The sequence below is a fragment of the Astyanax mexicanus genome, chromosome 25 (genome assembly GCF_023375975.1).
Source record: "Astyanax mexicanus isolate ESR-SI-001 chromosome 25, AstMex3_surface, whole genome shotgun sequence".
NCBI lineage: Eukaryota > Metazoa > Chordata > Actinopteri > Characiformes > Acestrorhamphidae > Astyanax > Astyanax mexicanus.
This window is the reverse complement of record NC_064432.1, coordinates 17,215,865-17,459,657: the sequence shown is the minus strand read 5'-3', so window position 1 is coordinate 17,459,657 and position 243,793 is coordinate 17,215,865. Positions and strand designations below refer to the sequence as shown.

At 37.8% G+C, this 243,793-nt stretch overlaps 3 protein-coding genes and 3 long non-coding RNA genes across 18 annotated transcripts; 3 read left to right on the top strand and 3 right to left on the bottom strand.

Annotated features, from left to right (window-relative positions):
* Positions 1 to 1,937: 1,937 nt before the first annotated feature.
* Positions 1,938 to 65,464, top strand: LOC103041669 (multiple PDZ domain protein). 11 transcript variants are annotated; one of them, XM_049472177.1, is made up of 50 exons: positions 1,938 to 2,048; positions 5,884 to 5,946; positions 10,322 to 10,491; positions 15,527 to 15,634; positions 16,082 to 16,221; positions 17,556 to 17,769; positions 18,481 to 18,609; positions 23,228 to 23,416; positions 23,561 to 23,669; positions 24,424 to 24,512; positions 25,684 to 25,894; positions 27,917 to 28,000; positions 28,188 to 28,267; positions 29,303 to 29,449; positions 29,942 to 30,112; positions 31,320 to 31,493; positions 32,316 to 32,525; positions 34,210 to 34,269; positions 35,894 to 36,055; positions 37,167 to 37,517; positions 39,890 to 40,001; positions 40,418 to 40,616; positions 41,883 to 41,924; positions 43,854 to 43,949; positions 44,119 to 44,211; positions 44,873 to 45,050; positions 45,174 to 45,284; positions 46,350 to 46,439; positions 48,441 to 48,503; positions 50,123 to 50,194; positions 53,011 to 53,179; positions 53,950 to 54,146; positions 54,519 to 54,610; positions 54,788 to 54,863; positions 55,100 to 55,180; positions 55,483 to 55,572; positions 55,765 to 55,839; positions 57,570 to 57,747; positions 57,869 to 58,014; positions 58,120 to 58,203; positions 59,031 to 59,224; positions 60,371 to 60,518; positions 60,651 to 60,737; positions 61,217 to 61,310; positions 61,415 to 61,452; positions 62,000 to 62,122; positions 62,195 to 62,299; positions 62,406 to 62,494; positions 63,064 to 63,187; positions 63,550 to 65,464. In XM_049472177.1, exons 2-50 carry the CDS (start codon positions 5,931 to 5,933, stop codon positions 63,694 to 63,696), a joined length of 6,207 nt encoding a protein of 2,068 aa, XP_049328134.1. In that variant the 5' UTR covers positions 1,938 to 2,048; positions 5,884 to 5,930; the 3' UTR covers positions 63,697 to 65,464. The 11 variants fall into 11 exon arrangements, with proteins under 11 accessions (XP_049328134.1, XP_022537647.2, XP_049328132.1 ...); XM_022681926.2 differs by having other exon boundaries at positions 34,156 to 34,269; XM_049472175.1 differs by lacking the exon at positions 46,350 to 46,439 and adding an exon at positions 45,499 to 45,585 and having other exon boundaries at positions 34,156 to 34,269.
* Positions 65,465 to 69,542: 4,078 nt separating this feature from the next.
* Positions 69,543 to 75,934, top strand: LOC111195223 (uncharacterized). The gene is made up of 5 exons (XR_002651535.2): positions 69,543 to 69,756; positions 73,652 to 73,871; positions 74,913 to 74,995; positions 75,608 to 75,697; positions 75,800 to 75,934. It is a non-coding gene; the product is annotated as an uncharacterized LOC111195223 (long non-coding RNA).
* A 2,658-nt stretch (positions 75,935 to 78,592) lies between these two features.
* LOC111195222 (uncharacterized) lies at positions 78,593 to 83,550 on the bottom strand. Its single transcript, XR_002651534.2, has 5 exons — positions 83,424 to 83,550; positions 80,944 to 81,047; positions 79,532 to 79,614; positions 78,830 to 78,919; positions 78,593 to 78,727 (listed from the first exon to the last, which is right to left on the bottom strand). It is a non-coding gene; the product is annotated as an uncharacterized LOC111195222 (long non-coding RNA).
* Positions 83,551 to 86,105: 2,555 nt separating this feature from the next.
* Positions 86,106 to 114,605, bottom strand: LOC103041365 (equilibrative nucleoside transporter 2). Of its 2 annotated transcripts, none has more exons than XM_022681914.2 (13): positions 114,473 to 114,605; positions 104,536 to 104,591; positions 103,176 to 103,257; positions 101,137 to 101,291; positions 99,477 to 99,616; positions 98,916 to 99,050; positions 98,195 to 98,292; positions 97,584 to 97,662; positions 96,633 to 96,805; positions 92,938 to 93,040; positions 91,553 to 91,638; positions 90,485 to 90,684; positions 86,106 to 90,036 (listed from the first exon to the last, which is right to left on the bottom strand). In XM_022681914.2, the coding sequence occupies exons 2-13, from the start codon at positions 104,565 to 104,567 to the stop codon at positions 89,925 to 89,927; spliced, it is 1,395 nt and encodes a 464-aa protein (XP_022537635.2). In that variant the 5' UTR covers positions 104,568 to 104,591; positions 114,473 to 114,605; the 3' UTR covers positions 86,106 to 89,924. The 2 variants fall into 2 exon arrangements, with proteins under 2 accessions (XP_022537635.2, XP_022537637.2); XM_022681916.2 differs by lacking the exon at positions 114,473 to 114,605 and adding an exon at positions 111,220 to 111,305.
* A 4,201-nt stretch (positions 114,606 to 118,806) lies between these two features.
* Positions 118,807 to 173,727, top strand: LOC103046990 (RAS guanyl-releasing protein 2). 2 transcript variants are annotated; one of them, XM_022681912.2, is made up of 17 exons: positions 118,810 to 118,992; positions 145,936 to 146,077; positions 146,261 to 146,363; positions 146,863 to 146,919; positions 147,866 to 147,997; positions 149,098 to 149,248; positions 149,656 to 149,829; positions 155,498 to 155,614; positions 156,507 to 156,788; positions 160,361 to 160,441; positions 160,552 to 160,680; positions 161,046 to 161,161; positions 162,553 to 162,694; positions 165,375 to 165,411; positions 167,888 to 168,046; positions 171,554 to 171,617; positions 171,763 to 173,727. In XM_022681912.2, exons 2-16 carry the CDS (start codon positions 146,011 to 146,013, stop codon positions 171,610 to 171,612), a joined length of 1,806 nt encoding a protein of 601 aa, XP_022537633.1. In that variant the 5' UTR covers positions 118,810 to 118,992; positions 145,936 to 146,010; the 3' UTR covers positions 171,613 to 171,617; positions 171,763 to 173,727. The 2 variants fall into 2 exon arrangements, with proteins under 2 accessions (XP_022537632.1, XP_022537633.1); XM_022681911.2 differs by lacking the exons at positions 171,554 to 171,617; positions 171,763 to 173,727 and having other exon boundaries at positions 118,807 to 118,992; positions 167,455 to 167,980.
* Positions 173,728 to 199,702: 25,975 nt separating this feature from the next.
* Positions 199,703 to 212,199, bottom strand: LOC111195162 (uncharacterized). Its single transcript, XR_002651499.2, has 3 exons — positions 211,930 to 212,199; positions 200,360 to 200,440; positions 199,703 to 199,782 (listed from the first exon to the last, which is right to left on the bottom strand). It is a non-coding gene; the product is annotated as an uncharacterized LOC111195162 (long non-coding RNA).
* Positions 212,200 to 243,793: the final 31,594 nt, after the last annotated feature.

Genomic DNA, 243,793 nt, shown 5'->3' with positions numbered 1-243,793 from the left:
TTCCTGTCAACCTTGGAAGGTCCAGATGTGCCTGGATCCAGGAAAAATCCTTGTAAATAATGGTTGAACTTGTAAAAGTTTGTTGTATAGATCAATTTAAAAAAAGCTTTAAAAAATCTTTATGCATCATTTGGATAAAATATTGTGGCGGCTCTGGGTTGTGTGTGTGGCTGCCTGCAGGCATGTTTCTGTTCTCCTGTGTGCGAGGATGACAGGGGTGGGGCATCTCCCTTGGGAGGGGTTTTGCAGAGAGGGTGGGCACCACTCTGGATCTGCCATCTGGGAGACACACAGCTGGGTTGGTGGCCTTTGGGCTATTTGAGCTCTGTGGGGATGGATTTTAGCTCTCTTAGTCTTGTTAAAGACTGTAAGTGAGTGTCAAGCTGGTTCAATAAAGGAACTGTTGAGCATTCAGCATGAGTCTCACGGGTCTTCCTTCCTCTTCCACGCCACAATATTAACAATTAAATATACAGGTAAATTGTAAATCCATATTGTACTTACATGTGGATTTCCCTTCTATCCTTCAATTATTTTATCATAATTATTTTGTTACTATAATGAAATCACATTAATATTCATTAGGAGGCCCCACACACATATCTCACAGATCAGTGTAGCATTCTTTAGCTTCCATGAGGCATGGCAAAAGTCATTGGACACAATACTAGTTTCTGTCCAATGACCTTTGGAATGTCAGTATAAATATATCTATATCTTTGTTCTTAAAATTCTGTTTAATGAGTATCTGTTGTTTGCTTATCAGAGATAAATTTATTTTTTAAAAACAACAAAAACACAACTTTTTGCTTTTATTTTTTGGGTGCTGGGACAGGTTGTAGGTGCACCCCAAAGGAGGGCTGGCTATGATCTACTATTGTTCAGCTGGTCATGATGATGTTCTAAAAAAGCAACAGGCAGTGAATTTATAAAATTAGCTTTAATTATGCGAGTCTGTTACTGGCAGCACATGTGGGGGACCCACCCGACCCCCTAAATATCATCTGCTCCATGTTCACTGACCTGCTGTACCCCCTCCCCCCCTTCTCCTCCTCCAGTCCTCTTCACATGGCTGAGGAGCCTCGAGGGTCAGTTGTCATGGCAGCCAGCAAGCGGCGCGTGAGGGTTCACTGGAGCTCGAGTTCCAGGCCCGCTGATGGATGGGCATCGCGACTCACTTCACTGAGTCGATTCGTTCTATTCCCTCTTTTAAACTACCTGTTGCTAGCGCTGATTCAAAAAGATTAAAAAAACTTCAGAAGAGCCGAATCGAATCATCCGCTTAAGCAAATCACATCTGACATTCATATAGAAATATAACCAAATAAACACATTGGAATAATGAGCATTACTGAGGACAGCAAAAATTGATTTATGCCCATGTTCACATACATAACAGTTAACAATACTTTAGTGGTATATCCTCCACAACAATTTTTTTTTTTGGCAGGCCAAATAAAACCTACATTTATTGTGACATGCCTAGTTATATGTAATAAATAAATGATTTTAAGTTAATACTAAATAGTTTAAGTCTAAGGTAATAAATACTAAATAGAACTTTTTTAAAGAAACATTTCAATATTTAAAACATTCATTTAATTATAATGGTTCCAAAATTAAGCCAAATGAAGAAATGCCCTATTTTTATTTTGACACAATTCTGGATTCTGATTCCGTTTGTAACATTACATATTTTTATACACACACACACATATATATATATATATATATATATATATATATATATATATATATATATATATATATATATATATATATTAATACATTAATGATAAAAATAAATATATGCACGCTCACAGACAACCAAAACAGAAGCTCTTTGTTATTATATATTTCAAATATATATATTCTCGTGTTTCCTCTGTAGAAAATCCTATGATTCGTTCAATCCCGCGAGTCGACTCACTTGAATCGTCTGAACGACTCGTTGGTAAATTCCCGTCACTAACGCTAGGTATTCCGTTAAACGGGAGAAAGAGGGACGGTCCCGTAACGAGATTACACACGGGACCTAAACTGGATGAGTAAGTTCTTATTTAAGCAGTTTTATGAGTCTGGGCGATCTGAAACGGGTTTAATTGTAGTTTTTAAACGCTAGAAAGGCTGAGTTTGTTTGGGTACTTTGTTGTAAATCCCGGTTTGGTGTAGCTAAGCTAACGTTACAGCTAGCACTGAGAGCTACTGAGGAAGATTTTCAGAGTTTTATCAAAAAAACTGTCGTTCATGTTGTTTTACATGATTTTAGTCGCTGTTGGCGGCGTTCCTGGTTTGTTTTGGTTTCTTCGGGGGCGTTTTTTCGGTTTTCCGCCGGTAAAAGTCTCTGGTTTATCGCCTGTTGCTTCCCCGGGAGGAGAGCTGCGGGAAGCGGATTGGCTGCAGCCCCGCCGCCCGGAGACTGCGCGGATAAACCGGACTTACACATTTAAACCCTTTATTTAACCTCAAAATTTACCAGACTGCGTTTCTGAACCATACCAGAACCGTTTAGGGCTTTTATAATTAAATATTAAATTATTCTATAAAAACGGGTTTGCCCACAGCTAGGCTGCAGGTCCTTTATGCTGTTGATAACGTTACACACATATCATAATCGATTATTAGTCGGGGAAAAGGTGGTGAATGTATTTGATATAACTTATATTTGATTTACAGAATATTGTTATTTGTAAGTAACAGCCGATCTAAAACTGGTATAAATATAATGTTTTCACGAAGAATTAAGCCATTAGTTACATTAAATACATGAATTGTTATAATTTAAACATAAATCAACTATTTATTATTTAATTATTTAATTATTTAAAATGATTTAATTTTATATCAATTATTATACATGAGTCAATTATTTATCCATAATGTCCCAAAATACATCGCTCTGTCCAATAAGATTAGGGATAGATGTGTGTTGTTATTTTAGCTATGGATGTAACCTTAGCCATCCTCCAAAGCCACATCAAGTGGAATGCAAGCAACTGGTAACATATAATTTTTTTAAAATATTTGTTTAAACTTAAAATATTTCACAAATACAAATATGTATATGTGCATACATATAAAAAATATTTGTTTATTCTCATTTTTTTTTTACTAAAGAAGTGTTTTTTTTTGGCTAACTGCTGCTGCATTTTAGGTGGAAGGGAAAAACTTGGTAAATGTTAGTGATGTAAATTTACTAAAAATGAGACACATCTTGTTTAACTACTCTAGTAACAGTGAGAAAATAACTAGAACTTGCCTCTAACAGTTATTTTATTATATATTATTATTTATCATATATTATCTGATGTCTAGGCCTGCAACGATTAGTCAATATAATCAATGTTGATTCTAAAAAGGTATCCAAATTTCAGTGCAGACTAAACAGTAATTTGTAACAGCACTGCACTACACAAAGTTCTGGTGAAAAGCATGATGTGAGAGGGGTAATGGACTCACGCAGTTTATACTCAACTTGGTCTGTGTCTCCAAAAGTGCCCACTTAATATCAGAATTTACATATCCTTGGCATTTAAACCTTATGTTCAGCTGTTTTTTGTTTTCTATTTAGTTTTTTTGTAGTTCCTATTTAGTGCTTGCTTTTATTCTTGGGTTTTACTGTTACTGACTCTACTTCTTTTACTTGGAACTTTAGTGTTTTATTTTGGACCACAAAGGTCTTAAAAGAAAGAAACAGGCTGCAACAAACTTCAATTCCCATGCTGATATATACTAGATATAATAAGATCACTCAGTATAAGGATACTATTTTTTGGGTAATGTAGGACTACTGGGTTTTAGGACTTTTTTTTACTGGAGATTGTGCTGTTTTTATTCTTTTCAAATCATTGTCTTTTCTTCTGCTTGTGTGTGGCTGTAGAATAGTCTACCAAACTTCCTGGAAATTTGACCATGTTTTTTTTTATTAACACTCTAGTTAACATCACTGTTGATTACTAGTTAACTACTACATACTTCTACTGTTACAGATGATTTTGGCACATCATTAAAAAAACTGAAAGTGGCAGGCAAAAGTTTGGACATCCTGAGTAAAAGATAAACTGACTTCCACACTTTTAAGATTAAGCTTTGTAAGATTTTAACCTAATAAGTCAATAACATATGTTGGGTAGACATTTAGAGTAAGTAGAAGTTTAGAATAAAAAAGGGAAGCATTAAAAAAAGAATTGGGCACCATATAGGGCTTTTTTTTTCTCAAAGTTTTTGCCTGTGATCCCAGATTGAAAATCACTAGACTATTATTAAACATGACCAGTAAGTTGATTGGTGTTGAAAAAATAGATGTCATGTTGAGCATTACAAAAATTAGTATTCACATTTCGACCGTTAATCACAGTCTCCTCATTTATAACCATTTATAACAAGCTGTTGTACCTAAAACGTCCCAATAAAGCTTTTATCTTATCCTGCGTGATGAACGATGAAGGTTGACTTTTTGTCATTTGGTTAAGCTAATACTTAGCTCTTCACTGTAACACATAATTTGCCTCAGGGTCCTCAAAACACTTATGTAAAGACTGCAGTTGAGAATCACAGTTCCATTATGATTTTGTATATATTGTTTTTTACTTTTTGCAGTCTAGATAATCAGTAAAGAGCTGAAAACATACGCAGCCTTCGTTCTGCTTTGCCGGTTTATGATTGAATTGTTAAAAATCAATATTACCTTAAAATATACCAAATCATTTGCATTCAGTTATTGTTTGGGACTGTATAATTTGTGTTTCAGGAACTTTGCTTCACTATGTTTTTTAATTGCTGTTCCCAGCCACGAGGTACAAGGTTTACAAGGAAATCCACACTGTCACAGTGCCAGGTGGCAAAGTCAATTATTGCAGGCTGAGACTGGCCATAGGCAAATGACAATCCTTCAATAAGAGCATTAGTCCAATACAAAGAACGACAACAGCTCTGCATTAACCTTTGGATGTCAAAAGTTTCAACTTTCTTTTTTTTCTATTTATTTTGGTGCATTTATATTATTGCGTAATTAATTACCTATTATTTTCTTGTGATTAAAATTGAAATCTTCAAAGTTAAATGTTTTTAGTGTAATAATGGTTGTGTTTTATACAGCACACTGTATACTAGATTCTCCATACTGTACAGTATTTTTTGGACTCCCCAAGACTTATGATGGAACTTCCCAAAAACATACAGCAAGCAACACTCAAGCATCCTATAGATCGCTGAAAAACACAAAATAACTCTTTACAAAATTACTACTAAACATATTTTTTCTAATTAACATTTAAATCCTTTATAACCCCCCAATCATGGGAGCACTCATTTTTTTACAATACTGCTATATTGATAAACTGCTATATAGTCAGTATAGCAGGACTTACCTTTTTGTCTGTAATTTTCTGGCAGCAGGGGTGACATTTTTTTACTGTGTACTAAAATAAAAATGTAACCCCTTAGGGTCCCTGACTTTATCCTAATGATCACTAATTGGGAAGTACATGAAAAGGAAGGAAACTGGCAATGGTATTTCTTTGTTGTAACAGTTAGGAAAAGTAGCCAAAAACCACCACTGGTTTCAAGAAGGTTCATTCTTTCTGAAATGTAGAGTGTATGTGAATTTCTGGTAAAGGAAATGGAATAGCCATGTGTTATCACACTTCTGCAACATTTGGTTAATTTAGGTCTTTTAACAGAATTTGGTTTGTTTGACAAAAGCATCAATAAAGTGATAAAAGTTAAGGTCATGAGTAACTTAAAAGGTGTACAAATGACACTGAGTTAGGTTTAAACAAACATCTGAAATGGGAAGAAGGTTGCATGACTTAATTTGTGAATGGTAATCTAATGGGGCATCTAAAAGTGAAATCATGTCATGTATTTTTTTATTTATTACAGGTATATTCTGTCTAATAATCAGTGCAAACTGAAGACTGGAAAAAAAGATGATTGAAACGATGGGTGAGTCTTTTATTTTATTATAAACTGACTGTTAATTGCTCTGCTTTAATTAGTACATTTTATTTTGGTAACTAATAACATAATAACATATACCTATACAGTATACACACATATGTAAATACTTACTACTTTTTGTTTTACAAACATTTGAGCAAACTGCATCGAGCAATGTGATTAAAACTGTCCCAGCGTAAAGTTGTAGTAGGAGCTTAAATTATTTGTAAGCTACATTAGCCTTATATACTAGTACTAGACATTTCTCAGCTGACATTTGGAGTAGGGAAACCTACAGAAACCAAGGAAAACTAAACTATATTAAGTTTTAAAGACTGAGACATGTTGTTTTAGCTTTAGGAGTTTTATTTAACAGTCAGGAAAGATAAGCTCTGACGCTTTCCAAATTTCCAAGGTTTGGCAGTGCCTGGTGGGTTGGTATCATGCAGAGTCGAAGCAAATCCTTTGATCAGAGATAATAACACAGACACAGGCCATCAAACGTGTAATGTATTTCATTCTAAAATTGCTGTTCAGCAATTGTGTACCATTGTTTTAGAAAAATGCAGTGTTCACAAAGTGTGTTCTTAAGAAGTAAAGGATTATAAATAGTTTTTGGCTTAGATAGACAGATCCACACAAGGGAAAATCTTTAAATAGTTGGAACATTCTGTTTTGTTGTAACCTTTCAAATCTTCTTTCCACTCACATCTCAGGAAGATTTTTTTTTAACTACCCAATGAAAGACTCTCTTCAAAGGAATTTTACTATCAGACTGCTCCAAAGAAACTTGTAGCCTAAGCCTATATATATATATATATATATATATATATATATATATATATATATATATATGTACTTGGGGTGTAGCCATAGCTTACAATGCTACTGCACACAATGCTACAATACAATGTTTTACTTTTAAATGTCCTTCTCATTTAGGGGATCCAGTAATGTCCATATTTATGATAAAAATATTTATTTAACACAGAACGAGATAGAGGCGTTTTTTTTAAAAAGCCCATTCATTCCTGCCATTGGAAGTCGAAGTTAGACCAGAATTGGCAGACATGGACATGATAATGAAGACTACAGAATTGTGAGCTTTTTTAGTGACTTGTATTTGATCATTTATGTTTTTGATTATGACATATTGTAATACAATAACAGTGTACGACCATGCACAAAGTTTGTGTTAGTATCCAGCAAGACCACAGCACAAAATCTAAGATGAATGTTTGGGAGGTATTTCTGTCAAATAGTATTATACTAGAATTGTTACAAGAAACAGTTTGAGCTGACAAAAGCCGAGATCACAGAGAATTCCAAGTTTGTTCGGACTCTACCAGCATCCTTGGAGATTACAGAGAGAGCTGTTGTTTGTTATTGAATTTCCTGTCAGTGCTTTCTGAGGAGGCTCTGTTTGAGACTAGTGTTAAAGAGGTGCACACACACACACACACAAACACACACATACGGCTTGGGTTTAGTCACGGTCCATGAGCACAGAAATGACCTCCACTGTTCCAAACTCTCCTGCAGAGCTGCACTCACTGCACCTGGACATCAGAGTCAACATTCAGGACTTAACCCCCTGCAGGTCTCTTATCATAACTTGTCAAGATGTGGGGTCTAGTTTGTGCATTATAAGAATCTAGTGTGATTTTCACATTAATTATTAGGGATTTGCGAAGAATGTAGCAATTTATGAAACAATGTGTCCATCAATGTCACCAAAGGTTAATTTTTAGTAGACCTAAAGAAATGCACAGTTTAAAAATGCTGGACTGCAATGCTGCATACATTTTCAAAACAGGAGCCTGCTCTATTGTATTTGTTGTACAAATGCATTAAAATTAGGCAGACCAAAAAAAATTGTAGTTCATTTTGTTCAAACAATACAATAATGTGGAGGATAAAGAAAATATAATATGACTTTTTAAAAGTTTACTTAGGTGCATTCAAGTCTGATTATGTTCACAATTGTGAACTATAGCTTCAATCACCAATGCACATTTGGTGTAGTCAGGAGGAACTTGATCACACAGCAAAACATTGACCCAAAACAAGTTTTTGTGGAGGTTTAAGGCAGATTCAACTGCGCATACATTTCACCTTCTAGAGAGGAGACTAAAAGGAAGAAACCACTAATCCCCTAAAACAAACAAACTCAAATCTGAATGTCTTTCATCTCCTGGAGATAAGGTTAAAGGGAGAAGTCCTCCAAAACAAACAACAACTAAAAAAAAGCTGCTGTTAAGGCCTAGAAAAGCTGTTATTGTAAGTAGCAGCCAGAGCACATTTTCTGCATCTCTGATCACCATTGTTTGTGGTTCTCACCAGCACTGAACTCTGTAATGTGGGTTCATCTTTGCAATTAATTCTTTTCTGCAATAAAGCTCTCTCTGTGTACTACTGAAAGGACTGATCTTGCTAAAACAGTGTATGAGGCCTGTTTTAATGAGTCAGATCAGTTGACTCAGCTGGCCCATCTGGTCTGATACCACAGAAAAGCTACAGCAGCACAAATTGCTGGAAAAGTTAAAGCTGGCTAAGATAGAAAGATGTCAGAACACACTGTGAATCATAGCTTGTTGTGTTTGAGGCTGCACAGCCACAAACTGATCAAAGTGGCCATGCTGAGCAAAGTCCACTAAAATAAAACAACTACAATGAGCATGTGGGCATCAAAATGCAATGAGGTGCAATGTTTTGTGTAAATTGCTCACATGTGAACTGGTGCATGGGATAAAAAAGGTAAGACACAGGTAAGTCTTGGAACTGTCCTGAAAGAGGCAGTGTGATTCTTTGGATCCTGGTATTTATATGGATATTACTTTGACACAAGTTCAAGGTGTTGTCAAGGCTTGGCCTGCCAATTCTGCAGATCTCAGTCCAATCAGGAATCTGTGAAATGTACTGGACAAACAAGTCAGATGGAGTCCAACCTTGCAACATAGTATGTTTTCACACTAGAGCTTGTTTCCAGACCCAGGTCTCCTTGCTTGATGTTTTTTTTATCAAGTGTGAAATCTGTTTTGAGCCCATAGATATCTGCTTCTTCTAAGATCAGTTTTCTATGTTCCAGATGCCACAGAACACCTTTAGAGGTCTCAATATTCGGCACTTTTTCATAAACGTATGTGGCTGAGCAGTGTATATTTACAGTATACAAACAAGCACACTGCCTGGCCTAAAAAAAGCCTAAACTAAGCCTAAACTTAGGCTCTAATAAGCAAAAAAGAAATGGTTGTGCCCTCAATTTTGACGAAAAATAAAAGCCATGAGCAATTTGCTGATTCTGTGGGTCACTGTTAAGACCCAGCTCGTTCCAGGATTGCAACATAAAGGGAGGACAACAAACTAGTAGTGATCATAAAACACTTTATTATTTATTATCAAAAATAGAAAAGGTCAAAAATGTCTAGGGAATTAAATATTAAAAAGAAGAACTGGTCAGCTGTTTAAAATGTAAGCTGTTTAGAATCCAGGACTCCTAAAAAAGAGACAAGAACAAACAAATGTGAGGCATGGTGGTGAAGGGGAAAACAAAAGAGAGTGAGAGCTCAACTCCAGAGAGCTTAAGTACTCTTGCTAATTGCTTTCAAGTGCCAACAATTAAGACCCACACCACGCTAACCTCCCTTGTTTTTTTCTTCTTTTTACAGCCTTAAGAGATATAAAGCATGTAAGCGTGTGCTTTAAGCTGAACTCTGTAGGGCAGTGGTTGTGAGAGCTAAAACCTGTGTTCTCTCTCTCTCTCTTTCTCCATATCCCCATCAATCATTCACTCCATTCTCAGCAGAAACGGGGTGGGTAGTGTTACCCAGGAGGCATCTCAGATTCTATTACCCAGCTCAGAACAGAGCGTCCAGCAGCTACTAGACGAAGAAAGCAAAACAATGACTGGACACTGTTTTATTATGGACTTTTTAAAAGTGTTACTACTGCTGTTGGTGTGGGTAATCTGAATATTGTCAAACTAGGCATATTGCAGTTTCAATATATGTATAAATAATTCATCCTGTTTTTGTTGCAGTATATGTCTCTAGTGCCCACAAAAGATTTTCTGCTAGATTCGGGCTTAAGCATTACTGTGAGAATTCGATTGCCTGGCATTTGCCATGGTGGAAAAAGATTCATATGTGTTTGCTCTGTGGAGTCTTTTTCTATTGGCAGTGCTGATATAAGCTGTGTATGTGTGTGCATTTGCACATCTGTCAGTAATGGATGCAGCTTAAAGTGTCTAAATCCTGCATTCATTGTAATGGGTGTCCGCAAATATTTTAATGTATAGTATGTAATTTACTGTGTAACACTAACACGTACTTGTCATGAAGATACTGTATCTCTGATATATGCATTTTGTGATTCTCCATAGATACCCAGCGCTGTCTGCAGGCAGTGGAGCGACTGCAGGCTCGCCTGAAGGAGAGGGGGGGTGACGTGCCCTCTGATGAGAAACTAAGCCTGCTCAAATCTGTCCTGCAGAGTCCTCTGTTCCACCAGATCCTCACACTGCAGAAATCCGTTCAGCACCTGAAGGAACAGGTAATGAAACTGCATTACCCGTGGTTCACCTCAACAAGTGTTTAGCACTGTGTTCAATAGAAATATCCCTTAGTGCTCTTTTATTGGACAGGCTTGACTCTGGGCTAAAATTATCTGGTTAAAATAACACAGAAAAATCTGTGTTATTTTAACTAAGAAGGAACTGGACCTTGTGTTTATTCTCTAGATCATTTTGATTCATGATCAAGGTATCTTACACATTCTGATTTGTATGGTAAATAGAAAAATGTCCATCACACACTAAATGACTAGGTATCATACACTACATTACTACAGGACAACTAAACCAAACATGCCCCCAAAACTCGCACACATAATTCCACACATTACCTTTGAGAAGCAGATTAGTGCTACCATTTGTACTGACAGGAAAAACACACTTATTTTTCAATTCACTAACTGTATGCAAAACTGTGCAAACAGGCCAAGTTGTTGCTAAGTTATACCAGTGAAAAAAAACAGGACCTACCAGTGGTTCTGCACAGTTGAAGAACTTAAATTTCTTCAAAATACTTTTTGTGAGCGATTGTGATCCTGCTGCTGGGCAGTATGAAAAAAAAAATCCTTGAAACAGTTCAAAGAGCCAAACCCAGAATAAATGGATCAGTATTTTTACTAAACGCTGTGGAAAAGAGGATGAAACTGGTGGCTTGCTTTTCGTCAGCTTGTTAATAATCAATTTACATAGCAGTCTAGTCTCATTTAGATAATTGAGTCATTACTTGTTCATGAAAGGCAGCAATTAGTATGTTACATAATATGCTGAAAGAATCTGTTTTCTGCAGCTCCGGCTGCGGAAATCCGTACTGTACCATAAACATGCTCACTAAATCTGACAATGAATCCAGTACCCATAATGCAAATAGTGCAAAAACAGCTCCTTATATGTATTCAATGTGACCTGCACTTTTTTAAAGTTCACATACTTTAGCATTTAGCTGGACAGAGGCATGCAGTGTCACTCATTTGCTCAATATAGAGTGTTTCAGCCTTGTAGTATTTTTAGAAGTAACTTATGACTAATCTGACTTTGTGAAACTTTAATCATCCACTAAAACCACGGTATGCAAGTCAGAGGTTACTCCTGTCAACATTTCTAAGGCAAGTGTGCAGATTTAGGGCAAGTATTTTCATCTTGCTAAATGAATAGTGCAGTTCATCATTAAATAAGCAGATTTAGTTTTTTTCATTATTAGTTAGTGAAATGCTGCTTGGCAGAGTTGTTCATATTTTCAGTATATGTCAATATTATTGTACATTTTGGCCATGATGAGAAGGTCCACCACTTCTGGAGTAACATGATCATTTGAAAAGTAAAATTTTGTAATTTAGTAAAAGTTAAAAGTAAATTTAGAAAATGTGTGTAGCAGATCTTAATTTTTAACCCTGGATGAATGATTGATTGATTGATTGATTGATTTAGTTATTAATAATAAAGCAAAACTTTGTTAACTAAAGGAAAACTTTGTTAGTGTACCATTTTAATTAAAATCTCACATGAGTATGCTATGATTTTAGTGTTTTTCAGAGTTCAGTAGAACAGCGTTTTGATAAGAGATTGAGAGATTCAAAGCATAAATGTATATTTACTTATATACATATACATATATACATATACATATTATATATATATATATATATATATATATATATATATATATATATATATATATATAATATGAAATGTTGCCATGTCCCATTCAAGCTGAAGAACACAACACTGACCTGTGGGATATGTGTGTGGGGTCTCCTGCATTGGATATGGATTTAAGTTTTGGTGGAGTAGCTTGTCTGTTGTCAGGGACAGTTTTTGCTATTAATACTGCTCTTTGTAAGTGTAGTATGATGTTTGGTGAGTTTTTGGTGGGTGATGGTTGATTATACTGCACTGTGTGTGACTCTTACATTGAGTCGAGCATCTGGGTTGAACCTGACTGAGAGCAAGTGCTGAAACTATGTGAGGTATGTCGGGGGAGGCTGGGATTGTGGAGGAATGGAGATTATCAAACGCCAGAAGTCTCTCTCTTTCTCTCTCTCTCTCTCTCTATCACTTATTTCTTCCATCTCTCTCTTTTTCACCTTTGACATATTTATCTGTCTCCACCCATTCATTTACTCTCTTTCATTTTCTCACTCCCTTTCTCCCTTATTTCTGTTTTTTTTTGTGTCAGACATTGTTTCACCTCTTATTCAACCCTAGTTTCTTTCTCATTTTCTTTATTTATTCTCCCTCCCGTTTTAAGTTGTTTCTTTCCCATCTCTCTTTTTGTTTAGCTTACTTTTTTCTTCTCCCCTCTCTCCATTTCCACATGTCTTTTTTTCTGTCCTTTTTCCTGTCTTTTTCTCAGTTTGTCCTTATTCTCTCACCATCTCCTCTTTTTCTCTCTTCTTTCTTTCATTTTTAACCCCTCTCGTTCTCTCACATTTCTTCTTAATATAATTCTCTTTTTTCATACTTTCTCCACATCTTTTACTTTATTAAATTTTTCGTTCCTTAACTCTAATGCTTTTTTTGTCTCTACCCATTTCCTTATTTGTTCTTTTTATGTTTTTCTCTCTCCCTCCCTTGTTTATATTCTGCTCTGTCCTTTTCACTTGTCTTTCATGTTCAATTTTTGTCTATTTCTGTCCTTCTTTGTTCTCTCTCTTGTATTGCTGTGCGCCACTGTCTGTAATGTTACTAATGACTCATATGGAAGCATAAAGACAGCTTAGTCAGCCCTGATTGGCCAGTCAGTCACTGTAATAAATGTTATATAGCAAAGTCTTGCCAGCTTACATTCATAAAAGCTACAATTCCAGTGTATGGCTGTGATGGCTAAATGGAGACGTATGAACTTTTGAGGGCTTTATCAGCAGGAAGGAAGTGCAGAGGCAGAGAGAGGCTGGCAAACACAGAGGCAGTGGTTCTGTCCGGAGGCGTTTGGCACTCACAATACACCTGAACAAAAACCTCATCAAGGCCTTTATTTGTTTGCCCCGCAGTCTCTGCTGGACGCTGTTTGTTTACAGCAACCGGTGGACCAGGCTTTGTCTTTGTCCCCCTGGCAACCAGACTGGAGGGGAAGGGGTGGGGAGTGGTGAAGTGGGGCAGAAGCAATTTCTTAAATGTGCAAGAACCAAACTGGAACGCTAATCCTCTTAGCAGCACAGGCTAACAAACAACACACACACACTTGGTGCTAACGTAGTTTAGCGCCTTCAGAAAGCTGCTCGCACACAAGCCAAACACACACGGCTGCTCTTCTCCTGAATGGGCTAAGCTTGAGCTAAGCTACATTTACACTGGAGAGCACTTCACAGGGATTTACAGTGCATTAAACCAAACAAATGACACTGGAGTACATAATCATTTAATATCAATCAACCCTCATTGTAGCCAACATATGGGTGAAGTGAACTTTATGTAACAATACATGGGCTTATATAACCTATTTTATATGTAAACTAATTAGGAATTTCATGATAAAAAAAAAAAAAACTTAACCTAACTTTACAGTTATGTATAAAACTAGTTTTACTTTAATTTCTCCTTAAACAACACTCGTTCCTATCCTTAAGCCTTAACTTCAAGCTCAAACCAAATCTAAACATTACCCTACACCAGGTCTTAACCCTAACTTTAGCCTTAACCTAAAACATAATCCTATATCTGGTCCTATTTCTGACCTCAGGTTTATCCTCAACACAAAACCTTAATCTAAACTACACCTGGTCCTATTCCTTACTTTAGCCTAAACTTTGAACCTAAACCCATTACCTGGACCTGTTCCTAAACCTTAACTTTACTCATTTTACTTCTAGTCCTACTCCCTACCCTAACTTTAACCTCAACCCAAAACCTAAACTTAAACTACAATGTACTTATTTCTGAACCTAGCTTCAATCTTGACCCAAAACAGGAACCTAACTTTAGTTCTAATCCTACTCCTGACCCTAAATTTCACCTCAACCCAAAAACTAAACTTAATCACACATGTTCCTATTTTTAAACCTAGCTTTAATCTCGACCCAAAACACAAACCTAACTCCTTTTAGTCCTACTCTCAACACAACCTTTAATATGAACTTAAACCTAATACTCAACTTAGAATCTGAACCTTAACCCAGAAACTAAAGGTAACTCTGCACCTGGTAGTAACTCACTATCCACTGAAACCTACCGGTACACTTGACTTTCTGGTTAGTCCTATCCCTTACCCTTTATTCTCAATCCAAAAACCAAACCTGATTTTAGATCTGGTCATATCCCTTACCATTACTTTAACCTTAAACCAACACCTAAAACTAACCTTATTTTTAGATTGTGCTTGTTCACCTTCCACAGAATCTTCCAGATTATTTTGGTGAGTTAAAGGTAAAACATAATCCATATAAAGTTACTGCATGCTTTTATTACTGCTACCTGCTATTATTTACTCTTATCTCTCAGATTGTTTCCTTCAGGCATTCATTTTTTTCATCATTTTTTCGAGAGATAATTATTTGCTGTAAATTTTGCTTTTCTGCAGGTGGTCTTATAAAACAGACAGTACATCAGGTACAGAGGTCAAAACACTTCCACAGAACATCCTGCACAGGCAGCTAATTTGTGGATGAGGTGATATGTTTTACCAGAGGCAGTATAGAGTGGGACACAGATGTTTTCTGAGTCATATTCTGTCTTGATAATTGATGCAAAACGCTTTGTACTTTATCAAGATCAAGGCAGGCGGGTAAATATGGAAGTTAATTAGGCAGTTGTGAGGTTTAATGAAGAACACGTGTGGCCATATGGCCCAGAGAGGAGAAATGATCCTGAAATGATCCAAACTAATGTGTTTTTCTCAGCTTCAGACCAACTATTTATATTCTCAGATGATGAATAAATAAAAAGACAATTAAAGGATCAGAGTTGGATCTGCTTCCCATTTTATCTAAACATATTCCGCCCAACTCTCTCTCTTTCTCTCTCTTTCTCTCTCTCTCTCTCTCTCTCTCTCTCTCTCTCTCTCTCTCTCTCTCTCTCGCTCAGGCTCCATGTGGAAACTCAGATTTTAATGGAGGATATGTTGACTCGTCTCAGATTAACGGACAGGTCTCACCGGAGGAGCATGAGCGCATCATTCGGGCCATGGCTCAGGTGACACACATGCTTGTTGTTCTGCAAAGTCAGGATGTGAGGTCATACATATACCCCATATTGTATTGCATTATATACATTGTGTAATGTAATACAATATTATATACATCATATACTTATTTATAACATGTTTATTTATAATGCATTATACTGTGTATTAGACAGTGTATGTCCAAACAGCTATAGATGCTATTTAAGTCCTTGAAGAATCAATGAATAAACATGTACCTTAATACTTTTGTCCATAAAGTTTATGTATTATGCATATTTATAATGCATGCCATACGGTGCTTAGCATGTTATAGTAGATATACATATGTCTAATTAATGCGTATATTAAATGTGCACTGTAGTTGTTTTCTAAAGTGATTTAGCAATGATAATATGATTATATGTAATTACATAATTAAACGTGTGTGTGTGTGTTTGCATGTATCTTTTGCACAGGGTCGGTACGTAACTCATATTGAGCTGGTGAAGCCGGTGTCAGGTGGCTTGGGTTTCAGCGTGGTGGGGCTGCGTAATGAGAACCAAGGAGAACTGGGTATTTTCGTGCAGGAAATACAGACTGGAAGTGTTGCACACTGGTAATGGAGCACAACACACACTTACACTGTATTAATTACTAACACCACTTAGTAAAAACTATAAAGTTTAGTGTTCTTAAATACTCACAAATCTGATCTATTTTTTGAGTGTGGTTATGATAAACACTATTATCCCACAATGTATAATCTGATAAAGTGTTAATAAACAGTCTCATTGGTTTGTCGGGGGGGGGTGTTACAATACAAAGTTTTTTAATCACAAATATTAACAGATTTTTTGTTAACTAGTTTTTCAGATTTTACAGACATGCAGAGAACAAACTAATGTATAGAAACAAATAAGATTAATTTGCACACATACACCAATCAGCCATAACATTTAACACCACGGACAGGAAAAGTGAAAGTATATCAGACATGTTAGAGAGCAACATATTAGAGAGCAAGTCTGTTTTTGAATGGGAGGGCTTTAGTCTAACAATGTCCCACCGTCCTGGGGACAATAATATTTATTATTACTTGCTTTGTACACAGTCTGTTCAGGGATAAGTGCAACAGTAATAAGTAAAGTTGGGGACAAAGGTTTTTAGTTTGGGACAGCTGACTGAAAGTTTTGGGACGGTTCTGTAACGGTTGTGAAAAAAAGAGTTAGTGAAGGTTACAAGTAGGAAAAATGGGCAGACGTAAGGATGTGATTTACTTCAGCCAAAACAAGTGCATGAATACACACACAACAATTACTGTGTGTATTTATTGCATGTCTTTTTCTGTGAATTGCTGAACTATGCACTCTTAATTTCATAAGATTTGCCTTTATTCTGTAAAGTTCTGACTTTGCGGCATTCTGAGTTCATTTTTATCTTGTAATGTTTTTCCTTCTGGTGTTCAAGTGGCAGGCTGAAGGATCTTCAGCATAAGTAGGCTCACGATGTCTAGACTGTGTCATGCAGGGCTTTCTGTCTCTGCTGTTGTAGTTCAGTTCTACACTCTCCAGTCCGTCTGTTGTATAACATTGAACAGAATGGAGGAGATTAAACCTTGCTGGTGCATTACTGAGGTCTTGTCTTGGTTTATACCCTAAACTCCTAATGTTCAGTTGAGTGTTGCAGTGAGTGAACAGTTAATATTGTCTATATATTTCAGAAAAATGGTTGTTCAGTAATTCTTAATTAAGATATTAAAAGATCTCTATAGAACCACGAGAAGCCCATTTTAGTCCTATATAGATCCTTTTTCCTGGAGTTATGTACCCATTTCTATGTGAATGTGCTATGTGATTAATGTAATTTACCTGTGATGTCACATGCTGGACAGTGCCCTCTCTCTTTCCTGTCTGAGTGTGGCTTTATTGAATTGCCTGTCCTGGGTGTTAGTGATGGTAAGCTGAAGGAAGGAGATCAGATCCTGGTGATAAACGGACAACCTCTGGACCAGAACATCACCCACCAGCAGGCAGTGACTCTGCTACAGAGGGCTTCTGAGCACGTGCAGATCATAGTGGCCAGAGGACCTGTTCCTCAGCTGTCCAGTCCCGTGGTATCCAGAACACCCAGTGCCGCCAGCACATTGTCGGCACATTCTAGTGCGGTGAGATAATACGCATTGTTCATACTGTATCTGCATAAATACAAACTCACAGTGTTCAAAAATGTGAAATCACTGGTGTCATTGATATACAACAATTTTTTAAAAGACAGGTTGGGTCTGAGTTAAGCTGATCCGATAAATTGAAAACAAGTAAAATAGCTTTAAAACCGTAAGAATAGAATTGTACTTTCCATATTATAAGAGTAATGAGCAAATCTTGTTGCAGGTAAGTGGTCAAAAAAAGTTGGTAATTGCTGTATATTTATACACACATAATTCATAATTAGACACATGCTTAATGCTTAAAAAAAAATTAGTTGCTTATTACGCTGATATAACACAAGTCATGCCATAGTACCAGCTGATATTTGTTTCTGTTAAATGACGTCCCCCTCGGGTCGATTCAAGATTCAAGATTTTTATTGGGTGCAGGCTTCCACCAATGTGCAGAGAACAATATTTACAAGAAGAATAATAAAATATAATATAAAATAAGACATACGGATACCTTTACGATTCGCTCAGTACAAACAGATAGCATAAAAAAAACAACAGTTTATATTTTAGTTACCCTTTCTCATCTAATTTCTTTAACTATTTTATTTATCCATTGAATGATCCTTATTTTCTGGTTCTTTCATTTGCACAACCTCCATCTGTCCACTCAAATGTTTTCTCTTATCCTTATTTCTTATCCTTTGTCCCGTACAGACACACTGTACCCAGGTGGAGACTATAGAGCTGGTGAACGATGGCAGTGGACTGGGTTTCGGCATTGTTGGGGGTAAAACCACTGGAGTCATTGTAAAAACCATCCTACCTGGAGGTATCGCAGACCAGGTGAGCTGTCTGAGTTTGCAACTTTTTCTGTAGTTTCAGAATTTTTGACGTTATTAGTGCATACAATATGATATTGCACAGCCAAAACACCTTTGGTATCCGGTTCACAATGAAGCCATGTGGCTAATGCAGCTAACATGCACCATTTGACTACACTACACTAATTTGAGCTCATTCAAAAATGGTATGTGATCAGTTACTTAATCATTTTAAATGGGTCTGACTTTACTAGTGATTTTACTAGTGTTAGTCCTGGCTGGTTGACCATATTGTGAGCAGCATGAAAACTGTGTAAATTTCACTTCACTTTAACTTGAATGAACTGGTCAGGTGTACATATGTCGAATGACTTTAGAACTGACCCCCTTCTGTGGGGGTCTGTTAGTTAGTGTTGAGAAAATTAGCTTTTAAAGAATTTACCCTGAGAAGCTGTATGTGTGTGCTCTAGCATCCTTCTGAGTGTGTGTGTGTGTGTGTGTGTGTGTGTGTGTGGCTTTAAAGAGGAAGTGGGAGCTAATCCTTTAGCTTACTGAGCCATGTAGGATAAAACTTTAATAAAGATATCAAGCATGACCTACTCACACTATTCTCTGTTACGTGGGAGACGGATGGACAAAAGTGCAGAATAATACTTTATTTATTAAACAAACTAAAACAAACTGACAAACAAACAAAATAAACCAAAGTTTCACTGAATATAAACAGAAAATAAACACGGGTAAACGCAAGACAAAAATACAAGACTGAAATAACTAAAATAACAAAGATGAGAATAAAGTATAAATCAAGACTAAGAAACCAGTAACTCTAGAAACAAAAACCAACCTGACAGACACACAGCAAGGAATCACACAAACCTGATCACAGACAGCAAACAAACTAACAAAAGACTAGACAAAGAAGGCTTGAAACAAAGGGGCTTATATACACATGGAGGGAACAGGAAACTGGAAACACCTGAGGATCAATCAAGAGGGGGCGGGGTTACAAATCACTAATGACAGGGTGGGGCTAGGGCGGAGACAGGACCAAAACACAACAGTAGCACATGGCTGGGAAACATGACAGGAAAACAGAGGGGCAGGAGCACAATAGACCAGGAGAGGGAGACACAACGAGACAGACACGGGCTAAACTGTGACATTACCCCCCCTCAACGGCGCCACTACCAGAGGCGCCGAGAGAGAGGGAACAGAAAAACAAGACAAGGCTAGACAAGACCAGAGAAAGAACACAGGGGCAGGAACTGAGACAGGAGACTAGACAGGAGAAACATACTGGGACTGGAATGGAGACTGGGGAGGCGGAAAAAACAGAGACTGGACAGGGGACGAGAACTGAGACTGGACAGAGGGCTGTACATTGGGCAGGGATGCAGAAAGGGCAGGGGACATGAACAAAGACTGGACAGGGGACGGAGACTGGACGAAAGACTGGACAGGGGACGGAGACTGGACGAAAGACTGGACAGGGGACGGAGACTGGACGAAAGACTGGACAGGGGACGGAGACTGGACGAAAGACTGGACAGGGGACGGAGACTGGACAGGGGGCTGGACGTTAGACTGGGACAGAGACTGGACTGTGGAGAAGAACATAGACTGGGCTAGGGGCTTAGACTGGACAGAGGACTTGGGCTGGACAAACTGGGTCTGGACAAGACAGGGCGATGGAACCGGGACAAATACACTTACTGGGACTGACACAAATACGGTGACAGGGATGGGAACAGAAAAACCACCGGGGACAGGAATGGGAACAAACACAGACACTGGGACCAGGACAGGGAGAGACATGGGAACAAACAAAACTTGGGGATGCCCAGGACTGGCTAAAGTCTGTGGGGTAGTTAGAGGGGCCAGCCTGGGCACAGTTCTTGGGCAGAGGTCCGGGGGCCTTGGGGCGGGCCTAGGAGCCCGTGACCTGGGAGCAGGCCTGGGGATAGGCCGGGGGGCATACAAAGTTCTGGGAGTGGGCACAGGGTCAGAGGCGGCCGGAGCTGCGGGCACAGGGTCAGAGGCGGCCGGAGCCGCGGGCACAGGGTCAGAGGCGGCCGGAGCCGCGGGCACAGGGTCAGAGGCGGCCGGAGCCGCGGGCACAGGGTCAGAGGCGGCCGGAGCCGCGGGCACAGGGTCAGAGGCGGCCGGAGCCGCGGGCACAGGGTCAGAGGCGGCCGGAGCCGCGGGCACAGGGTCAGAGGCGGCCGGAGCCGCGGGCACAGGGTCAGAGGCGGCCGGAGCCGCGGGCACAGGGTCAGAGGCGGCCGGAGCCGCGGGCACAGGGTCAGAGGCGGCCGGAGCCGCGGGCACAGAGTCAGTGGGTACCACAAGAGTGGCAGGCACTGCTTGCACTGGAGCAAGTTCTGTAGCAGAGGCAGCAGGTGCTGGAGCTGAGGCAGCAGGTGCTGGAGCTGAGGCAGCAGGTGCTGGAGCTGAGGCTGAGGCAGCAGGTGCTGGAGCTGAGGCTGAGGCAGCAGGTGCTGGAGCTGAGGCTGAGGCAGCAGGTGCTGGAGCTGAGGCTGAGGCAGCAGGTGCTGGAGCTGAGGCTGAGGCAGCAGGTGCTGGAGCTGAGGCTGAGGCAGCAGGTGCTGGAGCTGAGGCTGAGGCAGCAGGTGCTGGAGCTGAGGCTGGAGCAGCGGAAGCTGCTGGAGCTTGAGCTGGAGCTGAGGCTGGAGCAGCGGGTGCTGCTGGTGCTTGAGCTGGAGCTGAGGCTGGAGCGGCGGGTGCAGCTTGAGCAGGCGCGGCGGGTGCAGCTTGAGCAGGCGCGGCGGGTGCAGCTTGAGCAGGCGCGGCGGGTGCAGCTTGAGCAGGCGCGGCGGGTGCAGCTTGAGCAGGCGCGGCGGGTGCAGCTTGAGCAGGCGCGGCGGGTGCAGCTTGAGCAGGCGCGGCGGGTGCAGCTTGAGCAGGCGCGGCGGGTGCAGCTTGAGCAGGCGCGGCGGGTGCAGCTTGAGCAGGCGCGGCGGGTGCAGCTTGAGCAGGCGCGGCGATCCTAGGAGCTCGTGATCTGGGAGCAGGCACAGGAGCAGAGGCGGGTAGCCCAGGCACACGAACTGGGGTGGCAGTGGTCAGCGCAGAATCAGAGGCGGCGGAAGCCGCGGGTAGTGCTGGATCAGGGGAGGATGGATCACCTACAAGGGAGGTACTGTGCAGGTACTCTTCAAGTACTTTGAGTGCCACAAAAGTCCAGCAATCCTCTCCCAAATCCTCCCTACCTCTGCATATATATTCTGCTATGTCCATATTTAGGTCTAGTCTTATGTTACGTGGGAGACGGATGGACAAAAGTGCAGAATAATACTTTATTTATTAAACAAACTAAAACAAACTGACAAACAAACAAAATAAACCAAAGTTTCACTGAATATAAACAGAAAATAAACACGGGTAAACGCAAGACAAAAATACAAGACTGAAATAACTAAAATAACAAAGATGAGAATAAAGTATAAATCAAGACTAAGAAACCAGTAACTCTAGAAACAAAAACCAACCTGACAGACACACAGCAAGGAATCACACAAACCTGATCACAGACAGCAAACAAACTAACAAAAGACTAGACAAAGAAGGCTTGAAACAAAGGGGCTTATATACACATGGAGGGAACAGGAAACTGGAAACACCTGAGGATCAATCAAGAGGGGGCGGGGTTACAAATCACTAATGACAGGGTGGGGCTAGGGCGGAGACAGGACCAAAACACAACAGTAGCACATGGCTGGGAAACATGACAGGAAAACAGAGGGGCAGGAGCACAATAGACCAGGAGAGGGAGACACAACGAGACAGACACGGGCTAAACTGTGACAATTCTCTCTCTCTTTTTCTCTCTCCCTCTCTTTCTCTCTCTCTCTCACACACACTCTCCACAGACACACACACACACACACACACCCTCTAGCTGTAGTTAAGCCCTTGTTGATATCCGCAGGAGGTATGCAGTGTTCAGAATTCTGTATGTTCTAAATTGTGCTGCATTGTTCAGTGTATTTTATTTATTATAACATATGATTAGTTTTATTGTATTTTGCTAAATACTGAAAATATGTTCATGACATAGTTGGGTAATGTCTTTGCACACCAAGAAAATACATGAACATAATCGCTAACATTAAGTTTGTCTCATTTGACAAGAATTGTGTGAAAAGCTTGAGAAGCACTGTAGCACTGTGTTACTCATATGGCACCACTTTTATTCACATAATTCAAAGCACTAATTTTATTTTCTGTTACATTGCATTTGTATGATTCTAGAAAAAAGTTTGCCTCAGATTATATTTATGGCCACTTTAGGCAAGAATGCACTGTAGATCCTTGTAGATCAAGTTATATTTGCTTAAAATATACATAATATTGCTTTAATGCATCCAACATCATTCTTCTCACACTTGCACTTACACTGTAAGATGTATTTTTTTATTTTTTTATCTGTCTCTCAAAAAATATACACAAAAGTTATTGACGCTGTCCTGCAAAAACGTATTTTCTCAATTTTTGACATGTATTATATTTTGACATAATACGAATTTGGCAGTTTTTTTTATCATTATTTGTTTTAATATAAGCACATTTATAAAGTTAATATACCAGGCTTTGTTCTCTTTCTCTCTCTCTCGTAGGATGGTCGCTTAAAGAGTGGTGATCATATCTTGCGTATTGGTGAGACTGATCTGTACGGTTTGGGCAGTGACCAGGTCGCTCAGGTGCTGCGACAGTGTGGCAACAGAGTTAAACTGGTCATCAGCCGAGCAACTGTGGATGATACCTCCACTCTCCCTTCAACCTTACCAACAGTTACCGAGCAACAGGTGATCAGATTGAGGATAATTTAATCTACAGATAAAAGTGGCACATACTGATTTTCAGTTTTGTATCTGAATCAGCCTGAATTTAAACAGTTCTCTGTTTAATTGTTTTTTTCCCCCATCTGTTATGCTGTTCTCTGATGGCAGGGTCATGAAGAAGAAGAAGAAGAGCATGGTGCGTTTGATGTCAGCTTGACGAAGAACGCTCAGGGTCTCGGCATTACCATCGCAGGATACATAGGAGACAAAAATTCTGGTGAGCTGTAGATTTGGTTATTTCTATGATTTTAGTAGAATTCAAATAATAAAGGTAATCTTATAACATTTATCATAGCATTTTGTACAGTTTTAAATATTAAAGCACAGTGTAGAAAAGTTTAGGATTAGTTAGGTTTGAATTGAATATTACTTGCGTAATTATTTAATAATGCAGCACAAATGTGTATGTGTAAATGTTTATTTCTGTCATTTACTGTAATAAAGGCAATGTATCAATACACTAAAAGTAATTAAAACTCAAAATGAAATCAAATTGAACTGAATTGGTTACATACACTGCAAACTGTAAAAAGCTGCAGAAGTCACATCTACTTTCTGGGTACTATTATTATTCTGTATCTGCGATGAAATTAATATGCATAAAGTACAGTTAATCGAGTGAAGGACAGAAGTGTAGCCTACATACAGGCCCTTATAATGGAAGTCTAATGTGCATGTTTATGTAAACAGACATTCCATTCTGCATTCTCCCTTCTGTTGGTCCATTCATCATTAAATATGCACACATTCTAAAGAGCGACTGGCATTTTCACACATTGTAAGAAATGGAGTTATTACAGTGGCAGTGTGCTAATGTGTGCTACGCAATTAACTTGAATTGTTCTCAGCTCGCTACAGTTGATTCATTTACAGCTCACTCTCTGGAGTCTCTCTCATTAGTAATATCTCACTTCAGTCTTTCCTGTGATGCTGTTTGATTAACCTGTGCTGTACGTTGTTGTGTTTTGTAGAACCCTCTGGGATATTCGTGAAGAGCATTACCACTGGAAGTGCTGTGGAGCAAGATGGCCGCATTCATGTGGGAGACCAGATCATAGCTGTAAGTTCATTAAAAGATTTATTAAGTACAAAATACTGTACTTAAAGGGGCCTTGGTCAAGAAACACAACTTCTCCAAAGAATTTTCATCTGATCATGCTACAAATGACTCCACAAACTTTATTCAGTATAGCTGTGATGTGTGTCCATCAAAGTGAACATCAAACTGCTGTGTCTGGGGGGCAAGATGAATATTAATATTGTATCTGATATATGGGGTCGCCCATTACGGCGTTTTGCTTCTTGAAAGTGAAAATGTAAACCTGTAACACTGTCATGTTTTTTTTGGTTGTAAGTTCTGGCTGCTGTGAGAAAAGTCGAATGTATTCTCTGTCAGATAGTTATTTGTAATGTTTCTTCAGTTTCTGAATCAGTTTCTCTGATTTTGTTATTTAATGGTATATGTTTTAGTAAAATGAACATTGTTGTTCTATTCTATAAACTACGGACAAGATTTCTTCCAAATTCCAAATAAAAGTATTGTCATTTAAAGCATTTATTTGCAGAAAATGAGAAATGGTTAAAAAAAAAAAAACATTGCAAATAATGCAAAGACAAGTTTATATTCATAAATTTTTAAGGGTTCCAAAAAAAAATCAATATTTGTTGGATTAACCCTGCTTTTTATTCACAGTTTTAATGCATCTTGTCATGTTCTTCTCCACACACTGCTTTTGGATAACTTTGTCACTCCTGGTGCAAAAAATCAAGCAGTTCAGCTTGGTTCGATGGCTTGTGATCATCCATCTTCCTCTTAAATATATTCCAGGTTTTTATTTTATTTGGTTAAATAAAAAACTCATCATTTTTAAGTGGTCTCTGATTTTTTTCCACAGCTGTAATACAGGTTTGCATAGTTTACAGACCTGTAACATCAATAATTACCAGCTTCACCCCCTTTGCGTATTATTATAATGTGTAAGTAGTTGCTTGTATTTTAAGGTTGCAGGGCATGTTGTTTTGCTCAGGTTCAGGGCACTGGCCATGTAGTTTATTTAGCAGTTTTGTGTTACTGTTAAAGGGAAGGAAAAAAATACTAATAGACTTTCATATAAGTATAAGAACTGAATTCCCATTGGTCTCGATTATATGTGGATTATATCTGTAGTAACAAAATATATGTAAAAATATATTTTATGTAATTAATTATTGCTCTTTTATGCCCCCTGTAGGTTGATGGTTTGGACATACAGGGCTTCACTAATCAGCAGGCAGTCGAGGTGCTACGACACACCGGCCAAACGGTCCACCTCAAACTTGTCCGTCGTGGGTTCATGCCAGAAGAAACTCCCCCGCCAGTCGTGTGTGTCGTCACAGAAACTAAACCCCCAATCTTATCTCTGGATTCAACATTGGAGCGTGTTGCCATGGACACTTCACACGGTAAACAATGTTAAATAATATCTGGGAGAAACAGAACCAGTTAATTGTTGGTCAGTAATAATCCCTGTTATCAAGACGCAGTGAAGGGTCTGGGTCTTGGTAGAATTATAGGTATAGATTTTAGACACTCCTTATTGTTGGTTAATGAAAAGTAATGGGGGAGTTTTCAGTGTGTGTGTGTTTGTGATATTTTAAGGTAACAAAAGCTAAAACTTGCTCTTAACAAAGTGGATCAGCATTATTCATGTGTTCATGTATTTATGTAGTACATTGCTGCATTTACATTGTATATACATACAGTACTAGTCAAAAGTTTAGACACATCTTCTCATTTAATATTTCTCTTCATTTACTTTATTTCTATGTTGTAAGTTAATATTCATCAAACCTATTAAGGAACATATATGGAATTGCATAGTAAACAAAAAAGTGTTTGTCCTCCACAATCCCCTGACCTAAACCCAACTGAGATGGTGACTTGGTATGATGTGGAGGAAAAAGCAGCAACAAGCAGGAACTCCTTCAAGACACTGAGAAAACTATTCCAGGTGGCTCTACCTCATGAAGACACTGAGATTAAAATACCAAGGGTGTGCAGATCTGTCCTCAAAGCTAAACGTGGCTACTTAGAACAATTCAAAGAATAAAACATATTCTGGTTTGTTTAACACTTTTTCTTTACAAAATAATTCTGCATGTGTTCTTATTTAGCTTTAATGTCTTCAGTATTAAATTAACAATGTAAAAATCATAAAAAACAAAATAGATGAGAAGAGATATGTCCAACCTTTTGACTAGTATATGTGTAATATACAGTAAATGTGTAATGTATGTAATTATTACTTTTAGTGACACAATTTCTGGTAATTTTTCCCTTGCACAAGAGTGGCTTTAGATTGGAGCAATGACGTATGATTGATGGGTAGACTTTCAGCTTTAAATTAATGCAAAATATTGCATGATTCATTTCAACCCTTCACAAACCTTATTAATATAGTGGTTCTGATTTCATAGTATCAAAAGTAATTTGACAATCCACTGATAAGCAGTTTAATGGTCAATTGTGTCCTGTTCCTTCATTACTTAATGGTAAACTGAGGTCTGGAATCAAAACCTAGACATGAAACAATATTAATGATCTAAAGCCTAATCTGTCAAACATGACAGCGGCACTGTTATGGTATAGGCATGTGTGCCTGGCAGTGGAGCCTATTCATTAGCTTAGATTCAGTCATATGCTGCAAAATTGATAGGATGGCACTTTACTGTACAGTTGGATGGTGTAGGCCCAAGAGCTTTTTAATAAAGGGGATACTCTTAAATGCCCGAGTCAGTCAAATTACATCATCCCTGCTGAGCAGCTTTTCACTAACTAAAGACAAAACTGAGACAGAAAGACCCACAAACAAGCAGAAACTCAAGGCAGCGGCTGCAAAGTCCTGACAAAGCGTCTCAGCAGAGGAAACACAGCATTTAGTGAAGACCAGATTTCAGTTCTAAGAACAATGCTTACATTTGTATTTCTGAGATTGTACTTTTGCTAGTTTAATTACTTTTGAGCCAGTTTAGGTTGTCTAAATACATTTGCATATATTTTATATACATATATATCTATATACCATCATACCATCATCATCCATAGGATATATATATGCCTATGTATGTCCTGACACTGTTTAAACACAAGCATGTGTGTCTTTCCATAATTACAGCACTAAATTTAGACTCCCAGCCAAACCTCTCCGCCCAGCCCTGAGAGCACTCGTTCACTCATCCCTTCATCTTCACCTCTCCCTCTCGCCCATCATTTTAACCAGCCTGTGATTACTGACTGACAGGAGGACAAAAACCCAGCCCAATCACTTCAGATGAGGAAAAGTGCAGGGTGTATTCTTCAGAGACGAAGGAGAAATAAGACAGAGTGAAGGAAGAGAGATAGAGACTCTTGTGTGACATGTTTGCTCATTAAAATCTAATGGATGTGTATTGTTTGTGTATTTCCATACATACATGCGTGTTCAGAAGAGAAGCTTAATGTGGATACATCAGAAACTTCCAGAAACACAGCTACTGCTGCCCCTCCGTGCACTCCTGAGCGGAAGAATGGTAAGAATAAAAGTCTATTATGTTGTCCTTGATATTTATTTTAGCATATTGATGTGTATTAGTGCTAAATGGCAACCCAGTGTGTTCTATGTGTCCTTTTAGTGAATTATTGTAATTTGAAAGACGTTAAGGTTTCTTATTGTATGTATTGCCTTTTTGTGCTAATTAGTTGTCTACTGACTTGCAGGCATCAAACTAAGCATAGAAGAGGAAGAGGAGCTGACGGAGAAATGGCAGAATACTCTCGGCCCCAGTAACGAAGTCATCGTGAGTTATTCATATTATATAAAGAAATATGTTTTGACACACACAAGGGGCACTATTGGCTGTTTGTACTGTACCATTAATTTATAAACAATACACAATATCCAATATACACTGACATGCCACATGTCATGGAACACAAAATAGTAACATGTCCCATTCCTTTTGCCATATCCCACAGACATGGTTTTAGTTAACTGAACTAAATTAGGGAGAATATTGAGTCCTTTGTTTTTTTAATCTCTTCCCATGGGACACTTAGTGAAATTGCATACCACATAAGTGTGTTTGTAAGTGTGTACAGTGTCATATTGCTGGCAGTGAATTACCATATGTTTAAAACTCTGCAAAAGATGCAATTTTATACTTTAAGGCTTTTTTTTCTTATAGGATGCACTGTTATTTTTCTTCACCTGAGGGTGTAGGTTCATGTGGAGAGCAGTTTAACACTTTAAATATTTATTGAAACTTTAGATGTGTATGTAATATGTGACCTCCATTCCTGTTCATTGTATGTAACAAATGTAACAAAATTAATTATGGGGTTAGTTTGATCACATTCATTACATATAAAGTAAATGCAGCAACTGCATCAGTGAGCTGCCATGTTGTCATTTGATCACAATCAGATTAAACAGCAGAGAGAGCAGCCAGTCGTTGATCCTGTAGAAGGAGGTTCACTTTGTAATTGTTTATTAAAGCTGGGGACACTGCTGTAGAAAAGGCAATACAGCCGATGATAGCATTGAGTTTTGTTTATGAATGACAAACATGTTCATTAAGTGAAATGATGGATTTGTTGAGTTGCACAGTGTGGGCGTGTGAGCCTGAGCTGCTGTGATTGATATGCTTGTGCAGATAGTAATTTTCTGCAGTAATTATACACGGTGCACTGGCAGGGCCAGACTGAGCAGATGTGCTGTGAAAGACAAGACAGACGCAACAGACATGATACTGTATGATGAATCTCAATATTTTTGCATTTGTTTGTTGTAAATTGTTCTGGCCTGTTGGTGTGTGTGTATGTGTGTGTGTTAGGTTGTACAGGTAGAGAAATTTAGTGAGAGCAGTGGTTTGGGAATCAGTCTGGAAGCAAGTGGTGGTCACCACTACATACGATCAGTATTACCCGAGGGACCAGTTGGACGCTCTGGAAAACTCTACAGTGGAGATGAATTGCTGGAGGTATGGTACACACAAAAGTATTCAAAGTAAAGCATTCAAATATTAAACATCTTTGGGAACATCTGCTTTGTCATTGTTCCTTCCAAAATCAATAGTATTAAAAATTGTTCTCTTGCTTTTGCTGAGTAGGCTAAAAAAAAGACTTTCTACTTGATTTTAAAGTATTTCTGTAAGAATATGATTGCGTCCAAGAACAAGAGCAAAATAATTCCAGAAATCACATTTCCACTGCTTTTAGTGCAAAGCTGTGGGCTTCATACTCCTCTAGTCCTGATGCTAATAGGTAATGAGTTTGTGTACATGTCTACAGTGACTAGACAAGCTATTTATGTGTGCACTTGCACATCTGAGTCAGTGATTGTAGCTTAGTGCATCCATTTGAAGTGATGTCCACAAACATGTGGACATGAAGTGTGTATATATTATTGAAAGCCATTTGTTTCATCATATTCATAGCCATTGTTGTCATTTTGTGTTTGTATGTGTGTGTAGGTGAATGGCATATCTCTAAGAGGTGAGACCCATAAGGAGGTTGTGAGCATTCTAAAGGAGCTTCCAGTTTGTGTGTGCATGACCTGCTGTAGGCCCGCCCCCTTGCCTCCAACTGACAGCCAAGCTGGCCAATCAGGACTAGAAGATGTGGCTATAGAAACCACAGAAAATGTAAGTAATATAAGTAATAACTGATCATATACAAAGTGACATTTTCCAAAGAAAAACATGTATCAGTTGTCCTTCACACTGTGTTTATGTTTAATGATCAATGGTCCAATAGAATAGCTCCAAAAATACTCTTTTTTTTTACATTGACTTCCATTGACTGGTAAGAAGCTTTTTCCTTTTTCTTGTACTACTATAAAATTACTATTTTGGAGATGCACATTTTTTTGTAAACAGTGACAATATAGACCTCAGACTATGCCCCCATTAGTAAAATGACTAGATGACAGACTACATGTATAGTAGTCTAGATATACACTCATCCTCCAAAAAAATACTTGAACCCACAGAGATTCAACTGACAGGAATGAATAGTCATGCCAGACTGTCAAGGAGTGACTCAGAATGGCAGCAGATGATCTTCATTGACGAGTTCTGCTGATGTCTTGGAGACAACCAACAAATCTCTATGTAGACACTGTGGTCAGGTGGCAAGATCAACTGTTGGCTGTTACAACAATTTTGTGTGTGGAAAATATCTGTGTGAGCATATTGGTGCTGCATGGGATGAATTATCGTGGGACACCATTAAGAACCACCACAACTCCATGCCGAGACATTTGACATGTTGCATTACACATGCATTACACACTACTTCTGTATGTGTATCTTAATAAATATTACCAAGAGTTGCCCACATCAGTTCTATACCAATTTTAAATAATTTATTGTCCCTGGTAACTTTTTTCCTCTTTCTTCATGGCACTGCAATCCGACACTTCCTTCTAGGTGTAACCCTTTTTGCAACTATTCTGTTGACGTTGAGTGTATAAAAGATATGGAACCACTAACCCAGAATTGTAATATGTTTTTTCTTATATTTCTTACTTGTTTATTCATATATGAAAGCACGTTGATGTGAGAGCTGTCAGATTTGCCCTGGTCTGGATTATGTCAGATTATGTTATGCAGGTGGAGAGATTTAATCCTAAACCCCCCTGCAGAGGCATTCAGACTGACAAAAGCTAGGCGAGACAATCGACAAACAACAGCACTCAGATTGTGTCATTTAGAGTCACAGGCATTTAAAGCTCTAAAATCTGACTTGCATGTTTTAGACTTTAAGACAAACTCATGAATTAGCTTGGCTTTCTCCAGCAGTGAATATATTTCTTCAGGTTCCCAAACATTTTCGGTTCTTTCTCTGAAGGTTCTGGGAGAGGTTGAGGACTTCCTTGTATCTGGCGAATCGGAGAAGAGAGTGAGAGATCATGTGACGAAGGAGACGGCCGGAGCTCCGTTGGCGATGTGGGAGTCAGAGATTCAGAACATTGAGCTGGAGAAAGGAGAGCGGGGGCTGGGCTTCAGTATCCTGGACTATCAGGTATGAGAGTCCAAGTAGTCTCAGGAGCAGATTCACTTTGCTCTTATAACTGGTTTCACACACCAATATGGGGATAGCTTTATTATGATATTTGCTTTGCATTTATTTTGTTGTGCCTACATTTAACCAGGGTAGTCAAATTGGGATCATAAATATATTTGATAGTGACCAGTGAAAAATGGTACAGAATTCTAAGCTTTATGTTAGATTAAAATAAAAATATCAGTGTTTTAATGAGATTCTAAGATCAGTAATATGTTGCCTTCTCATTTTCAGCTTTGTTGATGTTCATATTTGTAACATGTAATGAGTTTTTATACGTTAAAACAAGGCTTAAAATGAGTAACGTCCATGAGATCCCAATGATTTTTTGTAGCAAGTAATGGATACAAGATGACTGAAAGATGGATTCAGGATGACTGAAAGATGGATACAAGATGATTTAAAGATGAATTCAGGATGACTGAAATATGGATACAAAATGACTGAAAGATGATATAAAATCACTGAAGGTTGATTCAAGATGACTGAAAGATGGATATAAAATCACTAAAGGTTAATTCAAGATGACTGATAGATGAAAATAAGATAAATGAAAGGTGGATTCTAGATGACTGAAAGATGAATGAAAGGTGGATAAAAGATTACTAAAGATGCATACAATAATTTGAAATGTTACTAAAAGATGGACAGAAAGATGGATAACAGATAAAGAAATGGATTAGAGATGGATAACTGTTTATTTTTATTTAATTTTAGAAGTCATTTTGAATTATGTCTAACTTTAGGTGTGTGTGTGTGTGTGTGTGTGTGTCTGTGTAGGACCCTGTAGACCCAGCCAAGACAGTAATTGTGATCCGGTCATTGGTGCCTGAGGGTGTGGCTGAGATGGATGGACGTTTGTTGCCGGGAGACCGCTTGATGTACGTAAACAACACCAACCTGGAGAGCGCCAGTCTGGAGGAGGCTGTGCAGGCACTGAAGGGGGCCAACCTGGGCACAGTCAGCATCGGGGTGGCCAAGCCTCTTCCTGTAAGAAAACTGCTACTAATTACAGTGAGAGCTATAGGTGATAATGGGTGTGTTTTAGTGTCTGTTTGTGTTGGTGTATGAGTGTGTTTCTCTTTGTGTGTCTGTGGCTGCTGTTGGGGCCTGTGTTTGCGTAACCTGATTCCACTACAGGTAGTTTAAATATTTAATGTTGTAGGCAGAGTGTCGTGTCTAAAAAAGTTTTCAGAGCTGATAGTTGTATTTTTTGTGTGTTTTTACTCTCTGAGAAAGCTGTAAATCTGTTAGATCCACACAATCTGCTTTATCTGACACTTCTCATCGCTTCAAGGCTTCGTTTACATGCAGACTGTAGCATTTTTACATTTGCATTTTATTCCTCTGTCCTTGTTTGCCTTCTTGTCTTTATTTTACAAGTTTAATTTATTCTCTTGCTCTCTATCACTCTGTCTTCATCTTTATCTCGTTTTCTTTTTTAAAATCTCATACCCTTACCTTCTACCTTTGTTCCCTATTCCATTGTTTTTTTTTCCAATCTTAAGGCTCTATGTTACACCCTGTGCAAGTCGCATCACAATGCTTATTGCTATCTTACACCCTGCCAACAGTCTATTTTTACACCTTCCACCTGCGTCACTGAAATATCTAAGGTGATGATGGGTGTGGTGTTTTTGAAATGAAGTGTGTTCAGGTACATTTCTGTTCAGTTGTTATTTTGGCAAAAGAAAACACAGGTGCACCACTGATTGAAATGAACCTAGAACGACCTCAGCTGTCAGACATTCATTGCTATCTTGGCAGTATACAGGCACATCCCAAATGCGTGCACACCCCACTAGTGGTCAAACAGCAGCGCACAAACCCATAGCGTGTGCCTGTTGACAGCTATGCAAACTTTAACATTCAAAATAAACAGAATGAAAACACATGAAAATTAGTACATGTCTTTTGCGCATTTTGAGCTGCATATTTTTTTCATCGTTATGATAGCAAACAATGGGATCTGTAGGTAATGACTCACTTATAGATATCTAAAATACTGTCTTTCTTTCATCTCCCTCTCTAACCCTCTTTCTCTTTGTCTTTTTTTGGCCATTTTCCATCTGTCTTCGTCTCTCTTTATTACTCTCTCCCAATTTGCCCTTCTTTTCCTTCTTCTTTATCTCTTCTATATCTTGTTTTTCCTTATACTTTGCTTTCTTTCCTATTTGCTTTCTTTCTCTTCTTCCCCTTTCTCACAACTCACCCTATGTTTCTTTTTTTATATTTTTTATATTATACTAATTTATTCATATCATATTAATCAATATGTTTTTTCCTCTCTTTATTTTTTGTCTTGTCTCTTTTTCCTCTAGCAGTTTGGTATTTGAAGTTATTTTAACTTCATGCAGCATATGTGTAGGATTTAGGAATTATGAAGAGTTAATTTAAATTTCTTCTCAGTACTCTCAGTTTAAATTAAATTAGCATCCTGCTAGCTGGCTAACACACCTTGCACTACTAACTTACCCCAATCAAATTGTGACTATTAATAAAATCAATCACGTCAAACCCAATCAAATAAAAAGCTCTCAAATTCGATTAATCTCCGCTGGTTTTGTTGTAATTTAACATCCTGGACATTCAGAAGAGCTTCACTACGCTGTCTTTGCAGAGCGAGGATGATGTTGCCTCTTCCTCATCTATCTTCTTGGCTTTGGTTCAAAAGGAGAGAGATGAGCATGAGGATGAGGAAGAAGAAGTGATGTTCCGTGCTGAACCAGCGCTGGTTAGTTCATAATGAGACATGTTGCCCATGTAATGCTGAAAAAAACTTTCAAATTATGGTCAGTTAGCAAGTTACTAGTGCAAGGAACCAACTATCAGGAAATAGCAGGAGAAACATTCAGCCTAACTAACTTTAATGTGAATCTGCGGACAAGTTCACTATTTAGACAAAAGAATAGATAGTCCTGTTCTATTGGCAGTCGTTTTTTATTCATATTAGACAGGCTGAGAATTCGTATCATGTCATTAATTGTCTTCAAGCAATTAAGAAAAGCTGTAATTACAATAATAGTTATATAATGTACATGACGCACAGAGTTACATTATATAATATTTACATTTTATCTTGACAGGATCAACCTTTCCTTATATTTAAATGATAAAATCTAAATATCTTCTTTCCTGCCTATTTGTAAAAGCATGCAGTGTAAGTTAACAGTCCAGAATCTGCAGCTCCTACACTATTTTTATGCTTGTTTTAGAGAGTCAGGAAAGAAAATCACAAAGTACAACCCCACCTCAATTAATAAATGAATTAATGTAAGTGTTCCTTACATTTACTTTCACTTTCATATTATTGCAGACAGTATGAAACCAAAATAGTTAATGTTTTGTCTAAACATGAACTGATAAATATTAAATGTTTAAAAACATGTTTCCCAAAGAAAGATTGGAAGGTATCTGCATATTCCTCTCTCTACAGTACGTTAAACTATTCAAGGAATTGAGCAGAATTTTAATGCGTAAAGGGCAAGGTCAGATGTATCAGTATTTAGGATGTTTTTTGGAATAAATAGATGCTAAGTGCTCTGAACCAAAGATAAAACAAAAACACCTAAGTTGTTATCAGCAACAAGTCCACTGAGATCGTAGAGGGACATTCTCAGCCTTCAAGATGACATGTATGTCAATGTCAATTTTCCATAATTTTTAATGCAAAATCACATCCTGCACTACAAAGACATGGCTGTGGAAGAAGAGGGTACGGGTACTGGACCGGCCTGTCTGCAGTCCTGTCTTGTCACAAATAGAAAATGTGTGGGAAATGTTTGGAACAAATAAATGTGACAATGATGTCCCTGTACTGTTGCACTTTTTGCAGAAAGAATAGGATAAAATAACAAATTAAACCACTTAAACACTTTTACAACTTGTTTTCCTGGATGCCAAATGTGTTTAAGTTTTGTATGGTAAGAAATAAATTAATTAAATAGTTTAACATAAATAACATTAAATATCTTGAGTTTATATAATCTGTAACAGAACAAATGTTAAAGTAAATGTAATAAATACTCCATTATTTGGCATTTTTCACTCTGTCCCATCCTTATCTGAGTTATGGTTGTAAAAAACTACAGAAAAGAAGAGAAATGATGGACAAGAGATTATGACTCGATAGAGCCCCTTGGTGTGAAGTAATAAAAGCACACCACCAAACTGTGCTAAACATCAACCCCCAGGACTGGAACTACAGAACCCTGCACTACATTTTATTGACTGCAACTTTTAAAATAGAACTGCTTTGCTTCCAGACCTTTCAGTCCTCAGTGTGTGTATGGACGTTTTAAACCTTGGAGAAAATCTCACAATATTAAATTTAAGTTGGATTGACTCCCTGATTCCAGATCGACTCTAGTGATGTGGACTTGTCAGACGAGAAGGCATTTGATCGTCACTTTAACAATGAAGAAGATGACACATTCCAGTCGTCCATGATTGCCCTCCACGGAAGCACCTGCAGCGCTGATCTTACCTACCAGATGAACATGCAGGCCTCAACACCTCAGGTATTTACAGCCAACGACACTTAAGATACAGTATATAATAATATAATAAATAAAAAAATATAATATATATATAGAGCATAATTTTGGATTTTTTGTCCTAAGCTTCCAAGTTGTGTGAAAAGCATATAATGTTTCTAAAGTTTTTCTAACATTTGTAACAAAAAATAATACAAACTGCTGATTTGTTTGGACAGTTTTCAGTTGATTGTTGCTTTTATGCACTAGTAGGCCACCCGTCCCTACATAGACACATGACCCAGGAATACTGTGCCACCCACTTTGTCACTGGTAGTGCAATTCAGTCTATACATCAGTGAACCACCGTCCCCACCCCTGGTCTTCTGTATAAATTAGCCTTCTCCCACCCAAACAGCCCTCAAGCTCTACTGTGTATCATTAGCTAAAGTAGCCAAATTCCTCCACCAATTCAGAGGAAACACTTCAGCCTGCTGTTTTGTCTCCTGTATAATGACTCTCCACGCCGCCATTTAAAGCTGTTTTGCAGCAAGGCCCATCATCTCTGATTTTATTTGAATTTTTATTCGTCCTTGTGGGTCAGAATGCAGTTCAGATTCAGCCACGAGCCTCCACTGAATCATTTAGAAAGATGGAGCTGTGTTGTAGCCCATCTATGTAACTATAAGAAACTACCAGTTACTGTAGCTAATTGGATTACAAGGCACTAATAGCCTTTTATTAATGTTTTTTTTTAGTAAGTACTAATTTGCAAAATCAAAAAAACAATCCTGATTCATACAGTTGCAGCTAGCATACATGGACAAGCATTGCCCTGTTGAAATAGTGCACCAGAGTGTGTGTTCAAAAAAGGCAGGGCCACTGGTTGCACTAACATATAAAGGTAACTTAAGGCTGTCGGAGTGTCTGTAATGAAGACCAAAGGTTGATCTGGCATCGTATGAAATTCAGGCCTTCTGGATCTTGCTGCTGACCACAGTGCCTCCACTCAATGATTTGTTGGTCATCTAACCCCAAAATTGATTAAAAATCCCAAAATTTGAAAACAATTTTGAATTATGCCTGTATACTGTCTCATATTGCCTACTTTAATAATTTAATAAGAAGCAAATTTGCTCATCTTTGTCTTATGTAGAGGAACACGTGCCTGGACTCGTTCATGGACTATCCCTTCATGTCGCCTCCTGGAATTGCAGATGAAACTGAACCGTTTTCTCCTGAGGAAAACGCAGCCTCTCTAAGATGTGAGGGAGGGGCTTTACGGCTTGGCTCCACCCGCTCAGATCTCACAGTGGACCTCAGCTTAGATGAAATGGAGCCCGTGGATCTGCTGTTATCCACAACTGGAGTATCGTCTAGGGTTAGCCCCACCTCTGCTTCTTGTAAAGAGGAGGAGCTTGTTAAGTCATTATATACGGAGGTGGTGCCAGTCATGCCTGAGCTCCGAGTTCCTAAAAGCATTTACGTTGGGGATTCTCAAGTGGAGGTAAAGAAGGATAAATTTAACATACAGTATTTTCACAGTGTCATCTGGGCATGTGTCATCAGTCAGTTGTTTTTAGGAGAGAGGAGAAATCGTACTTGTAAGTTACAGCTGGTGGGTACGAATTAAAAAGAAATCCTGACACAATTAAAATTGTTTAACTTAATCTTAAAATAAAATACAGACTCAGTAGAACTCGCAGACCCATATTGTTTCGGTCACATTATGTCAAAGTCAAACATGGAGAGAAGCAGATCATTCTCTTTTGTTACCTTGCAAAAGTATTCAAAAATAAACGGAAATAAAACATTGATGGTCTTGAAGTACATTCAAAGTTACAAATAATTACGACATTAAAAAGTTTAACTGACATATGCGTCTTCGCACAGTTACTTTGGAAGAATCACTTTTTTACAGTAGAACGCTTCTGTTTTCTGGTAGATTTGTTGACCAGGTTGGTTGGTTTGGTTGTTTGGTTGGTTGATGCTTGTGGATCACAAATTTCAAATATTGCCTCAGATTTCCAGTGGGATTCAGGTCTGGACATTGACTTTCTTTCTAGAACATTGACCTTTTTGTTTTTTTATTCACTTTTGTGTTGCTTTGCCCATGTGCTTGAAGATCATTGACTTTTCTCGCAAGCTTCAGTCTTTTATCAGATTGCAACAGGTCGTCTTGCAGTATTTTGCACCATCCATCCGTCCTTCAATTTTAACAAGATGCCCAACCACACAAAGCTGCACTGCTGTTTCATATGACCACAAAACCTTCTCCCTTTTTAGCTGGATCACTCTGATGCTGTCTAGCAAACATCGCGTGTGCTTTGATGTTAATGTTTGAAGATGCAACTGAACTTTACCTGTCTTGTTCGTGTCTACAACTTTACCCCAGTTTGCTTATAATGCTCTTTTGTCTTTATTTTCACAACTTTGCCTTAGAGTCATAGTTGGAACAATAATTATTAATAGTTAATAATACTTGAAATAAGGGGATTTTTTTTATTCTACTCCAAATCAGACTCTTGTATCATATATTCTTTGATTTTTATTTTACTAAAGACAGAATGAATGAAGATATTTCATGTTTTGTCTGCTCAACTTCCATTTTATTTCCTAATATACATCCAAAAAGTTGGGATAGAGCCAATTTAGGGATAGTGATAAAGTAAAAAAACAATAATGTGATCTCAAATGGGTCAACAGGTGATTGTAGTCTTTGGAAGTCTTTGAGGGGCAAAGATGGACAGTCTGCCAAAAAATTTGTTGAAAATTTTAAAAGACACTGTTCCTCAATGAAAGACTGGAAGTAATGTCTCTCAAAATCGTTTAATATTAATAGTAAGTCTGAAGAATTTTAGTGCGTAAAGGGTAGGGGCACAAGCCTAAGCTAAACACCCGTGATCTCCAATCTCTCAGACTGCACTGCCTCAGAAATCAGCATTTAGCAATAGTTAATGAAGAAAATGACCACCCATACTGTTATTAACAACAAGTTCAAAAGCCAGGCTGTGTTATGGTATAGGGTTTAGGCAGGGCGTGTCTGTGATACAGCATTAATGCAGTAAAGTATATGGAGATCTTAGAGCTACATATGCTTCGTAAAAAGAAGGTAATTTCCAGGGTCATTCATGCATTTTCACCAAGACAATGCAAACCAAATGCTGCATACATTACAAAGTCCTGACCTGTCCTTAATAGAGAATGCGTGGAGAATTGTGAAACAAAATATGCAACAACTATGACTACATACTGCTACACACCTTAAGATGTGTTTTCAGGAAAAATTGAACAAATAACACTTGAAACACTTAATTGCTTGCTATTCTTGGTTCCAAAACTCTTTAAGTATTGTGAGAGGGAAGTAGTAAATTCATTAAATATCTTGGGTTTATTCTGCATGCCGATCCAAAAAACTAGTACTGTCCCAACTTTTTCTGATTTTTTGGGTTATGTTCTTTTAGGACTTTTATTTGTTGAGCATCCACTATATAAGAGTTGAATACTTTTGCAAGGGACTGTACATGCTAACCCCCATCAAAGTGGTTCCTCAGTAAATTACTTTGGCTGTGACTTTTTGACTTTTGACCTGACAGTGTTTAATAAAAATGCAAGCGTTGCATCTTGGGACACAACAGCAAACTCAATCTTCACACAGTCCTCCCGGCATCCCAGTCAGCCTCTATTTATTCCGAAGCTCCCATCCGCCTCTATCCCTGCTCATCCCATTAGAAGCTGTGTATAGATACCAGTACTCTAGAGTCTCGCAGGCAGTTTTCACCTCTCTCCAGACTGTCTGTCCTTGCCCTGAGTGATAACGCTTGTGTGTTTCTGCTGGGGTGATGCTGCGTTTCCGTGCAAAACTGTTTATCCTTGCAGGAGGAGGATTTCCCCATGGTCAAACCAGTGGAGGAACCTGATCAACCAGACATGACTCCTGGGAGCAATTTTGAGAGGACCATCACTGTCGTCAAGGGCAACTCCAGTTTAGGTTTGTCATTTATCTGACAATATATCAGATGTTGAGTGACACCATGTGCACGTTTACATAATTTGCACTAGTGTTCTTCATATTTGCTAGTCTGTACATGTGGTACAGACCAATCTGGACACCAGCATCGACATTAAATTCATTGTTAAGACAATGTATAATCCCAACGTCAAATTGATGTGGAATATTGTTGACATTAATATTTAGTTGGTTTTAAGTTGTAATGTATCAAAATCCCAAAATCTTGCTTAGTTCATAGTGTTAATATCTGCATAATGTGAAATAACATTGTTAGACGTGGACTTGTAACAATATTTCAGAGATTGATGTCAACCCAGTGTGATGCCCAGTGTGATGATTTTTTCTTTTCTTTTACTTGTGATGTTACATGCAAGTGATGCATTCCTCTGTTACAGGTATGACAGTTAGCGCAGTGAAGGATGGTGTCGGAATGCTGATCCGCAGTATCATTCACGGAGGGTCCATAAGCAGAGACGGACGCTTAGGAGTTGGAGATCTCATACTGGCCATCAACGGAGAACCAGCTGGAAATCTGACCAATGCACAGGCCCGAGCCATGCTGCGCAGACACTCACTGATTGGACCTGACATGGGGTAAGGAGAGTGCATATACAGTACACACACTATGTATTTTAGAATATACAGTATTATCCTGTAATTACACTGTGATATAACTTTTTATCCTTCAAGATTTTGTGTCATATTTTGGATAAGGAAACTCGATACAGTACAAACATTATTCAGTATATACACCAAGGGACCAAACATGTTAATATGTTATGTTCTGACACTGCTGCCATGTTCACATGCCAACATGACTGCTCACTCTACAAGACTGATTTCCTGTACTGATATTCCAGCATAACCCACAGATAAACAGCACGCTAACACACATAAAAGACTGTCCTTTTACATGATCTAAAACAAAACAGGATTGATTGGAGCCTTGCAATTGGAGCCAAACACCCTCATGATTTGGGCTTTGGACCACTCACGTTTCATACCTGACTATTTCTTTACAGTGATGCTAAGAAATGTTCAGTTACTGTCTAACATACAGGACATTGACACACAATGTTTTTACCGTATAATCAGTGTTGTTCACCTTAGTAGTTTTAATGTTTTGGCACATTTAAACTTTAGAATAGAAAAACACACTGAAACAAATACATCCCCATGACATTTCACTCTGTATATATAGAGCAGATTACATTTAAGTTTAAATAATAAAAAAACTATATATTTTTTTTCTATACACTTACATCCATTCAAACAGTGCAGTCAACACACAGTTGTTACCTCAACATACAGTTAATGTGAAACAACTGTGCATATTATTACACCCAATGAAACATATTTAAACATGATGTACTTTTGATGTTCATTTTACAGATACTGATAGAAGCATTTTTATAAATTATTTAAAAAAGATATTTCTCCAGTTCTATTTGTTTACATATTTTAGTCATCTTATATAGCTTAGCGATATTCAAATGAAGATAACGTATTCAAGTGTTTAAATATGTAAAAAAAAAAAAAAGACAAATTATTACATTGGGTCACCTAATGTTTTTATACTGCTGTATTTGCTGTTAATGCAAGGCAAATATATAAAGAATATTAGTCTCTTATTTAAATTTGTTTGACTTCATACAATATCACACCCTTTAAGCTTATCCAAGCCCAACGGTGATAAGATTAGATCTTACAAACAGAAACGTATTTTTTTTCTCGTGCCATTGTGTGACTTTGCGAGAGGATTGGTTGAACTGGGGGTTCAGAGTTTAGCTGCTTGAGTTTAGCTGCTGACTGAAACGCCTGTATCAGTAGCAGCGCGTAAACAAATCTCAACATTTCTAGATCTTCAGTTGCTCCAGAAGAGGAGCTCTGCCCCTTTTATATGTGAGTATCTCCTACTGAATGCATCATTGTGAATCGTCTGGGTTTGGCTCACACTCTCTGTCTCACTTATTTCTTTCTGTGTATTTAATTCATTTATATTAGGATTCATCCAGACAGGCAAATCAGGGTCTTTAGTATGGAACACCTTTGAACTTTATGGGTCGGGTTCTCGTACAGGAATTAAACCCAGTCATCGATTATTTTTTCTTTTCAATGGAAAATCTTTTTTTTAAAGTGCTGTGCGGTCCAAGACTAAGATTAAACCCAGTCTTGAGTAACTGGCTATATAAAATGAGTTCAGGTTTTTAGTTCAGGTGTGTTCAATAATTAATTTTTATAACATTTAATTTTTTGTCTGGTTGAGTTTCATTGTGTTTTTTAATGTGTATTTCTGCATTTTAAGCCCGCAACACCTTTCAAATACATTTGGACAATTTACGACTAGAAATTAGTAAACAAATAATAATAATAATAATAATAATAATAAGAATAAAAATAACTAAATAAATAATGATGTTATTTCAAACAAGTGTTTTTTAAATTATTTAAAGCAGCAGTTCTTGCTTTAAATAACAACAAAACAATGTTAAATTAAATGCTGCACACAAAGGCATGGTGGCTGTGAAAAAAGAGGGTATGGGTACTGGACATCTCTGACCTCTAATTGACAATTGACAATGTGGAAATCTTGAAAAATGAGACTTTGACTACCCCATAGTGTTACCCCCATAAAAGACCGGAAACACTTTTATCTTTTGGTAAATATTGTTCCAAAATGATTTTTAAGTGTTGTGAAAAAGAATGGCTACATTACAAATTGGTGTATGGCAATTTCTGTCTTTTGAAATGTGTTGCAGCCTAAAATGCCGAAATGGATGTAAAATTAACTATTAAATGAAATTACCCAGACATCAGAGTTTCAGATTTTTAAAATTTTTTCTGATTTAAAAATTTTTTTTTAGTTATGATGTTCGTGTTAGCTCCTGTCTGGATAATTCTTCCATTGCTTCCCATCTAACCAAAATCTAACCATCGAACTAACTTTGTTCCATCACTTGCATCAACATGCCATGCTGACATCCTTTGTTTCTGCCGTAATACTGCCATAATGTTGGGCTTGTCTCTCAGTAACATGCTTGCTCGCTCTCCTAATCAGTGAATTGTCTTGGGCAAGGCACAAGGATCCGAATCATTTCTGTTTGACTCAAACAGATTCAGTCCGCCTGCCTTGGCCACTGTGTTTTGCATGCTGTGCTGATCCGTTTGAATGAGATTTGATTCACTTTCATTAGATCTGTCATCTTCACTTACTATGGAAAGATTCTGAAACAGGTGATTGCTTTGTTTAGATTTGATTCCTGAACCAAGTCCTCTTATCAAAGTGGCTCTCTCCACCAACAAAATTTGCAATTACACTGTCAGATTTGTCAGTGTTTGCTCCAATTTGTTGTGACATCAGATTGCGAGTGAGAAAAGGCATGTTGAGTTGTTTGGAACAGGCCGTTTGTTGAGGAGGAGAAAACTCCTCAACAGGGGTGTTGCAAGGTATTGCAAGACTTTATTAGCAATTTCACCTTGGGCTGTGATAGGCAGAAAACATTATACTGGAACTCATTAAATCTAAGCCTGCTCTCCAGAAAAACAACCAGGTCCCTGAATACTAATTAGTTTACAAGCTTAGAATTTCATCTCCAAATACATTGTCTGCTCTAATACACCCTGTGTCAGGGAAAAGGAATAAAATGCTGTAATAAGCTGTTCATTTTGTCCCTTAAATAATGGTAATGCCATTTCCAGGGGTAGTTGGAACTATTTGGAGTGTATTTAAAGCTCATGATGATGACACATCTAATGGGTAGAACAAAATGAAAAATGAAGTAGCTTGAGCTCATTAGAGATGTGTGTGTATGTGTGTTTTGTATTATACAGTATCACCTATGTACCAGCAGAGTATTTAGAGGAATACAGAGCTAGTAAACAAGCCAAGGATGAACTCTTTGCCGTGGATGCGTCTGCTACCCCGAGGTAAAGGAATACACACACAAACACATTAAAACTTTGCCCCATACTAAAGCACTGTGAGGAAATTATATATAAATCATAGGAATATATTCTGCTAGAAAAGCGATTTTAGCAACATTTTTAGAATAAGACATGATTGACATGAATGTGTTTGTATGATTATGTGGAACAGATGTGTTGCAGAGCTTCCTGAAAGGGAAGATGGAGAGGGGGAGGAGAGTGAACTGCAGACTGCAACATTTAGCAACTGGAATCAACCAAGAAAGTGAGTACACACAAACGTTTAAGCTAGAATAGTGCTGTTTTTTTTATCTGAGAGTTTTAATAAGAAAATTAAATGCTGGTATAGCTTCATATTCCACACTCAACAGCTTGACAAAACGAGAAAAAAAGAAAACGTGCCATCAGCTGTGTGTGTGTTTGTGTTTGCCTGACCACACAAGTGTGTCTAAGAGAGAGTGAGAGAGAGAGAGAAAGAGAAAGAGAAAGAGCATAAACTTTACTATAAATAAAAGGTAGTCTACCTTCTGAACTCAACAGTAAGCACCACTTATATCATTAAATAAAACTGCTAGTGCGTCACCAGGTTCTGTCAGTTAAAAAAATTAACACGTTAAAGTTTCCAGATCAATTGCAGATTAAAGTGTTAATGTTGATAGCCCTAATCTATCCACTTAAGTACTCTATGCATTCACTCTCTAGCCATTTTATTAGAAAGCACTACCTTGTACTTTAAATTACTGACCACATTATTGGAAGCTCCTGCTTAATACATGCTGGCCTCTTTATTTTCGACCTCAGTCTTGTACTTCCACTCACTGGCCATTTTATTAGAAATTGACAACTTGTGCATCCTTTTCTGGCTAATTCATATTTAAAGTGTATGAAGCATATGAAATGTGTGTGTGTATTCTGCATGTTCACAGGGTGGAGCTGTACAGAGAAGCTGGAAAATCATTGGGCATTAGCATTGTGGGTGGGCGAGGCATGGGCAGCCGCCTCAGCAATGGGGAGGTGATGCGGGGCATTTTTATTAAACACATCCTAGAGGACAGTCCAGCAGGACGCAATGGAACTCTGAAGACTGGAGACAGAATTGTAGAGGTACACCCCCCCCCAACACACACACACACACACACACACACACTTTTACCAGACTAACCCACTATTTTCCAATTTTTACAAATGAGAGACCTTTTAAGAACTGTGTGTGTATGTGTGTTTTAGGTGGATGGTGTAGATCTGAGAGATGCCAGTCATGAGGAAGCGGTTGAGGCCATCCGTAAAGCTGGGAATCCTGTAGAGTTCCTGGTGCAAAGCATCATTAACAGACCCAGGGTCAGTAAACACTGCTCAGTAGAAGAAGTAGCAGATTCACACAATGTCAAAAAGTGAAATATACCAATAACACTTACTATAAGCTAATATATCATAAAATTATAACATATCGTCAAATCACTCACCTACTCCGACACTGTCATCACTCTGTCCTCCATGCACGTCCTTTCTTTTCCTGTTTCTCGCTCGCCGCGTTCTTTCCGTCTCCTCTCAGCCTTACTCTGTGCGAAGCCCTTCTTCATCCCCATGCATAGAGAAATGTGATGCCTCTCTAAAACGCCTCTCTCCGCTGCCGTGCCAGGTAATTTCAGTTCCGCTCTCACAGCTCTCGTCGCTTATCTCACCTCCCAGACCCCTCCACCTCTCCACTCGTTCATCTGCATCTCTCATTCATCTCCACTCCACTAAAGTGCTCTAAAAATGTGCCAACAAATTACTCCAGAGTGACTCCAGCAGGGAGAGAAGTCAGGCTCTGGATTTAAACTAGTAAAACCCATTTAAGAAGAGTATTGCTGAACCATCTGGTCCCTTAATGTGTCCTTTTTAAAAGCTTTACTTATACTACCTAATTTATTACTTGTCAGATCAGTTATTGCTGTTATTATGTCTGCTGTTAATAATGTATAGAAAAATATAATACATTCAAATCTTGTACCAAATTATTTTAGAGTCTTCATTTCTTCATATTGTTATAAATAATATAATTACTGATTGCTGTAAATGATGCTGTATATGCTATTTATGATCCAATAACTGATAAAAGTTTCAGTAGTTAATATAAATGATTCAGAAACTACTGATTCAGAAAGTAATATAATTTGGTCAGTCTGCATCTGTAACGGACTAAATTACCAGTATTAACATTGTTCAGACACTTAATAGCTTGAGGGCAAAACTCCGTTTAGAATAATGATAATTCTTCTTGTCAGATTCATTTAATACTTTATTGAGGTGCTTTATTCCCTGACTTTCTCCTCGTATGTTGGCTTTGAGCACTCAAGCTGTAATTTGGAGGTGTGTAGTTGTGTTTGGAGAGGTGTGTAACTTCTTGTGTTGTGCTTGTAGAAGCCTCCTATTCCCTTTCTGCAGCTAAACAGGAGAGAGCTGCTGCTTTGCTCTAACGTACCAGCCCGCTTTACACTCACCCCTCTGCAGGTTAGAGACACCCTTAGTGCTTTTGTATGTTTCCTTGTTTCTAAATCTGTCCTAATCTTATGCACAGTTGTGTAATTTCTAACATGTCTGTGTAAATTGTTGTTTCTTTGTTAAAGGTGTGGTAAAAGTACTATACATTTCTAGGTATCGTTCTAGGTGGTTTGATGCCAATATGGTAACAAAGTCAGCAGTCTTAAATAACAATTTTAATTGTGTTTTTTCCTCTTTCTTCTCACTTTAATCACTGTCAGTTCCAGACGGATTAGGTTTTGGCCTGTCACGCACAATGCTACAAAAGCTGGAAGGGTGATATATAGCTTGTTCTGAATACTGTTAGTGGAGAACTCTTTTTGCCAATTCTGTTACTCTGTAAAATTGTCAGCAGTCCTGAATAGAACTACACACTATATTGTAGATTGTTTTCTTTAAAGAACCATGACTTCTTCCAACACCAAAAGGGGTTCAACTGTTGCTACATGTCAAACAACCCTCTTTTTGTACCATATTGCTATGAATGTAGCTAACATCATGCTGTTTAAAGGAGTGCACACTGAGTGAGCTGTAATTACTGATGGCTGTGGAATCAGCAGAGAGTCTTATTAATTTATGTAGTATTTAAATTTATACATACAAATTAAACACATAATCTAAACACATTCTCAAGTGGTACACCTGTCTATAGTTTTGGCCCTGTTAAACACATGTGATCCAAGGGCGCCAAAGTGGCGCAATTGTATAGGTGTTGGCTCCATCAAACAAATGTAACCTGATGGATCTCAGGTGGTGCAACTGTCTAAATGTTGGCCCTGTTAAACACATGTAATCCCAGGGTGTGCATGTGTGTAAGTTTTGGCACTATTAAACATGTTCTAAGTGGTGCAACTGTCTAAGCATTGGCATTAATCGAACAAATGTACTCTGAGGACCCTTAAGTGGCGCAACTGTCTAAGGGTTGCCTCATTATTGGGTCAGTCAGGTTGGATGCTTGGTGATGCCCTATGGCTTGGAGTCCCAGACAGCTTAATTGGCCTATTTATCTCTGAATGGGTAGAACCCCTTACTTCCCCTTTCTCACTCAGCATAATGCCAGTATAGATGTATTATTAGCTGATATAACAGATCTGGTCCTTCTCCAATAAGGTTAGCTTCCTATTTTACCCCTTAGCAATTGTTTGATGCCCAAATCCAATTCACCATAGACCTGCAGCTCCTTTAAATTAAGTTATACAGGTAGGAGAATGTGGACTTAGAAGAGTACCACACTACAGTATCCCAACCACAGGCTGGATGACTTCATGTAAAATAGAGGAATGTGCTAACATACTAACCTTCACTCTTATAAGCATTATGTGATAGATTGAGTCTTAACTAGTGGACAGAAATTGAAAATAACTGGAAATGAATTGTGGATAACATTTTGAACCCCCATCCCCCACATAATTGATTCAGATGTTTCAACCACCACTAAGAATATTAGCGTAAGTGATGCTGCTAATCTTCTGAATCCAATAGAGAGAGCCTGACATCTGCACACCCTATACTACAGATTTCCACAGGAAATATAAGATCATGGTAGCCCGGCTTTTATTTACACAAATGTCGTGCAGCTTAATGCCTTGCGTAAGTCTTCCCCGTCAGCTGCTTGTGAACTCTCAGGCCAGATGTGCAGGCGGCGAGTCTTTCTTCATCAAGGCACCCGCAGCTGTCTCAGTGCAGATGGCCACTAAAACTCTCTTTATTTGAAAGCCTCTGAACAACAAGCATAAACCACTGGAGCCACTCAGTGCCAGCAGTCTGCCATTAAAGAACGCCTTAATTATGCTGGATGGCCTCATTCGGAGTGTTATATACAGCTAGAGAGCTGCAGACGTGGTGTTATTGCAGCAGTTATGAGTGAAGAATCTGTGTCTGTAGGTGCGCTTCACCTCAAGTGTGTTTAATAAGTAATCTTTGAGCACTTTCAAAGACTTTTTTTTTCTATCATTTATGCTCAAATGACAGACCTCGGCAACTGATTCTGTGGAGGACAGGACTGCATCTGACTCAAAGCCCAACAGTAACAAGGTCAGTACTTTAAAAACTTTAAGTCAACACGGTGGATTTGAGCTTTTAAATTGTCTGACATTCTTTAAATGCTTAAGATGCCACTGTTTTTTTTATGGTTAACAGTGAAGGGTATTAATGGCTTGTAAAGATTGTATCGGTTAACTGAGGCCCTGACATTATCACCTAGCATTAACATGCATCCGGGTGATCTGATCACAGATGATTGCCGAAATGCGTAGCCGTTCACATCTGGCATTTTAAATCCGTCTCCTGTGAGCACTTGTGCTCAAATATTTAATTGATTCTGCTGGAGGAGGAACCGGTTACGATAAAAGTCTTCCAGTTTACTTTGTAAATCATGATGACTCTTGTAGTTTCTCTTGTACACCAGCTATGAGTATTACCATCATCCATTACTTGTTATTGTAGCCTGCTCAGCTAACCTGTGTGGACGGTAGACATTTTAGTCTCCAAGTTGCAGTTATTACTGGCAGGGGCAGTGATACGCTTAATGCGGGTGGTGTTTTGTTGCCTGTGATGCATTGAGATTATTTGACAATCACACAACAGTAATAATGTGGTCATATGCATCTCTGACTCCTTCCAAATGTGGTATAAGTGATCGGATTACAACGTGTCATCGAGAACTTTATGTACTATATTCTAGCCACACGCAATAATTATGATCACACAGAATGCATGTTAATGCAAGGTGTAAACAGGGCCAGAGATCTAAAATCTGGATCTAAAATTGAATCTGGTTTGTTTCAAGGGGCCAAATCATTAGAATCAATGTTCTTAATTTTTTTTTTACATAGATTCTTTTTTTTTAAAACAGGAAACAGTACAACAAAGCAGCCAGTTAGAGCAGAGGACTTTTACATAATCAGTCTAATAACTGGTGACATTTTCTTGATTTGCTTTATTGACGTGGGGAGCTGTATGTAATGTAGGGTGTGGCCCTTTAAAAATGTATGTGTATATCAGTATTATGATACAGTATATTGATTTGGCCTTGGGTCTGTGTGAGTTCAGTTCAGGGTTGGGCAGTATGACAAAAATAGTACGGTGCTTGACAATATATTTTCACTGTACATATTGTGGTTTTATTTTTAAATCCACAAACTGACATCAACAACACTAGGTACAATACATTATATTTAAATTGCTGCAGAATATTTCTCTTTTAATGAATGCATTTAGCGACTTGTTGCACCCATTGCTGACACAGATGTGCAAATGCACACACACAGCTTAGTCTAGTGCCTGTAGAGAAGTATAGTCAATAGAATAGGACTCTTTGGAGGAGATACACATGAACCTGCTGGCACAGTTGAAATGATGCTGCCCCAAATAGTGCTTTTGGGATGATTTGGAGAGTTGGAGAAGAGTGGAGGGTGGTGATCATCCAACATTCTGCCCTTACTAAAGTTATTATATTAAAATATTGTGTAGTACAAAGAAAATAAAATATATTGTCATATTGACCACCACCTCCAAGTACAGTATATCCTCTGTCTGTGGCTTTTTTCTCTCTTTTGCCCGATTCTTTTTCTTCTTTTGCTCTCTCTCTCTCTCTTTTCTCTCTCTCTCTCCCTCACTGGTGCTGGTTGCTCTTTCTCTTTTTTTCTTTGTAGGGTGTTGAGAGTCACAGTAGACTTTTCCTCCGTCTCTCCCCAACTAACCCTTTCACCCCTACTCCGTTTAAGGTTTGTTCCTGACAGTGTGAGTGTGAGTTCAGGTGTGTGTGTCTCTGAATTCTCACTCTTTCTAACATGTATGTGCAGTAATTTAAACAGTTAATACACTGTTTCATATGGGCTCTGCATACATGTTTCCCTAACAGCCCCTTTCTTTACTAAGTGTGTGTATGTTTGTTTGTTGGTTTGGTGACTGCGAGATTATTTCTGTATTGACTTGTTGCTTCTGTCACATGCCAGATTGGGGCAATTTCAGTCTTTTCAAATACACTTACTAAGAAATTACTTCTATTAGACTACATACGCCTTTCATGACACCAGACATAAACTTATAGCAGCTTGCAGAAGTTTGGGCACCCTTTCAACAAAGAAAAAGAACACCGCAGGCTGCAAAACAATCTCCCTTGTATCCTAAATTTATTTGGTCAGTCGATTAAAAAATATCTTATTAATCACAATAGAATTCGGTGATTAATCATAATTTAATATCCGTTTTCTTCTATAACACTAAGCTTTTTACAATGGGTTTTTAAAGGTGAATGAAAGAATCAGTGATGGACACATTTAGATGTGTATTATTGTTGGCAATAATACAAAAAAATGGTATTAATCACAAAAATAAGCTGTCAACAAATCATGGATAAAATCACGATTACATTTTTTAAATGCTGGTACCTAACTGTATTTTGGGAAGGGGACAACAATAATGGTGTAGTGTGATATATAACTGCTAGACTAGATCCTTTTTACTGTATTGTAATGTATGTATGTAATTAGAATCTCAGGATAGTTTGGTGCTTTTTAAACTAGATTATTGTAATGTGCTGAATTACAGAGTTTAACTAAGAGTTTTAATGGAGAAAATAAATATAAATGTAGCTCCATACAGTGTAAGAGAGAGAGAGAGAGAGAGAGAGAGAGAGAGAGAAAGAGAGAGCATAAACTTAGAAATAAAAGGTACCGGGAATCTACCTTCTGAACTCAACAGTAAAGTCGCTGTGTGAAACTTTTAATGCATTATACAGATTTTGAATAGTTCAAAATAATACCTTATATGTCTTTATATGTATATATTTCAGAGCAGTTCACCAAATGTTTTGAGTTAATCTAAAAAAGCGAACTGAGCATTTTTAAAACAAATGGTGATGTATGTATTTGGATTGCAAGTTTTAGTTCATTTGATTAATGGCTGTTCATGTTTTAAAAAAAAAGGGGAATCAATAATCATTAAGGTAAATGTATAAGGTTAGCCCTCAAATTAAACTCTGTTAGAGATGCAGGAGACTGCTTTTCTTGATCAGAGGCTTCATGAACAGAATTTTACTTATATGCAAAACGCATCAGACTCAAACTTTTTACTACAGTGTAAAAAGCCTTTGTTTCTACTACAGCTGAAGCTGAATGAATTTGTCTTCCTGTGTGTAGTAAGGAATAAAACCGGTGTGTCTGTTAAAAATAGAAAACAATAGAAAATTTTAATACAAATACTAATAGGTAAGCAAAAATAAGAAACTAATAATAAAAACCAATGGGAAATATTAAAAGTAAAACTAATATAAAATAACACTTTACTGTCATTAATAACAGTATTTACATGTTAAATGGTAAGTACTGATTAATAAATGACAGTAGTTAAGACATCATTAAATATTACTACATTTTAATGCTTAAGAATGTTGTAAATAATAATAATTAAGTCTTCCCGCCTGAACATAAATCCAAAATGTACTGTTCAGTTATATTTTATGTAAATAAAAATAAAAAATAGTTGATATTTGTGTTTCATAGTTTTGTATTTGTTTCATACAGTTATGTATGAAACTTACTTACCAGGTACTTATTTGGAAGCACCAATCTAAGATTTCTAGTGTTGTATTTGAGTTCAGTTACTGTTGAATTGCCCTTACCAGGCATGTCATAAAGCTAAATCTAGCTTTTGCTTCAGATAAAAAAAGGCTGGCATGATTTCTGGCTTTGATTAGCGAGTCTTTCTAAGCTTTTTAAATCAGCATTAATGATGATAACAGTGCCTGCTTGATCTCTAGTTCTTAATTGTAGCACATATCAAAGGTAAGTTGCGCTTCTCTCTGCTGGCTTTAAGCTTCTGTGAATAATGTGGAGTTTTGCATCAAAAGCTAAATCAGTGCAGTTCGGCATATAATAAATAAAGGGGAAATAATCTGATATTAATCACAATACAGAAACTACTGTGTACTGTGTGGTAAGAAATAGGGTACAATTTAGGGGTCAATGATACTGCTAATCATGAATATCACAGTTATGAGGTATGATGGATGGGCTTCTATTAAATATGTCGTTATCAGAAAACTATGTCTTTTGGGGCCTCATAAGTTTAAAAGAACTATTAATCATATTTATAAGACACTTTAGACTACAAATAAATTACATTTTCCAATTGTAGGCAATTTGGCATTTGATTCATGGTGAAGAAATACTTTGATTTTCCAAAATTATTTAAATTACTATAATATTTTACCTGTGACACACGTTAAGAAGTTTGGATTTAAACAACTATGCTGCAGACAAAAAAAGGCACAGTATATTGATATTGACCCATTTGTGTGGTAAACTCCAAACCAGGTGATTTTTGTACACTAATAATAAAAGTTTATAAAAGGCACACAAGTAGACATGAGCTGTAGGCTACAAATGCGAAAAATCTATATTTTTAGCGTTTTACATTGCTTGGAATTTCACTGTTATTTAAACTAACTCTACCATTGAACAGGATGTGTACAGCATTCTTTTGGGATGTTTATCTCAGGTTTCCTCTCTCTAAATATATCCTCTGGTTACCATGGCAGCTAAATCGGGAGCCAGAAAAGGTTTCCCCCACAACATCCTTCCTTTCGTTGCCCGTGGTCCCGCATGTGGGCGAGACGGACACGGACACGCTGACAGAAATACCTGACCGGATTACTCTTCCTCACGACTCCACTGAAGAAGAGGAGGATGAGTTTGGCTACACTTGGAGTAAGTGACATCAACTGAACAGCTCACAAAAATTAAGACAGAGAAGACAGTGGTCTTGTAGAGAGAGCAGTTTGAAACAATTGAGGAGCAACTTAAAGTGCTTTAAAGTGTCTTCTAGAAACAGTTTACTTTTTTTTTTTAAGTACATCCAGAGACTTTTAACATTCAGCCGACTGACTGTTTTTTTTTTTTTGCATTTATCTGGCCATTTTAACAAAATATTTTCTTTGTTGAAAAATGTCTGATTCTTTGCATAACTTTCTTTAATTCTAAATTTTCTAAATTGTTTTAGTTATGTGGATACAGTGTATCACTGATCACCATATGTGCTGGTGATGGAATTGAACACATTAAATATTCATTGTAATTCTACTGTACAGATCATCTGGATATTGATTCAGCACAAATGAAGCACTGTATTAGTGAAAACTGGGCTTCGTACTGCAACAATATATTTTACCACAAGATGGCAATGTTCTCACACTAGTTCCTCCCAAACACGTCAAATAAGGACAGCCTAAAGCATGCAGGGTTTGGAAAGACTGCTAGAAGAAGCTTAAAGACAAGTCAGGTACTGAACTATGATATATCTGTCCTGAACTGGGATTTAGAAGCAATAGGTTATAATAATCATACAACACATTTTGCTGCAGGAAAAGCATAAGACTGAGGTTATTAACAGCACTAAACAGCACATTGTTAAATCTAGATTGTCTAATCTATCCCTGCCTGTGTATTCTATATTTGTTTGTGTCCGTGTGTGTGAGTAGAGAAGGTTGTGGAGCGTTATGGAAGTCTGCCAGGTGTGCTGCACATGATCGAGTTGGAGAAAGGAAGAAGTGGTCTGGGCCTTAGTCTGGCGGGAAATCGGGACCGCTCACGCATGAGTGTCTTCGTGGTGGGCATTGACCCCAGTGGTGCAGCAGGGAGGGACGGACGCATCGTTGTGGGAGACGAGCTGCTGGAGGTGAGCGATGAACACACTTCATTGTGAGAATTACAGGCTATTAATCAGTCACTGATATTAGTATGTGTTGTTCAGTTATTGAGCATAACATCCCCAAATATGGACTAAAGGTACTGTACATCCTGGATGCAGTCATAGGACAGTTGAATTCAGGTTTTTTCAACATAAATCATGGAATTGTTGTTGTGCCATGTATTTTTTATCAGGGAAAGACATTAATGAGCAATCTAGTTAATTTAACTGATTTGGTTATTTTAAATCAGTATTCAATATTGAATCTGGCCTCTTCTGTGTAATATAGCATAGCAGCTACATAAATTGATTTAACTGCTTAGGTAGTGTTTTGTAGCCTAAACCTCATCCTCTTTGCAGATTAATGGTCAGATCCTGTACGGTCGCTCCCATCAGAACGCCTCGTCCATTATCAAGAGCGCCCCATCCAAAGTCAAGATCATTTTCATCAGGTGAGTGTAACATGATCTACCATAGAGTATTGGTATTTTAAACTTTTAAACTCACTACTGAATCGGGGCACCAGATGGCGCCTGTACACCACAAATGCAGAGTTTATATGAGAGCTCAGCAAAACATAGTGTTTGTGGAAAGTTTTTATTATATGGAATTGTGTGTTTGTGTGTCAGGAACACAGATGCTCTGAGTCAGATGGCTGTTGGCCCAATGAAGGAGTTTGGAGACACCATTGATACACAGACAGAGGTAATCACACACACACACACACACATTCACGTCTATTAATATAAAGTAAACAGTTACTTCAAGGGTTATCAAAATATTGTGGAAAATGTGATAAGGTACACAAGATATTATGTTACTCTCTCAGCAAGACTGTAAATGTCAGTAACCATTAAAGTATGCTAAGATGGTTGTGTGCTGATGTATATTGTACCAATTGTATACATATCTGATTTTGGTTTCGTATTATTTGTTTTTAGCCTGAAACATGCTCATCTCTCAACCTGCCATTGCCTGATTTGGACATGTCTAAATGTGTTCAGCACATAATTCTACCAGTAGTAAGATACTCTCACTCTCATTCGTTGTACTGGTGTTTTTCATTCACATGAATGCATCCCACACTCATGTATTCACAGATATGCATGCATACTATCATCCTTTTACACATTACATGTAGCCTAGCATTGACATGGACTATAATGTAACCAGAATCTGCATACTCCTCCTGTTTTTATGTTTTTGTGTTTTTTGTCATCGATATGGTGTCCTTACAAGTATACCAAATATACCAGCAGTATAATATTTATAAATTTTATCATTATAAATTATACATATACATATTTTTTTTATAACTTAATAGGAGGAGAGTGGTGTAGGACTGCATTTGGCTGAAGACAACAACGGGAACGGTGTCATTGTGCAGAGCATTAAAGAAGGACCAGCCTTAAAGGTACAAACACACGTCAGATCTGTTTAATACAGTGTTTTATTGCCATTATACTGTTTAAATATATAAGTTTAAATAAACGTTCAACCTGGTGTGTAGTGAGTGAAGATAATAGTAACAAAACAGAAATAAACCAAGTAGCTATGGGACTTTCACTGAAATATGAGTAGAAGGTAACAATTGCCGTGTGTGTAGGAGGGGAGCATACAGCCTGGCGACAGACTGATGGCAGTGGATGATGAAATGCTGCTGGGTCTCTCTGCAGAAAAGGTAACACAAATGGAACAACTGATATTTAAGTTAAGTCAATCCATATATTGCTAGTTTTTCATATTTTTGGGCACATGTAACATTTTCCCAGATTATGTTTCATAAAATATGAATATTATAGACACATGTAACCAGCACAACGCCATTCATCTGTTACCAAACATCAGCCATTAATTCAGCTCAGAAAACGGTTAATGTACAAGGCAAATTTCTGGAGTTCGGAAACCTGGAGTGAAAGTGTTAAATTGTGTGAGTTTATTCTCCAACTTAGACTACAAGTTGAGTTGAGGGGAACTCTTTGGCAGTGTAGTATTACAGAGTTTATTTTAAGGTGTTGAGGAGCGTGACTGAACTCTCTAATGGGCGTGTCCCTCAGTCCTAGTCTACTATAGGTGTGTAGTCTTGCCCACCAGGGCTACCTTCCATGGGGTATACTGTTATATTTCATATAATGTTTGTTTGCCAAGCCAACATGTAAGCTATAAGAGCAAGCCACCATCTTCTGCACTGTGAAGTGTGACAATTCAATGCAGGATTAAAGTTGCCATGCAATGAAAAAAATACTGGCATACACTTGTTGATTATGAAATTGTTATTGTAATCAGTAATGATGCTTTTTGTTGTCATTTTTACTCCTAAATGTTCCAAGGTTTTAAAATATTCGTTTTAATAACACACGTTTTTGCATTAATTGTTAACAGTATGAAGGAGTTTATGTTAAAATTCACTCCAGCTGAGAGCTGTATTTAACTCTAGATGGAATAAGTATTTTAACTCCCACAACAGTTCAGATTTAACTCCTGAACAGAGTTAAAAGTCCATCTCCCAGAAAAGAGTTACTTTAACTCTTTTATAGTGTGTACTCAATGGTCACACATTAACACTTAAAATTAGTTGATATTAACTCTCAGGGATTTTATTTTTAAAACAGAATTTGCTGTGTAGGACGGCAGGGGTCTCACAGTACACTAGAACCAGTAAAAGAAGAAAAAAAATAAAAAGCTAGCTAAAACATACTTACCAGTGAAACAGTGTCATATGGCCATGTATATCTTAGAGCATTGTGCATATAATTATTGTTTGTTGTTTTGTTAAGTCTAATGAAGGGTTGAAGGAACCCTTGTTGTGCATACCTTAACAATGGTATGGCCCAGGTTAAATAGGGCCTGGAATTTAAAAGAATTGTGTTGACAGGTGAGAGGTGCTTTTGAAACAGCTGCCAGAGGTTGAGTGTGAGAAGTCAATAGGTGACACAATTTAAAATAAAAAAAAAGAATGGAATTCACCTGGAAGTGTCCATGCAGTATCCTTGTGGTGAACCTTTTTTTCTATGTCTGATAAAGTGTGCACGACCTTACCACACAGGTATGTTTTATTAATATAGTGCAACATATTTTGCTGTTAATATAAAAAATATCTTTAAAGTAGTAGTTACTCTGTAAGGCATATTTGAGTAGCCTAGAATCTCCTGAAAATAACCTGGCATGTATGACTGCATTCTATATTTTGCAAATAAAGGTTAATCTAGAAAAATATTGGCTTATGTTTTACAGTATTTACAGCATCTGTCATTGATTATCTGTTTATAGAGAAAGTACATGCAAATCAACTCAAAAATCAAATAGGACTGGAAGCCATTTGCAAGGAAGAATTTGTGGAAATCCCCAAACAAGAATATAAATAAATAAATGAAAAAGGTTGACTCATATTGTTACATTGCTTTCTTGCAGGTGATGTCCTTGCTGAACAGTGGGAAGAGCTCTGTGAAGCTCACCATTTGTAGAGCCGACTCCACACCAGTCTTGAATGCATCCAATCAAACATGCAGAGACCTAGAGCCAGAAACCACATCTTTATCCAACATGCTTCTGTTCTCTGTGACACCTCCCGAAACAGAGACAATTAGAAGTGAGTGCAAAATAAATGGTCAATCGTCAAGAATCCAACAACAGTCTTTTTTTGTTGGTAAAAAATAAAATCTTCTTAATTATCACTTATTAATTATTTTATTGTTTATCTGATCTATCAGGCTCGAGCAGATCTTCAACTCCTGCAACCTTGGTGTCTGACCCTGTTACATGCCCTATAATCCCTGGCTGTGAGACCACCATAGATATCTCTAAAGGAAGAACAGGACTTGGCCTTAGCATTGTTGGTGGCTGTGACACATTGCTGGTAAATTGCCTCCACATTTGTAGTTTGTTGTTTTACATAAACTTAAGCCTTTTCTTACTATTTCTTACATAATCTCTCACACACTAACACCAGTATATTTCACAGGGTGCTATAATAATTCATGAGGTGTATGAAGAAGGTGCTGCTGCTAAAGATGGCAGGCTGTGGGCTGGTGACCAGATTCTGGAGGTAATTTACAGCTAAATCATTTACATGGTGTCTGTGGATATAGACATATATTTGCAAAAATGCACACACACATATGGTATAGCTTGCCTAGTCCTAGTAGAGGGAGAAGAGTATTGTCAAAAGTACAGACTCTCGGGAGAACACTAGGGGCCCTATCTTAGACCCTGCACAAGGCATTCCATGATGCTCATTGCTCATTTAAAAGTAAGGTGAATATATGCTGAATCAGTACTTTAGGTGTAAAATTCAACTGTATACAATGACAGCAATGTTCCAGCAGCTTCCAGGTCATTGCAGGGCTAGAGTACTATAGGAACAGTTACTCAAACAAATGCAGTATATGCATTTTAGTACAGATGTGCAGATGTAATGTGCAGATGTAAAAATACTTTGTCTATACAATATGTTGTAACTCAACCAAGTACTTTAGGATGAATTGGAGAGTTGGAGCTGTGGAGGGGTGTTGATCATCCAGCGTCCTGACCTTACCAGTGCCTTTGCCATTGAATGCAATCACAGCAATGCTTTAATTAACAGCAAAACCTAATAGAACATTTTCCTAAATCGAAGACAGTTGCCTGATTAGTTTCCTTTGTTTTGAAAGAAACGGTGCATAATAGTAGATGTGCCTAAACTTTTTTTCTGTGTTTTCATACTTACGTTTCTGCCTGCATTAAATAATGAGGGAACTGACTAGCATGTGGACGGCACATCAGTTTAGGCAAAATCAAGAAAAAGCAGACATAAAATGATGATACACTTAAATAATTTATCACAAAATTAATTATGCAGTAAATTTACTCAATTATAACTTTTGTTTTCTCCAGGTAAATGGTATAGACCTGCGTATGGCCACCCATGATGAGGCCATAAATGTGCTGAGGCAGACTCCTCAGCGAGTGCGCCTGACTGTGTTCCGTGACGAAGGTCAGTATAAGGAGGAGGAGCTGTGGGATATTTTCAACGTGGAACTACAGAAGAAACCTGGCCAGAGCCTTGGACTCAGTATCGTCGGGAGAAGGTACACATAGGGAGAAGGAACCACTTAGCGTTCTACATACAGGGTCAAATGTATGTGTTGGCTAAATGCTCCTAATCAAACAACATCTTGCCCAGACACTTCGGTTGCCATCTGCTAGGTTGTAGCAAAATTCTGGTTGGATGTTTGAACATTATTCTCAGTGGAATTAATTGAGTTCCAATATTTTTGTTTGTTTGCTGGCACAGACCTCATATTATTTTAAAGATTAGGGTCAGGACAAGCCATTCCAGCTTAATGTTGGCCTGCTTTATGCATTCAACAACCACCTACAACTGACAAATTCATGAATATTCATCTCTCTTGATGCACAGGTGGAATGTGGCATTTGTCTTTAACCCGTCTTTAACCCATGTTTTGTGTTACAAAGACATACACTCACATACACATACACAAGGCCCAACAATGGCAGTTGCCAAGCCTGAGTATTAAACCCTCAACAACTATGCCACTTCTGCACATGTTATTCAACAGCAAAACAGCCGCATGATGCTACCTGTGCTAAACAGCTGATACAGTGTTCTTGAGTTTAAAAACCCCAGTGCCCCAATGTTCATTTCTTCTGACCATAAGAAAATCCTGTAAAAGCCATTTACAGGCCTGACCTTCTTTTTGGTTAGTAGCCTTTAGTTTCTGGCAGTGTAAAACTCAACTGTATACAATGACAGTAATATTCCAGCAGGTTCCAGGTCATTACAGGGCTAGAGGACTGTAGGAACAGTTACTCAAACAAATGCAGGATATGCATTTTAGTACCCATAATTTTTAAAAGAAACAATGAATGTGCAGATGTTACAATACTTTGTCTATACAATAAGTTGTAACTCAACCTTTCCCAGAAAAGGAACAAGAGAAAAAAAAATCACATAAAGCCTACAAATGCCATAACATTAATGTCCATGTTTCAGTTTCCACAGTGCTGTTCTAGTGGATATAAACATCCCTTATTTATTAGCTACATTAGTTGTGTGAATTAGATGTTCGGCCACACAGCTACTTTAAACAAAGCCATTAACCCTTGGTTGTTTGACAGTAGAATCCCTTTTCACATTCAGCTTCTGTGATCCACTTTGAACAAGCTATTAGTAATTAGTGATTTGATGAATTGTGTTCCCCTTTTGCCCTCAGGAATGACACAGGCGTGTTTGTGTCAGACATTGTGAAAGGCGGAGTTGTGGAGAGTGATGGACGCCTCATGCAAGGAGATCAGATTCTGTCTGTTAATGGAGAAGATGTCCGATCAGCAACACAGGAATCTGTCGCAGCACTGCTGAAGGTATTTGTGTAAAAATTGGATAAAAATCTACACACCGTCAAATGGATATAGCATATTTAATGTTGTTGTGTAAATCAAATAATCAATTTATTGATAACGTTGAGATTTTGTCTGCATTTTATGTCTCATTAGTGTTGTGTTGGTCCAATCAAAATGGAGTTGGGGCGTTTTAAGGCGGGGCCATTCCACTCAGAAAGACGCATGTCTCAGGCCAGTCAGGTGAGCGACTGCTTTTGGACTGCTTTATTACACTTTAAAGGTACTGTGTACAATTTAAAACAAATACATTTTTGGTAAAACGTTTGCTAATGGTCTGCTATTTTTCTGGAATGTTTGCACACTGATGAAGAAGTTTGGTGTTCATACTCAGCCCTCAGAGTCACCACATACTCAGAGTCACAGCACTGTGTTTAAGACAGAGGAAGGGGAGGGGCAAGGGCAAAAAAAACGTGTAAACATTGAATTCTAAATGTTGAAATGAGAGTATTTTTTTACTGTTTATAAATGTTTGTGATAGATATTCAGCAGAAATTTTGGGGTGGAGCTTCTGAAGGAGTGAGCTTATGATGTTTCAAATGTCAGCAGTCATTCTCCAGAATCGTATACAGTGACTTGAATTTACTCTAGTAGATTTATAATCGTTTGAATCTTGTAAACATGATGGTGTGTTTTTATGTATGTGTGGTTGTTTTGGGCAGTTAAGTGAAAGTGGGAATTGTAAAATCACCCAGCAGTCTTTCAGCGGCTCCGGCAGCCTACAAGGAGACTTTGAGATCCGCAGAAGTCATGAATGTAAGCAGAATACTAAATCGGAATCACTTTTTCCTGTTGTGTTTTTTTTTTTTATTTTATTTATTTTGTTCAAAATATTCAAAATGTTCTTTCTTCTCTTTCAGCACTGGAACAAGATATTAGAACTGTTGAGCTGTGCAAGGTAAGCAATTCTGAAGGCTCTGTCTTTAGACAAAAGGTTACTTTTATTGTTACTGTTTTTTGTGGGGAAACTATTGAGGTGGTGTGAGTATGTATGGTGTGATATGTGTGCCACTAGATAAAACATGGCACACTCTAGTGGCACTGAATATTAAATACATATCAAGTTACTTTTAAGTTCACAGACATGCCTATAATCATAAGATATTAGGATGTAAATTGATATTAAGTGTTACCTCAAAGGATGGCTTGAAATCACCCACACATGCATAAGTTGTGAAGTGTCATCTTGCGAGTGAGCACTCTTCAATGTGCTAATGGTAAAATGGCCTGATGGTGGGTGGCAGATGAATGGGACCCTGCCTTCCGCCCGATGCCTTTTTCTTAAGTAAGGTATTTGTACTTTGTTATTTGACACCTCTGTCCAGGACTAGGCTGAATCCCCATCTGGGAAACATATGTGTATGTGGTAGGTGTTGCTGATTTTCTGCAAGGTCAAACTGGTCCGTCAGTCTATACAATGCTGTTTATGATTGTGTGTGTTTCAGGGGCCATCCGACTCCCTAGGCATCAGTATAGCAGGTGGTGTGGGAAGCCCTCTAGGAGATGTGCCCATTTTCATTGCAATGATGAACCCTGCTGGATTAGCTGCACAGACACAGAAACTCAGGGTGAGTGTGTGCTTGTGTGCTTGTGACCAATTTATGCCAGTAGTGTGATCTCACTGTTCTGCACTCTCTCAGGTTGGGGATAGGATTATATCTATCTGTGGCACATCTACAGAAGGCATGGCTCATAGCCAAGCAGTATCACTACTGAAAAACACCACAGGAACCGTACAACTGCAGGTACACATTAACACACTCAAAGACAGATGACACCTGGTCAATTTCATGCTAAGGGGTATCAGTCACTCAGTGTTTGGTTTTTTTTTGTGTGTGTGTGTGTGTGTAGGTTGTGGCTGGTGATACGACAGTGACTGGTCCTCCTCCGGATCAAACCCCTGGACTCACCACAAGCAGTATCTTCCATGATGACCTGGGGTCTGTGTATAAATACAAATTAAGGGCTTTTTGTTTCTTTAATGTCTACTATTATGCTTCCTCTTTGAGGCACACAGTATGAACCCAACATAGTTCTTGTTTTGTCTGCTCAACCTTAGTCCAGTATCCATACCATCATTGGTAATGTGTGCAGTACGTGGTTTAGCATTGTCTTCTTAAAAAATGCATGGACATCCCTGCATTGTCCTATCTAATCTTCAAAGACTGAGGCTTATCTGGATACTGCTTTCATACCGAATCATGATTACAAATGATTACAACATCTGTTGATACCCCATGTTTGAACTCAAATCATTATTTAGGTTGTGATATTTTTTTATTTTTTTTTACCTCATTACTAGCTTTAAATCACCCCTTCCCAATTATTTTTGGAATGTGATATAGGCCTGTAATGCATGAATGGATGTGCAATTCAGAGTAACAGTGAGAAACACTACATTGTTTTACATTTTTTATAAGCTAGTAACTTTGTCTGCTTTTGGGGTTGCAAGTAACAGTGCGATCACACTGATATATTCATCTGAGTTTGTTTACTTTTGTTTCACTAGTCCTCCACAGTGTAAGACGATAAGCTTGGAAAGAGGGCTAGACGGTTTGGGCTTCAGTATAGTAGGAGGCTTCGGGAGCCCCCATGGTGACCTTCCCATCTACGTCAAAACTGTGTTTGGAAAGGTACAACATTTTGTCCTAAATTTACACTTTAAAGTCTGGAAATTTTCGCTTCTGTGTGTAAGAAAAACTAATCTGGCATAGGACTAAATAATATAAAGCAAAGTATTATATATTTTGAATATAATTGAATATCCAGAATGCCTTGTGATCAAATAATAAAAAATGGCAGTATATTATATATTTAAATTATAATTTAACTATAATATTAGTTAATATTAGTTCAAATCTTTGCAGTTTCTAATTTATAATATTTAAATGTACAGTATTTCATTTATTTTGGAACAGAACAATTATGGATGTTACAAGTTATTCCAAATTCAATTTTTGCATGCTAACACAAAAACACGTGTGTGTTTTTACAGGGGGCAGCAGCAGAGGATGGACGCCTAAAACGGGGTGATCAGATTGTTGCTGTTAACGGTCAGAGTTTAGAGGGGGTTACACACGAGGAAGCTGTTGGCATTCTGAAAAAAACCAAAGGCACCATCACACTTACTGTACTTTCATAGGAAGCGACACATACACTAAACAATACAATTATACAGCTTCATATACACTTCAAAACACACACACTTAATTACATGTAGTATTTTTAAACTTTTTAAACACATTTATGCTTACTTTAAATTCATACATACACATTCACACCATCACGAACACTCACACTGTATGAAATGGCCTATGTTCTATTACCTAGACTAGTATTAGGTATTGTTATTTAGAAGAGATCAAGCAAAGTCATTGGTGAAACTGCCTCAGGCTGCCTACACACTGTGATCTTTACCCATTACATTATGGAAATGTTCATAACTCCATGTGTTACTTTTAATATTACCGTTACACTGCTCAAATGTAGCCCTTTGAAGTCATGTAATGTCAGGTATAAGAGTTATGGAAGATTTCCTAACATTTTGTTTCAATACTACGAATCTTTTATTTCATTACAACATATTTTCCTAAACCTGTGTGAAAAATAACAGTATACCTAGATTTAGGTAGACTTCTCCCTATCTTTTACTCATGGCTCAGTAACATCAGAAAATTATGACCACCTACTTGTTTTTCACTGTTGTCCATTTTATAAGTTCTACTCATTATATAGAGCGCTTTGTATTTCTTTACTCTAATTGCAGACAGTGCATACTTTATCTCACCCTGTTATTTAGTATGGGCTAGTTAAAGGGCCCATATAAAAGCTTACTTTCCCATATCAACCTATTCTGCTAAAAGGAGCTTAGTCACACCTCACTTACCATTAGTTATAAGGGGTGTTTCAAGTCATACATAATATAATGTGTAATATCTCCATTGTTAATAAGAAACAAAACACAAAACCTCGTAGCCAATCAGAACTTAAATATATTAAATAACAATATATACTACAAATTTTAATGCATTTAGATGTATAAAACGACACAATTGTCATAAGCTGACCTCAGGGACAAAATTCTATTAAAAGGTAAATAGGAACTATGGTCCTTAAAGTTATTGTAGTTTGGTTAAGACTAGATTAAATTAGTTCTGCATCATTTCATCACCATTCAGTGAAATATCAGGTGAAGGTTATGTGTTTTATTTCTTATTAACAACAGAGATATTACCCATTATATTATGTATTTATTAATTTCATAAAATTGTTTTAGTGTATTTTACTACTTTTAAACGTAGTTTAATAATAAACCTTTTTATTTTTATAGTAACTTTTTAACGAATAGTTTCTATTTTCTAGATTTAAAATACCTTACCTAACATTGGTTACCTTTGTTTTTATTATTCTTTAAAGTCCATGAGTAATAAAACACAGTAAATACTCCAGACAGTAATTCAGTTTTAGTCCCAGAATGCAATAAATGACTGTCTGTCACTTGATTGGTGATTGGATAACTTTCCCATTGAAAGACAGACAACCTTACCACTGGTTTTAGTAATTGTGTTAATGTGTTAATGCTTTGAAAAGATATTATATATATATATGAACATATAAAGTGTGAAGTGAGTGACGAGTTATTTAGCCATCTGAACTGTGTTATTTATAAAAAAAATGTTAATGTTATCTCTCTGTTGTTTTCTGTTTATAAGTAGCCTGTTGTAGATGCTACGTCACGCCATGTCTTTGTGCAATGCTATTTAAAGTATTCTTGCTAATGTTCATGATTTGTGCATCTGCAGAATTGTACTCAGTGTGGGATGTAACAGATATAAGAAGTATGGTCTTCTGAAATCCAGTGTTTTTTTCTGCAGCTAAATGAATAAAAGTGACCTTCAGCTTCCTTTTAACTTTCTGTTTACTGTTAACTTACTGTACACAACACAACTTACTTACTATACACGACACAAAAAGCATGCTCGCATTCAGACTTTATCATTATTTTTTTTTCGCTAGAACATCTGTGTCTATGCAATATTATTTAGGGTGTCAGCTGATTTTCCATGGTGTAGTATTTTTTATAATGCAGTTAAACTCATTCAGTTCCATTGCAAATGTTTTGCATTCCCTCACAAAGATTATGGACATTTAAAAACAAGACAGCAGAATGAAGAGTAAATTTAAATACATGCTGAAGAACCTGTTCCACCCTATGCACCACTCTTTGACAGCACTGAGCAGCTTCTTCAGTGCCAAGCTGCTGCTCCTGCGGTGTGTGAAGGAGTAGATACTGCAGGTTCTTGCTTCCACATGGCATCAGACTTTACAACAAATCATGCTCTCAGTAGACACTATTTTTAATACTACATGCAAAACGACTTACTCATTATAGCTGTAATGCTTTTATTGTGTGCAATATTCTCACCTTTTCATTTAATAGGCATTTGCTGTTTATTCACTGTTAGCAACAAAGCTTACACGTACGCCTCTTATGTGCTGCCTCTCTAGCTTTGTCTGCTACTATATGCCCACATGTTTGTCGACACCCCTTCTAATGCATGGAGCGTTTTCACTACTGTAAGTTGCAAAGATGTGCAAAGGCACCCACACTCATATATTACACACTGTGTTACATTACCATAAACACTTGCTGTGTTTAGTGCCTGAGATAGTGTGTGTATGTGTTATCACATTTACCAGTCAGTTGTCTTATAATAATAATAATAATAATAATAATAAGTATTATTTCTAAAAATACTATTTTTTATTTTTATTATTATTAGGGGTGTGCCTTATTATATTGTGTACAATAATAACACCTACTTTTATTTATTGACTTTTCGTGATGTACAATATACAATGAACAAACATCCCCCCACCCTGCCATATCACCCACCCCTAATTATCACATCAGGGTACTTTTTGTTTATACATACATATACATACATATACATATATATATGTATATGTATGTATATGTATGTATATCAAGGGTGATCCTCCAGACTCTGGTTGTGTATGCTCTGGTTGTGTACCACCCCCACCCCCCATTTGTTTTGAAATGTATCCGATTATAGTACTGGAGCTCAGAGGCCTAAGCTTCAACATTAAAAGTGTTTTTAGAAACTTTTTTTCTACCTTGATAGCTACTTCCATTAAATGTGAGAAGGTTTTATCTCTATCCTGTAATGTTGCAGGTTTTGGAGATACATGTTTTTCATTGGCCAGCAACAATATGTTGGGGCTGGTGGTGCTTGTCACTGAGGACAAGCATTATATCACACCTGCCAACAGAGCCGCAGCAGCAACGGTAGCAGCACTAAGCAGAACCCCACCCACTTTTAATAAACTAAGTCGCCTATCCTTCTCCTTTTCCAGCCTCTTGACCTTAATCTTCTCCTCGTCCAGCTTGTCCCCTATTCTCACTATTGTCTCCCTAAATTGCCTCTTATTCTCCACAAGTTGCCTATCCCTTTCCTCAAGTTGCCCATCCTTTTCCTCAAGTTGTCTATCCTTTTCCTCAAGTTGCCTATCCTTTTCCTCAAGTTGCCTATCGTTTTCCTCAAGTTGTCTATCCTTTTCCTCAAGTTGCCTATCCTTTTCCTTAAGTTGCCAAGTCTTCTTCACAAGTTGCCGTTTCACCTCGTCATTCTCTTCTTCCAACATTTTGCTCTTACTCCTCTCCTCCTCTAGCTCATTCTCTATTCTCATCGCCTTCTCCACAAGTTGCCTATACTCCCTCTCCATAACACAACGTTGTTTAGACAGACGCTGCAGCCTCATCTCGCCCATCAGGATGCTCTGGAGGCACTGCGTGTGCTTCATCTCGAGCTGTCTGATGATCACCATGTCCGTCGCGAGATTTTCCTCAAATTTCCTGAGCAGTTGTCGCTTCTCCTGTATCTTGCACATGAGCATGTTTATCCAGCTCTGCGGTTGCTGCTTGCCCTGAGAATCCTTGAGACTCTGATCGTGACTCGCGACCACTTCCCTAAGCTCGTGCTCTTTCGCAAGTATCTCCATGGACACCATGTGCACGAATTCGCGCGTCTTGTCTGCAGCTTCGCGCGTTTCCCGCAAACTCTTCACCAGCCTCATCTGCTCCCAGTGCAGACTCTTGAGGTGAGCGACCAAAGGCTCCATCGCCTGCGCCTGGGACTCAAAATCTATTATGAGCGTGTCCTCCATCGAGCGTGTTTACGCGAACGAGTCTGTAGAGCGTGTAACGTATGGAACGCTCCGTGCTGCGTGATGCCTTTTATAGAGGCTGCGCTCTGTGACGTCATAAGAACACTCAGGGCAAAATACAGTGTAAAAACTGCAAGGGCCATTAAGGGAAACCATTTTACTATTTGTAAAGAAAAAGTATGTTGTAAAAGTACCAGTGCATCCAAAATAATAGAATATCATTAAACAAAACCTTATTTTAATTAAAAATGTGTATATAGATTTATTACACAGAGAGTGATCTATTTTAATACCAATTGCTCTTATATAATTTTCTAATTTACTGAGTCACTGATCGGCTGTAAGCCATAATCATCAACAAAAGAAATAAACAATTTTAAATATATCACTGTTTTTGTAATAAATCTATATAAAATATGAATTTCACCTTTTGAAATGAATTACTAAAATAAAGTAATTTTCAATTATATTTTTTGGAGATGCACTAGTATATTGTAAAAAGAAATAGGGGTAATTTTTTAACAATTTTTCAACAATTAATTTGTTAACAACTTACGGCAGGTAAGGAGCAATGGAAATAAATTGAGCTGATGCAAAAAAATACAAAAACCTGTAGAAAAAGCAGTGCTGAAACAGATTGTGTAGTAAATAGAAAATATACAGAAACACAGACTCTGTAACTTTTAAAAGTACAAAAGATTTGAAAAATCAAGCCCAGTACACAATTTATAAAGCCAACTGAAGACATATTACACACTCTATTTTTTATGATTTGTTATTTTATTTGATTTAAAAACACTTGCATTTTACTATTTTACCTTATTTTATTTTTATTTTCCCTTATATTACAGTTCAATGTATATTCTTATTTGAATCATTTTAATTAATTTCACCCTACTTGTTGTAATGGTAAGCAGTGTTTATGTATAAAATATGGTATACAAATTATTATTATTATTATTATTATTATTATTATTATTATTATTGTTATTATTATTATTATTATTATTATTATTATTATTATTGTTATATGAGCTGTGTGTATTATTAGTGGATCCTCTGTAGTGCAGTTTATGTGAAAGCAATGTCCGTACTCACTTTACATGCTGTAAAAATACAGTAAAACAGCAGAAAGTTGTTATTGTTAAATATGAAAACACTTTGAATAATCATCACATTATTCGCAGTATTACTGCGAATAACGGCTGTAAAACAAGGGCATATGAGCGGGTTTGACATTGGGGAGCACAACCGACTTGTAATTTATGTGCGTAGGGTAACAGAGACGCATAATGTATCATCAGCATATTAAATAAAATAAGTTTAGTGTCTTTTGTTAACTCCACCATTTTTGTCTGCTCTGTGTAGTTCAATTGATTTTTATCCTTTTTATTGAAATCATCTCTAATATGTATTTTTTTCTCTGATACAACAGTTCAATTCTAATTTTTCCTCCTTTAAACAGCTATAACATGTATTTGTATCAGGCTACAAACAGGACATTCTGTATTAGCCTTACCATTATCAACTTCATTATAAACATTGAACTTTAGTATAATCATGCTTTTTTTGGGATGTAATGTTTAATGGGGCTCTTTTATTAAATGCTTGAAAACAGGTTTCTCTCCTACTCTCATCATGAGAGGATATTTCGATCTAGGCGCTTTATTAAAAACAAAAACAACAGCATTACTTTCACTACAAATATTTTTTTTCTAATTACTGGATGCATTTTAGTGTTTGAGTTCTTTTTAAGAAATATCAGCTTTAGATCTTTAGATTTATCCAGCTGATATTTTTGAGTTTAATCAGTTGAATTTCCTGTGACGTGTGAAGCTGTGATCTGTATGTGCGGAAGGGAATTGTATTTCTGATGGTCCTGTATAGTAAATGTAGGAGGTGGACAGTGTGCAGTCTGTAGCTTTAAGCAGTGTGGAGAGAAGAGCACAGGTGAAGCTCGTTAGTGAGAGAAAGAGAACAACATTAGCAGTAGCGCCGCGGGACGAAGCAGCAGGTAATATTTAAAAAGTTTAATATGTAAGTTTTACACACTGTTTGAGCTCTGTTAGCTGCTGCAGAGCTGGAGTGGGTGTGTTGTGGAGCTGCAGCTGCTGCTGGTGGTGCAGTTTTATGGACTGAGCCGCTGTTGGTGTTTGTATGTGTTTGTATGGTGTATTGTATTGTATTTTAAAACCGTAAACATTTACAGCGCTGTTGTTAGTTATAAAGACCCAGTTACTGATCCCCTAAAGAGTCATGGCTTAAAAAAAGGAAAATGACAAATAAAAATTGCTTTCCCTCGCCAAAGTTTTGCGTTCCCTGGAGCAAAATACATTTCACAGAGCGCAAGCATGTAGGACCAGAGGTGCCCAATGACATTGCCTACGTTAGGGCTTTTAGCATTTTTAGCGTAGCAAACGGAAACTGTTATCTGTCAATGCGAAAAGTTTATTCAGCAGTTGATTGAAAATCAACAAACAGAACTCATACTGAGATTTAACACGCACGCCATTTATTTCAGGTGTAATATGTATAATATAATATGGTCAAGAGGCAAACACACAATATCAAACTATCTAGTGCTTATAGACAAAATAGAGCACTGTTAAGGTATATCAATGTTTAGAGGCTCTGTAATACGTAATACTTCCTAAAATGTAATGTTTGGGCATTTTTTTTTTACCCTTTAGACATTTTAAACATGCATATAGTTAATATCTGTTCCCAATAATTTGCTCCTGTAATTTATAGAAACACAGCTAATAATCATAGTTTGGTAAAATATGCCTCTGCTATGCTTTCATTAATTTTAATGCAATAAATTGCTACTGTGACACACCCATTAGACATACAGACATAACATTACTCGAATGTTAGTCTACAGAGGCACAGCTGATAACCATGTTACAATTTTTCTGTCACAATACTTATATTGTTGACTACAATAAAAAAAATGACCTGGACACGGTCTCATTAATATAAGATATATGATCTATTGTGTTTTTGTCTGTTTGTTCACATAAATAACCCTGAACAGTGTTTTAGCCAGTAATCCTTCAATGATAAATACTTCAACAATACCTGACTCCATACACACAGTGTGGACTGCAGCAGGTAAATAAAAATAAATTAAAAAAATGTCTTTTAAAAGAGTAAAACTGCTTAAAATGTAACCTACATTTAGCCTTAAAACGATAACAATATAGTTTTTAGCAATAATTTCTGGTACTTTATAAAAATATATTCCAAACACAAAAATATACTGTGATTGGTCTAATACTCTGTGTGTGTGTGTGTGTGTGTGTGTGTGTGTGTGTGTGTGTGCGTGTCTGTGTGTGTGTGCGTGTCTGTGTGTGTGTGTGTGTGTGTGTGTGTGTGTGTGTGTGTGTGTGTGTGTGTGTGTGTGTGGTTACGGTACTGGTGAGGGTGTGTGGTTACGGTACTGGTGAGGGTGAGTGGTATCTACAGGAGCCACAGACAAATGTAACTTTAAAGTCTGTAAGTGAGAACTTTTCCACAAGGAATTTCCTGCACTCCTTATTACACAGCCCTTTCTTCTAGCTATTTATTATGCGTCTAGATAAAGCCATGTAGGTACTGGTTATCGTTATTTGATTACCCTTTTTATTACTATAGCTGACAGTTCATAAACTAAAACCTTTAACATTTATATTTAAGATGGTGTGATTTTGGCTCCCAAGAGAGAAAGTGCAAATAACGTCATTACAGACGGGATTACACAGATCCTACAGGTGCATGAGCACAGCGCCTATATATATATATATATATATATATATATATATATATATATATATACACCACACACACACACACACACACACACAACCGGTCAAAAGTTTTAGAAAGTCTATTTTCTCTATTTTCCCTTCATTTTTGTTATTTAAGCCCTTCAGGTCCACTCAATGGCCAGTAATGGTACAAAATACAGTGTAAAAACTGCAAGGGAAACCATTTTACTATTTGTATAGAAAAGTTATGTTCTAAACGTACCACTTGGTACTCTGCCCACACTGCCAAAAGTATTTTGCCACTTGGTCTTATATAATTTTGTGCTTTTCTGAGACATTGATCTTTAGGTTTTCATTGGCTCTAAGACATAATCATCAACAAACGATTTCAAAAGAAATAAACAATTTTAAATATATCACCCTGTGTGTGATGAATCTATATAATATATGACATTCACCTTTTGAACTGAATTACTAAAATAAAGTAACTTTTTTCAACAATTAATTTGTTAATTAATTTGTTAATTGTTGTGCTGATGCAAAAAACAAAACAAAAAACAAAACAAAACAAAATACAAAGCCTGAGATAAAGCAGGGCTGGAACAGATTAGTTCACACTTTCATCATAGTAACTAGAAAAAGACACAGCAACACAGACTCTGTAACTACTTAAAAAACAAAAAAGATTTAAAAAATCCATCCAAAAAGTACACAATTTATAAAGTCAACTGAAGACAAATTACAAATTAAAATTTTTTTTACAGGTTTTTACAGTTTTTGTATGGTGTATTTTATTAAAAACAAAAAAAAGGTTTCTTTTTCACTTGCATTTTAGTATTTTACATTGTTTATTTTATTTCCCCCCTTTGAAGTTTTAAATTGCAGTTTAATATATGTTTTTATTTTAATAATTAAAATTTAATTAGCCTTGCTTGTTTGTGATTACATGGTTTACCATCTTTCTAATCACTCTGTGAAGCAGTGTTTATGTATACAATATATTATACAAATTATTATGATTATTATTATTATTATTATTATTATTATTATTATTATTATTATTATTATTATTATTATTATTATTATTATTATATGAGCTGTGTGTATTATTAGTGGAGCCTCTGTAGTGCAGTTAATGTAAAAAAGAGCAATGTCCGTACAGTAAGTTGTTGTTAAACATAAAAACACTGTGAATAATCATCACATTATTGGCAGTATTACTGAGAATAACAGCTGTGAATTATTGTTGTGGAGAGTATGCAGCACAGCTGTAAAGCTTGATACGGTCTCTGGTAATTTCTCTCAGTAAAATAAAGTGTGGATTTAAAATGTGGGATTGATGAACAGATTCGAGGTGTAGCTCAGAGGACCGGCACTGCAGCAATATAATCACAAATGCTTAGACTGGGAATTCATTAATTTACTGTAACAGTAGATTAACGCTAATTTATAAACAGAAATGAAAGGAATATGAGGAGAAACTTTACCCTCTATCAGGTAGCAAGCCTTTCACTACTATACAATTTTTAAAACATCTCAAAGAGAGCAGTAAAATTAGTGGAATTACATACACAGGTAGGTGTGCTATATATAAATATAGTAAATTAAAATACACATTTCAACAAGAAAATACATACAAAAATGGCATTCTTTTAATATAATGACCAAAAAATGCAGCTCTGTCAGTTAAATTACCCACTAAAAAACTTCCAATTGGACAATTGGAGCTCCCCATGGATCATGTGACCACCAAGAATTTAGGACTTCCCTATTCTCTATAAGGCTGTTTTACATTCTGTCATCAAATGAGCAAAGTTCTTTATATAAACTGCAGTGTGAAACCAAAACTACTGTACACAAATAGATCCAACAGATACAGTGTATCTATTTCAGGTGTAAAACAACCTAAGGTGGTTCGGACTTTCAGACTAGTTACAGGACGTTGAGGCAGGCTGTTGTCAACCATTAAACAATAGAAGAAGAAAAAGAAGCAGTGTTGTTCCTGACTTGTGTGTCACGCAGCAGCATGGGAACAACAGATTATGCTGGAGATTCCTGTAGCTACTGTAACTGTAGATTAACTTGGCACCTAGAAAGTCTGTGATCTACGAGACTGGAGTTTCTCATCATTGGCACTGCGTGTCCTTGTCTCTTCCACAGGTGCTGGTAACGAGGGAGATGAGGGACTGGAGGATGAAGAGGAGACAAGAAATTGAGGATGAATGCAGTGAGGAAGATGGGCAGGATGTAGAAGAGATGTGAAGTGAAGAGGAGGAAGAGCAAGACAACAGCGAGTCCATGGATGAAGGAGGAGGATGAGGAAGAGGAGAAAGCTGAATAACATGTCATTCCCTGTCATAGCTAAGCCTGCACGGTGCTTGTAAGCACTTTTCAGCACTTCTCTGCTTTAGAACGGAATGTTACGATATTATTACTATTATTAACAGTAGAATTTTTATTATTTCCTCTGGAATGTGTTTGTTTACCAAAATACACTGTGTCACGACTGAGGATCGTGGACTAGGCATGGACTTCCCAGTCTGGCCAATAGGGAAGCCTGCTGTGTTCACCTGAAGTGCTTGAATCTGCTGTGTGTCAGGGTTGCTCTTTAAAGGAGCACTCCAGTGTGAACTTGGGTTGTAGTGAAACATTGTCTAATAGCCCACCTCTATTCACCCTTAGCATTCTCAAAAACTGCGCTTTTAGCTGATGCTCCCAACAGGCTGTTTTTACACCATTAACAAACTCAGTATAGCTTCACACTTCATTGGTAGAATTCTGAGGATTCTGACATTTAAAATAAGGCTCATTTGATCTTGTTAAGAGTGTAAAAATAGCCATGAAAAAAATAGCGTGAGCGGCACTGTATCTCTATCATTGTAAGCCTGTTGGGAGCATCAGCTAAAGGTCTGTATTCGGGGAAGCAGAGGTGGGCTGTTCAACTAAAGTTCTTACTTATCTTGTTTCACTACACTCCAAGTCCATGTGGTATCACATCTTTATTTTTAGTATTATTGACAGTATTATTAAAGTTTGAGAAATTGTCAATCCAGGCTTGTATACCGCGTTTTGACCAGACATCCAACACCTTAGAAAGCTCCCAGTAACACCAAAGAAACCAACTTGCAACACCATAGCAACCTTCCTAAAATCTTAGCATCCAGCTAGCAACCAGTCAGCTATACCATAGAAAGCATTTTAAACACCATATCAGCACCATAGCATCAGCTGGCAACAACCTAGCAGCACCATATCAACCAGAGGGAACTGCTTTAGCTGAACAGCTGTTCATTTCCTTTGGAAAATTCTAGTTTTATATGATACATATTTGGTGGTTGATTTCCCTGACACTTTCCAGTAATGTATGTTGCACCCACCAACTAGTGCTCTTCAGGAAGTGTCCTCTGCTGTGTTTCTACAGGATTTCTGATAAAAAAGAACAGCAGACACAAGATGCCAACAGAGCAATTCCGGGCAAAGAGAAGAGAAGAGCAGTGAATTCAGGTACTTATTTTAATTATTTTAATTATTATATTTTATTATTAGATTACAAAACCTATAAGCTAAATCAACGTAGAAGCTATTATACCCAAAGTCTTAACATGCTGACTTGTGATTTATTGTGATATCGATATATTAACTCATCCCATCATTTCAGTTATATTGTAACATATTGACCTGTGCCGTCAAATATGGTTATTTTTATTGAATTATAGAAGCTCTAAACTCCCTGAAAATCTCCCCCTAATCTGTCTGACTAAAGTTATTCCTTTATTCCTCCACACGGTGGAGCCAAAGTTATTGCTTCATTCCTCCACATGGTGGAGCTATAGTTATTGCTTCATTCCTCCACATGGTGGAGTTTTGAAGTTAATGTATAACAGAGGTGCTTGAGTATAATACTCGGAATCTGTCAGTTTTTACTAAATTTATACAGTGTAACAAAAACACAAACCTTGCTGCAAATTCTGGCTCGAACCACTCTTAGACATTTCACAGTACAATGAAATAAAATAATCTTCTATTTGAGTTTTGTTTGGGTTGTCATGTATTCGGTTCGGTGAGACTTTGCTTGGTGAGTCTAATATCTATTTTTTGTCTTTCACACTTTTTCAGGTCCTGAAACACCAGCCAGCGTTCTCAAAAACTAAGGTTCTACAAAGGGATTTTTAAATGGGATGTGGGTGTGAAGAACTTTTTACCCTGGTAAAGAACCTTTATTTCAAGTCAAGAGAAAATTAAAGAATGTGACTTACAGTGTTCTTAAAGTTACTGTGTAGCTTATCTTTATTGTTTCTTATCTTCAAGTGCCTAACAACTTTCAGGACCTGATGGAGCAAATCAAGATCTAATCATATGGAACATCATGCTTATGCACTTTCTGAAACCCTGCTGATTAAGTGTCCTAAAAGAAACAAAGTAAAGAAAAACGTTTTTGCAAAACTGTCTCTGTCTCTCTATCTTTACACTACTAGTTGGAAGTCCCTGCACTTCCTGCTTGTTCGGTCCCTCGGCCAAGTTGGCGGCCGGCCGGCCGAAGTGCCGATTTTTGAGTCTTTCACTCAGAAACCTCTCCAATTCATTTTCTATGGGGAGCTCCTGAATTTCGGTTCGACTCCGCCCCCTCCTATACAAAACCGAGAGAGAGAGGGCGAGAGACTATTCCTTTGTATTGAGGGGGCGATTTCATTAAAATGGAGGTCTATGGCGAAATTCGTAAAACAAATTTTTTGTCTGCTCATCTGCATATCAATTGAACCGGTCGACCAATCAGACGCTGCCAAAGCCACGGAGGCTATAAAAGACGCTCGATATCAATAGCATTATCCATCATGGTGAATTGACGAAAAAACTTATTATATAAGTTTTGAACCTGCCACGGAGTAGAATCCTATCGCTTCCGTATAAGTACTGAAGAAAATTGTGCAAAAAAAAGAAATAATAATTTAAAAAAAAAGAAAAAACAAACATTAAAAAAAAAAAACATTTACGTACTTTTTATGTTCATACATAAGAATTTTTTTTATCACTTGTTTTGTGTGAGAAGAGAAAGAAAGTGCCCACACTCTGAGACTGGACCAAAAACACCGAGCCCTTCCAGAGCGCAATGTCTTTGTGGCCGTGCTGAGGCCGTGCCACTCTGAGTGCTCTCTGTCCCAGAGACCGGCGTAGGACAGAGCGCTCAGAGAGCGACAAGTCGGGGACCAGCGCAAGCTTATCTGCATAGAACAAAACACTCACAGCAGTCAGCACCCGCTCAGAGTGTTCCCTGCGGGAAACCGAGTACTTTCTGCTGGTGTTCTTTGCAGGCCAGGCTTGGTCCAAAGACTAAGCAGGGGTAAAGTTTGGTATTCCGTGTGGAATAATGCAATCCAAACACATACCCAGACCCTCGTTATTCTCCATTATACATAAACACGCTAGTTTTCTTGATAATGGTGGAATATTTCCCCTCCACACACCTGGAGCTCCACCTACAACTCAATGACTGACTCCACCTACTCTGCTATGACTGAGAAATCTAGGGCATGATCAGGGTCAATCAATTCTAATCCACACTTACATACAATGTGTCGTAATTGTTTAACATTTAATACATTGGGTGTTTAAAATCCCATTCCTACACTATAAGCATTTATAAACAACAGTACTAAATAAACAAATAATATAATCTGACATATTTAAATTTCAGGGTATTTAAACTGGAAGACAGTTAAACATGATAAAACAAAAGTGAATTAATTTGTTAATAGAGAAAGCCTTCTTTCCGCCGGAATCTACACACACAGATCATAAAATCTACATGTGAAGAATTTAAGCAAACTCTGCTTTAGAAAATGAGCTGATTTAAAATAATGCATTTTTTGTTTCACAAACATACTTCGGTAAAACATTAAAGCCAAAAGGATGATTTTCATCCATGGGTCCTGAAGGATGGGATTTTCATCAATGGGATTTTAAATACCCAATGTATGAAATGTTAAACAATTATGACACATTGCATGTAAGTGTGGATTAGAATTGATTGACCCTGATCATGCCCTAGATTTCTCAGTCATAGCAGAGTAGGTGGAGCTCAAGGTGTGTGGAGGGGAAATAGTCCACCATTATCAAGAAAACTAGCGTGTTTATGTATAATGGAGAATAACGAGGGTCTGGGTATGTGTTTGGATTGCATTATTCCACACGGAATACCAAACTTTACCCCTGCTTAGTCTTTGGACCAAGCCTGGCCTGCAAAGAACACCAGCAGAAAGTACTCGGTTTCCCGCAGGGAACACTCTGAGCGGGTGCTGACTGCTGTGAGTGTTTTGTTCTATGCAGATAAGCTTGCGCTGGTCCCCGACTTGTCGCTCTCTGAGCGCTCTGTCCTACGCCGGTCTCTGGGACAGAGAGCACTCAGAGTGGCACGGCCTCAGCACGGCCACAAAGACATTGCGCTCTGGAAGGGCTCTGTGTTTTTGGTCCAGTCTCAGAGTGTGGGCACTTTCTTTCTCTTCTCACACAAAACAAGTGATAAAAAAAATTCTTATGTATGAACATAAAAAGTACGTAATTGTTTTTTTTTTTTAATGTTTGTTTTTTCTTTTTTTTTTAATTATTATTTCTTTTTTTTTGCACAATTTTCTTCAGTACTTATACGGAAGCGATAGGATTCTACTCCGTGGCAGGTTCAAAACTTATATAATAAGTTTTTTCGTCAATTCACCATGATGGATAATGCTATTGATATCGAGCGTCTTTTATAGCCTCCGTGGCTTTGGCAGCGTCTGATTGGTCGACCGGTTCAATTGATATGCAGATGAGCAGACAAAAAATTTGTTTTACGAATTTCGCCATAGACCTCCATTTTAATGAAATCGCCCCCTCAATACAAAGGAATAGTCTCTCGCCCTCTCTCTCTCGGTTTTGTATAGGAGGGGGCGGAGTCGAACCGAAATTCAGGAGCTCCCCATAGAAAATGAATTGGAGAGGTTTCTGAGTGAAAGACTCAAAAATCGGCACTTCGGCCGGCCGGCCGCCAACTTGGCCGAGGGACCGAACAAGCAGGAAGTGCAGGGACTTCCAACTAGTAGTGTAAAGATAGAGAGACAGAGACAGTTTTGCAAAAACGTTTTTCTTTACTTTGTTTCTTTTAGGACACTTAATCAGCAGGGTTTCAGAAAGTGCATAAGCATGATGTTCCATATGATTAGATCTTGATTTGCTCCATCAGGTCCTGAAAGTTGTTAGGCACTTGAAGATAAGAAACAATAAAGATAAGCTACACAGTAACTTTAAGAACACTGTAAGTCACATTCTTTAATTTTCTCTTGACTTGAAATAAAGGTTCTTTACCAGGGTAAAAAGTTCTTCACACCCACATCCCATTTAAAAATCCCTTTGTAGAACCTTAGTTTTTGAGAACGCTGGCTGGTGTTTCAGGACCTGAAAAAGTGTGAAAGACAAAAAATAGATATTAGACTCACCAAGCAAAGTCTCACCGAACCGAATACATGACAACCCAAACAAAACTCAAATAGAAGATTATTTTATTTCATTGTACTGTGAAATGTCTAAGAGTGGTTCGAGCCAGAATTTGCAGCAAGGTTTGTGTTTTTGTTACACTGTATAAATTTAGTAAAAACTGACAGATTCCGAGTATTATACTCAAGCACCTCTGTTATACATTAACTTCAAAACTCCACCATGTGGAGGAATGAAGCAATAACTATAGCTCCACCATGTGGAGGAATGAAGCAATAACTTTGGCTCCACCGTGTGGAGGAATAAAGGAATAACTTTAGTCAGACAGATTAGGGGGAGATTTTCAGGGAGTTTAGAGCTTCTATAATTCAATAAAAATAACCATATTTGACGGCACAGGTCAATATGTTACAATATAACTGAAATGATGGGATGAGTTAATATATCGATATCACAATAAATCACAAGTCAGCATGTTAAGACTTTGGGTATAATAGCTTCTACGTTGATTTAGCTTATAGGTTTTGTAATCTAATAATAAAATATAATAATTAAAATAATTAAAATAAGTACCTGAATTCACTGCTCTTCTCTTCTCTTTGCCCGGAATTGCTCTGTTGGCATCTTGTGTCTGCTGTTCTTTTTTATCAGAAATCCTGTAGAAACACAGCAGAGGACACTTCCTGAAGAGCACTAGTTGGTGGGTGCAACATACATTACTGGAAAGTGTCAGGGAAATCAACCACCAAATATGTATCATATAAAACTAGAATTTTCCAAAGGAAATGAACAGCTGTTCAGCTAAAGCAGTTCCCTCTGGTTATGAGGTAAATTTGTGAGAATAATGTCAATCAATGTGGCCTTTTCGATACCTTTTCTTAAATAATCACATCACCATCACATACAGGTTTTCTCAGTATCAGCTAATGTTTTTTTATTTTGTCCTGGACTGATAAAAATTGTTTGAAATGTGTTAAAACATCAACGTTTTAATAAACGTAAACTTTTAAATTATATATTATAAATTATAAAATTATATTTTATATGGTAATATAAAAGCTCCCTGTTTTGAGTGTGCCCCTGAAAAATCTTGGTTTGGTACACTAGGTACATTTCCCCTACCTACCCCTCCAGCCTAACAAGAATCAGGACACTCTAACAGGTCCAAAAGGTGAAATGGGATTGTGTCTTACACTGTACATTAGGGGTGCATGATTTATCATTTAAACATAGTCATTGTGATGTGCACATGCGCAGTAGTCACATCACAGGACGTCTGATGTCACTTAAGGCAATGAAATCAAACACGTCATGTTGCAATGTTTTGATTCTTGACACAAGAAGTAGATACACAGCGTTATCTCTGTGTCTGTCCAGTTATAAGGTCTAAAATACACACTGACACAGTATCTAAATCAGTGACTCAATTGCTTGTGAAGTATTCTCTCAGGTGATAAGTTGTGAGGTGTTATCATGTGAGTGAGCCTGATTAAACATTGGCCAGCTTGCTTACGGCAAGACCACTTCAATTTATGGGAGTCGAAGTGAGGTCTGATAGTTGGGGTAGATGGATGGTACGTTCCATTTCGGAAGTCTTTTCACAAACCCTCACCATTTCTGGCATAAAGCCCTAAAGAAAACATTCTCCCATTTAGCTGTTAATATAGCAATTGCTTGGGTTTTAAAGATTGTAAAAGCTGTGTAAGTACATGAACAGAGATAGCAGGTATTTGCAAAAAATAACAATTAAAAAGTTAAACCATAAAAATACACATTATAGATTAAACAATTTTGTTTTAGAAATGTAATTGGTTTAGACTATAACTTTTTTTGGTCAATTAAAACTAGACTACAATAAATTAACAATAATTAAATTAAAAATAAAATAAAATAAAAGTGTGTGTGTGTGTGTGTGTGAGGGGGAGATAGAGGGAGACAGAGAGAGAGAGAGAGAGAGACACATTGGTATAGGCATTGTTTGTAACCTGCTTTGGAATTGCATTTTTATCCTGGTCCTGCATGCTCCTCCCGACTCGTTGGATCTTCCGGTCTTCCTGTCTGCTTTCTGGAGCTTCTTCTCCAGATGATCCTGCAGAGAAACAGGACATGAATAAAGCTGAGACAGGGTCACTCAGGCTGTGAAGCATAAAGACTTAGCAGCAGTGGTTCTAGGGATGTGTGATAACAAAAAATAATTTGTTCCAGTTTTCCTCAGAAGGCAATAATTCAACATCATGATATAAATATTGCACTCTGTGTTCTGAGGGCTGTATGCAGTGAAATAAATTAAATTGGAATTACACCTCTTGGAGATGTTAAAAGGAAAAAAAGGACAGTGTTCATTTTTCTTTTGTGTCAAACAGGCCTCCCACAATAATTATCGTACAATATGTGAACATAACCTATAAGCAATCATTTTTGCTAAGCTCAAACTTGCATATTATGTTTTCCTAGTGAGAAGAGCCTATTGTAATGAAAATGAGGATGTATGTTGACACTGTTTAAAAACAGTGGGTTTAATGTTTTATGTTTAATTTAAACATTTTTATATTTTTTTAATTCCAGTATCTGAAAATGCCTAATAATTAATAAGATTAGGACTCGCACTGCAGGGAATTTATGTAAAAATGTAAGTCATTTTCTTCTGTATTTCCACTCAACCAGACAGATTTTCTTAATATTGAAACAAAATGTCACAATGAGCAGACATAAAATACATCCATCCCAAAATGACTTGGTATAAAATCTTTATACATTGCCTTCCATTCTTACAGTAAATTTAAATATATTATATGTTTAACCATTGGTTTCACTCTCTCTTATAATGAATGAGACATTAACCTGTAAAACCTCCCTTAACAAAAATCTATAATTACTGTATTACAAATAGAAATTAGAACTAATTACTAATAAGAATTCATGATATCATTTTTAGGGCTGTCGATCAATAAAACATTTTCAATTAAAATTTTTACTACTGAAAATGTAATAATAGATATCTGCAACAATCTTAAAATTTCACTGCTCAGAAGTAAAGCTAATTATTTGGAATTATAAGTTCTGCTTGTAATTAGGTAATAATATATATATATTTTTAAATCAAGATAGATGTTGGTAACAGGAGTTTTTACTAAAAAAAAAAGATTTATCCCATAAGAGCCCAGATCTATTTCTGAATAATGATACCAAATTCAAAATTAAATCTAGATAAATTCAGTGAGCAGCTCATTCATGTTTGTTTCTTACTGTGGGCAGATATTTATTGTAATATTTTATGGTTAAAATACTGATGTAACATAAATGACAACAATTTCATAACTTATATTTTAAGATTTTGTTCTACAAATCATATCCAAATTATCTCCAGCACTAACCCTCAAGAACTCCTACATTCTGTAAGGTTTAAATGAACACAGATTCACACACACTGTTCTGTAGAGATGCTCTCAGGATGTTCAGTGTGTGTCACTATAGGACGTTCATGAGTTAAAGTGATGGACAGGGTTCTGTAAGGAACTTTACACAGCTGTTAGAAAAAAGACCTGGGAATCATTGCATTCCTTTTTACATAAATTATAATGTTTAGTTTTTCTAATATTTGTACTAAAAAAACAACTATTTTGCTTATAAATTAGTGGTGTCAATGGATTAAAATATTTAATCAGATTAATCACAAAATAATTTGGTGATTAATCATGATTAATCATAAATCATGACACTGGTGTAGCTCCATATTCCACATTTAACAACTTGGAAGGGAAGTGCACCAGCAGCCTTGTGAGTTTGGGTATGATGTGTTTACGTACCTACACACTGATAAAAAACGCAAATATGTCACAGGCTCTGAGTGAATGACAATGTGAATTAATGAATTACGGGAGAAGGTTGTGGCCAAACTGTGATGTAATTAATCTACATAAAAAAACATTAATATTAAATTTTCAGATTAATCGCACTGATGTAAATACACTGATATTGACACCACAATGTAAATATAAAGGTTGGGTAACGTTACTATTACTAATACTATTAACTCTTTATTTACTGTAAACTTATTGTAAAGAGCCTGTCCTGGTCAGCAGCAAATTGGTTTAGTGTTAACAGGGTTAACACATTACTGAGAAATCCTATAAACTGACAACTCATTTATTATTTAATATTTTTATTATTTATATTTCTAATAGTAAATAAAGTGACACACTGATATTATTTACTTCTTAGTAACTAAAAAGCAATACCGGCCTGTTTGACACCAAACATTTTCCAAAATATCCAATAATTAAAGAGTTAAAGCCCACAGTTGGTTAATGAGTTAGTTAGGGTAGTTAACAGAGTGTCAGCAGTACAGGTGATCAGTTAATAACAGCCCTGCTCCCAGGCTGCTGGTTAATCTAGCTTTATTGTTTCTCTGAACATGAATGGGTCTAATTCTGTGTATATTCCTCTCTCAGGCGGCCGCTCTCACCTCAGGGCCGCTCTGAAGCTCCTCTCAGGTGGGCTGCTGTCCTCCAGCTCCGCCGCAGTTTCTCTCCTGCACATAAATAAATCATTATTTATATTAGCCTGCTGCAGCTGGAGGCGAGGGCTGCGTGCTTACGTAACGTCGGTGACGCAGCCGTAACGCTTTTAGCTCCACCCGTATTCAGACAGAGGCCACGCCCTGCTGCGCGCTGATTAGCTGGTGACTGTCCACAACCCTCACTATGATTGGTGGGTTCTTTTAGAGTGTGCGCTAGCAGCCAATCCCAGAGCGGGAGGGCGGGGTTCATCGATATGCGGGTGAGAAAGATATTATTATTATTATTATTATTATAAAACATAGGATTATCACAATATTGGGTAATAACCTTTTATTTTGATAGTAAATATTTATATAACCTTATTTCTAATCTTTCCCACTGTCTCCCCATTTTCCTCAGAGCGCAGGCAGCTTGATGGCAAACCTGCATGCGCTCATAGTGGCTTGATAGTAAATATTTGTTTTTTTTGCTTAGGATTTTCTTTTACTTCGTAAATATATATGTGTGAGAGTGTGTGTGTATGTGTGTGTATATATATACATATATACGTATATATATATATATATATATGCTTATTGACAGAATCTCTCAACAAGTAAGATTCTCTATTTCCTGCACTCCTAAATACACAGCCTTTTCTGTCTTTGACAAATTACTTTAATAATACAGTTTTAGTCATCACATTTACCATGGATTTGCATTTAGTTATTATTATACAATAACGCCCATGGTAAGTTTATTAACAAATCAGTTTACCGTTTATTTGTTTTTAAATGTACGGCTGCTGGATCCCCTACCCCTCTTATCCCACACTGGTGATCTCAACCCAGCTGGATAAGAAGACTTACCTGCCCCATCTCTGCATTGAGTTTAGTTATGCAGTGCAAACACCCCGCTTAAACAAACACACACACACAGACAAACACAGACAAAAACACACACACACACACACTAAAAGAGTCCCTCTAGCGATGAGGCACAGTCTGACTTACATGTATTGGAGGAGGAAGGAGGGTAGTCTTACTAGTGATAGGGGGAGGCATATTAAGTGGGATGGGTAATTGGCCTTCCAAATTAGGGTTAAAAAAAAAAATCAGTGGAGTTGGGAATTTATAGGAAGTATAATTGGAAAAGAATGGCCTTCAGACTTTAACATGTTTTAAAGTTGGACACTTATTATTTTATGTTTATTAAAAAAAAGTTTTTTATGGACACACAAAAAAAAAAGAGTTTATTCCAACACTGCAAATGCAAATGACATTGTGATTTACAACTGCGCAAAACAGTGTTCCAAACAAAGCACATGTACAAAGCCATAATATGCTCCTATTGTAACAGTACAGTACAAGTAAAAAATAAAAAAGGACTAAATGGCACTCATGGACATTCTTTACTGTTGTAGAAACTACGGCACTTCTTTTAAAGTCTGTGCGTGTCATTGCTTACTGTTTCCACCAGAGGGGGAAACTAAACTATAGAATTGTATAAAATCCCATTCTCACCACCCACACTATCTGGTTATTTATAGATTTTATTTGCTGACTTGGCATCTCAAAATAATTAAGCATCTTAAAAAGATAGAGTATATCAAAATAATGACAGCAAATGTACTGGAACGGGCTTCCATAGATTTCAGAACTACATTTAACACATTTCATGATTTACAAAAATACATAATTTGCATATTATGTTAACTAGACTTCCACTGCTACCAATTATTGGATTGACTTACAGGAGTTGGACAATGAAACTAAAACACTGGTCATTTTAGTGTGGGAGGATTCATGGCTAAATTGGACCAGCCCGGTGGCCAATCTTCATTAACTGCACCAGTTAGAGCAGAGTGTGAAGATTTCAATTAGCAGGGTAAGAGCACAGTTTTGCTCGAAATACCAGAGGACAAATTGTTGGTGCACGTCTTGCAGGCGCATCTGTGATCAAGACAGCAAGTCTTTGTGATGCATCAAGAGCCACGGTATCCAGAGTAATGTCAGCATACCACCAAGAAGGACCAACCACATCTAACAAGATTACCTGTCTGAAAGGGATGTTTGGGTGCTAACCTGGATTGTATCCGAAAAACTGCCCAAGTCACGGCAGAATTCAATGCGCACCTTAACTTTCCTGTTTCCACCAGAACTATCAATCGGGACAATAAATTATTGTGGTCTAAAACCAGGTGTTTCAGTTTCATTGTACATGTGTGTTTTGAGTAAATATACCGTAAAAGTACAGTAGTCCACTTTTTGTACAACTTGTCTTAAAATTATGCTTAAATACAAATCAATTTAACCCTACAGACCCATTAAAAATATAACCATACATATTAATAGATTTACTAGAGTACTAGCATAGTCACATCGCAGGACGTGCAGTGGCACATAAGCCAAATTAATCCATATGTCATGCTACAACTTCAAACTTTCAAACAAAAATGAAAATTTGCATGTTTCATTTACCATAACTAATCTACCTGAGACAGAATAGATCTGCCTAGTATAATTCACTCATTTAATCTTTAATCCAGAGAGGGCAATATTAATATCTGGACATGCTAAATTATCGAAAATACATTCAGCGAAATTGTACTTTAACCATTATTAATGAATTATTATTTTTTTAATTTTTTAAAGAGATTAGATGCTGCACAAATACTTTATTTGAAATAAACCAAAAACAATCCCATGACAATTCACTACTTGGAAATTACACATTTCCTGGCCAAAAGGGGTTTTAGAATATACATGTATTTTTGTCTAATATACTCTGATGTACATGTTTTACCTCGTTTAAAGTCAACAGTCCTGTTCAATCATTCAAACATAACTCCTTATTAATATTAACAAAAACTAAAGTTCACAAACGCAAATCTGAAACTAAAGTCTACATTTAAATCAATGCAAAACTTAAAATGTTAACTACTGTACTGTAAATAAAGTTAAGACAGAAAAAGGAAATTTGAAAAACAAATTTTGATTACTGTCAGAACAGACATATATATATATATATATATAAAAACAACAACAACAACAACAAAAAAAAAAACGCAAATATTAAGAATCTCCCAAAAATAGGTAACATGGTAAGCTATTATTATTATTAATAATAAATAATAATAAATACTAATAATAATACAAAAACAGAACCCAGTGCAAAATGTAAAACTGGAGCTCAGCTAGTTAAGTGAATTCCTGACGTTTAAATCACGTTTTTTTTTTCCATATAAATGCGTTGAGCAGTTTGAAAATCTCTCCCTTTCTCTGTCTCTACACACCACACACAAACACACACACACAAACACACACACACACAAACACACACACACGCCTTAGTAGAGTTTAGCTATGAAATTTAGAGCTGCACAATAAATAACTTTTTAAATTCTCAATTTAATAATAATGTATTTCTTTGGACTGGCATTTATTTAACATTTTAAATGCTGGTCAAAGTGTTGAATAAACATCGCAAATCAAATGTGAGTATGGGTTCGGTTTCAGTCAAAATTGTTTATTTTGGTACATAACTGCTACAACTACTATAACTACTACTTATTATTAGCATGATTTTGCATATTAGCCAGATTACTTATAATTCATTTAATCAGTAACTCAGTATAACAGAGTGAAAGCACTCTGCAGTTCCAAACAGCAAAACCGAACCAGAACACAAACATGTAAGAAAAGTGCTATTTTTTTTTATCTGCCGTCCTCCCTTTAAATCCACTCCAGCTGCCTTATCTTACAAAATACAGAGTGGGCCAAAGGGCAGGCCTGTTGTCTTCCTCAGTGCCGACCTTGCAGGTTGTCTGTGAGGTCAGCACTGAGCCAATTTATGATTCAATAAATTACAGTGTACAAGCAAAACAAACTAGATCTAGTTTTATCAAAAGAAATATAGATTTTTATTCCATTCTGATACACCTTACTATACACTGCTAAATATTCTTAAAATAATTCAATTTAACAGATGAATTTACACATTTTATTTTGTGCATAACCATATGTACCATTTTGTTTAAACTTGCTTATGTTAGCAGGTAAAAAAAAAACGTAAGATTTAACTCCAATTCCTTGTTTATGTGCACTCTATAGTTTTTCAACTTTTCTTACCACTTTGTAGTTATATAATTACAGACTAAGTGTCTAATAGAGTGGAGGACAGTGAGTGAATACAGTGTTTAAAAACTCTAGCAGCACTGCTGTGTCTGTGTGTTGTCTGTGATGGTCCTGTGGGCCTAACTATTGAAAAACAGGGTGAAAGGAGGACAATTAATTATGCAGAGAAGCACAAACACAACTACAGTCTGTAATTATAGAACTACATATTTGGTTATTGAGTGTGTGTGTGTGTGTCCTTATTGACCTGATTGTATGTGTGTCTAATGTTGCTCCCTTTTAATATGAGAGCTCAAACCAGTTTTTCACCCTGGTTGGAGCAATCAGTGTGTCGTTCAGACACGGCCCTGACATTCAGACAGTTACTTCTTTTATTCAAATATAGTTTGAAAATGTTCCTGAGAAGTTGGTCTGGTTTTTAAAAGGGAAGCTCCAAATGAGCTATTTGAAAACGCTCATCCCTTTCTTTATTTCCTCTTACCAGGTACAGCTGTGGTAGTCGTTTGCATACACTTTATTTACATGAAATTTAATGATCTTTTGGAACTGAGTGCACAAGGTAAGCAATCTTCACACATTTACTTAAATATTTCCTCCAGAAGACTTGTCCTTTTATGTACATCAGAACACCACCTGTACCAACTGTTAAAGCAGAAATCCAGTGTGAAATGAACTCGGGGAGTAGTGGAATGTGATAAATGAGCACAAACTTTTGTTGCATGTAGAGGTGGATAACCCAGGTCCAAAAAGTAAAAATCTGACCAAGGGTTATGTACCAACTGCCTGGGTGGATCTGCTGGAGCTGAGGCCCAGGCAGTTGGTACAAAACCCTGGGTTGGATTTTTACTTTCTGGACCAACCTTTAGTTGAACGTTCCCAACAGGCTTACACTGCTAGCAATGCGTGGCATAGTGTCGCCCATGCAGAGAAATGGCTATTTTTACACCATTAACAAGCTTAAAGTAGCTTCACACTTCGCTGGTTGAATTCCGAGGTCCCTGACTTTTAAAACAAGGCACTGAGAACTTTAAGGTAGCTCTCCAGGCACCACCATCTTGAAATTAAGTCACGTTAAGTGTGCTGACCAAAACGATCGTCAGTATTCTTGTGACTTGTCAACTTACTGTGACTTAATTTCAAGATGGCCCAAGGTACTGCGTATATAAACAGTTTTCTTTTTTTTAGCAAACTACCTGTGCTCTTTCAAAGTGCCTTGTTTTTAAGGTCAGGGCCCTTTGAATTCTTTAATTCAGCTTGTTAATGGTGTTAAAAAAAAAAAAAAAAAAAAAAAGCCATTTTCACCAAAACCCTATGTTCACCATCAGATTGTTAGCCTTTTGGGGGCATCGGCTAAAAGCACTGTATTTGGGAAGGCTGGGGGTGAATGGAGTTGGGCTATTTAACAAAAGTACTTACTTGTTATGTTTCACTACACCCCAGGTTTATTTCACACAGCATTTCTCCTTTAAAAATGGTGATGTGAGCAACATGCCCTAGGTCTGTTACACAGCACAGAACAAGGTCTACCTCATGTCTTCCTTCTGTTTTCTGCAAAATAACAGTTCGAAGAAAAAATTGGAAACTCAATATTGTAATAACTTTCATGTTAATGAAGAGCTTATGGAAACCTCTGTCCACAACTGTACCATCTCTTTTGACATAATCATGGTCACTGTGTCTATCCCTTTAAAGACAATAGTACTGGTTTGTCTGTTTGAGGTGTTACTCAGCTTAAGAGAACTACAAAATAAACAAACAAAAAACCCTGAAATTATTTAATATATTTTTCAAATTGCTAGTTTAGACAATCACACTAACCTTTGTTTAGAACCTTTACATTGAGTGACAGGTTCTATATACACCACAGAAGATTATTTTAAGAGCTTAAAGTGATTCTTCTACAGCACCTACCCAAAGAACCAGCAATGACTCTAATTTGACACTTATATCTAAGACTGTAGCCAGATGTGGCAGTGTTAGATACTGTTACAGTTTAAATTGTTGAAAATGTTTTTGTTAATGATGGTGAGGTGTATATCCCTTTCATTCTACCTGAAATCATCCTCACCATCTCCCTTTTTTGACTATGCTTTTTTTGCAGCAGATATGGCCACCAGAATCTTCATGTCGCCTTCCAGCTCAGTCCTTTTTCTCCTACCATGCCAATTCCTCTGAACAACTCCAGCAATGATGATGATGCTCCTGCAATGCCCAGTAAGGCTTTTTCTTTGCATGGTTCTGATGAGGGGGCGTCTCACCTTTCCGATGGAGTGAAAGAAGGTTACAGCATGAGGGCTTTTGAGGGTGAGCGTTAGATGAGCACAACTTGGGCTAGACAAGAAAACGCAGCAGGAATGAGATGGCAGCTCCCAGAGAAAGACCCAGAGCCAGGAAAAACGTCATCAGAGCTCCAGCAGTCTCTCCGTCTTTTGGAGCCACCAGCCTGGAGAACAAAATTCAGGAAAATGGAGAGATGTAGCAAAACCAGCTCTATAAAATGTGAATCTGGTCATTCTTTACAATGTCTCAACATTTCATGATAACTGGACCAACAGAAATGCATAAAAAGCATGCTCCTCTGCAGATGCTCACGTTTGTTTTTGCATGTATTATTACTTTGTATGTATCAATTTTTGTTTGGCACCTGTGAATTTATATCCATTGCTACACTTCAGTCAGTGTGATTTGTGCATTACCTTTAGGCTTATAGATATATAGATTTTCTAGACTAACATCTCATTCAGCACCATAAAGGGACAACCATGTCTTGGTCAATGGAAGTCAATTTAGTCAATTCTCCCCAATTTAGGTGTGCCAAATAACCTGGAATTTAAACTACTGGCCACTTTATCATGGACTGTTGATAATGTGAAAATTTCTGAAGTACTCACTGTGGTGCATAAGACATGGAGAGGCAGACGCAGTAGCCGCTGGTGACGGAGAACAAAATCATAATAATAACGAAGACAACATCATGGGAAAAGAAAACAGGCAGGAAACGACGCTCCTGGACATTACATAGCATCAGCAGAGGTACAAAGACCACCCGACTGATCACCAAGGCCGGAAACAAGCGACTTTCCTTAGGAGGCTGAGAGCAAGACAAAGAGAGAGAGGGGGGGGGAAAGGTCAGTTTATCCGCTTATCTAAATATTGTCAGTAAAATAAAAGTGCACTTTACTTAACTTTACTAAATTCATCTTATTATTATAAGTTTTAAATTAATGATCACTTCTCATTCTCTATCCCCTCTCTTAGCAACACCACAGCTACCCCAACAACTCCACAGCACCAACCTAGCAAAATCACAGCTACCACCCTGTAAGCCCAAAGCAACAACCTGGGACAAAATATCTGCCTAAAAAAAATTAAGAAACACCACAGCTACCACCAAGCAACTCCACACCCACCACCTGAAACAACCTGGGAAAAAAGATTTGCCTGGAACCACCTAGGAAAACCACAGCCACCACCCTGCAACCCCCAAACAATCCACAGCAACAACATGGGAGAAAATATCTGCCTAAAACATCTTAGCAACCCATCAAGCAACCCCAAAGCAACAACTGTGGATGAAAGATCTACCTGGAACCACCTAGGAAAAACAACGGCTACACCCAACAACTCCACAGCAACAAACTGAGATAAAAGGCTCTGCCTGGATTCACCAAGCAAAAGCATAACCACCACCCTGCAACCCCACTGCAACCACCTGAGACAAAACATCTGCCTGCAACCACAGCCACCACCAAGCAACCCCACTGCAACCACCTGGGAGAAAAGATCTACATGGAACAACTTAGCAACATCACAGCTACCACCCTGCAACTACTAAGCAACTCCACAGCCACTGCCTGGGATAAAACATCTGCTTAGAACCTTTTTACAAAATCACAGCAACCACTAAGCATCCTCACAGCAACTGGAATAAAAGATAAAATGGCATTACTGTAACTTACCCATTGTACGAGAGATGTGACTGTTCTCCCGGTCCAGTCCATCACGTTAAAGACCAGGAAACAACACACAGGAATGAAATAAGGCTCTGATGATGAGAGAGAGAGAGAGAGAGAGAGAGCATATTTAATTATTAACCTTGTAGTAAGCTTGATCTGTACAATTCTACACAATTATGAACCTACAGACTAGACTAAGCACTTACAGGAAGTTTGATAAATCTGTTCTAACATACAGATCATGATGGCTGTGCACTGCAAGTGCCATGCAACACCTAGCAACATTATAGTGACAATTTGGGATAACAGCAACCATCTAAACACAACACTGCAAGCTCAAGATATCATTAAGTTACAATTACCTAGTTACAATTTATCACAGGCGTCTAAAGTATTGACAGTAAAAGTATTACTGCTAATTTTAAATTCCACTAAATTCTACATGTTACCTGCCTGTAACTGCTGTGATCATGTATTACCTATATGTTACTCTATGTTACATATTTCTGCACCTTATCTTGACTACACAGTTTTAGACTGTACTATGTTAATGACGCACTGTTCTGTCTAATGCATACAGCAGACATGAGACAATTTAACAAAGTGTTCTAGTTCTATGATGCACAATTCTTTGCATGTTTGCATTTGGTTGTCCGTGTTGTACAGTTTGTTCTACATTGCAACAGATGGAAAGATAATAAAAGCTTCTTGCATCTTGACTTGACATGCATTTCTCAGGTATTAGTATAAATACTAATGTAAAACAAAAAAAAATACTTCTGTAAAAGTTGTAGTATCAAACTCAAGCTTCTACTTAAGTAATGTAAGGGGACAAATTCTACTTAAGTAAGGTATCGAAGCATTTGTACTTGGTTACTTGAAACCTCTGCAACGTAACCTCTTGGCAATCCAAAAGCAAAAATTTGAGATACCTCAGCAACACCACAGCAACCACTTAGCAACCACCCATAGTAACTGCCTGGGATACCCTAGCTAACTACTTAGCAAAAAAACTCTCACTCTTGTGAACACAGAGTCTAGGATCCGCGTGTGCCCACAAACCACTTAAGCTGCACAAGCAATCCAGACACAGTCTGCACACATTAATCAGGATAAATATCAAGCAAAGCTAATGACCACAAGACAAAATACCTTTTACACATTACACATTTGGTAACAACCTGGCAACCCTAGTAGCTCATCATTCGCAATTTATTTTGGATAACATTTAGCTAATGTAGCATGCAGAGATATTTACTATAATTTGTGATGCATTATGAGAGTTTACATTTCCCTTAAAACCATGTTAAGGTTTATAAATATTTAGATTTATTGAATATTTTTTTATTAAGTGTGTGTTTAGTGTGTGAATGATTCTGTGAACTAACCCCAATTTCCTGGATAAGCAGTCTTCACGTCCACTGTAACAGCGGGGAACACAGAGAGGGTGACCGTGAACACAAATGTTACACAGAACGCCATCACCCAGATCTATAAACAAAGAGAGAGAGAGAGAAACATCTTTATTATAACAAAAAATGAACACTGACCTCTACTCTTCACTCTCAACTAAATAACTAAATGTGATTTGGATATTGTTTTATTTAGATAGTCCATTATATGCCTCATAGAGCTCACCATTTAGCGAAACAAACAAGTCCTGCTTAAGATTTTTATAAACCTTTCCTAATCTTAAAAAAGTGCTTTAATTGCAGCACCCTCTCAGGTTCAACTGTGCTTTAGGCAAGGATGAGGTTTCCGTGTACTTTGGTACACAGAGACTCACAATATGCAAATCAATCAATCAATAATACCGCCCCAGATAACGTCCAACCATCTGAGGCACACTGCTTTGCCCCATCAGCTCTCCTTTCTGCCCCACCCCTAAACCCATATATCACACAGGGCCCCTCCCAACCAACCCTCCCATTTTTTGCATTTTTAGTAGGGATCTAAAATCAAGCGAGTTCAGATACGCTTTAAATGCTACTGAACTATAAGGTGAATGTAAAATATTATTTGGAATTTTCTTTGGAGTTTACCCCTAACTATAAGCCCAAATGTAACCTTGGGTCAACCCTAACACTTAACCTTTTAACTATAAAAGCATCCCTAAACATAACCTTAACCATGTAACTTAAGTAAAACTGGTTATTTTCAATGGAGAACCATTTACATCCACAAGACATCCACAACGGACCGTCCAAGTAAATCCTTAACAAACAACAAATACAGAGATATTATTAGAATGTGGTCCTTTTTAAGCTCAACTGCGACACTGACGAGATGAGTGTGGTGCTGATAAGAGTCCATTAAGCACAGTGGTGTTGCTGGGGTTTCCAGGCATGCGGGTAAGACAGCTGTACTTAGAACTATGAGAGAACATTGGCTGTGACAGAAATAGCTCCCTACTCCCTCATTAGTATTTTGCTATTTAGGGAGAGACATTTTAGCTTGCTAAGTAGTGGTGAAAACACTAGTGAATTCCTACACTACCTCATTATTTACATGTAACAACACCGGTCACTTAAAAACACAGGTGAGCGGCCAAACTGTGTTTAAAACTCTGTACACACAGATGATGGAGTTATAAAATAAAGTTAGTAAGATGCTGTGCTGATCATAGAATACGGTACGTTGCACTGTTTAGAAACATAAGCCTCACATAGTGCTGGACGATATGGCCAAAATGTATATCACGATATATTCCTTAAATTTCGGTCGATATGATATAATTTCGATATCGATATAAATACTTTGAAGACCTCAGAAAACTGCTAAGAAGCCCTGCAATCCCTGCAGCACTGCGGATTTAAATTATTATATAACTGTGTATTTGCACTTTTTGTATGGCTGGCATCAGATACCCTCATTATATGCACATCTATCTATCTATCTATCTATCTATCTATCTATCTATCTATCTATCTATCTATCTATCTAATGGAAATCTGTACCTACTACTGTCTGAAATGTTTATTTAAGTCTTTGAAACCTCCTTTCACAAAAACTTTACTACTTTAGAAATAAAAGTAGTCAAAATAAATCAATGCTCAATATTATTTGCATATAGCAAAATAATAACATGACATCCCTGTCAAACATAAGCCTATATAACTATTACAAATAAAAATATAAATTACAACAGAGGCAGAGCTTCTTATTCTTTGTGAACAAATTTAACAGATTAAAACAAAAGTGTTTCAACTAGGATATAGAATACAAGAAGCCTTTATATACATAAAAGCAACAAGATTTTCCCGTCAAATAAACAAACCTACAGGCTTTATCAACTATGAATAACTTAGTTACAACATAAGCTATAGAAGTGCTTCAGTCAGTATAAGAAAAATATTGTATGTAGTGGAGTTGCTTGAAGTGGTGGAACAGATTAGATGTATTAACATTACCGCTGCTGGTCGGCTGCACTCTCCGGCACAATTTGCAGCAAAGCGGCAAAGGAGCGGACCCGCGGCCGAGCGAGCGGACCCGCGGCCGGCCTCGAGGACCCGCGAGCGGAAACATTTCTTATTGCGATAAATACCGATATCGAATTATTGTCCAGGCCTAGCCTCACATTAATAAACTATACAGAGAAACTTGCTAAATTAACAGCAAACTGTGGCTCGCAATGTTGCCAGATTGGGGGTTTCACGCCAAATTGGGTTTGTTTGAAATTAACTGGAGAAAATTCACTTTGGCAGGTGAAAACTACGGTGGCCGAGAAAGCCCAGCGCAGTGCAAATTGAAAAGCGCTGCAAAAGCACAAAACACATCCATCAAAATTACAACACAGGCGCAGCAAATAGAAAAACGCGCTGCAAAAAGAAAAACGCGCTGCAAATAGAACCACAACACAACGGAAGTGAGTCACAACACAACGGAATTTTCCCGGGGGACCTTAAAAGATGCTGTACCTGCTGTATACAAAGGACAGTAAGTGGCAAACAAGCTTCTGAAAAGTAAGTTATGTTTATTACCTGTGATTACCACGGTTGTGTGCATATTATTAAAAGTTCTGCTTCACAAAACGCCTTGTTTGCCACGTATTGTCCTTTGTACACATAGTGAAGTCCGAGACGTTACTGAAGACGCAGCTTAGCTGGTACAGTATCTTTTAAGGTCCCCCGGGAAAATTCCGTTGTGTTGTGACTCACTTCCGTTGTGTTGTGGTTCTATTTGCAGCGCGTTTTTCTATTTGCAGCGCGTTTTTCTATTTGCAGCGCGTTTTTCTATTTGCAGCGCGTTTTTCTAGTTGCAGCGCGTTTTTCTAGTTGCAGCGCGTTTTTCTAGTTGCTGCGCCTGTGTTGTAATTTTGATGGATGTGTTTTGTGCTTTTGCAGCGCTTTTCAATTTGCACTGCGTTGGGCTTTCTCGGCCACCGTAGAAAACCCACCAATGCCAGGACTGCTCAAAATTTATGAAAAAATTTGACTCTTCAGTGTTGTAGGTTAATTGCCTGTAATTGTACTTTCATGTAGTTACTTTTCTTATATAGGATCATGTGTCCTATCATACCTTACAGTACACAAACAATACACAGATAAAAAAATTATTATAATTTAAATGTATATTTAAAAGTATTTTAGATAAAGCATTTAATTTTAAGGCCCTGCTAAAATAACTAATTGTTATATGGTTTATATGCTGAACATCAGCTGTTTCGTGCTGTATCTGGACGGCAATTTAACAATGCTCTGTTCGTTCTGCTATCTGTTGATGAGTAGCGAGACTCGCTGTGAATTTTGGATCACATTTAGCTCATGTAGTATGCAGATATTTATTATAAATTGATGCATTATCGGAGTTCATAGTGCCCTCAAAATCATGTTTTAATTCCACGATCCGACACTCAAAAAAAACGGCCAACATACTCAATAGTGTTCTAAAACATGAAAAGGGAGCGATTTCAGTCACAACCCTTGTCTGAAGAAAAAGCAGTCAGAATGGTTGCACAGCTGATGTGGTTCTTAGTGGTTGCAATGGTGTTGCTAAGTATTTGTTTGGTGGTTTATGTTCCTAGATGGCTGCTGTGATATCTAGAGCTGAATGAAGCTATAAGTGAGGTGAAGGCAACACTCACCTTTTTAAACACCTCCAGGACTGAGCTTTTAGTCTCTTTAGCATCAGCATTCTCTAGACTGATGAAGGCTTGCCTGCCACCATCAACATCCTCACTGGCCGAACCGCTGGGGTTTCCTTTAGGTACAGATCCGTTTGCATGGCCATTAAGCTCTGTGGTTTCCAGAGGCGTCTCTATGAGAATGAGAGAGAGAGAGAGAGAGAGAGAGAGAGAGATAGTGTCACTCATCACACTGAGAATAAAGAATCTCAGTTTGTTTAGGAACTAAACTTGCTGTAATGAAACAACAGTGCAGCACTGTTCCTCAGCTACTGCAGGAACAAAGGCTGCATTTACTGCTCCTTTAGACGGCGAACGCAGCGTGACCGGGATTGAGATAATGATATAATGAAAAGTAAGCAAACCCAAAAAGAATGAGTGCATTATGGCAGAGTGCTTTTGAACCAGAATCAAGTAAACTGTACATCCAGCTTTTAAATCTAGTAAAAGTGCCAAAAGGTGAATTTTCTAAGACTGATAGCATCCTAACAGAATTATGTGGATTTAAACTCATTTTTGCTTGTATCGTATCATCTTGAGCAGAACTATACATATCAATACGTTGATACGCATCAAATATTGCTTTTATTTTTGTATTTTTATTTTTTTAACACAGGCAATAATCTCCCTAAAACTCACCTCCCACCAGTTTGACCTACTAAAGTTAATGCCTCGTTGAAGTTACTGATTCTGTGAAACTGACACCAATAAACCCATCATTTTTGGTGTGAGTATCAAAGAATTATAGTAGTGTGATAATATAATATTGTATCGCGAGATGCCCTGTGATTCTCTGAGTTTTTTTACTTGTTTGGTCAAACACCAAAAGAAAGAAAACATAATAGATATTATTGAGGTAGATGAGAAATACTGAGATCAGGAATATCGTTAGCAGAAGTATGTGAGCTTTACCTTTAGGGAGCAGCTGGTGAGAAGTATCAATTTCATAGTTCTGACTCCTACTGCTGTTCAGATAATACCTGGCAAAGTCCTGAAAAACAATAAAACAAAGAGCTGTTTACTGTACAAAACCATGACTAGGGCAGTGTACTGCCAAGGATTTGTCAATATGATACGCATAACTGCACAGGGGCTATAATTCCATATACTGCATTACACTGAAATACTTGCAATGTGATATACTGCTATTGTTTAATTCAAATTTTTGAAAAACTTTTCACAAAAAAGGTAAAGATTTATTTTTCTCAGATTTTATGAATTATATGATGTAACCAGAACAGTGTGTTCAAATGACAAGAGTACAACACTACTCTAGAGTCTGGGTTTTAAACAAAACACAAAATAAACCACTTTTTTGACAATACACTTTACATGTAAAGTAAATTTAAAAATAAATACAATATTTTTTGAAAATCAATCCAGTATTGCAAAACAAAAATACTACTATAAATCCCTTGATCTATTTTTGTACACCTCTAAAGCATACTGTATTGATTACTTAACATTACGTACAACAATGCAACAAAAAGTGACAAGACAACAACAAAAAAAACAAGACACACCAGTTTGGGCAGCAGTAGGTAGCTGATCAGTGTTACTAGAGTCCCCACACACGGAGTGATGAAATATCCCAGAGCAGCAGTCTCGTCATCTGATTTACCTGTTGCATTGACACACAAAAACATATGATTAATATATGTACTGTATACATGCACAATACTTTACGAATATTAACAATTAAAATCATTTAACAGTGTTTGTGTAGATGTGTGCATTAGTATGAAACATCAACAGTATGCACAGTCATGTTTAGGACATTTACACATCCAATAGCATCAACATAATACAACAAATAAATGCACTGTACTGTATGAAATGAAAACATAAACGTGAATACCCATCTCTGAGTTAACACCCAGTAAATGTTCATCCACACTCACATGAACAACCTTATATGTATGGTTCTATTAATTGTCTAATTGCTTTTGAGCTTATGAAAACGAAAGGACTGTGTAAAAATAATACATCATGCATTTAAGTATTACAGTCATGTTTACAAACACCAATTTAGTCCTAAATATGTAATATAGCATCACCTAAGAGCAGGTTTGGCAAATTTATGTTTGGGTGTTGCTGACCTACTTTCGTTAAAAATCAAAATGGTCTTGTTCATTATTTTTCTGCATTATGTGTGTCTGTGTTATGGTTGTGAAGCGTAAACACAGATTTAAGACCTCTGCTCAGTGCTGCATGTTTGAGTGTCTGCCAGTCTGTGAGACTCACTCGCGATGGCGAAGAGCATGGCAAGGGCAGCGAAGGTTCCCGCCAGACCTTGTCCACTCATAAATACTGCACTGTACTTCTGAGGCAGCAGTCCAACCAAACCAAACAGACTGCCCTGCAGCACCGCTCCAAATGCTACAGAGAGAGAGAGAGAGAGAGAGAGAGAGAGAGAGAGAGAGAGAAATTGAGAGTAAATAGACACTGAAGTAATAATGTATGAGTAGTAGATCTCAATAACTGTATAATTCTTCCCAAGGAAAGTGCATTATCGTCAATAAGTATTCTTTCTGGTATTATTTCATTATTTTTTTTATTGTATTTTACTTCCAATTACATATGAACAAACCGTAAATACATTGCTAATATGAAATCATTATTTTAGTAACATAAATGACAGTCTTACAATCAATATCATCATTTTAATTTAATCACAATTTCTGGGCTAATATATTGTCCATAATATATATTGTCCAACAAAAACGTCATCAAGACAGACAGAAACACTATAAATGATTTGAGCTGAAATCAGGTTTGAACAGTACAACTGGCAAGGTCACTCACAGTTTATGAACCAGATGGTCGCCATAGTGATGGAGAAGAATTGGTCCTCCTCCATGGGAATCTTCACCAGGATGGCAGTGAGGATGAAGAGGATGAGGATAAAAACCAGACTGCCTGCTATCCGCACCTTCTCCGAAATCCTGCATTAAACAGTGTGAATAAAATGGTTTCAATGGTTTAAATCTTTTTAAAAAACTGAACTAAAGTTGGCAAAATGTTTTCACTGATTTTCGTTAAATTTTCATTTCATGTTTGTCTTGTTCTCCCTCTTTCTCACTACCCCTTTCCCTTATTAAACCTGCCGTATGTCTGTTCTATCCCTGCTCCAATACACAGTGCTATTATCTCCATTTTCTCAACTAATATAAATTATTTGATAAGTATTATCCATATTTCAGCAAACTCAGAATTATTCTGCAACACTTGCACGCTATTATGTAAATGCTTTAAATGTTTCAGTAACTACTATAAAGAAGTGAAAATTTCTTTGAAACTATACAAGTTTAAAGTATTTTCAGTTGCCAAATATTCAGTGCATCTCTCTTTTGTTTAATAACTTTAATAACAGGATTAATTTAGTGTGTAAACACTGAGTGTATTACAACAGCTCTGAACAATTTAATTATGATTAAAACAAAGAGAGGAACAGTCTACAGCTGGCAGAGCAGAAGGCTCTTAGTGACGCAATATACTGCTGATGAGTCAGCAGGAAGGAAACACACTATGCTCCCAAGGTATTCAATAACACCATGGCATCCTCATCCTATTAGTTACAGAACAAGTCATATTTACTCAAATCTACTCACACATTTAAAATGGTAATTCACAGTATTTCATTCATAATCCATGACAATAATTAATAGCAGTTACTAGTTTATTATGTGCAGCAGTTTCTAAATTGTTCACATACGCAACTTATTTCATAGTTTGAAGCCGTAATAGTTACAGAACTCTTTGTATTAGTTACAAAACAAAGAATCAAAAATTGTATTCATTAAATGTATTATTTAACTATTCACAATAATGTATTATTTATAGCAGTTACTATAAGAAAACACAGCAGTAATTGAATAATGCACAATCATTATGGAACAGTTACCAAACAAGTCAGTACTTTTTAAAAAAATTAGGGAACTATTCATCATAGTTACTGAATAATTCATAGCAGTTATGAAATAATATTTAATTGTTATGTAATCACTTTAGAAATGACAAAATAATGTATGATTGGTAATAAATATTTAATTGTAGTTACAGAAAAGTTTGAAAAAGTTATCAACTTATTCATAGTAGTTACTGCATCATTTAAAGCATTTACAAAATATGTTTTACAGAATACTTCACAGTAGTTACACATAAATGGATAATTACTTTATACTGTAATGGAACAATTCACAGTACTTGCTGAATAATTTAGAGCTACTCTACAACAAGCTATGCAGTAACTACAGAAAACTTAATGACTAAATCACTTAATTTAGAGCAACTACACAATTGTTCATAGTAGGTACTACATTATTGCCCGTAGTTACTAAATAATAAAAAAAATAAAAAAACTTTTATATTAACCCCCTGAGGATGCTTTAAAGTATTATTGGTTATAACTATAATTGGTTTAAGTAATAATGTCTGCTGCTGTGATTTATTGACCGTCTCCTACCGTGGGTAGAGGATGGAGTTGAGAAGGGTGAAGAGCAGCAGAGGCAGCTGGGACAGTAAAGTCATCCAGTTGTTGAAGTAATACTCCTTCCTGGCAGTAGCTGTTCCATTACTCGACTCAGACGTGTTCCCTCCACTCAGTCTGTTATTGAAATACTGTAAAAACAAACATGCTTATTACTGAGTTGCTATACACTGCAGTGTTGATTTGTGAGATTTATTCATTCACTACTAAACCATCTTTATATCAGTGCTGAGAACAGTTCACCATGCAAATAATACCTGATCAGCTGTGGGGTCCTAGCTGGGGTCCTTTACCACTGATGGACTGTGCAGGAATATATATGTGCTACAAAATGCATTCATGTGGATGATGTTTCTTATAAATGTGCCAATTAGTGAGGGAATATGTGAGCATTTCTAATAAATCGGCCACTTACTGAAAATACAAATAGCTGCATCATGTAACTGCAAATATATATTTTTTTTAAACACTGTAAAAAAAAGTTCTGGCTGCTTTTCTCCTTAGCAGATAATTCTGGGCCAAATATAACCCAGATTATGCATGTATAGGTTAGATGTAGCCCAAAAACGATGCAAAATGTTTTTTACAGCATTTATGTTTTAAGACAAATGTAGCCCAACAGTCGCCAGCCATATTTAAGGCATTCTGATTCTTCTGAACCAAAAAAAAAAACTATGTAAATGTTGAATGATTTTGGGCTCAACTGCAGGCAGCCATATTTAAGGCTTGTAATGCAATTCTAATGCAACCTAACATGAAATTAAGTACTGAATTATGTTTTGAACCAAAGCTCGCATTTTGACCAAATGGCACTATCATGTTAAATGTTCGCATGGCAATTACAGTTCAGGGCAAAACTGGCGCAAAAATATAAGGTTTGTGATGGAATTCCAACTTTTTGGCCCAAATGCAAACTATCATGTAAAACGTTTGTAGAGCTGTAGAAAGTCATACATTATGTGGCCCAAATGCAACAGACCATGTGAAATGTTCGTATGGCATTTATCGTTTTGGCCTAAAAGTGCTCCAATGGTTGACAGCCAGCAGTATTCAGGGTCTGTCATGGTATTCAGACTCGGCAATAAATGTGTCCTACAAACAACCTACCATTTAAAATGTTTGTACAGCATGTACATTTTGGGCTGAAACGGGCATTGCTGTAGTCAGACATTTATTGTTTTTTTATTAAATTCCAACTGTGGCCCAAATGCAACCTACCATATGAAAAGTATGTGGGCCAAAGCCTGCCCAACTGTAGTCTTCATTCTAGTCATTATTATACAATATTAGACTCTATGTGGCCCAAACACAACGCACCATGAATGTTTGTAATTTACATTTTGGACCAAAACTAGAATAAATGTAGCTAAACTGGCTCAAATCACAGTCATTCCACTGCGGTATGTGAGCCATGTAAAAGTATTAAGTGTGGGCCAGATCTGAGTAGTCTCTTCTTAAGCAATCTACTCACATGAGACATGCACTGACTTAAATCCTTAAGCACAATCTGCAAAACCAAATCATATGCTCTTACAAAACCCAGGTTCAGCTCACTTAGGCCCATTTTATCACCACTGCAGATAAGCCCCTGACTGACTAAGGTACAAATCTGTTTAAAAACAACATCACAAGCTCAACCTTTTGAGCTGAAACACGGGGGACTGGGCAGAGATTAAGTAAAATCCCCTTTTTCAGGAAAATACTTGACCCAGGGTGTAACAACCTCACTAATCCATAAAACCACAGGTGTCCGCCATTAACGCCCAATGTCCTCGCGGCACCACACAACTTCTAGATGAGCTGGATAAAGAGGTGACCTAGATTTTTTTTTTTTTTTTTGTGCATGCCTCAAGCTTTTCCTAAAAACACAAGCACACAATTTTCATGCAAATCAGCGTCACTAAGCACCAGGGCATAAGCTATTCTTAATACAGCTGGAAAAGCATGAAAGCAGAGATATTTTGGGTTTGGACTTTGGTGCTGTTGTTGTTTAGGAGGAAAAAAAAAAATCCTACCATGGAGGCAGTCATGAAAAAATTCCATGGTAGCAGAGTTCCCAGTCCAAGGATAAAGAAAATGATTCCGACCAAATAGACACTGTTAGAGCAGAGAAGAGACAAAAGAATGATTAAAGCAGTATGGAATAAAGATTAGGGGTGAAAATCACAGGGCATCTCACAATACAATATAACAATATACTGCCCAGTATAACGATCACAACACAATATTGTGAATCTGCAACTCTCAATATATCGCAAGACAACTCTCTACAATACTTTACGGCATCTGAGTTACTAAAGAGGATAAAATACACCAGGAATTATGGATTTATTCGCACCCATATTCATGTTATTAGCAGAAGTTTTAGTAAATGAAGCCTTATGGAGTTTAGTGTCTGTTTTAATAAAAACATTTTTATTTACTGCAACATATCGATAAAGTATCATAAACTACAATAATACGTATCTCAATATTTTTCTCACTCCTAGTACAAATTACACACACAAATAACACTTAAACCCTTAGTTACATTGTAAAGAAAAAAATATATAACTCTGCTTTAGAATCCAGTTTTTTATAGTAGTCTAAGCTGGTCTTTGCTTGGATGACTAGCTTTTCATCCACTTTGACCATCAAAGAAAGAACCCAAACTGTAAACAAGCCCATTAACCAACTCTTGAATTTGTCCAAGCTTAGTCTTGTTGATTAAATCAGCTTGTTCTTGCTCTTTGAACCAGTTTAACAAGTTTGACCAGCTTGAGCACAATATATTGTTTCAACATAGTAATTTTCTGTAGACCATAAATTGTGTATCAGATATAATTGCGATAAACTATACTAGTCACTTTAAGACTTTATGTCAGTGATATAACGAGAATGTAATAACATAAAGCAAAAGAGCAAATGATTTAATTACTAGGAAAATGTCAAATATTTAAATATATTTAAATATATTTAAATATGTTTAAATGTCCTACAAAAGTAAAACAGATATATTTTACTATAGTCGATATAGCAACTCATTCATGTTAATGGGCTTACTTTGCAAAGTTAACATAATAGATAATATCTACATTAGCAAGAAGCAGTGAGATACAACTACATATTGATAATTATTATTTTAACAGGCCTACATAAATCAAAACTATACTTTTTTCCCTGCCTGGGTAACTTACTATGAATCTGTAACAGTGAACAGATTATTACACAGTAGTTACACAGGTATATGATCTAAAATATTAAAGCAAACACCATTTCAGATTACTAAAGGGGTTGTTAATTCTCATAACCAAATTACATCAGCTCTACAACCCTAAACAAATTCACTCATTTGCATAGCACCTGCCAACACTGAAATGACCAAGCTCAACTTACCGGTCTGAGGGTGCTCCTTCTTTAGTCCTCATCGTTTATGTTGTGAATGTGGGCAGCTAGGGGTAGAAACAAACAAAAAAAATGTTAATGCTTAACTCCTAATAAACCAATGCCCAGCTTCTCAAAGACTTGTAAAGACTCCAGTGGGCAGAACAGGAGAAAAGCTAAGTACACAATGAGCAATTTCTACTGCACTGTAATTAAATTGGCAGGTTTTGTTAGATCCTCCATTCTAAGAGTCTGTAAAACAAATCTGAATCCTCAGCACTCTCGAACTTTCAGGAAGGCCAAACCCAACCCATACCCACTTTTTCCATGGATACTACACCACATATACACAAATACCAACCACGGACAGCATTATGACAACCATTATGTTTTATACAGCTACTCTGTGCAGTGAACATATAGGAGGAATTTTTAGTTCTAGTATTACAGACTGTAGTCCTGTATCAGGAGAGACCACCACACAGCAGCTGTAATTTGGGAGGTGGGTCATTTTCAGCATTGCAGTGATACAATGACATGTTGGTGGTGTGGTTGTGTGTGTTGTGCTGGTATGAGTGGATCAGGTGCAGCAGTGATGCTGGAGCTTTTAAAACACTGTGTCTAGTAGGGGTGGGGGAATTTTTTATTCTTAGATGCATCTCGATTTGAACAGGAACGATTCTGAATCGATTCACAAAGGTCAAAAACTGATTCAGACCTGTCAACATGTAGCAAATTAGTAACTCAGCACATTACAATATTCTTACTTAGCATCAAAAACTGGCCTGAGATATTATAATACAATAAAAATGTATTACCGGTATATACTTTTTTCTGTTTAATCCTTTGCATATAGTATTTTTTTTACTCCTGCTTTTTAATCAGTTTATAAGTTATATGTTTGTTTTATGTTAATCTGTAATTTTTGTAATCCTTTTGTATCCTTGGTTTGGTTACGTGTTTTTATATGTCTTTTATGTTTTTTATATTTGCCGTGGACCTTGATTTATTGAAATAAGTGTCAAAGAGCCTATTTAATAGTGTGATTCATAACATAAAAGTACTAAGTAGCTATGAATGATAAATTTGATTGAAAATGTCTCAGGTGGTTGTAAGGATTTCTGAAATCGATTTTAATTTGATGAAAATAAAATTCTCAGGGATGAGAAGCAGGGCAGGAAAGCGTGGGTTATCTGTTGCTGCACGGGTTGTGTAGGCAAACATTTGAATTTTTTTTATCAGAAAGATATTAAGTATCTGGCAACTGGATAGCATTCAACATGTCGCTGTTGTGGGAAGGACATATGGAGGTAAGTTTTATTCATCTACCGTAATCTAAACCATTCACTGGTAGTGAATCACCAACCCCTCCAACCTGTATCAGTGGTTACAGTGGACTATTTTCAGTCCAGTAGTGAAACTGAAGTGTTTAAAAACTCCAACAGCACCGCTGTGTCTGATACACTTCTTGCAACAAAGCACACAAACTCTCACACCACCACCATGACAGTGTCACTGCAGTGCTGGGAACAACCCACCACCCAAATAACAAACCCATAATAATCCCATATTGTATATGTAGACTCCTGTAGTAAATCTCATCTTGGTCTGTATATAATTTCAGTAAATAAAACTATGTTTCAGTTTAGTTACTGCCCTTTCAGTTCCTCTCTGTAGTGTGTCAGAAAATAAAACCCAGCTCTGTAAGTGTTTTGGTCAGAGCTTGAGGAGGAGCGAAACGAGTTCGGACCTGTGAGCCACTTCTCCCACTCCCACTCCCAAAGAAAGAAGAAAACATCTAGTCTATTTAGCCGCAAGTCGTCGCCACAGTTCTGCTGCTTATTCAAGAACTACAAACAATCCTTCGCCATGATTAAGAAGTGCTTTCAGGCTGCAAGAGGCAAAGCGGTTACCCAAATTACTTCAGAAAAAAATTCAATGCAATCTTGCTCAGCCACAAAAATCACTTAAGAACTGCCAGCAAATGCCAGAGCAGCCACAGGGATAATAAAACAGAGAAGCACTTAAACCAGCAGATCTTATGTCTGGAATCAGTCTATGGCTTTCATACGTCACCTTTTCAGTTATTTTTTATTTTATTTTACTATTTTTTTTAAATGAGTAATTAACATAATGAGATACATCATGCTATGACATTACAGCCATACACAAACAAATAGATCCAGTTTTGTCGATTTTTAATTTGTAACATAGCAGCTGTCCCTCATGTCTCTTATAAATGGACCAATAAAAATACTTTAAAATGACTTGGAATAAAACAATTTTTTCTACAAACCTTCATTAAAAGCCCCCCCCCCACCATTCTCCAGTAAAGTTAAAATGATAGACAATAGTATCAAACAATATGGTATTATAATTATTGTATAATTGCTTATGTTTACAATTCATATGCACGCTTTATATGCATGCGCTAAATATAAAACACTTTACTTTTTTGGTAGATTTTTTTCATTACATTACCATTATTTTATTTTATTTATTTAGTTGCTTTATTATTTTATACAATTCAGGGTCTCGGTAAGGTATTGTGTACAAAACAGTAAAGGTTACAGATTTAAAAAATAAAAAATTTGCTTTACAAAACAAAATTTTAAATGCATTTTTGTTATTTTCTCTACACGTTTGTACAGCCGAACAAGTATCGACAGTCACAGGAACACCCAGAATAGCCCTTTTTTATTAGTCTCTCAGTGCTGGTGTCCTTGGCATAAATCAGGCCCTGGAAGCAGGTCTAGGGTCAGCACTGCAACTCAGCTGAGCTGATTTATTAAATGCTTTACTGCCACTGTTCACTGGCAAGTTGCTAGCTTGCAAAGCTCAACAAGATTTCATGCTGGCTGCCCACACTAGCTTCAGACAGGCAGACATATAGAGATGGACAATAATTTAACATCAATATAGTAAAAGAAAATGTTTCAGTATTAGGAAGATTTCTGACTTTAATATACATTATTACCTGGATATGTTACTAAGCTGATGATCAGCATTGTCACTCAGAAGCCCCTTATCAGCAGCATTCCTGGAAAACCCCACTACTATGGCATTCACACACATTACTACTGCGACTGTGATAAGGGAAATTAGCCAGCGATTATTTTTCCTAGAAACACACATTTGTACTAAAGGCAGGACTCTAAAAGCCTTAGCAAACATGGCTCTCTGCCCGAGCTTTGTTCATGGCAGCTCCATTAACCATGACGTCAGAATGAAGCCACCTGAAGCTAGTAATCGTGAATGGGATAAAGTGTCAGGTCTGGGAAGCTCCCCCCTCTCTGCTAATGTTACTGAACAGGTTTGAGTCAACATTACTTTCAGAAGGGAGGAGATCAGTATTAGCTTCTCAATGAACACTGAGCTTGCTTGCGACATACTGATTCAATGTACACTAAATACAGTGATGTATTCCCAGTATAACCACTGGTTGCTCAGGAAGGGCATGGCCCTAAACTCCACAAACTACCTGTAAGACATTAAAATATCTAACAATATAAGAAATAATAATAATAATAATAATAATTTTACTTTAATTTTTACTGAAATAAATAGATTTCAATTAATTAAATTTCAGATGTACCTATAAACGAGATCATTAAACAACAATAATTTCATATTAATCACTTGTTGTTTGATTCCTGATCCAAATGTCACATTCACAGTCCTCCACTGGCTGAGGCTGTAGGGTGTCCTTCATTTCACTCTACTGACCTTGTTCTTACAAAACAACAATATATTTTATTGGTGTTTTAGGAACACTCATTGTTCATATGGGTTAACACAGGACAGGTTCCTCGAACAAACCATTAGTTAAAAGCAGAGCCAGAGGCCCAATCACACACAAAAGATTCCTAGAAACACTAAAACACAGCTCCAGGGAAACGTAGCTTAGCCAAAGTCAACTGCATTTTTTCTGCTTCCATCATTAATCCAGCTGAAGACCTAAGACTAATTACTAAAAATATAAAAAAGGTACATGAAGTGGTTCTTTTAGGATGTCACAAAACAACCACTTTTGTTTTAAGACCTCGCAAGTTTCTTTAAATTCCAAAACTACAATCACAAGCATTTAATATTGAAGTACTCTTGAAATAAATGGGTCTTTAGTAAGGCTGTGTCTAAAAAAAATAATAATAATCTAAATCAATCTTTATTTGATACCAATTTATACAAACCCAAAAATTCCAAATTACAGCATTAGTTCTCTGAAAATCTCTTTTCATCCAAATATAACCTGATATTGTAGCTGAAATATTCCTTAATGAATCGATATTGAATTGAATTAGAACCAGAATCAAGTCAATCCAGGAAATCAGTGGTGATACCCCACCTTTCATTTAACCATAGTTCCTTCCACCACTTTGGTGCCAGAACATAGAAAAGAATCAAGAATTTTATTTTTCCCATCTGAGGGACAGTGGGTCAAGCCAAGCTGTGCTAGAAGTTTAAAGAGCTTTTTGTTTGCACCAGGTTTTGACCGCTGACCTTAGGTAGGAGGAGCTGTTCCGATTTTAGCTCTGTGGGCCAGCGTCGGGGTTTTGAAAATGGGCAGCTACAGGAATGTTGCTGACACTTCAAAAATACTGGGAAACTTCATATCCTTCATTAACTCTCTTTAACTGGTTGGTCGGTCACATATGAAGGTGGCCCCACTATAAGCCTAAAGGCTTAGTGATTAAGCAAGGCCTGACTTCTAAACTTCTCTTTTATACAAGATAAGATATTTGAGATGGTAGAAGTATAAAAGTTTAAAGTTATTATTTTAAAGTTACAAATCTTTGTATTTAATTTCAATTACGGATTTATACAAGCACTGAGCAAAAACAAAGGTGAAAACTGCAGAATCATCTTTACAAAAGGAGATTTAATATTTGTTTTTATTTATTAACACAAACATGTATGCAATAGTTTTGTTTCCCAGCTCTGATTTCCTGTACATGTGATTAATACTAATATCTGTCTGCTCCTGTTTTTTTACATATAGGCCATTATTTGGACAATTTCTGTGTGTCTGTGTAACTTTTTATCTTATATTAGTAATTAGTACCTCAGAGCTGCGGTTTCCTGTTATTTACTGGTTTTAAGAGGCAGGTGTTACCATTAGACCATTTATGCAATTGGCATTTCTAAAATCCATAATGTCAATAAGGTTTCAAATAGCCTGTACAAAGCTGTGCACCTCAGTTCCGCACAGTTTTGCGCAGATTTTTCCAGTAACAACCGGAATCACGCTTTTAATCCCAGAAAATGCCCTTATTTACCTTTTAAAAAGCCATTTAAATGCTTGAATATTCTTGTTTCCTGTTTTCCTCGGATTTGGGTGCTTGGCTGACTTGGCTCTCGGTCGGTCCAGATCTCGGCCGCTAGACAGCGCGTGGGTGTATATATATATATATATATATATATATATATATATATATATATATATATATCACCGAAAAACAACGCAAGGTCACATTTTTCCAATATCGTGCAGCCCTAGTTCATATGTAATGGGATTTAATCATTGGCCTCCCAAATTGGGTAAAAATGTACTTTATACTTTGTTACTTGCTACTTCTATTTCCACTCTTCCTCAAATTCTAATAACAGGTTTCACAACACCATGCCTTGGTACACACGATCAGCATTCCGAGTAACCCTCCTAACTTCTCCCTATTCATTCTACTGCTCTGACTGTCCGCCTTCACCCTTTTATATGCACTGAATTTATGGCTTTGAGTAAGTGCTGTCTATATGGTTACAAACAGAATGCTGGAATGCTTGTAAGCAGAGCACCACTTTAAACCAGGATTTTTATGCAAATGCAAAGCATGGGAAAAACTCACTACTCCGAGAGTGACACTAATAAATGCCCTTTTTTCCTAACTCCCCATCGAATTAAAGTATTGTTCCTGTGATTTATAAAGCATGTGAAGATATCGGATGGTCCTTATATCATGTGAGAATTTCACTTTACCAAAGAAAGTAGAAAAAACAGGGGCCATGGTCTAAGGGTTAGAGACGAGGGCTTGGGAACTGGTCAGTGGGTCAGTTGCCTTTGTTAAGTTCCAGTGGGAATTTTCTTTCCAAAAAAAAAAAAAAAAGTCTCTGAAGGGGATGCATCATTGGAATGAGGAAAAACAGAACAGACATTTTATAAGTCCGCTACCCTCACATTTGCTTGCAGTGGTGTCATGAACAAGTAATCAGGACTAGCCATCTTTAAGTTGGGGGCGAATCAAGGTTCTGTTTGGGATTCGACTTTTTAACTAAAAGAACGAAAAAACGGGGCAGACATTGCTTAAGAGGTTAAAGAAGAGGGCTTGGGAACTGGTCACTGGTTTAGTTCCACTTGTTAGATACCAGAAGAATAATTTTCCTGTTTCTGTTTTTCTTGCAAACCAGTACATTTCATCCAGCCCCTCTTAGTTTGAAGAGCCAAGTTATTGGTGTGAATGTGCGCACGTGTGCGAATGCCAATAAGGGGGTGAACAGAACAGCACTGGTCTATGAAAAGAGCAAATAGCACTGACCTTTCAAATACAGGTCACACACATACTTACACAAGTGTGTGTATTGGGGGATGGGCAGTGCAATTGATTAGGCAGTGATTTCGAGCAAGAGTGTGAAGAGTAGAAGGCAGATGCCATATTTAGCACAGCAGTCACACCAATGTGGTAGCAGATGGCCCACAGTTACATTGTACTTATCCTGTCTTCTTTGCAGCGGTGTCGTGAACAAGAAACCGAGACTGCTTCAGACCCAGATTATCTTAAGAGAGTAAATGCAGAGAATGTTAGGGATCAGATGACAATATAGAGGCTTGGTGGTGTGGATTTAACCCTGCCTTTGCTGGGAAGAGACAAAATGCTCCAGGGGCTTGTAGAAACCATCTAGGCAGCCACACACACAACAGTCTGACCCACTAGTAAAGATACAGTTGAGCTATCAGTGTCCCTTGTATGTTTTGGCTCACAACAGGGCTTCCTAAAGGTATTTTTCAGCAGGACAATACTTGTGCACACATAGAAATCATTTTCTAGGAACGTCTCTGCCAGATTGCAACACTTCCTTAGCCTGTCTGGTTGCCAAATTATTGCCAATTGAGCATGTATGGGACCAGCTGGGACCCCAGCTTTAGCAAGCTAAAATGTGCAGGAACTACAGGACCAGCTGCAACATCTGTGGGTAAATGTGCTATAGGATGCCATTATATGGAACCTGTATGCATCCATGCCCAACCTTATCTCATCTTGCATCCAGGCTTAAGGTGACCCAAACTGGTAAATGAATATATTATGCATGTGCCCAATGTAAGACATTAGTATGCATAAAATATATATATTTACCTTTAAACGTCATATATAATATGTGCTTATATGGTCACACTGTTTATAATTTTCTGTATGGGATGCTAAATGTTAATTTACCTTTGCAGGTACAAGGCACCAAAAAGGATAAGAGAAATTTCTTAATATATATATTTCTTGTCAAAAACCTGACTAAGCTCAATGATTCTGATTTAGATGAACCTGGTGCATTAGAGTGGAAAACCCATGAAGCCTTCAATCAGAAACCCACACATATATAAACTCAAGGTCAACCCTCCCACTACCAAGCATCGCAGAGAGGGTGACAGCTGTGTGCAACTGCCTTTCTTGGAATGATGGATCTACATTCAATACCTTTGGGATGAGTCAGAGTAGCATTTATGATTTAAAATTAATGAACCAACATCAATACCTGCCCTTACTAATTCTCTAGTGGCTGAATGCAATCCTGACACCATTCTTGCAACATCTAAAAATAAAATATGCTACTGTGGAAAAGGATGAAATAAACCTTGATTTTAGAAGACTTTGGCATCTACAGATCTTTGAATGAATCACAAAGCTTCAATTGGGCTCTAGCTGTACTTTGGATGTTAAACCACAATATTATCGTTTTAGCTTTGGGTCAGATGAAGGACTTTCCAAAACAAAGCTAATCTCTCAAAATATGTTCTGAACATTAAACCACATTTACAACAGAGCTACATCTGCAATTGGGGGTTCTGATCCAAAATAGGTCTAACAGCAATAGCTAATCTAGGGCCATTATCTTGCAGAGCACTGAACAATGGCTAAGCATCCATTATCTGTAGCTTCGGGCACCAGCAGGATAATTCTGTCCTCTATTAGGCTGGAACACCACACACAAAACACACACACACACACACAAAGCAGCAATCAAACAGGCAGGCAGACAGACAGACAGACAGACGTTCCATCAGTCTGTCCAGCGTACCCTAAATACCCAGATTTGGAAGACCTCTCGTCTTGCCAGATTAGGCTACAGATTATTCAGTCTGACAAAGGGAAGCCAACAGAAGCACATTCAACCAAAGCTACATTTAAATTAGAATTTAATTCTAAGACAATAATATTAATTTGTGATGAACTCATATACTCTACCCCACCTGTGCAGTCTTTTTAAACAATAGGCCTCACAGTACAGACATACAACCCACAGCTAACCTAAATGGCCTACACTTGATTTATTAATAAATTACACATCAGGTTTTCTAGTTTCAGTCTACAGGTGTTAAAATATTCTGACCTTATTAGCAGGAATGATAAAGTCCAGGCTGCCAGCATGGGGATCTACTGCAGTCAGATTTAGTTATGTCTACCACAGGAAGCACAAGCTAACTTGTATGCTAAAGCACAACCCATTTAAACACTTCCTTAAAACATTTCTTGACTAACGTCTACATGTCTACAATAGTAATCTACAATGTAGGAAAAAATAAATAAAGAAAGAGATTAAATGAAAAGGTGTGTTCAAACTTTAGACTGGAACTGTATGTATAGTTTTGTATAGGAAGGCAGTTTCTTTTAATTACAGGTTGTAAAAGTTTAAATCAATATTCAAGCTCTTTCTACGAGAAAATAGGAAGCTGTTTGTTAGCTAGCTCAGTGCTAAGATTATTTAACTGCACTTTGTTTTACCAAGTAGCTAATCTAAGTCTGTAAACCTTTGATTAAATAATTATTCACCTTTGGTCATGATCCAGCATTTGAAATAGAAAGCATGTTAGCAAATACATTAGATAGCTAGGTGAGCTAGAAAATGTCAAATAATTCCTAATACAGTGAAAGACTAGTTTGTTTAATCTAGTGACTTTAATATACAGTCATGTGTTGTTTATTAGGAAATAAATTACTAAATATATAACATAGTTAGCTAGATTATTTACAAACATTATGTTCGAAGGTTTTTTAAAACATATATTAAAACTTACTAATTAAGCTAAAATATTTTTTATCTGATAAAACACATATCTAGGTATATAGGCAAAGATATAACCTACAGGGGTTATATACATTTAATTAATTAAAAAAATGGCGGGACTTTTTTCTTACCTTATTTGCATTGCTGTCAATAGACACGTGTTATGCTAAATGTAGGTAACAGTTAGCGTTATATGTAGGGCTAAATGTGTATCTTATGTAGGTTATATGTACAATTTAGATTAATTTAAAATAAATAAATAAATAAAAAAACACACCTCATACCCTCCCTTACCAATTAAAAAAATAATTAAAATAATTCATTACCCACTAATGGTGTCCCTTCAGCTAATCCCTTCATTAAAATACCAGCAGGCCAGTTTATTATCTAAGTCCTTACTCAAGGACATTAACCTACTGAACATCACAGCGGCTTCATAAACACCCTCAATAATCAACATATAAGCCAGCTTCAGTATCATTATGATCACTTACAGCGCTGATAATGAAGCACCAGCCCTCAGTAATATTCAGTCATCAGAGAACTGAGAGCGGAAGAGAACAGGAGGACCACATGCTCAGGTGCTCCAGTACCAGCCTACATCCTTCCCCATACAGCGGGATTTACACCCCCAGAGACAGAATAACCCTGATACTCACACAGCCAGCTCTGTACTCACCTCCCCGGGAGTCAGCAGCTCATTCCCTCTGTCTCCTTTTCCTGTAAAAAAAAAACCAGAAACCCCGCTGAACACGGAGCTCAGTACAGCCGGGAGGCTCTCTTTACCCGCCACGCGTTTTCCGGAAGCGCCCGCCCACCTGCGCTCTGATTGGCTACCGCAGAAGTCTGAAAACCAATGGATACAAATAGGGATAGTTCAATAAAAAAGGTTATTCATAAAGCTAGTTCAATAAAAAGTATTTTAATAAAAAATGGGCTATTTAAAGAGACAGTCCAATAAAATAGGAATACTTATATAGGTAATTCAATAAAAAGGGGTATTTAGAGAGGTCATTCAATAAAAAGTTGTATTTTAATAAAAAAGGGGTATTTAGAGAGTTAGTTCAATAAAAAAGGGTATTTCAATAAAAAGGGGGAATTCATAGAGGTAGGTAAAAAAGTGGTATTTTATAGAGGTAGTTCAATAAAAAAGAGGTATTAAGAGAGGTATTTTAATTAAAAAAGAGGTATTTAGAGAGGTAGTTCAATAAAAAAGAGGTATTAAGAGAGGTAGTTCAATAAAAAGTGGGTATTTATAGAGGTAGTTTGATAAAAGAGGGGGATTTAGAGAGCTAGTTCAATAAAAAGAGGGTATTTATAGAGGTAGTTCAATAAAAGAGGGGTATTAAGAGCGGTAGTTTAATAAACGAGGGGTAATAAGAGAGGTAGTTTAATAAAAAAAGTGGTATTTCAATAAAAAAAGTGGCATTTCAATAAAAAGGCGGTATTTAGAGAAGTAGTTCAATAAAAATGAGTATTTAGAGAGTTAGTTTAAAAAAATGGGTATTTAGAGAGGTAGTTTAATTAAAAAAAAGCTATGCAGGAACTGAAAACAAACATTGAAGGTAGAATATGGTTTATACTTAAGATTTACATTGATGCACATTATTGTCTGAAAATGTCTAAAAACAATCATAATACACTGAAAGACAGGTTTGTTTCAACATAAAATATTCTGAAATAAAGCAAGAGGAATGATTAAGTCCATGCTCTTTGCTTTGGTATCTACTGCAGACTGCAGACATCATAAAGCTACCACAGGAAGCAAAAGCTAGATTGTAGTATGTGGGACTGTGTGTATGGTTAATAAAAGTATTGTACATACAATACCAAATTTACAGTGTAAATTTAATATTGAACACATTAAAGCTAAACAGGAACACATGCAGAATTACTTTATTTATATACAAAAAGCAGGTTTCGCTCAGGTGATTGTGGAGGACAAACACTTTTTTACTGTTTACTATGTAATTCTATATGTGTCCCTTAATTGTTTTCATGTCTTTCATATTAATCTGCAATGTAGCAAGTACATTTAATAAAGAAATAAAGAAAAACATTGTCTGATGTACCAGTTGTCTCCATAAACATAAATAATAAAATAAAAAGAAAACAAAAAGTGTGTTTAATATAAGATCAAATATTTAATATTTAAACTAAAAACATCCCAGAAATATTTTAAAGCAAGAAAACAAAATTGTAATTTTAAAACAAAAATCCAAAAAGGACAAAAATCACCAAGTATTACAACAAAAAAGTAACAAACACCCCAAAGTAATATATAATAATAAAAGTATGTTAACGATAAAACAAAACGAAAAAAAAAACATGATTATATATTGCATAAAACAACTAAAACTTAATTTTAAAAGCAGTTTTAGGCAAAGTGGAGATGGTGGCAAAATTGAGAAATGTGAGAGAGCTTTTAATATAGAACCATCAGGTTCAGATACATTTAGCTTGCTACAACATTGTACTACACCAGAACATATGTTTCAATACATTGCCAATTATCCCAATGCACTCCAAGACAAAAAAAACAGTTTTTTTTTATTTATACTGCATAAATTAATAAAGCACAAATATATTTCTTTCTGGATTTTGGTTCATATACTGTGCAGTTTAAACAACAGGAAGTTATGGAGGATTTCCTACAGGTATTTGGCGCCATCTAGCGGACATTAAGGACCCTGCACCCTGCTCAGTGTGTCACCTTCACTGGTATTTAAAATAAACACTATAAACATTTCAGCACCTGATTCTTTTCATTAGCTAATAATCAGACTCTTCTTCTTTGAATCAGAGAAATCAGACAAAAATATGAAACTGGAGCTACCCATGCTAATGGTCAATCTTAACGTGAAGACCTACTGGCCATTATGCCCAACGATTTAGTCTAAAAAAGAAGTCCATCAACTTTCAGCCAAACAATATTTACCTATTTAAAACTGTTTTAACTGGTTTGAGAGCTTTTTTTTAAAAGATTAGATTTGCACAGTGATTCAAATCTTTTAAAGGTCACCTTCCGCGAAAATCCGATTTTTCTTGTTTTTTGTGGAATACAGTAGGTCTCTCCGAGTTGAATGTGTACACCTGCACATTAAACTGTTTTGCAGCCCCCATTGTCTGCAGGAGCTAAGCAAAGAAATCCCCCCTCCACCCCTCCGAAAAACGGGTGAATTTTGAATTATCTTTCTGCCTACGTAGGCAGAAACTCACAGACCAGCCCACCTTGGCTCGAGAAACTCCCAGAGGCGGAGCTGAAGCGACGCAACATCACCGCTCATCAGTTAGGAGGTGGGAGGCAGTGAGCGGCAGAGCGGTGGAGGGGCGTCGCAGTGCTCCTAGCCAATCAGAGGAGAGATATTTGCATGCTGTTTGCATGTATGAATATTCATGAGCAAAGCTGGAATCCGGTCATTTTGGACACACCCCTAAAACAGTCCATTAAAAAAGAGCTATACAGAGACACCTGAGCACTTTTTCATTCATACTAGAGACCACAACTAGACATTTTAAAATGAAAGAAAAAACGACGGAAGGTGACCTTAACATCCTGAACATCGACGGTACCAAAGAAAACGAGACAAACTACAACAAAACTACAGTGTATTTTAAGATGTAGCATAACTGCCAACACAGATTCCTCCACAGTTAATCCCGTTGGATGTGGTTCGTGCTTCTTGGTGGAATGGTGACATTACCCTGGATACTGTGGCTCTTGATACATCACAATGTCACCCATTATGTTGTGTGCATTGCAATATTTTGAGCAAAACTGTGCTCTTTCCCTGCTAATTGAACCTTTACACTCTGCTCTTACTGGTGCAATGTGCAATTAATGAAGATTGGCCACCAGGCTCCTCAAATTTAGCCATAAAACTTCCCACACTAAAATGACAGGTGTTTCAGTTTTATTGTCCAACCCCTGTACTTAACAAAACTAAAAAATCAGCCCACTACATCTCAGCTCAGCTTTTCATCTACTTTTCATAACTACTAAGAGTGTATAACAGTCCAGCAGATGGTGCTGGTCTCCTTCCCGTATCAAACACCTTCAGCTGTCTGTCATACAGAGAGATCCACTGTCTGTAAAAAAGTTTGAGGACACCCTTGCTAATGAATGATGATATTGAATGATGATGCTTCATCCAATACGTTTTTAGGGATGAGCTCGGAATTTGGGGATCATACAACATCCTGACACCACTAATGCTCTGAATGTCACTGAATGCAGTTAGAGACTTCAAAAATGTATACAAAGCCTTCCCTGGACACGTAACGACAGTTACTTCAACAAAAGCAGGATGTATAACATTAGCTAATAATTATTGAGCTATGAATCCAAGAAATCAGAAAAAACACAAAATATTGGAGCTACCCATGCTCCCGGTCAAACTAAATGCCTCGACCTACTGGCTATAATGCCCAACGATTCAGTCTGTACAATAATGAAATAAAAATAAAAAATAAAAATAAAAGAATGCGTCCATGCTAGTTGTGAAAAGCATAAGATGCTGTTTAATTTTGAAGACTTGCTTAAAAATAGGTGATAGATTATGCTAGAAAGATTGAAATCATTTTGAAAACAGATTTGATCAGATTTTTTAAAAAGAAATTTGGGTCTTTTGGAAACTGATTTAAAACTTTTGTCAGAAAATTGCATTAAAATTACTGAATGCACTAAGAGACATACACAATCGTTTCAATATCACTCCAACTAAATTTTAGCACCCTTAACTTTGAAAAGAAAAAAACACACACACTGAATGGGCAGCTATCCAAATACTTTTGAACAGTGATGCAGATGTTCTCAGTATGTGCTCAAATCATCTGATAATCATTTGGTCTCCTTTGGAGAGAAACTTTGCTTTGCTCCAGATGTTCAAATCAGACACTATTGGACAGCAGAGCTCCAGCAGGAGGAAAGCGGTACTGCAGGACCTTATTAAACGAGTAGACTGAGAAACACATGCAGCAGCAGTGAGAGAGAGAGACAGAGAGAGAGAGAGAGAGAGAGAGAGAGAGAGAGAGAGAGAGAGAGAGAGAGAGAGAGCGAGCGCAGAGCAGCAACAGGCAGTTGCAGCGTAAAACACAGTCCAGGAGGCTGGAAGTTCTGACCTGCAGCCGTTTCCACACCTTCAGGAGACTGGACGAGACGCCTGCATTGCGCTTGACTGGGGGATCCAAACTTTGAAGGTGAGACCGGTTTGTGTGTGTGTACTGTATCGTTTAGCACGAACGGGGGTGCATTGTTTCCCATTAAGAAGGTAGTACACATGATGGCTTGGTTTAATAGGTGTGAAAAGACATTTACGCATTCCTTTACGCATGACGCACAACTGGCTTGTGCCGGTTTACGTGCATTTAAACGGTGCAGCAATTGAACATACACACACACACACGCTCACACACTGTGCTTTTGCCAAGTACTGCTCTGAGAGAGTAAGATAGAGAAATAGAGAGAGAGTGAGAGACACCAGTTCAGCACCATGCCGTGCCTTTGCAGGTATGCAGCAGTGTAAGTCATGCAAAGCTAATGCCCAGCCAGACACAGTAAAGCAAGCCCCTGGCTGAACATCTGCCACAGCTTGCATGTGCATGCACGAGATCCCAGTGTGTAACAATACACTGAGGTGATGCTGCTGAACCATCTGTTGCACCAAACCTGCAGCACATTCAGCTTTACTGCCCATTACCTCACTAAGTCATTTATGAAGAGATGATGATGAAAGGCAGTGTTTTATAGGAGTCTAAAGCGTGGGTTATGTTTGAGGAGGGATGCGAGAGGATGGCATCCCTCTGGTGGAAAAACACAGGGCAAATGTGAGCTTCACAGACTGGCACTATGGCCCTATTCACTCATTCTCTTTGGAGTATTACTGTCTTATTTGTGTACTGTGTTTGGGTGTTTTGAAGATTTCTAAAGTTCATACACTGACATGCGTGTGTGTCATAAACTGATGCTGCCTCTGGTGTTGCCTCAGGGCTTTAAGTCATACATTTATAAATAGTGACGTGTTATCTTGTGATTGCGTTTTATTATTGCCTATTGTGCTCATGGCAAGGCAACATGAATTATTGTATGAGACGAATAGATGGTAGTGTAGGAATTTTACATTTCTTGATCCACAGTGTCATTTGTGTACCTGGAAATACATCATAGAATGCCTTATGCCTTAATGCCTTACAGTGGACAGCACAGTGGGTGTCTGGCTAGAATTGTCTGTGTACAGACAAGCGACTCTGGCAGAAATCACATACACATTCAATGCAGGAGACTCCACATTTATAATAGGTTCTGTCCCAGGACATATGGCATGTCAAAGTATATTAGGAGTTTGTTGCAGGAGTTCAAACCCAATTGAAAAGTGGCAGGTGCAGTGCATTATACAGAGGATTTAATAATTAAATGTGTAAGCAAATGTTGATAAACAAAAGTATTACAAAACTTCTCATATTGTATAGATTTTCATTAATAGCTTGCACGCAAATGTTCACAGCAGACGCTGAGTTATTTTGTGTTCTCACTGGATAGGAAGTAAACTTTTCATTTACTCAGATTTTTTGAGTATTTATTTTTGTGAATAATTTTTATTACAATATCCGCTACCTGTTAACATGCTACAATTACTTTTTATTGTGATATATTGGTGTTTTTTACTGTTACAGTTTTTCTATACATTTTATCTATGGAAAAAAGGAATATATTGCTTTAATTAAAGTATCACAATATATCACAATATACCAAACTGTATTATCACCTGTAAACCTACTAACTAACAATTTTTAGTTGGTAGAATGTTTTCTGTACTTTTGGTTCTTAAAAAAATGAATCTGTCATGTTTTCCCTAATGTTCTTTAAACATTCAAAGGATTAAAAAAAAAAAGTATGGTAATGGTTGTTCATAGTTAAAAAAATGTACCCTGCTGAAAAACAGCCTGGCCTGTTCAAGTATAGGTTATGTTTCTATTTAAGTATGATGATTTAGCTGATCCACCAACATGACCAACCTGGCTAAGCTAGACCTCTAGTATGAACAAGCAGGGTCATGCAAGTTAATCAACATGCCCTGCATAAAAAAAATCAAACTTAGCATACACCAGATCATTTACCAGCACTAGGTACGTTTTTACTTGTATGACCAGCTTTTCAAATGCAGTTGGCCATCAAAGATCAGCAAAAGCTGTTTTTGAGCTGAAAATCATGCATTTTAATACTAATGTTGCTTGGGTCTGGCCGTGGGGGGGCTAAAGGAGAAGGTCCGGGTTGAAGCATTAATGCTACCTCTATTAAATGGCTTTTTGCAGGGTGGGATGTATGTTTTAGGAAAGTTACATTAAGCATTTACATAATGCTAATGTTATTCCAACTGGTGACGTGGTGTAAGAAACATAACATAATGTAATAACACTGTGATGCACATATTTAATACACCACATGTTTTTAGAACATTCCTAACAGGTCTTTTTTAGAATTACAGGCTTACATTCCTAAAACTCTTGCTAAACGTTCTTATAACATTCTTATATGTTAGCTAGGGAACAGTCTAGACTGCGAGATATGGATCAGAAGAGCAGTGTAGAGTTTCAGCACTGTGGTACTGAAGGGCTATGTCTCCACAGAGACAGGCAAAGAGGTCAGAGGAGGCTCATTCAGTTATGTATTGATTTGCCTCTTATCTCATTATAGCCTGTCTGGGGTCACCCAACTCAAGGGGCGGTGAGGATGTGAGTTCATTGTAATGCGTCAGATGGTGCTCAACCTGTGTGTGGTTCAATTCTGCTTCTTGATTTTCAATGGAATGATGTCTAAATATAGCAGCATGTTCATAGGTAGTGAGTTAATGCTATTGCAATAGATGAGTCTAGGTTTGGACTAAACAGCACTATTGTTGTGTAGTGTTTGGGAAAGCTTAGCAAAGGCTTGCCTAATTACAAAGTTGTGCAGGTATTTAACCTTAGTCAATTCACAGTGTCACATGTATAACAGGAATAACAACCTCTGGCTAGAATTGGCAATGCCGAAATCACATCAGCATTCAATGCAGGAGGCCCCACAAGCATATCCTGCAGGTTGCTTCTATGGGACAAGGCAAAAGCAATGGGACACTATATTAGTTCCTACCAACTTTAGTATTACAGGTAGCTTTCATGGTCTTGCTAAATGGTTGCTAACTGGTTGCTATGATATGACTAATGCCAGGTTCACACTGCAAGATTTCTAGCCCTGATTGTTGAGTTGCCAACAGTTTTTGAAGCCTTAAATAGGAGACAAACTGGCATTTGCTGAACACTGGCTTGGTTGCCATGTGTGAAGTGCTGAAACAAAAATTTAAATACCAAATACTTAATGCATGCTCATAAACTGCTCATATATACAAAAATGCTCTTAAAGCTTCACAGTATTACTATATTACAATATTACTATTTCACAACGCATTGTGTACGATACGATATGGCACAACCCCAGACAGGTTTAGTACCTGGACCTGTCAACAACTCTACATCTGTTAGAGTGAAAAGTGCTGTAACTGAAAGTGCAGTGAATAGCTACAGCCAATGAGAGCACATGATACAGTGGAGTAATATAACATAAACAAGCAGCCATTTTCTCATCCATAAGCTTTTCTTTTTCTTCTGTGTTTTTTTTCAGCAAACAAGTGCACAGACAACATGCATTGCTCTCTTATTTGTATTCACATTCATTTTGGAAGAAAAAAAGACATATTGCACATGGCATCACATCAGTTTAAGTGTGTGTTTTTGTAATGAAACGTTCATAGAGAGAAGTAATGCAGGATGGGTGCTCCACAGTGGCAAGGTGATTGCTATAGTCATTTTATTCAGGCAGTTGCCTGATGCCTTTGATTAGTGGTTGCTAAGGTGTTAAAACGTGGTTGTTTGCTGATTGTTGTGCAAAGGGTATGCTGTGGTACACTAGATGTTTGGTTGCTACAAGTGTATTTTACAGTGTCATTGTTACATTTAAAGGGTAAAGTGGTTTGAGTGATCAAATTTGTATGTTTCAAAAGCGTCTTGGGTGCGTTTACACTTGCATTTTTATACGCTTTATTCTTATCCAGACATAATCCTAATACTTAAGATGAAGTGATCAAGTGTAAGTATACATTGGTTTACGCAATGATAGGCCATTACTCTCCGAGCTTCTGAGTCTCATCATTTGATGAAGTGAGCAGGGCTAGGGCTAAATCAGACCCTGCTCTTATGTACTATTTTTATGAACCACACAGGAAACACACACACACTCTTAACCTTCTTGACCTCATTTTAACCTCTGCACTAGCCCAAATCTCTGCTGTGTTCTGGAGATGAAACCTGTTTTAGCTGTGTATTGTTAGAGCTGCAGTAAATCCTCTGAAAGCCGTGTAAAGATAGAGTAAGAGGAGAGGAGAAATCCCTCTTTAATGGGGTGTTTGACTTGTGGCCTCTGAATAGAGCTGGTTATAGTGATTGACGTACACTGCATTCTGTGTAAACAACCGCTTTTCAAGATTTGGCTTTACTTTCACAGCCCTAGTTTCAGGCTTGAGTGTGAATTTTATGAAGACCTGCTTCCAAAAATACAAAAAAAGTGCAATTATACGGTGAGATAAAAAATATAATTATTGGCAAGCCTGGTGTGATAAATCCTTTTTGTTAACTTATTGTACAATATATTGACATGACCTCAATTACTTTTGTTGATTCCGAAATGTTAGCAAAAAGAGCCCATGTCACAATTGTGTTTAGTATATTTTTAAACACCTCAGTGTCACTGCTGGTCTGAGAATAGTCCACCAACGACATGCTGTGGGTAGCGTCCTCTGACTACTGATAAAGGACTAGAGGTTGATCAACACAAACTGGGCAGAGACAGATGAGCTTCTGCCTCTGACTTTACATCTACAAGGTGGAGTAGCTAGGTAGGAGTATCTAACAGAGAGAACAGTAAATAGACACAGTGTTTAAAACTCCAGCAGCACTGCTGTGTCTGATTGACCTAAACCAGCACAAAACAGTCTAACACACCATGTCTATATCACTGCAATACTGAGAATGACCCATCACCCAAGCTACAGCTGCTCTCTGTGGTGCTGTTGGGTTCTGACCATTTGAAGGACAGGGTGTAAGAAGGATTGTAAATTATGCATAGAAGGACTTAGTATATAATTATAGAATTACAGAAGTGCTCTGATATAATCAGTGGAGCTGAAAAAAATAATAAATGAATAATGAGTGTAGAAACAAGGAGGTGGTCAAAATGTAAGGCTTGAATGGTGTATATACACCATTCAGCCATAATGCACCATTTAAACACATCTGACAGGTTAAGTGATGACTAACATTGATTATCTGGTTATAGAGGTGGTTCTTATCATCACTGGGTAGTTAAAAACATAAACCAAAATGACAACTGTACAGGGGAGAGATAAACCTTCTTAACTTTCAATAGAATTCAATGTAAAAAGAGTTTATTCCAAGTAATTTTGGAATTTTAATGTTTTCTATTGGTCCACTGATTAAGCAATTTAGACACAGTGTAAATGACAGTTTGTGTGTTTAAATTATGTAGTAAACTAAAAATCTACAAAAATAGAAATACTTGTTTTTCATTGGACAGTGATGATGTATTAGGCAGCAAGTGTACAGTCAGTTCTTAAAGTTGATGTGTTTGACAAAGGGTAAATAGCATTAGCATAAGCATAAGAACTTGAGCTACTTTGACAAAAAATACTGTTCACTCTTATATATAGCTGAAGAAAAATACAAATAAACACAATAGATGATATAACGATTATCAGATATTATTCAGATCATTTTCCATTTCCATAATAATTGATAATGTATTAATCGTGACAGGCCTAGTTGGGGATGCAATCAAATCCTCACAGCAGTGCTCCAAAATCTAGAAGAAAACCTGTCTGGACAGCATAGATGTTATTCAGCCTTTGCCAGAAGCTTATTGAACCAGTCATGCAGTCATGCTTGCTTTCAATGGTGAGCATATTGGTGAACTGGTCATGATATTATATAAACCAGTCAATTGATTGACTGCATTTCAGTCTTGCTGGCATTTTCCAGCCCAGAGATTGTACAGTGTACACACACACACAATATTCTATGCCTCTAAAATGAGCTAAACTGAGCTTTCACCTGCAGCCCCTTGTAAAAGCGGTACAGCAGCTGTGTGCGAATGCATTGTAGAGTCTCTTATTTAATTGGAGCTTTTTTTTAGCAATCTCATTCATGCTGAACAAACAGATCTGGTTCAGGAGGGAACAGTGTGGCTGAGCCGAAGCAGAAAGGAAAAATCAATCCAACCAGCACGAGAGCGAGAGAGAGAGAGACAGACGGACAGAAAAAAAGTGATGTCTGCTAACAAAGGAAAGTTACTGTGAGCTTCGTTGCACAGACAGGACCCGTGATTGGTACAGAACGTGTGATTTAGTGAGTCCCCATAATGCTGGAAGAGTAGTGAAGTGTATAAGTGCAGTCAGTCAGTCAGCTGCTTTCTAATTGTCGTACATTTAGCTACTGGAACACGGTGAGACTGAGGAACTGTGACAGAGAGAGAAACAGGTAGTGATGGAGGCACTGCTCTAAAATAATGGATAGGAACTGTGTGGGAACCGATACTAACCTGATTTATCCTCTAAAGCACTTTGCCACCAGACTTTACCTTTGTTTTTTGTTCTTAGTTGTGGTTCCACATTAGACATGGAGTAAAATGAGTCAGCATTATGGAACTGGAGATTGTGTACAGTCTAGATTTGCAGTGGCTTACTGTTGTATTGTCAGGTATACCACAATATGAAAATTGATGGGTATCATACTGGTTACATTAACATATTGGGTTAAAATGCAACCAAATATTAATATGCTGTTTTAATCTTTACCAATAGCAAAGCTTTGTTCAAAGAAAAAAATATCTTTAGTCTATTACATCTCAGTTTTAATGCAAAAAAATGATAAGAAGACAACGTAGAAGATAAGTAGAGGAGCTGGAGAAGAACTCCAGCAACAGTAACTTTTTAAAAATGTATATTTTAGACATTTTTTGAAATTTAAGAAATTAAGAGAGACAATTTAACTTAATATTATAGATTTTTTTTTTTAAAACATACAATTGCAACCCTAAATACAGCACAATCAATACAAAACTTTTACAAAACAGTTTTAACACTACTTCTCCTACCTGTAAAGCACGATTTGAGTGTCACTAGGTATAAGCATCAATTAAATGCCATAAATAAAAGTAAATTGAACATCAGTGGATGTAGTGTTCGATTCTGAAGCTTAGTTGCTAAGATAGCCTCTAGTACAGATACACAGAGTGTCAGACAGCTCAGTACAGCTGTTCTGGACAGACTAACCTGATTACTGTTGTAAAAACCTGTGTCTGGGAGAGTGAAGTTAGCTTATTTGGTTAGCTAGATAATGAGTGTTTTTAACGGACAAACCACTAACAGCACAGCACAGACTGTGTTCAAGCTAAATGAGACTTAAGTCAAACATGTTTAGAAGATAAATCTTCAAACATGTGCACACAGTCGAGTGAAGGATCTTAGAAGTGTCTTGAGACACACCTTGCAGACTCCTATGTCCAGGTTTAATGGCTTTGCCTTTGATTTGAATAGCTAAAGTTACAACTATGGTGGTCCCAGAATATGGATGACCCAGAAACATGTGGACAAGGGGATGGACAGATGCAACAGATTCATACTTAGAGTAAAAGCACTGCTGATTCACCTCCACCTCTTCAGCTGATTATACGCTAGGCAGAAAAACATTATAAACATTAGAACATTTTGGAGAGGTCAGAGCTGGCCTGAGCAGTGAGGGAGGAATCATTCACGACCTCACCGCTAATGAGCTACAAGGTGAGGCCGAAAAGAGGCGCTGAATGATTCGCCTGCCACATCAAAAAAGATGAGCTCCTGGGAGGGAAATTAAAGTGTGGCCCTAGTGAAAGCACAGAAGGTCAGTGTTACAAAGATGGTGCTAATTGACAATCCATTACGCCGAGTCTTTTGAAGGTGGGTGTTGATTAGCTATTGGCGTCTCCACGTCTTGCAAGAAGAGTGCTGATTGGCTGAGGGATGTGATTAGAGGCGAGAAAGCTCTAAAAGAGTCTGGGCGCTGTGCTGGTGGGTGAAAACAAGCTCCAGTGTGAGTCATTTAGGAGAGACACTGCAGAATATGTTAGCACCTGCACACAGCAGGCTTATGTTAATATTAGCGTGCTTGAAAAAAAAAAAAAATTGGCATTCCATTTGATCAAATTATGCAAGCGCTCTCATGACAAAGCTTCTAGTATCCACATATCTGCTTTTCCATACAGAGATGAGTCACAGAGTGAGAGAGAGAGAAGGAGAGAGAGAGAGAGACAGACAGAAAAAAGAGAGATAATCGAGCCAACATGCAAATCTTGCCGAGGCTATGTTTAGGATTTTCTCCTTCCTGATCCTCTGCATGGAGACACGGCCTTATCTCGGGCATCATCGCAGTCAAAATACAGGAAGCTGTGCTTGACCTCTGGCCTTCTCCAGGCCTGCGTTGAAATACGGATAAACAGGAAGCTGATGGTTCCACTGCTGAGCGTACTGAATGTGTTTCAGGATGATGCAGGCCTGTTTTGAGCAGACATGCTGTTAGAATTATCTAAATAGGAGACACGTGCGACAGAAACACAAATTAAGGGTTTATATTCACTTGTCAAAAAACAAGCTGCAGAAATAGTTGCCTCAAGAGGGTTGGATTACAATGCTATTGCGAAGAAAGATAAAGGTCACCAGAAACAATACATTTTATTTAATTGTTAAACATTTAGACTGATGTGGGTTGTAGAGGTTCCTAAAGGTGTTCTATGATAATCCATCCCATGCAGCTTAAATATTCACTCAGTTTCTGCAGATTTTGCACTAGGTTGGTAAAGGGACAGGTCTGACGTTGTCTCTGGCCATGACATAGCATTAGTGTCTTCATGGCAAACTCTTGAGACAAACACTCTCATCCTGTAATAGCGCACCAGATTGTGAGTTAAGAAAAAGTAGGAACCCTGGAACCTTGTTAAAGTAAAGTTGGGCTATCAAAATGCCTGTAATGAAGACCAAAGATTATCTCTTATTTTACAAAAATGTACCCCACACCATGACACCACACACATCAAAAAACACTGATCGTGGTGCTGACTTTAGTGTCTCAATACACAGATTTCTTGGTTGTGTCCACCAAGACAAAAGCAGGACTCCTTACTGACCATGAACCCCTGCTTTCTTGCACAACTACCCTCTTATGTGATGACATGATGAAGGGTTTATTAAGCAGTATCTCTGTTTGTATGTCTGTTTATGTCCGATTAAGTTTTCTCTATTAGTATTCTATGTTTGTCATTCATTTTTTGGATAAAACTACTGCAACATCCTTGACTAGCTTCCCAGTACCGTAAATTGGTGGGACTTTGCCCACTCTCTTTATTGCACTGGGCACGAGGCTCTCACAGTTGGCACAAATCTCTTGTATTTGGCTCTCAGATCAGACACATTTTTACTGACCTCTCAATCCCCTCCATCATAACCTCTGGATGAATTACTGTTCCAAAAAATACTCTGATTAAAAACACTCTGGACCAGAAATGGCTGCCTTCTGAAGCAGTTATTACAGTATGTTCTTTTGAGGACAGATGTTCTAAATACCCCTCTCTGTGTTTGAAATATTTGAGTTGCTCCTGCTTAGTATATGGAACTTATTCATAAGTTTGTTCAAATGCATATTTATAAGTGCATTAATGCAGTTATCTGATTAGTCTAGTTCTTCTTTAGATTGGAGTAAGGTCTAAAAAGGGAGTAAGAATTGCTAAAGAAAGTTGGATTTTAGACTCTTAACCGGAGAATTCTCAAATTTCTCAGTCTGTGCTTATTGCTAACTTACACCTTGCAAATGTCTATTTTCACTCCTTTGCCCTGCATTGTTAAAATAGCAAAGAAGCTTTTAAATATATAGCCACACCTATGGTGCACCACTGACTGATTTGAACCCTGACAACATTCAGCCGTCATTCGTTAATATCTTGGCAACACAGAAGAGCTGTGTACTCAGCCTCACCCCGGTCGGTACACACAAACAAGGACGCACAGCAGAGCACAAACCCAACTTTACATCAACAATAAACAGAATACTAAATAAAAAAAATTGCTATTCACATAAATGACATGCTTGTGCACCTTCACAACATGAATGTGCAGGTCAGTTTCCTCTGCTAATACTCGCAGAAGCACTGTGTCAATAAAATATCAATCCGCCAATGTCGGAGCGCATCTGGCTCTTAAAGGAATTGGCAAGAGAAATACTGATTGGTTTATTTCATATTACACCCAAAACACACTCATGAGAATTTGTACATGCCTTTTTAGTACATTAGTACATGCGGCATACTTTGAGACGAGCAAGGTTCATTTTGTGCGCCCACACAATACCAAAGAAACACAGACCCTACTAAAAAAGCTGAGCGGTGCTCTGTTTAAAAAAAAGGCCCTCAGTGTTAAAATGTAAGCCACAAAGGCACAGTCAGAAATGGAAGCTTGCCGCTGAACAGATCAGCACATTGACCCATAGTGTGAGCACTGCCTAAAACAGTAGCGTCAGTTCAGCCACATGAACTTCCTTATTTTGGTGGCTTTTACTGTTTTTGACAGCGAACAAATGTCAAGACTCTTCATCTCACAGAAATGATATACGTGGATTACAGCTAGCTATGGAGTAAATTGCAGTAAGTGAGTCACCACTGAAAATCATTTTATTCCTTGTTTACATTGAATGAATGACATTTAGCTTCAGTGTATGCCAGTTGTATTGACAAACGACAAATACACCACTTGACTTGACTGTAGGATTAAACCTGTGATGATGTGTGTAATTCATATTCACCATATACACCATATTCAATATGCACATAGTTTTTTGTTTGATTTAAACAAGATTTAAAGCTGTAATTGCCTCACAAGACATTTTTACACAGAGAATACCTAATGATTAAGTGTTTCAGGTGTTGTTTTGCTCCATTCTTCCTGCAAACACTTTTTGAGATGTGCAACAGTACAAGTTTGTCGGTGTTAAAAAAAATCCCTGCAAACTTTTTTTGCACATAGTATTCTATTGGGGACATGTCAGGTCTACAGGCAGGCTCTTCCAGCAACAGTACCATCATCTTCCACAGCCATGTTTTTGTAATATGTGTGCAGCATGTGATTTTGCATTGTATTTTTTAAAAAGGAATGGGCATCCCTGATAAAGATATAGTCTTGAAGGTAACTTATGTTCAGCTATTGCTGAATTACAGAATTCAGTTCCATCTGAGGGAAGAGATCATGGGTTTTCAGCATCTGTTTGCTGTTCATGCGTTCATATCCCACCGGAGGCCTCCACACGTCACAATATGTAAAATCGCGATTTCTCCATTTTGAAAATCGCATTTGAATTAATAGAATTAATTGTGAAAATCGCCCAGCACTAATATGCAGTTTAAACATATAGATATTTATAGTTTTTTCGTTTGTCATCAAACAGCATTTGAAACCTCAGTGACCTGAATGCTACCACTGTATTGCATCTAAACCACAACAAGGCCTCACTGATGCTGGCGGGAGTATTCCCCAGTCCTGTAGGAACTAGAAAGTACCCACATTTGCATTTCTGGTTTAATGATTGGCTGGTTATAGAGCGCCTCTGCAAGGAAAGTGAAAGTTTTATGAGTATAACCAAACAAAGAACGATTTGAAAGAGGAGGGAAAGAATAATCTCCCTGTCAGTCAGTCTATTGCAGTCTATTCTCTAGCGTGCTCTCTCTCTAGCTCTCCGCCTGCTGTATCATATCATTGTTGCATTGTGGGAAGTGCTGGCATTCCTCCAGCACTGACTCTTGCTCTTTCTTGGTCTAAGTCATTGTCTCTCTTTCTCTCTCTCTCTCTCTCGTTTTCTCTAAGCGGTTGCCTTTTTTATCTTTTAAAATGCTGCAACTGTCAGTCCTCTGCAGGAAGAAGAAGAAGTGTAGCAGAGATCAGCACAGCATCTCGAGCTGCACGGCTTTGCTAGTGCGAGGTCATGTCTGAGCAGCAGAGGTGGAGACGCTGGAGGGAAGCCTAGTCAGATCAGCAGAGCTCAGAAGGGTCTCAAAGCCTTTTTTGTGCAGTTTTTTGCAGGTTTATATGGTGTATTGTTGCACCCTGCTGCTGTTACACCTTGCCCTGCTTTTTTAATCCATTTCTGTCTCGCACTGTTCTTACTTTCTCTTCACTCTCACTTTTACAGGCTTGCGCACACACACACACACACACACACAAACGCACACACATATCCGGTATTTGTTGTGCCCTCAATTTTTTTTTTATATCTGCAAAAGAACAGCAGCAGAACAGGAAGCATCTGTCCAATGGAAACCAAAAAGAAAAGAAAACAATGCAACCGATAGGGTTGATCTTGGTTTAAGCATCACATGAGACATATTGCAGGCTTCTGTAAGTCCTGGGACTAAGTGCAATTATTTTTAATGGATGATATATTGTCCTAGAAATAAAAAAAAAAAACATTTAATGACGCTTACACTTACAGATACACATACACACAAATAAACACATAATCCAAATATATTTTTTACACATACATCCCTACTGTGGGATTAATAAAGAAATATCCTCTTATTTTATGCTATATTATAATAGCAAATTAAGAGCAATGCACTTTAATAGTTAGGAAAATTCAGAAATTGGAATTGTACTATAACAATATAAAATTTTATAAATAAAAAGTAAGATAATTGTCACCTAAAAATGAATTAACTACTGTATAGTATACATAACCAAAATTCCTACTTAAGTACTGTATCAAAGTATCTGTGCTTCATTACTTGATACTTCTGTTACTCACCTTCTCTTAAGTCAAGTATCAGGAGAACAGAACAGTACAACCAGCTGAAAGTAACGTGTCTGTTAAAATACAAAGTAAACACAAAAGGAAATATGGAGGATGGCCAAATTTATCATCATGTTCATTTATCATACGATAATTTGATAATCGAATTATTGTGACAGGACTAAAGGGGACACATGCTTATTTAGTATTTCTACTAAAACCGAGTGGATTAAATTAGTATATCCTGCTTTGTTGGAGTAATTCAAGTCAGGTTTATTTGTGTATCGCCTTTTGCCTTTTTTTTTTACAATGTCAACAAAGCAGTTTGACAGGAATCCAGTAACAGGACAAGATATCAAAAATACATTAAACACAAAGAAAAGAAAAGAAAAGCCAGCTGTGGCAAGGAGAAGCTCACTTAGGTCTGGAGGAAGAAACTTTTTGACCAGAGGGGGATGAGTTCACCTCTGGCCAAAAAGTCTTAGCTTCTTCCAAGGTTTCCTCCTCCAGACCTGAGTGATCTTTTCCTTGCCACAGTTGGCGTTGCTTTTCTTTTCTTTCAAAAGGAAATATAAATTATTGATAAAAGAAGCTGTCTCTACTGTCCAGGAAATATGAGATACAGTTGAAAAGTTTTTTTTAAGTCTAGGGAAGCAGATAAGCAAGATTCTCTCTGTGGTGTACCACAAGGCTTTGTTCTTGGCCCCCTTTATTTTCTTTCTATATTCTTGACACTGGGTCATTTAATCTCAAAGCATGGTATCAGTTTTCATGTGATGATGTCACTGCAGTAAGCAAGCTCATAATATCCTGTCTGTGCAGCATTGTTATCAGGATGAATAGCAATTTCTAAAGCTAAATAAAACATTTTTCTAATTGTAAAATAAATTAAAAAAAATAAAGAAAAGCAGCAAGATATGGACAAGCAGTGTCCTGTAAAATTGTCATGGTGTAGAGGATCAATGAGTTTGAGTCTGAAGTGCTGTGGTTAGCACCCAGATGAATGGCTTGTTGTCATGCGTTACACATCCACAAGCTGTGGTGTCCTGGTGTGAGGTGTAAGTATGATGCCATTGAAACACTGAAGCATTGAAATCCTGCTAACCTTTCTCGGGCAATTATTATTATGATGATAATTGTATATACATATATGATGAGGTCTTGGCATGATACAGTATTGGAAATAGGACACATTCCCATTGACTGCTTCTGTCTTTAATGGAATGGCTTTTTTCTCCAGTGCAGTAGTAGACATGCTTCAACATACATACGCTCACACACACACACGCACACACACTCACACGCACACACTCAGACATGTTTACATGTGCATGCATGCTCAAGCATCTTCCTGCTTCAGGGCATGAATCTAATCTAAGTAAGCTGGTTCCTCTGTGTCCATAAGATATTGCAGAAAGAGACAGGCGTAGGAAGCTCCCAAACGCACACACACACACACACACACACACACAGGACTGAAATAGCTACCATCAAATGCAAGCAATTCTAGAGGTCCAAATGAGACTGAAACTGGGGGTTGAAGCACAAACACACGCCTGCACACACAGATACACATACACACATACAAACATATAAAACTACTAACAGATACCAGTTCTTCCTATTTTATTTATTGTGTTCCTCAAAGTACAACTTCCTATGAAAGCTTTTAACATTCATTTCACCACATATGTTTCTCTGCAATAACAGCTGTTTTTTTTCTGTTCTATTTAAATGCATACCAAATGTAATGGCCTTTGATCATTCATCTTCTTCTTGATTATATTCCAGAGGTTTTTAAATTGATAAAATCTAAGAAACTCATCATTTTTAAAGTGGTCTCTTTATTTTTTTCCAAAGCTGTATACTTACATCCTAGTGTACAACAGTTGTATTAATGTTGCTTATTTTTGTTAAGTCTGGAGTAATAGAGTAACAGACTAAAAGAGGGACCTGCAGTTCCACACGAGACACAGAGTAAAGCTGGGCTGCTGCAGCCAGACCAGTCATTAACACTTTGCCAAAATCACGAGTGATTGATTGGGCATGCGCTCATGTGTATTGGAGTGGGCTGGTGCCAGTTGTTAACTGAATGGATGCTCTCCCTGTGCTACTGGGGTTGATGTCCTCCCAGCTTCAGTATTGATTTTCCTCTAATTAGTGTTTGTCTTTGCCACGTCCCCTATGAAGCTAATATGGCCTGTTTTGGAGTGTCAATCACCACACATTCATTGGAGTGGATCATCTTTTTATATAAGTTCTAAAATAATTTAAAAGGCAGTGTGCATATACAGCTCTGGAAAAAAATAAAGTGATCACTTCAGTTTCTGAATCATTTTCTCTGATTTCACTGTTTATAGGTAAATGTTTGAGTAAAATGAACAATGTTGTTTATTTCTATAAAGTATGAACCACATGTCTCTCAAATTCCAAATAAAAATATTGCCATTTAGAGCATTTATTTGCAGAAAATGAGAAATGGCTGAAATAACAAAAAAGATGCAGAGCTTTCAGACCTCAAATAATGCAAAGAAAATATTCATTAAGTTTTAAGAGTTCAGAAACCAATATTTGGTGAAATAACACTGGTTTTAAATCACAGTTTTCATGCACCTTGGCATGTTCTCCTCCACCAGTCTTACACACTGCTTTTGGATACATTTATGCCACTCCTGGTGCAAAAATTCAAGCAGTTCAGCTTGGACTATTGGCTTGTAATCATCCATATATTCCTGAGGGTTTCAATTTGATCAAATCAAAGACACGCATCCTTTTCAGTGGGTTCTTCTTATTTTTTTCCAGAGCTCTATATTGTGTTTGTTTTTTACATTTTAAGAAAAAGAATATTTTGTATGATTATGTTGGGGAATACACTGATCAGCAATAACATTAACACCACCTCCTTGTTACTACACTAACCGTGCATTTTCTCTGCTTTGCTGGCCATAAATGATGATATATATTTCCCTCCATTCACCCTGTTCTTCAATGGTTAGGACCCCCACAGAGCAGCTATTATGTGGGTGCAGTAACACTAATATGGTGGTGGTAGGTTAGTGTGTGTTTTGTTGTTGGTATGAGTGGATCAGACACAGCAGGGCTGCTGGAGTATTTAAACACTGTTTTTAAAACACTCACAGTCCACTTTATTAGATACCCCTACCTTGCACAGCTTGTGTTGGTCATTGTCTCTAGTCCTTTATCAGTGCTCACAGGACGCAGTCAACAGGACGATGTTGGCTGGATATTTCTGGTTGGTGAACTATTTTTAAAAACTAGTATAAAAAATGTTTAAAAACTTTTCCACTTAACCAGCACAACACACCATACTAGCACCACCACCATATTAGTGTTAATGCACCCACGTAATAGCTGCTCTGTAGGGGTCCTGTCAGTCCCTGATCATTGAAGAAACATACAGACTACTGTCTGTAATTATAGTTTTGCAAAGTTCAATAAATGGTCAATAGAGCTGATAAAATGGCCAAAAAGAGAATAAAAATAAGGAGGTGGTGTTGATAATATGGTTGATCAGTGTATGTAGAAAACCAGTAGGCAGTGTGGGCAGTAGTGCATTTAAATAAAGCTTTTGAGATAAAGCTTTTTGAGTGTAAATGTGAGAAAGCAGTGTGAGGTGGTGGAGAGTTTATTTGATTGCTTTTTTTGACTGGAAGTGTATTACCTTAGGTTCTACCATAGACGGAAAACAAACCTGTGTGTTTGTCTGTGAGTGTGTTTTCTGTAGCACAATGTGTGGGAGTGCTATCTTCTATCTTGAGTGTACTATCTTCAGCTGAACATGTACTCATGTGAGTGCTGGGACTGTCAGGCTGTCGGTGCTGTTCTTGGTGTAGTGCAGTGGGAGACAACACCACCCTCCCTGTGGCAGACTATTCAGGTTCAGTTTCCCGGCTGGACACATTGCACAATGCTACACCCATAAGAGTCCTTGGGCAAGAGGGCTCTTAGTGTTTAAAGCTACATTTGCCTAACTGTATAACATGATTTAAATGTAAGTTGCTCTGGATAAGAGCACTGTAAAATGTAAGCACAACATGCCAAAAGTCATTGTAAATAGATCATGAAGTGTCGATAGACCACATCTGTATAAGCTAGGATTGAGGTTGAAGTCAAGTGGGTGCCTTATAAATGGAAGATTCCATTTCTGAAATTGTGTGGGAATTTAACATTCCTCGATCCACAGTGTCACATGTGTACCAGGGATACATCATAGAAGGCATTACAACCCACGGTGGACAGCACAGTGGATTGTAATGATTGCGACCGGCAGCCTCTGGCTAAAATTGTCTATGCAAACAGACATGCAACTCAGGAAGCAGAATACAGGAGGTCCCACACACATGTCCAACAGGTCAGTGCAGCGTTCTTAAGCTTCCATGTGACATGGCAAAAGTCATGTGGCACAAAACTACTTCCTGTCCTTCTCCTGTTTCTTGTTTTACCATCTTGGCATTACTGTTAAACCCGCAGCTTTGAGTCAAGTCTTCTTTTTAACAGTTGAATCTTGCAAGTTGGCCCAGTGTTCAACTGAACTACAAGGGGTTGCCATGTGAGCCGCCTGTCTCACAAGCTGTCGACTCTCTTCTCATGCTGTTGTGGATCTGTGTCTGGGTTTGTCTTGAGTTTGTCAGACCTCTTTTTGTAAGCTTTTCAAAAAGTCAAAAGTTTACAAGAGGATGAGATGAGGATGCAGAAACTGAACCCAAGATATTTCATTCTTTATACTTTCAACATTTTCATTTTAAATTTCAACATTCAACTTCTCCTTAATTAAAAAAAAATATTTTTAAAATCTATAATTTTACTAGAAACCACTGCACTGGCATCAATGTGGTCAAGGATTCATGGCTTTGCCCACTTTGGTTTTTGACCGCCCACTGCAGAGCCATGGAGGGAGCATCACAGAGCACCGACATTTTCCTGTCGTTCTTCCTGACCTACTCTTTAACTAAACTAAAACAGCCTTATACTGAAAACCAGCTCACAGGGCATTCATTCAAACAGGAGACCATGGCGTTAATAATGAAAAACAATGAAATGGGACATTTAAAGCGCATAACCCTTTGTAATGTTGCCATTTGTTCTTAAAACTATGACAGAATGTTTTGGTATGAGAATACCAAGTGATCAAGTGTTACAGGTTTTATTTTATTCCAGTTTTCTAGCAAGTGAGTCTCATGATGTGCAAAAATACGGGTTGTTGTTGCTTTTTGGTTCAAAATTCTCCACACTTTCTTTAATGAGGACAGGTCAGGACTGCAGGCAGATCAGCCATGCCTTTGTTATGTGTGTAATGTGTGTAGTTTAGTATTGTCTTTGTTGCAAAATGCATGAAGCAAAAATTATCATTAATAAATAATTAATTCACTATTAATTAATGAATTTATTTGTTTTACCCCATTACTAAACATGAATTGGAGAATTCCTGTAATACAGAAATGGATGTATATTAACAAATCAAAGGAAGCTGACCACAATGAAATATCTCAGATCACTGTCTGCAATTAAATAAAATCATAAACTAAATGTAAGGAACACAATTAGGTTGGTAATTTAATTGTGTCAATATATAAAGGCTAAAGCCAAGGTTCATTCAACCTGTTCCTCTCTCTTTTCTAATAACATTTGTTCTGGCAGCTGGATGGAATAATCAATAGCCTTGTAGTCAATTGGCACATATAGGCACGCACGTGAATACACACACACACGCACACACACTCTTTACCAGGACCCTGGAGGGATGAGTGATGGTAGGTCGGCTAGGTCTGTGTCACCAGGCAACAGCAGCTTTGCAGCCATATGGCTTAGCAGTCCTATACACAAACACACACACACACACACACACACACACACACACACACACACACACATCGTATAAGAGCAGGAGAGAGATAGACCCCATTTACACCCGGTCATTTCATGGGTCTTGAGTCTCAAGATTATATCTAGATATGGCCAAACCACATAAAAATGCAGACACAAGATGCATTTAAATTAGATACAAATCCACATGCTAAAGCAGTGTAAACACATCTATCACTCATAGACACATTCAACAACCTATACCCCTTCCAGTATAGCTGAAACACTTACACAGCAATCTTTTTCATTTCAGTCTGACTAAATCTTTGGTACAATACACAACTTTTTAAAATTGTAGCAGATTATGAACAGACGGGGTATCTCACACTTCCTAACTGAGTTTTCCTAATTTGGTGTATGGGGAATGAACATTATCTATTGCACACTAAATGGTTAGGCGTAACATACACTACACACATACACTGCTGAATGATGCTGAACATTTGATACATTATGTTGTGCTTATGTTACATTGTTTATTATTCTATATTTAAAAGCAAAATCAGTTTCTTGGAAAGGTGTTTACGAAATATACAAAAGTTTACAGATTTTATGTTACAAAGGAATGTTTGAAACTGTTATACATACATCAAAAAAAAAAACATTTATTTTGTATATTTTCAAAATTGAAAATTGTTTTGTCAAAAATATAGTTATCGCAAAAATAGTCTAAAATATTGGTTTTGGGCCATATTGCCCATGCCTAATCAGGACAAAAAACAGATACTGATCACATGAAGTGACATGGGGTAAATGAGCTCATAGACTGACAGAGAATAACAAGCAGTTAGTTGTTTATCAGGGCAATAAATAACAATAGTCAGTGCTAAAGGCTAAGGGGAAGAGTGAGGCCGGACACGGAAATATAGACAGGAAGAGAGGAAGGTGGAAGTCAGGAATGAGCGGAATTCTTTGTCCAGCTTAAGGTTGTGAAACCTTGTTTTGTCCTTCTGAGAAGTTCAGACTATGACTAAGTAAACAAACAGTAAATAAAGAACCAAGTTTAGAGGGACAAGGAAACGCTCCCCTTTCGCGCCATGTTCTCGGTGTCGCATGAATTATCGAAGGTTACAACACGAGACACAATGACAACCCGCAGACTTTTGTTCGGGTGAGCTGACCTGCTAACGCTGAGCTGTGTCCATTTTCAGACTGATTGATTTTCCCTTAGGAGGGCGAACACGTGATCCTATTGAAACGCTTTCTCTCTCTCTCTCTCTCTCTCACACACACACACACACACACACACACACTCAGACATTTACTGCTCACACGTACACACAAATACAGTTTTGTGATATTTTATATAGTTCTGACATGAGGGTTAATCATTGGTCTCTAGCTGTCAACACTTCTGCGAATGGCGGAATGTTTATAGGTACTTTACCATAAGGGTCTACTAGATATGTGCCAGTAACACAACTCTTAATTGTGTAATCGTGTGTAAAATTAATTGTCATGTATGGTTTAAACCAAGTTTTATTCTTTTCACTGCTTTAAAAACTTTCAATAAATCGCCATGCTGATCCAATGAATTTTTATAAATGTGTTTAGCCTTAAAACTGAAATGCCATTGCTACAGTGCAATTTAGCTGTTGTCTGTATAATTGTTGTTGATATTGAAAAAAACCCAAGAGTTTTTTTTTTTTTTTTTTTTAAGAACAACATCAATTAACAAAAGCAATGCTCATAATCAAATAATTCCCAGATAGAATCTGGGAAAAAAACGAGAAAAAAAAATTAAAAGAAAGCTTTCGCTCAGTTTCAACTAGATTTTCCTGTGTTAACCTGTCTATCCCAACCAAGCAGAATCAGTGATCCTTGACAATACGCTTTCTAACTGATGTTGATCAAGACCTTTTTCACTCTAAAGCCCTTTTTCCTTTTCCTGAACACAATGATTGTTCAAACACAAAGGTGCTAATGTCTGTTTTTCTAACAGATTTTGCTCCTAGATTCCTGATAAGGCATCTGCCTTCCGGCTTGGGACAGAATCTCCATTCAGGTGAAGGGGTTTAAAGTAAACTACAGATATTGTAAACTGGCATTTGTGTGACACTTGAACAGTTAGCTGCCTGAAAGAGCTGCTATCAATAGTCTGTGGTTAAATACTGCCACTGTGATGTGTTCAAGCCTCAGGCATTCGGTTTAGCTGCTCTATCTTCTGCCTTTCCAATGGCTCTCTGCTGGAGCACCCTTTCCTCTTTTTTCTGCACATATACCCCTTAGCTTTCTTTGTACCTGCACTGATTGGCCATTTTATCATCAGAGAGCATGTGACAGAAAGATGCACTTTGTTGCTTTTAGTGTGTTTGGGCTCTTGCTGAACAATTTATCTAAGACCCTGTACCTTTTACATCAGTGGAGAAGATCACTACACAGTTATTTGGATGATGGACCATTCTTAGCAGAGCAGTGACACTGGTATGCTAGTGGCGTTGTGGTATGTGTGGCTGTGGTGTAAGTGTGTCAGACAGAGGGTTTGGTGTAAGTTGTCGGTTAGGCTAGTTTTTTGCAGCATTGGATGTGCCAATTTATTTAAAATAATTATTAAAATAGAAATAAAAATCAGTCAGAACAAATATGAACACAGAAAAACTAATACAATTGAAAAATATTGCATTTTTGAGTATTTCACCCAGGCCTGTTTATTGGCAGACTTGTAGAATCAGGAAATGCATGATATGGCTTGGGGATATTAGTGGTCTTAGCTTGGTCCGGTTGATCATGCTTATAGACCACTTCAATTTCATACACTATCAAAAACACAGCCTAAGCTGATCTTGAGCTAAGTTGGCCAACCAGCTTAATCATTTTAAGTTGGCCAACAGCAGGGCTGGTTTAGTTGACCATCTTATAGTACGGCACTGCGGTGGCTCACAGGTGCCCCACCAATCACAGCATAGTCTGAACACTGTAACATAAACTCCTCACAGTGTAGTATGTGGTCAGCAAACCTTTTACCAGCTTGATTCTCTGTCTTTGGCTGTTTAAGGCATACTAAAAGAAAAAAATGCTAGTGCTTTTAATTCTAACCTCTGAGCACCAGTTCGGTTACTGGCATCTGTTTACAGAGAGCCATGCCCTTCAGTGAAAAGAGACAGCTTGCTGGTTATGCCACGGGTAAACGAGGGTCAAAAGTATTTTTGCACTAGTGAGGAGGCCATCTCGCGATGCGCAGATTTGTCTAGTAGCCAGAACATGAAAAATCTGTTTTTTTCTGTGCATTATTGGGCCAAACGCTAAAACTATTCTTAAGATTTTTATCAGATTTTACCAGTGATTTAAAAAATGCTTTTACATACTCATTTAAACGTCAGTTTTGAGTATTTTGTTCTCTTCTGTCAACAGAAATTGATGCCTGGCACTGCAAAGATGGAAGATTAGCCTATAATGACTTAGTGTACAGTTTTGAAGGTGCGAACGATGTTAGGTTTACCTACCTACCAGCAAGGCATGCAAGTAAATGGCTTCTTACCATGATATATAGCTCTGGAAAAAACTAAGAGACCACTTAAAAATTATGAGTTTCTTTGATTTTACCAAATTGAAAACCTTTGGAATAGAATCAAGAGGAAGATGGATGATCACAAGTCATCAAACCAAGTTGAACTGCTTGAATTTTAGCACCAGGAATGGTATAAAATTATCCAAAAGCAGTGTGTAAGACTCGGGGAGGAGAACATGCCAAGATGCATGAAAAGTGTAATTAAACACCAGGGTTATTTCACCAAATATTGATTTCTGAACTTTTAAAACTTTATGAATATGAACTTGTATCCTTTGCATTATTTGAGGTCTAAAAGCTCTTCATCTATTTTTTTATTTCAGCCATTTCACATTTTGTGCAAATAAATGCTCTAAAGGACAATATTTTTATTTTGAATTTAGAGAAATGTTGTCTGTAGTTAATAGAATAAAACAACAATGTTCATTTTACTCAAACATACTATCTACCTATGAATAGCATTTTTTCCCAGAGTGTAGATATGGTAAGTGTTTTAGTGTTGGTTGATTTTGCTGTTGGGTGTTGCAGTAATAAGTGAGGGGACACGAAGTACAGAGCCAATCAATCAAGACTTTGACTCATGTATATTCTGATTTAACCCCCCCCCAACCCCACACCCTCGCCCCATCACCACCTCTGCTTTCTGATTGTTCCCGCTCTCTCACTTCTTCACTCTGTCTTTATGTCAGTCGCTCTTTCTTTTTCTCTCTCTCTCTCTCTCTCTTACCCTCTCTCACTCTCTCTCTCTGTGTCTCTTTCTCTCCACTTTCTGTCTTTTATCCCTCTCTCTCTCATTCTGAGGGCTGTAATTGAGTGTGTCCGCCCACCTCTCTGCAGCACAGAGACAGTAAGGGAAGGGGGCTTTGTTACACACACACACACACACACAGAGCACACTACTGCAGTGCCTTCTCTCCATCACAACACAAAGAAGAGCCATAAAAAGACTGGTGCAGTGTGAGGGGGAGATGTGGCTAGGGAAAAAATACTGTATGTGAATGTGTGTGTGTGTGTGTGTTTGTGTGTGTTTAGTATGACTTGACACTATCTATCCAGCAACTATATAAATTAATCCATTCCATACAGTCTTTTTTTTTACATTTTCAATCAGGGATTGGTTTGGCAATGCAGATGGCCATGGATATTATTAACTCTTGATATATAGCTGAAGTATTTGGGCGAGCGTTGTCCTACTGGAATAGCGCACACAATGTGCATTCTTAAAAGGTAGGGCCACTGCTTTCAGAGCCTAATTAATGTAATGTTGGACTGTCAAAGTGCCTGTAATGAAGACCAATGGCTGATTCTTTCTGTGTGTTTATGCGTGTGAGAGAAACACCTAACCATATTTAGTGACTGAAACTGTCACACAGAGCTGTATGACAAATGAGTTGCCTGAAACCAACAGTGGCAAGTTAGTAAGCAGCAAGCACTGAAGTGTAGCTGATCGAACTCTAGTAAGCAGGAAGCAGTGTGTGGTGAATCTGAGTACAGGTATCAGCATCCCTTGTTTGGATTTGCTCTTGTGAATTTGCTTTGGGGTGAGGAGGTATAACTGTGGTTTCCTGCCCTGCAACTTACAAGAATTAAAGTCAACGAGGAGTCGAGGACATCCTATTTTGTATATGTGCCTGTGTGAGTGTGTGTGAGGGTGTAAGAGTGTGTGTGTGTGTGTGTTAGCTCGTTTCTCCAATGTGCAGGAGTCTGAATAATGAGTGTGTATCTGCAGCAGGAAATGACACATTGCGGTTTAATTGCTAGACACGGTTGATGACATGACATTGTGTCAGTTATTCTGTCTATGCAGGAAAAGGTTTTTTCTGATTTTAACATGCTGAGGCCATCTGAGACCTGACGCTGTTGCTAAATCTAAATGAGCATATCCGTTAAACCAAAATTATGAATGCACCAATACCACTTTTTCACTCGCGATACTGATACAGATGAAAGATTTAGAAGGATTTGCTAAATCCAAGGACCGATAATGATACTACCTTTGACGTAACTATTCAATAGTTAATATAGCTATAAATCCAGATATTTATAGAGCATATTTTTTATGGGTTATATTTTGCTAAAGTCACTGCATGTCATTAACTGCTTCATGTTATCAGGGCTCTCTATTTTCAATGTCAATACAGTGTGTAAGTGCCAATGTTGGTGCCAATTCCGTATTCTTTAATGCGTAGCTCTTTAACTGTCCTGCGGAGCTCAGCTACTGTCCATCTACAGGACAGTAGATGATGAACTCCTCGAGACAGTTAAAAAACGTAACTCCGCGTTACAGTTGAAAAAACCACGCAACATTAGCTGAGCTCCGCGTTACAGTTGAAAAAACCACGCGACATTAGCTGAGCTCCACGGTAGAGTTAAAAAGCTCCACGCGACATTAGCTGAGCTCTGTGGTACAGTTAAAAAGCTCCGCGTGACAGTAGCTGAGCTCTGCGGGACAGTAGGTGAGTGTCGCGAGACAGCAGCAACAGGACAGGGAAAGGTTTTGCTCTTACTGCCTCTCCCTGTTAGGCTACAGAGGGGTGTGTAGTGTCGAGTTACGGTGTTTGTTCTTGCATCGCAAAAGTATGAAGAAAAAGAAATCCAACCGATTTGAAAGAATCGAAAAAAAAAAAAAATCGTGACCTTAAGAATCGATTCTAAATCGAATTGTGGGATTCCCAAAGATTCACAGCCCTAATGTTGATGATATGTTAATGTAAAGATCCTTCATCAGTTTAAAAGTTCTTCACACTCACACAACATGATTCATTATGGGACCAAAATGCTTCTTCAGTTGCAATGCTGTGGCAAGTAATGTATTATAGATGCATTATTACCACGTTATGCAAATCACTGTTGAACTTCAAAAACCGAAAAGCCAATTTGGTAAATGAAAGCATCTCACAAAGTTCTGTCACAAAGTCATATAGACAAATAGAATGAAGCTTAACCTGTCCCAGAGTAATACAAGAAATGAGACGAGTGGAGGAAAAAGGAACTGCTCATGATCCAAAGCAAGCCAGCTCGTGTTTGCATATTTGCCTTCCAGTGGAACTGGCTCATTTGTCCTCACTCCTCATGTCACAGCCGTACGATGATTTCTGAGGTCGACAGAACCATTACATTCTGGTTCAGCCAGAAGATGCAGACACTGCACTTGACCTTGACCAGACAGCTGGCTAATGAGTTTTTCAGGGCCAAAAACTGGAAAGGGCCAAGTCAGTCACCCAGCCTAAATCTCACTCAGCAACAAAAGCTTCTGAAACAAGCAGAAACTGGAATTTAGTTTTAGTAATATTTTCATTGTTATCTCCAAATGTGCAACTTTACAGGAGAGGAAAAACCCGTCAATGTAACAGAAGTCAATGTAAAAAGCCTGTATATGATTTTTGATCATTTCTATTGGTCTATTTATTGTGAAAGTTTGGCACAATATAGAGAATATATATTTTTTGTGATCAACTTTTTATTTGTTTACAATGTAGAGAATATGACAAAACTGGAGATACATAGTATTTTGTTTTTTTGGTAGAAGAGCGGCAATATGTTTGAGAATACACAGACCCGGAAGCCGGGTACTATATATAAACAAAGATTATATTTCCAATATACAATATAAATCTATATATAATATAGATTTAAATCCATTCTAATAACAATAAAGAAATGTGATGTCATGCGCTGACCATAAACTGTTATGGACTGAACACCTAAAACAATATCATTTTGGCTTGTATCCTTAGCAGGAAGTGCATGGGTGGGTGGTTCATAGTAAAATCTCAGCAAGCTGTTTTGAAAGAGAATATAAGCCATGTTCAAACACTTCCATTCAAAACAGGATGATTACACATATGTTTGATTTTGGCTAGAACTTTCAGATGAGCCACGTGAGTCTGAGTAGGTGTTTTGTGGTTCAAATATTTTAGAGGATCTCATATTTTGTCACTGGAAACCACAATATATATGGATAACATGTAGTAGAGTTCCTGGAGTAAGTGCATACCTTGGGAAAGTGGTAAAAACACGGGCTAATAGAGATTCAATGTAGATATTGTGACCACACATTTTTATACTGTACAAATGCTGATAAATAAGATACCAGAATGGTTGCACAGCTAAATGGGAAGAACAAAAGATGAAACAACTATTAACAGATGAGTGTGGGTCAGTATCACTGTGGATTCGGACTTAGGGACCTGCACAGGACACTTTATCTAATTGTTAACATTAGTTACCAAAAGTCTCCAAAAGTACCAAAACTATATAAGTGTTTTTTTTAATCTAGACTTGAAACTATCTGTACTAGCTGAAGTTTACTTAGGTTCCTTTTGAAATATCCAGATAATTAAAAGTCAAAGAGTATGCCATGAGAAAATCTTTAAATATACAGGTGATACAAATAGCCTAGTTGAATTAAAGGCACAGTTTCTTCATTTTACTCTCATTCTATGAAAAACAGACCTAAAAGTTCACTGTGTGTGGGAAGTTTGAAGCCTCCAGCTTCATTGCCTTGACCTAATGTAATTTATTTCTGCATATCGCACTCTATATAAATGCAACATAAAAACATACAGAAGTTAACTCAAGACCTAAAAGGTATAGTGAAAATGTAATAATAGGAATTATAAAGGAGATCAGGACATAAGAGGTTCTTTAAAACTAGCCTTTTATCACTTTCTGAACCTGCTTGGATTTGTTCTACACTGTAATAGTCTTTTAAATTATGACACATGTAATTATGTCAGCTTTAAAAGCATGAGGTCAGGTTTTCTTGGTTGCACACAAAAGACAAGCAAGATGCATGTTTATGGAAAAGCCATTCATTCTGTTTTCTTCCTCTTTTCAAGCTCTCAAAGGTGACTTTGGAGTGGAAGAATAAAAAGAACTGAGAAAGAAGGTGAAAGGAAAGAAACAAAGGAGAGATGGATTCGTTACAAATGGAGTCAGCCACGGTGGATGAACTGGTGGACGCCTGCATCCAAGCTTTTGGTGAGTTTGTTCAAAGCCCATTAATTTTTAACCTTTCATTTAAAAGGGCACTGCTTGTATTTTCTTTGACATTTGGTTTGACTTAATGTCAAATAATTTTGTCATTTAAAGCCTTTTATTATATATATACTTAATTTATAATATTATAATAATTTCTATACTGGTCTGTGTTCTTTTTTCTAGATGACACAGGGAAGTTAAAGGACTCCTCTGTAGTCAGGATGTTTCTAATGATGCACCCCTGGTATCTGCCCTCCACTGATCTGGCCAAGAAACTACTGCTCAAGTATCCTTTTGTAATACACACTTACTGTATATGCACAAAAACAGTAAATGAGACGGAACGGAAGCATTCATAAACCTAATAACACATTTTCAGCGGACTTATGTAGGACATTGAAAATGACTATATGCTTAAGTTAACTAAAGTTCACTATAAAGACTGGGTTGTTGAATATAGTATAAACTGTTAAACTTGGTGGAGGGAGCATCAGTTACTTCGTAACATATTATTCACATTTAGAGTAGTCTCTAAGGTCTTAGCATTGATATGAGCATTGGAAATGCTTTGAACTTAGAACATTGGAAAACGACGTACTATTGCAAAGTAAAATAGTATGATATGTTATCAGCACCAAAGTGAATATTTGCTTTTGTGACACATAGTATATTGTATATATATATATATATATATATATATATATATATATATATATATATATATATATATATATATATATATATAACAGAATAGACTTCTTTAATGATTCTTAATTAAATGGCAGATCTCAGGAGGAGGCCTGCACTGCAGAGCTCAGGAGCAGAATCTGTCATCTAGTCAAGTAAGTGCTCACATTGTGCTTGAGCCATTTGACAATATTATTGTGGAAATGTCAGCGGTCTTGAATAATGGCGTTCTGAGTGACAGGAAATAAAACACCCATTCATCACACTGAGAGACAAACTATTATTGCCCGCCATCTAGGCCGTTCATCAGCCGTTGTCTTTATTTGCAGTGGTGTTGTGAATACGTATCCTATTGTGTTTGGTGACAAATCCAGGTACTTTTTGGCTTCTGACAGCACTCAGGTTTGTGTACGGAGGCCCTTTTCTGTGATAATCTGTAGTGCCATCACATATGGCAGTCGGTCACCCCTAGTAGTCATAAGAGGGACACTAACAGCTTAGTGACAAATGTAGATTCATGGCAGAGCTCTAACTGGCATTTTTTAGCAGGATAATGCTTATCCACACATTACAACACTGTTTCCCAGGAATGTGTTCAACAGACTGCAAAATTTCTTTGGCCAACCCGTCAACACCCTTTCTCCTTTTATATTTGGTCTATTTTTCATTTCTTCCAATGCTGTCGCCCATCTGTCTCTCCTTCCTCCTGCTTATGTATTGCCTTTTGCCTCCCATCTCTGCTTGAAACATTTCATCTCTCCACCAATCTCTCTCCATGCCCTCAAAACATGTTATATGATAGTTCTGCTAAAAAAAATCTCGCCTCCTTTTCCTATCTTTCTCTTCCTGCCTCTGCCTTTCTCTGTCTTTGTGCTCTGTCTTCTTATAAAGATACTGATCTATCTTTCTTACATTTATCTCCTTCTGTTTAAACCACATCATCAGTCTGCCCATCTCTCTATGGCCTTAAGAAATGGTTTCACATTACTGCATTCAAAGACATTTTTCTATCTGTTTGCTCATAATCTTTCTCTATCTCTCTCTGTTTCTCTCCCCCTCTACTGTTCTTGTTCTCATCTTTTCCCAAATCTCTGTCTGTAGGTACTGGATCGCAGAGTTTCCTGTAGAATTCAATCTTAATCCTGCTTTGGCTGAACAGATTAGAGATTTGAGGGAGCAACTCAACACGGAGGGCAACGAACGGGACAGTCAGCTCATCGACGTAGAGAGTGTGTAAGTGCACACATGCACCATTTGCCTATACAAATTTACATCTTTAAAAAGCACAGTTATTTACATAATGGGATTCAAACAAATATCTTTCTATTTTCCATATTAAAATGTGAGCTCAAAATGTAGTCTCTAAAAAAGGAAAGTGTTATAATTAAGCTACACTGCATAACAAGTAATGTATTGTCTGTTTAATAACATAATGGCTGCACACTAATGACTAAAGACGAACGATGTTTATGATTTAACAGTCACACTAACAAATACATTTCCAAAAAAGTGTGTTTCACAATATATCAGTTTTTTTTTCCTCCAGATTGTCCATTCAATCCCCAGATTGAATTCAGTTCAAAGCCTTCTTCAGTTACATACAGTGGCTCAGAATGTGCTCTACCAAACATTGGATCAGCATTTTAGAGAGTACAGGGGTTGGACAATGAAACTGAAACACCTGTCATTTTAGTGTGGGAGGTTTTATGGCTAAATTGGAGCAGCCTGGTGGCCAATTTTTTATTAATTGCACATTGCACCAGTAAGAGCAGAGTGTGCAGGTTCAATTAGCAGGGTAAGAGCACAGTTTTGTTCAAATATTGCAATGCACACAACATTCCAGAGTTCAAAAGAGGACAAATTGTTGGTGCACGTCTTGCTGGCGCATCTGTGAGCAAGAAAGCAAGTCTTGTGATGTATCAAGAGCCACGGTATTCAGGGTAATGTCAGCATACCAGCAAGAAGGAAGAAACACATCCAACAGGATTAACTGTGGACGCAAGAGGAAGCTGTCTGAAAGGGATGTTCGGGTGCTAACCCGGATTGTATCCAAAAAACATAAAACCACGGCTGATCAAATCACGCAGAATTCAATGTGCACCTCAACTCTCCTGTTTCCACCAGAACTGTCCGTCACCACAATAAATTATTGTGGTCTAAAACCAGGTGTTTCAGTTTCATTGTCCAACCCCTGTAGCTGAATGCATTCATGAGAAGGGTGTCCACAAACATTTGAACATGCAGTAGATTTCAGCTCTATGAAGGATCTGAATCCAGTAGTTATTCTTTGAGTTACAGTGTTTATTTTTTATGAAGTTTTCTGTCCCTTATAGACCCTCTTATAAGTGGAAGCGTCAGGTGACCCAGCGTATTCCATCTGTATCGAAGAAAAGAAAAATGTCTCTTCTCTTTGAACATCTGGATGCCTCAGAACTGGCCGAACATCTTACATACCTGGAGTATAAGTCCTTCTGCAAGATACTGGTGTGTTTATGCTCTCCATTAAAGTGTTTTATTTTTTTCTTCTCTGTTCTGTGCCGGCAATGCCTGCACTAGCAAATCTGTGTAATTAAGGCTTCTTCAATACACCCTGTGCAAATTATAGTTAGCGTTTATAGAATATTAAATCTGTTAAGTTTTATGGAAGTTCTTGGAATGTTTTTATTTAACATTTTACACTTTTCTGGTAATGTTGCTGCAACGTCACTTGTTTTCATGTTTTCATTTTTTGTTTTGAGAATGTTAGTGTTGGTATTTGTCTAGCTGAGAACGTTATGTGAGAATTGTTCTTATAACCTTGTGATATAAACCTTAGTTATGGCACACATTTTATGTGAGCTGGTTTGCATCTAGTCTAAACTTGGTCTTTCTTGTCCCATATGTAACTGCAGTTCCAGGACTACCACAGCTTCGTCAGACATGGCTGTACAGTGGATAACCCCATCCTGGAGCGTTTCATCACACTCTTCAACAGCGTCTCCCAGTGGATCCAGCTAATGGTGCTCAGCAAGCCTACAGCCCAGCAGCGAGCCGCTGTCGTAACTCACTTCATACGGGTTGCACAGGTCAGTTTTATTTGAAAACATCTGGTTTATAGGTGTCATAAATATTAAACAATTTTTCAAAGTATAAAAAATTGGTATTAATTAGCAATACGTTGTATCTTAATTGTACATCTGCCTGTACATCTGGCTATTTTTAGCCATATTTATTTATATCACAAATTTTAGCAGCTTGAATTAAATCAGTATTGATATAATAAAGTGTCATATTGAACAAGCTCTAAAACACAGCCTGTAAAGTCATCATTTATTTATTTGCTCCTCATGCTGTGAGTCCTCCCTCCCCTTTTCCTCCCAGTGGACTCAAGAGTAGCAACCCAGTCAGGAGCCCGGGGAGAAGTTCACGTCTCACAGCCGGGGCACAGGTGTAGCACCTGCGTCCAGCTGAGACGGAGCTGCCCCAGACCTGCTTTCCCGAGGGTCCTGTACATTATTTTTTTGTAAGAGTTAAATGTGTAGTTCGTTCCAGGCTTGGTTTGGAGATGTTGAAATATTGATGTTCTCTATGTGTTTTTTAAGGCCCATGGGGCGTCCTGTAGTAGTAGCACCACAGGCCACTGTCACCCCCTGCTAGGCTTCTTCCTGATCCCACGTTCTTCCCTCCTCCTTCCTAAGAGAACTCATCCCCTCTCCAAAAACCACCTACTGGGTGTTTTCTCTTCCCCCTCAGTCTCTCTCTCTCTCTGTCTCACTCTCTCAGGTTCCCTGGCTGGTTTTTATGAGACACTAATAACACAGTAACATTAATAGGCTCTGTCACTGAAGCCCTCTCATGTTATTAGCCACTTTACTCTCAGTCGTATTGAGTGCTTTTTTTTTTGAGTGCTAGATTCATTGAGGATGATTTTTGTCCATTATAAAATGCGTGTCTGGTGTTTGTGGTGCAGCAGCTGGGGCTGGATTGATTTTTGCAGTCTGTATGTGGGTTGAAGGGCAGAGGATGTCTCCCATAGAGCCTCATTCACAAAGACTTACTGTGGCTTTCATATGCTGACTAGCACATTCCATACAGCCTCTGAAACAATGAAACAATGCAGCCTCTGACAGATCCTAACCATTTTAGTACTGTATTTTGTGTGAGTGTGGCTTTTTTGGGAACTGTATAGGAAAGTATGTGGGAAAAGGCTCTTTTACAAGTGTTTTTACACAGCTCCATGTTTAAATAATGAGTGAATATAGTATATTAGTATATGACACCACATATTAAAACATTAGATTTTTATCTGAACTATACAGAGAGATGGATGTAATATACCCTGGATTCCTACAAAACTTGACATGCAATTATGTCTCAGACAAATATGTAAATGATTAGATAATTTCTGGTAGTCTACCCCTTAGTGAAATATTTTTGACTGCTTAGACCTGCCCCTACAATGCACATTTTTGCCCAGTTGACAGACATTGAGAGGGGGCACATGAGTGGACTGAGAGAAGCACAATGGTAATTTCAAATAAAATTGCCGGCCATATACGCTTTAATCATCTTTAATCATCTACAATGTATGATTAGAACCTCAAATCTCAAATACTTCCCCACTCCCTAAACAGTACATCCAATTAGTGCTACAGAAACCTGAATCTCACCTCTCTTGACTCTTAGTTAGATATGTTGTGCACTGTTTTGGAAATCGGAAGTGCTATTTTAATACCTACAGTACATGGCGCACTTCCTAGGGAGCAGGGAGGCGTCTGAGCTTCTTCTCCAGGAAGGGTAAATCACAGACCATGTAATGGAAATTAGCAATAGTTCCAGTGGAAATTTGACATGCGAAAACAATTTTCAAGGTGAAAGTGTTTTAAACAATGCCACGCTATTACGTCCTCATTATTATACTTAAAAATATACTTAATTTAATTACTGCAATATACTGTACAGCAGAGTTTTCTTTTTTATTCAGCAGTTAATAGTTGCTTGGCAACAGTGGTAGTTTCTTGGCAGACAAAAATAGTTTATTGCACAATTGTTCTTTTTAATGACTTATATAATTACATAAGTAATATTCATCTTTGAAGTATGTGTCTCAGTGATTTTACCACCAATTAACAGGTTTTAGGATAATTTTTTTTAGGTTTCACTGGTTAGCACATAGCACTGTTTTTTACTTTTTGACATAATGTGAATCTGACATTTGCTCATTGTATTGTAAAATTGCATCATGAATGCACTACTAGAAATGATCCAAAATTACTTGGCATAAAATATTTTTACACTGACTTCCATTTCAAAGTACGAAGGTTTTCGTTCCCCTATAAAGCTGCCATTTTGGAGATACAAACTGTTTTTGTGACAATATATATGATTTTAATGGAGCATTGAGATAGAAGGTGGCCTCGGACGTTAAATACCTTAACTGGTTCGTAGTTTGTGCTTCCTCTGGCTAGTTTTTATAGAGATAAAGAAACTCCCTAAGCTTTGGCAGGGCAATTTGACCCTTGTTAAAGTGGCTCAGGTCCTCATGTCAAATACTTTCTAAAAATCTGAGGTACATTACATCCATTTACAAGATAATCATTATTCAAACATTATTCAATTGATTTTTGAGTACAGTAAACTGTGTTGTGGTCATTTCAAATTGTAGCAGCTGATTCTTGTTACAAGCAAACACTCAAATCTATGTTTGGGAAAAATATAAGTAATAAGTGTAAATAATGACTGTACTCAGACAGAACTGATACAAAACAGAGGGGATTAAACATGAATAGTGTGATTTATAGCTATGAACTGGACAGGTAATGAATGGAATGGTTCCTTAATGGATGGTAAAACTTTGCTGCTGATAGTCACTGTGGTTTTGCTAGGTGGTTGCTCTGATGTTAAAAACTGATTTGTATGATTGATATACCATTTGGGTTCTGCTGTGTTCCTAAATGGCTTCTACGATATCTGAAGGGCTTGCTAGGATTGACCTACAGTGGTTGTCGAGGTATGGTTCTGTTTATTGTAAAACTTTTTCCTAAATGTTAGAGTCACATTTGGCTCAGTGGTAGAATGTAAATAATTTTGACTAATAGAGCTGTTTGACTGTACTGAACTTCTGGCAATAATGTGTAGTGCCAAAACTTTACCCTAAAAAGCTGGATGGCTCAAAAGCACATCCATTAACAGACACTATGCTTAGTTCTTTTAGCCAGTTTGTGACTGCCCATTGGTACAGCATTTCTGATGATTCTTCCATACAAAAATGATAATATTACGAAAAGTTGAAGTTCAAAAAGCAACAAAGCATAAACCTACACTATTGGTTCCATGCTTGTGTGGAAATTGGTGACTGTAGCCCAAAAACATGACTTGTAGAGAAGTTTAGAAGTTTTGATTAGACACATTTGCACATTTCAAAGCATTTATATAGGAGTGTTTTGCCATAGAAATTGTGTTCAGAAGCTAATTCTACAAATATGTTTGCGCTTATACAGTGAATTATACCGTATATACTCTCACCTAGCACTGTAATAGAAACACTGTACTAATACAAAGCCATCCAAGATTTTATGAAATTTCACAAGATATTGGAGGCATGCGTCTCATATTCTGGTCTATGTTTAAATTATTGCTTTAATTTAGATTTTGCAAGAGCAATTTCTCACTGTGAATCTCTCATTCTACCACATCCCAAAGGTGTTCAATTGGATTCAGGTCTGGTGTCTGGGAAGGACACTGAGGTGCAGTGAACTGATTCTCAGGTCATTAACCTTTTTGAAAAGAGTTTTGCTTTGTGAAATCGCTTCACATTGCTTTGTGAAGATGGGCAAACTATGGCCATTAAGGAATGCAGATGAACAGGGTACTCTGGGTGAATGATGAACTAGATGATGGTTCCTGGGAGCTTGATAAGGTGTTGCTAGGTGGTGTCGTGGTGCTCCTAGGTGTGTACTGTGATATCCTGGATGGTTGCTAGGTGCTGCTGTTAGGTGTTTGCTAGGTGGTGGTGTAAGGTGGTTACTGAGGTATCCCAGATAATTGCTAGGTGGTCATTATGTTTTTGCTAATAATTATGGTATATTTACATTGTGGCATTGTGCACCATCATGCTGGAAGCAGCCACCACCCATAAGATGTGTAAGTTGTGGTTATGAAGGGATGCAGATGATCAGTGTGCTCTGCATGAGCTTTAATTTTTTACATTTATCTGTTTTTGCCAGATCTTCCTTCCTCTGCATCATCCCACCCCCCCAACCGCCAGGCTAATACCTCCATATCCACATTTAGGCTCTAAGTCTCTGTCTTTTTCCCTCTCTCTCTCTCCCTCTCTGTCTATTTCTCTGCTCAGTCTAAATCTTCCTAATCTATTTTATCCAGTTTCATCCTGCTTCTTTTCCCCATGAGTCATTTCTTTCTGTGAACTCCTCTTTCATCTGAACTACGTCTGTTTTCCTCCCTCCGGCCTTACACTCATCCTCTTTAGCCTCATCCATCCATCCCACCAGCTCTAAACTGTAATTATCGTAATCTTAGGAAGATGCAACTTGTTTTTTTCTTTAACCATGTTCGTTGCTGTCTCTTAGAGTATCCGCTTTGAATAATCATCAGGACGAGACTGAAGTTAGCCAGAGAACACCTAGACAAAGACCAGGGATGCGTCCCAATTGTGTAATTACAACTGCCAACTAGTTTTTGAGTAGGAGCTATAAGTGTTAAAGTATACTCAGAATCGGTCAGTTCCTTAGCGTGGTTATGCTGGACACTCACAATGTCATGCAAATCGGAAAGGGCGAAGTCACTGAAGCTAAAATGGAGGTGGGCCGTGAAACATGACAATGACCCAAACATTCCAGTAAATCCACCAAGGTATGGCTCATGAGAAAGGAATGGAAAGTTCTGGAATGGCCCAGTCAAAGCCTAAATCTCAGTCCTTATAAGGCTCTATTCACACATATCTGGACTTCTTGAAAATGCTCTCCACAGTGAAGATTTTATAAAAAACAGTTTCAATTGTGAAAATGTTGATGTCATAACCTATGCATGTTTTTGTCCGAACCAAATATGTACACTCTGAGATGATTTGAAACAGCCGTACTTGCAAGGAAACACCTTTTTCAAGTCTTGCAGAAACCCAAAAAGGGAAAACTACTGGCAAAGTAAAATATACATTTTTATACCCATACATCCATTATACAGTGGATTTAACCCACACATTTAACCTATTTGTGGCAGAAAACACGTACAATTGTGTACTGCCTGTAGTAATAGGGACAAGCAACCACCTGGAGCATTGCACCATGTCAGAAAGTTGAGATGTTGAGTGGTTTTCTGTGCTTAGCTCGTTTTGTAACAATGCAGCATTGAAAACTCTTGTTTCATTTCATTTATAGCAACATGCTTGTTTGAGAAGTGTATAATTCTGAACTTGTGGTGGTTGCCTTAGCTACATGTGGTGCATGAAAGCTTGATTGTGATACTTTTGCTGCAGAAAATAAAGTACCAAGATGCTATAATAATCCAGGGAACCAGAACTAAATGCCACTGACACCAGCATTTGATCAGGGTTACACTTAAATATGTTAAAGACTATTTTATCCAATTTATTCACTATATTTTTATTCAGCGGATTATTATAATTACTAAAAGCTCATAAAATGTTAATATCTTTGTTTAAATTCGCTATTTCAGCGTTTTTTAGTAAAACATCTTTTAAACTGTGTGTCTTTCTGTTTGTCTTTCTGTCTATAGAAACTGCTACAGCTGCAGAACTTTAACACACTAATGGCGGTGGTTGGAGGCCTCAGCAACAGTTCCATCTCCAGGCTAAAAGACACACAGACCCACATCAGCAACGACACCAACAAGGTACCCACCACAAAAACTCGTCAGTGCACCAAATTCAATGTTTCTGATTTTATTGCTATGACGGCCTTTTATCCATAATTGGCGAATATGTATGTTGGTCAATAAGGGGTACACCATGCCATGTTTTTATGTACGTATATTTGTAGTTGCATATGCATGCTCTAAATATTCTTCACTTAAGTTATGTGGTAGTTACATTTATTTTATTGTTAGAATATATCACAAAAATGACCTAAAATATAGTCATATTTATTAAGAAAGATATAGCACACCCTTACCGTCAGTGGAAATCACTAAAGACTTCATTGTATAATTGAAGAATGACTTTAAATGCAGCCTTTTCCTATTTCATTGGGGCAATGAATCAGATCTTGGGGTGTGATGCAAGTCTCTACCGTTCTTTATAGCTTTGAACATTAATTTCAGATTTGAGTCATATATGAGCTTGCAATTAAAAGGGTATATTTGAAAGGACAGACTATAAAGATTTAGAAAATGTCAGATTCATATTTCTGCGCTATATTAATTAAAACACTCAGATGGCTGGTGAGTGTGTGGACGCCAGAAGAAATGTATCATATTCCATTGCAATTAATAACGGTAGTGCAATTTTTGACACATTTGAGGTACTCAGTTATACCTTATCTGTACGATACTCTTCATTTCTGATAGCGTAATATAAGCCACCCAAGAACACAGACTGCAATGAAAGCTGTGCATTACTGCATTTACATCTGTACATATTTTTAGGTTTACCTGCCACCCTGTATTTTAATATGAATATATACTTAGTATCTGAATATATAGTTAAAGATGGCAAAAATACTTAATCCTGTATTTATCTGTGTAAAATCTAATGTATAATAGCCTCTACCCTTTTACCCGCCTTCAGATTTTCAACAGTCTAATAGAACTGGTCACCTCGTGTGGAAACTACAGTCAGTACCGGCGCCGGTTTGCAGACTGTTCTGGGTTCAGGTTCCCCATCTTGGGCGTCCACCTGAAGGACTTGATTGCAGTTCACGTGGCCCTGCCAGACTGGACTAACCCGGAGAAGACAAGGGTTAACTTAGCCAAGACCCAGCAGCTTTATGCCATCCTGCAGGAGCTGGCACTCGTACAGACCACACCACCCAACACAGAAGCCAACACTGATCTACTCAATCTACTCACGGTGAGCTTTTATCAGTGTGTTTTATAGTGTATGACCACCGTGCCTCACTGGGTTAACATGATTTGGGTACCTTATCCACCACTGGCAGTGTTTTCATAGTTGTATTGGATACATTTACACCATCTGCTTTTAGACTGCATGGCATGCATCTCATTCCATCTCATTAACATGTCCAAACCTGCTGTCAGCATGTTATCATTGGACCAGCCCTATATTTCACATGCTCTATAAATGCACAGAATGTAGTTGTGAGATGTGTTTGTTTGCAGCTGTTCATAGTTCCTACTGTTTTCCTTTTAGCCCCTGTCTCTGCCATTATTATGTTTTATATTAAAATATATATCATAGACCCCTGTCTCTGTTTTATATCAAAAGTCTGAGGCATTAATCTCTTCTGATTTCTGGGGCCAGATTCAAAAAAGTTTCTTAAACCCTAAAACCCTATGTTCATTACTCAGTTATTAATTATTATATTGCATATATATAATTAATGTGAATTCATTGATAACCATTTAGTTTAGCATATTTTGGAAGTCGTGGAACTGTGACCTTCCATGCAGGGTACAAGAAGATGACCCCCCTTGTCTTTGCTTTAACATTTCTAGCTGAGGAAACAATTTTCACGGCAGGTTCTTTCCTGGAGATTGATCATTCACTTTCTACTCCAGGTGTGCATGAGAGATACCAGTGCTGCTTAATTTTCTGGGAAAGTCAGAGATAACTCTTTTTATGGTGCGGAGTTGAAGGGCGCGAGGAAGTCTTGCAGAACGCAGATCAATATTCAATTTTCTCACGTTGGGGAGGAGGAACAAAATCTGTTTACGTCAGGCAAAGGATTGATGTTTGTATTTGGGCAGAAGAGCATTGAGCAGTGAAATGTGATTTGAAATATTGAGAGTCTTTCTCTGAACTGGGCTTGAGAAGGTGTTCTGAATAACTCAGGCAGAAGTTAATAAGGGCAGCATTCACTTCCTCACCAGTTTCACATTGAGAATCTTTTAGTTGCTTTGCATTAACTAGTTACTCTGCTTGGGCCAAATTCAAATTGAGTTTAACCTTACAAAGCTAGAGGCAAGCTTATAGTTAATTACAAAAAATACAATTCTGTATACTAGGGATACAATGTCTGATCCTGATGTCTATATAATACATATTTACACATTCTAGAACTGTGCTTAGACCTTTACACCATACATCCACATCACATCCTTAATCCACAGGGTTTAATATGTTGTCCCTTTACAACTATAACAGCTTCAACTAGTCTGGTAAGGCTTTCCACAAGGTTTATGAATATGTTTATGGGATTTTTTTCTACCACTTTCCAAAAGCATATTTGTGAGATTCGTTGTTAATTATTTGGTACATGTCTAGATTAGCACATGTGGTTTACTATACAAGTAAATCTTGACTCATCAGACCATGTGACCATGTGAGTTCAATCTGTATGCTCCCTAGCAAATTGAAACTGTTTTAGCAGGTTAGCAGGTTAGCAGGTCTCAGTTAGTGTGTGTGGAAATGCTCTTACTTTCACTATTAAACACATCCCTGAGTGCTAATGTTGTTTTTCTACCAAATTTCTTTCTCTTGATGTTTCCCCACTATCCTTCCACTTTTTAATAATGCGTTGGGCATTTCTTAATCCCATTTTATAAATTTTAGCAATATTCTTTTCCACAACCACAGGATGTGTCAGGATGTGTCAGCAAGGGTGTGTATAAAGGAGAAGCTACTCACTGCATTGGTTAGGGTTAGGGTTTTTAATTTGTTGCCAGCTGAAAAACTTGAATCACCTATGCAGTAATTATTCAATGGGAGGCTTTTACCTATTTGCTTTGTTAAATCCTGAACAGTTTTGGCTAGTTTAGGCAGTGTGTATCATACACACATCTGAAGTTTCTTCTTGGTGTGATATGTTGTATTATGTTTACAGTGTGTGAGTGTTTCTGGGAGAGATATAGCGCAGTTTAAAAAAAAGCAACATAACCACCACAATACCAGGAATGTGTCCACATTGTGCAATTCTAGTTCACAGAGGGTGGTTTGGGAGTGGAAGGGGTATTAGATTAACGAGTGTACTGGCTTGCATTGACCCTTTAAACTCAACAGATTTCCTGTACCTGTTTTTTTTTTTTTTTTCTCCCCAAGCACATTTTCCCCTTAGTGAGCAATCAGTGGTGTGAACTATCAGTCCTCAAGGGAGTAATCTACTGTAGGCCCATTAGCACGAGCACAATTCTAGGAATTACATCCAGTGCATATCAGAACAAAAAACAACATTCCTATGCTATCCTCCCTCTTTTACTGAGGGATTCCGCCTGTTAACACAAACACACACCCAGTGGAGTAAACGGGAGGACTCATTACCCAAGAGTCAGCTCCACATATCATCACATATCAGCCGGCTATATACACAGGAAGTAAAGGTTCTGTACTCTATACGGGAGCATTTGTTCATTAGAGGAAGAAGCCTTAACTGTATTACAGTATGTAAATCACCCTTCACAGTCCACTGCTCTGTATGTGTGGATCATGAGTAATATCATTTTAATATGATATCAGATGTAACGTCTATCCTATCATCTCCTTCAACCACAGATCGAGAGATAGGAACCCAGCTACAGTTTGACAGGCATAGCTTATGAAACCAGTCTCATAAAGACACATACATTTATAACAAACCCATTAACCTTTATGTAGCTGCAGCCACATGCTACAAATGGGCCTTTCTGTAAACTGCTCCTTCTCAAGAGACAGTGCTGCTCATCAGTCTTTGCCAGCATATGCATGTGCTCACCTTTTCTCCAGGATAGGCCCAGAGACACCCATAAGCATGAGCAAGAGCACTAGTGATACATGGAAACATGTAGGCCTGACATGCGGGACCTATCGTAATTTTTGAGCCTTGGCCAAGAAAACATTTCTGGATCGTACTGACATATGGCTTCTTTTCACATAATACAGCCTTAAGTTACATTTGTGGATTTTTAGATGTGTTTCTGAGCCTATGCAGTAACTTAAAAAAAAGAAACTGGTTTGTATTTAATGCAGTGCCACCTGAGGGCCTGAAGATGACCAGCATTTCTCCAGATTCCCTGATTATAAAAAAATAGTGTATTCTGGATGGTGTTCAAAGATTTTACAATTTTGCACTGAGGAATATTTTTCTAAAATTGTTCCACATTTTTTTAGCATTACTTTACGAACAGATGGACATGCTGTCTCTGGTAGAGAGAAAATGAATAAATTTATGGCTCCATCAGTTATGATGATCAATCATCCAGATTTTGCAGAAGCAAAAAAATCTCCAAACCATAACACTACCACCACAATGTTTGACTGTTCTTGTTCTTTTTTGCTTTACACAATGTGAACATTTCCACATATTTGGCTCATCAGTCCACATAATGTTACTCTAGAAGGCTTAAAGATAACCTATAGGTTTCAAGCCAGAAACATTTATTTGTGGAACACAACAGTACATTGTGTTTTTTAATGACTTTGTGTAGTAAATATGGTCTTTTAATGAAGAATTAAGTATTTTTTATATTTTTGCATCTGTGTTTGGGTAGGTTTCACTTGACCAGTATCATACCGAAGATGAAATATACCAGCTCTCTCTACAGAGAGAACCACGGAGCACTAAACCAGCTGTGAGTTACAAGCCTGACACAAACGTTCTTCTGTTTTTTTTTTTCACCATTGGCATTAAAGGAACTTTGCTTAATGTTCTAACATGGGTATTTATTTATAATTGTGATAGGGACAGAACTCAAGCCCCACCCCTAGCCCATCTGCAAAGCGGCCGTCGATGATCGACGAGTGGGCAGCATCGGTGAAGCCTAAAGCAGATCCTGCCATCATCACCAAACACATTGAAAAGATGGTTGATGTATGTAGGAAAATGTTTTATGATTATATAATTTCTTATTATTTATGTTTTTCATATAAACCTCCTCAAAGTCTGATATTCCAACTTGTGTTTTTTATTTTATTTTAATGCTTTTCATCTCTAGTGAATATATATTAAATATTTTTTATTCATTATTATGTAAGATTGTACAGAATGATTTACAGATTTAAAAATCCCATAAAATCATTATATAAGAAATAATTCATGTTGTCACTTCAAGATGTTTTCTTAACGGGACATTTATTTGTATTTTACATATTTATTTGATAATAACTACAGATTTACACCACCCTACATTACCCTGCTTATATAAATAGTCTGACATTTATTTTATTTGGTTTCAGTCTGTCTTCAAGAATTTTGACACAGATGGAGATGGTCATATTTCTCGTGAGGAATTTGAGAGTATCAGGAATAACTTCCCGTACCTCAGCAAGTTCGGAGAACTGGATACAAACCAGTAAGTTTTAAAATAGGAACTGTATATTGATCCAGTACTGCCTTTTATGCTCTCTTCTGACTTCTGACAATGAGTGCTGTTGTCTTTATAATATAGTCATCACTGTACAGGGGAGAGTGGGGTAAAAAGACTTTATATTCTATAAAGAGAATACAAAACAGTAATACAATTTATGGATACTGCACACGTTTAGAATGCATGTGAGAGTATATGTAATCTTATTTTTAAACATATTTAATATTTAAATTCTAAATTGTTCATTTGATCACATAATAATGGTTCAGCTTACCCAATTGCTCATTTTACCCTACCTTTCCCCTATTTGACTACATTGCCAACTCCTTTACTTACATACTTCCTTTTTCACCCACTTCTATTTATTTAACGCTCTGTACTGACTTTTGCATTTAGTATCCACTCTTCTATTCTCAGTGCTAAATACCACTTTATACACAGTCCTGTCCACAAATAGCAGAGGTTATGATTAGCAGTGGCTACTTTATGACGAGCCTTTTACTTCACTAATGTTTTAGGTACAATCTGAAAACGTGTGAAATAATAATGGATTGTATCAGAACGTTATTAGCATGTTGTTATCGAAATGTTAAAAATCACATTCCCAAAACCAAAAATTAAAACATGAAAAAAGAAACAAGTGATGTTGCAGCAATGTTATCAAAACATTTAAAAATGTTAAATAAAAGCATATAAATATTCACATGTTGGTGTGGATAGAATTCAGTTTCTGAAAAAAAAGCTATGGTAATCAGGCTGATGTTTATGTTGCATATGAAAGGGTGTTGATCATATTGTGACAGTAGTGGGGAAACCCCTACAGTGAGGTAGTGATCTGCAAGTACAGCACCAGCACCAGCACCAGAAAAATCATGGCTTTGGTTTTATTATTGCGCCCAAAGCTACAAACTAGTCATGAGGTTTTAATCAGATTTTATCAGTGATTTAAACTATGCTTTTGAAACAGTAGCTTGTCAGAGAGAGTTTGATCTTGTGTGAGCGCTCCAGATATGGTCACCAAGTAAACACACCTGCCTATAATGACTATGACTAAAGTTACCGTATAACTGCCTACTTTAGACAATTTCTACAAATAGCACTGGTTATGATTAGAAATAACTGTTCTATGGCTAGCCTTGACTATAATTACGATTAGCATCACCGACCACTGACCTAAGGACAGCACTGACAACAGCTAGCTTCACTGCTTTGTGCTTAGCCCTGGTTACTTTACAAATAACAATGACTGCTTTTAGTATTGTTTTTCATAGTTTCTTTGTTTCTTTTCCTGCCATCTGTTTCCTTTTTTACTTCAGGCATCCTGTTACTCTCTTTCATGCTGTTAAGCACTACATTTCTCTTTCTTTGTCTCTCAGGGATGGAAAGATCAGCAGAGAGGAGATGATAGATTACTTCATGAAGGCCAGTTCTTTGCTCAACTGTAAGATGGGCTTCATACATACGTTCAGCGAGACCACTTACGTGAAGCCCACTTTCTGTGAACACTGCGCTGGCTTTGTGAGTATATTCACCACAGGTTCTGAGGAACAAAAGATGGCTGGGAGAGCGTATGTAACAGACATTTGTTATGTGTAGATATACTGTATATGCTGCTACTTTTAGGCCAGATGGTTTGATTTTGGTCTACCAGATCTGTCATGCTAGTAATGATGGTTTAGCATCATGGTAATGCTCAAGAATAAATCTAACCAGTACTGGTCAAGAGCTAAACTGCTCAACCAGCTAAGCTAATGTTTTTATCAGAGTAGACTGGGGTGTAACAAAACATAACAGTAGCGGTTCCTTACACACAACAGCCTGTTACTAGTTTCAGTACAAACAGAGAAAAATAACAATAAAATCCTCAAATGCATAAAGTTAGGTTTTCATTCATCCATTTATTGATCCATCCCTCCATTTACTATAATTGTCAGTGTAAACAAACAAGCAATTCAGGTAGAATCAAATGCACATTTAATGCAGGAGGCCCACCTGCATATCCTGCAGGTCAGTAGAGCATTATTTAGATTCCATGGGACATGGCAAGAGCTATATAACACAATAATAGTTGCTGTCCCATGACTTGCGGCATATCAGTGTAAAGTGTGATCACTTAATCAATCATTTAGCTGCACAAAATCAGTCTACAGTAATAGTCTACCTACATTTAATATTCTATATCTTAATTGGTGTCATTTTCAAAAGTTTTTATTGATTTGAATGAAAATTAGCTGCAATGCTTATCTTGTCTTGCTCTCTCCCTCTCCCCCTCTCTCTCTCTCTCTCTCTCTCTCTCTCTTCCTATCTCTCTCTTTCTCTTTATCTCTTTCTCCTTCTCATTCTCTTTGTCGCTGTCTCTCTCATTCTTTTCCCCCCTCCCTCTTTAATAGCTGTTTTGGCTCGCACCCCAGAGAAAATAGTTCAGATTTTTGAACACTGTGTTTTTGATAGAGTTCCAAACACAGAACCCAAAAACTCCTCCACACATTCTGCCGTACTGCTGCTCATTCTACACTCTGTGTGTATATGTGTGTGTGTCAGTTTGCGACTAACCACGGCCTGGACAGTTTCAGCCACAGGTGTTACATTTAAAAGCAGTTTCCTTCTCTAGAAAAGACAAGTTTTCATTTGGTCAAATTAAAAGGTACCACGTTATCAGGATTATCTTATTTAGTTTAGAATATCAGAACCTGTATGATCCAAGAGCGCTAAAACAGAGAAATAAAACCCAGCTAACCAGCAGTGCTAAGAGATATTCATAGATGTTGTTATCAGGTTAATTATAGGTTGTAGGTTGTACTATAGGGTGAGCAAAATCAATGTCAGGACAACCTGATAAGTTTGGCCACATAAATTGACATAGAATTGTCAGCCGTCTTCCAAATGTCACATGGCTATGTTTTATTGACGTAAAACTAAAACACTTAGGGCAGCATCTTACACCATACAGAAGACGAAGCTCATTACTATCTTACACCCTCTCAACAGTCTTTTTTAAATAGCCCTGCACCTCACTGTTAAGATATCAACACGCCAAAGTCAGAGCATACCTGGCTCTTGTAAGGAATAAAAGGTGACATACTGGTTTATTTTATGTTGAGCCCAAAACACACCCATGAATAATTAAGAGAATTAGTTAATGCCTTTTGCACATTTCGAGCTGCGCTATGCATGCATGCCCTAAATCCAGCAGCACGATGCGCAATTTATGTCTCATCTGTAGATCGCTAAAATAGGGCCCTTAGTTGTGACTTATAGTGATTAAAACCCAATGTCTGAAACCCAATGAAATTTTAACAGTGTTAGATGTCGCTATATTATTGTTTTAACATCATGGTCATCAGTAGCAAAAAAAAAAATCAAATCTAAAACTGGAGCTTTATCGACGCAAGGGTTCGTTTTTGACAGATGTTACTTTGATTTCCAACCAAAATTGAACATCTACTTAATGTTGAAACTTAATGGCAACACATTGTTAGTTTTTTGCCAGGTAATTTGTAACCAAAATATCCATTGGATAACATTGGAGCTTCATGTCAACCTAGTGCTCTGTTTAAGAGATATGTGACTCTGATTTCTAAACATAATTCTATGTCTGTCTTGGAACTTGGAGCTTCATGTCAACCCAATGTTGTTTTTGACAGATACTGTATGTGACTTTGATTTCCAAACAAAATTGTGTTGGGAGTTAAAGTCTAATTGATTTTCATTTTAGCTACATTTTTAAGTTTTTTCAATATTAAGAGTGTAAAGTCAGTCCTGATGTCAAATTGATGCCCAGTGCCTGGTTGGTATAGAAGCTTCTTTGGTGTTTGTGTTGCTCTGTACTGTGCTTAGTTACTGTGCTCTTGTTTGAATGAGTGAGTGGCATTGTTTCCCATACATACACGTGTGTGTTTTTGTGCAAGGAGCTTCAGATCTTGCATTGTGTGTGTGTGTGTGTGTGTGCGCGTGTGTGTGTGATGTTCTGTTCAGGTCTTTCATGTATTGTTCGCCTGCTGTGATCACCTCTCTCTCTTGATCCTAAAACCACCCTTTCCACTCTTCCTTTATCTGTTTGTCCACGTTTCTACCTTTCACCTCTCCCCCTCATTTTCCATCCTTAGGCTTCCTCTTTCAAAATCAGTAGAGCAACAGTCAGTTTTACTGTGCTTTCTGTCTGACCGATCTTTTTATATCTTTTCTTTTTTTCTTCTAGATATGGGGCTTTTATAAGCAAGGATACAAGTGCAAAGGTAAGGAAGATAAGGTACTTTATGTCTGCGTCTACAAAAACTGGGCTGGACAGTAAACTGATATCAAAATATATCACGAGACAGTGTTTTAATACTTTTTTAAACCTAATTTTTAACCAAAATCACTGCAAAATTGGCCAACGGTTGTAGGAGATGCAGTATATAGTATTTACAGCATCTGTCATTGACTGACATTCATTACAGAACACTGCTGAGCAGAAAGGGCATAACACTATAGGCTACACTATACATTACATGCCCACCAGAAACAGTGGCTCTTATACTGTTATATATTAACAAATACTGATCAATCAAGATGAAATGAAGAAATATATTGTGATATGAATTTTAGGCATATCTTATATACAACTATTGGAACAAATTTGCTGTGAGATTCCTGAACTGTTACTTTTCTAGCTTTTTTTAAGCCCCTTTCTCTCTATCTTTCTCACTATCTCTCACGCTGACTCTTGCCCATTCTCTGTGTCTATAATAAGTAGTGTGTGTGCTGACACTGGCTCACTATGCTTCCCCATTAGCAGTACTGAGAGCGAGACAGGCCGCCTCATTTAAAAAAGTGTCGGGGCCAGAATGTATGAATGCCTCTGCCAGCTGGATGTAAGTGTATGTATGTGTGTGTGTGTGTTGGCATTTCATTGGCTACAATAGGTCTAAAAATGGATGTATTAGACTGTAGGCTTTTGTATTTCGGCATTTCCTACCTGTCACAGAAGGCCACACCAAGTACTGTTACCAGGTCCAGTGAAGGTCCAGTAAAGGTCCAGAGAACTGAAGATAGAAACTGGCTGGAAAAAAAGAAAAAAAAAACATTATAGGATTTATATCTTAATAATTTCAAAATTCTTGGTGCAGGTACACAAAATGCATTATGAAGTTACTTTTTTGTTTCGCTTCAAATCAACCTTTGCTGTAATAAACAAAACAGTTGAGTAGGTTAATCCAGTCAATCTAAAGTTTCCATATAACAACAATCTCAGACTAATCCCCTAGTCCATTTGTGGTGTGGGTTGAGCGGGTTAAATTAGTGTTAGTGTAAATGTGCATCGAAATATCTAAATATAACACTAGAAACATTAGGATTCTGTAAATTTTGTGGAAGGTTTAGATTAGACTGCCACAAGTAATTGGGCAGGATCCAGTATTATGTTCCATAACTGACCATGGCAGGTTAGTGCAACTTTGCCACAGATTCTACAGGATATACAGGACTTAGATAAGTAGATAATTGGCAAGAACCTAGCGATACGGTAAAATTTAGGAGAATTCGAATTTTGTATCTTATCTTTTTATCCAGTCAGAACAATGAGATCTAAATACAAAGTACAACTCTGCCCTCTAATGGTCGGGGTTTAAACACAACCAAAGTCCATCTAAGCAAATCAGTTTACTCTTTACCCCATATTTGCAATGTGACCAGGCCTTTATTTTTTCCATCTGTTTGAAGAAGAAGAAACCAAAATACTAGAAACCAAAGGTGGTCGGACTGCCATATATCAAACATATCTTAAATTACTAATAAAATCTGATAATAATGCACATAAGTGTCTTTTTTTGGCTTTTTATGGCTACTGCACTTGCGCAGATCTCACAGCGAGTAGTTCCCCACTAGTGAGATAACCCTTCGTTTGCTCTAGGGACAACCAACAAACTGATGGGCTATTTTTGTTGTAGGGTAGGACTTAAACTGATACCATGGTTAGCATTATAAGAACTCCCATTCATATTGCAGTCAGTGGTGGATATCCTCATTAATAGTGTCTCTGACACAACACAACATAAACCACATGTCAATACATTGTGTGTGTTAATTGATACAGTATAGGGAAACTAGAGAATCATACTTTCATCATGCGGTTTTCTTGCAAACCTGGACCGAGGTGGTACTAGTTATTTAATGCTGCTTTTGATGTATTAATAATGCACATTTTCATCACACTTTCATCAGCCTGATCTCTCTACTCATCTCACACATTCTTTCATTCTTTCTCCATCTTCTGTCCTTCTGTTCTTCATGTTTCTCAGGCTCACCCTCCGTCTCCAAGCTCATGCTGGGGTCCATCTCATTAGGCTTGTGCGTCTGTCGTTGTGCATGTTTGTGCCGTGTGTCTAAAAACACATCCCTTCCTCCAGTCCTTCTGGACCTCTGCCCTAAGTTTCTTTGTGCACTGGTCCCTCAATCACTCATTCGTTCTTCCTCTCATCCTCTTCTTTCAACACTCCATCTCTTTCCCGCAATCTCTCCTCCATCCCTGCATTAAGTCCGCCCCTTACCTCTCCTTTCCCTCTCCATCTCACCATCCAGCCATCCACGTTAAAAACCGTTTCTCATCTCTCGTCCAACCCCTTGTCCCTCTCTATCCTTCGTTTTCTGTTTCTCCAACCCTCCCCCACCTCCCTCCTCCTTTTTCTCCCATCTTCCTCCCCTCCCTCGTTATCCCTCCTTCCTTTTCTCCAGTTTGTGGTGTAAACTGTCACAAGGCATGTCGCTCTCGCCTGGCAATGGAGTGTCGAAAGAGGACGAAAAGCATCAGTCACGAAACTCCGCCTGCTCTACAAGCTCGCTCTTACAGCTTCCCACCCCCGTCAAATGCACCTGCCAATCTCCAGCACACAGGTATCGTCACAAGGACACACAAATGCATGCATGCTAACTTTTGCACTACCTTAGGGTTTGGAACAATTTGTCATATGAACAAATAAACTATTACATATTACATAGTTTTTTTTTTAACACAATTCTACGCTTAAATATACATGGATGTATACATACACACATGCATTCTAATACTAACAAACATTCTTAAAACATAATTGACTACACACACATGCATAGACATAATACATAGATATTTGGAAACTGGTTTATGTCAGGACACATGGGCACAAACAATGGCTCACATTCACACAGACCTAGAGGAGCTGTCAGGACTCAGGTGAGTCAGTGCATCTAATTGCTTCTTTGTCCTCGAATGATACTTTTGTGTGTGTGTATGTGTGTGTGTGTCTGTGTGTTTTTGTGTTGTCTTTAAATTGGCTCCGGAAAGTTCCATATCACCCAGCAACAGCTGCATCTGTCACCCACAGGATCCTCTTTCTATTTCCAGCTAACTTCTCATCAGCGTAGCTTTATGTCAAATTAGTGGTTTAGCTGCACGCTCCTGGGACAGCGGATAACACCCCCAGTGTGACAAAGCAGTACAATAAGATGCTTCATTACATAGTTGTGGCTCAGTGGCTCATCTTGCTCATTTTCTTTACTACACTGGTGTGAGATATTTAGGAAATGTACCCATCAGTGTGAAACGAGTCTGCATTAATATTTACATCCTGCAGAGTTCGTATTCTCTCATTCAGTGTTCATTTTATCAGCACTGTTTACCATTTGGAAGCACTTCATATTTCTATAATTACAGACTGTAGTCCAGTATCTGATTCTCTGCTAACAGACATTTTTACCCTGTTCTCCAATGGACAAGGCTCCACAGGACCAGGTATTATTTGGATGGTGAGATTCAGCCAGAAACATGCTTCTGTTAAGACATCAGCATTTTCATAAATACTAAATCTCCACCTTGGAGTTGTTTCTAAAATTTTCAGATACAGTGCCCTTAACATTCCACTTTTTTTTTTTTACACCCACAAACGTAAATGTGAACATGTATTTTATTAGGATTTTATGTAATAGACCAAAACAAAGTACCAAGTAATCGTAAAGTAAAAAATGGATTTCAATATTTTTCCAATAAATATGTAGATCTAAATCTATCTATGTGTTGTGCATTTGTATTTAGCCCCCCTGAGTCAATACTTGGTAGGACTACCTTTCACTTCCAGTACACCTGCAAGTCTTTTGGGGTATGTTTCTACCAGCTTTGCGCATCTAGAGGCTGAATTTGTCGCCTATTTTTCTTTGCAAAATAATCAAAGTTAATCAGGTTGGATGGAGCAGCAATTTTCAAGTCTTGCCACAGATTCTCAATGGGATTTAGGACTGAACACATAAATATGCTTTGATCTAAACCATCAACTGTCACTTTCTTTTTGTTACTAATACTTGTCCTGTGGACAAATTCACCTGCCTGAGCTGTGGATCTTTGCAGCTTCTCCAGAGTGACCATAGGCCTCTTGTTGTCACATCTCTAGACTCTCTTTCACACTCCCGAACTCCATTTCCGAAAAACCCACTGGCGATGATGTCACCGTCAGCCACTCACCTTCACCCAATCGCGTTACTCTCCCCCGTTCTGAGTCACCTGTGTTCTAAGTTGTTCCGGTTCATAGTAATTCTATGTTTTGTATATATAGGGTTCAGTTGGCGTCTGTACTTTGTGAGGTATTGTCGACTCATGTTGCGTACTGAGCGTTTTTTCAAACCTTTTTCTGTCTGCCCTTTTGTTATGACCCATTTTCCTGTATTACGGATTTTGCCTTTTGTCTTTGCTCTTATCGGATTTGTTGTATTATCGGACTGTCTCTTTGGCTTCGGATCTTGGACTGTTTTCTGTACTACGTCTCCTGTTTTCAGTGTTGTTCAACCTGTTCTCTGGCTGTGTTATCCTGTTTACTACTCTGTAAATAAACCAGTCTTTACCTTTTACTCGGCAAGCGTCAATCCTATCTGTCTGGCATTACACTTGTCTGCTTCTCTAAGGGTGTACTCACACTAGGCCCGGTTTGGTTGAATCGTGCCGGAGCACGGTTCGGCCCCCTCCCCACTCCCCCGCAGGCCTCCACTCACACTGTGCTAAACGATCCGTGCCCGAGCACGCTTTCGTCATCAACAGGCGACTTTTGTTTTGAAGAACAGTATGCGCGCGCAAAACAATGGAGTTCAGGATTGTACTGTTGTTTTTGTTTCTCTGGAGTCGTTTTGGGCGTGCAAATACGCAACTGAACCAGAGATTCATTGATTGTGCAACACAGCGATTTACTGCTAATCGTGCTGCACGTGTACACAAGCAGCAGACGTCCAGGGAGAAATTTGCAGCTTTACTCGCGGACTACAATTCACGTTCATCAGTAAGGTAAAAGACGTACTTGCTATATACATAAATAGTGACCAAAGGAGCGAAACATAAAACTCAAGTAATAATAAAATGTGTTTGTTGTTTAGGACTTGTAGATAGTAGTCCTAATTTATTATGGGTAACACTAACCATTATGGTGCTCTTTAGAACCCTTTTCAAAAATATTATATGCAGAATTGTGTATAAAACGTCCTCCGTTTACAGTAGCGTCGCATCACTGACGTCATCATGATCCGTGCGCTCACACTGCATCTATACCGTGCCCGGGTCCAAGTGAACCGTGCTCGGGCCCACCTCTCCAAGCGGGCCCGGGCACGGTTCAGCGTACCGTGCCCAGGCACGGTTCGGAGCGATCACACTAGCCAAACGAACCGTGCTTTGGGAGGTAACCGTGCCCGGGCACGGTTCGGATTGCCTAGTGTGAGTACACCCTAAGTCTCTAATAACCTAACCCTGCTTTAAACTTCTCCACCTTTCCCTTCACTTTATCTCTGACCTGTCTGGTGTGTTCCTTGTTTTTTAAATGCTGTTTGATCGTTAATGTTTTCTAACAATCCTCTAAGTCCTTCACAGAACAGCTGTAGTTATACTGAGAATAAATTAAACACAGGTGGACTCTACTTACTAATTAGATGACTTCTGAAGTTAGTTTGTCTGACTGGATTTTATTTAGGGGTAATAGAGTGCAGGAGGCTGAATACAAATGAATGCCACATTTTTCAGATTTTTATTTATTAAAATTGTTCAAAATGATGCATGATTTTCTTTTCACTTCACAAATACTTCTGTATTTCTTTGTTTTGTTCTATTATGGGTGTAATGTAAAAAAAAAGTGGTATGGGTATGAATTTTCAGTGGACAAGGGCTTAGCGTGACTAGAAAAGTGTGTTTTTCAGTGGTGGCTCAAAGCACAAACTTCATTTCTTAAAATATAGGAGTAGGAGCAAAGAAGAAGGAAATGCATTTCCTTCTTCTTTCTCATAGTGTTGGTGTATATATATATATATATATATTATTGACAGAGAAAATCTGCTATGCAGCAGATATTGTTTGACTTCTCTTTTCTTTCTCTCTCTCTTGCATTCTCTTTCTAGTGATTGCAGAGGAGGACATGGAGGCGGTGGGGGAGGGAGTGTTTGATGTTCACCTATAGTCCAGGTACACCATAGCTCCACAAATATCTGTTGTGCATGTACATGTTCCAGTTATATTCTGCGAATGTACTTATCAATATCGGATTTAATACAGTTAATACTGAACCACCTGCTTTGCTAACTACAGTATTTCTTGTAATTATTTGCAGAGACATGAGTGCAAATGCAGCATCCTGGCACCACTTAAACAAGCAAGAACAAAGCATGGAGGATTCACTCACTAACCCCAGTGCACTGACAACATGTTTATCATATGTTTAGCTGAGTGGGGGTTCTGTGGGTTCCAGGTTGGTCGGAGATTTACAGTTAAATAAGGCCAGCCTTTCCGACCGCAAACCTTGACCTTATCATTCCAAGAAATGTGCAAATTCTGAGAAATAAAGAGATGAGATGTATATGGGATTATAAGGGGCATTGTAAGAGACTTTGTCCTGCAATTCATCTGCACAGAGGAAAATCTGAGAGTCCATCAGCTCCAACAAGCGAAAAGACACTCTTCAACATAAGACATTAGCATGCTGCCCTCTTCTGGAAGAAAACTGCAAGCGCACTACAGACCGTGAGTCCGCAACCAACCCCCCCTTCAGTCCTTTTCCACTTTTACCTTTGAATGTGATCTCTCAATATTTTTGTAAACACGTTATCTAGTTATGACGTTATCTTGCATTGCTGTGCAAAGTGAAGTCTCCGTTTCATATATTTTCTATTTACAGAGAAAAATGAAAAAATGCTGTATAATCTTTCGGGAGACAGAAGGCCATGCCTATTTAAAGAACCTTAAGAAACAGAAGGCTGTCTCTGATTTGTGTAAATATTGTTGAAAGATATCAGTAAATATGTGTACAATTAAATATGTCCTTTAATTGTATGTCCTTACAGAACTCCCAAGGTGCTGAAATATCCAGAGCTTGATGTTTAGACTGATCAGGTTGTGTTTAGTCATTGTGAGATTGAGTCGTTTACTGTTGAATGAATTTGTAATTTTATAAATATATACATGTATATTGGGATATTAGGGATGCACTGAAATAAACATTTATAGGTAAATGTTTGAGTAAAATGAACATTGTTGTTTTATTCTATAAACTATGGACAACATTTCTCCCAAATTCCAAATAAAAATATGTCATTAAGAGCATTTATTTGCAGAAAATGAGAAATGGATAAAATAACAAAAAAAGATGCAGAGCTTTCAAAATCAATATTCGGTGGAATAACCCTGGTTTTTAATAACAGTGTTCATGTATCCTGATGGCTTGTGATCATCCATCTTCCTCTTGATTATATTCCAGAAGTTTTTAATTTGGTAAAATCAAAGGAAATCAAAATCACTAAATGTGGAAATGGCGAAGAAAATCAATAAAACCTGCAAAAACTGTGTTTGAAATGCACTAGTCAGTATTCAGCCAAATGTTTCAATTTGTTTCATTTCAGTTTCAGACAAAAACATTTCAATGCATCCCCATATATGTATATGTATATATTTAGTGCTGGATGCAAACCAATGCTAAAATCAGCTTGTGTAAAATACTGGACGCACAAGGTTGTGAATATTTTAAATGAGTATTTTAGTTTAGTATTTTAGTGCTTTTGGAATGACCACTGTTCCTTATGTGAAAGTCAGAAGAATATTTGTAAGGTTTATGTTTATAGATGTATAAATATTTTTTATTAGATGTCAGAAGACTGTTGATAGTTATCTCCGAACTCTTCCAGTAACTGAACTATGAATGTAGACAGTCCAGTTAATATTGTCCTGAAAAATATGTGCTGTAAATATGAAGTACATTGTTTTTTTTCATGCTTGTATTGTATCTGTCATATATTTTGAGTGCACTGATATTTGCCAAATATGCTACAATGCTATTATGTTAAATGTTAAATTTTTTCATTTAGCATGCACAAAACATTTACACTTTTATACCACTGTGTACATAATTATAGTGAATTAGATTTTAATTTCCCATAGAAATACTTTGAATGCGATGTTTTAATGATGTACCTGTTGCTGTGTGTTGACCTGTTAATGAGAAAATGATTCTAATATTGTACTGATTTATTCTCAATAGCTGAGACTTCCAATGTATAAATGAAGCATCAACTCAGTCACATAACATTTACTCTTATTTGTCTTCTTTATTCACACTCAAAAACCTTTTATCTCCGTTTTTGCTGTTTTTCAATTCATTACATAATGTGAATCTGGCAATTGTTTTGTACATTGTGTCAAATATTCCTAAGGAATGAAAAGAAATGAATAGACCAATAGAAATGCTCCAAAATGAGTTGGAATTAAATCTTTGGGCATTTATTTTATTGAAAGTTAAAAGTTATATTTTGGAGATACAAGGAGCTGACTCATTTCTATATATATATATATTTCTGTATGAAGCACCACTTTTTGTCATTTTATTTTTGTGCTCCACATCAGTGGATTTGAAATGAAACAGTTAAGAGAGTGTACATGTTCAATGGGTTTAACAAAAAATAAAAGTATTGAATTATTGTTAACACAAAGTATGAGCTGTGTGTGAGCAAGCATAATCCTGCTGAAAAAAATACAAAACAGTTCAGTCTGTAACAGACCAGGATTCACATTGGCAACATACCTGCAAACGAAGGAGATGGTGGCAGGCTGTATACAATCTCTCACCAAGAGGCATACTTTACAAGGTTAGCCAATGAGAGCATTTTTATAGAGTAGCAGAAGAAGCACGCCATATGTCATATGACATATATAAGTTCCAGATGTGATTTCTGTTGCTTGTCTGTTCACATAGACAGTTCTAGGTAGATGCTGCTGGTCATGATCATTACCTCTCATTCACTGTAGGTGGTAAAAAATACTTTCTATGACATCTTCCAGATGTAAATGCGACACTGAGGATCAAGGAACGGTATATGTCCAGACAACATCCAACTGGCAATTGCTATCAGGCCTTGCCATAAGCTCTTACTCACAGGATCATACCTCACTTTGTATGGTACATACTTCACTTTTCTAAAGCATTGATTTCTGCATGGGCTTGTTTATTTAAAATATACTTGAAAAGCAAAAAGGTACTAAGCATTGCAGGAATATAAAACAGCCAATGAATTACACTTGAATTTATAGTAGTGTATTTACAAAGCCAGGCCACTGTTTATTCTAATGGGAGTATGATTGATGGCGGCTGCTCTCCCTCGGACTTAAATGGAGAGTTTGTCTGTTTTGTAAGTCGAATCGTTAAAGCTTTGTAAGCAGAACGCACAAACAGAACTTAGCAATGCATTAATGGAAATTGCATGAATTTCAAAGCTGTAAATGGGTTTGAATACATTATGCGAGATGTACTCATGCAATCCATTCACTCCTTTATTTCCATCTGCTTATTCAGTATCTCTATAAACAGTTTTGACTGTGTACCTTCATGTTTGCAGAATGTCAATCAGACTAATGAATGGACAAAAGCGGATGGAGAATATAGAGCCAATTCGCCAATTGAGGCCTTTTAAAGCCTTCCATCAAGATCGATTCATTCTAAACGCGTGTTTATCTTTGGACAGTTTTGATGCAGGACTTTTTGTGTGACTGGCATTCATTACGGTGCTCAAGTTCTGAATTCCTCCACCCTTCCTCGCCCCTTCTCGTCGACATTTAGCTGCTGCATTGAAAGGTGCTCTATTGATTTGAATAGGCTGGAGCGAGGCAGATCGAAAAATGATTCAGCTAATTATGTGATGAATGCTAGAGGAAGTGCGTCTCACACTGTTAGCGGCGGAACGGAGTGACCTTGATGGGAGTCTGCTCGCTAACAAGAGTAAAAAGAGCTCCTTGAAGTGCTCGCCTTGAACAAGTAGAAGGGTGACCTCAGGGGGTCAGCAAATGGAAGGAAATTAAGTACATTTCTGGGGGGTCTTTGCAAGGAGACTGTTTCTTTTTTCACCTATTAAACTGCTGATATTTTTAACCAGTCATTTGCCTTAAGGTGACCGTATGTCCTCTTTTGCCATATATGCCATTTTTTTAAGATGTGGAAAATATGAGGTTTCTAATTTGTATGGTACGTCAAATTGATTGCATATCAACATAGGATTTTACATTCGTCACACTTGGTATAATAAATGTGGTTATGATAAATTACCTAGTTAAGTTTTGTGAACCTTAGCTGAAGCTCAGTGCTTAGCTAACTGTTTATTAGAAAACTAGCCAGCTCAGCATCCGTCTTGTAGTCCTTCTGGGATTTAAGCTGTCTCCATATTTCATTATCAAAAATGCAACCCCTCAATGCAATGAAACACGGAAAGGGAGAAGCTACTAAAATCCAGAACAATTCCAAAACACTTGGTGGTTAATAAAATTGTAGGAGGAGAGCCAAACAGTGTCTTCCTCTTAGTACAAAATGAGTTGGTAGGTTAATATTTTTGTGTACTACCTTGTTAAACTCACACTGTTATAATTAGTCTATTGTCTGTATCTAATTGGATAGCATTGTTGGTGTAGGGTACTTTTAAAATTCTAGATTCATTTTAGAATTTTAGATTCATTCTTATGCTTGCCAAAAAACTTCTTTCTAAACTTACTATACTAACACATTTCACACATTTTTCTTTATTGTTAGCAGCATATGTTTAAACTTATCCAGCTATATATTTAATGAATAAACAATGAAAACACCTGACGTTTTAAACTGGTCAGCTTTTATCAGTTGTTTTATCTGTGTAATATGCTAAAATATCTTAAGTTTAGATACAAGCTAATGTCTGTTCTGTGATGCTAATTGGTGGCTATAAACCCAGGTATAAAACCCACAACCCTATCATCAATAACTCTGTGGGCAGTCATTACTGCAGTGCCGAAGGAGCAGTAAAGGTTAAGGGCCTTATTACCTAACAATAGCAGTGTGTCAATCAGGGGTATTGAACCCACAACCCTCTCCAATAACCTGATGCTTTAATTGTCGAGCCACCACTGCCCCACTGCCTCACCCCACTGGCTATTGCTTTTTTTTTTTAGCAACGGCATTTTGACTGAACTACTCCTTAAAAGTAATCAGGGCAGAATGTCTCTGTAGCAGTGCATTATTTCACTCATTCAGACTGCCTTATTGTAGAATGCAATCAGCTACTGCCATCAGGGCACTCTGGGAGAGAAGCCTTTGATAGTCCTTAACCTGATTTTCCCATTCATATCGTCTACTGCGGGGAAGATAATGCGTACTGGAGTCAGGCCTTTTCTCTGTTCACGTCTTTATTCCTTTCAGAATATATCGACACACATTGCCCAATTGTCTCATGATCACATTGGAGCCTCCTCCATATGCCATCCGTCTCAGCTGAACCGGGGCCAGTGCACTGTCAGCACTACGCTTTAGATGGTGCTGTTGAGCTTCCACAGACCTGACAGCGACAAATCAATGATGTCAGTTCTTTTGTAACCTTGCAATTATCTGAGGTCCCTTCACAAATAGCAGACAAATGGCTGAATGTTCTCGCTCACATACAGAGAGGCAGGGATTCAGAGAGATACATAAAAGGCAGATGAAACGTATCTAGTATAATCTCCATTATGGCTGAATCTGCTTTCTGAAAAGCCGACAGTGACACTGTGATAACACTGATATCAGCTTTGTTTTAATATGAACTCCAAAATAGTATTAATAATCCAAAATCAAAGCCGTTAATTCCAGAACTGAACCCTGCAGTTTGTGTAATTATTGCGGGTGTATTTCACTCATTTAGGCAAATCAAAATCCTAATAATCTACAGTAGCGCTGGTCTAAGAGCCCCTTTAAGCAACATTCAAACACACAAACATATGCAGCAGATAGCAAATAAAACGTTTTTTTCCTTTCAAATGAGCTTACTCTTTATTATTATTTCTACAAATATTCTCTCTTTACGCACAAACCTGAGCTGTGTGGAATGGTCTAATTGTGTCATGACGCATATACCCCAGTGACTAATTGTTTACTGTTTGTGATCTGTAGCGTATGTCTCATATCAATGTACTAACACTACTTAGGAGACTTCTTCCCCAAATCAATTTACACACCATATTGCACATTTCCAGAACAGTAACACTAGCTAGAACCAGTGGTGTGTGGCAAAAACAGCTTTAACACTTCATGAAATAATAGCTTCTCAAGTGAAAGTATTTTAAATAGTGGCAATAGGATACATCCAATATTTCTGATGATGTCATTGTCAAAACATTTTAATATTTTTTAACATTGAAATTTGTACATATTTTAAATCATTTTATTAAAACACAATTAACTTTGTTCACTATACCTATTAGAAATATTGCACTATATCTAATAATAGAGTTTTATCGTAACAGATTTTGGAAAAAGGACCACACCTGAAACTTCTCCAAAAGAATCTACATGTATTTTTTTTTTATTACCTTAATGACAATATATGTAAACAATAAATGTATTGTTTTGCTTTTGTTAAGACTATTTGCTTAATGAACTTAAGTCACTTTGTTAACAAGGACAATCTTATAAGAACAATATTCTCAGAATGTGAAATAATAAGACACATTGCCTACAATGTTGAAAATGTTCCTTATCAAGCTGCCCTTATTAACATTAGTCATGAAGGGAAAAACAGTCAAATCAGTGTAATGTTATCAACCAACTATATTTTTTGTGTTTTCTTTTTTTGTGGTGTCTGGTATATTGTTAAATTTACAACAGTCTGAACAGTAGAGACAAGAGGATCGAGACAAATTTGCTTACTCAGACTGACTCCTTCTCCCAGGACTAGCGTCTCAGACCTTCTTCATTGAGTTTAAAGTGCAATCTAAAGAACCAGAAGCAAGGCAGATTTTACCACTGGTTTGTCCAGCAAGTGTAATGTTTAAACAGTAAAAGAGTAATATATGTGTTATTTTGAATTGGTTCAGACCATAGACTGTATATAGCTGGACAGAGCATCGTCTCTCAAAAGTGAAGCCACCACAGGTCGGGCGCCCCCTGCTGTTCGGTTTCAGAAAGCTGTGTAACCCCACCCATCCCCGTAGGTTTCAATGGCAAAACAGACAACTTTCAATCACGTTTTTTTCTAATATACTGTAATTCTACCTCCATTATTCAAATGCAACAGCTAGTGTAAACTCTGCTTATATTGTTAAATTTTTATATCCCCACAGAATTCGTTTTTTAAAACGTTATTCAGCTCTATTCAAAAAAGTTGTGGTTATTGTAAAAGGGCTGGTTATGGGTGGGACCAATAACAGACCATCAGCTCCGCTCCGCCCTGCTCTGCAGTCTGTGACCGCGAGGCAGCCCTCAGGGGCGGGGTTATTTAAATGAGTAGGCTGCTCTCCACAGTCTTTCTCCCTCCTCTGGTCTCTACTGCGCAGAATCGGGTGTCAGGATCGCCAACATGGCGGAAGATTTTGGCTTCATTTTTATTGAATGAATGGGAACGGACACACGGCGTCCATCTTTTTTTACAGTCTCTGGTTCAGACAAAAGAATAAATGTGACGAGAACACAAAATGTGGCTAAGGCAGAGTTTGAATATTTAACTACTCCAGCATGTTTACTACATTAACTACATTATGATTAATTGGCTAGCTAACTAATCACATTGGTTAGTTTATGCTATCATAATATTATCAGACTTATCAAAAAAACTGCAAAGAACTTTGTGCAGAGTGTATCAACAGCACCACACCCCACACCGACTACAAGTCTACTTTTATAAGCCCTTAACTACATGTAATATAGACAATCTGTTCCAGCCACAGCTGTCAACCACTTAATGTGGCAATATTAGCACAGCGAAAACAGTTTGAATTAGACACTGAAGATTGAAAGACAAAATGGGCTGTTTTCCTGTTGATACATGTGGGAATGGTCATACATATCATAGTGCATGTAGCTATTCACTAGTGGCCTTACTTCAAAGAGACACTGCCCTGTTCATGCTTTTCCACAGTCATTGTGATTAACAGTCAGCAAACACTAAGGCTTATGCCCAAGGCTATCATAGAAAGATATTTGTGGTTCTTCCAATGTTCTTGCAGTCCACTGGCCAGAAATGAGCCCCCTGGAGAACAGTCATGACTCTTTATTGTCATGAGCACACCATGCTCCATGTTCAATAACATTACAAGTAATAGTGTTGCTTTGATTTGTGATGGCCCTATCTCCGCTCTGCAGTCAGCCCTCTCAAACACAGAGCTTTAATCGTGGCCAGTGGTAATCATTAAACTTAAAGAAGTGGAGTGGGTTGATAAAATATTAACACACAGCAGGTTAGTTTTAGCAAATATGTTATTTTTGCCTCTTTATTGACCATCTCTGACGATAAGTCAGCCTTGTGCAGAGCAATAGCACTGCACCCGTCACTGCACAGCAGGAACGCAGAGGTATGGAACAGACTGCCATTTATGTAGTGTTACTGTAGTAAATAAAAAAAGCCAAAAATAGTTATTTGAAGCCAGGCTACTGAAGAAACCCATATAGTTGCCCAAAGAACCGTTCAATTGAGTGGTTTTAATAGATTTCTATATGGAACCCAATCTTCCATGGCATCACTCCAAAGAAATATTTCTGTCATCTGTTTTTAAGAGTGTAAGGCTTTCATGACTACACACATTCTTCATTCGGTTTGCTTTTCGCTTTTAATGTCACATTTTAATTAGATTTTTACATACACTATTCTATACCTTAGACCAGGTGTAGAAAACTCCAGCTCTGGCCTTACTGGTAGACTCAAGTAGCAGTGCCCCCATTGTGTTGCTAAAGTGCCCTATTGGGTGGGAAAAAGTCAAAAGAGTCAAAGTGACCCATTGCCTGTCTTTTTTGTTGGAAAAAAGTGATGAGGGACAGTTATGAAGTTCCTTGTTGCAATAGATTGTGATGATGTGCCCTCTAGGTTAAGACACTTTGATTAGGGGCCAGTTTCCTAGACAGGAACTAAGCCTGAACCTGGACTACACAGTTCTCTAAATGGAGATTCTTTATAAAAAAGAAAGTGTATTTCAGAACAAGACTTAATCCCTGTATGGGATACTGATGTGTTTTAAAGAGTGCCCATCCACGAGGACCCTTCTGTCATACTAGTATAAAACGGTGTTGTTATGAAGTGCCTTCTATGCCACCAAAAGGGCACTTTGACATTGACATTGAGACACTGACATTGAGAGTGTACAGAGTCCAGAATTTGCTGCTACGCCCATGGTCCCATGTGCCATGTGTACAGTCTAGATGGGGTCCATATGTAACAAAACCTTTTGGTTCTGAGATGGGCTAACCAGACACGCCCCACACAGCCATTTTTCTTGTTTCCTGTTAAATTGTGGCATACAGTTTATTGATTTTAAAATTAAAATGGTTGTAGTTGCTGCTTTCATTGTTTATTTTGCCTTGTATGCAGCTGGAAATTCCATCTAATCCACATATTTTTTGATGAAGTTTGTGAAGACTAACCAGAAACATTTTTAAGCGTGTAAAGCTGGAAAACCTCATAAACAGGACACCTGTTCATTGTCGTAAGCTTGAAATAAACAAATATATATTTTTTATAACTACTGTAGCCATTACCGCAGGTGCTAAAATAGAACCTTGAGGCACTCCACAAGATGATTTTCTAAAACAAGCAGTGTAAAATAATATATGTATGAATTTATTTTTGTTATGTTTTCTAACAGCCTTAGTATACCAGACCCAGGTTCTACATTGCAACAATGTACCTTCCCTCAATTTACATTTCTGTTGAGTATTGAAAAACCTCTATTTCTGCAGAGGGGTCCAAGCGCTCATATTTCACTTTTCTAGCCCTTCATCGTTCAGGACATTTATAATCATTGTGTTTAACCAACCCAAGCCTGCAAGCCTGGGTCTCCATTTCCAACCTATGACCAAAAATGAGAGAGCAAGATGTAGAGAGGCACAGGAAGAGAGAGAGAGAGAGAGCAGGCAGCTGCTGCAGAATGCAGAAAACGATACTTTGCTGGTGGCTCACAGAGGAATGACACTTAATCAATGCAGAAGCATGCCAGGCAGAAACACTACACATATTTAATATTCCTGTGGATGGGGGGGATCAGGGGATGGGGAGGGGTTGGAGGATGGCGGTTGAGAGATAGAGGTAGAGGGAAGAAAGGAAGGAGGGATAGAACGGGTGAGATTGTGCAGCAGCCCAGCATTTGAGTGGCAGGTGTGTAGATTGCATCTCCTGAGAGAGAGGATCTTTGATAGTGCAGGCTCAGTTATCTATTTACAGCCCAGCTACAGACTCTCTCTCTCCCTCTCTCTCTCTTTTCTCAGGTTCTTGGCATGGTTCTTCACACTCACACATCCTGTCCACAGAATGCTCCTTTAAGGAATCATCCAGTGAAAGCATCTTCAGGGCACCTTAAGTTGTTCTCAGAAGGTTTCATGATCCAAAAGTAGTTCCTGGGAGGTTCTTTATGGAAACACAATCTCTCTCTCACACATCCACACAAACACACATCAAAGCACTTTACATCTATCCCAAGTGTAGCTTGCGTGACACAACACACAGCACTGAGCAAAAAAGATAAGCAGGAAAATTACATGCTTCAAGCTATGAGTGGGTGATATAAAACCATATATTTCAATATTTTGACAGTGATGACCTTCATCCCTGCATATATAAAATTTGTCTGTTGTGTTTGTGTGAAAATGATGAGCACGCTTAAATCAAGTGTGTCAAATAAAACATTTGTACTATATAATAAATGATTAAAATAATAAATTCAACATCATTTGGGTTATATACAATTAAGTCACAATATACTGATCAACAACTTGTTTATACATCCACTGTATATTTTATCAGCTCCACTTTACTATATAGGATCACTTTATAGTTCTGTAATTACGGACTGTTTTCTGTGTTCTTGCTTTTGGGTTCTTCAATGCTCAGGACCCCACAGGACCACCACAGAGCAGCTGTAATTTGGGTGGTGGGTCAATCTCAGCAGTGACACTGATGGTGGTGGTGTATGAGGTGCTGGTATGAGTGGATCAGAAACAGCAGTGCTGCTGGTGTTTTTAAACACTGTGTTCACTCACTGTCCACTCTATTAGACATGTCTACCTAGAGCTGCTCCAGCTTTGAGATAAAGTAAAGTCAGACACAGATATTCTGTTGCTGCACAGTTTGTGTTGGTCATTCTTTAGTCCTTTATCAGTGCTCACAGGACTCTGATCACAGGATGCTGTCCACAGGACGTGCTTGGATGGATATTTCTGATTAGTGCATTATACTCAGCCCCGCAGTGACACTGAGGTGTTTAAAATCTCCAGCAAATCTGCTGTGTCTGATCCACTCATACCAGCAGAGACTAACCCACCACCCAGATTATACCTTCTTTTTAGGGTCCTGATCACTGAATAACATGAATGACTACAGTCTGTAATGATAAAACTACAAATAATCAAATTAAAAATAATATTTTTTTCACTTGAAGTAAATAGATCTAGGATTCGAGAAGGTATAGTTAGGGTGCAGGGGTTTACAATAGTACTCCCAGTTTCTGCCAGGTTGTTGATGTGGTTGCTATGGTATTTTAGGTGATTTATATGCCATTGCTTGATAGTTCCTGTGGTGTATTTAGGGATTGCTATGGTGTTGCTTTTAACCATTTAATTTAAAATAAGTTTAAAGTGTACTTGCAAGTTGGTGGATTGTTGGGTGGACACTGTGGTGTTGCTAGGTGGTTGCTGTGGTTTCCCAAATTATTACTATAGTGTTGCTTAATGTTTGCTAGATGGGTGCCACAGTGTTTCAAACAGTAATATTTCAGGCAGCTGTTTTGGTGCTGTTACTTAGCTGCTAAGGTATTCCAAGGTGGTTACAAGAAACTTGCCATTTCAGCAATATTCCATATGGCTTCTGTGGTGTGTGAGGTATTTGTCAAGTGGTTATTGTGGCAGCCCATGTCTGTGGTTGGTTAAGGTGTCATTAGTGTATTTGTATCATCGTGACATACAGGGCCAAAAATGTTTGCACCCATTCATACCAATAGGAAAAATATATGCAAAAATGCAATGTATTACTTGCAGCCAAACACATTCTATCTGATAGTATTTGTGCTTTGGCAGACAGTAAACCTGACTGTTGCACCTAAACTCTCTTTAGCTTTGTCTTTGTATGGAACAGCTAAAGCGACTCATGACTTGTTTTGACAGAAAGCAAAGGAGTGAAGCCAGCTCCGACAGAGGCCGTGGTCTTCTCAGATTTGTGACAGTGTTATCCGAGGTTGACTGAATTTTCCCAGACGTGTCTACATGGTAACTCTTCACTGAGAAACCATGACGTGGGGAACCTCTCCCTCAGGTGTCCAAGCCATTTACCGTCTGAAACAGCACTTTTGATAAGCTGCTAGCACGGACCACACATATTTAGGCAAGAAATAGCATTCTCCTTCTATGTATTTCAGACTTTGACCTTTTTTCTGAAGCAACCTTCCCTGAGAAAAGGTGACAAATAAAATTTGCTAACTAAACAGTTGTTCAATAGCAAATGTGGTTGCTGTGGTGTCCCAAGCTTTCCGGTGGTTTATGTTTTTTGTGGTGTTGTAATGTGTTGGGCATGATGTTACTAGATGTGTGACAGTGTTGCTAGGTGGTTGATATAGTCATGCTTGTTGGTGATGTGGTGATGATAAAGCATTTTATTAAAGGACCAATATGTAACTCATTTTCAGTGGTAAATGATAAAATGATCAGGATGCATCATCAGATATTAAGAAAACATACTGAGTGAAAGCACTGGCAGCTCTTGTCAGCAGGCCTTCAGCCTGTACATTCCTATCTTAAATGTGCAGTCCGACCCGGAGTTTTGTGTAAGTTTTGTTCTCTGACTCAACCTGCTGCTCGTTCCCCAACACTAACCCCACCCCAAGGTTGCCAGCACCCACACTACACTACAGCGATCGAGGCTACAGCAAAGGAGCTAGCTAGCAGAGCTGGTTCAGTTAAACATCAGCTGCTACACAGCCTAAAAAGCCTCAGCATGTCTGAAAAAAGCTCAGTGACCAAAGAAGGAATATAACAAGAGTGAATATTGGCAATGCGTTCGAAAAGTGGAGACTTAGAGCTCAAAAAGACTACAATACACAGAGCTTACTTGTGTAACATCCTTGTGTAACATACAGTCAATATAACGCTAAATACGGGTGATAAAAGGGTTTAGAATTGCTGTATTTCTCCTCTCTCCTCTCGCTCGTATCTCTAAGTTCTCTACCTCTCCTACTAGTCTAAACTTTCTGTAGATTGTGTAGATTCAGGCTGCTGAATTTGGCAACCCTATGTAGCTTCGTGTCTGGGGAGGGGTGGGAGGGGCAGACTACTCTTTGTGGTGTTTTGAAATTGGACTGCTGTAGCCATTTCACACACTCGCTCTCTTTTCCTACAGAATGTACCTTTAAATGCAGATTTACAGCCTGCTGTGCTGGTTCACTAGCAAGGGTTGTTTCTGTGATATACAAAGTATTATTGATAGCTTCTTACACTGCTAATGCTAGGTGGTGGCTATGATGTTGTTAGAGTATTGACAGTATGTTGTTAGATGGTTGCAGTGTGTTGCAATATCTGTGGTTGCTATGATGTTGCTAGGTGGTTGATGTGATGCTGCTAAAGAATAATCCAGACTTTTAATTAATATTTTGTTTTCAATTGAGCATCCAAATAATTTTGCATTTGTGGGTGGCGCGTGCATTATGGGCAGAGCAACTGGAACTTCCAGCCTTTATGCTGTAATGTTTGCACTGGCTTCAGAAAGAAACCATCAACACCAGTGTCCTCTGGTCACCTGTGTTTTATTTGTGCACAGATTTGTACACCTTTAGTGTGAAGAGTATTGGGACTTTCAAAGCAGTGGAGCTAATGCGCTGTAATGCCTGTCACTTGAAGACAAGAGCTCATAACTTATTCATTGAAGATGTCTTCTTTTTTTACCACTCTTATCTTCTGCTTCACCCCATGAGATCCTCCTCCTGTTAATGTAATCATAAAAGGTGCTGAGTGATTTTGAAGACCTGGGCGGTAGGGCCCAGGGGAAACCCTCCTTGTCAGGTCGGAGCTGAGTAAAGAAAAAGCTGCATCTAAAATTGTTCCTTATTTTTTATGTGGCACACTATTTCATGTGTCAGACTTTTTATAGGGATGTATAAATTCTTAGTGGCCCGGTTTGATACCCCGCCGTAGTTCATGATATATGAAAAAGAAATGAGCTGCAAATAGTAAGCTTGTGTACACTGCAACAAATGAAGCTCAGTGCAGTGCAGCCATAGATAATTGCGAATTAGCTGTTGCTCGGTCGAGACTATGATGTTGCTTAGAGGATGCTAGGTTGTTGCCAGGTCATTTAGTTAATTGTTTAGTTCCTTCATTTTTTATCTTTTTATTTGTGTTATTATTTTTAGGTAACTAAGATGATTGCTACAGAGTCTCTAGTTGGTTGCTCTGGTTTCCTAGATAGCTGGCATTTATCTCAGCTAGTTGCTAACTGATACTAGGGGGCAGCTATGATGTTGCTTAGTGGTTGCTAGTACATTGATGTGGTATACCATGTGATGATGGGCAATCTCTAGGTGGTTGCTGGTATATTGCAAGGTGGGTCTATGCAAATTAATACAATTGCAATTACAACAGAACTAAAAATTATAAATTACACTATTTTTTAGAATGTTTTCTGCTGGTAGGGTCCATTTTAGGCAATGGTGAGTGTTTGTCACCTTCTGATAGCGATTTTTAAGTGCACCATTTAAAAGGCGACCACATGTGTGTACTGTCTATTCATCCTTTCAGACATTATGAGCACAGACACAGACACTTTGGCAGGTAGAGAGGCCACTTTAGTGCTTCATAAACACAGAACTAGATGAAAGGCCATTAGCATCTGTTTTACATGCTAGCAGACACCTCTGATGTAAGGTTTTATTTCACTAAGCTTTATTGGGCTCTTAGGCATTATAATGGACATAAGAGGCATTAAGCGCTCAACAGAACATGTGGACACAATGCATCTTTAAGGCCTCACACCAATAACCCATTACTCTTCACGGCACAACACAGCTCTCCTTCTGAGAGACCAGCTGCTGTTAATTAGCCGATTTTACCCACAGCGTTTTAGAAGGGTGTTATAAAGAGAAATAAAGAGAAATATAAATATTATAGGAATACAGTGTACAATATATAATAATTCTGTATACTTCCAAGTATCTTCTATAATAGTTTTTTTGAACTCAGTTGCACCCATTCGAATGCATTGAGTTGCAATGCTAGTAGAAAGGAAGATAAATGTTACCAAAAACAATAAATTACTAAAATTGAGACTGATATGAGCAATATATATTGAGCTGGACGTGCAGAACTAGTGTGTTATGCAAACGTTACTCAACTAACTCAAGCTGCACAACTTGGAATGCAGTTGTAGATGTTCCTAATGGTGTACTGTGATAGCCCCTCAAAAATCCTGCAGATTTTGCCGTGGGAGTGGAGTGTACACAGCACATGAGGCCTAGATGGGAGCCCATGTGAGATAAAAGTAAAGTAAACCACTCAGAGCCAATGCCCACCTAAAACCTACCTAGCCCTTGTCCCACCCATGTGAGCCCCACTTAAGCATGTTGGCTAGGCAGTGAGTTACTGAAAAAAACTAGATCATTCTATTTTTACACACAGTAGAATAGTGTCTTGAATGAACTGTTAGCATGTTTGCTGTTAGCCACTTAGCTTAGCTGCAGGGCTCAACCCTAGGGCCTTAGAGCTTCACAGCTAAAGCAGCGGGCAGCTATCACTTAGCAGAACCAAACCACCAGCTTTCACAGATGGGCCAGTGTTAGCCTGCAGGGGCACTTACTGTGGGATCATAGCCCCAGCGGGTGGCTTCCTGACCCAGTCGAGATTAAACTCTAGCCCCTGGTTTCTGTGGCCTACACAGACTCAGTAGTTTGTAGGAGCTTGCTGGGCTTGCCTAACGTGACCCAGCTAGTTTCATAGCCCGACTTTAATTGCTTTGAGGCTCAGGGCCGGCCACGGGGAGGCCAACTGCACAATGTACAGCGCTACTGAGAGTCAGCCATTAATAAGTAATAGCGCTGCGCTCTTAACCTCGTGCTGAGCCAAACGGGCTAGACAGACCACACTACTGCTATTCCACAAGTCTCTCCTGGGAAGGGAAGGAGGTGAGAAGGAACTGGCAGGAGGGAATCACAGTCGCTAAGCAGTGGACCTGAAAACTGATTTGAGGACCATATGCCCAGCAGGGCATGCTGGAAAGCAGAGATTTGTTTCACATTGTTTTTTGAATACACTGCTGGGTTTCCCACAACTTTACAATTACCTTGTCTAGGCAACACCCAGAAATGTGTTCTTTTGTCCTTACTTTTGTTAGTTTTACTAGGGGTTGGAAAAACTTGGCAAAAAGTTACATTCCACCAGCATACAAGTCAGTACTTACATACCTCGGACATTTCAACTGTGCTATTTCTTCCATATGCCAAAAGTCACACTAGTGAGTAGTAACACCAATTTGCCACCACTCTGGGCACTCTTCACAATTCTGTGAAGCCTGATCAACCTCAACCTTGATCAGTGACCACAAAAGAAATCATATCTGAGATTTTTGGCTTTTTAAATTTGATTTGAACTTGGCTGTTGTTCTTTTTCTGCCATAATTCCTTAATGAATGGAGCAATAGAAATGCTCCAAAATTACAAAAGGTTTTGCCAGTGACTGTAATGGTAGCTCCATTGGTGCTATTTTTTCAGGCTATTTGAATTTTAAGCAACAGTGCATATTTGTTCCATTCGCTTACATTTCCAGAGCTGTTAGAATATCCTGTTGCTAGCTTTCATTTTCCACTGTCTAGGAGAGATGCCAATAGTGTACTAATGCTCATTAGAAAAGCTGTGTTCAGCCATTGTCCTGCTGTCACCTATACTTTCCCCTCACATCTTTATAAAAGCTTGTTTTCCTACTTCTGTACAAGCTTCACCTTCAGATTTGGCTGCCTGTGACTGTGACTTTGGTTAATGAACTGCAGCGCTGCTTAGCATGAGAGGTTAATAAGTATGCAGCTCACTTACTGCATACTTTGAAGACCAAAAAAGGCATAGGTGGTAAAGCTATCATTCCATTAACAACTGAATTTCATTTCTTTGAATAAATTCTGCTACCAGCAATTAAACATGTTAACTGACGCAGATGTGAGACTTGGTCTGGGCTATAGCTTCTTGGCTATAGCTTTAAATACTTTAAAATGTACGTATTCCCTTAATGATTACATAAACAATATTAAACCACTTAAAATATTTTTTTTCCTTCTCTCATTGTGGCCTAGTATGTTGATGAGGTTCTTCTGCAAATGCTGCACTATTTAAGGCAGAATACAAGAAGCCAACTTCAGGTTCACACTACAGTTCAGGGTGGGGTTGCTTAATTACCTGGTAACAAGTTGTGTTGCTTTTGATATACTTTACTATCAGCAGATTCATTGATATATGTTGCATAGTAGTCTGTGGACAAACATGTATTTTAGCTCAAACCATGATTTGTTACCATTTGTCCACAAGGGCTAGCCATCCTGCAACCAACAAAACAAAAACCTTATTGATTAAAGCAACAGTATGTGGGAAAGTTAACCTTAAAATAACTGTTTTAAAATCATTGTGAAGCTTCACTGACTTGATATGGAGAGATACACTTGCCGTAGATGCTACTCCATGCTGGACTAACTGCTAGGTACACAATTTAACTCTGACTGGCTGAAACCTCTGTCTGTTTTTTTTTTTTTTTTTTAGTGACAGTTCTGTATCTCTCAGCCTGTCCAGAAAAATGTGTCCTCTGAAGATATCTTAAAGCGCAAATTACACTATTACATTGAAGACGTAAGCTTGCTTAGGAGGACTACAAAATGAGCTGTTTGCTGTGCTAGCATCAGTTAGTGTCAATATATGTATCAATATTTGATAAGGCCCATAACCAGAATACTGAGGACTGTAAAATCAGGGTAAGCCCAGTAACTGTACGGTACGTTTTGCCAAAGGACAGTTCAGTGATAGGAATTAAGGATGTAGGGATCAGCTGATTGGCTAGCCAGTCAATGTTAATGCCTTGGTAGCCATGTTGGACGAGGCCGGTGGCCAGTGTACTAATGCTGCAGTAGTGATGTGGCATTTTGTATTTCGTTAGAATGCTTTGTCTTGCAAATTAGCATGCTAACTTGCTAACTTTGTGAAACCAGAGTGAGAATAAAATTGGACACATCTGACAACAGCAATTGTAAAAAGTGTACATTCGTCATACATCCTGGTTTTGATTTAGCAAGAAAGCAAATGAAAAAAAGGACCCATAACCTATCAAACAGGTCCGAACCAGTGCAAAGTAATATAGTATGTGACTTTAGTGACCATTTTGCCTTGCAGTGGAAAAGAGGCTATTAGACCAGCCACAGAAGGGGGTTATTAAACTTAATCAAGCAAATGCCTTTATTATCTGTGGAGAGCCTCCTAAACAACCCCCAGTTCTTTGATAGGTCTTCATGTTCAGCTTCTCTGCTCAAAATCCAACTAAAATCATTTTTATTTCATGTGATCAAAACAGAGCTTAATTATTATTCTAATTAAAACTGACCCTGTGTGCTCAGAGAGAGCATGCAGCCTCAGCGTTCCCTTTCATTTTCCCTCCACTCTGTGTTCTCCCCATAAGGAACAGCTTCTAGAGACAGATAATACATCGCAGTGCTGGATGCAACAGGGCCCCCTGCACCACTTTCATGTCCCCTGATGTCCATTTATGTTCTTAAGTGCTGCACAAAGGCGATAAAACAAATGAGACAGTCAGGATTACAAGCAACAGAAGGTTTTTGTGATGCCTTACACGGCTCAACCTCGCTGCATCCTCATGTTTTAAGGGTGCCTAATCTCTGTCCTCAAGGACATATTAGTCAGACCCACTAATTACCTTCGTTCAATAAAGAAGATAAAACATTTTCCATAATTCAATGATTTTGCAAAGGGAAGTTACTTCAGCGTCTGTGATGACAAGTTTTATAGATTTCTTTAATGCTTAAAGATGCTAAATCCAACATTTTAAACAATATTATATCAGCAAACTATTATTGTCTACCAAAATGCTGAAACAATACACTGTTCAAAAGTTTGGAAATTTCATATAGTTGAGATGCTAAGAGCCAGGCTCAACACGTTTACAAGAGGTTAGTCATGATATTAACAGCCAGGCTCCACAGAGTTGGAACGGGTAATAGGCATTTTCTGTTCCATAAGAAAGTGAGAAAAAAGACAAGGATAAAGATTAAATTGAAAGTAGAAGGCAGCTTAGTATATATATAAAGAAATGCTGTGGAGGTAATTTGGTGGTGGAGTTGGGGTTGTGTGGTGTGGTGAAATTATTTTATGCAGGTTGGGATGTCTTTATAAGTATAATGTACAGGCATAATGCAAAAAGGAGTGAGCCATATGTAAGATCGACAGTTTTATCTAACACCACAAATAATGATTACTTTACCTGAAAAAAAAAACATATTAATTGTACTCATTGAGTTACTAGCATATACATTCATGCAAACATAAATATTTACGCTAAATTCTCTTGACAATTTTTTTTATGTGCGAATAAGCACATAGACTTAAGAACATTTAGATATGGATCTTAAAGGCGTGTTTAATCATTTGAGGAGAAGCTGTAAATTGAAAATGTAGTGTAATGGAGTGTAAATGTGTCATCTGCACATGTTTGCAACAGTTTTGTTTCATGTAAGCAATGAGAAACACAAAGACAGGGGTGAAAAAAAATCATAGGGGTGAACAAGGAGTAGAAGACAAATTTTATACAACTTCAAAGTTTAAAAGAAAAGGGTAGTTACAGGTATGTCACACAAAGCTTTTTTAATCTTTAAAAGAAAGTCTGATTGGCCATATTCTAAGGTACTGAATATTACATGTTCCCCCAGCAATTTCATGCTCCTCTCAGTAAATTACATCATTGTACTAGAAAATAATGCCACCTGAAATTTCCTCACTACTAAATATTTCACAATCAACTCTCAGTGGTATTATAACAAAGTGGAAGTGACTGGAAATCATGGAGACTCTAAACTACCAAGGGGTGGGCCATGCCAGAGACAGAGCGGGGTCAGCGGATACTCAGGTGCATAGTATGCAGAGGTCATCAACTTTCTGCCAATCACTACAGACCCCCAAACTTCACGTTGCCTTCAAGAACTGTAGAGTGTAGAGATCTTCATGGAATAGATTTCCGAGGCTGAGCATCTGCATTCAAGCCTTACATCACTAAACACAATGCAAAGCATTAGATGCACACCACTACTAGGCTCTAGAGTTGGGGAGGTCTGTTCTCTGGTGTGATGAATCACGCTTCTCCGTGATACGATGGAGAAGTCTGGGTTTGGTGTTTGCGAGGAGAAGGGTACTCTTATGTTATTGAGTGAAAGGAACTTAACATAACATGTTATGTACTTTAGCTTTACCGTGATTTCATTGTGGATTGTAATGAAGTGTTTTGTGACATATTTCTGGTTCAAACACAACACTGTGAAGATGATCAAGGAATGTTATGTGCCCACACAACTGCAGAAATGGAATCTCCCCTCTATCTAGCACTCACTATATTAGGCCTTGCTGGAGCTCAAGGTGATAATTCACATCACCTCACACACAAGATAACACCTTATACCTAACTTATACAGGTGTGGATATTCGTTCCCCAGCTGTCCCCATGGGGTTAAACTTCATGATCATTTTCCATACTGCTATTTCATGACTTGCCAATGCCAACAACAGCCAGTAACAATGGTACAGTAACTATTGTAGCATTACTGCATTATTTAATTAAAGATAAAGCACGTTAAAACCTGGTTACGAGGAAATAAGGTCATTAAATACGCAGAATCCAATGAGAAATCCAGCAGTTATATTCTCTCTTCCATAGGCCGTGTAATAAAGCAACATCGTCGGCTGCCGTTTAGGGGGTTGTAATTTGGAGAGTGGAGACAGATTGAGCTGTAAGTGTAGCAGAAATGGATCTGGCCTCCAGATTGTGCACTGATGAGTTTTGGTAATGGGGACAAATGTGAGAGAGACAGAGAGAGAAATGAGAGTGGAAACCAATGTGTCTGATTAACGAGAGAGAACAAGCGAGCGAGGGCAAGCAAGAGAGCGAGAGACAATGTATGTGGAGAAAAGAGGCCAAAAAGACAAAGTAGGAATGAAATAATGGAAGTCAGACAGTAACAGCAAATTGATAGAAGAGTTAAGCTGATAAATACAGACCACTTATGCTATATAATTCATTTTATTGGGCTGTATGTTATATGTCAAACATAGAATAGCATGTGACTGTAGACTTCTGCTCCACAGAGGTTATACACACATTCATACACGCACACACTGATGAGATTGTTATGTCAAATGTGAAGAAACCAGGCTTGGTACGAAGAAATCAATTGCACGCTCTTAATACTCCTTTGGCTGCTCCAAAGGCAGCTCACGGCAAGCACAGAGACAGAAGACAAGCAGAACTCATGTCAGACACATCTACAGATGAGAGAGAGAAAGAGAGAGAGAAGGAGGGATCTCTCTGTCAGTTTGGCTATCTGAGGTGTCATTATTAGGCTTCATTAGTCAGACTGTATGTGTTAGATGTTCGTTGACAGCACTATTTGAGTAGCCAGTAATGAGGCACATATACAGCAATATAATAGAACGAGCGTGTTGGGGTTTTGGTGGTGTGTTAGCATGGCTCACCGTGATGGGATACTTCAAAAGCTATTATTTATTGGTAGTGTGGCCAATGGATATAATTTTTTATTTTATAAAAGCTATCTATCTTTGCTGTAATATCAACAATACTTATTTTACAATATTATCCATAATCTTATTAATGACTGTTTTTCAAAATGATTGGGCAAATAAGAATTGTTCACAATGATATGAAATTGTGAAGAAGAAATGCAGCATTAATCAAAACTTTGCAATGCTGATATACTCCAGATTTATTAATTTGTATTTCTTGGGATGTTTATAGCTTGTAGCTTGTAAATTTTTAATGCTCTTTCATAATCACAACTAGAATAGTGCATTACATGAAGAATATTCTATGGCATTTAATATGATTACGTGGGCATTACTATTACTATGTGGTTGCTAGGGTGCCAGTTGCCATTTGGTGGCTATTGTTTTGTTAGGAAGTGGTTAATATGATATTGAGTGGTTGCTCTGGTGCTCCAGTTGATTGCTTAGAACTGTATGTTACTTATTAGGGTGGTGTTCCATAGGGAGTTTCTAATCTGTTTCTATGGAGTTGCCATGATTTCTAGGTGCTGTTAAGTGGGAAATATGCTTTTGCAGGTAGCTGCTATGGAATTGCTAGATGGCTTCTATGATTTCCTAGATGTTTACTTGCTTAGTTTTTGCAGCTTTATACCACCACAATTGCACATCTTACATATCACAATCATATATTTTTCTCATATTTTACTGTAGATTATTTATAGGTTACATTAATTACATGGAGTGATATGGATTTGTAGGTGCCTGAATACTTCAATATGATAGTTGTAAACATCAATAGGCCTATTGTAATGGAGTTGATGTTAGCATGCTAAACTATGATAGGGTGTTTTAGAATATGATGCAATTGTTAACATAACTTGATCTTTAAAGCTAATGAACTCAACTGTTAAAAATGGTTATAGAAAAAACATTATACACTGCAACACAAGTAGATACTCTGTAGAACAGCTTCAAGCTGGAAAACAGAATCTGCAAGCTAGGTCTGTATTATCTATACTTTTCAAGTCAAAGTCAAGTCAAAGTCAAAGTGGTTTTTATTGTCATTTCAGCTATATACAGAGTACACAGTGAAACGAAACAACGTTCCTCCAGGGACCATGGTGCACATAAACACAGTGTATACAGAACAATAGTGCAACAGTACAAAAGTGCAGACAGACAATTCAACACAATACAGACAAAGAATAATAAATAACAAGACAGTGTGCAAATTATGCAGTGTGCAAAAAGTGTGCAAAAAAGACCAGTGAGGTAGTAGTTACCTCTATTACGCAGTGTGCAATAGAGTCCAGTGAGGTAGTAGGGTTTTTAGTGCTTTCCATTTTCTGGGGTAAGTGGGGTAAGAGTGTGTATGCATGTACAGAAAAACCATCAGTTCAGTCTCTGCAGTTGAGGAGTCTGATGGCTTGGGGGTAGAAGCTGTTGCAGAATCTGGTCGTGCTGGACCGGATGCTGCGGTACCTTCTTCCCGAAGGCAGGAGGGAGAACAGTTTGTGTGAGGGATGGGTGGGGTCATTCACAAGTTGAGTCCTAATTGGAAAATAACCCACATACTTACTAGGTCCTAATTGAGAAAACACTGGAGCAGTTACACAGTCACCTGCAATTTGTAGTTAGCTTGAGCGTTCAGCATTTTGGAGATGCCAGCACGTTTTCTTCTCAGTGGTGATGGCTTCAGCCATCAGCAAAGGAAGCAACAAAATCTGCCAGCAAGATAATTATCCCAAGCTTATAGCCCTCCCTCACCCTCAATACGTTGGCTCTAATTTAATTCTGTACCTCAGCGGATAGCGGGGGATGGTGGAATCATTATCCTGACTTTTTACAAGTTGTTGAAGTGCTTTCTCACATTAGACACTTTCTTTTGCTAGCTTTTGATCCACATTCTCAAACTGAGTTCTGTAAAAAAATGTTTTTTGCTGGGTGGATGAAAAAATAAACATTTAAAGCTGTTAAAGATTTTTTAGCTTTTTGTACTGATTTTAGTATTTAAATACTGGTCTTAATGGGTTATATAGTACTCTAGGACAGGCCACTGGGAACAGACTTAAAACCAATATTTTTTTGGGGGACATTGTAAGCACTGCTGTGTTATATCACTAAATAAAACTGGTAATGTGTCATCAGGCTCTGTCAATTTTGTAACATAATTAATTTGTGTTAAAAAAAAATTAAAGCATTAAAGGTAATGCGTTAATGTTGACAGCCCTAATTTACAGGGGTTGGACAATGAAACTAAAAACACCTGTCATTTTAGTGTGGTAAGTTTCATGGCTAAATCGGAGCAGCCTGGTGGCCAATCTTTATTAATTGCAATTTGCACCAGTAAGAGCAGATTGTGAAGGTTCAATTAGTAGGGTAAGAGCAGTTTTGCTCAAAATATTGCAATGCACACAACATTATGGGTGACATACAAGAGTTCAAAAGAGTTTTTCTGTGACCAAGACAGCAAGTCTTTGTGATGTATCAAGAGCCACGGTATTAACTGGATTAATCAGGATTAACTGTGGACGCTGTAAGAGGAAGCTGTCTGAAAGGGATGTTCGCGTGCTAACCCGGATTGTATCCAAAAAACATAAAACCACGGCTGCCCAAATCACGGCAGAATTCAATGTGCACCTCAACTCTCCTGTTTCCACCAGAACTGTCCGTCACCACTATAAATTATTGTGGTCTAAAACCAGGTGTTTCAGTTTTTATTGTCCAACCCGTGTATATTTATACACTACCTTGTCAAAAGTATTTGTTCGTCTGCATTGCGTTTGGAGATGTGAAGCATGGATGCAGCTGCTCAGTCATGGAAACCCATTCGATGAAGCTCTGTGCAGTTTGTTAGCATGAGCTAATCTGAAGGCCAAATAAAGTCTGAAGGTCTGAAGAGACTGATTTAAGATGTTGCTAATTCCAGACAGGATTATTACTATGGGCAAACGACAACAACTAGCCAATCGAAATCTACTCTCCATTCGCCCCCAATATATCTCCAGCCAAACACTCTAATTCTCACTGGCTGTCTGGCTTTGTTTGGCGTTTAAAGGCTCAAACAGGTCTTGACACCATTTAGCGGCCTAGCCTAGCCTCGCTGCCCCATTCACATGTTTCTCATGCAAATGAATTTGTGTGAAAGATTTGCATAATAAATTGGATGGAATGTTAATCCATCCCAGTGTAATTTGGTGCAAGTGAGCTGGATGAAGACAAAGCCTTTATATTAATTTGTAACAATCTCCTTTTCGTCAGGAAGCACAAACAACAACAACAAACAGCGGGGTAAAAGAGCGATTGCAATCTTTGGTTTGCGAGGCACTTTGAGTCGCGCTAATCCACCCAGTCAGGCAAATTAGAAACCTCAACCATTAAATACATGCAAATAGACCTTTTGATTTCACTCCAAGGGAACAAAAAGATTAGCAGCTGCTGCAGTGACAAAGGGAGGATTATGATTTTTACTTTACATGCACACACACACACACATACATACACACTCACACACATGCACACTGTCCCTCTTCTGTGTGTCACTTTCGGCAGATGATATCTCTTTCTGTCATTCTCTCTCTCTGTAGATCTGACACACACATTTTTTTGAATTTGTCATTAAAGAAGTAGAGGTCAAATGCATTAGAAGAAGGTTCACTAAGTTTTTACCAATTAATATATCTGCCGTTCTTCCAATACAATCCTCTTATTTTTTTTCTTCTTAACTTTGGCTGCCATTTGCGAGATACAGGCTGTAAAAATATATTTAACCTTAAAATAGTATCTCATATAAACAGTATTTTTCCAAGTGGTTACTATGAAGTCGTGATGTTATTATTAGGAATTTGTTGAAATATCAATGTTAGATTGGTGGTTATGTCTCTTACATAAGAGCATTTAGCAATGTTTTAAAAAGGTTCCAGGAAGGTTAGCCAGTAACTTTACAGACATAATGTTCAAGTAACATAATAATAGTTTGTATCACAGCGTTATTAGAATGTTTCACATAATGCTCCCTGCTAGACAAATACGAACATTATGAAAACATTAAAAGTAACATTCTCAAAAATAAAATAAAAACACTTACACAAGTGATGTTGCAACTATGTTACCAGACGGTTTAAAATTGGTGATTAAAAATGTTCTAACATTGGATTATTCGATTATTAGAGAAAATAAATTACAGTAAAGAAAAAAAAAACAAAACTGTTAAAACCTTTTGTTGCTAGTCCTTTTAATAGCATAAATGTTCTGTACAGTACAGGCATCAGTACATTTATCCAGTTGGAAGGCTGAAAATATACAAGGGTAAATTAATTAAATTCCAAACTTTGTTTAAGATTCTCTGCACAATTCAAATAGGAAAGAAAAGCAAATACAGAACATAATTTAAAAATGAATTGATGTGATGTTTTGTTGTGAAAGATCCACTCTGAATGACTTTCTATCTTAATAATTTAATTATGCAGGAAAGGTGAAACACTAATACACTGAAATATGTTTGGACAAATATTTGGTTTCCAAATATCCATTTAACTTATACTGATACTAAAAAATAAATCAAAATGATGTCTCCACAACAAAGTCTCTACAAAGAGTTAAAATACAACCCCCTCCCTTCATTGACCCAGCCCCCAACACACAATTTATTCCATTTGACTCAGATTGAGTCATTGCCTTATTTGTGCAAGGGCAACAGGACACATCTGTTGTCTGTCCTGTTATTTTCCAGAGGCACGGATACAAACTAAATGTGTAGTTTTGCTCTAAACAGAACGTGCACAGATTTCGGTCCAGGTTCTAAATAGTGTTTATGTCTAATAAAACATTAAAAAACAGCACAGATTTATTGTGGGTGCATGAGATGAATCAATAATCATTGTTTCTAATTATCGTAAAGTCTGTATAGTCCATGTGGATAAATGTAATAAAAAGCTGTGCGGTTTTGGACCTGTGCTGAAAATAGTTTGAAAAATAATAGCGGTGCTTTTTGGCCATTCCTTGTGTAGCCGACGCTAATTTTGGAGGTGTGGACAGTTTTGCCCTTCAGGATGATCTGTTCTACTTAGTAGAAGAAAGGAAGAGAGAAAAATAATAAGGTAAAATGGAGAGAGCAGTCTGCCCTGTGTGTTCAAATGATTTTGTGTGTATATAAGTGTGTGTGTGTGTGTGTGTTTGTTTGTCTCGGTCTGGGACGACCTTAGAGATTCTCTTCAGGCAGCTGGAGATGCGACACACACATACTTGGAGTAAAAACAACATAAAGATTTAGGGTGACTCTTCATTTTTTTCTGCCTTTATATTTCAATATATTGAAATACACAGCTTTTCCATCATAAAATGAATATAAATTACACTTTATCTTGTCACAAGATGACATAAAAGTGCTTCTCTATAAAAAAGGCTCTCTGTGTACCTCCTGGTGAGAGATCGTTGATATACCACTACAACACACTCAGACATTTCATCCTAACGCAAGGGGTGCATCAGTGGACTGAGAGAAGAAGGATAGTTGTTTGGATTATCTGCTTAATAGCTGATAGAACCACATGGACAAGGAGTCTGGCAAATTTTATCAAGCACTACAGTACAGCACTAACAAATGCTTCTTAAAACTTTACTGTGTAAAACAGCAGAATCATAGTAATCAAGTCCTGAAATTAAAGCCATTTGGTATTTGTAGCAATTTTAAACCTAAAACCTCATGTTTTTAAAGAAATTCACCACAAGTTGTGCAAACTAGAAACCTTTAAGTTCAAATAATTAATTTTAATATGTATAAAAACTTATTAAAACAAATATATCTCACCAACTAAAAAACTTACTTTACATTTTTTTTACAGTCTATCATATTGTCAGTTTCATAACTTTACAGCAGCAATGCAAATATAACCCACAAAACCTTACAGTCTTCAACAGCAAAGCTTCAAACTAATAAATCCCTGGAGAAGCCAGTCTGTGACTACACCCTGATGGTGAGTGAGAGGTGGGCATAGACACCTAGTATGCAAACAGATGTTGCCAGGAGCCAATAGGAAAGTTGTAAGTTTTCCTCAAAATAGCTGTAGAGCTCACAATACTGGAGGTGTAACCAGTCATAAATCAGTATGTGTTTTTACTAATTTAAGAAAATGATATTAGGACAAAAAAATGGTTTGTAAATGAAATGTTAATAACTATCATACTTTTTAATGAAATGCATTTCAGTTCAGGAGGAAGTAGAAACTCAAATATAACTCAACTAAATGATGATATTCTATATCCATTAATGTATGAATAAAAACTGCAGTGCTTACCTGATTCTGCTCCTCATGCTGTGCTCCTCATTTCCGTGAACACAGGTCTCCCTCTCTGATTTTGATTTCCTCTTGACTGGACAGGCCTTTTTTTTAAAATAGATCAGTGAAAAAGTAAATGTATATAAATATTTTAATAGTAGTAAAGTTTTTTACACAGTGAGTTTGTGTTTTAATCAGATAATATTATCAACTGTACATCTGGCTGACACAAAGTGACTGTATGTTGGCCTGGTGCTACAGTGTTCACTCTTGTGGTACCACAGGATTATGCTATCAGTGTTGGCATATTAAAAAAAAAATGAAAATTATTGTTTGATCTGTGTCTGTGATTAAGCTTATGTTTACTAAATAAGTTTAGAATACCAATACCAATTTTTATAAAGTTCTTACATTCCACAACATTTTACATAAATAGGTGAGCAAGTTAAAATATTGTTGTGCCAAACAAATCCTGTTAAAAACATTTAAAAATTTTGGTTTTATTCAACTTAACTCGTTCAAGTTATCATCAAAGGTTGAATAAACATAAATTGTAATGTGTTTGTAATGTGAAAATGATAACTTGACTGATTTATGTTGAGTCATAAAATACAAAAGATTTTAAGATTTGTTTTTCCCGATTTTGTGACAAAAGTTAAGTACAAAGCACCACCTGCATACCTTTCTCTTCTTCTTTTTTTGGAGACTCATCATGCTGAAAGTCAGAATCCGTACGTTCAAGTGATGGCCTCTCTTCAGCATCTATTTATTTAGAACAAAGATAGGCGTACCATCCTTAGCTTGCTGACACAATATGATGTTTGTTGTTAAACATTTTGACCAAATTCATCTGCAAAGCCTTTTGATTAAACAGCATTTGGAAAAAAAAGTCTGTTCTCATGTACCTGTGTGTTATCCCCACGTTACCCGTGCTCCTCTGTGTCTCTTCCCCAGTACTTTTCCACCTGTGTTAATTTGTAGCTCCGCCCCCTAGCCCCAGGTGTTTCCACTTCCTGTGTGTGTTATATAGTCCTCCTGTATCAGTGTTTGCTTGTCGGTCTTTGCACTAACCCCTGTTGTTTTGTCTCTCCGCGTTTCGTCGTTTTTAATAGCCCTTATCCTAGTTTAGTGTTTATCTTCTTGTTTATCTTCTTGTTTATTCTTAGTTTGTTTTTCCTTTTTTCATCTCGTTTATTTCTCAGTTTTTCTTTATTATTTTTCTTGTTCATCGTTTATTTCTTTTTTTCTTTTGTTTTCTTTATCTAGTTTTTAGTCATTAGTTAGTTCCCTTCCGTTAGCCTCCCTTGTTTGTCATTAGTATCTCTTGTTTGTTTAGGTTAATGTTCTCTTGTTTCACTTGTTTATTTGGTTTTGTTTATTTGTTTATTTGTTATTTATTTAATACATTTTCTTATTTACCTGCGATTACGTCCGCTTCCTTTCACCATAGGTTTTGGGTCTGAAACAGGTTTCTAAAATATATAATAAATAAAATATATAATAATAATAATAATAATGATACTACTACTACTACTACTACTACTACTACTACTAATAATAATAATAATAATAGACAAATACGTGCATGGCTTTGTTCAAATAACAGTCCCCAAAGACAAGTTATTTATTCAGGCCTGTCCACATGCATGCTGATATTTTAAATAAAAAACAAATAAAAAAAATTAAAAAGTCTGCAGCGCTAAGCACATGTTTAATTGATTACAGCACCTTTACTGTTATGACAGTCAGGCAGTGTTGTTTGGTTGCTTTAAAGCATAGTTTGTAAATAAGATCATATCTGTAATGTCCAGGTAACATTGTGAGGCTGGATGCAGCAGAAATAGCATTTCAGTTTGGTGTAATCAAGTCGTGTTTATTAGTGTTGTTAACAGATGATAATGAATCTGAAGTAGTCTCTGGTGTCCTCTTAAATAAATAAATATGTTTGTTAGCTATCTAATTAGCTAGGTAAGTTAGCTAGCTATGTTAACTACTTTGTTTCAGTGTGGAATATTTTAGCTACGTAGCTAAAGGTAGCTATCAGCCCAGCTAGCTTGCTTAGCTAAGCTAAGTTATAAGAAATGCAAAAGGCGGGAGTTAAGTTAGTTAGCTCTGCACAGCACTCCTATGTGTTTGTGTTGTGTGTGAAAGCTGGTTAGCTCTGCTGTAATTATAGCTGTAAATAAGGTTAATTAACCTGTTGGAATGCAGGTTTAGCATATGTAACCCAGGTTATAAACCAGAGTAACATAATTCTGTTTAAACTGTTAATTAAATATAATATACATATATATAATTTAATTATTATAATATTATTAAATAGTGTGACTACTAAGCTAATTAAGAAAAGAAATAGTTCGCTATAAATAAATACAGGAATACAAAATAATATTTGTATTTATTTTATTTAGCATTTTTCCTATTGGTTTACACTAAATCCAGCCGGCCAATCGGGTGGCGCTTGGAGAGATGTGGGAGTTCTCATTCACTCTGACGGAGATCCGCGCTCTGTTCACTTCCAGCCAGCAGACGAGACGGAGGGTTCTCCAGCTGCAAAAGAGAGAAAACACAGTTTTAGGGCTAAAATTAAGTGTCGACAGCTTATTTCCTAACTTTATTAACCTGTCGCTGAGCAGGAAGCGCGAGTGGGAGAGTGTTTCGTCGAAGAACGACGAGTTTATTACCCTTTTTACACTGGTGAGCAGAAATGCTAATTTTGTATTGAAATAATATGTAGAAGCTAATGCTAAACCGTATATATACATGTGTGTTTGAGTTTAAATAGTGATTATCTCTATAATATAGTGTTTTATAGTCGGCTTATGGTCAGTTTACATGTTTAATACTGTTACTGTGAACTTACAGTGAAGTTTGAGGGTTATTTTTCCCGTTTTCTGAGAGTTTATAAGAGTTTTGGCGCGAGTTAAGCTGCGTGCTGTAAGCGCATGCGCGAGATTGAGTTTTGGTGCCTAGTGCTGCAAAAATTAACTCTTTGTCATGCTGAATAAGCACTAATATTGTTATTTTTGTGTATAAAAGTTGGAAATATGGTGGTTAAATGCTATTATTCTTTATAAATGCTAGAAATATTGTATATAAGTGAAGTTAAGTGAGTATTATATTCGCTGATGTTACTGTTTATGTGTATTATAATAGATATTATAATAATGTGATAAATATGGCCTTATTATAGGTCAGGTTTTTTTGATCGGACGATCAAGTGGACAAACTATTTGATGGCGAGCCTCCCAGACCCTAACCTAGAGGGTTTTTCTACTTTCCGTGGACTCCCTGTGAACTGATCCTTGTTTTTGAGCTCTGTGAACTGGTAGGAGGAACACTTACCATTGCAAACTCCATGGACTGAATCCATCACCTGTGGAACAAAAGAGCAAAGGACATTAACACTCACACAAACAAACACATTCTGTATTGTTATTGAATTCTAAATTCATTTCTAATTGAGTTAATTATATTGTTACATTGAACATTTTGAATATTTTCCTAAGAATTTATATTTATTTTTCTACCCGGGTTAGAATTATCTATATTCTTTGTTTTATATGTTTTTGTTTTCTTACCTGATTGTAATAAATTGTGAATGCACTTTTCCAATGTCCAACAGTGCCAAGTTGTTTCCTTGAGTAGCTAGTCATCCGAGCTCTGTAGCGATCCTGGTACTCTTCTGATTGGCCCAAGCGTACACCTAATTTAACTACAAACATACTATCTGCATATGTAAACTAATTATATACAAACCTGTTCATAGATTTCTACTATAGCCCTTAAGTATATATTTATTACATATATACATAGATATATATATATACATTTATTTCTTATGTAGGTTACATAAAGAAAGTTTGGCGAGCCAGCCAGGAGCTTGGTTTTAAATACTCAAGAACTTCTTTGCACTGTTGTTTAACAAGGGGTACTTTGCTACGCAATTAAGCTAAGAGTAATGGAGTTTATTGAGAGTAATAGTGTTAAGGTCCCTAACTCGGTCATAGTTAGTGGGTTAACTGGGTCTGATAGAGATGAGGAAGTGTTCACATTCCTAAAAGAGCATGGTTCAATTAACAGAACGCTTAAAATACATGATGCTAGCTCAGAATTACACTCTCAAGTCATAGTAGAGTATAATTACGGTTCTGCTTTGCAAACACTAGAGCCTTTCTTGCCCTACCGTCGTGCACTTACCAGTGATCCTAAAGACATGTGCTGTGTACAAGCACTAGCTGATGTGTACAGCAGTAAACTTACACACAACTATCTTGGTGAACTACAACGTGTAGCTAGGCTAAGTGGGAAAGGGCTTGAAGCAGTTCTTAAAGACGCTTTGGAACAAATAGGTGAACTTGTAGATTCATCTGAAGCTAGTGAGCGTGCTACTGATGTGCAACCTGCGATGCATTCTGACAAGTCTCCAGAGAAGAAAAGGTCTGAAACTTTGTCCCAGAGCTTGTCTGATGTTTCAATGAAGCCTGTCTTAGGTGACTATGAAAGTCGTCTGTCAACATCAAAGTACAAACCTGCATCATTGATTGATTCTTCCACACTTGATCCTGCCACTCTTAATCCACCTGAGGTTCAGAAACTTGTAGTGGAACACATTGTGAGGAGTGACGACAATTCCTTGTATTCTTGTTCACCTGTGAGATTAAGAGCATTTTCTGGGAAAATTCCCAAACCTTATAGTGAAGTGGACTATGATGCTTGGCGCTCTCAAGTCGGACTGATGCTCGACGTTCCATCAGTTCCAGACAGAGAGAAAATAAGAAAAATTCTGGAGAGCTTGCTTCCACCTGCTGCTGATCTTGTTAAGCACATTCCTCTTGAAGCAGAAGCGACTACTTACCTGCAGCTGTTGGATTCAGCTTACGGCACAGTAGAAGACGGAGAAGAGTTGTTTGCTCGATTCATTGGTACACTACAAGATGTAGATGAAAAACCCTCAGTTTATCTTCAGCGTTTGCAATCTGCTTTGAGTCTTGCTGAAAGAGCTGGAGGAGTTCTTACCCGCGATATGAATGTGCATCTTCTCAAACAATTCTGCAGAGGCTGTTGGAACGACAGATTGCTTACAGACCTGCAATTAGAGCACAGGGCGAAAGATCCACCGCCATTCGCTGAATTGCTTCTACTGCTTCGTACAGCAGAGAACAAGCAGGAGACTAAGGTCATCCGGAAGAAACGGCACCTTGCTGGATTCAAACCCAAAGTAACAGTTCAGTCACAATGTATCTGCAACAGCACTGAAGTTAAACCAGTGTCAAATGAAATGAGTGAGTTAAAAAGGGAGTTAGCTCAAATCAAGAGCCAACTAACATCGATCATAGCACAAAGAAAAGACCAAAGAGCTAGTCCAAAGCCTGAACCTAAAACAAAAGGTTCATGGGATCCCTCTGAATCTGCAAAACCTGACCGTGTACAGAAACTAAGTGTTAAACAACCAGTGAAGAAAGATGCTAATGTCAAGCCAAAGCCCTGGTATTGCTTCCAGTGTGGTGAAGACGGGCACATTGTCGCCAACTGTAAAGCTGATGCGAATCCTGCTTTGGTTGCTGCTAAAAGAAAAGAGCTGAAAGAAAAACAAAGAATCTGGGAGTATGAACAGAATCGTTTAAACTAAAATCAGTTTCTGCCAAGGGACAGACAGAAACTGGTACTTATTCTTGTCCCACTAAACGTAGAAACTCCACAAACAGAAAACAAACCTGTTTTCTAAAACAGACACAGACCAAATCTTCCCGTACTATTCCTAAAGGGTTAGTTGGAACAAAGTGTACTGCTGAAGTAAAGATTGGCCAAGTCAAGACTAACTGTCTGTTAGACACTGGGTCGCAAGTGACCACAATATCGCAATCTTTCTTCAACCAGCATCTGCCTAATCTTCAGATCAACTCATTAGGTGATTTACTTGAGGTAGAAGGGGCAAATGGCCAAGCTGTACCCTACCTGGGATATGCAAATTTAAGTATTACTTTTCCAGAAGAATTCACTGGCATGGAAGAAGAAATTCCTACTTTAGTCCTTGTTGTTCCTGATCTGAATACTGAAACACAACCCCAAGTTCTTGTTGGCATGAATACTCTTGATGTCCTGTACATGTCAATCAGTGGAAATATTCCAGAAAGAAATTCCATTTCTTATGGGTACAAAGCTGTCTTGAAAATTCTTGAAGCTAGGCATGAACAACAGCAAAGTCCTACACATGGGTTAGTTAAGCTGCAAGGGAAAACACCCCAAGTCATTTCCGCTGGTGACAGCGTAGTTTTGGATGGTCATATTGTAGCCTGCCAACATAAGCTAGAAACTGTCATGGTTGTGGAGCATCCATCCTGTTCAGTTTTACCTGGAGGAATATTAGTGAAACCTTGCTTGATTAATCTTCCAAGTAGACCGTCCTACAAAGTTCCTGTGATGGTGAAAAACGAGTCTGAGCATGACATTGTGATTCCTCAGCAGAGCATCATTGCTGAATTGAATGCTGTCCATGCTGTCTTACCTTCATCGTCAATTCCAGCTAAAGTCATTTCAGAACATTCCAACTTGACCTTTAACCTTGAAGATTCTCCCATTTCACCTGAGTGGAAAGAAAGGATCACAAGAAAGTTGAACAGTATGCCTGAGGTCTTCGCACAGCATGATCTAGACTACGGAAGAACAGACAAAGTCAAGCACCACATTAAACTGTCAGATGAAACCCCTTTCAAGCACAGAGCAAGACCGATTCATCCTCAAGACCTGGATGCAGTCCGAAAACATCTTCAGGAATTGCTATGTGCTGGTGTAATTGAAGAATCTGAGTCTCCCTTCTCATCTCCTATAGTGGTAGTAAGAAAGAAAAATGGTGAAGTTCGTCTCTGTATTGACTACAGAAAGTTAAATCTTCAAACAGTCAAAGATGCTTATGCCCTTCCTAACATGGAAGAGACATTTTCCACGCTTACAGGTTCCAAATGGTTCTCTGTTTTAGATCTAAAGTCCGGATACTACCAGATAGAGGTTGAGGAGGAGGATAGACCTAAAACCGCCTTTGTGTGTCCACTTGGGTTCTGGCAATTCTCGAGGATGCCGCAAGGGATCACGAACGCACCAAGTACGTTTCAACGACTAATGGACAAGTGTATGAGTGACCTAAATCTGAAAGAGGTTCTTGTTTTTTTGGATGACTTGATTGTCTTTTCTCAGACACTCGAAGAACATGAAAGAAGACTTTTCAAAGTCCTAAACCGTCTAAAAGAGTATGGACTGAAACTTTCACCAAGCAAGTGCAAATTTTTCCAAACCTCTGTCAGGTACTTAGGCCACATTGTGTCCGAGAATGGAGTAGAAACTGATCCTGGTAAAATAGAGGCCCTGAAGACGTGGCCAAGACCAAAAAACTTGAAAGAATTGAGGTCTTTCTTAGGGTTTTCTGGGTATTACCGGCGTTTCATAAAGAACTATTCAAGTCTTGTCAAACCACTTACCGACTTAACCGCTGGTTATCCACCCCTTAAGAAATCCGACCAATCCAAAAATGGTCACAAGCAGTATTATGATCCAAAACAGCCATTTGCTGATCGCTGGACTTCTGACTGTGAAAATTCCTTTCAAATGATCATTGAGAAACTTACTTCTGCACCTGTTCTTGGGTTTGCTGATTCCCAACGTCCATACGTCCTGCATACTGATGCTAGTGCTACAGGATTGGGAGCGGCCTTGTATCAGGAGCAGGAGGGGAGGATGAGAGTCATCGCCTACGCAAGTAGAGGCTTATCACGCAGTGAGTCCAAGTATCCTGCACATAAGTTAGAGTTTTTAGCACTAAAGTGGGCAGTCACAGAAAAGTTTCACGATTATCTGTATGGAGGTCTTTTCACAGTTGTGACAGATAACAACCCGTTGACATACATCCTTACAACAGCCAAAATGGATGCCACCAGTTACAGATGGTTAGCTGCTTTGTCCACATTCCATTTCAGACTCAAATACAGAGCAGGACAAGCAAACTCTGATGCTGATGGTCTCTCTAGACGACCCCATGGTGGGTTAAACAATGATGTTGTCTCTCAAAAGGAGCAAGAGCGAATTGATCAGTTTGTTCACACTCATTTGGATGAAACAGAAGTTTGCATGAGCCCAGATGTTGTGAAAGCACTCTGTGAGAAACATTTCGTTCGACACATTGTGGATGATTACCATCAAGATAGTGACACAGTGGCTCAAATTCATTCCCTAACAGTTCCACCTGGGGCTATACCTGATTGTTTCTTGGACGCAGAACAAAGTGGTTTACCTATCATTCCACCTCTTTCCAATGAGGAAATTCAAAACCATCAAAGAGCAGATCCTTGTTTAAGAGAAGTCATACATCAGTTGGAGGTAGGAGAGACAGTTTCTCCCACTGTTCGAGCTGAAATGCCTCAGATAACCTTTTTCCTGCGACAATGGAACAAGCTGAAATTGCAAGACAATGTTCTATATCGTAAACGTATGGATGGAGACAACTCTGTTTACCAGCTAGTCTTACCTGAGTCCTTAAGGCCTGTCGTACTAAAGAGTTTACATGACGACATGGGTCACATGGGGCTAGAACGAACCCTTAACTTGGTACGGACCAGATTTTATTGGCCAAAGATGGCTGAAGATGTGGAAAAGAAAATAAAAACCTGTGAACGCTGTGTCAGGAGAAAAAGTTTACCAGAAAAGGCTGCACCCTTGGTAAACATTACTTCCACCAGACCGCTAGAACTAGTGTGCATGGATTTTCTATCTCTGGAACCTGACCGGAGTAACACCAGAGACATCCTTGTAATAACTGACCATTTCACCAAGTATGCCATTGCAATCCCCACACCTAACCAGAAAGCCCAGACGGTTGCTAAGTGTCTTTGGGAATCTTTTATTGTTCATTATGGGATTCCTGAGTGCTTACACAGTGACCAAGGTCCCGATTTCGAGTCTCACGTCATAAAGGAGTTATGCCAGATCATGGGAATTCGTAAATCTCGTACAACATCATACCATCCTCGTGGAAATCCTGTTGAACGTTTTAACAGAACACTGTTAAACCTTCTTGGAGTTCTTTCTGAAGAAGACAAGTCCAAATGGAAACAGTTTGTCAAGCCTGTCGTACACGCCTACAATTGTACGAAGAATGATGTAACCGGATTTACTCCCTACGAATTGATGTTTGGGCGACAACCCAAGTTACCTGTAGATTTAGCCTTCAAGTTACCCTTGAGACAAGGTAATCACAAGTCGCATTCCCAATATGTGCGTGAACTACAGCTACGTCTAGATGCAAGTTTCAAACTAGCCAAACAGAATGCAGACAAAGTAGCGCAAGCTAACAAGACAAGATTCGACAAGCATGTTACCGCTTCCAAGCTTGAAGTTGGGGATAGAGTTCTTGTAAGAGCTGTCCGACTTCGTGGTAAACACAAGCTTGCAGACAAGTGGGAACCAGACATTCATGTAGTAGTGAAACAAGTTAGAGATTTGCCAGTCTACACTGTCAAGCCTGAGTCTGCTGATGGTCCTGTAAGGACATTACACAGGGACTTATTTCTACCTTGCAATTTCCTACCTGTACATGGTGAAGAACCAATTGCTTCATGTAGTCCAAGAAAATACAACACTCGTCGCTCTGTTCAACAGGAGTCTGTTATTCCTGAAACAGAAGAAGGAGATGAGATCTTGTCTCAAGATTTCACAGAACTACCAGTGATGCAACCTAGACGTTTTACTACCGTCTATGAGATACCTTCAAGGAGAGGTATACCTGAAAGAAACCAAACTGATGAGTACATACCTGAAAGAAACCAAACTGATGAGTACTTACCTGAAAGAGACCTACTCAACAAAGACTTACCTGAAAAAGACTTACCTGATATTCCCGTCGATGATCCAGTTGTTGAAGATACAACAGACACTAATGATGGAGACCTAACAGTACAACCATCAGAACCTGAATGTACTGAAGGAGTTGAAACACCTGAAGATTCAACTGAATCAGTCGCACTAAGAGCTGACAAACTTATACCAAGTGTTCAAGAAGAAACTGAAAATGAAACCGCTGACATTGCATTGGAAGAAAGACCAAGTAACTCGAGCAAAGATACAAGCTCAAATAACCCTGAGTGTGTTAGACGATCTACGCGTACAACAGAAAGACCTAACCGCTTGCAGTATGCTCAATTGGGAAATCCAATGATTTCTATTGTCCAAGCTTTATTTCATGGGCTGAGCACAGCTTTTACTGACGCTTTAACTGAGTTACCAGACTCTGACCCCTTACCTAGTTTTCCTCAAGAACCTATTACAGTCCAGCCAGTTTATGCCCAGGGACGTGCATAGATTCAGGCAGGGAGGATGTAACCCAGGTTATAAACCAGAGTAACATAATTCTGTTTAAACTGTTAATTAAATATAATATACATATATATAATTTAATTATTATAATATTATTAAATAGTGTGACTACTAAGCTAATTAAGAAAAGAAATAGTTCGCTATAAATAAATACAGGAATACAAAATAATATTTGTATTTATTTTATTTAGCATTTTTCCTATTGGTTTACACTAAATCCAGCCGGCCAATCGGGTGGCGCTTGGAGAGATGTGGGAGTTCTCATTCACTCTGACGGAGATCCGCGCTCTGTTCACTTCCAGCCAGCAGACGAGACGGAGGGTTCTCCAGCTGCAAAAGAGAGAAAACACAGTTTTAGGGCTAAAATTAAGTGTCGACAGCTTATTTCCTAACTTTATTAACCTGTCGCTGAGCAGGAAGCGCGAGTGGGAGAGTGTTTCGTCGAAGAACGACGAGTTTATTACCCTTTTTACACTGGTGAGCAGAAATGCTAATTTTGTATTGAAATAATATGTAGAAGCTAATGCTAAACCGTATATATACATGTGTGTTTGAGTTTAAATAGTGATTATCTCTATAATATAGTGTTTTATAGTCGGCTTATGGTCAGTTTACATGTTTAATACTGTTACTGTGAACTTACAGTGAAGTTTGAGGGTTATTTTTCCCGTTTTCTGAGAGTTTATAAGAGTTTTGGCGCGAGTTAAGCTGCGTGCTGTAAGCGCATGCGCGAGATTGAGTTTTGGCGCCTAGTGCTGCAAAAATTAACTCTTTGTCATGCTGAATAAGCACTAATATTGTTATTTTTGTGTATAAAAGTTGGAAATATGGTGGTTAAATGCTATTATTCTTTATAAATGCTAGAAATATTGTATATAAGTGAAGTTAAGTGAGTATTATATTCGCTGATGTTACTGTTTATGTGTATTATAATAGATATTATAATAATGTGATAAATATGGCCTTATTATAGGTCAGGTTTTTTTGATCGGACGATCAAGTGGACAAACTATTTGATGGCGAGCCTCCCAGACCCTAACCTAGAGGGTTTTTCTACTTTCCGTGGACTCCCTGTGAACTGATCCTTGTTTTTGAGCTCTGTGAACTGGTAGGAGGAACACTTACCATTGCAAACTCCATGGACTGAATCCATCACCTGTGGAACAAAAGAGCAAAGGACATTAACACTCACACAAACAAACACATTCTGTATTGTTATTGAATTCTAAATTCATTTCTAATTGAGTTAATTATATTGTTACATTGAACATTTTGAATATTTTCCTAAGAATTTATATTTATTTTTCTACCCGGGTTAGAATTATCTATATTCTTTGTTTTATATGTTTTTGTTTTCTTACCTGATTGTAATAAATTGTGAATGCACTTTTCCAATGTCCAACAGTGCCAAGTTGTTTCCTTGAGTAGCTAGTCATCCGAGCTCTGTAGCGATCCTGGTACTCTTCTGATTGGCCCAAGCGTACACCTAATTTAACTACAAACATACTATCTGCATATGTAAACTAATTATATACAAACCTGTTCATAGATTTCTACTATAGCCCTTAAGTATATATTTATTACATATATACATAGATATATATATATACATTTATTTCTTATGTAGGTTACACATAGCTAGCTACTTTATGGTTTACAGCAGTAGTAACTTCAGACTGCATTTACATTTAACAAGATACAACCTTATACCGTTTAAACTCTAGAAAGTACGTGTAACGGTATATGAGTTTGTACAGAGAGCAATGCAGTCGTCTAAGGTAGCTAACATGGCTAAGCTAACCTACAAACAAATTGCTAGCATTAGTTAGCTTGGTTTAGCTAACTAAATAAATATGAGTTTATACAGCTGTCTAAACAGATAACCTTACCTGGTCATTGCTTTATTTCCTCTTGTGTTTTCTGTTATGACTGTAAAAAGTCATAAACATCCTCTTCCATGATAAAAGATGAACAGCCAGAGGATAAACAAAACAGGATGTGCTGCTCACCTCTCAGTGCCTGTTTATTTATTTTAAGTATATAAACCTTAAGTTTCCATTACCTGAGGAAATTAATTACTTAAGCGTGTGGCATAAAATTCCTCATACGTTTTACTTAAGTAAAGGAAAACTGTAGTAGTTAGGGGGTTCACTGTAGTGGCTGAGGTTTCACCCCCTAAATTTACTCTGTAACCATGAAAAGGTTGATGTAACCATGATTACAGCTGGTGAGTATTTGGGTTATTAGCCAGTGATGACAACTTAGCAATTTTCTTCCTAGATTTACCAACTTTTCAGACCTATCTAATCAACTACATTTTTATAAAAATTAGTACTTTTTATATTAAATATATTAAATATGTGGTATATTAAATAGTGTGGTGCTCACCACTTAGTATATGGTGCTTACCACTTAGTATACAGTACTCATCACATATTATGTGGAGATCACCATTTAGTAGCCTATGTGGTTTTGTAGTAAGTGGTGCTTAGTATGTGGTGCTCACAACTTAGTATGTGTTTTTAGTATGTGGTGCTCACAACTTAGTTTATGGTGATCACCACTTAGTATGTGTTTTTTAGTATGTGGTGCTCACCACTTAGTATCTAGTGATTTTATATTGTGGTGCTCACCAGTTAGTATGTGTTTTTTAGTATATGGTCCTCACCACTTAGTATGTGGTGCTCACCACTTATTTTATGGTCCTCACCACTTAGTATGTGGTGCTCGCCGCTTAGTATGTGGTGCTCATCACTTAGTATCTAGTGCTTTTATATTGTGGTGCTCACCAATTAGTATGTTTTTCAGTGTATGGCCCTCACCACTTATTATGTGGTCCTCCCCACTTAGTATATGGTTCTTACCACTTAGTGTATGGTGCTTACCACTTAGTATATAGTACTCATCACATATTATGTGGAGCTCACCATTTAGTATGTGGTTTTGTAGTAAGTGGTGCTTAGTATGTGGTGCTCACAACTTAGTATGTGTTTTTAGTACGTGATGCTCACCACTTAGTATCTAGTGATTTTATATTGTGGTGCTCACCAGTTAGTATGCGGTGCTCGACACTTAGTATGTGGTGCTTATTATGTGGTGCTCACCATTTAGTATCTAGTGCTTTTATATTGTGGTGCTCAACACTTAGTATACAATGCTCACGACTTATTGTGTAGTGATTAGTGTGTGGTGCTTAGTATATGGTGCTTACCATTTTGTATGTGGCGCTTAGTATGCGGCGCTCACCATATAATATATGGTGCTCATAATTTAGAATCTGCTCACCACTACAGAAATACATCATGTCTGTTTTAAATGTACTTATTTTGTTGCCAGCGATTTAGACATTAATGGCTGTGTGTTGAATTATTTTCAGGTATTTACATCAAATGTACAGTTATACAAGATGTACACTGACCACTTTACACTGTACCAAAGTATCATATCTTCAGTCTTGTCCTATGAAAAGATATAATACAATAATTTTTCAAATGTGAGGGGTGTTCTCACTTTTGTGAGATACCGTAGGCTGATTATTATAGCATATAGTGAGTGTTTCTAAAATTCTCTCTCTCTCTCTCTCTCTCTCTCTCTCTCTCTCTCTCTCTCTCTCTCTCTCTCTTTCTCTCTTCTCTCTCTCTCAGACCATACAGCCTGGAGCTTAACTAATTAAATCTTTCTAAGTGAGCCGGCTGGCCGCGCTTGCCTGGGTCTACAGCGGGAAAAGGTCAGTGCTAGCCGAAGCTCCTCCCACACACACACAACACACACACACAGCCCTCCACACACACACACACACACACACACGTATATATGTACATACACACTCTTTCCCCACTCCACTTGTTTCTGCGGACTGAAATTCAGCAGATTGTTAATTATCAGATTACAAGTTGGTTCTTTAAAGGGCACTGCACTGCCCCGAGTTTAATGGATGCAGTGTGTGTGTGTGTGTCGGTGAAGTTGGGGGACTTGATTTGGAAAGTGAGTCAGATTTCTGATTGATCCCTGAGGAAATAGAGATGAAGTGACTGAAGTTCCAGCACATTCTTCCCTACAGTGCATCATATCTATGGAGAGAGAGAGAGAGAGAGAGAGAGAGAGAGAGAGAGAGAGAGAGGAGAGAGAGAGAGAATGAATAGTGATGAGAAAGATTTTTTTCCAAGCCAAACATGGATGACTGTAGACCCTATTATTTGTGACAGAGTGAGGCAGAACACTGGGCAGCGAGATCATGGCAAGACAATGTAAAATTCTGTTTGATCAAGGCCTGATAGTGAACTGCCATTTCTTAAAAACATGTTTTAAATCATTAGTAAAATGTCAAATGCAAATACCATACAAAATGGATAAGTAAGCTGTCTCTTTTTAAAACTCACAAATTTATATCCACCATGCTTCACATTGCTGTGCTTATTCACTGGTATGTATAAAATAATCTAAGCAAAAGAAATCTGAAAATAAACCAAAGCTACATTTCTCTCAAGAAATTGATTGAATTAACTGCTTACTACAACCGTATATTGAAGTACACTGTATTTGTTAAAATAATGCAAAATGTAATTCATTCATTAGTTCATTCATTGTTTCACAGCTTGCATACTATACCACACCATTTTCCTCATTTTTTTCTTGTCTCGTACCTCTCTTCGCAGTTCTCCCTGTAGATGCTGGTGTGGGATGAACAAGGTATGAACACCCGGGCTGACATTTAGAACACTCTCTCTCATGAATCCAGGCCTATTGATTCAGCCTGAGTGTGTGTGTGTGCTTTCTTCCATAGCCTCCGTAACGATCAGGAAACGGATCATAACGCAGGCCGCCTGACAGGCTATATCGCCTCATTAAGAGCATTTGAACACTGAGTGGGATTCTCGGTAGTGTGTGGCCTTTCTGTGGGACTGCAGTTGTGTTTTAGAACGCTGTGCTTTAGAAACACAGCCTGTCTGCACTTAACTATTCCATCCATCTCCTCACATTTTTATACCTTTATTATTCAGAGTTTAGAATTTAAAAAAAAGTTAGAAAAGTGACTAGTTGCAAGATGGCAAGTCAAAATGACTGAGACTGAGATTACAGCTAGAGAACCTGCCCAAAGAATATATAGAGTTTCGTGCCTGTCGGGCAAACAAATTTCTTAAATTTGGGCATGAATGAAAATGAATAGCAGTAAATGAAAGGAACTAGTGATATAAAATGCCAAACAGATGAGTGCAGGTCAGTATAGCTGTGGATTAGTTCTCAGTTGTGAGTTCATAAAGTTTGCAGGCTGTCTCGACACGGGTTTGGGAGTGTGTGAAAACAAATTGTAGTGAAAAATGCAAAACAATTAATGGAATCCTATGAGGGTAGGGGTACGTATTCAAAAAGGGGTGTACATGCACATGTCACACATTCAGACCAAATATTCTGCAGTTTGAACCATGCAGATATCTTTGAAACAGTGAAAAATTAAAAGGAAATGAATAAAAAAAAAAAGAAACGATAGAAACCAGATAACGGTATAGTTTATATGCTGATTAATGTAGCATATAGTGATGTGTCTGTACATTAGTTTTTAATTGTATCATTTACTTCTCTCATCTGTCAAACATACTTTAGAACCTTTTGAAGTTAGTTTAGCCTAACCTATGGATCTTTTATGTTGTGGTTATGAATCTTACAAGCAAGAATCAATTTGGATCATTATCCTGTTGCATGATCACTTTCTTTAAATTTAGATTAGCTGTATATTTGAAAATTGGCAGGCACAATTTTTATATAGACTTCTTCTACTATCATAAGTGCATTCCAGGAGTTGCCATGCAAGACCAAGACATGACACTACATCCATCACTTCTGATAGATGGGCTTGTATGTTTTGGATGGTTTTCTAGGGTTTTGGCCTTTAATTACTTTGGATGAGGTTAATTCTGATACAGAATCAGTTTATAAAACTTGGTCTAGAACTTTTGATGAATGATGATGATGAAGAAGCTGCTTATAGGGCCTTTTTAAAGAACTGCAACCACGTTCAAATCACATTCAGCACTCAACACACATCAATAAGAAACAGCATACTCTTAACCAGAATGAGTCTCCACCTGGAGGATATTATTACAAATTTAGAAGAACATTAACCTTCAAATTATAGAACACTACTTTACCTTTTATACAGTATACTTGATGTGGGGTGTGGATTTATGAAGATGTCTTCTATTACTTTAGTCAATCTTGTCATCTTGGAATAACCCCACTCCTTTAATAAAGTAACCACTGGCATCAGTTACATCAAAACCTTCACACTGTTTTGTTTTCAAGTGACTGAAGAAACGAATAGAATTGTAATTTAATATTATGGTTAAATTAAACCTAAAGGTTAAGCTTAGGCTTGCCACCATGTAATGGTGACATTTCAAGGTCATTAAAATAATTGTAGAAAATCAAAATGTGTCTTTAAAACCAAACCAGGTCATCATGAGCATGACCAAAAAATTTGGTTTTTGTGCAGTCTCAAGTCTTATAAATATGATAAATGGTCAGTAGAATTAAAAATCTTATCCTTTTAAACATTTTGAGTGTCAAAAGGCACTGATAATGACAAGCTCACAACACAAAAATGTTAATGTTTTTATCATTTTAAAGACATTTGGTCTCTAACATAAACAATAATAAACAAGCAACAATACCAACTTATCTGCTTAGTGTGAAAGTTGGGCAGACATTTTTTTGTTCAGCAAAAGGCATGAAATGCACATTGGCTTGACCATAAAATAATTGTCCCCTACCTCCCCCAGCCCTCCAACAAACAACATTTTATATGCGTATGTGCTTCTTAACTACACATTGGCTCTTCCTGCTTATCCCAGAAGTCGGCCGATGACTTCATTTGACCCCTGCCCCGAGGCGCACAACGTTCTACAACCCTCCGAGAAGCAGAAAATAGGAAAAAATAACCTAGATAAATAACATGAGAAAGAAAAATACACGTGACACCCTGCAACTGGCCCATATTTCATTTGTGCTGACAAAGAGTATTCATAAAAGCCAGTTGTCAGATGCTGCTTTATGCAAAATGTGTTAGTTTATAATGTCATTTTAATACTAGTACTGTAATGCTGCTGGTTTTACAATAGGAAAAAAAACGTAAATGTCTTCCCTGCTGAAACAGCATGGCCAGCTCAAGCTGGATTTTTTTCAGGGTTAGCTAAGCTATTTTTGTATAACAGTATTTTAACAATACAAAAAAAAGTAGTTCCAGTAAATTTCTGCTATCCAGGCAGAAGCATGTGCAAACTCTGCATACATCTGTACAAAAAAGATGAGTTTTGAATAAATGTGTTATACAAATCAGCAACTGTTTAGCAACAGCCTAAATTATAACAGTATCCTAGGGTACAAGAAACCTATCAAAATTATTGCCTAATAAGATATATGGTAAGCTAACATATACACATAAAGATTTGGCTGACCAATTTGTTATTTTTAATTAATTTGTCCATAAACTGACAATAATTATTGTATTCATTGGAGGGTTTAGTCGGAACACTGTACTGTGCTGTACTTTAGGCTAGCTAACTCCTACTGTTAATTATTTGTATGCTTTACAAAAGCGTTTTATTACAGCCACAAAGAACGTCAATTATTTTTAAGTCAATTTTGTAATTTACACAGCTCAGTGATCGCAGTACACTCATATCCAGAACCTCTAACTGACGTGATCTTGCCCATGTCAAATATTTTGTGTGCCCATGTCATGTTTTTTAATCCTATTAATGCAATAGCTGTTTTTCTGACTGTACTACAGCATGTACAGTCATGTGACTCCTCCCCGTTCTGTCTGCAACATGGAAGCAACATGAAGGAGAACTCAAAAACCAAGTCCCCCCTGAAGCAACTTAGGCAGTTTGTATTAAGAAAATGCTGTGTCTATTGTTTATTTAAATAACAGTTCATTAATTGTAATCAAGGCAAATTATTAAATTAATGATATTGATTCAGTTCATATTTCTCAGATCAGAAATATTATTTACAAAATTTGAAGAAGTGAATCTCAAGAAACATGTCAAATTTAGTGTGATTGAACTGTAGGACTAAATAATGAGTTACAGTATCTGTGTATTAAAATGTGAAATAATGACATTAAGAATCCATTGAGAGAGCGAGAGTGAAGGAGATCGTGTAGCTGTAAGGCTCATCCTTGTGTGTGTGTGTGTGTGTGTGTGTGTGTGTGTATGGGTGTGCGCGAGTGGACGCAGTGGTGCGAGAGAGAGTCATCAGGCTATTCGGGAGAAGGAATTGGTCAGACAAGGGCGTCCTGAGCCTTCAGTCAAATCAGCCTGCTGATGTGCCTTCCTTACTGAGTCACAATCTTCTTACTGCCCTCCTCACACACACACACACACACACTCCTCCCTGGGCAAGGCTGAGTGGCAGATCTGTAAGGGATCAATTTTGGAACTCTGGGAGTTGGGAAAAAGGATGGAGGAGTGTGTTGGACATGTGTAAACTTTCACTCTTCATTTTTTTTGTCTTCTTCTGCTTCTTGTCCTCTGTCGTGGCAGAGAGAGGCAGAATGCATGAGTGAGCCCTTAGAGTGTTTGCCTAGAGAGAGAGAGAGAGAAAGAGAGGGATAGAGAGAGAGGGGGCCAATTACTGCCATCCCATCACTTAGTGCAGATGTGTCCTAGTAAGAACGAGAAAGAGAGAAAGAGAGAGAGAGAAAGCTGTTCCGTGACAAAGACAGGAGGAACTGACAGGGGAAAGATGTTTTGTTAGTGAAAGAGAGAGAGAGAGAGAGAGAGAGAGAGAGAAAGAAGAGGACAATGTGACAGTGAGTAAGAAAAAGAGAGGAAAGCACTAAGAGCAAGGAAAAAATGGACAGAGAAGAAGAGAGAATGAATGAAATGAGAGAAATTGAAAAAGAAGGGCAAAACCATGGGAAGCATTGTGGAAGAAATCAGCAAAAGAGTGTAAGAAAGAGTAGAAGGCAGGAAAGCTGAAGAGAGAGAGAGAAACTGTACTAAAAATAAATTAGAATAGAAAAGAAAATAAGTGGAGTGAGAGAGCAGAAGTAGAGAAAAATAATGAGATATAGAAAATCAGTCAGACAGAAGAATAAAAATAAAAGAAATTGCTAAAAAAGAAAGAGAAGATGGAGGGAAGGATGAGGATAGAAAAGACAGGAGAGACTTTAGGAAATAAAAAAGGGGAGAGAATAGAGAGAGAACATAAATGAGGAGAGAGAAAGAACAGAAATGTAAGAAAGGGCAAGAAAAGGGCAGCAAACAGAACAATCAGAGCTGAGCTCTGCTGCTGGAACTTTTTATGGAAATGTAAATAATTTCTTAAGAAAATGCAATAACTTCAGTTTTACTAATAAAAAAATCACACAAAGACAAACTGAGTATTCCCTAGAAAATCATCTTTGATTCTGGTTCTTTAAACCCAATGAAGGCAGTCTGAGATGCTTGGAGACACTAAGAGAAGAGGACTGGCCTATGTAATGAGTAGGTGAATCTGAATCCACCTCTGGTCTCTATTGTACATACTCTGCAAGTTTTTAAATTCGACAATAGGGCAGACTTTTTTGCTCCATTTCTGTTGAACGGAAGGGAAAGAAACTTCAGCAGCCATGTTTTCCACAGTCACTGGAGGGAATGAACAAACAAATCATTAAATAATGTTCAAGAATGAAGGTATGACATAAGAAAGGAAGGTAAAGGGAGAGAGAGTATGATGAGTATAATGTTTCATCGTTTCTGAGAGAACTGAACCAACATGACAGGAAGGAATGGTTCTAGTTTTGCTAATTGGCCCAAAACTCTGAGCAAAAAAAGCCAGAGTATTAGGCATCATCCACATCACCAGATAATGATGTGCTAATGGCTGCTAACAATTTCAGTGTTACCACACATGCACACACACACATACTTCATGGCAGATGCACACTGCTTTATTTTCAGAGAAACAGTGAAACTGAAAGTGCACACCAAGGATCTCCTTAAAACCAGGAAACCCTTAACACACACATACACACACAGCCACACACACACACACACACACAGAGTCCCTCATTATTTTCATTACTTCTCTTGCCTCTAATGATTAGCCTATCTCTTTAGCGACGTTGCGGCAATAACGAGCTAATTGGAGGGCTTGTTAAGGCTTTGTAGGTGACATTGCTGAGTGTGGGATTGCTGCAGTGTGCACTTTCAATTGTGTGTGTGTGAGTATATGCTTTTCATTACAGTACACCAGGTTTGATTGTGTAAATTAGTCAATCGGAAGTGTGGTAGTGTGTGTACATGCTGATGCGTGTGTGTGGTTCATTAAAATACGTCAGGTTTGGTGTCTTCAGTGACTGTCTGAAGAGAGTGTATGTGTGTGTGTGGTAATGTCTATCCTATTCATTTCTGCATTTCTGTTTCTTTCTCTCTCTCTCTCTGTCTCTCTCTCTTTGTGTGTGTGTGTTACGTGTGGTCTGATTTAATACAGCAGGTTTGGTATCTCTCCACTGTCAGTATTAATTAGGTGGAGTTGCCCTTGACCACCAGCACAGTGCGAGATGGAGTGTGTCGCCCACACTCAGAGAAAGGAGGAGGGGTGTAGAATAAAAGGCTTGTGGTTTATTGCGACTGCTATTGCTTGCCAACTTCTCGATAGAAAGAAAGAGAGAGAGCAAGAGAAAGAAAGAGAGAGAAGAAGAGAGAGAGCAAGAGAAAGAAAGAGAGAGCTCTGTGGTTGTGTCCTTTGGCTGATCATATAGCCATATTTACGTTGTGGGCTCTGTTGAAATGCTGGTTATGACAGGCCTTTGTATTTTTCTGACAGTGCCCTATGGAGAGGTCATTCTCAACTGAATTTATTGAGTGCTTTATGATCCAGTTACTGCAGAACATCTCAGTACTTAAGTAGTGCAGTCAATTAATTTACATTAACATTACATAAACCAGTAATGAAGAAATAGAAGTAATAATGAGATTTTTGCTTTGCAATCAGCCAATGAACACATTGAGCCATAATATGACCATACATCAGCTGATGAAGATGCCTCAGTGTCTCTCCAAAAATGTCTGTTTTCATGCATGGGCACACTAAGGCATCCAATAATATTCCAGTTTAGAGTATACATGCACTGAAAAATATCTTTGTTGAATTGAAATCTAACTGTTTTTATTGCAATTCTTTATGTGATTTCTAAATCTGAAAGCAGAAAAGAGAGCTGCTGATTGGTCAGGAAATGAGTGAAAGTATAAATTCCTTTTACATTTAACAAAAAAAGTTTTTTAAAGATTTACCTTAACCTTTAAAAGTACCTTAACTCTTTCAGACCCTATGTTCATTATAGTGGACATCACGTACTGTATTTTTAAATATTTTATTGCACATAAGACATAAGACATAATTTAGACATGTTCTCTATAAAAACAGCCAATTAAAAAGTTTACAAGCCAATGAAACAGTGTTATAACCCCACCCACTGTACTGCAACTCAGACATTAGGGCATGTCAGCACTAGAGACAATGATGCAAAATTTTGGGCTTGTTTGTAGTAATTTTATGTGATTTTAAACACTTTTGCTGTTTAGGGATGAAAGGTGCAATAAAAAAGTTGACATCAAATATAAAATAAAATGTGAAACTTCCACTTCAATGGACATCAAAAACAATTTAATATTGGATACAATTTTCTTCTTTTATGTATATTACAGACAGAAAAAACAGCATTTTTATATTTGTCCTTCACTAGAACATAACTCAGGCCTGAAAGGGTTAAGGGATATGACAAAACATATTGAAGAACCCCCTAAAAAATCGTCAAGGAAAGATACTTTTAACATTTTGCCTCGTTTTGATTTGCACTGAGGAAAACTAGAAAACTCTTACCATAATCGGCTCCTCCTTCTTCAGCAGAAATGATGTGAGACATCCAATCATATGTGGTTAAGGGAGACACACTTATAACACCATGTGTTTTGGCAATCATTTGTGAAGGGATCACCCAGGATGCATGTAAACGCCAGGTGTGAACAGGGCCTCTGTCATGAACTGCTGTTCTTCCAGCCAGATATTTCTGGTTGTAACAGAATTACCATCTGTTACCATCTGTAATTCAGAGACCCCCAGCAAAAGGGTCCTCTATGGTCCTGAAAAAAAAATTGTCTTGCAGCACTGGTGGAAAATGTGGCAGCCCACCAAAACTGACTGCAGGACACACAGCCAGTCCCTTACACTCTAAAAAACAGAGGTACGATATGAGTACTTTTTTGTACTCAAAGGTACATTCTTTATAATTGTACCCTAAAAGGTACAATACTGGTCTTTACAGGGTCAGATTTGTTCCCTCTGAAGTACAAAGTGTTTTCTAACAGCTATAAGTACAAATTTGTACCATTTAACCAGCCAAAAGGTACATTCAGTATTCTGTACCACTGTTCTTATAAACAATATATACTTTAATTGCACATTGTTTTTTATTTGAAAGCCAGACAATTTTGGATCATCAAGTTTTGACACATATTTAGTTGATGATAATGTTTATAATTTTTATAATCTTTACTGGCACAAAAAACATGGGTACAAAAAAGGACTTTTTTGTGCCTCAATATAAGGTACAGCCCCAGCGACAAGCTTTGTACCCTTTTAGGTACAAATCTGTACTTACTTTTCTTAGTGTGTACTGAGGATGTGTGCACTGTCCAAGGTGCTGGGGAAACCACAGGCCCATTCAGCATCACTGTTTTGGACAGCACAATGAACTGAGTCGCCCGGGGGAGGAGCAAGCTAAAAACACATGGCTGTGGACCGTTGATGAGAGCACTCATCAGAGTAAAATCACTGCCCACACTTTATACTTTCTCCTCACTACCCAGGGGATTGACTTCAAGCCCTTCCTGCTGCCCTGAGAGCCCTCAACCGAATCTGTGGCCATGCTTTTGTATATTTAAGTTATTTAGTTATTATTCCCTGCCTTTTTTCTTTTGTTTAGACTTTTACTGCTCCATCTGTTTAATGAAGTTTCTCCTTGGTGCTGTTTCTGTTAGATATTACTGCCCACTTGTGGTTTTGGTCTGACTCCAGTCCAGTTTGGTTCATAGAAACCTTTTTCATTATTATAAATGTTTAGCTATTAGTTAGTACTTCCCCTCTTACACAGTGTTTCCATTGCTGGAGTGTTGAAGGCCAGCATGTGCTTCCTCTAAGTATATGTATATATATATATATATATATATATATATATATATATATATATATATATATATATATATATATATATACATACAGGTCTTTGCTTGATTCCCAGAGCTGGTTATGTTACAAGAACATTGATTAGGTTTCCTTAACTTTTGTAAGGTTGCCTCGACAGTAGAGACAGCTACTCCAACAAAAGCAGGAAAAACTGTTTTTTTAATAACCTTAATATCAGAAGAAACAATAGGACAGTAATGAAGCAGAGCATGTCACATAAAAATATTAATCTATTTATATTTTAGCATTTAAATTGTGCAGATATTTCACTTGTTTTGGGTATTAATTCGGTATTAATTAATAGAATGCACCTTTATTTTACACAATAAAAATGTTTTTTTTTGTTTGCCAGAATTCACAAATTGCCCAGTCGATTTTACTATAAGACTATTTCAGGTCAGTGGGCTCTCTAGTTCTTTACTAATTGCAAGGTAAAGCATTGAAATGGCTGTCAATGGTGATCGATAATACAGTACAGATCCAGAAAGTGGAGTTAAAGTTTAACTTTGCTGAAGTTCTCCACCAATTCTTCTCATGCAAACCACATTTCGTTCATTTATACCTGCTGCTGTAGACTATGCTGTGAGTGTAATGTGTAACCTTTCCATCCACTGTTTTTTACACCCTTGTAATATGAGGGAATGTATGTGTGACACATTCTCCTGGGCTGATGATGTAAATGAGGTGCCACCTCTCCATATCTCCGGATCAGGAACGGAAGAGGAACTTGGTTCGATTAAATTGGAATACATTTGTTCCAGTCAGGTTTTGCAGATGTGATGAAGTGCTTGCGTTGGATGGGGGTCTAAATGAGGAAGTGGGTTTAAATAGAGACATGCTCCAGGTGTGGCTGAGGCAAGAAACAGACTGACATGACTTGTTAGGAGAATACCAGAGGTGGTCTCAGGCCCTTGTAGCACCTTCCAATGTTATACTGTATTAGATAAGGTCAGGAATTCTTAAAATCACTCAGCAGAAATGAAGTACTTTCTGCAAAAAAACAGTCTTAAAAATGATATATTAAATAAACAATATTATTTTATAAAGAACCATGTGTGTAATAGAGAGTTGCAATGAGTGTAATGAAGCTAGAAAGGAATTTTCTTTTTAGGTGTGCCCCAAACAATCATTGTTGACAAAAATCCCTTTTTTGAAGACAAGTATGCATTTCTGGATATTTTTTTAAGACTGAGATTTCTCTCTACACTTGGGCTCACAATAACACTGAAAACAAAGTCTGCCAAAAAATCTGTATCCAAATATGTGGATATATTTAAATGATGTATTTAAATGTCTAAAGCATTTAAACTTAGAATCCATATTACAACGAACATCCTCGTTCTTAACAATGTTAAAATGAAGTGCTTGTCAATCACATGACCAACGCTATTGCCTAATCCTGCTGCTTGGTTCAAACAATCTATGGAAGGCCTTGCATGATGCAGTTCTGGGGGTTTAGCTCCACCATGCCCCTATGTTCATCCTGACCTACCGCTAACAGTGAGAAATGAAGGTCCTTATAACAGAATGTCTACTTATTTTTTTGTTTTAACTGAGATCATTTAATTTTACAATCATATTTTACAAACAATATTAGATAAAGTGCAGCAAAACGTTGGAAAACATTACATTCTTCACTTCTTTAACTGATTCTGGAGGATTTTATGAAAATAGGTTTTAAATTTAGCTTTCTGGTCTTCCCCATGTCCTAAACAAAGGCAACAACTACAAATCCTATGATTCCACAGAGCTATTCAGAGCATGGTTGTGATATGAGCCTTTAAATTAGTTTTAACAGAGACATCGCCCCAAACATTTATGAACTCTGTTGTTGACCCACCACAGTAACCCTCACTCCCTCATTGCTCTTATCTATTTTTATTTTCCCTTCTCCTTGATGTAAAAGTTATTAATTCTAATTTGGCTGTTCAGATTAATTCGCCATGTTGTGAATAGGTGTCACATCTTGGCCTCGTCTCGTGTCTCTGTGTGTCTTCCCCACGTGACCTGTGCTCCCCTGTGTCTCCCGTCTCAGTACTTTTCCACCTGTTTCTCATTTGTAGCTCCGCCCCTTCCCCAGGTGTTTCCAATTCTAGTGTGTTTCATGTTACTATATATATAGCACTCCTCTGCCACTTTGTCTCCGTCGGTCTTTGCACTAACATCTGTTGTTTTGTCTCTCTGTGTTTCTCCGCGTTTCTATAACCCTAGCTCCGTGTTTATTCCTAGTTTGTTTCCTGTGCTCCTTATTTCTCTGTTTATCTCCAGTTTATGTTTCCAGTCCCTTGTTTATTTCCGTTAACTCCTTGTATTTAACCCTGCTTTGTGTTTATTAGTTTATTCCCTTGTATTTATTTCCCTGCCCTGTTTGGTTTGTTTATTTTTATTATATTCTCTAGTTTGTTTTAGTTCTCTGGTTCCTCTCATTTGTTTTCTGGTTATTTTCAGACATTTAGTTTTTTCCCTAGTTCATTGTATATATCTCCCTGTTCCGTGTTTTAGTGTTTACTTGTTTCTTTGTTACTTGTTATTTATTTATTAAATTATTATTTATTGATTTCACCCTACCTGCACTTGTGTCCGCCTCCTCGTCTCCCTGTCTGGGTATTCCTGACAATAGGATATGTATTGGATTTCACTACTATATATTAAAATTGCCCAAATCAGGATTAAAAATATCAGATTCAGTATGTTTTGCTGTTCAGAAAAGGACACACAGACAACACCTCTATTCACATACGATGAAAAAGATTTGGAACTGGAACATTTTTTACCTGCTCTGTGAATGTAGCATATGTAGCATAAATCCCCCAGTAGCCTTTCCATCCATGAGAGTCTGGTCTTTTTCTCAAACAATACAAAACTTCTGAAACTAAATCAGGTAAATGTTTTCCCTGATTTATTATGTTTTTTTTTTTTGTGTGGATGTGGGAAGTAAATTCGATTTTTCACTAAACTATTTTTTTTAATTCCTGATTATGGTGCAGTGCAATTTGTTTTCGCTGTCATTGCAGATTAATTTGTAAATGTTTGACCTCTGAACTAGAAGGATCGAAGCAGTGACCTGAGGGATGGAAAGAGCAACGGGTGGGCGAACAAAGGACGAGAGAGGTGGACGGATGAAGAGATGAGAATGTGCACACTCCTCCGTCTAATTGACATTCCAGGTGTCAACTTTCCAGTCTCTGCTGATTAGCTCTTGAACATATCACCTGGAGAGAAAATTAAATATTGATCTATTTTTCTCTCCACATTTTTCCCCTCTCTCTCTCTCCCTCTCTCTCTTTCTCTCTCTCTCTCTCTCTCTCTCTGTTTCTCATTTCTCTCCTTCTCTCCTCTTTGACGGAATTTCAATTCTGGCTCATCAGACTCGAGCTGATTCAGCCTAGGGGCAGAAAAAGCGCAAGTGACACACACACACACACACACACACACACACACACACACACACATACACACACACGGTCACTCACTTACTTAACAAGCCTCTGCTTCAGTTTTAAACAACCAGCTGCAGATCAGCCCACCCCAATGTGGCAATCATCACCACCGCTGAGAAATCAAACAGTGGAGTGCCCCAGGGTCAGGTGCTGGAGCCTGAGAGATTTTCAGTGTTATAAACTGAAGGGGAAACAGAGAGAACTGCTCTGCAGGCAGGTTTTAAAGAAAATCCAGCCAACCCTTTAACTAACCTTAACCTGGTGTTCATTTTCAAATTTAACCCTCATCAGAAATCCACCTGCCTTAGGGGCTTTCCTTCAAACCCTATGTATCTCCTTCAGGCTACAGTCTGGCTGGATACATATCTGACATTTGGAATGCTTGGAAATCCATCGAAAGATTTTAATATAGTCCTCAAACAAGACTGAGCTTGGTTTTTGAATGAAATGCTGCAGAGTTCAAATCTACAAAGTTTTACAATTTTTGGTTCCACAGAGAACTAGCTTTCTATTTAAAAGAACGGTCAAAATACCTTTTCCACATGTATCAAGTGGTCAGTGGTGATGTGCATCAATACAGGGTTTGTCACATTTTTTTTTTTTTTTGCTTCAAAATTCTCCACACATTTTCTGTCAGGGACAAGTCAGAACTGCAGACAGGTCTGTTCAGTACCCATATCCTACTGAGCTCCGTTATTTCAATAATGTGCTACATGCAGTCTGCATGTCTAGGTGCTTGGTTTTATACATCTCTGGCCATGGAAGTGATTTGAACATGAGTATATTAATTTAGATGAGTGAGAGAATAATAATATATATGTCACTTTTAACATGAAAAATGCTGTATATAAAATGAAGTTTTTTTATCCAGACAAAACATTAAATCTATAGGGTTGCCCCTGTCTGCAATAAAATGAAAAAAGTCAAAGTTAAGAAATTCTGCACTTTTTTTTTTTTTGCATCTTTTATTTGCATTTTGCATATTATTCCAACTTTTCCTGAAATTATTAATTTTCATGCAAAGTCTCCTTTAAAAATCATTCACAGATCAGGATTTATGTAACATGCTAAACTGTGTTGTTAATGCCCTCTCCACCTTCAGAGTAGGCGGGTGTTGTGAGGTTTTGTTTTTTGAGTACTTGCTGTGGCTTTGAGTAGCTCATTTATTCTGCAGTGACTTTGCAGTTGCTCTTGAGTTTACTAAGGCTGTGCTTCTGTGAGGCACAGCTTCTGTTCATTGGCAGATTTTAACATGTTATTAAGTTACTGTATTAACTGTGGGTCTATCCGAAATGTATTAGTTCTTCAGGGAAAGCACCAAAATTAGTGTTGTGAAGAAATGTGAAATACAGTTAAAAAAAGATATAACATACTGCTTTACATCTGTAACTGTCATAATGAAGAGCTCCTTTAATTGTCCTAGCTTTGAGAGACTTTTTTATTACATTTATTAACTTCTTCTTCTGCTAATGCTCTTCTTCTGATAATGCTCCAGCCTTTTTTTGTTGTGACATATCAAAATCATAGATGCTTCCTATGCTGTGACATAATGGAAGCCTCTGTGTTGTGACATTATAGGCATTTTTGTGTGGTGGCATCATAGACCTTTTTTTCCTTTTCCAATTCAAACTTTTTAATATTCAGTTTATCACAGACATATTAAAGTTGTTACATCACATGAGTATTTATTAATGTGGTGAAATCAAAGAAGCTTCAATGCTGACATCATAGGTGCTTTTGTGTGGGGACATCTGTGTTTCAGCGGTATGACATAATTGACCAGTGTGGCCAGTGTGACTCTTTGGGTGTGAAATTGATTAAGAATCTTTTGTCATAATTTTTTAATCGTTATTTCATTGTTTTTTTCATCATTGTTTCATTATTCGGTGGTCTCTAGACCACCTGTGAGCCAGGCCTCCTGTTTCAGGCTGTTTAAGGTGAGGGGAAGAACAATAGGACTTCGGCTCTTACTTATGAACACACTTATTCATAGCATCTTGCCTATGATTGGCTAACTGCCCTGCGATGCTCCCTCCACGGCTGTACTGGGCGGTCACAAGCCAAGGTGGGCGAGGCCATGAATTCTTATTTACTTCTTTTCCTTATTCGCTTGTTTTTCTGTCTGTTTTCTTTTCTTGGTTAATGCAGGCAGTGGGGTTAGAAGAGCAGTGTCATGTGCTGCATGCATATACATCGGAGTGACCTAAAGAGCAATAACTCAGTATGTTTTCTAGCAAAATTAGAGCTTTAAGTGACAGCTGTTTGAGGGCAGTGAGTTTGGGACACCAGACCTCACTGATATGCCTTCTAGAAGTGTCATAGGCCTTATTCATTAACTCTCTGCAGAAGGAAGACATCAGATAAATGGGAATGGGCTGGGCCCTATATGCTTCCTCAAATATTAGGTGCACCATTGTGTCACCTTTTCCATTTTTATTTCACATACGGTCATGCTCACATCACCAGAGCATTGTCATAAACATTGCCAGCTCTGACAGTCAGTGAGGTGTTAACCAGGTGTTTGAAAACACGTCTTTTTTCTCTAATTCAGAGTGGCGTCTTCAAATCAATAAAACAACAAAAGCTCCTGAGCTGGAACCTGCTACTAGGGCGTTGACATAAAAAACCTCTGCTTCCAGGTCCTGCCTCATGCTGTCACTTCCAGTCTCTTTTGGCATCAGACGGAGAGAGATATCAGAGTGGCATCTGAAGCCTCTCTTCTCCAGGCCTTCTGATTTTTCGCCTGAGTGGCTCGCTAAGTTATCCTGACAACTCAAAAGAAGGCAGAGAGAGTCATTGTCATCATCATCTCTCAATCTCTCTGCTCCACCTCTCTGCCTCCCTCTCTCACTTTCACTCTGTCTCTCTTTCTCCCCAGCCTTTATCTCCCTCCACCCACGTCTCTGGGTGAAAGTAAATGATGTGACCCGGCTGATCTCTAGTGAGCACATGTATAAATTACCCTTACAGGCCTGACGTCAAGGTGTTCCACACAATGGCCATTTCCTGACTCTTCCAGCAGAGAGGCGGTTTCAGCATAGGAGGTGGAGCGGTTGTGACAACTTCGATTTTGCTGGTCGTGTGTTGTCAAAATAAATCAGGGCAAAGATGCCACCACTGTTACTGCGCACAACACACACACACACACACACACACATACATCAGTGGTCAATCAAAACTAACTCCCATAAACAATCAGTATACTGTGTATATACAAAGGCTTCTACATACACATATGTCTCAGGCAGATACTGTACATAAATGATTACAGGTGTTGTCCCATTAGATACTAAGCCTAATTTGATTTAAAAATCCTGAAAGTGCCTGCCTTGCTACCATTTGTTAGTGTACCTCCTGGTGAGAGATTGTTGACTGCTAGACATGCCCAAACAATGCATTTGAAGACATTTTACCCAGTTGACAGACTTTAAGAGAGGGCAAATCATTGGACTGAAAGAAGCAGGGTGGTCCTTTTAAAGAAATGCATGTTATTTAGGTCATCAGTCAGTCAGCAATCATCATCTTTGTTTGCAGACAGGAACCTTTATGATGAACCCAGATTCTACACAGATTGTTATCCAATGATAATCAGAATTGAATAAGAAGGCCTTGTGGTGAGCGTTTCAATCCTGCCTTTGCGGGGCCAACTACAAAGCAATATGTGCAGGACATCCTGCTGCCACATGTTATCACTTATATATAGTTTATAATTTATAAGTTTCATTTGATTCCAACAACTTTTTTTGTCAATGAGAATATACAAATACAAATGGATGTTTAGACTTTACTATTGGCCTAAATTATATACAATATAATGTCTTATATCCTGTTTCGGCATGCAGACCCTCCTCCTTGTGGTTTCTTGTGCAACCACTTTATGCAGCCATTCTAACTGACAATAGCATGCCTTGCATTACCCTGCAACTCACCATACTGAGGACCATTTGCTGATGGAAATGTTGCATATATTTGCTCTGTAGTGGATAATGGAATATGTGGCCAAAAGAAATGAACATATACTTATCTTTTTCTACATTTTGAGAAAGGTTGCTTATCTCGTAGCTGCAGGTACCTTGCATACAGATTCTGGCACAACTGCCTGAAGACGACTGACCCGTTGGAAGGTTCTTGTTTTGGGCATCAGAACTGACCACAAATAGCTACAAATGGAGAAAAGTCTGAATAAAAGTCATGCAAAAAATTCAAATGTAAAAGGAAGGGAATTATTTATTTGGTTGCAACCCCTAATTTACAATACAACTGTTACAGTGTAAAGAAAATAGTGGTTATAATTAAATCAGCATTATGTGAGAAAAGTTGCTGTTAAGATTCTCCTACAGTTTAACTGTTCATTTATTAGAAGTCATTACACTTGCACAAATTTGTGCATGTTTTTTAAAAGCATATGGATAGGTTAAACTGGATTTTGATAGTTTTGGTTTATGTCAGCGGCAAACAGAGTAAATAGAGCTGAGCTCAGACACTGTATTTTGATAGAAGCATAACTGCTTTCATAATAAAATACATAAAAATTCAAATTTTACTGGTGAAACATTACATCTACTAGACAAACTCAGTATACAGTGGATACATACTCTTAAATCTTAACTAGTCATTTTAGCTGTGCTGTAAACTCTGAAGAAAAAGGGGCGGGTCCACGAAATGAGTAGGAAAATCTAGCTGCATGTCTAATCTCTCAGAGGTTCAGACTTTATTTGCAATTTGTCAACATTGTGGACATTTTTGGCTTCAATTCTGTAAAACAAAAATGAAATCAAACCACATTGTCATGCTATATATAACCAATGATATAAACCCTTTGATCTGACTGGGTAAATTGACATCTGACACTGATTCACCAAGCAGTGAGAAAAAAGCCTCACTTCAATTTAAATGTCTGTTCATGAGAAATGTATGTGAAATATGGAAAAAGCTGATCAAGTGGTCACAAGTTGGCTTCCTTGTGACAACTTTCCACAACACTGCTCACAGTTAAGCTTGATTTAGTAATCAAGACCCCAGTGTATTTCCAAGGTCCTACATATGTGTTCACTGAAGACTGCAGTATTAATCTGGATTGGATGAGTGCCACAGAGTGCAATGAGTGAAGGTAAAGGTTCTGGTCCAGTGGAGGATTGAGTACTACACTGTAAACCCAGAAGTTGTTTGAACTCAAATTAATCAAGTCTGTTTTACAAAAAATATATATTTCTTAACACTACTCAACTATTTTGGGTTAACTAAACATTTAACTGAACATAATATACTATAATATATTTTGTGTTCTGGTTAAGTTGTTGGAAATTATATTATTTATGTAGAGACACATGAAGCCTGCTGATGCATCATCAATAGAGCTCAACACACTCGGAGGAGAACACTGACTGCCGTTATGTGGATTTAGATATATTGACGGTTCACATTAATAAAGGTAAGTGGCCTGTTTGTTTGTGATATGAACAAATATCGCTATGCTACACCTATTTGCATGGGTATTCTACACCCATTTTTATAGTTATGATACATCCATAACTACACAAAACTGTGCTACACTGATTTCAATGGCTATCAGAGAATATTAAACAATAACAAAACCCTTGTTACAGTGATATTTGTTACATGATATTTAGTGAAACTGGCTTAAAATCTTTAATATAGGGGTATATATATATATATATATATATATATATATATATATATATATATATATATATATATATATATAAGATTGTAGTACTCTTCCAGCCACGCATCTGTTATCCACCGCTTTTTGTGTTATCTGGTTCATAAACACACATCAACACATTTTCTTTCTCAAAAAAGATTATCAGCGAGTGTGTCTCCAAATTCCTGGTCATAAGCTCCAACAGACTCTGACAGGGCCTCCATAAAGCAGAGTATAGCATTTGGCAAACCAATCTCCTCTTGCCCCCCGTTAGCCCATTTGCTCCACTTTAGTGAGCAATCGCTGGGACAAAATGACTGACCTTTGAGTTTATAGACCATTAGGCCGAGTGGCAAAAAAATGTCATCACAAGATTCCTCTTACCGATGCGAATAAATGCCCTGCCCTCAAAGACTGTGAGTATGTGAAGGAACCAGCAACAGAGTGAGTGCACCCTGCTGAAAAATCCAATTGAAGACCAGCTTTTGCTGGTAGCTGGTTTTGAATGGCCTAGGCTGGCCTTTGATGGTGAAAGTGGTGAAAAAGCTTGTATTCTTGGCAAAAAATAACATTTCCTATATACTAAGCTTGCTGGTCAACTAAGTTCTTGGTAAGCATAGTGTATGTTGTTTTTTGGTCATATATAACCACATTCAACATATGTATCCCGGAGACTCTGACAATATAATGATAACATAAGTGATTACAAAACTTATTTATTGGGAAAATTGTACAACTGAAAGGAGGCAAACGCAACACACATGGGCTCATGATGTCCTGTGCATATCTCTGAGCTGTTACTGTCCCTTGTATCACTTCTAGGACACTTGTCACTAGCCTTTAGACTCGAACGCAACATTTGTTGGATCTTAAACAGAACCTGGATTTGTTGTTGAAGACAATACAGTACCAGTATGTATCAGTCCAGGTATCTTGTTTATGACACCACTGCAAACAAAGGCAATCGTGGTGAACTTTTGGACCCACTAGATGGTGGGCAATAATTGAACTGAAACAAACATCCTGCTTCTCTTTGTCTTGTTAACTGGGCAAAATGTCTTAAACTCTATGTAGACAGGATTCGTTTCCCTGGGGGTCCTGGGGTAATTATTCCCTTCCAGAATGACCATGTATGTGTTTTCCACAGACGTCCTCTATGAAAATTGCAGGCTAAATTACCTACTGTTTTTGCTGAACTCCGTGGTTGTAAGGTCATTTTAGTCCAGTCCAGACGCACATCTCTGAGTTTCGTCTCCTCGCATTTAATAAAATAGCTATTTGTCCACTGCTATGCAGCGAAATTTCACTTTGGGTGGGCGTTTCCACGGAGATCCACATAAACAAAACAGCCAGTGGAAATGGAGGAGCTACTGAACGTGATGTCACATGACTGAGAAAAACACCGAGAAAAAAACTCACTGGTCCTCCTGTTTTTTTTATTGCAGTCCGGATGCAAGAGTTTTATCACTGAGTAGAAGTGTGAAATATTTTTCACAGACGCCCCCCTGAGAAACTAATCACGTCCAGATAGGACATTAGAACGCATTGTACAGGCATGTCTCTCACCAGGAGGAACACAAACTATATTTTATTTTGTAATTTTATTTACAAAATAAAGTTAATATTATAACACTGGTTATATATATAATATACACGAAGGACATAAAAATAATTCCTTTGTTAAAACAGAAGAAAAGTATTTTAAAGGATAGTCTTTATATATTTTGCAAATTAATTCCTTACATATTTTTTTATAAATAATACATTAAGGCTATAGCTATGACATTATGTCCTAATAGTGAGCCTGTGTGTGTGTGTGTGTGTGTACAGACATTGTGAACACTGAATGTGAACTTTTCATGCTTCATAAAGGACTGCGAGATCTTTAAAAAAGGGCAGTTTATGATGGACAAATAGACAAAGAAAAACAAAGCAATATCCGCTGGATGTGCTTGGTCAGGCAAGCTGAGAGCAAGGCCAGTTTATAAAATGCTAGCGGCTCCCTGGGGGCCAACTCCTTCTCCTTATCGCCAGTGTCAAATCCATCATCTCCTCTCTTATCTTTCATCACTGTGGAAATGACTGAGTTTCAGCTCGACTCTCTGTGTAATAAGGAAAATGGATACAGCCATCAGTCGAGTGGGAAGGTGCATTAGTACAGAATGCTGCTCCACTGCTACTAATAGGGACTCCATTAATGAGCTCGTCCAATCAGAGACCACCTGTTTCTTCTGGTAATTAGGCATTTGAGCACCCGGTTAGACCTCTAGACTGGCTGACTCCTAGTCTAGCTCTCCCCACTCTCTACAGAGATAATTACTTCTCCCAGCACAGAATTTGCTGAGAAAATGAGGCTGAGCAAATATTCGGCTTATTAATTATTTGCTATAGAATCCGTGATTTTAAAGTAACTAATTAGGACATGCACATCCCATGCATTTACAACAACTTCCCTCTTTATTAGCTACATCTATTGTCTAATGGTCTTCCACCCGCACTAACTAAACAGTTTATCAGATACACATGCACTATTTGGACAAAAGTATTGGGACATCTGCCCATTATTGTTTATTCCAAAATGAATGGATTTAAAACAAAAAAAAAGCTATTTATCCTGCTTTGTTGAAGTAATAATCTCTACTGGTCACCAGAAAAGTCTTTGTCTTAGATTTTGAACCATTGCTATAAAGATTTGATTGCATTCAGCAACAAAAGTATTGTAAGTAAGAGGTCTGGATGATGGGGATCAGCACCACACCTCACCCCAAACCTTTTCCAAAACATTACTAACCATAATATTTTTTTCGATTTTTTTTATTGTTTTAGGAGTAGTATTATCTATAAAAAGTGCATTAATCTACTGGCAGAACATTTTTGCCTACTTCAAGCAATAATCTTGACTAAAGCCCATTAAGTCTAAGATTAAGAGCATCAGTGCATGTCTAACTGTTGTCAATTTTCACAATCCCTGATATGGAAATGGAATTATGGCTACTCTAAATAAGCAAATTATTATTTTTGGGAATTTATTAACTATTTTGGGTATTCTTTTTATTGCTTCTGGCATTACATTTAACATACACTACTACCGGTCAAAGGTTTTAGCAGTGGCAGTGCTGCATGATCTGTACATGTAATTATTTATGTAATTATTTTGTAGTGTTGGGTGGCATTGCACTGGACACAAAACTCCAGTTAAACTCAATGTATACTAAATTAGAAATATATAGCTTATCCACATGATTCTGGCTGCATTATAGAACCTCAGAATATTCTGTTCTGTTTCAAGTGCTTTTTAGCAGTAATTTTGGCTGCATGATTGTTTTATGCAAGCTCTGTTATGCGTTGGCAGTAAACACTAAAAGGCAGAAATGGATTTTTAAAAAGGTTCAGTTTTGCTGTGCATGTTTTATTGCTGGAACTGAAAAGTTTTCTTTTCACTTAATTTTCAGGTTTGTTTCAGGAAGTGTTTCGGAGAGAGACTATTTACAACTTAATACTTAATGCACTTAGATATGTAATACCTTTATTCGGTTTATTTGTATGTCTATCTGGTACATGGTCGAAATTCAATGGACACAGGCTGTTGACGTTTTTAGAGCTCATACAAAACACTCCTATTCACTCCACTGTGTGCACTTAGGTATGTGGCCTTATAATCTAAACATGTGTGATCCATCCATCCATCCATCCATGAAGACTAGGATGCTTACTAAGTCAATAATAATCAGCTTCTCTTTCCAGATTTGCAGCATTTAACATTAGCAAGGATCAGATCAAAGGTTTTTCATTTATTAAATGATTAAATTAAAACTGTTTTCAATGTTCACAGTTCACTAAAGGTTGTTTTTTTAATGTTTGAGATATAAATGGATATTCTGTATGATATAAAGTTTGTTCTGACAATAACGATTTGTAAATTTATTCTGTCAAAAAGGAATAAAAAACTGACAGACATATAAAGACTCATTTGCTTGGTTTATTACAGCAAATAGAACAAAAAAAATGCAATGAATCTGACATTAAACAAAGAGCAATACATTCTGTCTATCATCTTGCTTTGAATTCATGTTTGCAGTTGCCCCCCATTCTCTGTGGTTCACTCTGCAATTTGATGATTCAGTGACATTAGCAATAGCTGATAATTACCTGACATTTATTGCTTCAGATTCTATTCCCGTTTCCTCTCTAGTTTTGTTTCTCTCTCTCTCTTTCTCTCTCTCTTGCTCTCAGTCTCGCTCTTTTTCTCTTTGTCTCTCTCTCTCTCCCTTAATGGTACATAAATGGTCCGGGTCCACCATAATATATCTGCTCGCTGCTGCTGGAGCCCTACGTGTCTGAGTGTTAGACTCTTTGTTAGCTGATAAGGCAATTACGCCATTTAAGTAGTGTTCCCCGTATATCCAAGGACAGTGATAAAGCACTTTAATAATGCATGTTTTAGACTGATAGTCTTTTGCCCTTGATTCTGACTGGCTGGCACAGTTTCAAAGCCAAAGCTAAGTTGCACTCTGTGAAATGCACACTGTACATTATTTAAATATCAGCATCCTAGTCGGTGAATCTGCCTCCTCTCTGTCGCCTTTTGTGGCTTACTGATGTTGGCAGCTGGCTCTGGGATGGAGTGCGGTGCATAGTCTGTTTGGAGATTTGCTCTCAAAGGATCAACACTCGCAATTACCATTTCAAAGTGCAGCTCTCTCTTTAGAGAGCTGCGTGAGATTCTGTTGGTAATTGTCATATGCAGTATTGGCCTCGGCAAAATTAATGCCACAGAAGGCCGCACTATGCATATGAGTACTGTATTTTAAATATATATACAGCTCTGGAAATATAGTTTCTGAATTTATTTTTATTCTATAAACTACGGACAACATTTCTCCCAAATTCCAAATTAAAATATTGTCATTTTGAGCATTTATTTGCAGAAAATAGAAATGGCTAAAATAACAAAAAAGATGCAGAGCTTTTAGACCTCAAATAATGCAAAGAAAACAAGTTAATATTCATAAAGTTTCATAGAGTTCAGAAATCAATATTTGGTGGAATAACTCTGTTTTTTAATCACAGTTGTATGCATCTTGGCATGTTCTCCTCCACCAGTCTTACACACTGCTTTTGAATATTGTTATGCCATTCCTAGTGCTAAAATTCAAGCAGTTCAGCTTGGCTTGTTTTCTTCCATCTTCCTTTTGCCAATATTCCAGAAGTTTTGAGTAAGTGGTAAAGTGGTAAATTAATGTAAAATTGAGAGCCTTTTTAAAAACAAATTTGAGTATTCTTATTATGAGTAATTGAAGAAAAAAGGACTGAGACTTGTGTTAGACTGAAATATTCAGATTCACTAATGAAACCCAGTGGTTTATGCTCAGAGCCCATTAGAGTGTGAATGTTGCAGAGTTAAAGCCATGAGTTCATAAGGAGTATTATTATGGCAAGAACTGTTTGTTATGTGAGCAGATGAACAGTGTCTAGACCTGAATAGTTCTAGTTAGAGTCCTTGCATGGATCAATCTTATCTTTATGAGTATTGTGGAGTTGTGTGTGTGATTGTGTGTGTGTGCTAGCTAGCTCTGGGTGTTGTAAGAAAGACCCTGGATGAATGTCTGCATGGGCTATGCTGGTTTAGCAGTTAAATGATGGCTGACCTTTAATGAACAAAGTGGAGGTCACTAATAAAGTGGAGGTTTTGGGGTCACTACTCCTACTACAAATGCTCCAGTTTCCAAAACCATTCCAGCATATCAACATCAACACAATAACAACCAACAGCTAAATAGTTACAACACTTTCACTACAAAATATAGGATTACATCATAGAACAGGGGTGTCCAAACATTTTTTGTTGGGGGCCAGAAAGAGAAATATATGTGCAGACCCTTTGGCCCATTTTCTGCACTACAACTGCACACTCTCACTGCTTTTTAACTCTTTGGTCAGTTTTGTGCTCTTCAAGTGTGCACTCTCATTGCTTTTAGACTCTTTGGCCCGTTTTCTTCGCCACAACTGTGCACTCTCACAGCTTTTTTATCTCTTTGGCTCGTTTTCGGCACTACAACTGTAAGTTACACTCTTACCACTTTTACACTCTTTGGCCCGTTTTCTGACACCTAGAGTTCAAACTTTGAATCTCACATTATAAAAACTCGTTTAATAGCAGGCCAACTATCATTTTATTTCTAAAATACCTTGCTGGCCACTCCAAAAAAAAGGAAACGGGCCGCAAATGTCCTGCGGGCCTTAGTTTGGACACCCCTGTATAAAAACTAGTATTCTAGCATAGTAACAACAAATAGGAGCTGTATTCCAAAACCTGAACTTTCAGTCAGTGAACAAACTCCCCATAAGCAGTACAGTCCCCACAATACATCTGCCAATCACATGTACACACCTGTTACTTACATTTGCCTACAATTTTTGTTTGGAAAATATTGCCACTGTTAATCCAGGAACAAACCAAGCATTATTTATATGGTTTATTTATGTGTATGACCCCCTTTTTTTTTTTTTACTACTTTTTTGGTTTCTATTGCATCTTCTCGTTGTTTGGGTTCTATTCTGGCTCAAGTTGTCCAACTTTGGATCGTGTATTGGTTTCAATGCTTTGCTTAAGTCTCTCACTCTTTCTAACCTTTGCCTGTTTTACGACTATGCGTTGTATTATGACAACACACACTGTGTTTTGACTATGCAGTGTATCATCACTACATACTAATATAACTTTGCACTGTATTATGACAATGCACACCATTATAAACTGTATTACCTTCTAAATTCACTGTTTCTGCAGGAGTGCAAAACAATTTTTTATAAAAATATTGTTATAATGCATTAGTATTCTCCCAAACAGATGTAATTAACTGAGCACTTTTAGTTTGATGCAGCATTGTGTATTATTATACCCATATTAGTTACCGTCATGCATCATACAGTTATGCAGTATTCAGGAAACAAACAAGCTTGTTTGCAAATGTTGCAACATGTTGACAATCTGTCCCTTAAGGCTAATACTACTATCTGACTATTAGATTAAATAACTATAGTGTGCTCTGTGTAATAGCATCCAGAACCGCAACTCAAACTGTGTTGTGTGATGTGTTGGTCCTTTAGGGCCCATCTATTGAGCAGATCTGTGGCTACGAGTAGAACCATTAGAGCTAACTGTTCAGGGAGTGTACCAGCTGCCCCAGTTTTACATTTACATTTTGACTTTCACATTTAAAAATCTCACCAGCCAAAGGCTGGAAAATGATCAGAATTACACCACCGGGAATATGAGTGACATTTCAAATGTCAAACAATTCATAATTTAAAAAAAACACCATCCTCTTCAATTTTCTCACAAATAAAAATAGAGATAAATAGGGTTCATGGTGAGATCCATCTAACTGATCACATAACTGCACAAACGCACTCACGCACACACACACACACACACACACACACACACACACACACACACACACACACACACACACTGTCCAGTAACTACACTGAAGCAATGCCAGTATGGGACTTGACCTTTTCTTTACAGCCTTCTATTTGACTCCCTGTCAATCAATTTTTCACTCTCGCGCTTTCTCTCTCTCTCTCTCTCTCTCTCTCTCTCTCTCTCTCTCTCTCTCTCTCTCCCTCTCTCTCCTCCTACTAATTTAGAAGCTTCATATTAGAGCTGCCATGATTATTTAATTAAACTTGATTTAAATATGAACCCGATTTAATATGTACTGATTAGCTGTCAGTTACCAAATACATCTTCATGTCTGCATTTTCCAGGAACTTACCTGGAATTTTGGGCACCAAACTGTGCAGAACCCTCTCAAGACAGGTCACCAATACATGGTAGGGTAACACCAACAGAAATTCACTCACATATTTACACATATATGGCAATTTACACATACATAGGGCAATTTTTATTTATTCATGATTTAACACCTAACTATAAGTTTATTTAACCTATCGTTAACATATCATAATAGAGACTAGAACAAGGATCAAACCCATAAACCGCAGCCTCTGGAGCTGCAAAATATGTAGAGTACTAAAATTACAGTATAATACACAGCAAGAAACAAGCAGTTTTAGTTTCCAGTAAAGTATAAATGTACATTATGAGACTGTAAACTGTTTACCCCGTAATAGCTGAAAATGTACAATATGATTCTGTAGATAAAAAAAGAATAAAAGCTAATCTAATATTATAATGAGCAACTGGAAACAAACACTTATTATTATACACCTAACTGTAAAAAGCATAATCTAGTATATCTAGTATATACATTACTCTATTAGCCAGACAGGGATGAGACATAAGCAGATACATAAAAAGGGCTTTATTTAAAAAAAAAGCAAAATATAACAAAACAGTGTAACATAAGAGAAACCTTGGCCTGTCTGCTTGCCAGATGTATGGCCAATTGAGCATTTATAGGACCAGCTGAGAACCAGCTTCTGCAACCTACAAGTGTGCTGGATCTACAGGACCATCTGCAACATCTGTGGGTAAACATGCTGCAGGGTGCCATACAGAACCAGTTCACCTATAACTGTATCTCATCTTATATCCAGGCTAGAGGTGACCCAACAGGGTACTAGAGCCTGTTTTAATGGTGCAGTTTCCCCATTAATCATAACCTTCTATGCTCATATTAAAGTAATCTACTGTATATATGTCATCATTAAATTCCCACATAAAAAAGCTATTCTATTCCAACAATCCAAACTTCTTGGTGCATTTTTTAAGAACTTGCTATGATATCCAAGAGGGATGTCGGGTGAATGTTAAGTGGTTGCTGTGGTACCCCATGTAGGTGTTTGGATATTAAGAGCCTTTTTGTAACATTATGATATTAGAAGGATGCCAAAGTCTGGCAGAAAAAGCACTTGTAAAAACATACAAGTTCTAGCTTCTTCTGTATGAAGGCACTTTATAGTTTGTGCTTGTGTGTGTGTGTGCCATAGTATATTAGCTGGGTTAAATGAACTCAGTGGTAGGTTGATTAGTTATCAGAAGCTCTTAGACAGAGAAGACTGGTAAAGCTGAGGAGAGACAAAATGATGGAAAGCAGCAGTGTGTGTATGTGTGTGTGTTTGTGTGTGTGTGTGTGTGTTTGTGTGTGCCTGTTTGTGCAGGTGTATTGCGCTCTTTATTTCAAATGGCGTCATGTTGTGAAGTTCAGATGGGGAAAGAGTGAATCGGAGTGTGTGTAAGTGTGTAAGTGAAAGTGTGTGTGTGTGTGTGTGTGAGAGAGAGTGTGAAACGGTAAGGGGTAGAAGCAGATTTGCTGGGTAATTGAGTGTTTAATCCCATCAAAGTCGGAGCTGTGCCGACCGCCTCTCTGCCTAATCTTAGAGTAATTACATATCCCCCCGACTCCGCCTAATACACACACATGCTCTCACACACTCTGAGAAAATCTCACACAGACTCTCCAACCAGCACTTACCCCTACATACATGAACACATTCCACTACACTATTAGTGCAAGAGTTCAGCCAAAAAAATGTGCACAGTCGGGCAAATACCCCAAATGTGGTACAACATGTCCAGTGACTGGAGGTAGAAAGCTGACAAAGCTTACAAGTAGTGGCGGATTAAAGCTGCCAAACTAGCATCTTGCTAAGTGGTTGCTTAATCCCAGAATGCTCCTCAAAACAGGTACCACAGGTATAGAGTATTTGAGAGAAAGGTAAAATACAGCATTTGAGGTGGACTGTGTTTTGGTCGTCTTCTCATATTCCATTAGCAAATTAATTTACCAATTTTGACAGCTATTTAACAGATAGCCTGAAGAATGTGGTTGACTTGTGTTTGTATAAGCCACATACAATACATTTTATATTTTTTTATATACATTCAACATGTAAATGTCATATGCAAATGACAGTTAGCCAGGCTAATCTTTCCACAAGGCTCTATATTAGGACCGTTATTATTTACATTATATATGCTCCCACTGGGCAAAGTTATTAGAAAACATAATGTGAATTTTCATTGTTATGCGGATGACACGCAGCTCTTCATATCAGCCAAACCTGATGACAGAGTGAGATTAAAGAAAATCGAGGATTGTGTAGAAGATGTAAAATCATGGATGTCGCACAACTTCCTCCTATTAAATAGTGATAAAACAGAAGTTCTCCTATTAGGCCCCAAAGCTGCTAGAAATAAATTATCAGACTTAATGCTAAATCTGGCTGACTTCTCAGCCACCCCTGGTTCAGCAGCTAAAAACCTTGGAGTTATCATAGATTCAGATCTAGCATTCGATAAACACATATCTAATGTTACTAGAACAGCTTTTCTACACCTCCGTAATATTGCCAAGCTAAGAAATGCCCTATCACTGCATGACGCAGAAAAATTAGTACATGCCTTTATTACCTCAAGGCTAGATTATTGTAATGCGCTACTGTCTGGATGTTCCTGCAGTAACTTAAATAAACTTCAGCTAGTTCAAAATGCTGCAGCCAGGGTCCTTACTAAAACGAGAAAATTTGACCATATTAGTCCAGTCCTGTCAGCACTGCACTGGCTTCCAGTCAAATTCCGCATAGACTATAAAATTCTCCTGTTAACGTATAAAGCCCTACACGGGCTCGCTCCTGAGTATTTACAAGACCTCATCTCCTGTTATGAACCACCGCGATTACTTAGATCTCAGGGTGCTGGTTTATTAGTAGTTCCTAAAATTCAGAGGAGCTCTGCAGGAGGAAGAGCTTTCTCTTATAAAGCGCCTCAACTCTGGAATAATCTCCCCGAATATGTTCGGGACTCAGACACAGTCTCAATCTTTAAGTCTAGACTGAAAACTTACTTGTTTAGTTTAGCTTTTGGTAATTAATGTTTTTCCCTTTAGATAAGGCTGCAGATTCAGGGGTTCATGGACAGAGGGAATTGTGGGTAAACTGAGATGCTGGTGCTGTTGTCCTCCCACTGCACACGGTCACTCAGGTTTGTGGACGGTGGAGTGGGTGGATGCCAGTGTTTCAGGGAGCCTCCATGTCTATGTTACCTTCTGGCTCTCTGCCTTTAGTTAGGCTGTTTTATTCAGTTCTGCCGGAGTCATTTGCCACACTCTGATAATATTTTAATATTCTCAGTTTTGCATAAATCCAGTCAAAACTAATTCCATCTCTCTGCTTTCCTCCGAGTTACTTACTGCCCACCTGTCTGACCCGATACCGATGTTGGACCCTCAGGCTCTCGCGTCTCCTGTCCGGCCAGACTGATGGAAGTTTCTGAAGTCAGCTCTTCTCCACCACCACCACAGATCAGCTGCTCATCGTCCATCTTATTCTCCACTACTGATTACATCCAAGCCATTAGTGGCGCTATTACACTCCTGAGTACATAAAACCTATATGGATGTATAAAAGACTTTTTAAATTTTAATTTAAAAGCCGTTTGACCAG

Bases quoted from the DNA above. Each gene is read 5' to 3' on its own strand.
- LOC103041669 (XM_022681926.2), top strand. The intron at 23,670-24,423 runs GTGAGCTGTAGA...TGTGTTTTGTAG, and splicing joins CATAGGAGACAAAAATTCTG to AACCCTCTGGGATATTCGTG. The intron at 62,495-63,063 runs GTCTGTGTATAA...TTGTTTCACTAG, and splicing joins ATCTTCCATGATGACCTGGG to TCCTCCACAGTGTAAGACGA.
- LOC103041365 (XM_022681914.2), bottom strand. From the start codon at position 104,567: ATGAGGACTAAAGAAGGAGCACCCTCAGACCG. The intron at 103,258-104,535 runs GTAAGTTGAGCT...CTGCTCTAACAG, and splicing joins GAAGGAGCACCCTCAGACCG to TGTCTATTTGGTCGGAATCA. The intron at 99,617-101,136 runs GTAGGAGACGGT...TGTTTAATGCAG, and splicing joins AACTCCATCCTCTACCCACG to GATTTCGGAGAAGGTGCGGA.
- LOC103046990 (XM_022681911.2), top strand. From the start codon at position 146,011: ATGGATTCGTTACAAATGGAGTCAGCCACGGTGGATGAACTGGTGGAC. The intron at 146,920-147,865 runs GTAAGTGCTCAC...CTCTGTCTGTAG, and splicing joins AGAATCTGTCATCTAGTCAA to GTACTGGATCGCAGAGTTTC. The intron at 147,998-149,097 runs GTAAGTGCACAC...TGTCCCTTATAG, and splicing joins CTCATCGACGTAGAGAGTGT to ACCCTCTTATAAGTGGAAGC.